Source organism: Pelecanus crispus, chromosome Z (assembly GCF_030463565.1).
Source record: "Pelecanus crispus isolate bPelCri1 chromosome Z, bPelCri1.pri, whole genome shotgun sequence".
Classification (NCBI taxonomy): Eukaryota; Metazoa; Chordata; class Aves; order Pelecaniformes; family Pelecanidae; genus Pelecanus; species Pelecanus crispus.
In genome coordinates, this window is record NC_134676.1 from 41,987,522 (window position 1) to 42,275,879 (window position 288,358).

Below are 288,358 nucleotides of genomic sequence, written 5' to 3' on the forward strand. Positions count from 1 at the left end.
CTAAACTGTTGTAATCACATAATAGAGAACAAACTAATTTTTGCAACTGGCCTGAAATTCTATTTCTTCAGTAATGAAGATTTGAGATCCACTGATTGTTGATCAGGTATGAGCCAGACTCCTGAAAAGCAGTATGTAGGCAACTTCCCGTTATTGCTGTCATCACAGAGGTGAACAAAAAGATCAAAGAAACAGTCTGCTCTTGCAGTACTACTGCAATCAGCCAAAATGCTTAAGAAATTCACCCCACTGTCTACAAATTCTGAAAGTTTTCTATTAGTGAGATATAGAGTATTATTTCTTTTCCCCCATGCTTCCAAGTTTCCATTGTACACACGCCAAAAAAACCCTTTAATAATACTGTCAAAATACTGTCTCTGCTGTAACAAACCTTAAATGTTTTGAGCCTTCTGGCTGTAATAAAAGATATTCTGGAAATTTTAATATTTAGACAATGAGGACAGAGCACATATAATGAAAAAGTAATAATGGAATAATACATCTATCCAACATTTATCATAAGAAGCATTTTGGGAGAATGATAAGCCCAAATAATATTTCAGAAAAGCTCAAATTCACGGAATGAAGATACTGTAGTACGAAGTTATGGCCAAAAATATTGTATTTTTAACCAGCAAGATTTTTGAGGGGCAGTAACTGTACAATATTAGTTTTTTTTTTTAAAAAAACCCCTATTTCTGTCCCTCAAACAACACACAATACATGCATTTAAATGACACTTTAAGAACAGCAAATATGATCTTTATTTTTAAATACTGCAAGTTTAAAAATGTATCTGACACCCCTCCCACCCTCGCATTCCCCCCCCCCCCCCATCATCAAATATGGATTTCCTGCAGCATGATAAATGAGGAATCCAGCAACAGACCTCAGCTTAGACTGTACTTTGAGAGAAAAAACCCCAAATCAACAGATTTACAGTAAGATCAATCTGGCTTTGTATTTTTCACACTATCTTCAAAATCCCCCTCTATTCCTTTTTTTCCTGCAGCATGGCTACTGTGAAAAAGCTTTAGTGAAACTTACAGTAAAATCCCTTTAACTAGCTAGTGACCCTCAATGTACTGTTGACCATGTAGAAATGTTTCTGGTCTGACTGGTAAAACTCAAAATGTTATGGGTAACCAAAAGCCAAAAAAGAGGAAATACCAGTACTTCTCAAACTAAATGTGTGATTTTGCACGATCTCTACTAAACTAACAAACTGGACAGGGACAGATGGCTTTAGTTGTTTAATGCATACTAAATTTTAGAATTCATGGTTTGTGTCAAAAGAGGGACCATGTTTACAGAAGTGTGAATTTCTAAAATACCATAATTAATTACCTACATCAGGACATTTTAATTTCCTAACTTAGGATGGTCTCTCCAAAACATATTTACTTTACTTTACTGGTCTCTTAGATAGAGGTAGGTCATTTGTAGGCCTTGTTGATATGCTGTGCATATTAACATTAGTTCACTAATCTAATAGTCTGCAGGATAACTATGCACAGAGCTCCAAGAACAGCAGCACATATAATAAATTAATTGGGTAAATTTTATTTTTTCATGTGGGTTAACATGTCTTTGCTTTCTCCTAATATTTCATTCTTTTGTAAAGAATGTGTAACAAGGAAAGGGTCATGAGGTTGAGTAATCTGAAAGTCTTCTGCACCTGACAACCAAAGGCTGGGAGTCTAGCAATGTCTTCACATGCAGCCCTTTTACCCCCATTTAGAGTTTTTGCAAATCATGCAGTCAATTCTGACTGGTATCCAGCATAAAGTCTCTTCTCCACTTTCAAACTTAAAAAAGTGATTCACAATAATGTGGCAGTATGATTAAAAATTACAGTCCATACACCTTGACAATCAAAAGAGTCTGAATTATAAAAAGTAAACTGCCCTTATAGCTGCATCATCCTATATATGTAAGGACAGCGCCAGTTAATTTGTGAAAAAGGCAAGTTTAAGGTTTCTGTAAAACTCATGTTACAGCTTTCTTGTGCTAGTGAACATCTAGAATACACAGGTTCCCAAGACGTTTTCCTTCCCTCCTCCCCCATTTATGACATTCAAAGAAATCACATAATTTTGGCAAAGTTAAAAGGGTTTCTGTCTTGATGTTTTTGCCTTTAGCTTTTACACAAACTTCTGGACTCAAGCACTATAAGGCATAGTAGAAACCACCAATTAAAACAACAGCACCACCACCACCACCACAATGGAATATACTGCAAGTGGGAACAGCTGTGTCATTTAAAAAGGAAATGTTTTTGTAAACTGTCACACTGCAATGCTGTGTTAGGTGATTCATGTAAAGCTTGCCTTGGCATACCGAATTTTTTTTTTTTCCCCAAGAACATGCTCAAATGATCTAAACATTGCCACAGGTTCAACTTACCTAAAATATACCAGAAGTAGCCCAGTGGCACATACTCTTGAAAACTTTTGCAATCACAATATAACTATAAAGCATGAGTAAACTTCTGTTTTGTTTTTATACAAAACTTAGAATCACATTTCCTTCTCCCCCACCCAATACCCCATAACAAAACAAGACAAATTAAAAAACAAACAAACAAACTCAAACCTTTGTTAGACACCACTGTCTTTTTTTTTTTTTTTTTTTTCTTTTTTGGCTACAGTTCCATTCATAGCACTGAATCCAGCGTGGGCAATGTATTCCCAGGTTAAAAGAAAGGATATTATCAACAGTGGAACTGTGAAAACAGAAACTCTGTTGTGTGTATAGCAAGAATCAGGACCAATTTTGTAATGCTGTATGTAAGAGTCACTGCTCTGATCCCCTATTCAGAATGTCAGTGTCACTTTTTATAACCTAGATCTACCTGCTTTAGCTTTATTAAATAAAATGCTTTAACTCCTTAAAATCGTTAACAATAGTGACTTTTTGGTTGTTGTTGTTATATCTAAAGTTTCTGCAGTTTCTGAAAGACTGTTTGACTGATCTGATGTTCTGTATTTTTTCATGGTATTTTTAGGTCAACAGCATATACCCATTTGTACTTATGTACAATGGTTTGAAATATGTCTAAATTTAGTTTTCTAATAAAGCCTATTATAAAAGTAACCTAATGTGAATCTGCCAAATATAAATTAAATTTGTATTTAAAAGCTTATGTTCCAATCCTAGATGTAATGGCTTAAATTCTTCTAGTAAGACTGGTTTCTACACCTGTATAAAGCCCTGACAAGATTTAAGCATTGTTTTGAATGGCCTCTGTCTGGGTGTCTCCAATTTACTTCTACTCAGGAATGTGCAAATGATTTTATACAGCACGATGCTAGTACCGCTCTGTACTATAGTAATTTTTTTTTGTTTTGTAAATAAAAAACAACAACAAATCCCTAGTCAGAAATAAACTGACAAAATTTACATTCTTCTCTCTTAAAAAAGTAAATAAAATAACATTATTTAAAATGTGAATTAGCTATAAGACATACAATACAATTACATAGATACATATCAATACAGCACATTCAATTTGCCAAAAATTAATGATTACAAAGCCAATATGGATGCTGCCATATATATATATAGATGTATGTACAATGATTATAGCATTCATAATTGCACTATACCTACAACCAGTTTTAAATTACAAGGTGTTTTAAGAGGGAGCAAAAAATAGCAACTGTTCTTCTTATTGTTGTTTTGGAGTTGGGAGGGTTAAGGATGAAAAACGTCTCATTAGTATTTATTGTTAACTTTGGTAATCAACTAACAAGCCATTATTTTTTTCCACCTCCCATCTGCTGCTATGAGGCAGCAATTTCTGTGTTAAGTGCACTCTAGTGCTACTTGGCATTGCAGATAATCAATCCAATTACATGTCTGAACTCTGAGTTTTCTGTAGTTTGCTAGCAATCATGCACCTGGTCAAAAAACACCTTTCAACCTAAGCTGCAGAATAAAGGCTCATCAATGTGTGCTGCATTTTTGTTGTTAAAAAATTGCACATTTAAATTTCAAGAATGATTTTCTCACTGTTTCATTTACATTAATAAATCTTTTCTAAAGAACATTGAGAGAGGCTATTTTGCATGAAAGCCTATCAAATGTCTGTGAATCAGTTAGTTAACAAGCAACCTTATCAAGAAAGGTTCCGGAACGTGATCTGTCATCAATAGTTTCTTTTTATACAACTACAGGTGCCTTGATATTATTACAGAAAACAATCTCATGCCGTATCTGACATAAGGAGAGATTTAAACTGTCTTTAAATTAGTAGACCACATGCATGTGCATGGTGCACCTCGTAGCATATTCATTCACACTGTTGGTTTTGGCATTAGAAAATGGAACACTTTCTAAAAAAGGGAACGTATGAGCTGAAACTGTTTGTTCATCATTTGGCAGTTGACTCAATCAGGTCAGTTCCCAACCCATCAGTTTGGCATTTCAATCAGTATTTTATGTTTCAAGAGCATTGGTTTTATAAAAAGCCAGATTTGGCAACATTAATTTTATACAATAAAAATAATTTTTCTACTGTGGAAAAAGAACACTTAAAAAAGCTCTAACTTAAGAAAAAAAACCCCACACAACTGAAAAAAACCCACTGTTTCAGGCTGTAGCCACTGGGGAAAATGTAGTGTCTATGACATTTCTATTTGGCATTTGTGAATAAAAGAAGAGAGAAAAAAATGGCACATGGCAATTAAAAAGAGATTCTAACATATTCCACGTACATCCCAGGTTGTGTCTTAATTATTTCATTACTGTCTTCTGTGCACCTTTCTGAACTGTGAAAATATGGTTAAATTTAATATCCTTAGACAATTGTAATTCTATTTTGCAATCCCAATATTCTAGTCCCAAAAGTGAAGACAGAATGAAGACACCCATGTCGAGAATTTAAAAATCACAGTATCAATACTTTTGATCCTTCAGAGAAAGTACATACTGTAAAATTAGAATGACTGATGACTTAAGTTCTGATGATAGTATTTTCCTGACCAAATCACTCAACAGAAAATGTTTCACCCAGGAATGCAACTGGGAAAAAAAAGGCCATTGTACCTTGTAAAAGATAAGTGGGAAGGGGAAGGAAGGAGAGAGTAAGGGTCAGGGAAAGAGGAAAACAGCTTGATTTTGCTTCAATAGCAAAAAACTGCTATCTTTTGTAAATGTACAACTGAGAATTTAAAACACATTGAGTCACAAGGTTTTGCCTAAAAAATGAGGAAATGTGCTGTGAATGTACTTCAGCATCTTTTGGTTTTCCTCCGTATAGTTTAAATAAAATCATAATATTAACTACAAACTCTGTGGACATTCACAGAGTCCAGGCCGGCAATAAATTAGTATTACGCAAATTGTTTTCACAGATTATACAGTCCCTCTTGTATATCTTTAATCACACAAAATTTGTTTTGGAGGGCCTCCTAGGCACAGTTAGACCAGGTTGTACTCCTTCAGGTTTAACTGTAGGATCGTGTCCTTGACAGCAGCAAAGACGAAGCGGATATTCTCTGTGTCTGTAGCGCATGTGAAGTGGGAGTAGATAATTTTGTCACTGTCTGGATTCAGGTCTACGAACATCTTCAGGATGAACTCTCGTGCTGCTTGTGCATCCCGTTGTGGTCCTGATGATTAAGAAGAGAAAGTCAGTGTTCTTAAAGCTGATTCAATATCTGAACTTCTTTAACAGAAAACAAGAAAAGGTCAGTCTGTGGTCCTCATGTAAAAGACAGGGAACTTTTTACTAATCAATAGTATCATACAGTGGCTACCTTTTTCCTTGTAGGAACTATGAAAAATAAAGATAGAAGGAAATTTCAAAAGTTCATCAAGTTAGAGCTATTATGTCAAAGCTGCTCTTTTTCTGCTGACTATCCTCATTCTTTGGTAAGATGATGTTTAAAACATATGATTTATAACTGCATGGAATAAAAAATGAAAAATTAGCTAGACTAATAAATATTTTAAAATGTTAATAGAATTGGTGAATGTTTAGTCTACACCTACTATATTTAAATTATACTTAAGTTCTTTTAGCACTGCAACATTTACTAGTTTATGAGGATTTTAATGGGTAGCATAATGAAACTATATCCTGAACTGGTCTGACACTATTACCAATAGAACTTCATTTACTTTAGTGATAATAAAATACACACGCTCTCCAGCTGAAGCTGTTTGATTGCAAAAGGCTCATGTTCTAACAAATCACTTGTTATCTAAATTATATATGATAATGATCCCGTCAGATCTAAATTAGGGTTGTAATTCTCAGAAGGATGCAGAGTCTATGTAACCAAACCACACGTTCAGCTTTACAGAAGACAGAAGGTAAAGTAATGACTTCCAGCCTGGAACAGTGAGGATTCATTCACATTCACAGCCAAAAGAGCAGTGCAGAAGCAAGAACATTAGCCACAAGCTGTTGAATTCTGTGCCATTATTCCAGTGCCATTTCTGAAGGCCATTATTCCCTTGCTCTCCTGTTTCTGAAACGTGGGTTTCTACAGAACGTGCATGTTTTCTGTGCTGCCTCCTCCTCCTATTCTCTTCACTAGTCCTGGTCGTGTTACATGGCATTATAAATACCAGTGCACAGCTGTTATTTGTAGCTCTGTCCTTCAGTAGTTATGAAATCTGTACTTTGGGGGTTAGTCCAAGCCCACATATTTTTCAACAATTGGAAAATAAACCTTATTTTTAATACTTCAAGCTTACAATTGCTAATACTTCCAATTTGGGTAACTCCATAAAATTTAGGTAGGGAATGCATGGAAGAGAAATCACATACTTTCTGGTGTGTTGCAAATCTATGTAGAGAGGGAGTAAGATTCTGCAATATATGGGTATATGCACATGAACATGTATGTACATACATACACACATACAGATTACACATTTCCTGAGATTTAGGGATGTAACCAGATCACAAGCTCTCTGAAGCAGGACAGAGGGCTGTTCAACACTTCCACAGCTTCTAAAACACAACAGGGTCTACTTTGGCTTGGTCACTCAGACTGTTACAGAAACAGCAGCAACAGTAGGTCTCACACTACCACAAATAAATTTGCAGTATTTGTGAAGAAAACTCTTAGACTTTCAAAGACAATGATTTCTTCAAAATAGAAGACTTACTGTTTTAAAGAACTTCCTAGAATCTTGTTAAACAGTTTCATAGCAGCTAGACACAGCATGCTCTCAAAGGCTACTGCACTGCAATTTTCAAAGCCTGTATCCCAATTTGCTTACCTAATCACACCTCTACTGACTAACATGTAATTTAAATTTTCATCTGACTGAAATTCAAGTATGGAAAATTGGGGTTAGGAAAAACATTAATGACCGGCAGGAATTCAGAAAAAAACTGAGTGAATCCATGTTAAATTTAGACTGCAAAGTGGTTGTGATCTAAATAATATGGAGGCTTGGAAAAGAACTGCCATATAAATCAGTCAGTTTCTTGTCCACTGCTCCCTAATCAGTTTTCAAAAAGTGTCTCTACATGATACATTTAAGATCTATGTAAGAAGTACTACATCAGTATTTTTCTCTTCTTTTCCTCCCAACTAGGGCCCCTTTTTGTCTTTGTCCTCTCTCCCTCTCCCAGCTCTTCATTCCAGTCTGAGTCAGACTTATAGTACTAGCCACACAAGGATGTCTTTATGCAATACACTAACCCCTGAGCATGCCTCAGTCCCCCTTCCAATGCTGTTACGATACACCGTGCAGCAGAACTGCTTAGCTTAATTTAATCAGTGCAATTTGCCATCCTGGCTAGCAGGGCTCATCCCTACACTACTTTCTCCCTCGTGCAGGCAAACAGATGGGAGAAGTGATTCAGCTGTAAAATAGCTAATTCTGATCCCTTCCTCAAATCCTCCTGCTCCCACATCCCCAGTGTGCTGGGACTGAAGAGGGGACCACACGGTGACATCTGCAAGCCACAGACCGCACGCTGTCACCAGAAGAAATCAAATCAAACCATAACCTTGTCTGTAGAGTTAAATCCAGAAGACCTACAGAACTAACAGACAAAAGACTCTTGAAGACTTCCAGGTCTTGACTCCAACAGCCCTACCAGTCCATAATCTTTTTTTCCCTCGCCAATGGCAAGTGACAGGAGAAATAGGGTTTTTCTGAGCTGAGTGGTTGAATTTTTTCTGGTGTTTCTGGACAAGCATTTAACACGGGCTTTATCACCACTTGAGTGGTGATAACAGAGCAGACTGCAGAGTCTTCTCACCTTCAGGATGTCATCTAGGGGAATTGTCATATGAAGTAAACTCGAAAGAATAAGCATATTTCTATTCAACTGCCAGTTCTTTTCTGTATAGCACTACGAAACTAAACTTACACTGACTCATAAATAATACAGTCTGATACTGCAGGCTGTTCGCTGTTTCCTTCCTCTTAAACAGGAAACAAAATGTAAATTTTTCCTATTATTACTCTCCATATTTGAACATGAGAGATTTAACATTTAATTCAGCTTTCAATCTGGTATTCTCTCCCTGGCAGGACAAAACACGTTTTCTTTTTTTTCAAAAATAGGAGCATTTAGTTCTTTAGACCTCTTATTATATGAGTTTGATTCTTCTCTGTTACCAAGGCCTCCACTCAGTTTACCTCAGGAGAACTTTCTGAAAGTACAGTTTTAGTAGAAACAGCTGTACAATCCACATAATTTTTTTATGGACAAGCACACTAAGCTTCACATAAACAATGTAAAATTAAAACAAAAGAAAAACAGAAGTACAACAAAAGGGTGGAAGGAATGGTACTGGTTTCTCTGAGTGCCACAGAGAGGTTATGACACTTCCCCTCAATGTTCAACCTTGCACAAAACCAAACCTCAAAAAAAAGCATATGGGAGACAATGTGTAAAAGCAAGGAGTGCATTTTTATTTCTTTTTAGCTTCTATACTTCTGTTTAAACCCTCACCCTAACTCATGAAAAAGGACAGAATGTGGTTCACTGCTAATATGACAACACTCATCTAAAAGTAACAATTTCCAATGAAAGGTTCTGCCATCCTACCCACAATTAATTACAGTATAAAATGAAATCCTAGCAGTCTAAAAAATCCCACAAGAGTTCAACAATATTTTAAAAATTTAGATGATTAAAAATGGCAAAGCACCTTTCTTTATTTGTTTAAAGAGCAAAATATATCAAAGGATCTATCTGTCTAGCATTTGGATAAGCCTATTACAATTTGTCATTACTGCAGTGTAAATAGAGTGTGAGCTCTGATGTCATTATACTTACCATCATATTCTGGAAAATAATCAACTAGATGGGAGTACATAATTTTCTCCTCTAAGAGATCTTTTTTATTTAAGAACAGAATGACTGAAGAGTTCTGGAACCATGGATATGTGATAATTGTCCTAAAGAGTGCTTTGCTTTCTTCCATTCGATTCTGGAATGAAAAAGACAGTGGAATTCTGGTGGTCATGAAAATAAATCTTTAAATTTTTTTGAAATAAATTAATGCAACTTCACTTTATTTGGTAAATGGATCCATTTCATGTTTTGCACCTTCCTACCAATATGTAAGGTTCAAGTAATTAAATTACAATTAAAAAGTAAACAGTTAATTAAATATGCAGCCATTTTTCTTTTGCAAATTCAAGCGGTTTAAACTAAATTAAAACACAGGTCATGAACATGAAAGCTGTAACAGGTACATTTGTAAAGTCCAAGTATGCACAGTTATTATGACCAGCCAACAAACTGGTGGGTATTGAAATGCATATCATTCATGGTAGGGACAAGTATACCACACCAAGACATAAGAACCAGTTCAAGGTTTAAGAACATTATTTAGCTTATAGGCCTTTCCTAAACTTTAAATGCAGATTTAGATAATTCTTAGAAAGAGGTCAGCTTTAAAGTAGTTGCAAGTAAATTTCAAACCTGAGAACACTTCATCAACACCAAAGGCTTATGACATAAAATCTTAAAAATCTGTAAATTGCTAAATTTGTTTCTAACACCATTGGGTTAGCCTTTACTTTAATTGCTTAATTACTCCTGAAAACTACTTTGCATTACAGCTGAAATGGAAGTGAAGCCTACAGTTCTATTTGTAACACTTTTCTGTCACTGTAAAATTATGTTATAATTTGATACAGCTCTGAAGAACTGTTAGGCCGACATGATGTGGTTAATACAGAGTGAGAACAAACTGAGTTCAAAGCAAAGGAATTAACTTCTCTTTTTATTATTATTATTTAAAGGTGCAGCCCCCTAAAAAAACCTGTTTCACCACCAAATGGGGCTCCAGAGAACAACAGCAAAGAAGTGAACCCTGCAGAGGCTGCTGTTGCTGAGCCATATAACAATCTGTCAGATAACTCAACAGTTTTGCAATAAACGTATCTTTACTTGCATTACTTTGCATTTTAAAGAGACCGACGTAAGCATGAATAGTATGAACTTTAAAAAAACCACCACCATCAACAACAAAAAACCCAAAAACAAACCCTAAGAAAATACCATTTTGTAGAAGTTGATGGTTTGGTCTCTTATGTCACCACAGAATCTTCAAGCAATTTATCAAACTTCACTGCATGCTGGAATGGTGGGTGAAAATAAATAGCTGAATTTATAGATTAAGAAACTAATGCAGAGGAGTAAAACCTTTGCTTTCTTGCAGTCAGTTCTTACGACTCACATTGATTTCAGTGGTGCCAGGATTTCATTCAGAAAGGAGAAAAAGTGAAATGTAACAGAGCTCAGCATAAAACCTAAGTCCTTAGACTAATTGTTAATCAGACCATGTTTTCTTCTCAACATTCTGTACAGACTTCTTCTCTAAACAAGGCCTTACAGAAAGGCAATGGGAACTACTACACTTTTACAGCTGATGGAAAAAGAGAAGGGAATGTAAACTTACAAACTACTGTTTAAATTGTATTTACCTAAACTCATTAACACATGGTATCTTCTAATGTGACAGTCAGAAGGTGAAACAGTGTCATGACTCAATTAGCAGTGTTCTTTCACAGTAAATTTATAAGCTACTGAAAACTTCCCAGTAAGAAAAGTGCACAGAAAACACAATGAAATTACTTCTCTAGAGTAAGTGTTCCTGCTTTTCACAGAAACCCTTCAAGAGGGCTGCAATATTTTAATCTATAATGCTGATTTTTTTCTGTATACATAACACAGAATTGCAAAGACAAAATAAATAAATTGGTTTGGATAAATTTATGACCCTTCCTCCAGGAAAGCTCAAGAAAACTGTTTTGCATTGTTACTAGACCCAGAGCACATTTTCATTTTCTGTTTGAAAGGGATGCCAAACAAGATGAAGCAGAAAAGGCACGTAGACTAAAGCTACATTGATACCATGCCTAAAACAATTTCTGGCATCCTATGGGCTAAAACATTAACTCTTTAAGTGCTGCATATCATTAAAAAAACCAGGAGACATATACAACAAAGAAAAAAATATTGTATTTCCAATGTAAGAAGAGTATGTCTTGTATTATACGAACTGCATTCCACAGAATCACTTTTTTCATATTATGAATTTATAAATGTCTCTCAAATCCTTTCAGACTTGATTTGAGGCATGTGATTTAAACCCTTCCCTGATGAGGTATGTACTAAGGATTCCACTCAACAGACAGGTCAGAGATGAAGCAGGTTTCCATGATTTCAGAGATAGTTCAATTAATTCAAAGCCAATCTGGGATGCCAAAAAAGGATACTACTAAGCAGGCAGTGTAGAAGAACTGTAAAAGAGCTGCTTCAGGAAAAATAATGCAGTATCAAAGGAAATAATTACAGCCTTAAGAAGTTTACAGAAGCGGCCAATATGTGCAGTCTAACAGAACTGAAAGAAATGCTCACCTGCTTTAGGAAAAAATACATAGTTCAGGATGTCAGTATGAAGTCAATAAAACACTACCAGATTATCCCAGCCTCATTCACTTCACTGTATTCTTTAGTATAGTCAAAGCTTCATTTCATACATAAGCCACTTGCCTCTAAAAGTCATCCAGTTAACCATATTTCCAGGAAGAGCCAGGATAAATCAGAATCTATTCCTGAATCTAGGAGAACAGGCTTTAAAGAGGCAACAGCAGTAGACTGCTGCCCTTGCTAATTTTGTATTAAATTACCCGGTCCTAAACAAAATTAACTGCAAGTCAGAGAATTGTGGGAAATGATAAAAAACACACATTATATTGCCAGAACCCACTGAAGTAGAATTATTTCTTACAGTACGAGGATCTTGCCCTGTACAGTCATACCAGCTGATGATATTGGGCAAGTAAGACAGTAAAGTCTTGCGCAACAAATGGTAGCGCTTGAGGAACAGAAACTATCTCAGTATAGGGATTATTTCAGAGTATACATCACTACAGAATGGCCCTTACCACACCTCCATCTGCAGGATGAAGCGAACAGCAGGGATTAAGCCATCAGGAAGGCTGCAGATACATTTTCTATGGACTTGGCAAAGGATGACAAGCTGTCCAAATGAGTTAAGAAAAAGGGCACTCTCCTTAAGATCCATAACTGACAGGTCTATGAATTTCCACGATCCTTCTCAAGGAAAAGACCACACAACGCTATCTATGTTCTGCCCTTACAACAGAAGTGTGGAAAGAAGACTTCGGGTATCACCGGTTATCTTCTCTGAATGTATGCCACATTGTAATGCTCCACAGACAAATACATCTTCACAAAAGACATATGTAGTAAGATGGTACTGCTAGCACTTTAAAAGGACAGATCAGTCAATTGCAGGGATTCAGTGCAGATTTCCTATCATTCATGTATTTAACAAGTGTCTTGCAAAGCCTTGTAAAGATATTAAGACAATTCCTTTTCACTTCACTGCATGACGTACATAACATATTACTAAATGACTGCTATAGTCAATGCTATTTCACTGGAAGAAAACCTTAATCTTAGATGCAATGATGTCATGAAGGAATTGTCCATGAGCTTGTCTGTTTTCTCTGGTTCTATCAGCTGGTCTAATAAAATTATTGCCTCTTCCTACAGATCTTGCTTATTTTAGCATTTGTATTATCCCCACGAATCCTCTGAATGAAAAATGTCAGTTGTATCTGACATCATAAATTACAGGGCTGTTACTGCAGTCATATGTCATGTTAACATCATAGTTTTGACATCTAAAGATCAAACCATGGAAATCCAAAATCTGTAACTGAATGTTAAGTCTGGGGTTTGGGGTTTTTTTCCAGTTCTTTTATAACTTTATTATGCATAGACCTAGTAATAATACCATAGTTGAAAACTCAAGGGGGCCCAGAGGAGGGGAAAAAACCTAGTAAACGGACATCATCACACTAAGGTTGGGTTTTTTTACTATTTCTGCCTCTTCTTAGTGCCATGAACTGCACTTATAGTATGGACAATACTAGCAAAGTGTAAGAAAATAAAGTAGTTAACATGCCCTAAAGAGAAGACAGATACTCACTGTACACTGATCATAGCTCTATCTTCTCTTGGTGTGTAGTCGTAATAAAACCTGAAGGGTCTATCTCTTCTGCTCCCTCCCTATAACTCCAACCTTCAGGTGAGTGGTCTTTCTGTAACTGAGCCCTTCCTTAGCAAGTAAATAAAAATGCTTACCAGTTGCCTGAATTATGGGAAATCTTACTGGTTTTTTTCCCTTTTCCTATTTGTAACAGGAAGGTAGACAGGATCTCATTAAATACATACTAAACTCCCAGCACTTTTTTAAAAACTGTCCCGTAAGCCAGCAGTGTAAACTTGAAATTAATATGTAATTATGAAACAATTAGCCTCTGGCTTCTCCTTTTGAAACTACCCCACATATTGAATAAAACCATTTGCTTTTCACAGTTTCTGTTTTAACAGAGAAGAGTCAGGAAGTCTAACAGAAGGCAAAGGAACAACAGAGGAAGCACAGAGATGAAATGTAGCTTCACTACTAATGGAAAGTGACGGACTTCCTAAAAAAACATTGCAATCTGTATTTTTAATTTAAGGACTTTTTTTGTTAAACTTGACACTAAAGAACTCAGCATAGTTATAATGAAAAGCAAGCACAGTCAACTTAATGTGGGGATAGCTGACAAATACCCAACACAAGCTCTGAATGTGAACATTAGGAGAATAATTAATTTCTTATCTTATTAACATGTAAAGAAGCTGGATTCAGCAATTATAACTATAAATAGCATGTACTTCTGCAAAGCTACTCCTTTGCTTATCATTAGGCTTAAGTCAAGATCTTGCTGTCCGATGCTCTGTCAGGAAAGAAGTAGGAAAGTATCATCATATGCTCTTCCATTTCTAAGTAGCTCTTCCCATTTGCTGCACTAAGACACTGGAACACTTACATCTGGAGAAGAATTTTGCCTTTATTTCACCAGAAACTACTCATTATAAAATTAGAAACAGTAATTTACAGTTTAGTCCAAAATCAGACTCTTGATATAACAGTAGTACTGCTCCTACCCAATACACATTCAGGGTCTGACTGCCTGGATGGCTTCTGAGTAAGTGCTAGGTCTACCAGTGGTAAAAACACTACAATTGGATGACAGCAGTTACTATTATAACCTAAGAGAACATAGAGAGCATGATTATGTACATAAACATCAGCAGGGATGCTGCTGCAGTGCTGGTACCATTAAGCACCATACAACACAAATGAGTAACAACCCCATATTTAATTTGTTTAAATGTAAGCAGCTGTAAGTGCTCACAGTGACTATCACACATCTTCCACTGAAACACCACTGAAACGGCAGCAGAGTATTGACTCTGAAGTGTTGGCTGGAAGGCATCTCTAGAGTTCATCTAGTTTAGTCTTTCATTCAAGTAGGACTTCTGATAACACAGGAGCAGGTCAGTCATGGCTTTGTCTTAGCAAGTCTTGAAAGCTTCTACAGATGGAGATTTCAATACCTCTCTGGTTTCCCTGTCCCACTGTTAAACTAACACCCAAGGGAAAAATGTTTCCTAATATACAACCTGAACATCCCAAGCCACAATTTGTTGTATTGTCTACCTAGAAAAATTTGGCTCCATGGCACACTTGTAGCTCTTCAAATATTGGTTGGGAAATATTAGTGTTCTCTTCACTAGAGTAAACAAGCTCTGGTCCCTCACCCTGTCTTCATAGGATATGGGCTCTGGGCTCTTCATGCCTTTCCCATTGATCATGAAATTGCATTTATAAACCCTTTGCAATTATTTCAGAGGGAAATTGACAGGAATTGTATTAAGGATGGTGAACAGACATTTTGATATTTTATTACTCAGATGTGTACTCTGTAGATGTTTTGTGGGGATTGAAAAATGTTCTCGAGATTTTTAAGAAGATTTGATCTGCTTGAGCAGATAAAGCAATATAGGTCCTGAGTTTACCATAACAGATTAAACATTCTAACATGGCTTCACTATTTCATTTTAGAATGATTCAAGGATTAATCAAAAAATATGAAGCCATTTATTTTTTGACTAATCAGTGTCTGCTTAACCTTCTGCAGTCTTTCACCTCTGTTTATCCAATGACTTTGAAAGCAAATCAGCTTTTATGGATGTCATGGCAGATAAAACTATTTTTGTTCCAGAAGTAATTTCTCCAACAATACTGCTTATTTTTCTCTAAAATGCCTCTTAAACATTTTTTTGTTGTTGCTAACAATAGCTTGTACCATTGCATGCTCACCATTTTCCTTTATTAAACAGATATGCAACTTTACTGCCGTAATATTTTTAATCAGTTTAATTAAAGAATGTTTGACAAGGTGAAATTGTTGAATTACTGTTCTGAAAAATGCTTGTCATTAACAGGGTGCACTTTTTCTTATGTAAGAAACAGTTCAACATTACAGTATTTTTATGGAAATAGGGATAGGATTACAAGGAATATTAAAAAAGGCCAGCACTGGGGATCTGACCTTCTGTCAGATGCAATATGAAGGAAGCCTTGCCAAACCAAGCAAGACAGCGTTGGCTCTTCGAAAAGAGGACAGGAACAGTGGGGAGCAGGCAGTATTTAGTAGTTTGTTCAAGCACTAGATCTGATTTTATGAGCCAGCTCTACCTCACCAAATTGCTTCCAGAAAAATCTTTTTTTTAGCTTCAACGGAAAAGGCTGCAGAAAGAAACTTGTGAATAACTAATGTACCAAAATGTGCAGCTGGAGCTGGTTCAAGGCTTTCTCAGTAGCTGACAGCCATTCTCAGCAGTGATGCCAACCTTCACAGCAACCCCCCTCTGACAGCAGCAACAGCTCATTGTGACCTCCCTGGCTTTGCAGGCAGCTGGCACATGGAAAATGAGCAGCGGGATCACTGTTTTCACCATCCCCCAAGATCTGCTGGCCTGGGCACCTTCCCTGCTCTGCTTATGTCTGCAGTCAGTTCCGAATTGCATAAAGACATACTGATACTGCCAGCCATTACTCCATTTTTCTCATTATGATATACAGATGCCAGCATAAAATTCTCCCATCCTCCACACAGACTGACACAGGCACCAGTCCAATGTAAAAATACCATCATGAAACACAGAATAAAAAACACAGCAAACAAACTTCACAAGTGAATAGAAATTTGTTAACTATAAACAGATAGAATCTTGGACAAGATTATTCCAATTTCTTATTAAACACCAAGAAAACACACTGTACTTCTTCACAAATCATGGGACATATCATGTCTAATTTTATGACTAGAAACATGTTTTTATGAAACATAAATAAAATCAAAATGAAATTTCTTTCTCGCATGTATCTCTTACTATAGAAAAGACTTTACACTGATAAGTTTTTGTATGATGGTTAAGCATTAACACAAATATTACTAGACATGCAAGCCATGTTTTCTCGCATTTTTATCCAAATGCAAACTCTTACTCCTCCTCATTTTTTAATAGATTAAAAAAAGAGTATACTTCCTTCCACTTTTCTTTTTTAACCCTATACTTTCAGTTTTCATGTTAAAATGATGGATTTCTAGTTTGGATTTACATATTGAAATTCTCTTTGCTATCTGTTGCTCTGGAAAAATATGCAATTACTCCTGCAATTACAGAAATAACAGAATTGGCAGAATTTATAAGCACTTGACTCTAAGAAGGCAAATCCTGAAAAATGCTTAGAGAGCTAAAACAGCATTTAAAAGCTGTATGAGCTGGTAACCAGTGAAAGGAAAGCAGCATAGTGCTTTGACAGAAAAAAGCAAGTACAATATTAATCTGAAACAATACAGAAGCAGTAGTGGAGCTTCACCTATTACTGTCTTTATGATTGTCTAGAGTGGCATCTAGTGGGCATACTGTTAACTTACATATTGTACAAAAAAATGTAGTAATTTAAAGTGTCTGCTAACAAAATCAGGATTTCACAAATTTTGAGGGACTGAACTTTGTTGAAATGATGAGAAACAAGGTGGTGAGGAGGTAAACAAGATGCATTTTTCAGTCACCAATTTGCACTGTGTATGTAACTACGTTTCTGTTGGTAACAAACGTTCATTTGAGCAAGAGGGCATTCCGAGATGATAATTGTGGACGAGGTGGTACTGACACAAGAGAGCTTCAGAAAAAAAAGCAGGGGTTAATATTTCAGAAATTTTTTAGTATCACAGTAATGTACTCTATTTTTACCTGACAAAATCTTGTGCATGTGAATGGTTTGTGTGTGAAACTCTGTATTAATTAGGACTGTCTCCTTTCTCCAAACAAGACTTCCAGCAATTATTTAACTAGAAGCACTGGCTGGCTGCACAGAAAGACCTACAGTGTATTCCTTGGCTAGAAATTTAATAGAGCTGCTACATGAAAGTTGGGAAATAGCAGAGAAAACCAGGAAGTGGAGGGTAAGTGCAGAGTCCTCCACCATGTAAAGAAGTAAACACAGTATCAAAACTGGAAGCTCTTCCGATTTTTGCCACCAGTATGAAGTATAATCTTGCAGCTATATTGCTGTAACTAGCCATCTGAGAAAAAACTGCAATGGTTGTACAAATATTTTGATGAATAACTCAAATGCAGTAAGAGACAACTTCAAACACAGAGCTCGGGAATAATTCCTTTATTTTCTTCATTGGTCTTGAATCTTTCTACAAACTAGCTTGACAAAAAGAGCTGCTGGTAAAGGACTGGGAAGACATTTTTTTAGATGAGAACTGTATTTTTAAATCACCTGCGAGAAGAACTCTCACCTCTCCAACAACTGAAATTTGCAACACTGCACTTGCAAATACATGGCAATTTTATGTACCCGGCAGAGGGACAGATAAACCAAATGACAGCTGAAATCCATCAAATCAACATATTCAACAGCCATCAAAGCACAAAAATACTGTCCAAAAAGAGTGGTCCAAAAAGTGGTCAAAAAACATGGTCCAAACATTGCTGTCAAATATTTTTAAAATAAAGAAAATAGCTGTTAAATTAATTTTGAGGAAATAACATTAATGCCAGAATAATCAGTTTCTCATGACTACCTACGTATTTTTGAGAAAAATGGGTGAAAATATTTTAAAATTAAATTGTCGTTGAACAAGGCCCTTTTCTGGACAGTTTTGACACTGGTTATTGAAAAAAATAAGTGGCAGTTGTCTTTGCCAGCAATTGCTGCCAACAGCAACATTTACCAGCAGCATTCCTGGCAGCCTCTGCAAGTGGGTTCACAACCATTCAACCTCCCATTTCCATTATGAACCACCCACTTTAACAAAAGAGAGAAAGGCTCTGGCTCTTCCTTATGAAAATGCTTCCCAGTACTGATACTTTATATTCAAAAGGTTCTTTATCCACAAACCAAAACCCAAATACATATGCATATGTGTGAACAGGTATGAACAGATACAATACATACAGCAACAAGTTTTGGCACAGGTGGTTAACGTGTTATTTTCTCTAGTTTCCAAATAAACAATGAATTCTGGAGATTTTATTTCCCATGGAAATAACATTGTTAAATAATTATGAAGACCACTGGAGGATTTTAATTCTATCTGGGAGTTCATATTATCCCTCTGCCCTATGCTCAATTGTTCTGGATTGCTGAATGTTGATTAAAAAAACAGACAACTAAAGTATTATGTTTATTCACGATGCAGAAAAAGAGAAGTGCTCTGATCTCAACATTGTTTTCTTTCAGCCTTCATGCTAAGCCATGTAGGACTAGCCTGTGAATAAGGAACACAACGTGCTGGAAGAGAAGTGGAAGCATGCCCAGATGTGAACAGCAAGATAGCTCTGATGAAAAAATGAAATACATGCTTCAGATAATTGCCTCCATAAAGAGTGAAAATATTGTGAACTCAGTGGCCTCATGCCATTTTGTATTTTTGTCCCACATCAAAAAGGCGACTGGAACATTGTACCAATTTGTCACCCATTAACAGATTGCACTGACGAATGCTACAGAAGTTCCATCTAGGTTTTGGATACTCATCTATTTTGCAGATGTATTTTGTCCAGATTCAAAATGTGAGCATGTATGCCTGCATCTACATATCTGTATAAACACACAAATGAGTTTACACTAAAAATACCTATCCTGCATTTCATGTAATTATTTTAATGTAATTTTAATACATTAGACTTTAACTGGAATATTTTTTAACAAACCAAGCAATGCCTATCCTTCCTACTTGGGATAACCTAAGAATAATAAAATTTTTCATCAATCAGAAGAACTGACATCCTTGCACAGTGCCTTTATTCAGTACTTGAAGCACAGAAACATTGCAGAAAACCACCCTACAAAGTTCTTTCAGTTTCAATTTGCAGTTGTGGCTGAGGTACTAAAGCCCTAGTTTTCTAAATATCCTGTTTTACCTTCATAGAAATGTTACTTCTGATAAAACCGCAAGACAGTTCTTCAGTGTAAATTAAGTACTGTGATGGTACTACATTAATTTGGATATCCACCATCAAATAAAGTAGGGTTCTTCAGGGATTTAAAGAAGCTATGACAAAACCTTACGGCATGACCACAAAGATGCTCCCCAAAGAAACAAACAAAAAATCTCCTTCCACTTCTCCAACTATGATTCTTCTACTCAGAATCACAGAAGAATTTATGTTGGAAAGGACCTGTGGAAGTCATCTGGTCCAGCTCCTTGCTCCCAGCAGGACTAACTTTCTCATTAGACAGGTTGCTCATGGCCATGTCCAGTCAAGCTCTGAACATCTCTCTCCAGGACCAAGATCCTACCCCTCTAAGCAACCAGTTCTACTTCACTCACTCATATGTAGCTATCATCTTTCAGCCCTCATGATCTATCAACACCAAGCTGAACAACAGTTTTACTGAAGGCCACTGTATTTACAGACTATTAAGTCACTAGACAGCTTTAATGATCCCCTGGTGGTAACGTTCTGGACAAAGCATTTTTAAGAACAACTATCTTCTCAGATTATTTAGCTCCACACTGATTCTAAAAGGGACTCCACCAGACGTGTGTCCCTCCTCCCCACCATCTTCTACTGTACCACTTGTCTGAGTACCCCTTTGAATTCCTGCAAGGTTTGTGCAATGGCTTTTGTAAATGTTGCTTGAGTCACTTCCAGATCTACTGGTTCTGTTCACATCTCAAAATAAAAACGTTATGGTTTCCTACTGCTAGTGCCATGCAAACGTCTGCTACTGGTAAATGAACCTGCTATTCTGCATTTCAGAAACCTAGAACACTTGATGGGGGATCACAGCTGCACTTTGCTCCTAAGCAACAGCCACTGCTTTAAAAGTTTATAAACTCAGGGTAAATCTTTAAGACAATGGGACACTGAACACAGAATGAGAGAGCATCAAGTTATAGCAGCAATATTCTCAACAGTGCAAGCAGCAGTCTTCACACAACTCTGGCTGCTACACACTGTACATTACACAGCAGCAAACAATCAGGTTTGGGGAAGTTTCTGGGGAACTCTTTCTGTTCAGAATGAGGAGAATGGCAACACATGCAAAAGTATTTGGTGGAATATTTTAAAAATGACTGATCAAGACTGGCACAAAAAAGATTCAATCTGGTTATCCTATCAGGTTAGGTGATGCAGGTCCTTAAAGCAGACAAACCATTTGGGTCCTTGTGGTAAGGAAGTGAAAGCCAGTGGACAGACGAGCACAAGGCAAAAGCAAAAATTGGGAATATTATCTTTAGGGCATCATTTTTGTGGATATCCGTTGAGCAATATGGCATTTGTCAAGATCAAAGAAAAGATAGATTCTAGATAATAGTTTAACATGTGTGAAAGGAGGACACACAGGAAGTAATGGCAATATTAGACATAGCTTGAAGGCATATGTCTAGGATTTCTTAAGCCAAGGAATCAATTTTGCTATTATTTTAATAAATTAGAATTCTTAAGACATTCCAGCCTGCTTCATACATTACAAACATTTTCAGCAAGAGCTGCAATCTTGGATCAAACCTGTAAATACATGAATTATAAGGAGGTGGTACTTTCTGTAAAACTTTAATGTAAATCGGATGACAGCTCTGGTGATTAAAGGAAAGGGAAGGAAATACCGGTTTAAGAGAAATTCAGTTACACATTACTATGTTAAAACTAACAATTTTGGCTGCAGCTAAATCAAATAATTAAGATACAGTACAAGTTTTTTTAAAAAAGCATTAAAGGAAACAAAAGCTTAAAAAAAAAAGCTTTAAACCAAAAGCTTTTTTAAAAAAGAGCAGTAGTCTGCTTGACAAGAATCTCCTCCTTTTCTGATTAGAAAGAACCAATGATGGTTCTTAATAAAGCTCTTAAAAAAAGGGTTGCAAATTACCTGTCTGGATAGGATATATAAACTAATTAGACCTTAACAGTAAAATGGGTTCTATTTGCTTTGTTATTCAAGGTCAGTGAAAACGAGCAAATAAACGACCTATGAAATACAAATTTTTCTTACTATTTTAACAAAGGAAGAGACACTTCAATGACTCTTTTATACATGGTTTCATTCATCAATGAAAAGAAATTGCTTAACAAGTAAAACAATGAAAAAAACATTGTTTTTCTAAGGCATAGAGATGCACATGTAAGATATTGTACGTGTATAGAATACATAGTATGCATTTATAATGCTGGGCATTAGTGAAATTCCTTACTCAAAGGTCAATGTCAAAGGAGTATTAGTTGTAAATATTATCAACATTTATCTCCAATCCTGTTAAACCATCACATTTTACAATTGTTTTTCTATTCTTTTTTTTAAACCAAAAGATATCAGCTTTGACCAAAACAATCTAAACTGGCATTTTTCAGGCAATATATTTTGTGCAATGGATGTTCAGAATACTCATACTGATTTAGTTATAAAAATTATCTTTCATCAATGAATACGTTATGCTGACCAATGCTCTGTAGCTTTGCAGCCTCTGACGATACCTCACAGAAGACAATATTTGCTTTTTGATAGGTTAGAAAATTTCAAAATTTCACGTAGGCTATTAATCCATTAATTTAGCTGAACTGAGGAAATTGTATGCTGTCTTTTCTGTTTTTTCCTCTGGGAACACAGATCTCTACCTGTAAAAAGCCCACATTTTCATAACTGCCACAGATCTATACAAGTTATATGAAATCATATGTGCCTTAAGACCTTTAGTGTGCTAATGCAGAAGAAAAAATATGTAGAAGCATCAATAAATACTGTGCTTTATTTTGCCATTTCCAAGTGCTTAACAAGCTCTACAAAGATAATGAAAATCTGTTTTTTATGAAACCAGATTTTATAGGTATACACTGTGATGTCTCTAGTCCTTCCATAACTGCAAGTGGTTACTGGTTCTCTTACAAAGCTGGAACTTGGTTTTGCATTTATTGCACTGAGACCATGAGATTTTATATGTTTAGAAAAGCTACCTGTGATGCATAATTAAATGCAGCATGTCCTGGAATATGGATTAATATACTTTATCTAGAAAAAAAATTCTTTTTTAAAGAAAACAAGTTGATTTTAAAAACAGAAAAGTTTTAAACTGTGTGTTTTGATAAAACTGCAAATTTCTCCACATCTGCTGATATAATTCAGAGCAAAAGCCTGACCTGGATGACATAATACATCATAAATTAATCTACCAGAGAGACACTTCCTTCATTTTTTATCTCACCTCTAATTCTATCAGACTTCTCTGAGAAACTGAAAAGGTCAAACATCTGATAATTTAACTTATAACATGTTCTCCTTCGTCACATCATATCACACTGAGGGACAATTTACTTAATTTACAGTACTATTAATGTAATTAGTGTATTATGTCCTCTGGATCAATTTTGTCCTCATTTTCACCAATGAACCTAGACAGACTTACTGTTTTATTAAGGGCAGAATTTGGAACAGTTAGCTATCTCTCCTTTTACATGTATTGAAGAAGAGAAAGGCATTTCAAAACTGTACATCATCTGAAATTTTTGAAAGACATGTTTAAATATACTGTCTTTACCAATAGTGTCATTTTGTATTTATGCACCAAAATCAGATACTTAGTTATGTACAATCTAGACATGTAAGAGAGGAGAGATGACGTTGTTTCTGAGTACTGCCTGCTAGAGGAATCACAGTTAAAATACAGTTGGGTGGCCATGCATGCTTTTCTTCAGGGATTGAAGCCCCCAACTCTTTAGCTGCAGATCTTTGTCATGGGAGTGCAATTTCATGGACATATCATTTAAGAGTCATCCTACACGGGACTCTGAATAACAGGCAGTCTGAACACTCGTCTTATTTTTTTTATGTATGGTGTCCCCTTACAAAGTAGTTATATGCCTCAGAACTTTTAATACTTAACTCCTCCAAGGGCATGAAGACAGAAACAGTTCCCAGCTCAATCCCACATATACCCAATGAGTAAAAGCCCTTGAGAGACACTAGCAAAGCCTCTCAACTCAGTAGAGCCTCATCTGATTTATAACCCAAATGTATTTCTCTTGAATAAGTTAAACAAGGGAATAAGTGGATTTACAACTGAGGTATCAGGCACTACATTTTGAAATACAAATCAAGAGTCTTAAGGGCTCTAAAACCAGTTTTATAATGATGAAGGGTCATATAAACAGACACGCACCGAATGGCAAATAATAATTCTTACAGATTTATGTTTATTCATGCGAATGAGATTAATGAAAAAATGTATTAACTAAAAAGAATGCCACAGATGATTAAAAAGTATGGTTTTCTTTGTAAAAACATACTACGAGGAAAAAGACTTCAGGCAGTAACATGCAGTGGACTAATTAGAAGAAGAAAGTAGGCCATCTTACAAAAATCATACCGTTTAATCAGGCCATGAAAGCAATGCAAAGGGAGTAGCAGAATGCTGCAAGTTGTCGAGTCAGATATTTTAATTTCAGTAAAAGGCACGCAGATCAAAGAAGGATTAGATTCTATCATAGTATCACACTGTTGGCATACATACGAAGAAAGTAGGGCATTTACACACACTCTCTCACTTTGGTGCTAAAATTTTAATACTGTTTCACAATTTAAAGGTAAGTGCGAAAAAGTATCTCTTGGCTGATTATCAAAGTCTCCAAATTAAATTATGGTCTTCCCGATTGAGCTTGTCACACCCCAGTGAAGAACAAAAATATTTTTGGGAGGTAAATGTCTTAATTCAAGGCATCAACACATTCAAAACCTTTTCCCATGTTTCTGCCACACCCACATTCAGACAAACTACACTTTGCTTTATGCAGAATAAATAAACGCATTCTTTTCCCATGCATTCTGGGACTGCAATGTTTGGAGATACAGGGGAGAGAAAAGGAAGGAAAGAAAGAAGTGCTCTGGTATACCAACAAAATCTAGACAGACAGGCTACAGCTTGCCGACAGCCAGAACTAAGCTGCCTAGATAGGTGCTTAGCTCTAAGGCAGTCTGGATCCATCCCAGAGCTAGAGCAACACAGGCCTAAGGCTACTGGAAAACAAAACCTGGTTTGAAGTAAAGTTATGAACGTATTTTAAATGGAAAGACAAAAAGGTTCAGAAGTTTTCTGCTGTTGTTAAGAAACATAAATAGTTTAGCAGCAAGGTGGAAGAACCATCTGCAAGACAATGAGGAGTTTTATAGTTTTTGCCACGACAAAGCGTTTCGAAAGTGAAAACTTGAAAAATCAGAACAGCTTTTGAGTGAAGTGATCTTTTTCATAATAGTTGTTATAGAAAAGCTATCATGACTTTAGGCATCACTTCAGTCACTGGAGAGCCCAAAACGTAAAGGAAATCTTCAGTCAGATGTTCTATTCAGTTCACAACACGTGAACCCTTTTAGCTTATGAGAACACAGAGCAAGATTGTATACTCCACATGGTTCAGCCTAGGAAGATACTGCTCCATCTTCCACTCTAAGTCACGATCTGCCCACTGACCTTATCTAACAAACCAGAGCAAGGGTCTGAAAAAGCCACCTAACTAGAACAGGATACACTTAATAGGGAACCAGAGTCTGGTAAACCTCCCTCTGTGAGACAGTTCCTATGAGAACTTCTCCCTATGAGAAAGACAGTATGAAAACACAGTGATAAATAGCTAACTCTGGAAGTTTGGAAGTTTTTCTTGGATAATCAGAATAGCATTTGAAAATTATCATAACTAATTTTTCTCTATGTGATTTCCAATATATTTTGGTTTGACTTGTATAATTAAAATGCTTAATACTTCTGTGTTGACTTTGTGGCTACAAAAGAATAACGCAAACAGAAAAAAATAGAACCAGACATTTCTGGCTTGGCTTGAAATAAGCCAAGATAACTGAGTTCTCTTTTTATCTACACGTGTCTAGCTTCCAAAATTACAAGAGATGAAGTTGGTCCTGATTACATCATCATTTTTGTAAATTCAGCTTTGAATTATGTAGTTGATTATGTAACTAATGTAACGATATTTTTCTTTTATGGAAAGCGTAGAAGTGTAAAAGCTTTCAGAGCTCCCAGGCTTTATTAAAACATGAATCCTGAAAAGGTTCAGCATACAAACATGCATGTCCAGGGACACTTGTTTTACCTTGTTATGTCAACCATACTCTTAAACAGTGAAATCAACATGTATGCAGCCATGAAGAACATTCAAATATTTTCTTTTTTTCACCTATCTTTTGTAAGTATGTGTTAAAAGAATTGCATAGGACAGTGCCGGTGAGTAACTCAGTTTGATCAACAACTTCAAATAGTCCTCAGAAAAGACAAAAAAACCCCTAAACATTAAATAATCTCCCTACTCTATAAAACTGCATTCAAAGTACTGGATACTAGTGTGCTTTGCCCCCTCAGCTCATCCATTTCCTTATTCTGTTATTTTTTGAAATAAAAATACAATATGCATCCTATGTTTTAAGTCAAAGGAATTAAGTTTACTACTTTAGGGTCTCTTCTAGCAAAGAATCTATACATTTTGTCTTAATTTCCACTGCCTATTTTTGTGGCTCTGCTACATAATACTAACTCCACAATAGGTACACTAAGAACATTTCTCAAAATTCAACTATATTCCCCTTCAACACAAAATAGATACGTTTCTTTGAATCATCCATGGAGCAGATCAGCTTTGCAGTATTTGAAGACTGATCCCCTCCTCCCCTCTCGATCCCTGTGGTGCTTCTCACTCCACTGGGTGTGTATGGCTGCTGGTAGATGCATTTGGAAAACACCTGGGACTGGACAAGTGAAGTTATTTTTTCTTTAAAACTGGTGCTTTTTACTGATGCTTCCTTACCTCATTGTCTGATTCCACAAGCACTTGATCATATTCACTAAGAGCTACTAGGAACATGATAGATGTGACGTTTTCAAAGCAATGTATCCATTTCCTTCTTTCTGATCGTTGGCCTCCTACATCCACCATTCTGCAAAATTAACATCCACATCAACTCCATGAATACCGTAACAGATAAACACAGAAGCACACACAATGACAAAATTCAAGAATTTAGTTGAATTTGGTTTTCTTAATGTTTTTTTCCATTGGTAATTAATGGAATCTGTTGCAAGTAGACAGTTAATCATATTGGCTTTTAAGTCTGATGTCTCTATTTAAATTATTGTAGGTCTCAAACCCCTCAGATTTCTGAAATACAAAGATCTTATGAGCCATGATTCAGCAGTGTATGCCCTGTGTATTCAGCAGAAACAGATGTGAACAGAATAGACTTGGTGGTCTGCCTTTTTCCCTGCAAATTGCCAGAGTCAAAATTCCCAACTTGTTAAAGCTCCCCATTTTAAGAGGACAAACAGAACACGGTATGTATCTACTACAACTTTTAAGAGCCAAAATTAAAGCTCAAATTTGCTCACAGCACACACTTCATCCTGTGTCTCAGTGTAACTAAACACAGGTGTCTAACTTGCAATTGCAATTGCATAGTTATTTTTTAAACAACAGTACTTGCACTCAAGTAGGGCGTTTTCTCTCTAAAGGAGAGTAATTTCTCTCTAAACATCAACTACACAAGTGGTAATTTTGTATTCCATAACTTACATGAATTATGAGGACACATGATTGTATTTTCAGATAATTATTCATAGTGAAATTTTGAAATATATATTATGGAAAAGGTGAATTGCAGATTTTCTATCAGTAATAATGACGTTCAGACAAAAAGACAAACCTGACTGTCTTTCATCCTTTTGACATCTTTAACATCAGCTCCTTATTGTATGCGGACAATTACATGAAAATATAATGACCAAGCTCAAATTTTAAAAACACAGAGTAATTGTTTTTTATGTACTTTTAACTAATAACCTATACATGGTATTACTAATATAAAAGGAAACAAAAGAAACAAAACAAGTGGGTGTTAAAACTTTTCTTCTACCTGAAAATGACGCTTTGTAAGTCGAACGGATATTCAATGATCCCTGTTGTTGGGACCCGAACTCTGAGCACATCTTGCTGAGTTGGCAGATAGGTGGAATCTGCTATGCGGTCCAAGTCGTTAAGATAGCTATAGACAGGGAGAAACAACAGGAATGCAAGACAGTGACAACATCATCCCACTAAGGAAAAGAGAAAGGAAGACTTGGGAATGGAAATGGGCTGTGGGGTAGGAAGAAGTACAACAGAAAGAAGAGCATTATCGGCATAAAAGAGGGACAAAGTATAAAAATGTGCTCCATCCTCCCTTCCTGTACACTTTGTCATCGCTTCAAGTAAATTCTACAGAAGGATAGCATAATTATTCTTGTTTTTTCATAAAAGTTTGCTTGGTTTTCACATGTAAATTCACGAAAGATTCAAAGTTTTCAATTATATAATTCTAGGCAATTTAGAGACAAATAATAATATAAAATGTGTGAGAAATATAAAATTGCACATTTTATTTGAATACGTAGTATTTCTTGATATTTATTCTGCAGTGTCTACACAGATACATAAATAGAGAAATATGACTCTCCCAAGGAACAGTGAACTGCTATAGAATAGATCATTTTCGGTTATGAAATGACAGGAGGATAAATGGTAGTGTTTGGGGAGTAAATAAAAAAAGAAATTAAAAAAAGGAAAACCCGACCCACTGACGAATTAGAAAACTCTACAGATCTTGTTATCAGAAGGCAGCACTGATTATTTAGTGGGATCTCTGGCAACTGAAAGTCCTGCCTTCACACTGAAACTTCTGATTAAGTTAATAAGCCTGCAGTACATGAAATACACCCCAGTCAGTTACCAAATAACCTGAAATTGCTATAAAATTGCTTGTAAAGGTTCATTAACTACAACAGAAAACTCTTCTGCTATTGGTTAATGGTGGGTTTCAACCATGAAGCACCATTGTATTGGAGGTTTTAATTAATTCTCATGAAAGAGGTGCTTCAAAAAAGAAGTGTGTGATACTATGTTTGCATCCAGGAGCTGGACATCTCATGAAATCTGTACACCAGGCAGCTTGGGCTCTCCCCATGGTAGATGTCTAGGAGAAAGGCTGATGCAGGAAATGAAGTTCTTGGGCATTTGGTTACTTCCCAGCACAAGAACAACCTTAGCCACTAAGAAGATAAATTAACCTATGGATGCCCTCATTCATTCTAGGGGAGGAGAGCAATGGTCTTGTAATTTATCAAATGATGATGAAGTATCACTAAGCTCTGAACATATTCTTTTCCTTGTAGTTATTAGTGAAGGTGCTCTTTTTAAATAAATCCACACAAGAAATAATCAGACGACTTCTAGATATGCTGAATGGTTTCTTAATAAAATACTGTGAGCAAGGTATTCTGAACAATGACAGAAGCAAAGCAGTTTGATTTCTACCTCACAGCAAAAATATAGAAGAATTAATTTGTTAGGTCTGGGAGGGAGCCAAAATGTTATCAAATCTCCCTCACTATGATTTTGTTCATGAAAGATTAATCCGACAGTAAATAACTGTGTAACTTTCTCACATTCAATAGAAAGATGTATTGAACCGTATCTCTCAGATAATTCAGAAGCTACTACTATGAAAGTATTTTCTGAGAACACTGATTAGTTTCTGCCAATAAGAAAAAGTCTTGAGAGTCTGAGCACTTCACCTGCCCTCACATTTTACACAAAAAGCAGAATGGACAAGCACATCATCCATTTGTTGGGGGGAAGTACACGTGAATGAAATTCATAACCACCACAGTAAGAAACTGACAGAGACCCTGAACTAGCTTCTTTTTCCCACCCACCCCCCCAAAAAATTGGTTTTGGTTTGTGACTGTATTTTGGAAGGGTACAAAGAAGCATTGTAGGTCATTACATGCTACAGTGGTATTCATGAGAGCAGGAGAATTTTAACTGAATAAATTGGTAGGTGGCCCATTTACACAATTGTCTTGTTGCATTCCTTTGGCAAGCTTCAGCTGTGGTCTCCAACATGGGCCTAGTTACCGCATCTCTGCACCATCAGCACAGTGGGCATGTTACTAAGATACACTGTGATGCACATCTGGCTGATTTTAGGAAGGCAATAATGCAAAGGGATATTATTAAATAGTTAAATCTCATTTGTGTTACTGGAAACCATTAAACAGGCAGATGAGTATTTTTTTTGTCCTAACACAACTCACTGATGTCATTAAGTTCCACAAGCATTAATTTATCCTTAAGAAATACTTAGCTTTTCCTCATCCTCATTAAGTTCTGCTCAAGTTCTGCTCATTCAATTACTAAACAGCAACCTTCTCACTCATTTCACCTATAGCACCTTACAGAGCCTGCACAGTCCATTGAGAGTCATTATGCATCCTTACAGAGTCCTGTTTCTTTCCCCTACACTTCTTCACTTAACGGATCAAAGGATGTTGGGCTCTCTAAGAAATGTCCTAAATTATACATTCAAACCCAGAATCAAGGAAGCAGTATCAAAAACAGTAAGAGTACCTCACAGAAAAATCTTCGTGATACTGACAAATCATAAGCAGAATCTACAGTCCAACAAAAGCAATTTAGAATACATCCTGCATTTGTTTTCAAATAATGACATTTAGTCCCTACCACTTTTCTTTCTAACTTAAAGCTTAATAAAAAAAGCATATTATTGTATCCATTTATGTCAATGAAAATGTTGCAGTTCTTTGTTGCACAACCTTACTTTTCAATCGTTTATTATTGCTATTTTCATTCTGTGAGCATACAGCAAATAGTCAATGAAGTTGTTTTTAAATAGAAAAAAGTCTTTCTAAGTTTTGATTTTTTTTTTAACAGACATTTTTGCTGAAGAATTACTTGTGCTGGAATTTTAATGAAGTTTGTGCATTGTTGTTCTGAAGCAAAGGAGTAGATATTTTCTGCTACTGATTTTAACAGTTCTGCAGATCAGTTACACTTCCTGTTACCATATGAGGGCATGTAACTTCACATTCTGCTATCAACTTCAGGGGGATTAAACATGTTTCTGAAAAACAGACTGAAAGCTTTGCCTGCAGCAGCAACACAAAGCTCCCTTCAAGAGTAACACAAAGTAACACAATTAATTAAAAAAATCTATTATCTTTGGGTAAGAACTTGTATCATTGTCATTGACATCAGGGTCTTTCTTTTCCATTGTACCCACTGCTTGATATCATGTCTGAAGATTTTTGATACATTGCAGAAATGAATTGTCTCTTGTCAGTCAGGTGCAAACTTCCTAAAATGCAAGTGGGAACAAATCAACACACTTACACTCAATACATTATCATGACTTTTGTATTAACTGCGTAAGACTATACTTCTATGTCCATACTACTACATAGACAAAACCCAAGGTATTTCTCTCCTTGAACCACAAGAATAGATTTTTGAATCGCATTACGAGGAGTGGGGTGACAGTCTGATTTTTCTGAATAACTGATTTGTTGAGTTGACTCACTATTTCAAAATGCTAAGAGGGAATACGTAAACGAATACAGGTGACTATTTACATGAAAAGAAAAGACAACTGGAATACCAGTAATATTTAAAGACATACTACCGGCACACACAGTTTTCACATATTACTATTATAGCTGTTTCTGTAGCACTGAAAATTTAGAATTTCATTTATTTGGTTTATCATAGTTTAATTCACTGCCACAACAAAGACTTGTATTTTCAAATCTTCCTCATACCAAGGTTGGAAATTTAACTTTTTTTTCCTCCCACATGAAAGCTGGGGTTTAAAGAAGTTCTCTGATCACCAGGGGAATGCAGCACTGCATGCATAGGCTTTAAGCACCCTACACAGCTTCTTAAACTAACAATTTATTTTTAAATTAATTTAGCAAGTAGCAACTTCAAGTAAAAACATCAAAACATGCTAGCTAACGCCAATTCTTTTCCACCTTCAACTGTGCTGGCTCAAGCCCCACTCTAGCTGCACCTCTGCCCAGCCCCCCACATGCCAGCTCTTTCACTTGTGCAATGGCTTGATAACACATTTCTGTCAAAATGATTTGGACTAGTGAAGAAACACTATTGAAATTGTTCAAATTAAGCTAGTTTATTTCATGGATACAGCCTGGGGTGTGGGAAGTCCATAAGCTCCAGCAGGAAAGCAGGGTGGAGTTACTTCCTCCACTGGCTTATCTGCAACCAGAAGAGGACTTCTAAAGCCAGAGCTATGTGAAATGTCTCAAGTCTCTGAATTCAGATGGGTGAGGAGTGAAATAAAATGAAAATTTTTATTGACTTTTTTGTATATCTGCTTATTAAAAAAATGATTCACCATGGCTTTAAAGCACGCACTTACCTAATGCAGCCCTAAACAAAGTACTGACAAATACATCGCTCAACTGGGCAAACAAATCCTGTGCACAAACAAAAAAATTAAGCACGTAATAGATATGCACAGGGTATTTTAGGATAAGTGCCTAACTCAAAATGTATGCACAAATACTGCAGTCAGCCTTTGCAATGCAACTAAGTCTTCAGCATATACTAGAAATGGCTACACATGCACTCTTGCAAACAAACCACAAGACTTGTCATAAACATGAACTTCCACAAAAAGTGTTGCCAACAACTGCCCAAACCAGATGTTTCCTCAGTTTATTAGCTTCAAAATTTAAAATCGTAATAACCATATGGATATTGGAAATACCCTGGCAGCTGCCCTGAGGGCTAGTCCAAAAGCGGGTAACCACCAGCGTTACCATGGGGAGTTCAGTTGTACGGGTAGCAGCAACTGTGCAAGCCATTTACGTCTCAACTACATGGCACTCCGAGTTTATTTTTACCACCTGCTAAGAAATGTCTTACTTTGAGACACACAGTAGCTATATGGCCTCTCACCCAAATAGTACCTACTCAGCTAGGCATTATACAAAGGCATGAAAAAGGGAAAATTGCATAAAATTACTTAAAAATAAAAAAAAAAAGCCAAACCACATAGGTCTGAGTAAATTTATAGTACAGACCAAGTTTAAAAAGTTAATTATACCCATAATTAGTTTTGTAAAAATGAATTTTAGTGGCTGCTGAGGTAATTTTCCAGGGGGTTGCTATAGCAACAGTCAGAAGGTGCATTACCGAGGTGATGCGTGTGTAATGAGCTGCTGGCAGTGGCCCTCCCTTGACATCAGGAGAAACTGCCACCATCTCGCAGCACGCTTGTGATTTGCATGCTGACCAGAAGCGGAGGAAGCCTTTTGTTTCCCAGCTAGCACTCAGAGAGAAGTACTTATTTTTAATGCACGTTACATCACCTATGACGAGGTCCAAGCCCGCAACCAGCTTCAGGGAAGCTGCCAGGCTATGGAGGTGCTAATGATGCCCTTGAAAGAGAGCACGTTTCAAAGGTACTGTTTGTCCACGTTTCAAAATAAACAGCAGGAGTGGGGTCATGGGAGTAGACTGACTGGCTCTGTACTTTCCTACATGCCTTTCCCATACAGAAATCAGGCAAAGAAGTGAGACTCCTAACAATAAATAGATCAGAGTTGTTTTAACCAATAACCTTCTTCAGGAAGTTAAATATAACTCCTGTCGCCATGAGCAGGTAGCTCAACACTCAGCCTTAATTCATTCCCAGAGCTACCTCACCTGATGAAGACAGACCATCAAAACTTATTTGAACTTACTTTCAGTGAATGAGGTCTTGAAGCACCTTCAACATAAAGAAACATGGGGCAGGCACTTCAAAGAAACACCCTCCTCCAGTCATGAGCTAATCTTTTCCAGTATGTTTAAGGTCAGATTTTTGTTGCAAGTAATCAGGATTAATTCCATAAGATGAATTTCTGTAACTTTAAGTTTAGTGTATAGCCTAATTAATCAAGAGAAGACATTAAGGCATGAGCAGACAAACGTAGGAAAGCTACAGCCTTCATCCATCTGTAACACTCATTTGTCTTTCCAAGGTTAAAAATGAGATTGCTCTACTCATCAGTACTGCCTAATAACTCTTCTCAAACTCAGCAGGTGAAACTGATGTAGCAAGACGCTGAATTAATATTCACCAGCACACTAATAAACCCTGTGCTTAGAAGGAGTCTGCCTTCAAGACCTTGTGAGCACAGAAGTCCCTGTGGAGCAGAATGCCTCTGAAACACACTGCTGAGAAGGGATCTACCTGGCACCACACCAGAAACACTCCAAGAGAAATCTCTAAAACAAAACCAAACATGTTGAGATAGAGGTAATTATTGGCACTGATAAAAGGGTCAGTCTAAAACCAGTACAGATGACTTGTTATCACCCAGCCAGCAAACAACATGACCGTTTCTTAATCTATATGCGGAGAATGAGAATATAGGGGAAGAGGGAAGGGACAAATCCCCAGAAACTCTACAAAGTTTGTTTAATAGAAAGTTTGTTGGGCAATTTCAGTGTAACCACAGCTATAAAACAAGGCTTACCAGCAACATTTCATATGCAAATGTTTTCACAGTGTTCAACCACATGTAAGACAGATACCACATGGCTGACTTTTTCCAGGTATGACAGTAACCACAAACATTTACACCTTTTCAACCCTAAAGCTCTCAGATTCAATGCAAAAAAAAAAAAAAGAAACAAAAAAGTATTCTCCTTGAAGTTATGATATTTCATAGGTATGACCCTCCACAAAATGCTCCCTCTCATACACATACAGTGGCGGTACAAGTGAAAATAAAACCCTAACCAAAGTCTATGACTAAGGCTGATTAGGCAAATGATTTAATAATATTTGATATATCTCTGTCCTTTGGAGCCTGACTACTCTGGAATTGGGTGGGGCTACCCTCCATACTGTTGTTGGGGTTTGGTATGCTTTTTGGGGGTTGGGAGTTTGTTTGTTTGCTTTGCAAAACTCTGAACTGGCTGATCAGACTACCTCAAACTAGCACTAATTTTGACCACGTGCTTACAAACAAGCTTTGAAAGGGAAAAGCCTTTTCTGCATTTCTGAAAACACAACTTGCTTGTCTTTCAACTCCACATATGCAAAATGTTAAAGTTGCTGTAGAAGGCTTTTTCCTACCTCACAGAGCTGCCAGAAGAACCAACACAAGTGTCCTCTTTGCTATCATGCAGCAGCATAGTAAACTGAATAAATTTTCAGTGTACAAATATGAGCTGTGAACAAAGCTAACTGTAAACAAATATTGGCCGCGTTTGCAGAATTTCTGTAGAGGTTTGCATTTCTGAGCCTCTACACCACTGGTGAAAATCTGAGGCATGTTTCCCAGTTTCCAGAATTATCTAATCTTAATCTAAAGTAAACACAGTAAACCTAAGATCTTTGCAGTGAGGTAGGAAGAAGTCTGCACTGTGTTCTTTTTATCCTTATCCCACCCAAATCCTACTTAGCTGTCTCCCTCAATTTCCTACATGGCTAAAAGCCAACCTTAGCAAAGGCTTAAAAAAGCATGTCATCAAATAAAAAAAAAAATGCTTGTGCAAACTTTTCTTAATAGGAAATACAGTTTAAAAATTATACAGGTATTAAAAACATGTTCAGTAGTGCATGAAAAAAAAGGATCCTGAAAGAAATACATGCTGTATACTGCTTTACATAACCCCACTTCCCTTTCTGAATTTCCCTAGTCCTGCTGCATAATCTTCAGTTTTTCTACAAGATGCAGTACTTTCGTATGCAGCAGATTTCATGTCCCATCTTTCTTCAGACCTTCCTTTTATATTTGGGGACCATATCTAAGGCATATGATAGCATTAGCATGGTTCTGTTGCTAGTACTTGAGCTTAATCTTTCGACTTTCATTTTTGTTTGCTGTTTTTATCTTACCACAAACTTACACAAGTAAGGCTGTGTAAACTGTGAATACTTAAAAGCAGAATCTACCATTCTGCAACACAAATTGCCCCCAAATATAGCTTTAGAACCTTCAAGTACATTTTTACAAATGAAGGCAAGAAAGAATCAATGAACACAATTAAAATATTTGTTAAATGTGTGCTTATGTATCTTATAAATTATGAGTATATGGTTTTCTCACCTCCAACAAATGACTATTACACAGATATCACACAGACAGTTGTTCATAATTTGCTATACCAGTGTCAGCTGCATAGCAGGTCTCAATTTAGGACAATATTAGTCCTTCTGAAAGGCTCACACAGACCCCTGATGCCCTAAGAATTCCCTACAGATTTATTAAATAATGAATGTTCTGATCACTAGAGGCAATACCAGCAAATGGAGTAAACTGCTGTAGTAAAAACTTAGATTCATACACTGATCCTTCCCCTTGTGGGTCCCTAAGCACATCCTATTTAGCACACTAATTCCTCTGAAATGCACCTATTTCAGAAGTCAAACATGGAAGCAAAAGGTTATTTTTAACACCCAGGTATGAAGGAATTAATTGGTCAGCTGAAGTTACAAAAACTTCAAACTCAGATGGAATACTGTCATACAAAAATTACTAGATGACCAAAGTACTACAATTCATGCAATGGTTTCACAAAAGGTGAAACATGAACTTTAACAAGCAGACATCATTAGGATTCATCTTTTTCTTCCCTGTTAACGATCGGTGATACTCTGAAGATGTCTCTTATTACATACAAAATACTGGAATCTGCATTTCTGTACTAACTGTCCAACTAACTCAACTCACATAATCACAGCTGTATGTACAGCTGTACAACTGTAGGAACTAAGTTGTTAAAGGTGATAGCAAATGCAGAACCAAAAGCCTGAAGGACTCTCATGTAGGTATGAGAATGCCATGGCATGTATGACTAATAAAGCGGTGCATTAAATAATAACAAAGTCGGGTATTAAATATCCACTGGCATAGCTAACACAGTGGGGTAGGAATTTGAGGGAAAATTCTGTTTAATTATCTGAAGTGTTAGAAAACACAGCCATGAAAGGGAAACTAAACAGATATCCTCAGTGCTTGTGTAGCAGCTAGAAAGTCCTTGGCTGGAGGTACACAATGACATAATACTTCCATTTCAGGGGGCCAGAGAAGGATGAAGTTTTTCAGCAAAGCTCTTGAGACACTTTCCAGTTCTAAACACTTCCTACTTCTTCTTCTTGAAGGGAAAGCTCTTAGTGTCATATTGGGGAAAAATGGCGATGAATCTCCACAAATTCTAGTTGCAACCCAAATTCTGCAGGTTGTCACATAAATGTGAAATGTTACTTATGTCAGCTCTCTCTCTCTGTTACTGATAACAGTTAAGACTGTTGCCTCTCCTTTCTTCAGGCTTTGAACAGCCATAATATAATCAGACTGTTGACTTGTAACCTGTTTACATTTGGGTTAATGTCTTGACACCCTGTACAGTACAATATTGAATGATCTAATCTCACACAGCTATTACTTAAGGCAATCCACAGTGCGGTATTGGTTTACATCTGTCTCACACTGTGAACAGTATCTTAAAGGGAAGTGGTTTGGTGGTAAGTAAGTGGCTAAGTCACCCCGTAATGTATATGAAAGTGAATAATCTCTATTTACCTGATGTGCTCTTGACTTTACCAGAGGAGTCTAGAAATTATTTTCAAAAAACAACAAAAACACCCAATCTTTGGAGCATCCAATGGCAAGGAAAGGGAATGGAATGTATTTGCTGAGCCTCCCGGAGGTTTAAATCAACTCCCACAATGCAGGAAATTTTTTTCCTTAGACCCTACCCTCACCTCTTCTGGTAAACACACATCTGATGTATTCTTCCAGGGTATTAGCAGTGGGTATAAAAACATCGAAAGTGTAGCTAACAACAACAAAGCAGGTCAAAAGATCACAGAAGTATAGAAACATACTGGATATATTAGAAACCAGAAACAGAATTCAGAAACAATAAAGGAAACAGAAAATACAGAAGAAAGATTTAGGAAGACAGTGTGTAATAACATTGAAGGGTGAAAAAAAGCAATACAGGGAACAGACTGAAAATACTACTACTGCAAAAACACGGGAAAATTACTGAGGAGAGGCTCATGCAAGGGATGAATGAAAAATATGTGTGACGTACTGACACATGATTAAAAATATTAACACATATGCTTAGAAGAGATCTGGTGGACAACCAACCATTTTGGTTTATACATCAAGTCAGAAGAAATCACTAAGACTCACCAAGTCAATGGGTACTGGGTGCTTACTTCTGTCTTACTGCCTTGTGAATCGCAATAGTAAGTTTTAAGCATTTTGTTTTCTTGCTTTGTGACAGGGACTTAAAGCTGGAAAGTCTCTTTGGGTGTTTTATTGCTAAACATACACACTGTATTTTTTAAATAATGTTTCTTTGGTTTCTGCTAATTGCTTTTACTGGACTTACATACCTGAAAAAACTCTACTTGCAAGCATAAAGATGAGAGGCTCTTCTAAAGACTCATATACAGTGATTCACAATTCTGATTTAAAACAGATTTCACAGAAATCCATAGTATGAACTATAATAGTCACCAAATCTGCAAAAACTCATGTTAAATTGCTAAACATATTGAGTATGAAAAATAACCAATCAACTAGTACATTTACCTTTTGCAAGTTATTTTCCAGTACTTACTGAATTATTCCCTACTATTTTTAATACTACTCAAAAGATCCACTGTGGTGACAATTTCATTAGAACTAGGTCAAAACTATGGTATTCAGCACAATCTGATCTGATGTAGCATCAAGATAATTACTTCCTACTTTGGAGAGTAAGTGATTCTATTTTTATCCTCTAAGGCAAGCACACAAAATACATACATTTATTTCAGCTTTAAAAACAGTATCACATCTGTTGGGGAAACAAAAGTTAGGACCTAGAAATACAAGAATATAAGACAAGCTCTGCTTCACCTTCTACTTATGCTTGCTGCTCATTTCGGTATGATAACAATATGAAAGTATATTGTCAGTAACCTGTCTCTAAAATTTTCTTTTCATCATTTATGCGCCCTGAAGTTTTTCACTTTATGTAATATTCTATTTGTTTTCTTACCACTAAAAACCAAAACACAGTATGGTTGGGGACAGTGAGAATCCAAACAAAACAAGAGAGATGCCACTGTGCTTTGCACCACTCTGCACCACAATATGCATACACAAATGATAAAAGTAATAGGTCGGGAAGGTAACCAGCTCCACAGGACAGCAAACTGCATAGGACAACAGGAACCCTATGCATAGGGCAAATACAGCAGAACAACATGGTGTGCATCAGAGCAAACCTGAGGAGACCTACGTCATGCCTCTGTAGCTCCTCAGCTGCCTTGCATCAGCAAGATGCTAGTAAGTTTAGCTTGACTAAATCCCATATAAATTGTTGTGCTAGATGAGAATCCTCACGCTACTGTGTAGATAAATGTCATGCCAGACATCTCATGTCTATAGCCCTGTTCCAGTGAGCTTAATGGGAGCTTCATGGTGCCTTTCTGTTCTTCCATGCTTTCCTCAATAAGAGGCTTCCATTCATGTACACCAGACAAACGGAGACTGGAATGGTATCATCAGAATAATTTTCATACCTAATACAAAAATTCATGTGGAGACTATGGAGGTTTTTCCCACAGCTTCAATAACTATGCTGTATTTTTTAACATTGGTCAACATCAAAAGGTCATCATCCCTTACCATCGTCCATTTCTTTGACAATAGATGAGAAATTTTATCTCAGCTATATGCTACATTACTCAAGAATAATTTCATGGAGTCAGTCTTCAGGCAGTCCTCAGATTCCAATGTTAAATTTCACAGTGCTATTTTATCAGATTCCAGCCCCAAAAAACTAAAGACATGACACTTCAGACATAGTTTAGTCACATATGCATTTTCATTATTGTTCATCTATAACAAAAAGGGTTTAACTACAAGTGCTTTTTTCCTGTTGTCTTCCTGGCAGTCATGTTCTTTAAAGTTTAGGCTTTGTTTCTATAAAACAAAGGGAGTTCAGCAGAACACAAGAACCCTTGCTTAGTACTCTTTACCTCACCACTGGGACTGCAAAAGCGAGCTGTGAAGGAAAAGGGGGAAACCTAGGAAAATAGGAGTTCTGGGGCATTATAATTTTTATTAACTGTATGGAGGTCTACCTTGATTGCACTTGCCAGTATTCAGCACTGTCATACTACATGAAAGTATTTTTGTCCAGCTTGCATTTGTGAGTGTATGCCAGAGGAGAGTAAGGGCCTGAACACGTATAACAAAAGAAAACAGAAACATCAGTGATTAACTATCCCTAGTTAGAATCTTACTTTAAGACTTCAAATGACCACAGACTGTCATTCTGTGCAACAAACACAGATATAATCCTAAACTAGCTGTACTCCACTCCTTAAAGTATCCTCTGAATTCAGTTTAGTAAGTGTATATTCAGGTATGTTTGTGCTGGTTATGCATACAAACATGTACACAAACATATAGTATAAGAAGCTAAAAAGTAAAAATTACTTTGTTAGAAACAGAAGATGGTATCTAGTTGGTTGTAGCCACCATGTACTTACTATTTAGTTGAATCTGATAATTGATACTCCCGTCGTCTATCATAACACTCCTGAATTCCAGGGTCATTCCATAAGCTTCTTATTGCATCTACATACGGGTTCTCAAAAGTTGACACCTTCTCTACATCGACTTCTCGAACTAACTGTGCGTGAGCCTAATTCAAAACAAACAAAACAGTAAAATTGTTTGCAAATAGCTCATATACAGTGAACATGAACAACAGGAATAACTGGCCGTATCACCAACATGTAGATGCAATTCAAAAAATCAAGTACCATGAAGAAGTTTGTGAAGATGGAAAAAGGAGACAACCGCTATACGGAGTTTCAGAAATGAGGAAGAACAGAAAAAAGTATATAAAACAGAGTATATAAAAAACATGCTTTTAAAATGATGACTAGTTAACCAACTTGACAGATTTAGACTCTGATGGTAGCTGAGAGAATGGAAAGGAGGGAAGGAATTTGCCTTTTAGAGAGATTGATAAAAAAAGAGTTCTTAATGTTACCACAAATGTAACAGAAGTTACTACTAAAAAAGAAAAGCAAGACTCTTAGATATTGTCTCTAGTTTCAATCTATACTATAAATTCTGGAGATTCTTAAAAAGTAATGTCTAAAATTGGGAGTTGCTAATAGGAAATAATCCCTAATAAATCCGCCACCCTCCTAAATACTTAAAATTTGGTTAAAGCCTATGGAGTCAGAACTACCAAAGAAATACAGCAGAATGATTTCTAGTTTGTCCTGGAAGTATTATGTACACATTTCAGTAACAAATACATGAACATATGTATCCGTGTAGAGATAGATACACATGCAAACTACACACACACACACACACACAGAGGGAAGACAACAGATGAAAACTTGGGTAAGCAAAAAAATGAGGGATTCAACTGCCATATCTAGCCTGCATTTGAGCTGAGGACAAAAGCCTCTTTCCATTTTAAATTAGGTGAAGGTATACTGAAACAAGTGTTCTTGTTATTAATAAACTTATCCTCTGTTTACACACATATAATCCCCACCCCCCTTTTTAGACAGTCCAGGAGAACGATGCTACTGCTCATTACTTAACAAAATATTCTACCTGCAACTGTTGTTTACTCAAGAGGAAATAAAAACCTCCAAGTTCAATGTGAAAAATGTGTGTCTTAACTCTTAAGGAGAACATACGTTCTCTGTTATCCGAACCCAAATCTCCAAGTTCCAACAAAGGGTATTTTCTTCCAGATCATGTCCATGCATCCCGAAAATGTCTGGTCCCTACCTTCTCATAGCAGATTACAAGAAATGGTACTCTGCTAAACACAAACCAACATTCTTGTGAAACAGGGTAGTTGGTTGTTTGGGTTTTTTTTAAATTATCTTATATCTTATCAAGCTCAGTTCTGTATCCTATTGCCCTTGTGTACTTCCAAAAGAATGATGCCCTGACTACTTTCCCACAGCTTGTGACAAACTGATAGAACATATTCAGATTTTTTTTTTTTTTTTGGTACTTGGGCTCTGAAATTACAGCCAACTGATATCAAAATGCTAACAGAGCTAAAAGACTCACTTGCTATTCAAAAGCTTTCATGTGAAATTCATCATAACTGAAGTATTTCTCCCGCAGTTCCCTAAAGATTCCCTAACAGGTGCTCAAGTATTCTACATTGGTAGAAGAAAAAAATCTTAGAAGATAATTACTTTATTCAGTTACCTATCTAGACTTACTACTACAAAGTTGTCCAAGATCTTGCATTGTTTTATTTATCAGTTCTGTATATTCTACCATAAAATTAATATGACTTTGCATTATGTGACAAAACTTACAAAATAAACTATGATATGTACCAAGAAGTTGCATCCATTGAAAAATTGATTCAACTTTTTAAAAAGAAACAGCACTTCCTCAGTGAACACGGCTTCTGCTTCCCTGGGGTTTGCTTGGGCAGACTCATGACAGCTTGTACCCTACTGGATACACAGCTCTTCACATCGGTGCTGCTTCTCTTAAAAAAGTAATGCCCCTTAACATAGATTTCAAATCTTTATTAATCCTCAGCTATGCCTTCCTTTTCTCAGAGGTACTATACTCTCCTGTAGAAAACAATTTTTCTTTGAGAGTCTTTGTCAGGCAACATATTTTGCTGGCTTCTCATTTCTTGTGGCGGAGACAGAGATGGAAATACAGGATCTCATTGATTGGCTTAATTTTTCTTTCATTTGCCCTGGTACAAGTCAAAAGTAATTCTAGTGAAACCTTGTGAGATGGAGAAGCATAAATTTAATACAGAAGAAGAATCAATCACGCATGATGTGTGGTGTCACTACTACTAATGACTGGCTTTGTTTCCTACCACTAATACTTGGAACATATCTTTTCATGTTAGCACTCAAACATGCAAAAAAATCTAAGGACTCATCATTAATCCAGTTTATGCAACTATAAACGTTCTCAAGTACTTCTTAGTCTTTACTAATCCTTTCACTTTACCCGAAAATCGACATCATTTGGGGGGACAAAAAGAAAAAAGCCAAGCTTGTTGCCCCTGAGAAAATTGTACCGTTTCAGCGTACTCTCTTTTGGGACACCAATAACTGTTATCAAAGCATTAGAACAAAACAAAAAAAGGCAACCAACCAAACAAAACAAACCCCAAAAAATCCAAAACAAACAAACCAAAAAATCCCAAAACAACAGACAAAACTTAAGGATTCTGTAAGTACCACCAAATTCAAACTGGTCATTAAGATGTAACTACTAGTTCAGACGTAACGTTCCACAAACAAAATCTAGATGGTGTAGGTGAGTTTTCAGTCCAGTACACTTTGGACATCAGCAGTCAACATTTTCCATGGCCTTCTGGGAATATTAGAATACTTGTAACAATTTCCACATTATTTGCCAGAAATCTTATAAACATTCATTCAAGTCTTTTTAGCAAATCACATCTCTCCTAAATTTAAGAGCTTCTCCACTGATTTCTACAAGTATTTAAAAAGTAATCCCAGAATAAGAAAACTGGAATTTTTGGGAATAGTATTGCATTCTGAAATCAGGAAACCTGAGCCTGAGGAAATACCAAAATAGCTATTATTTCTCATTCTTCATTCCCTTCAGAAAACTACTGACTGTTAAAAAGTCACTCTGACCTTGAATAGTGTTAAAGTTTTATGCTGGTCTTTCTGGCATTACTCTTTTGGCCACAATCCATTAGTAATAAGTATATTTTTTAAATCTCTAGGCTACATCATGTCAGTTTTCTATTTATTATCTTCATAATTTTTTGAACGCTCTGATGCTTCCTAGGGATTAACTGCACCAGTCAATGGATCTGGTCTAATATTCTCTCTGCATGAGCACCAACCATTTGGAGCCTTACAGCAATGTCTACAATCAATGTAGCAAGCATGGAAAAAGGTTCATATTTTTATATTGTTTTTGATATAGTCTCTGTAATTTTCCCGAATTAGCACTCCAACCTATGAGAATGATTTATATGAGGAAGATCAGGCAGAAACACACAGTCTATTTCAAAAGAAATTCCTCCAGGATCTTAAATCCACAGGAGAAAGCAATATGCTTGAGACACAGCAGTCAAGGTTGCTTCGTATGAATGATCTCTGTGGACTAGCTGATTTTAAGGTGCCCATTTAAAGAACTTTCTTACATGGGAGGAACATCATCTGTTTCGTAAAAGGATTTCCCAAACCAATCAGAAAAAGCCTGTGGCTGTAGTGCCTGGCTGTCAGTACCTAAAGGATCAAAGACAGTAATATTAGTGAGGTCTGAATAGTATAATTTACATCAATTGCAAAATTGAGAGCAATGGCATGTGATCAGATCCAAGCAGTCAGGAGCTGGAATGGAAACAGTTACAGAGACATCATCATGCCCACGGATTTGTCTCTTTTGTTGGGCGAAAAAAAGGGGTGGGGAGTGGGGTGGGAATCTTGATAATGCAGCTTAAAAGCAGAACTGATTATTTATGCCAGCTCAACAACATGAGTCATTTACAGATTCAGACCCCGGTGACTTGTAATCTACCAGTGTGGTTCATACAAATACCTTGCCTTATAGGGCTGTATAGCAAGATATGCTGTTTTGGAGACTCCTGCAAACCTGCAGATATTTGAAGCAGGTATAACATTCAAGGAAAGTAATACCAGTCTATCTCACTGACTTGAAAACTAGACAGTTGGGGGATGTATTCCTTAACATGTCAGAAAGCAGCAACTTCTGACTGATGATCAGTCCAAGGTAGGAAACTGTTTTAACATAGCAGCCCACAAAAAATAATTTATAAGAGGACCGTAAAGAGGATATTGCCTCCCTTGAGCAACTTTGGAGCACAGAATGGAGTAGGATAAACAGGGAGGAAGTTTCATGATGTGCTATACCAAAGAACTGTATTTCAACTAATGAAATATGCTATGAATTGCTGAAACAAGGCTTGGTGCAATGCTAACCATCCTTCAGTTTCTGACAAAGTTTAATAGGGTATCAAACTACCTAAATCAGAATTTGTCACACTTTCCTGTTTCACATTCTAACCTTTGGAAAGAAGAAAATAGCATAAGCCCTTTGAAAAAGAATTCCATAGACACATAACACAATCTAAAAACCTGAGTTTGCATGAAGAAGGTTTTTTTTGTTACTGGTCATTGTCTGTAAAAAGCCTAGGATAACGGACCCTAACCATGGCTTATGGGCAGTACAATGAAATAATAAGGATTTAAACAAGTTATCTTGTGACTTAAGTTGGAAATTTAAACCATTTAAAATGCATATTTAAATGCTAGTTGTAATACTTTCATATATCTAAACACTGGAATAACGAATGTCTATACATATAAGGTTTGGGTTTTTGGGTTTTCTTTTTTTTAGTAGGGCTCAGAGAAAGTAGCTGAATACATAAGAACTTTATTTGCACACTGCAATCAGAGCCCTGAATTTTCTTGCTGTCTTATTTACTTTTAAGCTGCACCAGACATGGTGGAAGACAAACATTAAGTCACCACTACAGGGCTGCAACCAGAACATTCAAGGAAGCTTTTATTGAGGGTTATATCAAAGTTTCTATATAGATAATAGAAAAGGCTTCTCAAACTTACATTTTTAAAGGTCATATTATCACTACAGTCCTTCTTGAAAAAAAGCTGTTTCAATAACACAGCAAGAGAAACACAAACAACTTCTTGTCACCCTAGCAGATTCTCTCACAAGCGTTAGACATGTAAGTCATGCCAAACGAGAAGACAGGGGAGGTTGCGTGTACGATTTAAATACAGAATCCAGATCTTCATAAATGTACTTTGTTACAGTTATCCTACTATTCTATCCTGAAGTTTCTGATCCTCTTTTTGTAAAGAAAAGGTTTTGATAGCAACAAATTAAGATTTTTCTGATTTCAGGCAGAAGAGTAAAAATTTATCTTCCTCTCTGATAACTAATTCACCCAGTGTGAATAACTAGAAAGTTATTAGAAAGCTAGCTGAGTTTGAAAACTAAGTATATAAAAATACAGTTTCCTTTCATGAAACATGAGATGCCCTCCTATGAGATGGAACACATGCATTGTTTATTTAGAGAAAGGAAAGCTATGGGACGATGCAAATACAGCAGTACATTGTAGATCCTGTTCAGAAGTAAATAGATCTAAAGAGCCCAAAGCTAACACAGACTCCTTCTGCTATGGCAAATCATTGTACGGGGCAACAAAAGGCTGTGATCACTTCTCTACTTACTGTCCAGCTTTCCTGTTTTCCATATATAAACTTTAGGTTGCCTGGCTATCACTGTTAAGCTGTTGCCTAACAAATAAAAGCAACATAAATATATCAACATTAACATTACTGTTAGTTTGATATAATATCTAATTCCAGCTAATGGACTGAATTACCACTGTTATCACTATTCACCCCTTCCCTCTCAAAACCCCATACCTATTGTAATACTTCCATCAACTGAAGCAACTTCTTCAGCAAACACTTCTGGCAATCAACCTCTACAGAACAAACCAGGTTTTCAAAACAAAGGAGAAAACAGAAAAACATGGAGAAAAAGAGCAATGAAGCATCCATAAGCCACTCCTTCTCTACCAAACGGACAAAGAGGCAGATGAAGTAAAATGAATCAGTCTTGCCGTGATCTTAGGTAACTTCAACTGTCAAAGTTCACCATTTTTTCTTTTACGAAGAAGGCTAGGTTTTGGACATTCATCCTAATTTTGTTCATAGTAATGCTAAGCAGAGTAATTTACAAAAAAACTCTGGTAAAAGAATTGGTAAGTCCACATTTAATACGATAGAAATCTTCCTGAATTCATCTCTCTAAAAAACAAATACTGATGTCTAGATTTTTGTATTATCTAACGTTGTATTTTAACCTAAAGATCTCAAAACACTTCACAAAGGTCCTAAGTACCACTAAGTGCAGTTACATAAAATCGTCACAACGCACAGGTCAATCGTTACCAATGGTGAAAGTGTAATCATATTAGTGTTCTATTAACAGCAATTATCGCTAGGTTATTATTACGTTTGAGACTAAGATTCAGTCCTGTAGGAGAAAGTAATTGTTACCTTCAAATGGTAACAACTCTTCTATAAGTATTTCTCAGGACGTTACTGACAGAGTACCAAACCTGATGTGTCTACATCACGAGTCACAGGAGTGTTAAATGGCATACCATACGATGTTACCCAGATGCTCATACACAAACACACACTCACATGTCTTTAAACATCCCTGAGTAAAAAAAAAAAACCAAAAAAAAAACCCAAAAAACACACTTCGTCTAAACTATCACTTCAATTTAATGAAATGCCTCTGTGATTATTTGAAGAATATTTTCCTCCAAGTAAGAGGTTTCACAGATTTAGCATAGCTTTCTACAGCCAAATAATTCAGGCCCAGTTTCCTAGTGTACAAATTGTACAGTTTTGGTTCTTCTCTGCTCCAAGGAAGTTTTAAATTTTGCTATAATCTGCTATTTAAGTGTACTATTTAATTTTAAGAGAATTAAGAAGAACAGTATGTCTCCAGAATGGGAAAGAGGGTAATTCTGAGGCACAATTATATAATCTTATCACCTCCCTTTAACCAAAACACAGTAGAATTAAACATCTTGCAGCAGACAAAGTGAAGATACAGGTGAAGATATGACATTCATTCCACCTAAACACACCATATATGAAAAATGTGGATTGCCATGTGTTTTTAAAACCCACACTGGCCACACAAGAATACCAATAAAGCCACACACCTTTCACATCCTGATATTGCCAGGGTGAGGAAAGAACGGATTTAAGACTTAAGGAAAAAGTATTTCTTCAATTTATTTTTGCAGTAATAGGAAAATGATGTGATTCCTAAAGGTACTTCGAGACACCTGATCCTACACAATCTACTTCAAGAGGGAAACATAATTGCTGAAAAAGTTCTTGTAATTCAGCATTATTAAGAAAAACGTTCATACTTTCAAGACTCTGCTCTCTGGCGCTGTAGTACTACATTAATGGTGGTTAGGATTTGCACAATACTTCCTTTCTGTCAATGAGTTGATGTTACACTACTACAAAGTATTTGCTTTCTTTAGCTATTTTTGTACGTTTAAATTAAGCTGGGTTTTACTAATTTACTCAAAGTAATATTTTACTGAATTACCACAGTGGTTAACTATAGGAACAATAGCAGCCAAATAAACTAAGGAAAAAAACCACATGGTGCCCAGTATCCATTTCGTCTTTCCAGTTGTACGAGGAACTAAATCAGTCATCTTTTTGCTGTAATGCAGCATCAGTCTTCAGAATGAAACATTAGCCAGATCTCTGAGGAAAAGCTTCATCAACCAAGAAGGCGTAAAATAGTAATGCTGCTTTCTCTCTTCTGTAGCCTTTGTATGGAGCAAGAATGCCCACAGAACATCTCAAAATCTTGGAAGTCAGAAGAGTGGCCTGCCATCTTCTCTTGGACAATTCATGATCCCATGGAAAATGGAAGGATAAAAGAGCCAAAAAGCACAGCATGTTTTTCAATTGCCTGATTCATGATAAACATGAAGGGTCAGGGAAGCTACTCCAAACTGTGGATAGATAAGGATGTTACAGGAAAAGACACAGATCTTCTTTTCTGTTTGTTTTGTTAGCTTATTTATTTATGTGTCCCTCCTCTGTGAAGAGCAGGTACCACCTAGGATTGGAGTAGAGGGGATAAAAACCCCAGAAGTCTGATGTTGCCACAGGCTACTGTTGTCCTGTTACTGAATTACGAGTCAGAAACTGCTATCAAGTCTGAAATTTCTCTCAGAAAAACTCTGCAACAGGATTTCAGACCTAGCTGACAGTCAGATAACCAAAAACCAGATTAAACAGCAGAAACTGTAAGAAATAAGTTATCTGCTTGCTGCCAAATACCTGCCAACAGTGGCTCTTTTGTGAAGCCCCCAAAAGACTGAACTCATTTTAATGGACTAATGGACAATGAAGGCACAGTGAAGGATTACCTTATTGTTTTGTTATACTGTTATTATGCTTTGTTTGAGATCAAGTCACAAGACAAAGTGGGAAAAAGAGAACCTTATCAACACACTTACAATGGAAAAGATACTAAAATAACTTGAATAACATCACTTTCCTTAAGCGTCTGGATCATACCATGTAATATAAAAAGTATGAATGAAGGCTAAATTTTCCATCTCATGCATGAAGTAAGTTCAATTTTCTATGGTAGTTATTTTTAAAAAGCTGGGACCTACCTGGACAGCATATTTATTAAGTTAATTTCCAAGAATTATATGTGGTGCAAACATCCAGAATTTTAACATCCAAAAAGTTACAGAAAAATCTCAGAACAGAGATTTGAAATGGCTCCTGCTCCAAAATATTTATAATTTAACTGATAGCTAAACAGCTCCCTGCCCATTGTACCGTGCAATTTTCTTGTATTTGTATTATTATATTAAAATGCAGGTGCAACTGTAAATATTCATAAACAGAAGCCTTATATGTTCCTGCCTAAAAATCATGCCACATTTTATATTAAACACCTCTAATTTCGAATGTTTTCCATTTTGTTAAAACATACTAAGATGTATTTATATCACCTACGTATTCCAAAGTCTCAACTACAGAAAGACAATGCCACAGCAACTTTCAATAATCCCAATGGTTTCTGGTAGGTAGAACTTAATTGCACAAACTAAAGATGTGTATTGTAACACTTAAAGAGTGAGAATGCTGCAGCTACAAGTCAGTATGTGCTATAGACATTTACACATAAGGCAGCCAGATCCTCACAAAACCCGTTAAGAGCAGCACCTTCTTCACCATGGATCCAGTTGCAACGTGAAGACACACACAACTATGCAGGCACAAAGGGAGAAATAAGGGTGTATAATAGCTTCTCCATTCTTTCACAGTGAAAGGGTAAAACCTCAGTTGGGTGAACTGAAATCGATCAGAATTTCAGAGTAATTTACACAGAGCAATTTCATTGCAAATAAGCATGCACACAGAGTGTTCTGGTCCATAATATGACATGTAGTACCACCAATGTAGCACCAATATACTATAGTGTATACTAGCAGTAAGTTTTACTATACTCCTGACATAATATATTCCAACAATCCTGGCATCTCTCTGCCCAAATGGGATAATTTGTGAAGTGGACTCTATAATCACCTCAGTAATGCTCTCACTGTGCTGATCAAACTTTTGCAACGCAACTCAAACCCTGAAATGAAAACAGTGCATACACATTACACACTATGATTATAAATATTACACAACCCTCACTGACTTCTCATCACTAAACTGTCCTTTAATGATTCGCAACAAATCTGTTAAGAAGTAATACATCACCAAGAAGTAACATAGCAAATAAGCAAAAGGTAGCTCTGCAGGCAAACTTTTCCATGAAGAGGGGAAATTGTATGCAATTTCTGAGGAACTGCTCAAAAATCTTACAGAGCCAAGTTGCCTAGAAGGGGACTTATAATTGTAGTATGCTGGAGCATTTGTTCTCTGTCATGGAAGTCTTAATTACCAAAGTATCTCCAATGCTTTGCCTGAGTCTGGTATACCAGGTGATTTACCAGACATATAGTGCCATTTCAGATATAGTGGCATTTCAGAGACTTCAGACTTGATGAAAATTACAAGTATAAATTTCTTTTTCAAAGGCAAAATGAAATTACAATGTGTTCTAATCTTTGAAATTATTTTACTACAGTTAATTACTAACATCACAGTGATTTCTAAGCATCTTTTATTCTCTGTGCTCCTGGCCTGAGAACAGCTAAAACCAAAAATATCTCTCATTGGAAGGGACAGGGGGAACTTCTCACTCCCTCTCTTGGCTACATAAGATCTAAGCTCCACAGGAGATAACTGTATCTTCTCAATTGCCCTATGTTCTCTCTGATGACAGAGGTCAAAGAAAGAAATTTCAACTTCAGATTTTAGTTATTCATCTTCCCGTTATCTTTTTCACTAGATCTAGTTGCTTCATTTTTAGATATAAAATCAAGTATGCTCTATCTAGTATCACATCTGTCAAACAACGATAGGATCTTTTATCCTCTCTTTTAAAAGTGTCATACCCCTAACTCTTCAGGCAGATCCTCAAGATTTCTAGGGGACTTTTGGCTACTTTCTTTCTTAGGTAAGATTTTTATGAGGTCAGATCATTTTAAGCATTACAACTTTGTTTGTTCATGACTGCATAGACTGTTACACTCTTCAAATATTGCCATGGCTAGGAAAGCTGAGCTGGAAGATGACATCAGTGTCCAAAAACTGAACAGCAGGTTGTAAAGACCTATTCAAAAAATCATCATACTTAATATTTACTCTTGAGTGTGAGGCATGTTACATTTGCAACGGATTATGAATTAGGCACTTTCACATCTCCTGCTGGTAATAAATGTAGCACCCTAGCTGAAATTTTTACACACTGGTCCTGAAATTGTGTAGCTAGTGAATACTTTCCTGACACGTGCTGTAAAAATCTGTCATTTTGCTGTTGAGGATCCTGGAAACAGAAACTGCTTTACTCTCTGGACAACACTTTTATTTTGCAGAGCTGGGCAAATTCCACCACTGACTTTCAGAAACCTCTTCATGGATCAGTAAGTCGCCATGTCCCTTCCAACTGCTTTAGCAATTCACCTCCAAGTAACTGGTTTTGCATTGTTGGGAGGCTAGATATTCTGCCCTGAAATTGATCAAGATAATCTGCCTAAACATCCTACTCAATTACATTCAATTCTGCTAAAACGTGTTTTTGTTTTTGTTTTTTTTTTAAATGTACATACAATTATATTCTAATTGTGAACAACAGCTTCGACTTCTTTAATTACAGAATTTATACACATTTAACTGCTTGGTTAGGACTGTATTACATTAATTCAGCAAGTTCAGTTTGTTTTCCAGACTTTGTGTAATTTTGCTTTGAAAAAAACAGAGCAGCAAGTAAAATACAGGCCATGTCAGCGAAGAGAGATCCAGAGCATTGGATTGGAAAGTTACTTTACTAATTAAAAATTAAATAGTCCCAGAACGTCTTGTTTTGGCTTGTTTTCCAAAGGTTGCTTTTACTGCCAAATTTTCAAAGGTTTTCACTAGATGTCAAAATCCTGGGATTCACACCTTGGTTCAGATAAATCCTTAAGATTCCCAAGGAAGTAGTGGAAGATATCTACTGAAATTTTGAAATAGTTCAAAACGAATTGTGGCATTTGAGTTCTAACATTGCTAATCTGAACATAAAATTAAATCCAAACTTCTTCTCTTGGACATAGTCCTAGCAACAATTTACATCCTCATGAAGTCCTCACAATTAATAACTGACAGGCCCAAGTGGGTAAAATGTTTTTCTAGCGATAAAACCTATTTTCAAATTTAACTCAAATCTGCAGTAACAGAAACTAACAAAAACGTTTCAGTTTTGAACCAGAGTAAGCAAGAATTGGCAACAAGATCTCCCCTCTCAACAGTTTTTGTAGCTAACATGAATTATCCAAATTACTGCTCTATCTATATAAAGATAGTATTCTCAAGAAATGTTTTCAAAAATATATTCAAGCATGTATATACAATCAAGTTTTCAGAAACATATACATGTCCTTGGCTTTCCCTTTCTTTTTTCCTGAGGACCACTTTTAATCTGTGATCTTCAAACAAATATTGTGCAGTAATCCTACAAATAATTAGTGTACATACACATAAGAAAATATACCACTGTTTCTTCAGCTAGCTAAACCAGTTCATATACACAGCAAAAATGCGAACTACTGGACTGCTTCTTAACATTACTCCAGTTGAAACTCCAGGTAAGTGTCACTAAAACTACTGCATCGAGCTTACATGCAGTAAATACAGAGGCGGGGGGGGGTGTACTTGCATTGGGGAAAGAACTCTCTCTATATATTCAGCTGGTATAAACTGGGGCAGACTTAGAGCTGTTTTTAACAGCAGTGAGCAGACAGCAATGCCAACCCAAATCAGGAATGCATTTTCCATTTCACCATGGTTCCTCATCATGCATATGGTTCAATAGCATGTGCCTGACAAGCTCGTCATCAGGCAGGAGCATTCAAAGTATTGGACACATGGTAACAAAACAAAAGTGACCTCTCAAAATCTTTCCTGAAAAGCATCTTCCACCTTCTTTGCCCACAAAAAAAATAATTTTTTAAAAAAGGATCTGGAAACCAGAAGGGGTAAAAAAAAAAAAAAAAAAGGTCAATTCAACTGCCAGTCCCTCTACAGTAACTTCCCAAGAAGCTAGGATAAATCACTGAAATTTTTAATTAGTCCTTCTCCTACTTTATATGCATCACAGGCCTTTAAAGCTTTATAGCACATTTCATGCCCTAGCACCTGTTTTTGAAGAATGGTGCTCAATAACAGTCTTGCAAATAATGGCAAATTTTTCCACAATATTTTTGCATAGTGGTATAGTTGAATTTATGGAAGAGAATGTTATGCAAACATGGACATGCTGAAATTTTAATTCCATTTTAAAGCAAAATAACTGGCTTTACTTCACAATCCTGCAAAAATCCACTATCTGAGTCAACCACTGCCATACAACAAGTATTGTTGCAATATAACAAGTGCATTATAAAAAATAAATAAAAGGACAGTGTTTCAGTATGTGAACTCTCACTTAAGAGGTGTACAGATGCACAGAATTCCTGCTGAGCCTCACTCCTGTACAAAGCCTGAATGAGTCTTGCACTACAGACGTTTTTAAGCATCAGAGGAATAACAGCTTTGCTTGGCTTCATAGATTCAAACAGCTAGAACTGAAAAGACTGCATGCCTCTTCACAGAGTAGATGTTATGGCCAGTTGGTTCAGGCAGTTCCGAAATTCAGCCACCCCATCCACTTGCCTACACAAAAGAACTACAGAAGTTTCACTGCATTTATGATCTAGAGAAGAGCCTATGGTGAACATAGAATGGGCACAGGGAAACAAACAGCAGGTTCTTTTTAAGGAAATCATGTCATCATATCCCTGTTTCAATTCGGAAGAGGAAGTATTACCTGAAAAATAATCCAGTACAAAATTCTATAATATAAAATTTCACAATTATAATTCAAAAGTAAAAAAAAAAAAAAAAAAAAAAAAAAAGCACTGCAAAGAAAAGCATTTTACCTCTGTATTTTTAGGCCATACTTTCTCCTATTTTTAAAGAAGAGTGCCCTCTGCTGACTAACACATAGTAGCAAAGGCAGTTACTTCAAACTGGTATTTCTAGAAATATCAGAGGACTGGGAGGGTCCCTTTCAAAATAATGAATGATTCCAAGAGGAATTTTCCTCTGCAAAAATTGCTGCTAACTTAAATGGTTGCATTTGTGTGTTGTCCAACCAAGAAGACTGTCTTTCTAAACAATTACCTCATTTCTTGGAAGTAAACTCTGAAAATGAGCTTCAGACTTACCCTAGGCATGCAAAGCTGCATGATACCCTATCACCTATTTCTTTTGGGTGCTTTCATTAATCCCTTTATGTCTAGAGTAATGAATTGGCAGGACTGAAGTAAGGGGGCAAAATGTCATCTCAGATGAAAAGCTGTTGTTTAGAACAGGGTCACACAAAAATGAATTAGCCCCAAGATGTTAAAGATAGCAATCCAACATTATTTTCTCTAGAGAAACCACGGACATATTACACCACGGTGATGAGTAACTATTTGAAACATGCCTTAAGGGAGAATTAAAAAAAAGTTTTATGCTATGTGTGACCTAGAAAGTGATGGCTTCTTTATAAATTAGGTACAATCTTCTCATTCCTAGAAATATACTGTATTTCAGTTCAAATCAGATGCCAAGAAGAGCTTATTTAAAGAAGGATAGCAAAGCACTGCTGACTCGTCTTCCAAGGCTTCAGGCAAAATACCAGTCTCCGAAACATGCTGCCAACTTCTATCATTAGGAAGGAGGAAGAAAAAACAATAAAACACAACATCTTTCCTATATAGAAATCACAGAATCCAGTTTTATACAAGTAAGAGCTTGCAAAGCTTCTTCCTTTGCTGCCTGGTGTGTGTAAAATTGATTCATAGACTGGCAACCTAATTAATATGTATTTTTAAATGATTAATTTTGCTTACTAACTATTCAGTATTTACAGTGAGAGGTCACAGTAGGCTTTTTAACAACCATTTGGGAAGGCTTATTTATCTGCCAAAGCACAAATGGATTATCCTCCCAAGACATTAGCCAAAATAAGACATGGTCCTTATAAACGTACCATTAGTCATCAAATGAGAGGAAATAGGTTTTTGGAGGGTTTTGTTTGCTTGCTTGTAGTATGTTTTTAGTAATCTAAATGGTTTATAAAAGCCCATGTTTTAAGTAAGAGTTAAATCTATGTGAAGGAAAGAGAAACTGAGGGCTTTCTGAATTAATTTTGATTAAACTGTATCTGGAAGAAGCTTCTGGGAACTGAGTAAGATGGGTAGAAAAGTGACAACACAGCCTATTGAAAAAAACCTGTGTATCCTCATTTTTAGTACAGCAAGGTTTCCATGCTCAGTTGCCTAATCCTGCTGTGCAATATACTCTGGACATTCTCCAGGACACAGCAAGGAGATGAAGATATAGGGACAAAGTCAACAGCTGCATACTGACATATCACATCAGGGTCTCCTGAAGTCAACAGGTTCTACTTAGCCACAAATTTCCAAATCTACCCCCTTAATATTTTTTTTTCAGAAATGCCCAAGGCAGTTTCCCAGAAAATCTTCAAGACAAATTTATCAAGTTAATTTAGGGAAGCTGTTGGTGTAGGAAAGACAGGCTGTTTGTGTTACGTTCTGCTATCCAGAAAAAGTGCTTATTAATAGGCCTTACGTACCCTGGTCACAAGTACTATCAGAGACAGGCAACTGCTTACAAAAGCAGCATGCAGCTACCACGCACACACACAAACAAACATTCTGAATTGGAATTACAGTATTAATGCAAATGCTGGTATTAAGAGTGAACTAGATGGTTACCAAAAATAGCCTGTAATTAGTCTTTAGAACAGAAGATATCATTAATCCACCTTAAGAAACAAGAAAGGATTCTGTTGAAAAAGCCAGCAAAGCACTATTGCCCTGACCAAGTACCAACTGATGTTATCATCAAGACTTCTGTTTTCTTCAGCGGGCTTTAAACTTGCCCTCTATATGAAAATGACCCTAATTCCTTTTTGGACAGGGTAGGTAAATATTTTAATTCAGAATTCTGGCCTAAAATGAACCACAAATTGGATTAAACATGAATAATATTTAGCTTTACTGGATAATTATAGTACTTTGTTTTCATGTAATCACGCCACCTACAGAACACATCTCAGATCAGGAAGACTTCTGCATGTTCGTAGGTAGGCCAGGACATTATAAATCAAATTAAAGAAAGCACAGCTGGAGGGGAGGAATTAGAAGAAGCTTTATGCTGGTTTTGCAGCCACCCAACACTTTCTTTGGAAGTGCTGATCACTAAATCTTCTGCAAAAGCACCGCAGCCCCACAGTCACTCTAAGATGTGATGATGGTTAGTGACCTGACAGCCCGTGCCACAGCCAGCATCTGGCAGTCTGCGCACTTAGGAATGCGACCACTGCTGTCCTTAAACAACCTCTGCAGTCTAACATACAAAGTAGTAGGAGACTTGTGCGGGATGAGGCACTCTTCCTTAATGGGCATGATCACAAATCCTACTTGGAAATGTTATCAGAAGAGGGTAAAATTTTAAAAGGCTGGAAAGTTGGAGAATACATCGTAAGAACATGGCTCTGCCACCTCCTTTTTATGTTGGTGCACTTTCCTTCGCACACTGATTTTGATGCTATAACTAATACATATTTTCAAATGACTGTTTTAAATGACAGATAGAGTTAAAAAGGTCAACACTGAGCAGACAGAGGGGACCCTTAATGATGCATGCGAACCGTGGAGTTATGGGATGTAGCATGGAATGTCCCTTACAATAAAGTCTGATTTTTATGATCAAAATACAATCATATATTGGTTCAGACATCAACATTAATGACGTTGGAGCACCTCCTATACTACAGAAGTACTATCAGTTGCAATCTCTGTCATGCCATCAAAATTGTTTATAACCAAACTCCACTGGCTTATAATGTGGATTATAATGGATTTACAGTAGCTGAGTAATTCACCGTACTGGTATCACACTGGCGAACTGTTTTTAACTGTATAATAATAAAAAACACTTAATGGAAAGCTAGGAAATTCACAGTACAGTTCAAAGAAAATACTAAACTTTCTCGTATTTGTGGCACAGGACAAAGGAACCCCAGAACCCATAATTTCCAGAAGATTTCCTGTCCATCTTCTTCCTTTCAGTGGTTCCCTTTCATAGCACACTAGCTGCTGTGACTGTTAAACTGTTGTTTATTGAACTGTTATAAATTTTAGGATATGACTTTACCTAAAAAACCACAACAACAACAACGAAACCTTAGAAAATAGGATATCAAATTCTGCTATGAGATTTTTCCCTGTAGTAATCAGTCCTTTTCTTCTTTGAGCACAAATTGCAAATAGTCTTCCTCATTATTTTTCAAGCTTTTCACAATACAGAAAAATCTTCCTTAGGGGCTCTATGACAGAGGAAGCTACCAATACATCCAGAGGCCCCAGTAATTCACCGGGAAAAGTATTTATCTAAAGGCAAATTTGGATTAGCAATCACATTTACCTTTCACAAATCGCTCATCATAGAACAGTAAAACCATTCCATTCTATAAAGGAAAAAAGTAAGATACCAGTTTGAGGTCAGCAAGTCTTTTGCTCTTTGTAGGTCACCCTCTTTTCAATTTAAGCAGCAAAAAGCCAGAAATGTTTGCAGTGTTTCCTCCTGAGAATCAGCACGTGACTCAAGTATAATGGAAGAAAAAAAACCACATAAAGAAAAAAACAGTTTGGATAAGAACAGGCGGCTTTGCCTGTGCACACTTCTGTGGCTGCTGCTCTGCAGAAGCTGTCTCAGCCTCCCACAACTACAGTGTCACAGGTACTGCATAGTGCTGAGACGGTCACAAATACTGCTTCAGCTCTGACCAGCACGCTATGGGGACGCCATTTAGAAAACATGTTAGTGAGGAAAAAAGTTAAGTAAGTTTGTTAAAATGTAGGCCTCTGAGGAAGAAACAGAAGTTTAATTAGAAATCATATTCTGCTCTGATAAAGACTAAAGGTTTGACAAGCAACGTCATCAAATTAAGGCAAGCACACACTTGTGTTTGGTATCTCAATGCTTTCAGAGATGTCACTGTTTGTTCTTCTCCCATATGATTTATTATTTTAATGGGAATCCACAAATTCTGTCTCTAAGTCTTGATAAATCACACATACTGTACCCCACTGCAGCTCTACTGCTGTAATTGTAAGCAAAGCCTTTGATCAAGAAAATAATAATAATAATAATAAAAGTGGTTGATAGTTATCAACCTCAAAATGTATCCAATCTTCTTCACCCCTACAACTGACAGAATCAATAGCAACGTCTTCGGTCTGGCACTAATACTTCCAAGTCAAAAAAGAAATGAGAAGAGGAAAAAAAAGTGAGGGAATAAACAAAAAAGAATTCTCTAACTTTTTAACTCTTTAGCAGCCTCATCTTCTCTCTATTGAAATCTAAAGGAGAATAACTCCTGTAGTCTGTCCTGAATGAACACTGCAGAAGTCACTATCTCTACATGAACCAGATACATTAGGTAAACTCTATCAGGGTCTTACAAAGATCTGCAAGTTGTGGTGTTCTCCTTGCCCTGTCCTGGTCTCAGACCATTCTGGAAATCTAACCACCATATATATTTAATGAATGATGATTAAGTGGTTTGAAAGGCTGTATTGCCTAATTACAGGTTTCGTATGTTAAAAATGCCCTGCAATCCTGCCAGGATTCCTGTGAATTCAGTGGCCTTAGTTTACAACAAATCTACTTTTGTTAATACAAAGTACAGCTACTGAGTGCATTTTCCTGTTGCATGTGCCACCAAAGAAAAAAAAAAAGTGGCAACAAGAAGGAATAGAGGGGAAACGAAATGACATCCTTAAAGATGATATCCTGTGAGCAGTACCATCTCTCACTCTCCTACAATTACAATTATAAAAGGAAGGCTGTGTGTCCTGAAGCCAAGGGAAGTGTTAAAAACATTCCTAGAACAGTATTTTAGAAGCATATTTAAACTGATGCTGCTATCTATATTGGTCTCACGACTTTTATCCAGGATCCAGTAGGTGAGGTAAAGAATTTATTATTTAATAAAAATAACTGAGAAACATGGCTCTAACCATATGGCTATAGTTTTTTTATTATTATTTTTCATGGTAAAGGCACCACCATATTGACTCTTTTCATGTACAACCCTCTCAGCACAGCATTACAGGTTGAGTCCAGTTTCAGTATTACATGGTCAAGTGATGTACCAACAGTACCCACACCAACACAGAAACTTGACTGCTGAACCTTAAAGACTGCTAGGGGTTCATACCCCCTGAAAATGAAGACAGATGGCGTAAGTATCCCTCTTCATCAAGAGGCCTTGCCCAGATTAATGCTGGTCTTTCCTTCCAACATGAGTAAATCAATATGTTGGAACAAGCAACAAGTAGAACAAGCACTCTGGGAGAAACCAAATTACTCATCCAAGTGTCATAGTGGCAGCTTGCCATGAGCTTGTGAACCATACACAAATGGCATCAAAGCAAGCAAGAGACAGCTGCCCCTCATAACCTGCATTAATGGTGGAGGAGATGCTTAACGGTTTCTAAACAACAGAAGAAGCTGGGCATGCCTATACATTCTACGCTTTCATAATTAAATTGCTTTTGCAGAATACTGGGGACTGAATTTGACTGTGGACTATATTTGGTAATCCCTAAAGTATGTTGTCTGAGTCAGGCTGCAAAAGAAAAGCTGAAACTGAAGAACCTAGTGAGGTTAATAACCACAGAAAAGAAACCAGGAAGCAGGCTGAGAGATGAAAAGATAATTTATGAATGAGAAGAAATCTTCCTTTTCCCATTCCTGCTTTCCTTGCCTTTAGATTGCCTTTCTAAGAAGGCTGAAACTAACCCTAAACCAAAAGCAACATCACCATTACAGTTCCCATCTTAACACTAACTTAAAACTTTGACAATACTGCACACATTAAATCTTTACTTTTTATACTAAACAAACAGGTTTACTTAGTTCTAAATAAAAACCACAAAGCTGCTTGCAAAAGAGATGATAAATACTCCATTCAGCTGATCCTGAAGCATCATCAAGTTGGTTACAGTGTCACATGCTAATGTGACACACAGAAATACAACTAAGTGAGAAACAAGTAACTCAGTATGACCTAAAATTAATTTCAGAAACATTTTAAATAACACTAATAGGAATACATTTTACTGAAAGGTAATTCAGATCTACACTAATTCTAATGAGTCATGGTGTTAAGTATATTACAGGTAACAAAACAGTTTTTACCCTCTGTTCAAGCTACAATATTGTGGGCTGTTCTCCAAATTTAAAACAGGCTGATCTTTCTGTGTTTGTACAAATCTTAATTTTTCATTTTCTGAAGTCACACGTCATGGAAATCACTTGCTCTGGACACCATTTATCTCAATGAGGCTTGCTAGGTTTTTTGGTATAATCTGTATCATCAGCAAAGTCAGTACTGCACCAGTGACTCTGGAAGAGAAAACAAGGCTTTGGGGAGTGCTGAACATAGAGGCAGAGAATGACAAAAGGAAAACCAGAAGAGCAAGACTTAACGCTGAGAATAAATGCCAGATACAGTGTATGTGCTTCACTACTTTAAAATGGTGTAGCTGGAAATACTTCAAAAATCGTGTTGCAAATGAAAACATGGAGCTATGTTAGAAAACAGCAAATAGAGGAAAGGGTGTGGAAGAGGACCTAAGACACTTATGAGGTACATCACGTCTCAGTATGTGCACTACAGTATCTCCAAAATGCCAAAAGAAAGAGAGAAGGCAGCTCCAGTGACTCGAAGCAGGACCTTAAAAGTGAACTGTATTTGCTCACCAGAAATTTATATTTATATGCACATTTATAAAGAGGATAATTACAAAAAAAAAAAAAACAACCCAAAAAAAAACCACCACCAAAAAACCCAAACCCCCAAAACCATAATGAAAGGGGAAAAAAGAGCCAAGCAAAAACCTTTGAGACAAAAATTGATTCCTTAATATCACGTAAAATGGGTGAAAAGGCATTCTCAATCTTCTAAGTAGAATCTATGATTTCACTATCTACACAGAAAAAAAATTATGTATTTAATAAAAATCTGAAATTAGTGATCACGTATTCAGATTAGATCACCTTGCCTGTATCACAGTTACCCTGAGGATTGATGTCTGAGCTATCATTAATACTACTCTGCTGGCAAAAAGACTTAGCCATGAAAAATTACCAAGAAAACGTATGTAATTGTGTTAATGCAATGGTAGGCTTCTGGAGAAGGACAGCCTTCTGGCTACTTCAGAGCCAGGCAGAAATCCTCTGAAATCGTAACTATTACACAGACAAACCACCAAAATTGAAAGCCGTGGAGAAAAAAAAACCTATGAACTCATCATTCATGTACCTTTCACCACTGAATCATTATCAGTATTGTTCATATTTTTCACCTACACCATGCTCCTGTTATTTTTTCCTCAGGACAACTTTCCACTAGCCATTACTTCATTCTTTATTTTTATCCTGCATTAAGCACTTAAAACTTATCCAGCTACACACAAATAATTGTATACAGATAGCTCTGATTACCACTCCGTGATTTTTAAACGTTTTGTTTGCTGAAGGCCTTGTGGATAGGTTGATAAATTTGTCCCCCTTTCAGGGGGAAAAAACACCCCAAACTTCACTTGTTACTGCGCTGCAAAATTAACACTCTTTCACTTTGTTGGAACACAGTTTAAGAACCAGACATTTAAGCCTTTATTTCCTTTCAAGACGTTAAACTGTTGTGGGTTCTTTCAGAAAGCTTGGAAGCCCGCTAGCTTTTACAGTCCTGAACATAGGTGTATCATATTAAAAAGAGAAAATAAATGAAAAAAGAGACTTATATGGGAATAGCCACTTTCTTTTCTGGGCATAAGAAATGGAGATTTAAATTGAGCTCATTCTTAGGCACTATGAGAGCTTTTACTGACTCACAAGCATTGCTGGATTCCAAAGCCACACATATTTATCATGCAGTTCTTGAGGAACTGGGTTTGAGATAATTGCTTTGAGTTTTTCTCTGATACATTATACAGGCTGTTTTATATCACAGCTATAGTTCCAGTTAAGTGCTATGCTTCTTGCAGTTATACTCACTGATTAATTTTTCTATGCATTGAGGCTATTGCTTATGGAACATAATTTATTTTTCTATTAATTTTTTTTTTATTTCTGTGCACATTTTTGTGAACCGTGAGAAATACAGTACTGGACCATAATTTTTAATAAATCTATTTTAAGAAGAACCTATGTGGTTCCTACATTTTTCTTCCACTTTAAAAAATCTCCTTCAGGATTACAGCACATTTTAGGTGCCACCCACTACCAAAACCAATGGCTTCTCCATAAGTAAACACATAAACACTCAGGAGAATTAAATGAAGTGTAGACATACTCATTCAATAAACAATCCTTCATTCAGATCAGCCTAATTCACTTTGCAAACTAGGTCTGCTCTTAAAAGTTTAAAAAAAAAAAAAAAAAAAAAAAGGGATTAAAAAAGGACGCCTGTGTTAGAAGGGAGACTTGGCTTGTATCCGGACCTCCTGCCCCCAGGCTCATCTGTGAGCTCTGCCCTAGTTTGAACCCTGACTGTGGGGCATTTGAGGTGCTCACAGATGACATGTGTTAATGGAGATTGTTAGTTATCATTTTCTCAATTACTTGGCCCAGGAATGAGAGACTGGAAAAGCCTTCTGGGTGATTTTTGGCCTCTTGAGAATAAGGTGGACTACTGCAATTTTCAAGGCGCTAGATTTATTTCTCTAGAGAACCCCATTACAACAAATGTTCATGAGTTTGTAGCTAAATTAGGTCATTTAGATTTGCCACGCACAAGACTATCTATACTCCCGAGTTAGATTCTCTGCAAGGAGAACCAACCAGACAGGAGGCCACAGGTAGGCAGTTTGCAAGTAGAGGGGGCCAACAGCACAAAGCACCCCAAACTCTGTTTCACTGAGGAAAATTATGGGAGGAGTGGGTAACCAGAAATATTTGGTGTTCTGTGAGCCCCCTTGCCATCTCCACTGCAGCAATCCTTGCCCACTCAATGACAACAGAGAAAGAAGAATGCGAAAATGACTGTATAGAACATTAATGAGCCAAACACTAGGAAACTTCTGTAGTGTCCATATCCTTCATTTGGTTTTGCTCATGAGATACCTGCTAGAAATGCTGCCTTCATAATACCAATTTGATTCCTTCTAGAAATGTAATTGGGCTGCTTAAGTTGTAAAATATTTTACAGTACTTTAGTACAGACTGAAATTTACTCAAAATGCATAACTCTTAGCCAAATTCCATAGGTGTTCTGATTTCTAACATCTAAACTACAGTAATATCTGAATGAAGATATTTACTGCACATCCTTTTTTATATGCATAATACAAACTCTCTAAATAAAGCTGATCAAGGCTAAAGACCTGCTGCATAAATCAATCTCAGTTATTGAGCTTGCAATTTTTTAAGTGAGAACAGTTGTTATGCCAATATTGTTCCTACTTCACTAAACAAAGAGCAACAGTTATGTATGTATTCCACTTCTAAAATCTGAATATTTATTTTTGAAAAACTGATCTCTAAATAGAGATTCACTGTGTTTGTTGTACTAGAAGATTACAGCATAAGCTAGAGTTCAACAGAATGGTTTTGGTTAGAAGCAAAAGATACTTATTTAAGACAAACTTTTTCCTTTTCTTTAATCAGTATAATTCTTAAGAATTCGGAATCTCTCTTCCAGACATTATTTATTGAAGGAAATGAAGTAGAAGTGTTCACAGAAATTACTGGGATCTCTTAAAAAACTCTGCAACTGAAACAGATCCTGCCCCAACATATGCCATAAACACCTTTTATGGTACATTATACAATAAAGAAAGAGGGAGATTAAGTGATCTGTGGCTTTCTGTAACCATTCAGCAGTATTTAGATTTGACCATATACATGTATCTTACTAAAATACAGTTGGAAAACATCTCCAAAATGTAGACACTGCTGGATGAGTTGAGGATTCTCTCCACCCTAGTCTCTGTTTCCTTCCTTATCAGATAGCCCTATTTTGTGAGTTCTGAATATATTGAAAAATATTTTCAAGACACAGCATAATAGCCTCATAATAGAACTGCAAAATGGATGTAAAATTAACTCTGGAACTACCTTCCTAGAAAGCAAGCCTTTGGTGGCAACAGTGCTTTCTTTCATCACATTACCAATTACATGAGACACTTAAGTCACTGTTGCCTGGTTTGGCTGGAAAAATAGTTCTATACTGATATATGCATTATGACATCTGTTATGTACGCAATATCATTAGTCTGACATATATTCTGACAATGAAAGTAAAATGCTAAATAGAAAAATACATTTTAAAATCAAAAGGTTTCTTTTCATTGAGAAGTTGCAATTATATTTAAATTTCTTTGGGCTATTAAAGAAAAATATTCTCACTTGTGCTCAAGTATATTATTTTAACAAATAAAAAGCCATTCCTTCCAAAACTTGCTAAAGTACTAAGTTACCTTATGAACAGTAGCCTGTAACTGTTGCATGCAGAATCTAACTGATATGAATCAGTGTAGATTCACTGAAACCACTGCAGATTTGTCAGGATTTTCCAACCTTCACCAGCCTCTTCATCATTCTTTGATGAATATTACTCCAGGCCAGTAAACGGCAGACATAAGAATGGTACAAATTCAGAATCTCTTCTGTCAAATGGATTTTAAGTGTTCGGTCATTCTGGAAGTATGAAATATCTACCGAGTATCTGAAGCTAAAAGTTAAGAAAAGGTCATTATATATCAACTAAATCTTTCCATTAAAGGAGATCTACTCTGCTATTGATCTATCTAAATTCTGCTGGATATGAAATACATGCCAATTAAGAGGTTGGTCTTCACCACAGTTAATACTTATGCTTGATTTCATATTAGGTCATCAAAAGGTATATATTGAAATCCACAAATGGATTCTGGATAACTTTATGAAAAAATTAAATCAGGGTAAGATGTAAAGCTATAGTGGAAAACAAATTTTTAGCCTCATCTTGGATGGAATACTGAGAAAAACAAACACTAAGAAAATATTTAAAAGGTGTATTTTTTCAACATGACTTCAGCAAAATATTGCATCATAGAGACAAAACATTTTAAAGATGTAAAAAGGATTTTTTTTTTCCCCCAGGGAAAACATGAAATATGTAGAAAAGAGTAACATATATGAAACTAATTCCTTGTTAAAACAGTTGTATTAACTTCTTAAGGAGTAAGAAAAGTGTTAAGTATAATTTAAATAGTAAACAGATAAAGATATACCTGCTTTGTTATATTTTATTTGTTTTTAGAGCTGGAAGAAAATAAGCATACTGTAGTGTGACTTTTGCTTCTCAGTATATATCTAAAGCAAAAGAAAGTAAAAAATCTTGACAATAGAAATCACCAGTAGTGTTGGATCCATGTATTAAAAGGACAGCAGCCACTGGGCTCAGAAATAGCAAATCAACATAGATCAAACGTTACATGCAAATAAGGAGAAAAGCATATTGTTAGAAAAAAAATCTGGGAAATGAACATGCTGTGTCCATGTATGTTGACTGTAATGTACTTAGTACAGCTATAAGGACCAGATGTAAATTTAGCCTCCATCTTACTGGAACTGTAAATGCTGAACGCTATTTCAAAACAAAGTAAATTCATTCAAATTACACATCAGTTATATTGTGCAGGGCTGCAATACATCAGTAAGAATTTAAGACTACTAAAAAAAAATTATGGCTTCATGGATGGCATAATCTTAAGAGAATATTGACCTCAAAGTTTTTCACATATTTCAAGGTCTCCCATATCAAATTTTTTTACACATTATTTGTCTGCAAGTTTGTGGACAAGAGTTATTTCTACAACCTCACATCTTTGGTCATATGCAATTTAAAATCATTGGCTGAGGACATATACAGTGCTCTGAGATAATTATATCTAAGCTTCAGTTTTCAGTATCATTATCAGTTGAATTTAAATTAAAATAATGAATTAAGTGATCTATTCCTTTTACTACGTATTTTAAGCTGTTTCACTAAGAGAACAATAAGAAACAGCATGCATAGGGAGTTTTCTTCATTCTGGTCTGTTTCAATTACATTTTTTCCCCTCAAAAAAAGGCAGATGTCCAAAGGCTAGTAAGTCCCAGAGCTACACATAATTTTCTGTTTTAAAGGAAACCAAAAATGAAGTAACTTGGATTTATTGTACAGTCACTAGTATAGTAAGGCTTTACAATACTGCTTATCCAATGCATTTGGAGAAATATTAAATATAGGCAGAAAGAAAGAAATGGGAAGGCGCTTCACTACTTCAGAAGACAAAACTGCAAGTGGATAAAGAAAAATTTACAGAAGTTTTCAGACAGCCACAACTTCTTCATACACAGTAAGAAAGGACACATTCTCAGAGGGAAGGTAAAGGAAATAACACCAATTTGCACTTCCTTACATAACTCCTTGCATACTTCTCAGTTTATTCTACCAGTCGTTTTATGCTCCTGCGTAAATCCGCGACTCCCTTTGAAGAACTCTTACACAGGAGTACAATTAAAATGAGAAATGTAAACAAAGAAAAGCAGTTTTGCTACCCTAGACTATACACAACATTATGGAGAAGCTCCATTAAAAAGTGTCATTCAAGGAGCTAAACTCTTCCCTACTTGCCTGCAACCCAGTAAGAAAAGTGCTGCCAATGAACTATTTTCTGGTTCTGAGCTAGATAATCAGGAAGATTAGCAGAAGAGAAAAATAATTTTCGGGGAACAAGTTGTATTTCGTCTTCTGATGGATGTTCTTGTATGCATGTCAAGCCTGGACTTCACAACAGTAACACAAGTTTGACAGAAGGTTTATGTTTTAAGGAAAGAGAAAGCAAGGGGAAAAAAAGGCAGAAAAGAGATGGCTTGAAAAGAGCTGCTTGAGAATTTTCAGCACAAAAAGGTGCCAGTTCAGGCTAGCATTATATATAATTAGGTGTGTTTCCATTTGAATTCCTTTTAGATTAATCTGTGATTGACAAACGTTTCCCCCTCATCCTCCCTCCAAACTTACTTGCAAATAACACAAAACAAATTTCCTAGCCTGGACAAGGGGCAGAAAAAACCTCAAACCACAAAACCCAACCAAAATGACCAGGAAAGGTGCATAACAGCATTAAATAAAGAACCAGACAAAGACAGTAATTTCATTGTAATTAAGGCTGAAACAAACTTTCCACTAGCTTCATCAAAACATATGATAAGTCACACAAAATTTCATTTTAATTTTTTTTTTCAATTGTAATATGACAGATGGTTCTGTGGGAGATTCTGAAGGTTTCAGAAGAAATGATCTAATTGTATCAACATTTCTTTTCTTGTAAACATTCAGCAAACAGTTGATACAACTTAATGAGTTGTCTTTTGGTTTCCTTTTTCAAAAACGTACTCAGCTAGTTTATGCAATCAGAATACAAAACTTCTCGTGAAAAACAGGAAAAGAAATAACTAAAATTTCCTAGGATTCCCATGGGTTGCCTTCCTGCTTCTGCTCACTGAGAAAAACAAATCCATTTCAACTCCTCCAGTCCCTCCTATCTAAAAGAGTTAGGACAATCCATTCAGGAATACACACCCCAAGAACTTTCAGGCATAAAACTCAAATGCATTAGGTAAGATGGGGAAGGGAAGATTTCTTTTCTTGAAATAAAGAGTTTCCATATAAATTATGATTCCCATAGACTTCTTGGTGGGGTAGGGGTCCTACAGCTGACAGTACATTGCCTGAATAGCCCCACAGAGGACCTTCTGAATTCCACCCAGGCCCAGCGGGAAAGCTCTGATGGACAAATTGCAATCACATGTGAACCACAAAAAAGGGAAAGGGAAAACAAAGCAAAATATAACCAGGAAGCATTAGAGACCTTCAGGAAGGCAGGCAACCAGGAAGACATTTGGGGCAGGAGGGTAAATCGGCCTGTTCTGAGAATTACCAGATGACAGTCTCAAATTGGTCTCATGATACATGAAGGCTGTGAAACAAAATTTCTTAATAGATTAGGGGAGAGGGGCATGCAAAGGAATGGAGCTTTTTAAAAATCTGATTTTTTCCAGTATCTGAAAATTATTTAAAGGAAGAAATACCTAGGATATAAGTGATTTTTCCTGAACAACAGAGAACTTATGAATCTAAATTTATGCTATTTGTTAAAAACATGCATTTTAAAAGAAGCATTGAAAATATGCTCCAGAAATAGAGTCATAATGAAATATGATACAACGGTACCACTGCCCCAAGTAAAGGCAGCAAACATGAAGTTATCTTTATCCCATCAAGACTCTGAAATTAGACAAATGATCGGAGCAAAATTAAGTTTGTTAATGGTCTGTAACACAGTAAAATCACATTAAGGTAATCTGATCCTACAACAAATCACTCCAAACAGACCATCCAACCAGGAAAAAGAAGGGTATCTAAATGCTTTCACTAAGCAGTTATCAAAACAACCCATAGACCCATTTCCCCAAACCTATGAAGCTGCAGAAGTATTGTTCATCCACTACAAATCTTTGAAAACAGAAGTTAACTACAATTAATAGTACTCAAGAATGCGTACAGCACAATTATAAAAACATGCTCAGCACAACATTGACATTTTATAAATACTGCTACAGGTGCTGCTACAGCATTAGCTCACAGGAAAAACTGCAAATTTTAAACTGTGCTAGTGATGTTAACTTCTTCAAATGGAAGTGGAAAAAAGGTCCATCATGTAACATCCTGGCCAATAGCTCTGTTTAATGACAAAGTAACAACAAAACAAGCATGCAGTTTCTCTGTTTATGGCTTCTCCTTTAAGTACCTAAAACTTAACTAAAACTCAGCAAAAAGGGGTGTGCATGCATAAAAGTCACATAAATGGAATAGGATTCACTGGCACAAATATTGCTACTTTTGGTTTCCTGCATTTTTGCATTTCTTGGCTGAACATGCTCTGTTGTTGAAACTGGAAGTGCTTGTTGTTGCTTTACTATTGAATTTAGATTCCCCAGAAGAGATAAAAGTTTTTTTTCTTCTCCAAGCAGTGACCATTGAAAGCAATGTTTCATTTCAAATCATCTTCATAATATTTGATGCAAGTACTTCCCTATTTTCAGATTCATGTTGAAAATTGCAGGGTTTTGCACTTGGAAATACATAGCCATTACGATGCAGTAACTGAAATTAAGTTAAATCTAAGTAAGTGAAAAAACAGAGGATGCATAACAGAATATCACTGCTCTAGTCTTTGCTGCATTGTATCACGATTTCAGAAATTAGAAAAAATGCTATGCATCTTAGCGCTTATCACAGTTGCTAACTGTCAATAACAAATGTATTAGTCTTTCTGTATAGTAAGCATTTAGGCAAATCTCCAGACTGGACAAATAAACTGCAAATAAATTTTTTTACAGTTCCAGTTATTTGTTACTTGTTAATCCTCTTGAAGGCAGACTTTAAACCTACACAGCTAAACATAAAAGCACAAAGATAAGCTTATTCAGCATATTACATATGATCTAAACAGAATCTGAATACAACATTAAAAAATTGCATCAGTTTTACGATCCTAAATTAAATTGTCTGAAACACCGTGGGTTTTTCTCCTGAGACTTAATTTTCTGAAACATCAGTGGAAGAATAAAACCAGGTATTATTCCTCATTAGAATGAAATCTCTCATGGAAAGGCAGAAGGGCTAGATTGAATCCATGGTTTTGATGGGGAGAAATGGGGCAGGAGGGGTGGAGAAAAACTTAAAACCTAAAGCAATTCCTACTTGACTTCTGGTAATTCAGTAGGTGAAACAGAATACTTCCTTACTGCAGAAGAATATCTACTGGCAGCATGAGACAAATGTCCTGATTCCTAAACTATGTACAGGCTAGCTGTTCTTGCTTTAAAGTCTCTGGAAACACATGAAGAAGTCTACTGTCAACAAAAAAGAAACAAACAGTAGCAACACCTTGAGAGGTGGAAAGCAGATCATTAAAGGTCTTGCAGAAGAACCAGGAGACCCTGAATGCTGAATCAAAAACAGAAACAGAAAAAATTTGAAGGAAAGCTGAGAACTATATTCCGTATCTGATATTTCCTTTATTTTTTATTATCCTTTTGAGAACACTATTAGGTATAAATGACTACTGAACTCTACAACTGACATAAATGAACTCAACATAAATACTGATGAAGTTAGTGTGATCACCTTTTAGATCTATTTACAAAAAGTAACATTTTTAATACAAAAGTCTTTTTAAATCAGCGAAGAGAAAAACTAAGTAGCATTATATACCTGATCACATGCTGCTGTAACACAAATTGCAACTACTGTATTTTTGCAACCTCTACTTTTCCCCTCTATTATTCCTTGCCATTGTTTCACATATTTTCCATTGCTCCAAGTATTTCCTTTGGCATTCTCACCCTCTGTCCCTGTAGCCTTCCCAAGTTCTTGTAAGGTGCTGCCCAAACTTGTTGAGCAGTTTGTGTTAGTCCCCATACTACCTGTAAACACTCCAGCTTCCAAAGGTGTGTGCAGCTTAGGAGTAGGGAAGACAGAAATCTGCAGAGGAAATGCATGTGACTGATATGAGCCTGCTGTGATATACTATTACAGCACAAAACCTTACTCTGTATTTATCACCAAAATTGAAAGAGAAAATTAGAAAGCATAAGAAACATCTGTGTTGAAGATTGTTTCTAATGTTTTCCAACTGTTCATATATTCGAACCTTAAAAATGAAGGGCTTCCGGCTCTTCCCTGGGAGATTACAATCTCCTCAAATACAACCTAATAAACCAAAAAAATCACACACTTCTAAATTATTTTTCAAAGACATGAAAAAAAAAAAATCATTATAATCTTCACATATATTCTAACCAATCTATAGTCCAATTTTACCTAAAATTTGAGCATACACTTTACCAGAAAAAGCCTACATACTTGGAACTACATATTTTTGTTTCAGGAGGTTTATTAAGGCAATTTATATATTCAGTAAGATCCTGTTTAGGTGGGCTCACTGTAAATGTGAAGTTTTATGGCTATATTAAAAACCTTTCATATAGTTACTAAATCTAAGTTATCTGATGGTAATTCTGAATATATTGGAAATTAATGAAACATATTTCAACACATCTGTGTTTTAAATCTACGAAGTGCTTATTCATGTTTTGTACCGCAGTGAAGTCAAGGTACAGGAACAAGAAACTTCCTTTCCTTTTAGAGCAGCAGGTCATCCACAGACGCTTCAAATCTCAACAGACTAAGAGATGCCAGCAGAGACCCTGCCTCAAGGGGGACATTTCTGAGTGGGACAGAGCACTAGATGTGTTCATTGTTTTTAGTTTTAAAAAAAGATTTTAGCAAAACAGTGCAAGGACAACACCCGCTGCATTTTTCCAGGAGTTCTTCCCCAGACCATTTCCCATGCATACCAACTAGGAAGCATACTCCCATACGATTAAACACCACAAGACCAACAATATAGTCAAATGGAAACATTGTGAGGTTGTCAAGCTGTATGTTTTCTTTGACCTGTATACGTAGTTTGGATCCGTTTGCAATATGTTATTTGTACAAAAACTGAAGGCCATCTGTACAAAACACATTTTTTTTCCCTTGCTTTCTCACCCCCACTCTTTTTATTTTTGGCATTATGGAGAATCACAGATAAACTTCATCTTTGCTTTGTTAAGTATACAGACTGCTATTTGACTGCAAATCAGTGTGAGGATGCTTAGCCCTATTACCCATGTGCATACTGAACAACAATCTAACAATCAGCAAGAAGACACAAATAGATTACTATGTGTATTTCTACTCCACTGCAGGGTGGAGACAACACACACACACGACACAGGGGATGACTTTAGTGATATGACTGTACAAAGTTACAGTATTGTACAGTATAAGCCCACAAACTCCTATGAGACTGCTAATTATACCCTTCACCCTCTTTTTTTTTTTCTCTTTTTAGTTAGCATTTCGAAACATACAATAATACACACTATGCTTATTTTCATGAGGCTCAGAGCAGGAGTGAGTTTAGTATATATGGCTACTGAATTGTGTAGAAGTTAACACATTTGGAAATTTTCTCCTGAATTTTATGCCTTAATTTATATGAAGTAATGATTTTTTCTCTTCCTTCCTGAACATTTACTCATAGATTTCCTAAGCACTACTACAAATCATGCATGCTCTAACATATGAAGATCTTGGTATGGAATTTTCTTGTGTAGCCCAAAACACAGTTTTTCCCATCAACTGGAATTTGGTCCTAACTTTATTTTCATTATTGTCTTTCTCATACAGCATACGGTGCTGCAAACTTCCTCTATGTTTTTAACTGATATCATCCAAGATGTTGATTTCTTTATTATAATAGTGACACTTTTAGAAACAAGATAACATAAAATTATTTTACCACAGGTAATTTAGGATTGGTATGGTTTTGTCCAGTCTGTTTTAAAATCACTTTAACCACAAATATTTAAAGCAGTGTGGAAAAAAAAATATTCCCACAAAAACATTTATCTGAAGATACTCGATCATTGATATTTTCAAAATAGCTTGTAACTTTTTATGAAAGAACTGCAAACACTGCAGTATTACACTCGCTTTTAAAAATGTACATGAATGCCTATACTAATGAAGACAAACATTATAAAACTTCCCAAGACCACTACTAATCAGTGTTAGCAAAACAGGATAATCAAGGAACAGTATAGTCTTCCAGACACACTGAGACAGACCTTACCCTAATAGTTGACCACTATAACCAATCTCAGTCATGAAAACAGCTATGTTACAGCCTAATGGCTGCTTGGTCACTTGTATGGAGAGTTTTGTGACCTTTGCCTGTTTACAATGATTTACTACACTGTTGTTAAGCTAAGAAGTAAAAAATTATGGACCACTGCAGTGAATCCCTTCGGTGCTGTGTCACACCAAATGCTCACACAACTCACTGCCTTCTCGTCCACATTACTGCCTCTCACATCAGCATTGCAAATACCAGAACCCAGATTCAAAACACCTTGCTTTTGATTTCCATAGGACTCCTTGCTTCTCATCGAAATGAGGTGAGCCTGGCGTCTAAAGGCTTATTTCAATCTAAAACACAGAACAAGCAGAGCTTATAGAAAGCAGATGGAGTTTGTGAACTAAGGAAGTAATTGATGAAGCATCTTCTGCCTACTGCATTTACAGGGAGTGAAGAGTGGTCGAGAAGCAGTTCCATTGACACTAGCAATATATTAGGCATATATATAAAACATATATATATAACTGACTTGTTCTCTTGTAAAAGCAATTGAATCAGAGTAACAATGAAAAGGCACTCGGCCCCCTGCCCCCAACCCCTGCATGACTGTATCTCACAATTTACTTAACAGTGCCCATGTGTTACAGTGAAAACTTGCTCGGTTTCTAACAAGGATAAGCTACTTCCTTAACTCCCTTGAGCTGCTTGTTTTGGTCCCGTTTTCAAGGCTATTTCATGAATAACTTGAGTTCTAAGTGAAGTACTATTACTTTGCTCGCCTCCTCCTTTTGTATTTACAGAGATAACAAGCATGACTCACATGCATATTAAAACAGTGCTGTCTTCCTGAGTTAATGGCCAGAAAGCCAAGTTGCTTGTGCTGCTGTTCACAGCTCTGCCAAACACCAACAGAAGGAATTAACAAGTTTACAATCAGCCTTACCATTATTTTTTTTCAGCAGTACTCATACAATTAAAATACTATGCTAATTGTATCCTGCTGCTAATGTTTAAGAGAAGTTATGAAATGCAGAACTCTTGTTCTTCTAGACTTGAGTTCTTAAGGAGGAATAAAACCTAAAACAGACTGAGACAGCCATCAAGAGACACATACCCACAGGGGCTTTCAGAAATAAAGGCTCCTTCTTCTCTTTCTACACTGAGCAGGACTGAAGATGCCATCACCTTATAATCAGACCTTAATATAAAGGGGAGTCCCAGAAATTCCAGTCTGGCACCTTTAGGATATATAAAAAGTATCTAAGAGAATACCATCTTTCCTTCTCCGGCAGTTTTTCACTGGGTGTTGCCAAAACTTTGAGAAGAAAAATACTGCCCATTGTAGATTTGTGTTTGGGGTTTTTTTTTCCCCTCTTATAATTATTATTTTGTTTAATTCTGGCTCATTAGGTTTAGCATCCCTGCAAAGTAGAATAGGTGTGAAGAGTCTCCAAAGACAAGAGTCAGAATGAACTGGTAGGTGAATGACTGTGACATGGAAGTTACATCAACCACCAGAAAGTGCATGACTTTGCCAGGCAACCTGCAAATCCCTCCCACTTACTTCAGCTACTAACTGCACAGATTCACCATTTATTTTGAGCTTCAGCAGCAACAACAGAAACAACAAAAAAAAGAGATCAGTGTGCTGAAATTATGCAATTTACTCATCTTATGAGATTTAATTCAATCAAGGTCTACAGTAAGTTTTCATTTCACAGTTGGGAGATGGAAAAGTAATGAATGAAACAGATTAAAGAAGAACACAATTAACTAGACACTGACTCATCAACAACAAAACTATGCATGAAGTAACATCAGTTATTCCTAGTTCTCTTGTGATCAAGTATCCAAACCTAAACCCAAGGATACGAGTATTGTTCCTGGGGAAGGATCCCCATAAAGAGTTGCTCTATACAGACTTAAAAAAAAATCCTGTTAGTAAACATCTGGTTCCACACCCCACACCCCCCCTTAATTAAAAGGAAACAATATTTCAGCAGTTACATCCTTGGAAAAGGACTAAAGTTAATAATTTCAGGCAACATGACTTGAGATGCTTATCTTTTTTCCCCCCTCACAGGTAGCAGAAACAAGGGAAAAGAGGGAGTAAGGTAGCAAAAGCATAAGGACTATGCCATGGATTTATATGGTTAAGGAAAAAGAAAGTATTAAATATACTAAGTCAAACGAAAGCCACAGAATATTCCACTGTCAAAGACAACACTAACTGAATTTCAGTTACTTACTACTGGCAATCTTTCTCTGGATATTTGTTTCCCACTTATTTTTCATTTCAGTGAGCAAGATATTCAGTAACATTAACATTTCTTGTTTCTCACAGGCTTAACAAAGAAAAGCGTCAGATAATAGGCAAACTGTGTCTTACAAAAACTGTGTTTATGCAGCTCAACAAATGACTTACTGAAGCACAGTCTGAAGCCTATTTTTAATCGGCTCCTATATAACAAACGCAGACTATAGAAATAAACCAATCCATCAGTTTCTTGCACAGAGGTTTTATTACTGACAGCACTCTGCATATCACAGATTGAGACTCAGCCTTAACACCAAGCATAGGAAACATGTATTAGTCCCCTAAGGAGGGCTTTATTGAGTCCCCTACTTTGGGAGAGGAAGACGATCAGCTAGAGACCTGCCTTTTAAACATTCAAATATACTGAGCCCAATTATGCAACCTTCGTTCATGCTCATGAATACTTAGATGAATAATCTGGTATTAGTCTGAGCAAGTGCTCATCAACATGATTAAGAGGACAACCACTGGACTCATCATAATTAATGCTGAGTCACACAGACCCTTGGGGAAGAAATAGAAAAATAATTATGGGCCAGATATAGTTCAATTTATATTACAAAGTTTAAAGATTTCTTCGAATACTTGTTTAATGTAGTTTTTTTGAACAGGTTTTTGCATGAGGACTTCCACTAGACTAGTAAAGCGTGCTTGGAAGGATACTTGATGTCAAGAGGGAGATGCCTGCGGAGTGAATAAATGGAAAGAGCACTTACATTTTTGGTTACAATTTCAACTGCATCTTTCGTCTTTATTGCTTTGTTGAGGAAAATGAGTAGGAGAACCTTTTACCGTCCCTGTCTAATCTGAAATGCAGGTAACTGCAGCTCCTGGATGAGTGGCTAAATACTACTTAGCTGCCAAGAATAACTCCTGCAGCAGATAATCTGTATGAAATCAGAGGCAAAGGGGTTTCCATGAGAGAAGGCGCTCTGGGGTAAACTACCCATTCCTATTAACTGCATGCAAATCAAATGGCAGCTGAACCACAGGCTGCTGGTCTGGGGTGGTAGCACAGTGTTGGTTAAAAAGACCCATAAATGATGAGTAGGTAACTGTAGATTAAAGACGTAAAAAACGGGTGTTTCTTTTCCTACCGGAAGCAGCGTAGTCTGCTTGCCTTGTGCACCCCACGCTCTCAGTACATCCAACTTAGCTGTCCTATGGTCTACAGACTACGTTTGTGCGAGTGTACTATCTGCGTGGAAGTCACATGCCCTATCAACACACTGCATACCAACACTGACAAGACAGAGGGCACAGGGGAAACCACTGGTTAGCTGAGTCAGACCCTTTCTGCAGTTAGGCTGGAGGTGCAATTACAAATAGGTATCTTCTCAGAAGTCTCATTGCGCTTTCACTGTCCATCTACCAGGCACAAATCCACTTCTGTTAACAGCATTCAATTACAAGAGCTGGAAGACGAGGCAAATAAGCTTTGCCTCCCTAATTGTTATGTCTGACTTCTATTCAGTTGCAAAAACCTATCCTTGTGTTTTCATATTATTGAAACAGTGATGGTGGAAGGTTAAAAAGCGAGTAAGTGCATTACAAAGAGAAGAGGTGGTAATGCAGGGAAAAACCAGGATGATGACTGAAAGCACTAATTTATTACAAATTTACTATGCACAATCCTGCAATTTCCAAAATTAGGATTCATTTGTGGCAACATCTCACAGAGGATGGATTTGCTACCCGCCCCCCCCCCGCCCCCCCCCCCAAAAAAAAAGAGTCACTGAAAGCAGAATTAGCAGCTCAGTTGTGTCCTCTTGTTGAATCCAGATTTAGGAATAAAAACATTGACATCAAAAGCCCCTCCCTGTGTATAGAAACTGCTAATACAATTAGCAGCCTATTAAAAGAAAGCTTTAAAATACTGTCAGACATATTTTAGCAAACAGTGGAGATTTTCTTTTTAAATATTTAAAGAACTGATGCCAGAAGAGTCAGCATTAATTTCATCAGATTAAAGTAAATTTACTGCAGCTTGTCTTTTGATTCTTTAGAGAAAAACTGTGTTTGTTGAAGCTAGCATTTCTCTGCCTCCTTTTTATATAGCCAATATTAAAGTAAGAGTATTTTTGAAGCAAAGTTCTTTATCAATTGCCTTATTTACAAGTTGAATTGTAGTTAAATCACTGCTGTTTCATATCCAAAATATGGAATTTCACTTCTTAGAAGCAACTTTGTCACCATAACTCCAGCCCCCCCGCCAATAATGTTTGAAATTCCTGTTCAGAGACTAATAAACAAAAGAAAATTTCTGAAGGTATAAACTGTTGCCTGTCCAATCTCAAAACAAAGATGAAAATGTGCATTTTTTACCAGGGGTAAAAAAAAAAGAAAAAGGATTTTTCTATCCTGGTTTTGGTGATACATGAGTAATATCAACCTCTATAAACTAAAAAGAAAAGAAGTCTTCACCAAACAAATCAGGTCTGAAAGAAATGACACCTGATAGTAAAACTTCAGCTGCTTACTTCAGCTTCAGGTAGATCACTTTCTGATTTAGCTTAGGGAAATAGTTTGTTCCTTGTTTTAACCAGTGGAAGGCGTATTTAATTACCTGCAATATCTGAGAAGCCAGTGAATAAACGTATATTAAAAATTACCCCTAAAAAGGGTTTGGTACTGACTTACTGACATTTTCTAGCGTGTGATGTCCGAGGTCAAACCCAGAAAGCTAGCCAAGCAACATATAAATTTGGAGAACAGCCCACAGTATCGTAGCTTGCATGGGGCGGGGCGGGGTGGGGGTGGGGGGGGGGGGGGGGGGAAGGAGGGGGCATGGGGGGAAGAGGGGGTAGAAAAGCAGAGAAGGAATTAAGCATAAGGTAGTGATATATCATCTTTATACCCTCCTGACTGTTGAAGCTTTTAGCTTCAGGCACTACTCCAAGTTAAAGCTAGAACACCCTCCCGGCTGACCTAACTTTCATCAGCTGCTAATGGATCTGGCGGATACAGCTCTGCTTTCCCTACTTCAAAGCCCACGGTGGTCTCATCGCATCTCTGTACACTCACAACATGAATACTGCATGGAGGTAAGTGTGGAGATCCCGAGGTTGGGCATGGGTAGCATATATCCAAAAACCACACAGCCGATGATCTGAACCAGCTCCTGTGCATGCCGAACATCCATTTCTGTACGCCTGCACAGTGGCACAAGGCACTGAGCCACAAACACATGATTTCAGTATTCATTTCTGCAATCATACAGATTTTGAATCAACCCCAAACTAGTATGATTAACACTTTGGTACAATGATGTTATAAAGGGAGGAAACACTTTTGCCTCATACAGAGGATAAAATGGGGGCGGGGCGGGGGGGGAAGAGACAATTGCCGTACTCAAATTCATTTGCTTAAGTTTCCTATCTTTAAAGTAAATAACATTAATGTTAATTTAAATGCTGTGGGATCCTATCCAAGATCCACATTTAGGTTCTTAGATACGCTACTCCAACTTACTTATTGGCAGCTACACTAGCTATTCAAATTAAGTAAATTAAGCGAGTAAAACAAATTAAGGCATTACTATAGAGTATTTAGATCAAATTACCCAGATTTAGCAAGCATATTCAATACCTGGTAAAACTGACTTTCTTGTCACCGCATGAGCCAGTGAAGTTGAGAGGGATCAGACACAGGATCCCTACAGCCTACCGCAGCTCACCCACACAGGTGAGAGAACCTAGCCCAAAGAGACTGTGTAGCTCATGGTGATCCACGGCGGCACGATTTGGGCATGCTAACCACTGCTCTCCATTCATGCCTCTGCGCTGTAAATCGGATGCAGGATCATCCTGGGACAGCTCATGACGAGAGTGCTGCTGCAAGTGGGGCAAGGGGTGCAGAAGCTGGGGCACTGGACAGAGCCACAGTCCAGCATGCTGTAAAGGAGGGAGAAAAAGCTCTACCTTTGAACAGTCTCCCAGCAACAGTTTTGAGCACTTTTCCAGCACTGTTCTTCATTTTGAGGTCTAGTTATTAATATTTCAGACCTACCCGTTGGTCTCTAACAGCACAGGTCTCTGCATAGCAAGATGCTGTAAGAAGATGAAAGGCAGCACAGACTAATGCTCGGAATGGGAAGATTCCCTTGAAACAGAAGAAACATTTTAAAGGGCGTGAGCCTTTCCCTTATTCTATAATTGGTTGTGTTACAAAAAAAATTTCTGTGAAGTGCAGAGGAAAATGCTTTGCTCAGTTACTGATTTTATTTATAACCTGTAACAGTGTTGGCACCCCTAACATATCATAACAGTGAAGATTTATCCTTGTTACTTTCATTACGTTCATCTGCTGATGCAGTGAGGCATAATTAGGAGATGGAGATGAATACAGATGTCTGAACTTTGGGTGCGGTAGGGTTCTGGTTAAGCACATTTTTATTCAGCCTTTCAAAGTATCTATGAACTCCAGTTTCTAAGACAAAATTACTTCATAGTAAAAGCATGCATTACATTTTTGCTTATCATAAGGAAGAGATAGTTACTGTCCCTTCTTTTCATGTAGCTTATAGAAGGGATATTTTGTATTTTGTGCAATGCCGCCAACTGCACACCCAAAATTATGGCATTGTCTTCTGTTTGGTTCCTCAGCCACTTGGAAATACTTATTTTTAACAAGCACTGTAGTAAAATTCCCTGGAACTCTGCAGCTGGTGTAACCCTGTCTCTGCAAAGTGGGTGCTGGAAAAATGCAACTGAATCAGGAAGTCTGTACTCCACAGCCTTCTTAACCATGTTTTATCCAGCTGTATGAAGCTATGTCAAATAATGATTCCATCTGATTAATTCCATGATCCATAGTGCTGGAGAAAACTAAGACTCTCCCAAGAAACTCACCAAATTTCAAAAAGCCTAGAAGTTCAAAAGGAGTATGGAACCACATCAAAAAAAAAACCAGCAGTGTAACAGTTCTTATTATCCTCCTCTTACACCCTTCATCAGAATACAACTGCACAAGATCTGACAGGGAGAATACCCAAGGTGAAAGACAAAAAAAAAAAAGAAACAGAAACCTTAACATGAAGAAGAGATCTAATTGTCAAATCTAGAATGGCACCAAAAAAAGAAAAAAAAAAAAAAAAAAAAGACATGTTTAGGGAAAAAGCTTATTTGGTACCCTATAACTATGTCATGTTCGAAGAATAATGACTTAATGAGACCATCCAAACACTGGAGAAGCATTACTAAACAAAGCTATCTTCAGGGATTAACCCTTACTTTAAAAGTAGGTTCTTGACAACTCAGCCTACATATCAACTATATCACTCCCTTCACACACGTGTTTCTACCAAACCCCCTCCAAGGCATATTTATTTAAATTTCCTCTCACTGTGGTAGCTTCTTATGAGAAATCTAATTTTCATTCCTTTCCCAAGAGGAAAGAATTCGTAAAATCTAATTCTCATGTAGTTTGGACCAGTAATGCAGGACATAATGAAAAATTGCATTAAAATGTTGAACAGCCAGAATTTGATTGCATTCTATGTTGGCAAGGTTTCTGTAGATGGTGTCTGTTTCAGTACACCCAGACGGTTATAACATCTGCTTGGGATGCGTTCATAAAAGGTTGTTTTCTACTGCATATCCTAGTCAGTAGATAATAAATTGAAAAAGACCTACTGGATCACAGAAATGCATCCCAATGTGAATTAAGGAGTAACTCTAAATAGTACTGACTTCAATGAAGAAAAATTAAAAATACTGTTGTTACAGTTTTCTTATTTGTCAGATGGGCAAAACACCACCCACATTGCTGATTCATATGGTATTATCAGACAGCAGTGCACAGGAACCTCCACAGGAAGACCACAAAAGATGACGAGCGTCCAAAAAGGGACAGATAGGCAGAAGCATACCAGCAACAGCATACACACACCACCGGAATCAGGAAACGATGGAGCTAGCGAGTGAACCTACAGCTTCTCTCAATCATTAATATTAGATCCTCAAAAACCTACTACTTCAAAATGTACTTTTTTTTTTTCTGAAACAGAGATAAGGAAAGTTATGTAATTTTTCACAGGAGGGAGTTGCTGTTTAAAACATTTTGCAATGCAATGAATGAGTACTCTGCTACGGCAAGGGCAGCCAGTGCAAGTCATTGTTTATGACACAAGAAGGACATGAGCTACAAGGCTGTACTGCCATGCCCCTCTCTGATTAGGATGGTTTTATTTATAAATATTGCCCTGCAGAAGAACTTTTTGTTTGAAATGAGGCCTTTCACGAGTTTAATAATGAGGTTGCACAATTGGTTTTCCTGGTCAGTGGCACTAGAAATACCCGCAGGTGAAATTAAAAGAATACCAATTGGGAATTCTTCGGAAAATGGCTTGGGAAAATGCCAACAGGTGTTCAGATTCCTCTCTAAGAGCAGGAAGACTTGGGTTGCAAGCAGTGAATGAACTGTGTACAACACAGCATCATTACATGAATTCTAAAAGTACACACTTCTAAAAACTAAGAGGCCTACACATATAGACATACCCCCTCTGAATCACAAAAGGGACCTTAGAAACTTCCTGACCATACTTTAGAAACCACCTGCACAGTCTATGTTCTCCCTTGCAGAAACACCTCACTTACTCTCAGTGTACAGGCTCCTTTGCAACCTCTGAGAAGATCTGTCCCTTCATGCATTCCTCAATTCCCTCATACATATCCTTAAACACCTTCCCTTATGAGGAAGTTTGAATCAGACAAGTAACTCCAACTTTCTTTAATAAAAAACCATTTTATACTGCATACACCACAGTACATACATTCACTAGACAAACATTCTGCGTTTCTTTTAGTGATGTCTCAGTCCAATACCAATGGCTCCTCCATCATCAAAGAACCACTTAACTTCTACTGAAGATGAGTTTTCAAAAGCTGCTTGCAAAGTGGCAAATGGTTGAAAAAACACCAGCTTTTTCAAAAGAGAATAAGTATTGAAGTTAATTTCTTCCACAAATTGTTACTGCACATCTAAATTAAAAAATCCATAAAATATTTCTGAAAAATGTCACCACATTTCATTCTGTCCCATGCCCTTCTTTTTATTTGCAGACTACTTAGCTGCAAGAGAATTTATAATACTGGGTATGCTTTTGCACTGTTTTGAATGGCTTTATTTTCAATCCTTCATTTTTACTTTCAACTTTTCAAAGGTCAAGGCAGTATTTAAAAGTTCGAGTGACAGAGAAAGTAAAAGAAAGAAAAGGAGGAAAAAATAACTAAAGGAAACCCATAAAGTTCTAGGTTTACGATAAAAAGTAATTAAAGCTTTACTGCAAAAGATTTCAGCTTTCAAGTCCTTCTTCAATCCAGAGTTTGAATGAAAGCATCTTTAAAAAAAATGCATAGGGTCAAAGGAATCATAAAAAAGTACAGGAAAATTTCTCAAAAATATTCTGTCCCCAAAATCAGTTTTATCTGATTACACGGGGGGGGGGGGGGTGTTGCCCGTGTAGTCTAAGAGAATACTTAGTGAATCCTGTGGGTGTAAAAACTACTGAATGCCTGTTTCATACTCAGCAGATTTCTGCTTTAAATGATCCTTGAAGGAGCCTTGAGTAATGGGTGATAACCATGTTTCTCCAATTCCAAGCACAAAGTTGAGCAGAACCATCAGTAAAGAAGAAACTACTGGGCTACATCAAAAATAATTATAATTGACTAAACAGGCACTAATAAAAGGGCATACATAAAAATCTAATTTCCACTTCGTTCTAAAGCTCTTCACAAATGCAGTATGACATAGGGTAGCCCATAAATGGTACAGTTAGAAAAAACAAGTCTGCAGTCAGACTTTCCAAAGTCAAGATGATGCTTTTCTTCTACAACACACAGAGTAAAATCTCTAGATAGATAGATACAGACCAGATAATGATTCACATTAAATACCATCCCTGTGTTTTCCTATTCTTTGGATAAACAGAAACAAACATCAAAATGGCCATGATGTAGTGTAATCAACCCTGAACGCCACGATAGGATTTATGAGGCTTACATAATGACTATGTCAATAGCTCTTCCTCTGTGGCACATCCCCACTGCTCCTCCACCTGGCATACGGCTGTGCTGGAGTCCAGGAGGGAGGCAGGTGTGCCCAAGGCTTCTTTATCCTCCAGTGATAGGCAGTTACCTTTTCATCCAACCTGTACAATTGGCAGGATTTTGTTTACAGCTGAAAAAAATAGCTGGATAAAAACTGGAGACCAGATGCAAAGAACGTCTTCACACATTGAGAGCATTCATCTACCTGCTTGTACAGCCAGCAACACGTACAGAGAGCTTAAGTTCTCAAATGAGTGGTCACAGTTTACCAAACAAAAAATATCTAAAAATAGAGAGCATCTCCAAACACAAATGACTCGGGACAGTTTGCATTTTGGAAATTTTCAAGTAACACTACAAACTAGCAAAACATGTACATGCAACCTATTTACTACACTGTATTGACAAATTGGCTTAGAAGGTTAACAGCTCAACAAGTAAGCCAAATTTTAACTCTGGACAGTAGGTCACATTAAGAAAAATGGAAAGTCATCATCATGAAACAACCTTAATTAACAAGAAAAAGCCTTAATCTTAACAGCTTTTCCACAGTATCATTTGCCCCAGCCAAGTGCCCACAAACCCTTATATATGATAGGGACTAAGGAAATGGAGAGACACGAGAGGTAGAGAAATGTAGGAAGGATTAAAAGCAAGTCTTGGTAGTTACTACCCCTCCAACCCAATATTAAGCTCTCTCTTGTCACGCTTGAGACTGTTCACAGAAGTGACTCGCTCACAATAAATGACTTTCCTACCTACCCAGTATCTTAGGTCCACCATAACATTAAATGATCTACAGTCAAGATCCGTACACTTTTTTGCCAAAGCTGAAGCATGCAACCACAGCCTTGTGTTTGACTGTTATAAAAGCTATTAGAAAAAATTAAAATGTAACATGACTAATGTCATGCTTAGATTTCCCTTTGCTAACCTCCTCTTCCAGAAGCAAAATGTGGGACTCTTGCCTCATGCCTCACCTCTATGCAATCACCCAAAGTGAATACAAAGTCAAGAGTGGAGCTGCATGGGCCCATAGTCTGAATAGGCATGTGATTGGACTGATGAGGTGTGAATATGTAATCAACTCTTCATGTGCAGACTTCATACCTACTTTAACGAGGGAAGAAAAAAGAGCAAAATAATCTTTCAGAAAAAGTAGAGAATCAAAGGAACGACGTGAATACCTCTATCGGGCAATGCATCCCACAACACAAAACAAATTAGACTTAAGAAAAAAGGGGAGGGATGTTGTGTTTTGGTTTGTTTTTTTAAAACAACTCTTTTGACTAACATTAGCTTATTTTCTAAAGCAAAGCTGAATTTTATTATACAACAAAGCCTTCTTGCATCTGAAGACATTGCAACTTTTACCATATAGGGAGTGCAAACTGAACAAGAGACTGACAAAACCTGCAGAAAAATATGGTCCATTTTAGCTGAAGATTTCTAACCCACTGCAGTGAACTTTATTTCAAGCAACTTTTGTGTGTTACTAGAAATGAACAATGAAGACATAGATTCCAATAATTTTTAGTCATTCTACGTAATATAACTGGAACTTAACTAGATCCAAGCTCCCCAGAAAAGTTTCCTGCAGGAAGGAAGTATTTTTCCTAAAGTTTCAGAGGAAAATATAACAAAAATATTTCAGTCTGAAATTACTTCAGAAATAAATGCTGGATAACCTTAGCATGTCTTCTGTAGAAATTAATGAAATAATTAGAAAGCTATTACCGTGAGATATTTTCCTCTAGGAAATACTCATATATGGTTATGTTTATATATATTCTGTATAAAATTATGTTGTATAAATACCTATATTTACATAACAGTTACTATGGAGAAAGTCAGAACCATTCCAAGAGTACAAAATCTCATTACCTTAAAATAAATGCCAAACTCCTATTACATACAAAAGTTGCCGAGTGTATTTCACATTGTCATTGTCAAAGAGCATGCTCACATGAATATTGCCTTTCAGACACAACACACTCTGCAAGCAAAATAACTAAGCGACAAACATATCTGAAGTAAAATAGTCAAGCAAAAAGGAAACAAAAAAAATGCTAGAAGCCTGTTTTCATTTATTTATGGTCATTTATCCAGTGTATGAGTGATCATAAAATCTACAAGAATCTGCCAGCATTATTATCACCCATTCGTTCTCCACACTAGCAGAAACAGTAAAATGGTGGAACTGGAAAGATAAAACACGGACATCACGTCCCACATGAGTGCTTTTGTATATGACTTATCACTTCCCGTTAGCAAAAGGCAGTTAATCATTTAAAATGTCATATTTTTAAAAAAAAGAAAAAAAAAGAGCTTCACTTGAAATATAAAAGGAGGAAGGAAGAAATCTTACTGCACTGCAAAAAGAGTAGCTGAAATTTAGTTTTCAAATTTATGTTGAGCTGCAGGCTAAGACACTTTCCTCATTTCATATCCATGAAATTACCTATTATTTTACTGGGGAAAGGAAGAGTGTTCATTTATCTGTATGTTTATTTTAAATAAAGTATTCTCAGCTTTTCATGAGAACATTCAACCCTGCTTGTCTAGCTTATTTCTGATACACAATCATTTTTCCCTCCCATACTTGGAAAAATATCTGAAACACACACTTCTGTTGGGGTAAAGTATGAAACGGTTAAGTAGAATACAACAGAGGAAACAAGCAACTTACAAATCCACTGGAGCAACACAGACAAATCCAAGAGACCTCTGCTCTAAACAGGGAGCAAGTAAATGAGTGAAGAACTGGTAGAGAGAGGACAGGATGTAAATTACTGCATGTATGGGGCTTCAGAGGTTTTTTTTAAATTTTATTCAAATATAAAGGAGGAGAAAGAAAACAGCAGAGGGTAGGACAAAATGGTAAGGCCATAGGTAAGTAGATAAAGACCTGCTGAGGTCAAGTGTAGGGAAGACTGAAGAGGTGCCAGACAGAAAGGCAGGGCATGAGGAGTAAATGACTGACACCAGGAGACTGATAAAAAGATGAGAAAGACGGGTGGGGAGGGGCTGGGATCCAGCTAGGATTGTCAAAGTGCTCATGAAGGACTCTCTATGAAGTGCTCAGGAGGAAATTGTTCATGGCTTTACTGGAGCCCCTGAAGCTCACTGATCCACGTCCTCACAGAAGGAAACACAGCTATCAGGCACATGGGATTTACCTCACATTATGGCTCCTGAAAGAAACCCACCAAACTATATTCAGTTCCTGTATCTGAATACATGTTGTTAAAGGACCACAATACTTTAGATATAACTATACTGTCTTCCATGTTGGCTGGCTCTGCAGCAATCTATTTCTTGCCAAAACAATGCATCTGGAGCTTCCCTGTATTAGAAGCATTTAACTCTTCTGCAAGGCTCCTGTTTATTGGGTAACTTTTCTTTGGTTTTGAGCGCCTGGAGAAGAACATCTGAGTACTTAAATGCTAACCGAGCTCTATGATACATTAAATACTAACAAACACTATTAATATAAATCCCTTTTTCTTGTAACCTGCTTTTAAGCCCTCTGCTCCAGGTTTGAGATGCTGCAGGACGGCACTGTTTGGGTTTCTCCATCTGCTTGAAGAGACACTTGCTTATCCCTGTTCCAAACCAATAAGCACTTCATTTCACCATCCCAAGAACATCGCTTTTGCTTTAAATAAAAAAAACCAAACCAACCCATCCAAAACAACCAATATCAAAAACATATCCCCCAAAAGGCCAGAAATCCCACACATCCTGCATCACCTGACAGTCAATAACCCTCCCAGTGTTTGCACACTCCTGCTCTGGATTCAGTCCTTCACACTCTTTGCATATGAGATGAGGTGTCTGCAGGAGGCCCTTTCCTGCAACCTGGGTTCAACATCAAATTTCACCAAAGAGATCTAGAACACTTAATACCCCAAACTGTTTGCCTGAGATAAAAATTTATGCAATGTGACTCCTTACGCACTCCTGTTGTCCTACTTCTGTCTGTATTTTTATTTGTCTGCTCCAGTTGATTTGTCTGACTTTGAAGAAAGGAGCTAACAAGGTAAACATGGACTTGAAGATAATGCCAGTAAGATTTTGGACTTTGAAAGCATTTCCCATATCTGCTTATTTTTACTGCAAACATTCCCCAAAGGGAATAGGCATAAATACAGAAACAACTTCAGCAGAAAACACTTAGAAACTTAACAGCAAATGTCTAGGTATACAATAAAACTTGCTTTTATGTTTTCAGCCTCTTTAAAAACTTCGTTGTAGCCTGTTCTGACACGGTTACTGACATTAGTTATCTTGTTATGAATATTTAAGAAGTCTCACAGGAAATTATGGGCATGGGATTCAAGTAAGATTTCCTGCCTGTTAATCACCATGGAGTGACACCTTCCTGATACTGTCTGCTACAGCAGAGAGGCAACTTGTCTTTTAGAAGTTACACTGAAAGGGAATACTAGTAGTAGTGTTTAGTATGGTAATAGATTTATATGTTTAGTATAGTAATAGATTTGGTAGAACCTCTTAATGACAAGACAGGGGGAAAAAAAAGCCAACCATGTATACTCCCCACCTTCAGCAGTATTAGACATGTTTTAAAAAAAAAAAAAAAAAAAAAAGGATAGAAAAGGAGAAATGGACACTACATTATCTGAAGGAAAGACTTCTAAGCCATTATGAGGAACACTGGGAACGTGAAAATTTAGAAGATTAAAATGAATGGTCTGCTTATTTCAGTGTTTGAAAGGAATGACAGAAGCAAGGATACAGAGTTCAGCTTTCTAAAAAGACAAATTGTAAAAAAAAAAAATAAACCTGTATTTCAGTTTTTTAAAAAAGTGCAGTTGAATATCTGTGGTTACACGAATTAGTATTGTACACTCACAAAATTTTGCAAAGACAGGCAATTTTGAGAATTGCTTATGAACATTTTATAAAAAAAAGAAGGCTTTCCCGTATTTCATAAAATACTTCTTCCTCTAAAATTCAAGAGTCATATGAAAACTTCACAACTTCTAGTTAAAAAGCAACGGAAGCACAATAACATTTACCCGAAAGGAAACAGTCCATAAGCCACCATTTCCTACGACAGACAAATTCCTAAGAGAAGAGATCACCCTGACCCATTATCTTAAACCTCAGTAGAGCTCATACTCTGAAGTTTAACACAAAAAAGAAGTGTATTTCATGTTATAATGCTCTACCATCAGTTCTGAGATATTATATTCTAAACACTAATAGCTACATTTCTCAACTGACTTTTATTACTGATAATAAATCTTTCAAAACAACCTACATTATTATAATAGAGACAATACATTTCAGTCTCTGCCTCTTTAGTTATATTACTGACTACAAAGCCAACACGACTCCACAAGAACTTGTTAAACTTAAAACTTGCCTCTTGCTACATTGATTGTATTAAAATAATCCAACCTAGATGTTGTTGTGATGTTGTACACCACACAAAGATCACAACTGCCTACTTAACTAACTGATATGAGAGCACATCAAATTGCAGCAGCATTCAGAGGTTCGGAACACTCCAATTTTAATAATACCCAGTTAAAGGTAAGAAAATTGGTACGGTAAGAGAAAAGCATTTCTACTGTAGCCCCAAAGTCTACTGCAGAACATGACAAATAAATTGTCACTTTTCTTTAGGCCCAACCGCATCAATACCAGCTTGAGCTGCAGTTTTCTAAACTCTTGTGCAAAACCAACTACTGTGCTAAAAATATGTTATTACTCAAACTTTGAGATATTCTCTCCAGAGATAGGACTTCCTGATAGGAGATTCAAATTAATAGGAAGTGCCCTTCCTGTGTTTTCTAGGCTGTTAGGCTAATGAGTTTGTTTTCAACTGCCTTAAAAAAAAAACCAAGCAGATTAACCAATTGACTGGTGTTCACTGCTTTAAAGTGAAGTGACCTTGTATACAAAGTCTAAGTGTAGTAGACTGCAACCTTCTCTACTCTGCGTCGATGCTGTCGCAAGTTTGTTTTCCCCCGTATTTCTGAAGGAATTCGTACAGCAACTGCTTTGAAACCCTGTCAGTTGGTGACTTCTATTTTACTCTGCACATAGTCCCATTAGAAACTGATGGGAATGCCTGTGAAGGAGCTGAGCACCAAGATAGACTTCCACTTTCAGAAAAGTTATTTTTATACAGAGAAAGTGAACAGTTCTGGCCATGTGTATACAGCTATGTCAAACCTAACCGACTCACTCCAACTACATAAAAACACTATATAACTTCAGCACTCTTAACTTAATAACTACAGAAGATATACTCTGTAGTATAACACAAGGAAAAGAAATTCCTGATTTAAGATTAGGAATTCTAGATACTACAGCAAAGTCACAATCAATACTAATTTTGAAGAAAAAATGATTGTGCTTTACAACCAACTCACTTTTCAGGTCAGTATGCTGTACGCTTTGTGCACAGCAAGAACATGGAGCCAAAAGGCTGAAATACACATGCAAATGCAGTTTTCTTTTTAATACTAATGGCACATTTGATTTTGATTCATGAGGGATGAGGGGAAACTAGACAGCTCCAGCATGCAGTCAGACTAGGAAGTTCAGCAGTCTCTTTTAACAATTAGGACAAGTTTTTCATTCTTTTTCCTGTGCACAAAAAACCCCACCCACCATTAAGGAAGGTTAACAACATCGATTTTGGACAGACAGGATCCTCCTGACTTCCCACTGCACAAACTGACTCCTGCAAGGCTCTGGTTATTGCAACATTACATCACCAACAAAGCAATGACCATCTACAATGACTTTGGCATATCCAAATGGAGAAACAAAGCTTCTTTAACCTGGTAATAACCTTTATCTTTCTTACTTCTAAATTAGATGCCTTAAAATATATACAGCAGTTCAGTTCTAATAATTAAACTTCATATATGTAGACACAAAAGATTTTCATCTTAACATAAGTTTATTTCATCCTGTCTTCGCAAGCTAACGGAAGCTTACTTCTTTATCGTCAGTGTCCCTGCTCTTTGATAGATTATGATATTTTTATAAAAATAGAGTAAAAGAACTTTTGAGTAATTCTTCAGAAAAAGCATTATTTTAATCCAGGTTTACTAAATTATCATTAAATACTCGTTCACAGGATTGAAAAATATGAGCCCTCCACTTGTGAGAGACCTTAAACTCTCTGCCTGACAAAGTTGCTGATCATGGCTCAACAGTAAAAATCAGGATGAGTTCTCAGGAACTGTTATTAAACAAAAGTCATACCACTCCTGTGACAAGAAGTGGGCGATATAGCCATGTAATCCTGTGTCTTACCATGTATTCAAGTAAATATTAAGCATTTCACTCTCCTTCATGGAATGCTTAAATTATTTTGCTTATCTTTCTTTTAAAATGCAAATATTAAAAAAAAAAAGAAAAAAATTGGAAAGAAGTCAGGCTAGTCAGAGATGAACCTTCCAAAGATTTCAAATGTATATTGTCCTTTTAAATTCCAATAACAGCATCAATCTCAAAACAGTATGTTTTAAGGTCTTGCGTTGAAAATTTTATTTCACAATATATTCACACACATGAACAGGTATCCTCACCTATTTTTCTAATAATTTGAATTTTTTCCACATGCAGTGTTAATGGTAAACCTTAAGCAATAAGGTTCGCTATGGAACAGAAGAATGGCTTAACTGTGCTCTGGCCAGAGCATGGCCTGGGAGGAAAAGCCAAGGGGTAACTAAAGTCACAGTCAAACAGCAGCCTGCCATTAAACCTCTGCCCTGTGACAAACCCCCGCAGGCATCTTGTTAAGAGCAGATCTCTTGTTAAAAGCATCACCTTTGTATTGTCAAAGCAGCAAAAAGGGCAGAGAACTAAAGGCAGGACTGGAAAATGCCCTTCTCTTCTGAACTTTAAGTACAACTTGTGTGACGTAATTTTTTTGAGACCTTCAGTGTATTTCCTAAAATAAAAAGAGGAAAAGCTTCAGCTACAGAAATAAACAAAAAATCTCACCTTGTTATGTTCATACTTGTATGGGATTTTGAGGGTATCCATGGCTCTGATCATGGCCTGCATTGCTGTAAATATATTCTGGTACACCAGTTTTGTAAATCCCCTTTTATCTTCATCAGAGTAACCTGATCCATGAATGATTCTCATCTGCTTGATAAACGTGCTTTTCCCACTCTCTCCTGTGCCTGCAAGACAAATAAGAAGGATATGCTTTAGCCGCTGGACACAAACATGACTTTTTTTTACACAATGCTGACAGCTTGTTTAGTGCAGGGCTGAACAGTGTCAAGTGGTGCTTGCACGGTAACTACAAGGACCAGTTCAGTGTCAAACAGCAGCATCAGTAGCAACTGAAGTACCACTGAATTAAAAATTGCATTTTGATTTATCAACTAAAATAATGAGTAAAACAGAACACCAAAATATACATATAACATACGACTGCATATTTAAAAATCTTCCATTCTTGAAGATATAATTGTCCAAAACATCTAACCTCAGGTAATTAGTATGAGACATTTTATCACAAAAATTCCCAAAGTAAGAAAAAGAATTTATCTTCCTTGGCCAACTCTGAGGACATTATGGTAGGCAGTATACAACCAATAGATATGTTTGTGTTTTGGTTTGGGGTTTTTTGTTTGTTTGTTTGTTTTAAAAAGCAAGTAGTATAACAATTACAGCCCCTGCAAACTTTAACCTCAGAAACTTGCGATATCAGTATTAATTAAAATTTGGGTTGTATTCATTAATGGGCAGTCATTCCTTCTTTTCTTTGAGTTTCTCTGAGTTTTTGTATTCTGTAAAGTAGTCTGTTAATGAACATTTCTGGCTGTCAATTTAAAGTTAAGATCTGCTTGTTGGAAACTTCACACAACATTCTTCCTTTGCTCAAATCACTGAGCTCATCCTCTGTGACTAGAAAAGCTTATCTGTATTATTCCTGTGCTTGCTTAAAAGGAGGAGTTGAAATTTAGAATGAGCAGTTGCACAGCCACATAAACCCTGCATTCACCCAGCTACTCAGCCCTGCAGGAAACAAAATAACATGCATCAGAGTGCACTGCTCAGTGCTGCCCTTTTCAGCCTTTCAGCCTGGATTTTATTTCAGTAATTCCTGTAAAGCTTTCATGCCTCATACCATAATACTTGTGTCCCAGGACAAAGGCAGCCTTATGCACCTTACATAACATTTTAGGTGTCTTGTCAGAGAAGTGTGTTTCACAGCAGTGCAGTGCAAGGCTAATGGAGCATTTCTTAGCATTTCTGAGATAGCACACACTGCTAAAATCCAAGCTGGAAGCCTCTAAAAACCTTTTGCCTTTACCATGAGCACCCTTTTGAAACCTTCAGTTCCATTTCCCGCACATATCAAACAAACTTCTAACACAGGTCTTCCTTATACCCACATTCCCAGAAATTCAAGCACGACGTTACATACCAACCGATTTTACTTTCTCTGGGGAGAAAGTGGTTATTATGGTAGTGAAGAAGAACGTGCTCTAAAGCTGAGACCAAGCGAGACCAAGCCTGCTTCCACCCTCTGCCTTCACGAGGACCCTCACTCAGCCTGCCCCGTGGTCAGGGGCACAGCACTACTCTGCAGGGCGCTGCCCAGCCACCAGCCAGAACTTGCCCCAAGCAACCCAACAAATTCATGCTAACCAGGCAAGGGTCTTTGCGGAAAGGGTGATGTAGCACGGGCCACCCTGAGTCAATGATGTCTGCCTGTCTTCCAGTTCACCAGAATCGGAGGCGAGATCTTTACGCTTCTGCAATCTACCAGTGGAAACATTACTTTCCTTAAGACTGTACAAAATTAGAAACCTAGACAATACAGAGCTATTAGACAGTAAAAAATACTTTAGGCTACCCTTAAGACCACCACAGTTTTTCTCTTTTTCTGAAACCTATGAAACAGCGTCATGTCCTTATATATAAAGCGAAATAAAGTGCCATACCACATATTTTTTAGTAATTCTCTAATAACGTCCAGCTTTTCTGCAAGATTTGTCACGCATTAGTACAAAAATATGTTCAACATGAACCTATAGAGCACAGAATGGTTATGCCTTTTTGACATGATTAACTCTTTCACTAAAGATTCCACTTCAGCTAATACACAAGAAAATAATTTCCACCAAACACCTCTCCATCGGTGGAATACAAACTGCCTTCCAGGTTTGGTCCTGATGCCTCTTCTACATGGGAATCCAGATTCCTTCAAAATCCCCAAATGCAAGTTTACCATAAAAATAGGAAGAACATATTTGTATTATCTATCTGTTTTAAAACCTGAAGCTGCTGCTTTTTTTAACTCTTTATTGGGAGGATAGGTAGCAATCGATATCACACATGATAATCACACACAAGAAAACACGGTGGTAAAGCAATCTGCATCTTAGGGAACATGGTATTTCAGATTACGCACACCTTGCAAATGAGTCTACAAAAACCACAATATGTAAGAAAACAAAACTAAAATCTGAAGAAGAATCTAAAATGTTAAGTCTGCATCTTATTCACCTTCGTGGTTCTGTAGTTGGGTGTCACTGTACTAAGACTTCTTCAGCCAAAGACCAGTAACAAATCATACTTGGAGATCTAAAGACATATAGATACACACACACACACAGAGTATGTATTTTTATGTATTTTTTCATATACATATGTATATGAAAAAGATATATTCTATATACGTATGAAATATGTATAACTACCCATACATATATGAAAATGGTATCTCTCCCTCTTTTTTAAGGCCATCTCGAAGTTTCCTGAAGCCTATCCCTCCCCAGGTCAATGCTTAAAACTACTTTCTTGTGCCTGCCCGCAGACTAATTTTCTGATTAAGCCAGCAGCAATGATGAGAACATTTCTAGTCCTCCTTAACTGCATGGAGTGTCACATGCACAGGGGCAAAGCATGAAAAGTGAAAAAAGGGAAAGTGAAAAGGGAAAAATGAAATCATGGAAAAATGATGAATGAAATGCATGAAAATAGGATGAAAGAATATCAATGACAGATGACAGTAAAATTCACAGGATTGCCCCAAAATTACAAAATGAAAATGTTCATTTTCAGCACAATACACAGGAACTCACAAATACATTGCTAGTTCCTCTTAGATTGTTATGATCAAGGGCAGAAAGTAAATATTTTTATATTGTTGCTGACAAGAAAAGCATGCAAAGGAAATTTCAAGTATGGCTTCTTTTGAACAGCAGCATCAAATCTTTCTGTAAAAAAAAAAGTGCTTTTTATATGAAAATGGCTTAATAGTCATAGAACACCATTTACAAGCATGTCACTAGAGATTTGCTCAGATACTTCTCCCTGAACTAAAATAACTGGAAAGAAAACAAGCAATGTCATTTATTACCAGAGAAACGGAGAAAAATTTGACATAATGAATTACCAGGTTTAGCTAAGCAAAGCTGCAGTCATTACAGCATTGTTTCTGGTGGGGAGTGGGATTTTAAACTATCACTGTTACAGCACTGAGTCAAACCTAGATTTGATTATATTTTTTTTGGCTTTTAAAATCCCAAGACTGGCATTATAAGAAGACCAAGACGTTGACTGATACAACACTAACGGTGCTTTCTACAGCCTCATCCATTACAGAGCAAGTTAGAAAATACCAACTTGGCAATACATGCCAAAAATCTTACCTATCACCATAACAAACAAAAACAACACTGGGTAACAGGCTGAACAGGACTCTAGTGGGTCTGTTTCACCTGGTGAAAAGACGAAAACTTGAAAGTGGATTAAAAAAAAAAAAAAAAAAAAAATCTACACGTCCTGAGAGGCTCTGAACGCCTTACGGCTTCTGCTAACTGTTGCTTCTACCACCATGATCCCAGGAAAACCTCTAGCATATAAGGAGAGAGCAAAAGTGAAATGGCAAGAGGGCAGATCAGCAGAATGGACCAAGCTCGGATAAAACTATGCTGAGATGAGTTTTCTGCCAGCTGTCATTGCATGTTTAAATTAGTCAAGACTTGGATCTCTGAAGCCAGATGAATAGTATCTTCTTGTCTATCAGAAGACAGTTGAAGACCACACAACATACCCGAATCTCAATAATATTAATAATACCACCACCCTCCCTCCTCATCTTTTAAAAACAGTGACTTTCCAAAAAACCCATGATCCTAATATAACCCTTGGGCGGTACTTTGGAGAGAGGTCAACGGTGTGACTGAAAAAACCAACCAACCAAACAAACAAACAAACCAAAACAACTTCCTGATTCAAGCATACAATGTGATTGGTGATTTGACTTTTTTAAAATTTCTTTCCAGATTAAAAAAAACAACCCGACTGACAAATGAAAAGAATTCTTCTAAAAGCAGTAAAGAAATGTCTCAAGCAGTGATGAATACCCATTCAGGCATGGCAAATAGGATTATCAAAACTTTTAAGTAAGAGCTGAGCATCTTACAACCTGGCAAATCTCTGAAGACCTCCCCAAAATTTTTTCTTCAAATGGTAATAGCAACAGATATTACTGTATCATCAAGAATTTCACAACCAGAGATCTGAAAGTCCCCCCAGCAGTATTATCTCCAAAAGCAGAACCAGGAAGGTTGCTTAAATGCAGCAGTAATCCCTTACGCGCGTGCTTGCACACACATACATATCATGCACAATTTATTGTATTATACTATTACTCCTGACGCACATCCTGCAAAAGTGAAGCTACAAAATGTTGAAACACAACATTCTTTGCCCTGTGAAACTAACAGAAAAACTTAAAACATGGTTAATCTTGAATAGGTGACAATGCAGCTACTGGCAGAGTGGCTTCAAAACTCATGTGGTGGCTGACAAGGAAGACGTAGGAGACTAATTTAAAAATAGTTCAACACTAGAAGCCTACACTGACAAACTTTTATTTCACGTGGGTGTGCAACACATACCTGTACTTGTTTGCACACTCCTCTGCACTGTAACTTAAATAAATCTGAAGTATAATATATTGAGTGATCAAATACAAGGCTGTTTTTTAAAACTAAAACAACAAAGATACCATTGTCTAAGCAAAATACACAGTGGCATCTGTTAGGAAAAAAAATGCTGCTAAACTTCACCTGACTCTCTGTGTTTATTCCTAAGTTTGACCTATGAAAAGGCAAGGGAAAAAAGGCTATATTTTATTGTTTGAAATTTCGTCTTTAAATTAGATAGAAAAGGACATTCTGAATTTGTTAAAAAAAAAAACCAAAACACCCCCCCCCCCCCAAAAAAAACCCCACACTGAAATCCACTACTCTGTTAGTCACTATCCACATACATTTACTAAGAATCATTAAATCAACAGTGTGTGCATTTGCAGAAGATTGGCTTTTAGCTTGGGACTCAGTGGCAGAAAGAAGGCCAGAGGTCCCTGGAAAGTGAAGATTCATGGGTCAGAGGGGAGTCAGCTTCCTGCTCAGACTGGGCACAGCCTGACACTTTTATCTGCTGACCGTTTTCCAACTTGCAGTATTAATATGCCTACACTGTTTCATCCAACATTTACCCAGAAAAAGCAGTCTGTTTTGCACTGCCTCACAGATTTAAAGAAAGGTGCAGAAATCAACCTCATCAGGTATTAAGTAGTAGAGTAACTCCTATGAGGAGTAAGAACTAAAACAGTCATAGAGGTGACACATGAGAAGAAAAATATTTTATTTCAACTATAAAGTTATATTTCACTTGGAAGAGAGTTTTATGTCCCCTCTGCTACTACTAATTCAACTACAGAGAAAACAAAAAAAATGGTTTGTTTTGTTGCTGTTCCAGCAGTGGAATGCAGCAGGATCACATTTCTGCTGAAACTGAGTATGGCCCTATATGAAAACACAAAAACTGTGCAGAATTCAGGCCTTGGACTGGCCTGGCTTTATAGGTGCCAAAACATCCCAAACGTATTACGGAATGCATGAGATCATCCCGGAAGCTGAAGCAAAGGAGCCAGTCTGTCCTACCACTTGGAACAGCAGCTTTCAGGGTTGCCGTGGAAGGCCACTGTGGGGAGAGACGTCGGGCTGGTGGAGTCTGCAGCAAAACTCCCTGAGGTGGAGGCAAACCTCCCCAGCTTACCCCGTAACACATCCATGCAAGTTCTGGAGCAGAAGTAGAGCATCTCTTCTCCACCAAAAGAAGGTGGCGAGACTAGTGAAACAAGCAGGCTCCGAAAGAAACAGCTCTGTTCGTCTGATGTGGTTGAGCACCTACGCTGGCAGGTCCCTCATCGTGACACTTCACAAATGGATCCTCACCTCTGCAGCCTTGACCATCACCCCTGTCAACAGCGGCCACAACTACAGAGCTGTCAGTCAGCTTCAAGCTGGTACAGCTATCACCTAGCACTCCTTTCTAACTGAGGACTCCTACTGCTCTATGCAACTTCTCCATTGCTTAAAAAATATTATCTCCATGACATACTGCATCTCTGTACCACACCTCCTGAAAGACACTCAAGTACCAACCTATACTTCCAACCATTTTATACAACTGTATATTAGTTTTTCAAATTGACCATTTTCATCTTGGTCATAAAAACTGAGGCATAACACCAAAGAATTTAAATTATAATTCATCCAGAGACATGAGTGGAATTTCTGTGAGGAAATATTATGAGCCCTGATAATGAATATATTTACCATAAAATGAACAGTAGCACTGTACTGCCTTCCTTCTGTGATTATCAAACTTCTTAATTAACATTAATAGATTACACCTCAGAAGAGTCACTTGATGTTAGGAAACATTTTTGATGGCATTTCATTTAGACTAGTAGAAAAGACTATGGAACAGGAGAACAGCTGAAGTTTCAAGGAAGGCAACGAAACAAGCCAGAAAGGGAGCTAAGGTCTCCTGACATCTGTTCCTACACCAGTAGTACACAATTTTGTATTTACGTTAAAAAACAAAAGTAATAACTACAAAAAGCTAAGTTAGGAGAGAACTCGAGTGATGGCCTTTGAGATTTAACAAACCACAGGTTTAAATTAAGAGCCATTAATAAAAAACCTGGGAGAGGTGTACATACTGTTCTGTTGCCAAGCGTTTGCTCCACCAACAATCTCTTTAATTTAAAATCATGACATAATAATCTTCCCAATTATTTTGTTCACAATCCACATCTGCATATTCCACTTGCTTTCAAAAAAGGAAGCACATAATCATTTTGCCATTCACTAAATTATCTCCTCTGTACCATTTTAGTAATTTATAAACATTTAGTTAAGATGACTATCGATATTCTGTGAAAGAAAACAAAATATCATTTCATGAATGACTCATGTAACAACAAAAAATAGCCTGGCAAGATAAGTAAAGATTCCTTCCAAAGAAAGGACAGGTAGATTTTTATGAATATAGCTCAGGAAGTGGAGAATTACACTGAAATATGAAATATCTGCATCAATCTAGAGTGAATTGTTTCAAGAACAGTCTTGAATGTCTTGTTTATGAAAAACCAAGCAAATGTTATCCATTAGAAAATATTACTAGTGCTTTGCATCTTTTCCTTACCTGAACTAGACCATGAAAACTCTATCAACCATCTTTATCTACGAATGATTTTTCCCCCCCTCTCTTTGATTATTATATGCATAAATATCATATTGTACTAATGAACTTCTCCACGGCAGAGTACGGGAGCTGAATTCTTTCACTTCCTTAAAAAAAGGGAAAGAAAACTTCCCATCATGCAGACTGTCTGAATGCTTTCTAAAGCAGAGAAATCCTCTTACAAATTTAATCTGGTTGTGTTTGAGCAGATAATAATCTTCGCTTGTCACTCTAAAGCAGCCACTAAACTCAAAGAAATAAAACTAATACTCATCCTCATTGTACCAGTGACATAATTAAAACAGTCCAAGTGACTACTACAATAAAGCCTAAGACACTGAATTGCTGACAACTGGGAAGATAGAATTAAAATTTAAAATTCAGCTGATGTTCTGCAGCTTCTTAAATGAGTATTAATTCAAGCTTTTTACTGAAACATAACCTCCCAAACCCCTTTACAAGAAATGTAGTTATTCAAATATAGCTTTGTGCCAGATAATGAAAACCACACTGTACTACTATGCAGCCACACACAACCCGTTACAGGAAGTCAGAGTCCAGAGTCCTCCTCTCTCCACCTTCACTTCTGACCTTCCCCTCCCCCCCAACCTCCTCCTCCCCCCCAACAATCCACCCCCCCCCAAAAAAAACGCCACCCAACAAAGCAGAACCACCTCCTTATCTTTTCAAGCTATAATCAGATAATTTGCACAATTCTAGAGCTATCTTCTTATTGTTTGGGTGTAATTCAGAGGCAAGAAAGCAAGAGAAGACATGAATTGGCTGCCTTCACAGAGGAAAAGTAACTCCTCAAGATTTCACAGAGCTTTGTAAATGGGTTCAGAGGAGGACAGAACCCCACCCTCTGTGACGTTCTCCTCCCTCCTCTTGAAAGGATCCCTCTGAAAAACTAGGGACTCACTGAAGAGAAACAACTGTTTACAGTCTGTGCTTAGCTTTCCATTTTATATGGTCTGGAGCAACTTCAGCAAATTCTGCCTAAAGAGCTCATCCGTGCAGAAAAAGTGCCACAAATCAAGTTTCACCCTCAAAAATATTTTCTTTATGCTACTCACAACTCCACCTGACAGCAAACTGTTGAAAATAGGTCCATTGCATGCTGTTCCATGGAAAAGGTATGAGCAAAACCAGAAGCGATCACTAGCATTAGTGAAAGATGGTACAATGCAAATTCTTACCTTTCTTGCACAGAGGAAAGGCCAAACTTGTCTTTAGAAACTTGTACGTATTTAATTTCAAATGGGTTTTTATACCCACATCTGAGAGCAGAATATAGCTTTGGAAAGCAGACTCGCTTAAGTCAACTCCAAGGCACGAATGTGTCAGAGTTGATCACTGTTCCCAAAGGTGCTTGGTTTTCACCCGAGTGACAAGCCTGGTATCTGCCTGGATTTTTATAAACCAGTATCCTCCTCACCCAACCTTTTCTTTTCTCTTGTTATTTTAATATATATCTTCTTTGAGGAGATCAGTATCGTATACAACTACCTATAAGCCAACATATATGGTTTTTGTAACCTGTTTATTCATAGAAATGGTAGTAATATGCTGACCACCACCTGATCTCCTGCGAAAACTAACCACTATTTGGATACAGACTGGGATTCGGGTTAAACCTCTTAACTTTCTTTTATATTCCACCTAAGGTCCTTCACCTGAGCACATAAATTGGACTGAAAATGCTGGGGGCTGTGACGGACCATATAAACCTACACGTCCTGCAGGTCTCCAGGAGCTAAATTTCAGCACGAGACCTTAGTTTACCACATCGCAGGATAAGGCCTGGATTAGCTTTAAACTTTATTAAGGAAGTTTATTAAACTTTATTAAGGAAGACATATAAAATGTAGGCAAAAACGGAAGTACTCTTGCCATTAAGTAAGCCTATCTAAAAAAAGGTTTCAACATAAAATCAGGGAAAAAAAAATGCAACCATGTTTAAAAAGAAAGTTTACAATTTGGTTAATACTCAGTATCTCAAATAAGATTTTCTTAAGGGGGGGGTGGAGAAAAGAAATCACCATGTGATTGACTTAAGGCTTATTACAAAACGGTATCATCAAAAGCATCAAGATGGCTTGATGGTAAACAGTTTAGGTATTATCAGTGTATTATAAAAATATGTAATTATGTATTTTATTAGTGTTGCATTTTCTATTGTTACATACATCTGTAAAATGAAATAATAGCATTATGTCCCCATAGCAACTCTTCAAGTTGATGTTTCAGAAGGCTTTGAGTACTTCATATGAGGAAGTTCATTGTTTAAATTCCTTTCAGGTCTCTTTCATTTTCTGTTACTCAGAGGGATTATGAACAGACAGACATAACTCCTATTCCTAGCAACTCTGAGGGACACCATTTCAGGGACAGTATAAACCACTTTAATTAATCAAAAGCAAGGACAAATACTGTTAGCACTCAAAATCGTAATATTTTCCCTTATTTCTACCATGGGAGGGAATAAGATACCTTAACTACTTTAAAAAAGTACCTACATCTTTAGAAAAAGTGATCTTCATGTCTAAGATACAGCAGTACAGCAAGAGTTTTTTGTTGGTGTGTCATCCCGCCCCCTATAGACTAACATTCTTCTACCTGAAAGAAATTGCCATCATTATAACTGGAAAAGGAGAATCTGGATCTCTCAACATTTTCTATTATCAAACATAACTATCAGGTACAAGACCATATCTACAAAACAACAGCTGTGTTCACCATGCACACAAAGCCTTATACTTTGCATGTTCTGCTTTCATGAGGTGTAGTTAGGATTTTTTTTACGTTTTTTTCTAATTTGTGTTTTAAAGAAGTACTGTAATACCTGGAAAGTATAGCTCACATGAGTTTGTGTCCATCAGAAATGCTGATAAAAAAACCAGTATGTTATGTAATTTGTTAACATATTGTTAAAAATTAACAACAACTAAGTGCAAAAGCATGAAAACACACTTTCCAAAGGTTTTTTTTTTAAATAATATTTAGCTTATTTTATGTTTGTGAGCTCCATATTGAGGGCCTGACAAACTTTTGACCTACCACTCAAACAATAGGGCACCATCCAGGAGCTGAAAGGATACAGCAGAGCATTTTGTTTCTTAGAATGTGAAAATAATTAATCATTTTGCTATACCAAAACCAGTATAAATGTATCTTTACTGAAAGCAAAAGTCATAGGAATAGTAGCACCTCTGTTTCGATGCAATATTTATGTCAAACAGCATTTCTGGTATTACTAAATATCATTATCTTACATTAAAGACTAAGAACAGCAAGTGCTTCTTAGCGTTTTGCTACATTTTTCCCTGAAAAACGGTTGGCCACCGCTTCCAGAAAACACATTCACTCGAATTCTGGGCTTTAGCCTAGATATCATGGAGCACTCCTTCCGGGGGAAAAAAAGACAAACAAATGAACAAAAAACCCCTTTGGTTTTCAACCTTCTTATATGTCCTTCATTCATGCCAAAGGAAGAACATTTTCATATGGATTTAGATGATTAAAAAGTAAAAGAAAAAAGCAGATTGTGCTGGTTCTTCTAACAGATGAAGAGTTAAGAGTATTTTTTCCACTAAGCTATTTGAGGTCTCACTGTGTTAGGTTATGTACTCCTGAGGAAGACACTCAAGCTGTCCCCTCGGCCTCTTCTGCTCATGCTTTTTTCCTGTTCACGCTCCAGAGCACTCTATGTCCTCTGTACTAAGAGGATAACATGACAGCTGTTTCTGAACACATCATTAGACAAAGAGTCGACTTACTACTATCGTTACCAAACTTACATTAGAAACATAACAGAACTATGTATCAAATGTCGGTATGCAGATACCTGTTGGACAGATTCCCTGGTCCATTCTCTCAGCCAGCACCACACCTGAGACAGAAGGATGCTGTCAAGCCTGAAATATACCCCTAGCACTAGAGCAATAAAGTAATTCTTGCTCCAGTCCAACTACAAACAAGCAAGCCCAAACAAAGTACAGGGTCTCGCAGGCAGAGCCCTACACTGACTGCAGTGAGGAATCTGCTGGGGTAATGCACACGATTTTTAAAATAATATACCTTGCAAGGTGTAAGACACACATTGTGTGTCTTCCCTGGTTTCCAAAGAAAACCCATCTTGAGAGCACCATAAAGGTAATACTGTCTTAATGGTGTAAGCTAAACATTAAGTCTTACAGTAAATATTTTGTCTCATATTTAACCCTTTTTCCCCATGCCAGTGTGAGAGGGATGCCTCCACACTCCTCCTCCTTCCCCAGAGAGACCGAAGAGGTGGTGGCAACCCAAACCCACCCCCACCCGGTTTCAGGCCCACTCATACCCACCCCTTGAACAAGCATCCATCTCGCTCCCCCCAGCTCCTCCCATCTGGGGCTGGCCTCCATGTCACGACAGCTGATCGCAGCACCAGACCTGGCGGCGGTGTTTCGGGGGTGGTTTAGGCATTTTGTAAGGAACAAAGAAGAAACACCCTACCAGAAAACAGAGCAAGGCAGGGAGCTTCAGCAGACATAACCGCTGCTGGGGAAGCAAAAAGGAGGTGAGCTGTGGGGTAGAAGGGCAAGGCCAATGCAGACACTGCTTTCAAATCGGCGGTCCTGGGAAGTGTTCCTCCTGCCCAGCCTTCGCCCCACGGCCATGCAGGGCTGCACACAGCCCAGGGCTGTTCCTCCTGACAGCTGCCTTCAACGTGAAAGTTTCCCAGAGGATATTAAGCAATGCAGAGAGCAGCTCTGTCCCCAAAAGACCTGTCCCTTACAACAAGCAGTGTTCCTTCATCCCTTCTCCCTGAGGACACACACGGAGCCCAGCAGAGCTGGCAGCCCATGATAAGGAGCTCTGGCATGGCAGCAATACAATAAAAACACACTACTCCATTTTTATTTTCATCCCTCAAATAATCAGAGAGGTTCAAGCGTTGGATTTGTGTTCCCCTTGTTCCTACGTTTACGGTGTCACTCACAGCTTTATGTGTGCCTCAGCACACACACACGCAGGCATGGGCACGCACACACACACAGAGAGCGAAACGCAGGCTGGCTCCAAGGCTGAGAGCATTATAAATCCACCCCGAGGGAAGCACAGTTCCAGATACTGTGGCACATTTCCTGCAGCTTATGGCAGATCGTCCTTAACTTGAGAGTGCTTTTTAACTGCTGCTTCCCCTGGAGAGAGTCACTATCTATTTATTTTTTGCTGTCCTCTTGCAATTTATGTCTTCTCAGCCATTGCAAGGAGCCATACTCTAATTAAGCAGCTCCTCCAAAGTGAAGCTAGTCCCTCTGCACACCTTTTCCCCCTGCAAGGAGAGGGGACGAGGGCTGGGCAGCTCGTTAGCTGGACAGGAGCGACACAAGTGCTGTATTAACGTATCTCAGGAAAGACAGCCCAGGTCTAATTTCAACCATTTCAAATCCAACAAGATTTGAATAATATTAATAAAAGAAATATTGGAAAAGTTAAATGTTTTAATCGTGATCCTTGCTTATTTTAAAGTAAATACACCTATGTGCATGCTTTCATGTGTGTATGCACACACACACACACACGAGTGATGAAGACTCTATAGACACAAACATACCACTGGCACTCTGAGTTTAAGAAATCAGGTCAAGGGTACTATTACCAAAGAACAACTTTATAATTAAAAAAATTATAATTAGAGTCTCCACCAAAAAAAAAAAAAATCCCTGGTTTTTATTAAGAAAAAAATAGAAAGTAAATTGAATAGCTAAGTTCTGAGAGGACATCCTTGCTAGCCTTATGTACTAACACCATATAGGTATTTTCATGCCAAGTACATGATTACAAAAATGGAGTATTCTTTTCACATGCAGCATTTGCTCATGAAAATAACTGAAAAGTTGAAAAATTTTAAGCTTGGGGGAAGTGAAGGATGAAAGCTACTGCTGGGTCACCAAGAACATGTTATGAGAAGGTATCAGGGACAAGCAGGCAGATTTTACTGGTCAAAGCATCCAGTCGCATCATTTTGCATTTGCATTTCTAACAGCACAGCGTACTAGCATGCCATGCCACTTAAAGCATCACTTTCCTATGGCTGAAGAGAGTAACATTTTAATGTTCTGCTTCTCCCGCAGAGAAGAAGTCAGGAGGCAGCATGGTGGAGCACCACACTGTTCTGCAGACAGCAGGCACCGCTCATGCCCCTTCAGGCAGACCAGCCTGAGCCCAGCTCCAACGCCACCGACCTGCTCAGCTGAGCTACTTCATCAGCAAAAAGCAAAACAGTTTCTAGCCACGTCTCAGACAAGTCAAAACTGACGGCTCCAGGACTCCCGCATTCGCTTCAAGAGAAATTGCCGATAGTCTTTATAATTACTTTGTTATAGGCCAAAGGTACATATTTATTTAGACCAGATTATGTAACCTTATATATACCAGATTATTACCACCTCTGAAAGTTGTTAGAATTTTTTCATATTTTTATTCACTTTACACACACACACACAATATGAACCAAGAATGGCTAGATTAATAAATAACTACTTTCTATTTATAAAGGTAATAAAAAACGTAAGATAATATCAATCAGAACACAATGGAAGAAGCGATGTGCCTTGCTGCCTCTCAGAAAAAGTATCTGTTTGTTGGATACTTTTACAGTATTGGAAGAAATCTTAAGAAATGCATGAACTAGATGTGTTTTGAGTTACAGCGACTGCCTTACTGAAACAACATCAACTCTAGCCAGTAACAGGTACTACCAGCTATGTACCTCAGAAAAAGCCACCTCCTTTCTCTCGTGGAGTCTCGTCATAGCTCTGACCTCTCCTGAAATGACATGTGGCTTCCCGTTAAATGAAAGTGCACATGTTGTTCATTGGCATATAAGTAAATTATTGGCATTATAAATCCTGGGTTACCTCTGCATCTGAGAGAAACTTCTAAATTCACTTAAGTCCTTGGTTAATTAAGTTTTCTATGGTGCTGGGTTTTTGTTTTATGGGCATTCACATAATTCTGCTTTTCACTAGTTATACTTGTGTCTAGTTTCACAGAGATTACACTGAATATATTTCTAGCCATTTTCAGTGCTATGCAGCAAGATACTCAAGAACATACTTACACTGAGAATCTGTTCCTATTCTGATTTTGTACACCAAAATACATACAAATTTAATGGTCAGGGCAAAGAACCATAACCCAATTGCAGCTCACGCAGGGGCGAGGTAGGGGGGACGATGACACGACTTCTAGTTGCTGTTAGCTGGTTTGGTTTTTTTTTTTTTTCCTTACTGGAGGAAACTTTTACTTCCAGGAAGTAAACATTTATTTTACACGTCATTCCTTTGCACAACAGGCAAATGAAAAGTGTTCCACTCCAAATTTTTAGTTTATGTTTTAGGCTATTAAAATGTTATCCACAGAAGTCAACATTCTTTACAAATTTTTTGTATTGTAATTTCAGTTCAGCTAAAAAAACCCCAACAGAACAACCAAGCACACATCCAGCTGTCAGCACAAACCACCGAGTTAACTGTCCAAAGCTAAACAAGGATTTACTTCCAACAACCACAATGGCATGATGCTGAAAGGTGATTATATTTGGCACCTCCATATTTACTGCTACTTTTGCATCGCTCTTTTTATACCCTTGCAGTAAAACCACAGTAACAAAGAAAAAAAAACTAGCTTAGTTACACCAGGCCTGCAACTGTGAGGAGGCCCCTGTGCACGAACATGCAGAGGAAACGTCCGATCTGAAATTCTGTCAATATTCAAGTTAAAAGACTTTTTCTAATAAACTGTGGTCTCTAATTCGCTTCATATAGGGTTGGACTGTCTGAAAATGTATCATGAAAAACTCTGGGAAATGCAACATAAGTTATTAAAAATGTTTTCTTCATTCTCAGGTTTGCTCTAGGAGAAAGGAAGGAAGGAAGGAAGAAGTTACAGATAATAGCTTACAATGGTTAAAAAATAGCCTAGATCTTTTCAATGTATAAAAACCAAGCATAACACCACTACTGCTCTAAAGGCCTTCAAACCTTGTGTAACACAAGTTTGTTTTATGGAGAGTACAAATGTGAAAATGCTAACATTTTTCAATACCAGGAAAAGTAGTAAGATAAACACTGTGTCCTCCACTAACTTCACAATTTCCGACCAGCAGACCCCTCCACACGGCTTTTGACATCATTCTGCAGAATTTGCAAAATCACCACCAAAGACAGAGGTGTCGCCGCCAGCGACTCTACATGCTCTTCAGACAGGACGTCTCATGAACCCACCAGCAGCTGTCCAAGCTCTCCCTGCAGGTCTCTACACCATGCAAGTCATGAGAGGAGAGCTGCGTGTGGAAGAAAGCACCTCCACCTGCGACACCAGAATCCAAGCTGCCAGCCAGCTCCCCCGAGCAGAGGCATGGCTTGGGAGTACAAGGAAGGAGCCCCTCTTCCACGCACAGACCAGAAGCAGGCAAGACAGTTCCCTACGAAGCTCATGGCGCAGAATTTATTTCTGGTGTGTTTTAAGCTCTCTCCCAAGCCTTCAAGCATAAGTAAGATGGAGGTATTTGGCTGCCATCACACTGGTAAGGAAGAGGTGACTGAAAAAGGGTTAAGATGTCACTCTCATCAGCAGTGATGACGAGCCCTATTCCATGCTTTCCAGCATTGTTGTTTTCAAGAGGGATGGGAAGCAAAAGGCAATGCAATAGCCAGGTAGTTCTGAACGATCCTCTTTTTCCCTTTGGAGAGCTGCCAGCTTTTGGGACACCTGGCTGACCCCAGCTGTCTCATCTGTCATAGAAGAAATGGAAGAAAAAGCCCAGCTGCTCCAACACTATTGTCCTACAGACCCGAACGGCACTGGAAGTCTTAGCACATTAGTAAAAAATTAACCACTGCACCCTCCCAGGTAGGTACACAGAAGCTGCTGAATCATGCGTGCACATCCACTATAATCAACACCTCATGCTAATTAGCAGTTACCTCCTCAAAAATGTTTGCCATGAGGAAGCCGCAGTTGATTTTCTCTTTTAACATGATCTACAAAAATGTGTAAGCATTCTGGCATTTATGGCCAGAGGACAGAAACTGGTCCTCTAACGCCTGGCACATGGGAACAGTCCCATAAAAGAGAGCTGAAGTGTTTTGGGGATAGTCTTCAATTTGTAGCTGTTCAGGAAAAATATTATCTAGTAAACAACTAGTTTGTCAACTCTGGTAAAGCAACTTAGTTCACATAACTATGCAGGTAAAGTCTACTTTCTCACTGTGGCAAATAAACAATAAAACTGTAGAAATGTGTTAAGAAGACAACAGATGAGTGAATCCCAGATGTCCTGTGTTATTCCCAGATATAAAATTTAAAATGAATGTTTCTATTCAGATAAATATCCATCCTTTTTGATTGTCATCTGAGATCAGCTTTAAAATCTGATGATCAAGTTTTCTTGTGCCATCTTCTTTCTGTACTTCAGTTTTATCTGTTTTCTAAAGATGAAAAAAAATGTTTTAAAGGCTTCTGCACAAGTTTTCAAAGATTAGCACTTATGTTAGGCATTATATAGCTTCACTTCAACCTGCCAAGTACTTTTTTTTTTCCCCCCAACAAAATAACTTGGAAAGTCAGAAAATAAGAGTGAGTTTCCTACACTTTAATAAAAAACTTTCAAAATGTGAAAATCCTGAAAAGATAAATTTCTGAGTCTTGAGCGCAAAGTTATTTCTGCAATCTGAGTTTGCAAGAAAAAACTCATGCTATATTTGCATAAAAATATGGATTTTTATGCTGTGCAGCTTAACATCAAAATACTAACATTCCACTACCAGAACTACAATAAAATGTAAACCTTGTTGGAGCTAAGCAGACTCAAGGTATGTTCAGGCCATTTTGAGGAACAAAAAAGAAAAAAAAAAACCACAACTTTGTAATTGTTATCTCTTCCTATACTGATTCCACCGGTATCAGTAGTAAAGACAAGACATAGTCACGCTTCAAAAAAATTAAGTTACAGAACAGCTTGGAAAAAGAAATTAAAGAAAGTGATAATGACCTCAGGAAAGGTTAATCATAAAACCCTTTTTTCTGTGATCCCTATTAAGGATTTTATTCTGCTATCCTTACTCTTTAAGTAGTCCCAACAGATTACTGCAAACTATGGCCTTATTAATATGCATGAGGGTAAAAAAAGACAGTAGACAGAGAGTATACTGCAATGTGTGTTTTAATCATTTTAGAGGCATTCTTGAAAAATAAGGAATAAGGAGCATTAGATGCTTTCAAAAATTCTCTGCCCATCACTAAGTAACCTAAGTACCTAAATAGTTTTTAACATGGGAGAGAGGAGTCTAAGAACAGAGTTACCATGGTGTGAGCTATTACCACACATCAGCTGCTCCACACTGTTTTTTGCACGGATAGCTTCAGTTACGTGCAAATGTCAAGCTTTATCAAACTAATTTACTAGTCCTCTTATTTCAGTAAATCAAGCTAGCTTAATGAGAAGATTAAACATGTTAAGCCACTGTCCTAAAAAGTGACTTCATCTACATTATAGCACACTAAGAAATGAAGATAAATTTATTTAAAGACTTCACTCTATAATTCTCTAGTAACCACTATATTTTTAAACTAGACTATCAAATGAAAGCAGCAGAACACTTCATTTTCCGCTAATTCCCTACATGTAGTGCAGCTCTATTGTTACAAGTTTATTAATAACCCGTTCTAATGTTTTTTTAACTTCTATTTGAGGAGCATTTCTTTGCAAGGCATTTCGTTACATCACAAAACTAGGTGTATAGGTCATGATCCTATTCCTTCTCAATGCACAGATGAAACATGCATTTACCAGAACGAGAACACATTTGAGCCCAGTGTGGTTACTCCTGTTGTATGCGATTTACCAGTCCTCAGAACAGTTTCTCACCAATGTGTTTATGTTATTGTTGTTAATTTTCATTACAGAAAACTGTTTACGTATTTCTAAACAATCAAAAAGAACAGGTATCAATGACATTTTCCTGCACTACTTTTAAAGGGTATTGGTACTTAACCATTAAGTACCAATCAGAACCAATTTCAAGGCTGTTTTTCTTGGTTTTTTTTCCTATAAATCTCAGCTGTATGCCAGATTTTACTGATTTAAAAAAAAAAAAAATCCACAGAACATTTTTCTACATGAGCTATCCGTTTCAAATCACAGTTAATAACATGTTACCTACATTGTTTTGCATCTTTACGATTTTTTAAAAACAGAAGTCGGCATCGAGAATAGTCTCTGTGCAGACAAGCTACTCCATTCAAACTAAATCTTCACACAGTGCCATTTGGATTTATTTAAAACTCTGCTTACTGGTGCTCCACAACCATACACACTCTCTTTTGACCTTATACCCTCCACTAGAAGGTGCATGAGTAAATTACTCTTTTCAGTAAAACACAGGTGCTGTGACAAGTCTGGGACAATGCAGTGATTTGTACTCTATATGTCCACACAGATGCAGTGATTTGTACTCTGTACTGTATACCAGCTTCCAATTACACAAACACTTTGTCTCTCGAACAATACATGACTGCCAGTAATCTAGTATTTGATTAACTTTGGAAGGCATGTGAAATTCAAAGAGTTCTACATTTTTATAGCCCTAAATACTGTGGTCTAAAGCCTAAGATTAGTGTCTTAGATTCTTCTCTTCCCTTGCCCAGGTATTTCCTGAATTAGCAAGACTGAAATGCAACCATCCCTATTAATGTAGATGAACAGGAAACAAACTTTATGTTGGAAGGCCATCTACTATATGGTGGTACAGCGTTGCTGGCCATGACATTTCCCTGCTGCAGGGAAGGACCTTTGGCAAATAAGCAGTAAACGTGGAACCTTCCAGAGGCTGTCATTTACCAGGTCTGCATACAGCCCACATGCCTGACACATTTATAAAATCACTGGGCTTTCTTCACAACCACAACGCAACCACACTGCTGGCATGCGTGCGGTAAGCCTGGCACTCCCAGAAAGCACTGGCTTTACTAAGCATGCGCACAGTGACTACAGTATGCATGTACACTACTTTTACACTGAGCATGTGAGTGGGCCCTGTAAGAACATCCATGGACTGCAACCACTTGCACAACAATTAACTGGCCCACCGATAATTCCTGGGCTACCTCTGCAAGAGTCCAGATTAATATGTCCTAACATGCTGAAGTACCTACACTTTGAAAAGGACAAAATTATATTTGGCACACACTGAACTGTTCTAAGCTATGTTCGCTTTGGGCTATTCCAGGCAGAAATATCATGAATTACCGATGAGAAAACATGAGATTTCTTCATGGCACTGGCCTTCACCCAAGGGCCTTTTACAGACATAATCCTGGGGTAAATCATACCACTGCTGAAATACACTCGTATTGTGAATAAGCATAACAGACGAGTATTGAACACTGACCACTGCTGAAGCTGGACAGGTTAAAGCAAGCAGAAGGGACAGTGGCTTCCTAAGTTTTTGCTTGTGGACTACTGAACAGTAATGTGTCTCATGCTGGGAAATGCCATCTAGATCAAGTACTGAGAAGGAAGGAGATGCCCTGGAGCTTTGCTGTAGCAAGGGACTGTGCAACTTGGAACTAGGATGAAGCACCAAGCCTGCAATTCACTAACTACCCATAAATTATTTTCTTTGATTTGTGAACCACAAAGGCTCGCTAGAAAAGGAACTGGACTGGGATCCAGGTAACGTGCTGTACTTCTGGCACATTTTTTGACTTGGTAAGTTTTGGCAAATATAACCTTTATTTCAGTTTCCCACCTTTATTTACTGCACTATGTTATGCAACAAATAACCTTGTGTAAAGCATTTCAAAACCCACCAACCCAGCACTCCGTAGAAGAGCAAATGCTTTAACCATCCCAGCTGGAATCTCATTAGAACTTCAGCATCAATGAACCTAAGCACATAACATACTGATACATTGTAATGTGCTCATTTCTATGTCAAATCAGAGAGATCCTGCCTGAAGCACCTACAGCACTTTGTGTTTTCATACTGCAGCAGCAGTTCATTACTAAAAACTTACTAAACCACCAACACGACCTCTTAGGGCAAAGAGGCAATTCCTTTATGTCAACTACTGGTGTGGGGCAGTTGGTTCACATGCATCCTACCAACAATACTGTACATGTGATTTGACTTGAGACTGTACAATCACAAAACAGACTGTTATTAAACAAAAGTATTGTCTTGGCTTTTGCAAGGAAGGATTGCTAACATAATGCTACATGAACAGATGCACCTTTTTATATATTTTACCAGCAATCTTAGTTAGAAGCTAATGCTTCATACAATTACACTATGATTTGTTTACTTGAACTGATCATCTTTCTAATCAAATTAATTAATTTTCTGTGAGGCCATGAGAGACAGTCTGTGATTCTCTGTCTGTGAAGTTGGACAATAAAGTTAATATCTTATTTCCATGTCCTGTGAATTCAGCTAGCAGACTATCTAGCTCTAAGTCCAATCCCATCTCAAGAGTTTTTACATGTTTTGCTTTCTTGTCTTCATCTTACTCAATAAATAACTATTTTTCTTCTTGTCAAGAACAATACAAGATCCATGGTGGTGAACTACAGCCTAGGTAAGGTCAGGAGCTTTTTGCTTTCAGTATCACATAAGATCACAGGGCAGTATTTGACTCCTGTAACATTACAGTGTAATAGCTTGCTCCCTTACAAACTCAACTGATGGACTAAGATTCATTTTTTCCTCCTAGTTAGCATAGGTTAATTTCTGAGATGTACTTCTCCAACACTCTAAACGTATTTTGTCAACCACCTGATCAAAAGCTTCCCGTCTCTTTATTGAACTGAAATTTTCTTTTCCACTTTTATTGGTGGCCAAAAACTGTCAAGAAATGTGTCAAAGATAATTGTACATCAAGTTAAAGGCATCTGACTCACTTTAAGCATGAAAAAATTCAAGTCAGGGTCATTTTGGTAGACACAAAACTGACACATGGAAAGCCAGCATCAAACCTCTCATTCTAACAACACTGTTGTGCAGCTACGCACACTGCATAGGTCAAAGTTGTTTTAAAGGCTGTGTGAATATACTTGCACATGCAAAGAGAGGTAGAAGAAGAACTCTTTCATTTCTTCCTGACAAAAGGAGAGCCTGAAAGGTTGTTTATTCCAGCTCAATTCCTTATTTTTAAGATCAGAAACATTTACTATGATTATCTCCTGTTTTTCTGATGCTTCTGTTGAAGAACGTTGACGTGAATTGACAGTAGCTGTAACCATTAACTGAAGGAAAAAGTCAAATCAAACAAAGACAACTGGTAATTTAGATGTTAACAAAGACAAATAATAACCAAAGAGTTTTGACAATGCCTACTCAAAGAATAAATACTTCTCTAATCAATTAATTATTTTGCAATATAAACTTTCCGCAGGGTCCAACATGGAAAGCGAAGCAAAGGACAAGTGAAATATCATTAATGGTTCAGACAATTTAAAATAAAAAATACCATAAAGAGGACAGTATATTCAAAGTTTTTTCATGTAGTGGACTAATGACTTTAAACTACTACTGGCACTGATATACAGAAAAAGAGAGTAAGTAGTTGATGTTCTTCACGAAAAATCAGACAATTAAAAATGTTTCTAAGCCTAAATCAACCTATTTCAAAGGATTAATATTTCATTATCTCTCAGCACTAACAGGGAGGGAAAATTCCTGAGGTTCCACAACTTTTGTGCAAAGTAGTAGCCAACCACCAGGGCCAAGTTCTTGTTCCATGTACATAAAATGCTATTTGGAGATGCCTGCAAACGTAAGCCTTTTTCCAGTTTAGCTGTGCTTAGCAGCTCTGAAAATCACAGAATCATAGAACCATTTAGGGTGGAAAAGAGCTTTAAGATCACTGAGTCCAACCATAAAACTAACACTGCCAAGTCCACCACTAAACCATGTCCCTAAGTGCCATCTACATGTCTTTTAAATACCCCCAGGGATGGTGACTCAACCACTTGCCTGGGCAGTCTGCTCCAATGTTCGATAACCCTTTCAGTGAAGAAATTTTTCCTAATAGCCAATCTAAACCTCCCCTGGTGCAACTTGAAGCCATCTCCTCTCATCCTGTCATTTGTTACTTGGGGAAAGAGACCCACCTGCCTCGCTACAACCTCCTTTCAGGTAGTTGTAGAGAGCGATAAGGTCTCCTCTCAGCCTCTTTTTCTCCAGACTAAACTACTAACTTGTAGGCATGGCAAAACTCCCACCTGAAACCACTCCTCAGAGCATCCCTCTGGGTAGACATACACTAGCCTGTAAGCTAGGTTCAGGAGAACACTTTCAAAACGAACTTTCTCATCTCCCTTGCTCACTGTGCTCTCTGTCATGATCATCAAAATGTCCCCAAGTGAGAAGCTGGATTCCTTCAGAATGAAACCAGTTAAAATGGAAGTTAAGGATCACACCTGATGCATTCTATCCACAACCAGGCATTTAGTCCCTGGGATCAGACTAGACCTGATTTTAAAGAAAAAAAAAACAAAACACCAAACCCTGGAACATGGACATCAGGTTCTCAGCACCTATTGTTTTGCCCTACAGAGCCACTCTCCCATTCACACTATTCTAAGTTAGACATAGCCTTTGTCTCCACTCCACTCCCCCCCCCCCCCCCCCCCCCCCCCCCCCCCCCCGCTACGATCATGCGGATAATAATAATTAACTACTTCCTCGTGGAGGTGACAGAGTGACTGATTAGTTACTGGGTGTGTGCAGCACTCTGAAAATGTGCAGTGCTACCAAACTATTCCCTCTTATTACAATCCTCTTGTGCTGGTATCATCCAAAAAACAAAACCAAGAATCAATCTGGAACGTCCTTGATTTTTCTACAGTAAAACTTTGTTCCAGTTGAATAAGCCACTCTGATCACAGCAGGTTTATTTCATAAAAGTTAGTAATAATCTGACATGCCCACTCAAAGTACATGCATTGATTTTAGTTAGGATGCTGTTCTGTTAAGAAGTCACCTGTCCTTTTATATAGTAAAAGCTTTTCTCGGTCTTAAAAGGTTAATTCAATATTTATGAATCAGGATCAAAAAAAGCCCATGAAAAATTAACTGAATCCTCAATGTCATTGCTACACACAATAGAAGCAACAAGTATCTGCCACTGTTTTTGTGCACCTCCTACTTAGTTATTCTTGCTTAACAGAACCAAAGATAATGTAAGGAATTTATGGATATTTACTTTTGAGACAGCCATTTTGTTAATTACTATCTTTCATGTATCTTTTTGACACTATGTTTAAGCTTCCAGAGTTCCTTACCTGTCAGGCTTGGCACTACAGCCATAGTCTATTGTGAATTTGAATTTGTGGACTCCTGAAGCTGAGGCAGAAAATGACAGGGCAATGCATGTGCTATTGCAAAAGCTCATCCGTTAGGTATGCGATGAGAACATACTTCCTACCTGGAAACTAGAGCTCTGAACTATGGCTTTGACTCAGCCTACCTACATGTACTCCACTGCTCCCTCTGGGAATTTTACTGATCATCCTCAGTGGGGCTTTTATGGATGGCTGTGAGACATGTTCCCCTCACATCAACAGGAGAAGAAAGAATGACTTGGAATTTAGGCCCATCTCCACAACTGCAAAGATTTTACATCTGTGGTCTGCTGCTCTGTACTTCTACTGAGCAAAATCTGTACTTCCTCAGTTTTTGACATTTAAGTTCCCCAGCTGTTTAGGATTTTGCCTCTGACTTGCTCAAAAGCACCGTACTATTGGCAAAACCATGGAGTGGTTGCCACGGTTTGCAAGTGCTGATGGAGTCTGTAAACTAAACATCTCCTTACCTCCCAGAGGAGCTCATCTGACAAGTCAGTCTACCAGAGCAAGCCTGGCATAAAGTTTGAGGACATTTTCTCTGCTTCAAAATACAATCAGAGGAGGAAATAACCCCTTCTGCTTAAAACAGTTTACCGTTTAGCAAGGTCATGCAGGACATGGAAGAACTTTTAATTAAGTTCTCTTGTTTGGCCAATTCAGTTCAAACTCACAACTTCAGCCTCTCAAGGAAGATAACTCACTGTCAGCCTGCATTGCCGTGTATCTTCCATCCCTCTGTTGAAAAGCAGGAAGCATCATCAGATAAAGGGAACAAAACCAATCACATTCTCAACCTTGATCAATAGGTAGGCTCAGCTTCTGATCCTGCCAGTTCAGCCTATTTACACACGTACTTACTCACTCACCCTATTCTGCCTAGGCTTCTAAATCAGGTCAATGGGCAAGTAAGTTAGGCAGTGAAGCGCTCGCTGGCAGAGGACCCAGTTCTCTCTGGGAATCCTGCAATCTCTCCGAACAGATTCTTCACCTACACGGTGTGGCATGATGAGGATGAATGTATGCAGTAGGGTGTGCAAGCCTGCTGAGAGCTCCAGTGTGAGAAGCCAGTAACTAAAGAAGCTAGATGTACAATAACTAAAGAAGCTAGATGTACTGCAAAGAAATTATTGAATTTCAGTGCCTTTAAACAGGCATTTAGAGGCAAGAGTGACAGGATCTTTCATGTACACATTCAAAAATATTAGTCAAAATTACTTCCAAATACCAGTATGACTGCATAGTTTAGACCAAATATAACCGCACATTAAAATACATCTCACAATAAGGTTTTTTGTAACAAAGGAACTACTGGCACCACCAGAAATATCAGTACATGACTGTATGCAAGAGAAAAGAATGAAAAGGAACTTCTATAAATAATCACTTTTTATGGAATTATAACAAGAAGATGTTCCCAAGTTATTTAAATGTGAAGCTTAGTTCAGACATTTAGTGGAGTATTGGATAAGACATGAAAATCTTACTACAAGCATTTCCAGTCCAATGTAACTAAAACCTGCCTCTTCAGTAGTTTTGGCACCTCAGTCTCTTTTCCATCTCAGTCTATAAACTGGGTGATGCACCAGATGGGGAACAGCATCATCTATGACAGTAACATCTCCTGCCTCTCTCCTTCCCCTACTCGAAAATTTAATTTCAGTATGACACTCTTCCAAATAGAAAAGCTATTGTGTGAAGGTAAGATAATGATCCACAAAGTCCTCAGCTGAAGGCAGGCTCCTTATCATTTAGAAACAGAATCATGCAGCAGGATCCAAACTGTAATGATTACTTTAAGTGGATCGCAGAAGAAAAGCAAAGTTGGTGGGATGCAGTCATTCCCTGGTAATTTACAGCATCAAAAACACTATAAAGCAAATGGAAAAAAAACCCCAAACCAAAACAAAACCTGACACCTAGATCAGCCTGAACCATTTTGTTTGAGAAATGATGGTGAGTGTGGATTCATAATTGATCCAGGAATAAAGTCTGGTGTCATTTCCAGCATTCTTCTGAAATGTAACTCGTAGAACTACAATTACAACAAGATTACTGGGAAGAGAAGGCAGCTCACAATACTTATTGGTACAGAGATACCATTAGCTTAAGAAAAAGAGGAAATAAGCCAAGGTGACATTTATGTCACAACACAGAATTGCAACAATCTACCTTGCCTGCTGATAGACTTAAGGGGTTGCCTGAAATTCAGAACAAGGTAACTGTGAAAACAATAAACTTTGGAATTTGCATTATCAGTTGGTCAAGGAGTTGACTTCTGCTTCAAAAAGACTTGGGGAGAGAATCATCTTCCCTCTCTATGAACAGGGATTCATTAATAAGGCAATTGAATTAGAAGGGAGAATGACAGGATGGTAAAAACCTTCCTTTACAACTGCAAACCTAAATATAAAACCACATTTCTAGCCTTCCTCATTACAGTCTTCTCAATGAAGGAAACCTGAGATATTCCAAGGTACTTCATCACAGGGCAAGATACACTGGAAAACTAACAAGCTCACTATACTTTGCTGCAGGAAAAGCACACACCAAAAGCTCCAAGGTTTTCTCCACTCTATTCCGTAACACGGAAGGGGGGTTGTTTTCTGGGGTTTGGGTTTTTTTTTGTTTTTAACATACCTTATTCTGCGGGGTGGGGAGGAGGGGTAAGACCAAAAGGCAAATCTTTGTAGGAAACAAAAGCATTAGTACATTTAAAACAGGCTGCTAAGAAAGGACACACAAAAAGATAATCAGCATTCAAATGGCTTTTGCCTTCCTTTCATGTATTGGTTTTCACAAAGAAAGGAAAGAAAATAGTATAGACCCAAACAGCTGACTCAACTAATAGCCATTACTGGAATCATCTAAGGAGAGCCTGGGAAACAACTTGCCATCATTTGCCTTTTCAGATCAAGATGCAAAGAAATTCTATAGGTTGAGGGCCCAGAAGACTACTTAAAAAAAACCCAAAAAACCCCCCCACAAACCAAAAAACCCCACACAGGGTTATGAAAAAAGGAGAAAACACAAGTCCATTTTTAGAAAATAACAGCGAAGAGCCAAGCATGACTACCTAATGGCTCTCACTTGCTGAGGTCCAGCCCTCCTCAAGGATTTCACTGCCTAGCTACCACAGGAGCACTGAGCAGCAGTTTTACATTGAGAGAGACCTACTGATGGGCCAAAGTTCCCTTCCCGTGCAGCCTGAGAAATGTCCCATCCTCTCCAAATTGAACTGCATGAGGTGTTTTACCATAAGACCACACCAATACCTTCATTCTTCCCTGCAGCACAGCAAGCACAGGCAGAGGTAAGGTATGCATCACAGCCTCACACTTCACTCTCCCAGACATCACAGTTATCAGGGGGCACAAAGGCAGCAGATGCTTTAGGGTACCGGAGATGGGACACTGGCGATACGGTGCACCACACCAGTCAGCTACAGGATACAGGCTTACCTTCAAACACTAGCTAGGAGGGGGGTGTTCCTAAAGAAAGAAAGAAAGCAGTGGGAGTAGGACTACCTGTTCCTTTGGAAGTGGGTGCCTGTCTACATCTGAGCCTATGTCCCTCCTCACCATCCCCACAAGTCCCCTAAGAGAAGCCACCAGCCCCTCTAGCAGGCATCCACTTACTCCAGAGTAAAGTCGTGCCAGGTTTGATCTCTCTCAGGAGCCAAGGCAGGAGCCAGCTCCCCTGCCACTCCAGCACTCGGCCTGAGCATGGCAGGGCTACAGACAGGCAGTCTGTGCACTTCTTCCTCACACCCCACCCTTTTCACCTGACCTCAGAGTAACCTCGACTGGACCGACTGGCTGTTTTAAAAAGTTGTTTGTATGTATTTTAGAATACACATATTTGGTGCATAGTACCTTTGTGGAGAGCCATTGGTCTTTTACATCTCTTTCTTGCATGGACATACACAGTGAGGATTAATCCTCATCTTTGCAAATAATATCCTGACTTTGCAGCACACTTCTGATAGTGATGAGAGTTGAGAGGGAAGGAGAAGAGGGTATTTTTTCCCTTCTGTTACTTTTTTTTTAATCTATAAGTAATCTGTCTTGTATAACAGGAATTTGCTGGCACTAGACAGGGCATCTCTGAGCACTGGGCAAAACAACTGAGTTTATGACCACACCCGTCACTTATCAGGATGTTTTGGTACTGGTCTGGGCTTACATGCACAGCCAGCATCGTGCATGTACTTCACACATGGTGTTAGGGCATTGCCAGAGTATGTGTACCCGAGTTGGAAGTTTTAAATCCTGCTGTGTCTACTCAGTTTATAATGATTTGCCAAGCCCCTGAAACCACAACTGCCCTACTTTGCATAATAATGCTGACAATACTGGGGGGTACTGACACTGGATCAGGCCTGGAGGCCCCTTAGCCTACAATCAACTGCTTGACGCTACAGCCCACCTCAGTCCTGTAGATGTTCAGGGATCAGCTGAAAGACAGCCCTATACTACCCAACACAGCCCACAACCCAGGGTAACAAGCTGCCCTGCTGTCTTCCCCACCAGACAGACTAGAGCAGCAAAGGCAGCTACTCCCTGAGAAGCATGCTGGCATACTGCCACTGGAAGACCTCTGAACTGCAGAACTAAGGTTTTCACTGATTTCCCCTCAGGTACCTGGTCACAGTGGCCCAGGATTGTCTACAAAACAATTCTTTGTACACCCATAAGCAACTGATAAGTGAGCAGCAGCATAGTGGATTGCTCCACACTAGTTAAAGGTCTTGGTAAACTTGTGACACAGGTGACCTGTATCTGCAAAATGATGCTGCAGCACAATCACTGTATTTCACAGAATCCCTGACTGGTTGAGGCTGGAAGGGACATCTGGACGTCATTTGGTACAACCCCCTGCTCAAGCAGGGCCACCTACAACAAGCTGCCCAGGACTGTGTCCAGATGGTTTTTTAATATCTCAAGGAGGGAGACTCCACAACCTCCCTGCACAACCTGTGCCAGTGCTCAGTTACCCTGACAGTGAAAAAGTATTTCCTGATGTTCAGAGGGAACCTCCTGTGTGTCAGTTTGTGCCCATTGCCTCTTGCCCTGTCACTGGGTGCCACTGAAAAGAGCCTGGTCCTGTCCTCTTTGCACCCTCCCTTCAGGTATTTATATAAGTTGATAAGAACCCTCCCCAAGCCTTCTCTCAGCCTCTCCTCACAGAAGAGATGTTCAAGTCCTTCATCACCTTGGGCACCTTTTGCTGGACTGTCTCCAGAAGCTCTATGCCTCCCTCTCTTGTACTGGGAAGCCTAACCTCAAACTCACTGCCCATTAAGCAGAATGAGAAGAGGTCTAAGTGCTCTACTAGATGAAGAAACTTTTTTTCCAAGGCATACAGGAGCTCAGGCTGCATCTGTGGCAGTGCAGAGTCAAGTCCTGACCATGCTTCAGCAGTATTAGTGCATATCTGAAAATTATGCAAAAACCTGCTGGTCTCCACCGTTACCTAAAACAATGCAGTCCCACAAGTAAGCAGTAGTCCCATGGGCCTCAAATCCCCACCTTGGTAAGATTAGGTCTGTCCACAGAAGTCTGAAAGCTAGATGATGGCAAGTGGGAGAAGGTATCCTGTAAGCATCCCAGGCTCTGCCAACTGCAGTTAAGTCCTGGAACATCCACTTCCTCCGTGGTAATGAGCACTCAGCTTCTGAGGACAGATCCAGTCCCTCTGCAGAAGATGCAGAACTCCTTACAGCAGGCCTCTAAAGCCAGTGTTTCTCAAGGTGCAACCTGAAGCTGTTTTCACATGTCACAAAAGTGCTAAGCAGCTGCAGCCAGCATTCACCAAGCATTGACCCTCACACAAAAGCACTGGTGTGTAGTCATACAGTGCTCATAAGGTGGATGAGCCGTGACCGCTGTGCATGCAGTACACAGGAGAAGCCTGCAGGTACCCTGAGGCGTAGGCAGACAGCTAGGATAGGTACTCCATTACAGTACACTCTATTCGGATGCAAGCAGGTCCCCTGCAAATAGATCCAAGGGGCTCGCTCAACTGTATTTAACAGAAATAATGACAGCAAAATTGTACATGTGCCTGAAGTACACTCCCTGAGACAAATTACTCCAAATCTTGCAAATTATAAATACCTAAACACCCCACACTTATTATCCTGACACCCAGTTTGAACAACATTTCTGTTCCATACCAGAAGAAAACAGAACAAGCTAGAAGTGAACTCCTGGACAGGTAGAGAATACATGACAGAGAGTTTTGTTCAGGGAGCTAGTCACTGGATTTCTGTGGAAGATGGAGTGGCAGAGTTTAGACAATTTTCATTGCTAGAAAAGGAGGAAAAACATTCAGAAGGGCAGGCTGGCTAGAGAGGTCAGAGTATCATTGCACTATTGAAAGTGAAGAATGGGGTGGGGAAAGGGGGGAAGTGCACTTACTTAGCACAAAAATCAAAGTAAGATTAAAATTAAGTGAATAATCACATTAAATGGAGAAATGAAGCTGTTTGTACAAATATTACAGATGCCTACGTGACACACCCAAAGAATTCCTAATATACAGATGTAGATTTGAAGACAGAGGTATAACTGAAGCAAAGATTTACACATGTTCATTGATTAGCTTTTTTTATACTTCAGAATTTGCTTGCAGCCAGTGATCTTTAATATTTTTTGTTTCAATCTTAATAGAGGAAAAACTGACACAAAAGCTGGTGCTAAGACAGATGACTAAGTCACAGCTAGCGTGACAGACAACTGAGCGGGGCTCCTTAAACACTTTAATGAAAAGGCAAGGAGGTATAATCTCCCAGAGCCATGTAACTGATGCTAAAGGTCTCAAGCAAATTACCTCTGTATTTCTGCAAGTTTACAAATTGTAATTTCTGAACTAGAAAAGCACCACACAGAAGTACTTCTTAAGAAAAAGAACATGTGGCAGAACTACAGTCAAAAGTAACTGTGGGAGCATGTGATTATGACTCGATACCATTTGCTGTGTGTAAATAAAGGAAGTCCAACACCAGTAGTAGAGGTATGTTACAGGTATGTTGAGTTTCATGAGAGCTACTTTAGCAAAAGCTGACAGAATTACAAGTGTAAATAACTGGATTTAGATTTAAAACAAGAACAACTGGGAGTCATTTCAGAACATGAAATAGCCTAGACAGCCTCAATTCTAAAAAACAAGGAAAAATTAAAAATAATAAAAGCAGCCTGGATAAGAGGGGAGGTGAAAGGAGAAAATTGGAATAGGTAAGCCAAAAATTTGGAAGTTTCACAAATTTTTAATGGAAAGAGTCAAATGAAGAACTCCAGGGCTCCGCATGAGACCTTGCTCCCCCCTCCCCCCCCCCGCCATCATCAAACACTTAAAACCACATTGGTCCCTCACTAAACTGCTGTGGTAGAACACTTAACATATCTGGTTTTTGGTTCAAAGGCTAAAATCTTTAGAGATTATCGTAAGTCTAGTTCTTAACCCTAACTAGATCTAATAATTATTAGTAGTATATTACTCTGTTGTACAGCCAAACACAGAACAAAACCACAGTGAATGAGAATTCATTATTATCATGTCTTGCAGATAAGAAGCAAGAATGAATGGAATTAAGTAAATAAACCCAAGAGAACAAAAATTACTCTGGACAAAGAATGCTTCTAGATTCCTATGATCACAGATGGTATTAAAAACCAAGCTTAAATAATCACAAGCCAAGCCATCTTTAGAAGTAAAATACTACTGACGCTAACACCAGAGTTAGATCAAACATGCTATTAGTCAATTTACTCAAATTCAGTAATTCCAATGGATCTCTTAGTCCTGTTTATAGAAAATACTCAATTTTACATTTTGATGAAAGCAAATTTACTCCTAAATTATCCATTAAGCCTTTCTATGAAATCAGCTGCTAAACCAGGAGAAAGAGTCATCTAAGTGAAATCCATCTTTTCATAGATCAGAGTATGTGCTTATTATTTACCATTTCAGTGCTGAGATAAACACAGACCACGAAGAAACTGAACATAATACAAAAAAAAAAAAAATCTCACACTATTTCTTCTCAACATTCTCTTCTCACCAAGAAAAACAAAAGTATGTTTAGGTGCATTTTCACAGGAAAAAGTCAATAAATAAAAATAAAGCATTGTTCCATCCAGCAATCAGGTTGGGAAGAGGTATAACATCTTTAATTCCAGGAAAACTTGTTACCAAACCATTCTAATCTTAGAATCACAGAATACTTTGGGCTGGAAGGGATCTTCAAAGACAACCCAGTCTACCCCCGTGCCATGGGCAGGGATATCTTTCACTAGATCACGTTGCTCAAAGCCCTGTCTAACCTGACCTTCAACGCTTCCACTGATGGGGCATCCACAGCTTCTCTGGGCAACCTGTTCCGGTGCCCCACCACCTCCATTGTAAAAAATTTCTCCCTTATGTCCAGTCTAAACCTGCCCTCTTTCAGTTTAAAACTGTTGCCCCTTGTCCTGTCAGTACAGATCCCGGTAAAAAGTCTCCCTCTGTCTTTCTTATAAGCCCCCTCTGTATACTGAAAGGCCGCAGCAAGGCCTCCCCAGAGCCTTCTCTTCTCCAGGCTGAACAACCCGAACTCTCTCAGCCTTTCTTCATAGCAAAGACTATGATCAGAGAGCCCTCTGATCATTTTTGAGGTCCTCCTCTGGACCCGCTCCAACAGGTCTATGTCTTTTTTATGTTGGGGGCCACAGAGCTGGACACAGTACTCCAGGTGGGGTCTTACCAGAGCAGAGCAGAGGGGCAGAATCACCTCCCTCGACCTGCTGATCACCCTTCTTTTGATGCAGCCCAGGACACAATTGGCTTTCTGGGCTGCAAGTGCACATCACCAGCTCATGTCTAATTTTTCAGCCACCAGTACCCTGAAGTCCTTCTCCACAGGGCTGCTGTCAACCCATTCATGCCCCAGTCTGTAATGATGTTGGGGACTGCCCCAACCCATGTGCAGGACCTTGTACTTGGCCTCGTTGGACTTCATGAGGTTCACATGGGCCCACTCTTCAAGCCTGCCAAGGTCCCTCTGAATGGCACCCCTTCCCTCAAGCATACCAACTCCACCACTCAGTTTGGTGTCATCTGGAAATGTGCTGAGTGTGCAACTCAATTCCACTGTCTATGTCATAATGAAGACATTAAACAGTCCGATCCCTTGAGGAACACTACTCATTAGTCATTTCCACTTGGATATTGGGCCATTGACTAACACTTTGAATGCAGCCATGAAGCCAACTCCTTACCCATCTAACAGTCCATCTATCAAACCTGTATCTCTCCAACTGAGTAGTAAGAATGTTGTGGGGGACCATATCAAAGGCCTTACAGAAGCCTAGATAGATGACATCCGTAGCATTTCCTTTGTCCACTGATGCAGTTACTCTACCGCAGAACACCACTAGATTAGTCAGGCACAATTTGTCCTTGGTAAGGCCATGTCAGCTGTCTCTCATCACCTCCCTGCCTTCCATATGATATGGCATACCTTCCAAGAGGATCTGTTCCATGATCTTAAGGCTAAGGCTAAGTTATAGCCTGAGTTTTGGCTGGAGTTTTCACATTGCCAAAGATGTCGCCCTGTCTTGGAGGATGAAAAAAAGTTTCACACATCAGAAGTGTTTCTCATGGGGGATTTACATTAAATCCTTTTGCCATGACATCCAACACCTATAACTTCTCAGATGAAAATCCCCCACAAAAATTCACTCAAAAGGAGACTTGATGGATTAGGGGAATGGTAATGAGATAAAGAGACTTTCATCTCTAAAGCTCTCTCTCAATAATGGTCCAGGTCAGCAGTGTTCAAAAGTCACACAGCTGCTTGGTGGCCTGCACTCTGAGATAAGTTACTGATCTCATCATTGTTAATGATGACCAGGAGCATACATCATAACCACCTCTAATAAAAAACTGGCAGCCTCAGGAGAGGAGAGATCAAATTGGCATGAAGATTGTCACCCTTTCTGAAAATACTTCGAAGTGTCAGGTTCCATCAACACACAAACATGAAACGAAAAGGAGCAAAAGAGAATTTAACAAAAGCTACTTAAATATATGTGGAAGACCATGTGTTTTATTCTTTGGGCTTTTTTCCCCAGCACACCCATACAGTGTCTCAGTTTCTAGGCTACGACTATTTCCTTTTCACAAACAAACAAAAGTAGAAGTGAGAACTACTGTAAGAATCATTATTTTCTCTCCTAAAAGATCAGCTGAGTTAAAGCAAATTATGCTTGTAACAGAGGAGTATTCTGAGGTTTGGGCTTTGTTGTTTGGGTTTTGTTGTTTGGTTTGGGTTGGTTTTTTTTTGGGGGGGGGGGGGGGGGGTAATTACTACTTTTTACAAACCACCTTTGAAAGGTTTTCACTATCAACATAAATGTTGACTTGCATGCCATCTAGACAACACACTCCAAAAGGGCAAACATTAAATCATCCATGTACCTGGATAGCTATATAAGAACCTGTTGAAGATCCATGAATGATGCCTTTAGTTTTCAGCATTTAATTTCCACGGCTTTTACTGCTCTGATCTATGAGATGAAGTGGCACATATAGTGCTTACTAAATCCAGTATCAGAGTAAAATAAATGTTCCATACCTGATCCTCAGTTTCCCAAGCCTGATCAGTTCCTAAAAGCACAAGGAATGATGGCATCTTTCCCAACTTCTATGAGTTTGAGTTTTTCTGGCCTTATAAGTTAACAGTTGCTGCTACAGAAACCTTCTGTTTGACTTTCCAGCTGATTCCATTCACCCAGAAATGTGGGCTGGAATAGCTTTTGGCTTTCGTTTCCAATATTGTCTAATATGAGCAAGATAATTTACATTTACACTGAAGACTTAAGAGTTAAAAACTCTCCTGTGATGGGTTTACAGAAGAAAACCAACTTTCCTTAACTTACATAGATGTTCTCACTCAGTAAAAGGATTCTTGCCAAAGATTATCTTGTTTCTTTTGCGTTTGCAGCTGGTAGAGCAATGAACTAGCCAAGGACCAAGAAGTGGTATGCTAGCAGCCAGTGAGCACGTAGCTCAGGCACAGTGACAGACATACTAACAAGACTAGACAGTAATGTATATTCTGTGTCATAAGAGTAAATACTGTGAAATCTAAAATATTTTTGCCTAATAGAGCATTTGAAAACATACCTAAGACACATTCATTACATAGTACCGCAGTTTATAAAACTATGATCAAGAAGAGGATTTCTTTCGGTTGATTTCATGGCTATATCATAACTAAACCAGTAATTTCTAAACTCTTGATTCCTGTTTACTGAAAGAATCTTTAACAGGTTGGGTTTCCATCACATCCAATTACACCAGATTCCTACAGAATAGTAAAACTGAGCTCTTACCTTGGATTTAACTTGAAGGTAGCTAACCCCATCCAGCAAAAAACCCTTCTGATCCATGTTTGGTGATACTTACCAAGATTAGAGCTGTATTTTCAGTTAACTTCAAAACAGTTAAGGACCTAACTGCATTGATCTCTTCAGAGGAAAGAAGATTCTAGGAACTAAGGAAAAAAAAAGGGAATATAACATATTGCAAATGCTGACTGCCCTTTCCACAATTTCTCTTGAGGAAAAACAAATCCTCCCTCAGAAGACTTGCTGGGTCCCAAAGCATTTCAACAAGGACCACCATGGCATTCCTAGATACAAAACAAGAGGCACAGATAATCAATGAGGACAGGACCTTGGGCAGACATTTAATCCACCTGTTTGCTCTGAAACAAAACCAGACCCAGGCACAAGACAAAACTGTCTGTCTAGTCCCAGTCCTAACAGATGCTTCTTCCACACACAGAGCAGGTCAACCTAACTTACAAACAACAAAGCTCTGAGATGAAGGTGTCAATATGCAGCTCAGCTGTGCTAAGGCAACAGTGATACAGTCTCTGTCTTTTCAATTTACTGAATCTCTAGGGGTTTCCACTTTCAGAAACTTTCAGATGTTCCACTGCTTTATTCAAGCTATACACATATTGCACACCACCTCCTCCTCAGAGAAAGACGAACTGAACCACCACAGTGGGGCTCGCCTAAACTGCATCGTTCGTATCAATAGTCTGCTGGATGATTCTGCCTGAATGGATCAACAAAGGAGCAATCTTGTTTTGTGGGTTTTATTTTTGTTTCTTGAATAGCCACACCACCTTCTCAAATGCAGAATGAAATCAACAACAGCACTTTTCTGTTGGCATCTGCACAGGGGTTCTGGGATAAAACTCTACAGAACCCTTAAACACTAAGCATAGCGTGCAAATTCAGTAGTTTGATTATTCCATGCCATTTGTCCTTTGAAAACCCACAAAGGACGAAAATCTGTAGACAATCACCCTTCAGTTTAGTCTCTGTATCAACATTACTTATTGGGGGAACAATGTGCTTTCAGAACATTTAAGATTTAATCTTTACTTTAGCTTGAAAAAGTTTGTGCTGTTCCTGGAACTTCCCCAGCAACTTTCAAAACTTTTAACTTCTAAAACTGTAGTATCTCTTAAACTCATGCCCTCCAGTGTTAATGCATCTAACTTCTTTGCAGAGTTAACAATACTTAAAGCCTGCTGTATGCTTCCTTCTTTGATGCTAACACCACATAAATGGCTTCCTGGTATTTCCTACATTCTAATTCTTCCTTGGTTTTGTACTGCTTTCCTGCTCTTCGTTCTTGCCAGTCAGAGGTTTTATAATTACAGTAAATAAAAGGTGAATGCTGAAAAACTTCCATAATTTTATTAATAACAGCTGTTCATACATAGTAGCATTCGAGTGCAAGAACAGATTTTTCCTGAGTCTTATACCACCCAGCAGGACAAGAAAAAATGCTTGGTGCTTGAAGTATTTTATTACTGCAACAAAGCTAATTATCATTAATCACACATCTACCTTATAATGTTATTTTACACCTTCCTGGGATTAATTTTGCCAAGATTGTCATATTATTTCAAAAGAAATGCTTTCCCCTGTGCAATTGCCATTATACACCAACAAAAATAATTTGAAGCAGCTAAAAAAGCAGAATTACTACTTCTTAACTTTGCAGCATACACTCAAATGTCCATTCTCAAGAAATTCTTCTGCTCAGCATATACTTTTCCCTCCTGCACTAATTCCGTGTTGTTTGTCAATGTAAAATACAATTTTGGGGTCAATTGGCTCTTTGACATATGAATAAAATTAAATTAGTCAGAATTCTCTGACTATTCAGGCCCTCAGCTAGTTCCCATTAACTTCAGTGGGTGTAGATCACTTCTAAAGAAGTAAAACCAAAAGAGCAACAAACCCTTTTTAATGGCTGCAAACCAAATCCCTTTGTGATGCACTAAAAATAAATATGTTCTTAAATATGTTCTATATATATGTTCTTCATATGTTATCACAGTGATATCCAGATGATGTTTTGTGTTTTCCTCAAAAAAAAAAAAGTTAATTTTATATATGGACATATATGTCTAAATAAGAACATATAAAGGTGTTCTGCATCCAGAATGAAATTTATTTCCCTAGGAACAGCTTCTGCTAAATAAGAGATATTTACCAATCTAGTTACAACACATACCAAGATGTACGTTAGCTATTTGTTCATTTTATAATCATAAATATGTACTGTGGTAAGTGCCTAAAATATTTTGAAAGTGTTCAGTGTGACTAGGACAAACTCATACAAGTAAAAGTTACAGGAAAAATAAGAAAGCTTGCTTGTTCCTCTAGCTGAAAAAAAAGCTGTATAAAACCAGAGTACTCCATTGTTGGCTTAATGGACCCACTTCCTCTTCAACTTGTCTACAGAAAGTCCAAGTCTTTGCTAATTCACCAAGTTCTGTATGTAGATCTTTAATTCATCTGACACAGGTATAAGAAAATAAATGCACATACATCCTGCATGCTTGCTGGATATTCACCTTATGTTCAGAACTGTCTTTCCACATAAGACTGGTTGCCATTCATGCTAACTCAAATGCCTTGTCTTCCACCTGTTTCCTTTGGTAACGCATAGAGAATAAAAGGACACTCATATCAGGCAACTCTCTTCACTGACACATCTGCTATCTCAAACATGAGACAGACCTACCCCTTAAAAAAAAACCATGTTTTGCACATGACAATACCAATAAATATGCCACAAAATAGCAAACACTTTCACACACCTCCAGTACTTAATTTGGCCAAGGTTTATAGATATGTAGGTATAGCTAGCCATCTAGCATGACACTGCCGGATTATTATCTTAGATACTCAAGGCATTTCCCCACTGAAAAAACAGTGTATAATATATAGAGTGTGCAGGCAGAGGACATCCAGAATTGAAGATTTATGGCTACAATCTATCACACAGGCCCGAATGCTGCTTTCTGAGACCATGCAAGATTGCCATCGGCAGGCAAAGTGATATACAAAAGAAGTAGAGCACATGTCTCTCACTACTTAACAATAAATATGTACATTCATGCTTAAAATACAAGTATGCAGAATACTGTACATTTTGTTTGTCATATACCAATATAAAACACTAAAACACCTCTTTTTTTTCCAATTATAAAAACAATGTAAGTGTTTTTACAGCTAACAGCAAACAATGGATGAATATTAACAACTATAAGCTCTGGAGAACAATCATAGGGTTTTACAAAGTGTTCAGCAGTAATGAAATCCAGAAGAATTTGGAAAATACGTGAGATTAAAACCAAATTCAGTGGAAGACTGAATTTGTTCCAAAGTGCCTTAAACATTACAGCCAAGTTGTGCTAGCTGAACTACCAGTATGTCTTTGTAATATGCTTCAGTGCTTATTTCTGAATTCTGGCTTTTCAGAATTACAATATGAAAAAAAATACTTTGTCCTATTCTAATCTGTTCCAAAAATAAAGCAGTGATGTACAATAAAGTACCTAAAAGTGGTATTTTAGTGTTCAATCACAGAGAGGGTTTGTTTTTGAACTAATACTTAAAAGTAATCTTAGCATGCAGTAAAAGTTTTCCATAAATGACTTAACATTTTAAACTCTTTGATCCCATGAAAACTAAAAAGATATCACCATTAATACACAAAAAGCGTGTACTGAACACAGTGCGTATGTGTCACACAGTAACAGTTAGGAGGAAATTAACTCACTTCGTAAGCACTGTATCTTTCACAAGTTAAGGGGGGACAAACCTGGTCAAAAAGTGTTCATTTTTTCCTTTGCATTTGCTACATACATGCATTTGCACGTACGTATGTCTAATTTTTAGAGACATGAGAAAACAGTCTGGCACAGATACTCTTATTTGTGCCTTAAAATCCTTTGAGTTAATAATACCTTTCACTTTGCACTTGCAACAAGTCTGAGGAACATGTATGGCCAATTAATGCGGCTCAGCTTAAATTGCACTAGTAGTCTCCTTACGAGCCAAAGGATATGCCTCAGTCCCATATTCAAAAGCCTTTAACCCTCTCAGACTTTTAAGTCCCATAATACTTTAAAAAGTGGGACCGAGAAGTTGGCACTTCTGAAAAAAAGAAAAAATAAAACAAAACCAAACAAAGCCCAGTTTGCCTATCTTTACATAAAATAAAATTAAGCAACACCAGTAATTTAAGTTCTGAGGGGGTAAGACATGTAATGGGGACAGTAAAGGTCTGTTCCATTTAAAAAAAAAAAAAAAATTACTTTAAGCAATTTCAGATGGTTTTCATGCTACCAGCCTCACAGTTTTTCATGACTACTTTTCTATTCTAAAATGGTTTTGTCTGTCTCATAACCATGTGAATGATCCACACAAACAACACGAACTTAATAACCAAGCAACTGCCTAAACTGGGGAAGCAGTGAGAGTGAATTTAAAAAAAAAAAAAAGTGCTGTCAGATACCTAAAATAAACCCACTAATAAAAAAGTTTTCCTCAAAATGTGTTTATAAATTGAAACTTGAATCTCTACCCAACCCCACGACTCCAACAGTGGTTCACCACTATACTGCATTTTACAAGATGAGATCATTAAGTGTTAATTCAAACAGCTGCACATGCACACATACTTTCAGTCAAACATGTAACAGAGGTTGACAAAGCAAAAGACCAAAAATGTGTACACAGTAACAATTTCTGTACTGGTTTCGTTACCCAAGTACACAGCACACTGTTAAGTGTGAGCAGCCGAACCTTCACCCCTCTTGGTCTCTAGTACATCAGGCTTACGCCTTAACAAGCGTCTCAGAACTCTTGGTTTGCACTGATGCTGATGAATGCAAAAACCTTTCACGCGGGCAAGTCAAGAGAGTTTTTCTTTCTACAGGTCGGCTTCTCCCCTGTTCCCCCTCAAGCCACCACATCCCGTTTGGTCCAAAGCGATGCCACAGTTGGACCCCGGTCACCACCACCTACACTTCACGTTACCGGTAGTATGACCTTGCAAAGCAGTACAAGCTCTGCATTACTGACTGCAGAAGCGGATCTCTGAATTCCTCCTCTGGGTAATATATATTGGTCTCATTCAGCAAGTTTGGTACATTTTTGAAAACTTGGGAGAAGCCTCTAGCACTACTGCAAGAAAAATCAGAAAAATACAGAAACAATTTGGACCTGAGTAACAAGTCAAACGTGCCAACTGCTGCTCCCAAAGTGAATGCGTATCGTTAAATAATTATACTTAAACATCCATAAAATTAAGCAAAGGCAAGCTATCTATCCCCTATTTTACCTTCTTTGTCAATCTTGAAACAGCCACAACATGCACTTCCACCAACCAAAGCCAGACCAAAACGAGACAGAACGTTACTGCTGGAAGTGCTGCATCTGTCTCCACTGCTTCTTTTCTACACCAGTTAAGGATCCCAACACCCTTCTCCATATCCAGAAGACAATCTCCAAGAAATAGCACATTCATAAGGAAGCACTAAAACGTATTCCGACTTACCCTTTCAACTCTCCTTACCTCACTGAAAAGGCAGTTTACTCCCCCAGTATAAATCTCTACTGTCATATACATGACCCAAGACAAAAATCTTCAGCATAAACATCCCGCGTCCACTTGGAACATCCCCACTCATCCACACGCCAGACAGTGCTGCAGACATATTTCAAGGCCTGCGAGTCGCCGGCAGAAGCCGTATTACCACGGGAGCTACACGACATAGTAGTGCACACTGGATACAGACAGACGTATTTTAATTCAAAAGGCTTATTTTAACACAAGCCAAATTTCTACTAGATAAAGGCCGCCTCTGCGTACTTGTGGCTCCGAAATAACAACCTGTTTTAATTAAAGAGAAATGATACAATAGATTTTATTTCCTGACCAGTGGGTGGATTCCGAAGGTATTAAAGATCCTGTCATCTTCCTGCACGCTTCAGGTTATTCCTCAGCTTCGCGTGTGCATCGGGGGCTCTACGGTTCCCTTTTCTTTCTAAAAACCAGCCTACAATCTGAGCACAAGCCCCTTCTCCCAGTCTACCTCATTAAATAAAAACCACGATAAAAAATGCAGCCAGGGAGCCAACAACCTTCCCGAGGCTCGCAGAACAATGCGGATACCAAAGCCGCCACCATCGCTCCGCACAGCAACTCCCCCTGCGAGTCCCTTCGTCAATCCGCTTTCTTGCCACCGCTCTCCCACACACTCGGACGCCGACATTTGCCCACCCACCCCCCGCACTCCCCCCCCCCTCTCCCCCCCGGCCACCCTTCCCCTCTCCATTTTGGAAGGCCGCTCGCCCTCCACCCCGAGCCCACCCGCAGGACCCGCCCGCCCCGCCGCCGGCGATGCCCGCGGGCGGGCACAGGCGCCCCGCCGCGGACGGGCCACGGCCGCCGGCTCGGCGGGGCGGAGGCGGCGAGCGCCCGGGGGGCAGCCCAGCCGACCCCGCCGCCGCCGCCTCGGCCCCGCCATGGACCGCGGCGGCCGGAGGGAGCCCGGGGCGGCGGCGGCGGCCGGGCGGGCGGGCGGGCGGCAGCCCCGGCGGCACCTGGGGCGTGCGCGCCGGCGGCGGCCCGAGCCGAGCCGAGCCGAGCCGAGCCGCGGCGAGGCGATCCGAGGCGGCCGGCGGCAGCCCGCACTCACCCAGCAGCAGCAGCTTCAGCTCCCGGCGGGCGTCCCGCTTGTCCCGGCGCAGCTGCCGCTCGATCTCGTCGTTGATCCGCCGGGCTTCCTTGGCTTCCTCGCTCAGGCAGCACGCCATGATGGACTCCAGAGTCATTCTTCCTAACTGGTTCAGACACAACCCCCACCCCCCCTAAAATCGCACGCACACAGGCACACGCGCCCCGCGCTCACACACACGCACCCCGCCGCCGCCGCACCGGCCCCGGGGGGCACAGGCGCTCTCTGCCCAGGAGCGCCCGCCGGGCGCCGCAGGGCAAGCGCAGCAGCCGCCTCGATGCCACAGAGGGGCGAGGAGAAAGAGGCAGGGCCGCTGGCGGCGCGGATCCCCGCTCCCTGCCGCTGACACCCGCCGCTGCCAACTCCTCCTCTCCTCTAAATCATGCACCAAACAACATGGAAACATCCACCGCGGCGGCAGCAGCGCTACCCAGCCGAGCCGAGCCGCTCGCCACCGCCGCCCCTCGCCCCCCTGCTCTCCCCTTCCCTCGCCGCCGCCCGCAGCCGACGCGCTCCCCGAGCGTCCCCGGCGGACGACGCCCCCCCCGCCCTCCGACGCGACCACCCCACCCCCTGTGGCAGCGCTAATGCCCGCCGATCCCTCCGCCCCCCCGCACGCACATGTCCCTGCCGCTGCCCGAGCCCTGGAGCGGGAGCCCAGCTCCAGCGGGGTGGGCGAGCCCGGCCGCTGCCCGGCGACCTCGACGCGCGGCCGGCGGGAAGAGCGTCCTCCCGGCCGACCCTCCTTCCCGGCGGGGCGGCCGCTCGCCCCTCCGGCGGGGAGAGCCGCTGCCGGGGAGCTGCCGCGGCTCGCCCCTGCCCTGCCAGTAAGGACGAGAGCGGGGCGGGTGGCGGCGAGCCGCCGGGGAGGCAGAGCAGGCAGGCAGGCAGGCAGGGGCCGGGCTCGCCCGGCTTTTCAATGGCTCGGCTCCGCGGGCGTGGTGAGGCAGGAATATGGCGGACGGTCTCTCCCGCCGCCTTCTCCCGCTCTCCCCCCGCGCCGCCGCACGCCGGGGGCGAGCGGCCGGGGGAGCCGGGCCCCCTCCCCGGGATGCCGCCCCCCGCCGGGCCCGGCGCCCCGAGGCCGCCCCCGCCCGCCCTGCGGCGCTGGCGGGGGGCAGGGGAGGGGAGGTGGGGGGAGAGAGCGGGTGCCTTCTCACACCAAATGGCCGCGAGGAACGCAGCCTGCTCCGCTTCGTCCCGCGGGGCAGAGCCTTCCCCAGCGCCGGGCGCGCCGCTTGCTTTCGCTTCCTTTGTTTTTAGTCGGGGACACGCATTTTTATTCCGTGCCCGTCCTAGAAGAGATGACTCGGGTTGGCAGGGACGGGGGAGGAATGTGACAACTGACAGGAGGGAAGGCAGAGGGAGGGGAGCGGTACCTTCCCCACCTCCCACCGGCATGGAGACGCAGAGCGGGACACGCGTACGCCAGCGGGCACTCCTGAGTTCGTACGCCCGCGGTCCTGACGCCCTGCCCGGGTGCTGCTGTCATGTGCAGGGCAAAGCAAAGACGTTCGCCAGCAGAGCGGCGGGCGCCTTACCGGTGGGCACACGGTGTGCTCGGTGCTGTAAGCGTGCGGTCGCCGGTGCTGCGCGGGTGGGACCCCTGCTCGGCCAGCGCTGGTAGCTGCTGCCCCCGGCCCGCACCCGGCCTCGCTGGCCTGCGGTCCCAGCCCCGGTCCGGCTGTCTTCCCCTCGCCTCCGGTAGCCCCCACCTAGCCTCCGGTAGCCCCCACCTAGCCTCCAGGTAGCCCCCACCTAGCCTCCAGGTAGCCCCCACCTAGCCTCCAGGTAGCCCCCACCTAGCCTCCAGGTAGCCCCCACCTAGCCTCCAGGTAGCCCCCACCTAGCCTCCGGTAGCCCCCACCTAGCCTCCGGTAGCCCCCACCTAGCCTCCGGTAGCCCCCACCCAGCCTCCAAGTAGCCCCCACCCAGCCTCCAAGTAGCCCCCACCCAGCCTCCAAGTAGCCCCCACCTAGCCTCCAAGTAGCCCCCACCTAGCCTCCAGTAGCCCTCCCCTTGCCTCCAGTAGCCCTCCCCTTGCCTCCAGTAGCCCCCACCTAGCCTCCAAGTAGCCCCCACCTAGCCTCCAAGTAGCCCCCACCTAGCCTCCAAGTAGCCCCCCCCTAGCCTCCAAGTAGCCCTCCCCTAGCCTCCAGTAGCCCCCAGCCTCCAAGCAGCCCCCACCTAGCCTCCAGTAGCCCCCACCCAGCCTCCAAGTAGCCCCCAGCCTCTAAGTAGCCCCCACCTAGCCTCCAGTAGCCCCCCCCAGCCTCCAGTAGCCCCCACCTAGCCTCCAGTAGCCCTCCCCTTGCCTCCAGTAGCCCCCACCCAGCCTCCAAGTAGCCCCCACCTAGCCTCCAGTAGCCCCCACCTAGCCTCCAAGTAGCCCCCAGCTAGCCTCCAGTAGCCCCCACCTAGCCTCCAAGTAGCCCCCCCCAGCCTCCAGTAGCCCCCACCTAGCCTCCAAGTAGCCCTCCCCTAGCCTCCAGTAGCCCCCAGCCTCCAAGTAGCCCCCACCTAGCCTCCAGTAGCCCCCCGGGAGATGGCACGCCATCGGATGGGACCTATTGATGCAGCTTCTAGTTTTTGTGGATTCATAAACTCCTTGCAAAATTCCCACACCTGCCCTTTGTTTGCCCACCTCCATATTAAACCATCCGTATCTGGGAATGTTGCCAAATCTGCTGGGAAACTCGCACTCACCTGTGAAGTGGGTAGAGGGGCGCATCGTTCTCAGTATTCTAGCTCCAGGTGTGATGTCCTTTCCAGCACCTCTTGACACCTGTTTTGAAATTCATGTGCTCTTTCTTAAAACTCTTAGTATGTACGGACGATGTGAATTAAGCAGGGTCTGCCATAAGCTATAAAACCTGGAGGGAACTAAAAAATGAGAATAAAATAATCAGGAAAATAATACAGTCAGTCACTTTTTAGAGCGTGAAATTTTTTTCATTACTTTAAAAAGTGCATGGTTTCCACATGCATCTATATAGTATCTTTATGTGTAATGTATAAAAACAGTTAGTAGAACTCGGAATCTTTTTTATAATCACGTTTCTCTACTCCAGTAAATCAATACATGAATTTTAGTCAGAATTGTGTAATCCTAGTTACTAATAAAAAAATCATATTTCATTCAAACCATCTTCTCTATTTTAAAACCTGTATGTATGTAGGTATATCTATGTATTTATCTTTTGGTCCCAGATTAATGCATTAATATTAAATCCAGTAAAAATTTCTAAAGATTGAATTACAGGAGCGGCTTACATAAAAATGCACATACATAATGAAAGGGAGGGAAAAAATTTCTTTGTGAAATGAATTCTCAACATACCAGAGTTTTCTTCTAAAAGCTGTGTCCCAAAAGGGTGAAGGTGGATGCATGGTACAGGTCACAAGAGACACTCAATGGACGTGGAACTGTTTTGTGCCTAGAACACGGATACACCGAGTTCAAGTCCGCAGCAACCATCTTCTGGCATCGTGTCTAAAGGAAGGGTTTGGATGGGTTGATGAATTTATGGCCTTTGGGTGAACTGTATCAAATTCCCCCCACAAATTGTGGGGACAGCGGTTCTACTGAAAACTACGTACCTCGGACAATACCGTAACATTCCCCAGTAGATAAAGTCTGACTCAACTTTCTTAACCAACTCTTTTATATGCTCAGTGTAGAAGGTATGAACACAGTGTGTACCTCAAATGCAGAACTGTCATTTAATTTTGCATTTTTTAACGAGAAAAGACACCCCAGGGACTGTAAATTTAATCTGTATGTACTGCTCCCATTGACATCATTGGATTTTAAATCTCCACTGAATAAATATCTTGAGATTTTTAATGGATGAGCCATCTAGTCCTGAATCTGGCATCAGCAGATAGCCATTACATGCTGTTTTACCCATTTGCTTTGTGACTTAGTGGAAGTCAGAAAAAAACCCATTATGGACAATTACATGATAATAAGCCTACGAGGAAATTTGCTTCCAGCCCTCATCTCCATAATGGTTGGCTTTTGTTTTGAAACATGAAACATCCTTTATAAATATTTTATCCTAATAAGAACTATCAGTAAATGACAGACACCATTATTGCCCATACAGATAATTATTATCCATAGATACTATCCATACTGTTACCTAATCCTGGACAGATATTTCCTGATAAGCCTCCCCTGTAGCATTAATAATCTCATATTCCTCTATCCAAGCAGTCTCCAGCCCATGGCTCATAGCAACCCATTGCCTGTGAGGCGTTTTAATGTTGCTTACTGCCACAGGAAATTAAAAGTTAGAAGTGAGACTGACAGGGGGAGCAAAGTATGATATTCAACACCCTGCATCTTCACTATTCTTCCTCAGAAGCCAGCGAAGATTGGGAAACCACCACTCTGTTTTATCATTTCTGTATCATTCCTTGCATTAATCTGTCCCAGTTTTTAATTTCTTCCTTCCCTATGCCTGAAGATATTGTCACTCTCCTCTGTCTCTTCTGCTTAAGATACGTTTTCTGTGATGTTTTGATGGATTCCAAACAGCATCTGAACTTGGTACTCACATGACAGTAAAACAGCAGATCATGTATAGCAACATCACAGGATTTTCATAGTTAGTCAGCATGCCATCTTAAGCAATGGCAGATCTTGCAAGTGCTTTTTGATTGCCATTGTGCATTAGGAAGATGTTTTCACAGTGCTACGCACAAGTACATCTCAGTCTTGTTTGTGAGTACTTACAGTTAATTTAGAGGCCATCAGTATGTCTGAGTAGAGCAAATTATCCTTCCAGTATGCCGTCCTAATCAGGTTTTTGGGTTTTGGTTTTTGGGTTGATTTTTTTTTTTTTTTTTTAAGAATAACAAAGAAATTGTATCTGCTGGTTCTCTACTGTTAAATGAATAACATCCAGTATTTGCAATTTCCTTCAACTGATACAATCAGTTTGTTCCAGTATGTGTTGACAAATCACCTTCTGAAAGTTTCCCAGTGTTATCTACTTCAAAGTAAAAGCTGTCTGCCAAGGTCCTAAGGTACAGACTAATGACTAGGAAATGGTTAAAGGGTTATTTGTTCATTTGATATATGTGAATCTTTAAGAATTTATTTCCTTTTAACTGTTTGCATATCGAGGTTCTTATTGATGACATTTCTGAAGAAGAATTGTTTGATATTCTTTTGTTCCTCAAATGCTCCCTTGATCCTACCAATTTTTTCTGTCAACATCAGTGGAGGGATGTTCTGTAGAGAAGTAGGGTATGTGTAGCGTCAGAGCCATACACACCATACACATTATAGCACAATATAGCACAATATAGCACGCTATCAAAAGCCTCAGCATTGTTTCGTGTTTTCCTTTGCGGTTTTAAGTACCAGAACCTCCTGTTTCTTTATGAGTCGCCTTTATTAACGCTTAGTTTCAGCTGTTTGACAAAGTTTACGACATTCCAGCGGGAACTCTTAACTACCTAGCCCCCGCTACAGCCTCAGCTGGTGGTGTCGCGGCAATATCCTATCCCATCCCGGCAAGGCCAGGCGGGAAGCAGAGCGAGGAAGGGAAGCTGCCAGGAAGGCGCTGCCGGCCAGGCAGGGCCTCGGACGGGGCGCGCAGAGCTGGACCCCGCGCAGCACGGCTGCCGGCGAGGGGAGCCCGGTGCCTCTACGTACGCGCTGCCTGCCCGCCTGTAAAACCAGTGACGGGAGAGTCCGCTGCCCGAGGGAACCTTCGTCCCCCGCTACCGCGTCCCCTGGCTCGCACGCACGGACGCAGCGACCCTGCGGGCAGAACCAGCCGGGCCGTGCCGCGGACCCGCCTGGCAGGGGCCGTGGGGCCGTGGGACGGTGCCCCGGGCGGACCTCGCAGGGCCGTGGGGCTGCGGGGCCGTGCCCCGGGTGCCACTCGCAGGGCCGTGGGACGGTGCCCCGGGCGGCCCTGGCAGGGGCCGTGGGACGGTGCCCCGGGCGGCCCTCGCAGGGGCTGTGGGGCCGTGCCCCCGGTGCCCCTCGCAGGGCCGTGGGGCCGTGCCTCGGGTGCCCTTGGCAGGGGCCGTGGGGCTGTACCCCGGTGCCCCTCGCAGGGCCGTGGTGCCGTACCGCCGGTGCCCTTGGCAGGGGCCGTGGGGCCGTGCCCCCGGTGCCCCTCGCAGGGCCGCGGCGCTGTGCCCCGGCAGTGGCCGGGCGGCTCCCGCCCGCCCCGCGGCGCAGCGGCGGCGCCCCCTGCCGGCCGGAAGGCGCGCTGCCCGGCTGCCGTCCCGCCCGCGCAGCCGCGGCCCGGGCCCGCGGAGGGGCCGGGGCGGCGGGCGGGGGGCGCTGCCCGTTTCCTGCTCCTCCGTGCCGCGGAGCGGAAATGGCGACTTTTCCCTCCGGCCCTCAGCCGGCGGCCCTGGTGATGTCAGCAGCGCTGCGTTTCGGCGCCCGTCCCCGGCGCGGTGCGGGCCGCAGCTGCCTGGCGCTGTGCGGGGCGCGGCGCCTCTGGGGCTGCGCGGCCCCCGCCGCAGCGCTGGGTCTGCCCCGCCGGAGAGGGCCCGCCGCCTCCCAGGGCCACGCAGCCGCTGCCAGAAGCCGCCCTTGGGGGACGAGGGAAAATTCTCCGTCAATAACGCCTGGTGGCCTGCCATTTCCCCCCCGATGTCTGTGCTGGCGAGTGGTAGGTTGAGCTCGGGGCTGGGCGAAGTCTTGTCCAGAGCTTATTCTTCCTCCGGCTGGAGAGGGCAGGCAGAGGCTGAAGAGGAGGGGAGGTGCCGTGGCAACTGCAGGGACACGAGTGACACGCAGGCCCCCTGCTAGGCGCCGCGGGCGAGATGGCTGCTGTCGGCAGCACGCCTCGTCGGTGAGATGGCCGCTGCGGGCAGCTGGCCCTGCGGGTGAGGTGGGCGCCGTGGGCAGCAGGCCCTGGTGCTCGCAGTGCGGGCCAGTGGGACACAAGAGGCAGAGGGAGACTTGTGCCCTCCGCCACCCTTCAGCTCCCTCCCCTGTGCTGCACCATCTCGCTCCCCGTCCTCTCTTCTCCCAGCCCTGACTCGCACCGGCTGATTTAACTCCTTAATTCTGCGTGGACCTGTTCCTGTTTTTTTGAGTTTTTTTACCCTGAGTTAGTCTGCTCTTAGTTTAAATAATTGCTTTGGCTTCCCAAAGGTTCAGATGACCCTTCGAGCCTGTTCAGGGGAGGTGGACAGCAGATCACCCTTTCCGTGGCAATAAGCTGCTGGATCAGCTGCATCAGCGGCCTGTTCCCATGTGGTCTGCACAGGTCTGGTGGAACAGGATCATAAATTCCAGCCCCGAAAAAAACCCACTTGACACAGCCATATGACACAAGTTACATCTTTAAGATTGGTAGTGTATGAGTTGGTATCACAGTACTACAGCAGCTCAGTAAAAAGAGGTACGTAGGTGTTCAATATCAGCACCTGCTCTCTCTGTGATGACATTTGTCCTATTGTTTATCTACTGTTTTTATCATGAAATGGATGACAATTATGTATCCAGGCTATCGCATTTGTATATTTATTATTAACTGCATAGATTAAAATCTCCTCCCAAAAGTTTCAGCAAAGCCCGTGACAAAGTGTTCTTCCCATGATCTAATCTGTGGGATACTGTTCCTCCACCTCTGTGACCTAAATTATAAATTGTATTTTGGCAGCACAGGAATACTGCCATTTCTGTCAAAATACCTTTTTATGCTTATTTCTTATGTTCTTCACATGCAAGCACATTTTTCTTTCAACTTCCTGAATTAGCATTATTTTTTACAAAGCAGCTTTTATTCTTCATGAGGTTTCTATTTTTGTGGAACTCCAAAGTTACTCTTAGCTATTTCATCATGCATACTTATTAACCTATAGAGAATTTGTTCATCTGTAGTCAGTAGGACATCTCATGCTTTGCTGGGTTGTAAGTGTTAATGATGTTGGATGTTTCGATTATTTATCTGAGATCTCAATCACGCTTTTCCTGTTCTAACTTTTACTCTTCTCCTACTGTCTGCTCTTGAGTATATACCACCTAATTCTCATTTCATTCAAGTTTCATAGTATTGTAACTCCATCATCTTCAATGGAATTACAGTGTTTTTCATCATCATATGCAGTCGTGTCAGACCCTGAGCTCCCTTTAAGATGTTCAACGTACACACTGTAATGGTGTGATTCCTCCAGTTTGTTCAGTGAGTATTTCATCTTGCATCCTCAGCAACAGTCTAACCATTAGAATAATCTGGTAGGCAGATAATTCCCACCTTACTTCTTTTTGTGTCACAGGACAGGTAGACAAGAGTTACACAGTACCCACATAGAGGTAGTTCTTTTAGTATTTCATTGGAAAGTATTATTCATAATTCTTTCCATCATCAGAGTGTATCAGTTGAGGTTATTTTTTGCAGCCCAGAGTATGTCACTGGAGGAACTATAGATAACTTATCTCATTGGCCCTCATCTTATAATGGAAGACAAAACCACAGTCAAAGCATGCCACAATACTTTTCACAACCTTACACCAAAGTTTAGTATGTAAAGTGAAAAATTATCATCTTGCATTGTATCGTTTCCTCACTTAAATTACCTGAGCAATGCCTACTCAAGAGATGGGTATGCAGTAAGATTTGGGTTTTTCAAAAATATTTTTGTATTTCAGTGCAAGCAAAGTGTTCCAGCTGGGATCAAGTACTTACAGCACAGAATGCGCTTTATGTAACTGTAAATATAAAGTGATCACCCCTACAGCAGCACTGGAAGTAAAAAATATATTGTTCTGCCTGAATAATTCCTTAGCAGAGTTAATAATAATTGGATACTCTTGGTGCAGTTCCAGTAGACACCACACACTATCATCACAGGTTCAGGTATCATTCAACACCATAAATCAAAGAGAGTCTGCCATTAGCAAGTGATTTAAAGGGACAATGCATTTTAGTTCTCTCACATTTATATATGTATTCTACCTGGTGGTCTTAAAAGCTAGCAAACATAGAAACAAATGGATATAAATGGAGAAAATTAAGTGTAAAAATTAGTTTGTATGTGAATGCAGACAGTTCACAGCTAGGAAACTGCAAATACCTCTTTCCACAGAACTTCCATATATAGTGTTAGAGTATGTAAAATCATGAGTCAAGTGGTATTTTCCAGTGAATATGAACAGAAAATAAATACTCCCTTTTGTGTAGTAGTACTTCTTAAAATTGCCTTTTCAATATGCAATTCAAACACAAATTCACTGCAAGAATTTGGAAGCTTCAAGTCATGAATCCTGTACTTTGTATATGCTTTATCTCTTGATTAATAGGAGCATCAATGTCTTTTGCACATTACTACTAAATCTCTTAATGAAAAACAAAAGGAAATGTCTGAGTGATAAGTGACACAAGGATAAAAATTATGACCTAGTCAATTGCGTTTTCAGATGGGCAATTAAATGATTTTTATTGCTATATATAATTTTATAAAATGATAATAGAAGTCCATCAGGAGACCGTTTCCAGTCTTTATTGTTTTAAAGTGAGTGCAGAGAAGGTTCTTAAGGCAACGACTAATCAATGTCTTCCTTTAAGTGGAAGTACAATAACAGTGGAGGTATCTTTCTTTCTTCATGTCAGAAGCCATTAGAAAAGCTTATAGTACTAAGAAAAAATGGTCCTCTAAGTCTTATGTAAAGCCATCATAAATACATGAGGAAAGTAGGATTCCTGCAAACATATTTAAAGTAGTGGAGAAAATGAGTTAGAAGGTAGCAAATAATTGGCTTCCATTTGATACTTCTCCAGGAACTGAGGCACTCAGTTACATACTGAAGTAAAAATGCGGGTTGTATTGTAAGCCTCAGTTTATAACTACAGTTATAACTTTAGCTACAACTTTAATATTACCATAAGATAGACAGATAGTATGTCACCTAAGCCAGTCTGGGATGATTTGTGAACCTGAACTTGGTCAGAAATGGAAAAAATTCTCATGCCTGAGACAAACAGCTAATGGTAGTAGTACAGAGATTGCTATATATTAGTCAAATTCCTCTGCACTTAACACTGAATTTAGATAGTGTTCTATTCTCTTAAGGAAGATTGGTGAATCTATAATAATACCTATGGAAATCCATCACTAGGGAAAAGGTAACATGACTGTCTGAAAAGGCAGAGAAAAGAGACTTTTCAACCCTTAGAGAATGCTGCTTTGGACGTATATAGAGGGTTGTTTAGAGTGCTAAGATGGTTTAAATACATATTTGGATAAAACCCATTTATTACCCTGGTATGGGTATAATAATTGAAGCAGGCTGTCACGGTGCTGTGTTTCTATTAGCCTGCTTCCTAATCCAGTTATATTTTTAATTGCATTACTTTATATAGAATCTAAATAAAAATACTCTGAAATTTTGTTTTTGTTTTGGTGGTTATATATTTAAAGAGATTTCAAGAAGTTAATTTGTTACTCCAAAGTACAGAATGTTTAATGAATCTACAACTTTGAAGAGACTGGGAAATTTTCACAAGAACCAGTGGTTAAATTTTAGGTTGGATACTGAGAGCAATTCTAGCCTTCTTTTGAATCTCATTGCATATTCAAACCTCTTGTATTTATGGGGGAAACTTTTTCCATCAATATCTGCTTATGCTAAGAAACTAGTCAAGATTCTGTGAGATTGACCAGGAAAAAAGCATTGAGCTCCCCCTACTGTTCCACTGTGTACAGATAACCGGAAAACCTGGATTTCGTTCTGATGAGTAAAAGATCAGTCAGATAAAATTTTAACAATAAAAAAGTACCATTTTTCAGCTTCTCGTAATATGCTACTAACAGTGGAGAGAACTAGAGTATTTAATTTGTTTTCCAAATATTTAGTATTCTCAAGTTTTTTGGTACTTATAGCATAATGTGCATGAGCATGTATACTTTGACATTGAACAGTTTTCCAAGTTCCTTGCACAAAGTTAAGATTTAATGTTTGTGCATGCATACAGTTAATCTTGTTCCATTTACATGTCCATTAACAGACTCCTAGATGGTAAAGAAAAAAGGTACATCTTATGATTGTTTCTTTTTGCGTTAAAGAATTATTCTAAGAATTAATGACATGTTGGTAATTGTAAATTCTCAAGCTTATGATACTCTCTGGTTTGCAATAATAATCTGACAACATGTAGTGCACATGGATGCCTGAATGATTCTGATTACTTCATAAGCCAGTAATGCCATTCTCTCTACAGATGCTTTGGATAGAAGTCAAATCAATTAGACTGAGCCACTGGGTTCGACTCAGACCAAGGTAGAGTTTATTCCTCCAAAAGGAATGCTTAGCTATGTCAACACAGCTGAACAGTCAACAAGAAATTAGCATGGGTATATTTTTGGTATTGCAAGGTGGAAAATCAGAGAAAGAAAAGAGAAATTTAAATAATAAACGCTGATAGATACTTCCTTTGCCTTCAGGCAAGCCAGTATTTCTCTACACATGCAGCACTGGTATCTTTTCTCACAGATACATAGAAGAGCCAAAAAGACATACAGATAAGAAATTAAAAGGTACTGCTGAATTGTGTGCCTGGGAGTGTACATGTTGCACTGGACATTGCTAACCAGGGACTCTCTTTCTTCTGCCTTCATTCCCCTGTATGTTTTTATCTAGATGCACATTCACATGAAATCAGAGAGACTCAGAAGCCTTGTCACACCAGTATTGTATTACAGGGATACCCTGGGTTCCTCTGAAAACGTCTTAACAATTTGAGTTGCATTTCCCTAGAATTGTTATCTCCATAAATATTTTCAGAAGTATCTTGTGCTTTGGCAGTTACAGGCATTGGCAGAAATATGCCTTTTTTAATGTGAATCCTCATTAGCTGTTAGCCTCAGACAGGGTTCAAGGTAGGACATTTTCCCAGGACTTTTTAATTTTCTGGCATTATTTAAATTATAACTTTATTAGATATATTTCTTAAATTTGGGAAAGGCTTTTTAGTTCTCCCTCCCTCTCTCCGTGCCCCTCCCCCGCACCCCTCTTTTGTTTTGTCAGTTTATTACCAAAGTAAGGGTTAAATACGCAGTCTCAGGGGTCAGAGGAGATTTTATGGGTGGAGGCAGAAGTCTGTTGTGTTTCAGAATAGTTGGAAACACAGTGTAGAAGTCAAATACAATGTTGAAATACATAAAAGTTAGCCAGTGATTTACTGTTGGAGAGTCAAATGCATTTTCTTTGGTTGTAATGGAGTTGCACTTTGTAAAGGGTACACTAGAATGTTGTCACAGACTCATAGAATTGTTTAGGTTGGAAAAGACCTTTAAGATCATGAAGTCCAACCTCATGCCACTGTTCATATGACAGACCCTTCAAATTCAGGACCCGTAGGTATAAATCGCAACAAATACATGCACAGAGATATCAGAAGGAAGCTGATGACTTTATGTCAGTGGTACGGTTGTTTCTACATGTATTGTGGATGAAAAGACAACCAGAATAAGCCTTTAGGTTCAGTTCAGGGTAAGATACAGTTTATTCCTCTAAAAGCTCTAGGAGGAAACTGAGGCAGATGTTGTGTTTGAACCTCTGTTTGCTTAGCAAATGCATGAAATGTTACATGAATGCATCTACATCTTTTCCTACATATAAAGCCTTACTTTATTTTCTTGGCTGTTTGGTGACCGCTGAACTTTGCAAGTATTTACTTAGGGCTCATTTTCAACCTAGAATACAAATAAGGAGCTAAAACTGGTGAAAGAGAAGCCCCGTGGATATACTGAAAACCAGAATTTAGCTCCTCATGCAGTTTCTTGCACAGTGTACCAAGAAGCAGTGATTTTCATGGGAAGAATATCCCTTAGGAGCCTGGAAATCTAAATGCATCAGACCAGTGGCCTTCAATGTTCCCCTTTTAAGGCTTAGTTCAACAGCACATTGCACACTGTTTGTGTTGTAGTTTTGCAGTTTGCTTGCCAAAAGCTTAAGACATACTGTAAGAATTAATTCAGTGCCTGTAAGAAACATCATACTTCATTTCTTTGCACAGAAATGGCAGTGTTGCTATTATCCTGTTTCAGGTAATTATAAATGGCTACCCTTTCCCTTCAAGTCCTGATGTTCTTGAGTTAAATATATATACTATTTTTAATGACCTCAAATGAGCTGGCACATGGAAAAACGGCCTAAGCATGAGACAAAATTATCCTAAATGTGTTCTGGCATGCATACCAATGATACCAATACCAATTCAAGATTTTATGCATCAGGGTGTTGGGGTGGTGATTTTTGTTAGAAGTAATCAAACAATGGATGGAGAAACATGGAAACAGAAACATTACCATCTTACCAAAATAACATGCAAGTTGAATTTAAATTTAGAACGTTTAAAGGGGGAAAAGACCCCTGATAGAGCACTGTATACACTCTACCCAAAAGACACTGACTTTTTCTATTAAATTTTGTTTTACTAATTTCTTGACTGTTTATCCTTTTATTAATTGAGCACTTAGTGTGTAAATTATGGGTAAAGACCGGAAGTAATGCAGGCAGTAGTGAAGTTGCTGTGTCAGCTTTTTTTTTTTGTCTTTAAGCTGTTGTAAAGAAGATCACAGTATGTATTTGCTTTACTGAGCCAACTACAGACAGCTTTATTTGACATATGTTAAGCCCTGTATTACATTGTCTTTAAAAAAGCAGTATAATCTGCAGCACGGTCAAACTTAGAATCTAAGTCCAAAACTTACCTTTTTTCAACCACATGTATCAGATGTTCTAATGAAAGACGTTATCTCTTCCTACGCACTTTGCCTCTCCATGGAGGCAAAGAAAATAACGTGTAAGTCATGTCATTGTTCCTTTTCTTCCAGCAACACCAGATGATGAGAAAACTATCCGTTCTAAGGTACAGTGAAATAACAGGGTTAATTGCAGTTTGTCAAATCCGAAACATCACTGTTGCCAGTAGAAATTATTTATGAAATATAAAAACAGATTAAATAAAAATATTTTATAATATGTTATCAGTGGCATTTAGTTTTATTTTTCATTTGATAAATAAAAAGTGCCATCCCGTGTGTTAAGCGAGCAGTGTACAAAGCTTAGTAGATCAGCAGCATTCAGAAAAATTGTTTGGTGTATATTTCAAAGAGGAAATCCTCAAGCTAAAACTTGTATTCTTTATTTTTCAGTTTTCTACTTAATACCAGGCACTTAGTCAGACTTCACTGAATCATTTTGTAAAATGTCACACTCTGCTTCCCTTGACTAAATAACAACTTTAACTTAATAAAGGATTTAATAGTTAGACCCAAAATGCAATTAAATCAAAACAAAACAAATAAGGATTTAAAGAGATGAATAATGATTGGCACTCTACCTATATGTTGGATGATATTAGAAAAAGCTATAGAGACAAATGGCAGAAGAAGGTTACTTATCTATTTGTCCTGATACACGAATGAGTATAGACATTGTCATTTGGATCAAATTGGCTTAAATAAAGATTTGGTAGTCACTGAATAAGAAGAGCAGCATTTAGTGTTTTAATATAAAATATTCAAAATTGTTAATTGCCATGACCTAAACTCTCAGTTTTGTGTTTTTTTCTGAAAAGACTTAGTTATTTCATCAACACCTTCTAGGAATATGTCATAATCTTAGGCTCAAATTCAGCTAAAAATTCCAGATGACTAGAGATATTTGTCTCCTTAGAAAATTCATTCAGAAGCTGAGCTCTAAACAGATACATTTGTCACAGGTCGGCATCAATGAAATGAAAATCCTTTTTGAGACAGTTCAAATACTACCGGTGGTTCTGAAGAAATAATTAAACTCTCCATTTAGGCATTTAACATAATTATGGTGCAGTATTACAGGAAGTTGCAAAGATAAAAACCAGAAGATTAAAAATTAGTTAGGGACCTCCCTTTATAATATGTGAGTTCATTTTTGTGATGCGCTATAAAGGTGGAGAGATCTCACCACTAGTCAGTTCTTTGCATCTAACCCAATAATGAAGAAGCAATTATATTGTAGAATCAAACAGGGAGTCAGAGGTAGAAAATATTTTATGCAATTAGAGATTTTTTTTAAAGGTTGCAAGATTTTCCTTTTATTTGAGGCAACAAATGGTAGTGTGCTAATTGTGAGTGGTTTTTGTAGCACTTGGTTCAGTCATTTTTCAGATTAAATGAGAATAAATTTCCATCAGTCCTTAGAATCAATTTTCTGAAAATAATCTAAATGTTGGTCTGAAATTTGTGGATCATACAAATCAGTAAATACTGGGCATTCATACAAGTGACGAATTTAATTTACTTTCCCAGATAGCTTTCAAAAAAGCATGATTTGTTATTTTTTCAGACAAGTGATTGGGTAACTCCCACATACTGCAGTTTCTACTGAATTGACTGTTCACAAATCTACTTTTTGAGGTCCTTTACATTATTGTCATGGTAAGTAACAAAGAGCACCCTGAGAATGAGAAGTCTGATCCATATGCTTATTTACATAGTACATTTCACCAAATCTAACTTTTAATCTCATAATGGCCAGATTTGTTTATAACATAATTTCTGAGTTCGAGATCATTAGCAGCACTCATGATCAAAGCATTTTCATCTGTTTATTAGCATGTTCTTTGTCAAGTAAGACTTAAATTTTTCCAGAAAAAAGACATGTTATTCTGTCTTTGCACATAGGCCGAGCTTGGGGTTTGGTGCTTTCATTATTTTAACAGCTGCAAAATACTGATGTGCTGGTTATCTCAAGCATTGTTGTTACACCCATCCTCATAAAGTTTCTGCTAGACTCTTAATAGGTGACCTTAAGGTGGTAGTGTTGTACACACAAAAAAAAATAGGTAAAATTCTCAAGTATATCATATATATTGGTACTTATGCTTAAGTTTCTCTGTGGAGTTCAAAATTCTTCTAATGAAATCACCTTCCTTTTTTACCATTCCGAGTTCCAAGAAATAGTTCAGCAAACGCCGCATAACACCAAATGCCATCTGTTCTGCACGGGGGTAGGGGTGAGCTGAGAACAAGCTGGTGCAGGGATCTTTCTGGATCTCAGTAAGAAAGGCCCAGCAACAAATGCCTTAGTAAGATAACTGCTTCAAGAAGACGAAGAGGAGGAGTGTAGATAGCAACACCTTACATCCCTTCAGATGTTTGGCATCCCATGTTCATGCGTGTGGTGGTTTGGCCCTGGCTGGATGCCAAATGCCCACCAAAGCCGCTCTGTCACTCCCCTTATCAAGTGGACAGGAGAGAGAAAACACAACGAAAAAGCTTGCAGGTTGAGATAAGGACAGGGAGTTTAACTTATTGCAAATCAAAACTGAGTAGGGCAGTGAGAAATAAAACCAAATCTTAAAACACCTTCCGTCCACCCCTCCTTTCTTCCCAGGTTCAACTTCACTCTCAATTTTTCTCTACCGCCTCCCCCTTGGCGGTGCAGGGGGATGGGGAATGGGGGTTGTGGTCAGTTCATCACACATTGCCTCTGCTGCTCCTTCCTCCTCAGGGGAAGACTCCTCACGCTCTTCCCCGGCTCCATTTTGGGGTCCCTCCCACGGGAGACAGTCCTCCACGAACTTCTCCAGCATGGGTCCTTCCCACGGGCTGCAGTTCTTCACGAACTGCTCCAGCGTGGGCTCCTCTCTCTCCATGGGTCCACAGCTCCTGCCAGGAGCCTGCTCCAGCGCAGGCTTCCCACGGGGTCACAGCCTCCTTTGGGCACATCCACCTGCTCCGGTGTGGGGTCCTCCCCGGGCTGCAGGTGGATATCTGCTCCATCATGGACCTCCGTGGGCTGCAGGGGCACAGCTGCCTCACCATGGTCTTCACCAGGGGCTGCAGGGGAAGCTCTGCTCTGACACCTGGAGCACCTCCTCCCCCTCCTTCTTCACTGACCTTGGTGTCTGCAGAGTTCTTTCTCTCACATATTCTCACTCCTCTGTCTGGCTGCAATCGTGCAGGGGTTTTTTTTTCCCCTTGTTAAATATGTTATCCCAGATGTGCTACCACCGTCGCTGATGGGCTCAGCCTTGGCCAGCAGCGGGTCTGTCTTGGAGCTGGCTGGCACTGTCTCTCTTGGACACAGGGGAAGCTTCTAGCAGCTTCTCACAGAAGCCACCCCTGTAGCTCCCCCGCTACCAAAACCTTGCCATGCAAACCCAAGCCAATGCAGCATTTGGCAGAGCCCTGATGGATTTTGCCATGGCATGCTGTGCAGAACAGATCCTGTCCGCACGGAGAAACTCTCCATTTCAGTCATTCGAGGTCACGTATAATTTCCTTACAAGAAAACAACTCCGTTTCTAAAGGACGTTCCCATGAGAACTCCTTGCCTTACTGTGAGATAAGTGCAAGGCCACGCAGGAGGTGTAATCGTGGTGCCGAGCGGGAGCTGCCTGCAGGCTCCTCCGGCAGCGTGCGTGGCTGTGTCCGTCCCGTGGCCGAGGGAGCGTGCATGGCACGGCATGGCACGGCATGGCACGGCACGGCACGGCACGGCGCAGCGCGGCGCGGCACGGCACGGCACAGCCCACCCAGCCTGAAGGCCATGCTGGCCGTGCGGTGCCTGAGCAGGGGAGCTGCCGTGTACAATGGTCTCCCAGTCAGGATCAATGCATTCCACCCCTTGATGCACATATCGTTTACCCTTCCCAAATACGTAGTAACAATTTAGAAATTATACCAATAACATACGGGCTTCTCAAGTCCCAGTAGAGCAGACGCGGCCTGTTCAAGATCGCTGACTCCTCAAGTGCAGTGTCTTCTGCAAGGCTCGCAGTACAGCGTCTTCTCGCACTCCCTTCAAAGTGATCATTTTGCTTGTTTAGTTATTTGTGCTACTTAATGAAAAAATAAACCAGCTAAACCAAAATGGTTGATTTTTGCTCCCACTTTGTAGTCCCATTAGAGAGACAGCTCTCTAGCATTCATGAAGACATTTGTTTTTAACCTCAGGTCATTCACAGTTTTTCTGTCCCCTGTATCATGTAAAGTACAATTTAATTGCAGTTTTAATTCCATTTTCCTGCTGCTAAAGTACCCAGTTAATCTTTTTCTTTCACCTTTATGAATGCTATCCCTCTCTCTCTTCCTTTTATGAATGGAAAAAAAACAGCTCCACAGTATCCACAAAAGGTTTATTAAGTCCTTCCTTGAGGTTTACATCTGATATACTAGTTACATCTCACATACTAACAGCTGACCATGCTGAGAACAGCCAGTTCTAGCAGTGAGCTGAGAGTACTGTTTGTTACTAGAATTCTGTTTTACAAACTGTAGACCCTAGTTACTACAGTTTGCTTAATCTCTGTCACATTCCATTTTTGTCTTCATTGCCCCATTTGGCCGCTTTGTTCATGTTGCATTATTTCATGCATTAGTACCAGATCTGCTTTGTAATGCACGTGGATAGACAGCTCTGAACAGTTCAGGAGTGCATTTCCTTTTTTCTGTAATTCTATTTGGTATCTAGTACATTGGGATTCCAGTACTAATTGATAGTAGTTGTAAGAGAAATACATATGAGAAGCCCTGTGTGCTAATACAGGCATTTTCAACAATACAGGGTCTCTCAACAGGTACATTTTCTTCTCTCTGCCATGGCAAAGCCCTCTCTGTGTTCATGTATACCACCTCAACAGGAGCACCATCTGAATGCAGAGAGAACTTCAGCCATGCTGCAAATAAGAACAGAGTAACTCTTTCAGCAGTTATTAATGCACTGCTATCAGTAAAACATCACCATCAATTAGCAGCTTCTTTATTACTAAGCAAATGTGACTTGTCTGATTTAGGACATTGTTTCCTTGGTCAGCATTTAGGATCTGTTTTGCTTCTGGCTGTCCATTTTCAGATTTCCTTTTAGTACCCACTGCCCTCACAACCTCTAACAACCTCTCTCCTATGAAGGAGCATATTCAGTAGGCACATTCTGTGTGTACTCTCCATGATGACAAGTTTTTAAAAACACTTCTAGAGGCTTAATTTGTTATTCAAGGATTACAGTAAAGAGCATAGAGATGGGTTTACTTTTACACAGACTTCTGTGGCCACATGCCACCAGACAAATGTTTATGAACTTTGACTATTCAGTCTGATACTTAGATGTAAAATTCAGCAAAATTACAAAGGCATTCAAGTGTGCTGAATTACGTTCTGATTAAAGCCTCACAGAGACTCACAGTTGCTTTGTTTCATGAGATAACATTTGAAATCAAGGTTTATCTTTGCAATAAAAACAACATTTTGAAGATTGGGAAAAGAGGTTGCTCAGCCAATAGTGTCTTTCCTGTTATCTATACTAGCGTGAACAGTTTAATATTTTGGAGTTTAAGAAATGTTCAGAACATGTTCTCTACCCAAAAAAATAGAGCCTTTAATTGATAAACTACATTAATGCACACCATAAACTGAATGTGTTTTTCCTCCCGCTAAGAGCAAAGTCTAATCAATGTCTGTTTAGAAATCCTGACTATCTACTCCTTAAGTAGCAATAAATAATGAATAGCAGTACAAACTTGTTTTTAAATATTAATATAGAAATGTGTGTGAGGAGTTCAGTATAAAAAGAAGTATTTTATTGCATATGATACAGCAACAAGCTGCTATTCTTAATCTCACTTATTCCATTTTTTGTGTCTCTTCATAAAAAGTACCAGGTATGATGTGAAAATTGCAAAGCACTTAGCTGTAGATTCCACTTGGCTCAAATAGACCTACATACATGCATAAAAGTGAAATGTTTTTTTGAGTGTTTTGCTAAATAAGTACCGGCTGCAAAGCTAAAAGCTGAAGCAAAAGTGCTTGGCTTGTCTTCCGAACAGTTACTCTCCTGTCTAGATACTGGAGAATTGAAACACCTGACTGTGGGTGTTATAAAGCTAGCTATACTGTGAAAAGTCTACATATAGAAAATGCCAGTTGGATAGTTTAAAAAGCATACACTAAAGCTTCATCTGAAAATACCTTTCTTTCCTTAGGATAATTCTGAATATAAAGAAACACAGATAGCAATATAGATTTGGGTTATTTCCCGGGATCATGACTCATTGGATCACAGTGTAGGCTCCTGTTGCTTTTGGGGATTCAGTGTAACCCCTTTCATAAATACATGAAGCTCCGATTCCTAAGAAATAATTTTCGCTTCCATTGCTGGAAGCAGATTCCAGTATCTGGCTGCTTGAGTGGCTGGGGGGCTTCCTTTGAGGTTCCAGCCTAAATGTGTTCATGGGCTGCTTATTCGCCACGCGGGGGATATGGGGATTCATCACAACTCTCTGTTCTAGGTCCCTGTCCAGAACCTTCTTTTGGATCCATTTCTAAGGTACTTTCTCATAACTTTTAATTTGTATTTGTTTTCTTCTAACATATTTTCTCAATTGAAAGGTAGTTATTTGGATCAATAGAATTAGCTGTTGGACAACTATTGAGTCTGCAGCTTTCAGCCATTCAGGAAAATGTGTGAACACAGCGAATACACTGATTTCAATAGTGCTTGAATTCTTTTTGTGGTGGTAGGGGAAGGCATTCTTTTTTTATAGTAAATCACAGTAGCAGCATCGAAGTGGATAATAACTTTGATCAATTTGAGTCAAAAAAAGGAATATCTCTCATTATCAGATGTCAGGGAAAAAAAAAGGTGAACAGTTACTGTCACCTGTCTGATAAACAAGCATTATCCTGCTTGTGAAAGCTCTTGATTTGCCACAAAACTAAATGCTAGTCTCTCAACTGATTAGTAAAGTATAAGGTTAGAAAGAAAAGAGTAAAGGAGGACTGAAATATGATGGAAGACTATTATTGAGCAACTATGGCTCCAAATAGCATGCCTTTTCTTGAGTTTCTTCAGCATTTTTTGAAACATTCAGATTAGAGCAGTTGATCTTGGGTCAGTGAGCATTATGACAAGTGGTCTTCAAATGGAAGTGCTGCTGTGACAGTGCAAGAGGCCATGTTAGCTACATATTTGGGAGAAGAGCTATCTCACTTGAACCACTTTTTGGGCACTTTGTTTCATTCCTGCATTACTACTCTCCCACTCTTCTCAGGACTGTATGTTGCCTCTACATGCAGTTTCCCAACTTTGCTTTCTCTCTTTTTTTTTTTTTTTTTTTTTAAATGAAACCATCACTTGAAAAACATCTAGCTTCTCTTCAGTACTTGGTGCAGGATATTCTCCTCATCCTGTACTTTCTGGGTATGCAGTCACCGAGTCATTAGCAGTACAATCTTTTAGAACTAACTGTGATGGCAACTGTGTGTTCCTTGTTGTCAAGATAATTTTATATAAACAATCAGGCTGTTACTGCTCTTTACATATTGTTCATTCATCGTATTTCTAAGTTTGCTTTGCTTTTTCTGACCTGGCTAGAAATACAGCGGGCAGTAGCTGCTTTCTCAATTAGCCTCTTCCTTTCAGAGAGAATTACATTATCATTACTGATTGCTGTATACTGACCCTGGGAACACTGTTCCTGCAGGTATCCATTTGCCTCATTCAGATAATAACAACTATATTTAAGAATATATGGCCAGTTAAAAAAAAAATATTAAATTTGTGCTTTGTTTTCAGAATAAAACCTTTCAAGATGGAGAGGCATGTGTGCCTTACGCTATCCCGATAACCATGCATATAAATTTTCCCTTCTGTGCGCCACCTCATTTCTTGAGGCGGGGCTGTGGCCTGGTGTGCGGGGTGCAGCGCCCAGGCGCGGCGGGGTGGCCCCGTGCCGGACACGACCAGTTCCAGCCGGTTCCAGCCGGTTCCAGCCGACCCAGCCCAGGGCAGCGCTGGGCCCCGCAGCCACCGTGGCAGCCCCTCAGGGAAAGCCTGTTTAGGAAAGGGCAAAAAATGCCAGACAGGCAGAAGTGGAAGGAACAAAAGGAGTGAGGAAGAGCAGAGTTAACGCCAGGCTGGGAGGAGGAGGAGGAGGATGGTCTCCACGGTGGAGCTGACACCCACGCTCCAGCCCAGGGGACACCCCGTGCCGGAGCAGAGGGGTGGGCCGAAGGAGCTGCAGCCCATGCGCAGGCTGTGCCCGAGCAGGTTCTCCTGAAGGACTGCAGCCACGGTGGCGGCGCCTCAGGGAAAGCCTGTTTAGGAAAGGGCAAGAAACGCTGCACGGCAGCTGTGAGAGAAGTGAGAAAAATGGGGAGAAGCAGCCCTGCAGACACCAAGGTCAGTAAAGAAGGAGGGGGAGGAGGTGCTCCAGGCGCCAGAGCAGAGCTTCCCCTGCAGCCCGTGGAGAAGACCGTGGAGAGGCAAGCTGTGGCCCTGCAGCCCACGGAGGCCCACGGTGGAGCACATACCCACCTGCAGCCCGGGGAGGATCCCACGCCGGAGCAGGTGGACATGCCCTGAGGGAAGCCGCAGCCCGTGGAGAGCCCGCGCAGAAGCAGGCTCTTGGCAGGAGCTGTGGCCTGTGAGGGACCCAGGCTGGAGTAGTCTGTTCCTGAAAGACTGCACCCCATGGGAGGACCCATGCTGGAGCAGTTTGTGAAGGACTGTATCCTGTAGGAGGGACCCTGTGCCAGAGGAGGAGAACAGCATGAGGAGGAAGGAGCAGAAGAGAGGAGCTGTTATGGACTGACCACAACCCCCATTCCTCATCCCCCTGCGCTGCTCAGTGGGGAGGAGCTAGAAGAGTTAGGAGTGAAGTTGAGCCTGGGAAGAAGATGGGGTTGGTAGGAAAGTGGTTTTAGGTTTTGTCTTTGATTAGCACCATCATAGTCTATTTTTAATTGGCAGCAAATTAATCTTCCCCAAGTTGAGTCTGTTTTGCCCATGATGGTAAGTGATCACCCTGTCTTTATCTCAACCTATGAGATTTCCTTCTTAATTTGTCTTCCCCTGTACTGTTGAGGAGGAGAGAAAGAGCAGCTCGGTGGGCATCTGGCAGCCAGCCAAGGTCAGCCCACCTCATGCAGCATTGTGCATTACGCCACATGCCACAGTAAAACTTAAGTCTTTATTAGACTTTTCAGGTGATCATGTAAAATGAGCACGCTCTATATACAACAACTAAATAATTAAAATAATGGCTAAAAATTCCTGCATCACTATGTTGTTACACCTTCAAACCGCATCAGAAACAGTGTCAGCATGGTTTGTGTCTACAGCGTTCCTTGTGGGTAGGGGGTCTCAATTTGCAGACTACAAGTTGGTGCTTAATAATGTAAAAAAAGTGATCTGTTAAAGTAACATAAAAGACACTGAAGGTATATATTCATATAGTGAATTCGTGTTCAGCAGTTAACACATGTTGGAGAACACACAAACACCACACCATTCCTGTTAGATTCTTTTCTCTGCCAGTACAATAACTTATTTATGACTTCTCCAGAGAAAATGGAAATAGGACATCGGAACTGCAAGCACGAGAAAAGGGCGTGAGATAATGTTCTGAACAGTGGAGAAATCTCTGAGAAAAGAATAATCTACTTCCAGATTGAGACTTTATTGGCAGTGAAATCCAGGGAAATAGATCATTTACTTGTTGATCAAAAATATTTATATAGGCAATTCTTAGGTACCATCAAACAAATACCATCTCAGAACTAGGACAGCATATTCTATACTCCTATACTCCTATTTCTGTACTCCCACTCTTTCATTCCACCCACCTCCAACGTCCACATGTACTGATTGTGATGCTGGATTTTGCCCTTTAACATTTTTCAAACAATGGTTGGCTGCCAGACTACTTTTTATTCTGAGTCAGGGAAACGTTACTGTGTCTTTATATGTCACTATTGTGAAAATGTGTTTGTCCTTGGCTACAATGCTGAAAAATATTGCTGTTTTGGGAAAATGGGATGTTTCTCTTAGTGTTTTCTAAATGCCATCAGCCATATATATACACTGTAGTTAATTGCTAAAGTCCCAGGCCTCCAATTTCCTATACAATTATAATTTTGAGGAAGTTCAAGCAGAATTGCAGACTCTTTAGTGAGTCGTGAGTTTTCTTACTGTAACAGATGAAGCCTCCATATCTATTTTGTGTTCAGTTTTTCAATTTGGATTGTATTGAATATGTGAAGTACTAATACCAGCTTTTGTTTCTGAAAAACTTCACTCCTCTGAGGCTCTTGAACAACAGTATTAAAATTCTTCCTTAATTTTCTACTTCAACCCAATCACTTCATCTAGCCAAGTGAATCCAAAACTGTTTGTTGTTTCAGGCTCTTTTAAATAGTTAAACATATTAGATGGATGTCCTAAGTAGTGCTGTCTGACTTCTGAAGCAGCACCCAGCATAATGTCTGTCGTGGTTTAGCCCCAGCCAGCAACTAAGCACCACGCAGCCACTCACTCCCCTTGCCCTGGTGGGATGGGGGAGAGAACCGGAGGAGTAAGAGTGAGAAACACTCCTGGGTTGAAATAAGAACAGTTTAATAATTGAAATAAAGTAAAATAGTAATGATAAAATAACAATAATAAAATAATAATATACAGAGCAAGTGATGCACAATGCAATTGCTCACCACCCGCCAACCGATATCCAGACAGTTCCCGAACAGCGATCGCTGCTCCCTGGCCAACCCCCCCCCGCCCCCGAGTTTCTATACTGAGCATGACGTCATATGGTATGGAATAGCCCTTTGGTCAGTTTGGATCAACTGTTCTGGCTGTGCCGCCTCCCAGTTTTTTTGTGTACCTGGCAGAGCATGGGAAGCTGAAAAGTCCTTGACTAGCATAAGCAGTACTCAGCAACAACTGAAACATCAGCATGTTATCAACATTATTCTCATACTAAATCCAAAACACAGCACTGTGCCCGCTACTGGGAAGAAAATTCACTCTATCCCAGCCAAAACCAGGACAATGTCAAAGATTCATGGTGAATAAAAAGAAGGTGCATCTCCCTTGGAGTAGAAGTAGTAACAGGAAAATTAATTTTTATATGAAGAAAACTGCTTCTATATTATATTAAAAAGCTTTTCTGCTGTCATTTTGTCTTTTTTCCTTCCACAAAACCAGTACTGCTGAACTGACACAAAGGGCTCTCTCCATGAAGTGTAGGCCAAGGATGCAGACTACCACAGAAGAGGTTTTTCCTGTGCTCTGCTTTAAAATCAGTACTCATGGGCTTTTTTTTATTTTTGACTGAGGAAGCATAGGAAAATCCAGCACTGAAAACATCATTCTACTCAGAATGAGAGATACACTAAGCACACACAATTAAATATTTTTATAACACTTAACTCAAAACTTACCACTTGGGAGGCAGTTCTGGGAGTAATTACTGACACCTCTTTGAAATCATTGGCCCAGTGTGCATTAGCAGCTGAAAATACAACAGGATGTTGGCAATCACCAAAAGGGTGCTGAAAACAGGTCAGAGGCATCTCCTTGTGGTCGAAACCTTGGTGAGCCCGTGGGCTGTGGGTACCATGTCCAGTTCTGTTTTCTGCATCTCAGGAAGGATGTAGTGGCCTTAGAGAAAGCTCAGAGAAGGGCGACAGTCATGCAGTGGAACAGCTTCTTTGCAAGAACAAATTAGAAGGACCAGGACTTCAGTTTGGAGAAGACAAACCTGATTGAGGATATGATTGCAGTTTAAAAAATCACGAAGGTGGTTGCTTAAGTGCATGCAGAACTGTTATGTACTACATCCCACATTTGCAGAACTAAGGGACATTTTATTAAACAACCAGGAGATTTTGTGTAAAAAAATAAAAGTTCTTACATAGCAAGTGTTGAACTTGTGGAACTTGCTGCCCAGAAGCTTGTAGAGGCAGACAACACGAGCAACTTCAAAAAATGGATTACACAAAGTACTGGGTGACAGGTCAGTAATGGACAGCAAAAGGACAAGGTGTGAATGTCCTCCCCAACACGCCTACTAAACCAGCTGTGGATGCTGGGAGACACAGGGGAGTGGACTGCAGAAAAGGGCCAGGCTTTTCTGCCTACACCATATTTCCATCAGCCACTATAGGAGAATGAATATTGGGCTAGAGGGACACCTGGTCTGAACAAGAAGGACATTTGTCGTATTCTCAGTTTGAGGGATGCACATTCTTACTAATTCTTACTAATTTCTTACTGTTTCTTACTAATTTCTGAATAGAAATTTTTTTTCATTTATAAGCAATAAAGTATTTGTTCTTTGACAGCTCTGAAAACTCAGATGATGATTTGAGAAGTTCGGGTAGACTGAAATAGAGTTAGGTTTTGCTTTATATGTGCATCATTATTCGTGAAATTCTATTCTTAAAATGGTATCCTTCCATTTCTTATCCAACCTTACCTAGTTCTGAAAATGGAGCTTGATTTGTTGAAAAATTGAATCTAGCTCTAAATTATATAGCCTTGCTATGATTTGTTGGCAAAAAAAAAAGTTCTTGACAGCAGTAATATTGCTGACTCTTTTAAATTTGTCTCAAGTATATTGAAATTTAGTGGTATCATAGTTCTTATTTTTGTGTGACGTGTTGCAAAAAAGTCCTCATTGCAAAGCCTGAAATCTTTTCATGTGCAACAACTTCTGTGTTGTTCTTTAAGTGCTTTTAAATAGAGAATCAAACTTCACATCACACTATAAAAATGTAGTGCTATGAACTTCTTCCATTATGATTAACTAAAATTAATCATACCGTAAGTGCACTGTGTTTTTAGTAAAGGCAAACAAGAATTAAAATATCAAAGGTTTCAAATTAATTTATACAAATGCCACAGATCATTACACAAAAAACAAGTAACATTTTCTATCTAAATATGTCACTTTCTTTCCTCAAAATACTCTCTTGCACAGTACAATCACTCTTGAGGTCTTCTTTTTTCAAAGACTGGTGCTAAAAACTCATTCTTCCTGTGGTATCCTTCTCTCATGAAGTGAAATTAATTTTGCATTCTGACGATTTGAGCATTCTCTGAGTAATGTATTTGGAAGAAATACTGTGCTTGTCATTACTGTACAGTCTGTGATTTTTTAAGTTTGGGTTAAAAGTATGCAAGTTCATTCTTTTCTTGCTTGTCTGTCTTACATGTCGTAGAAGTTAAAATACTTTTATATTGAGAAATAAAACTGGCTTTGTAAAACAAGTTTCTTTGGTATACTTCCTTTTTTCTTTTGGACATTACAAAATTATCAAACTTTGTTTCCTTGTTATATTTTTATAACTTTTAGGAAGTTAACAATTTCTTATTTGCATTTTAAAAAACTCAGTGCCTGATTCAGTGCCTTGGCTAGAGGTTTATGAAGTTGAGTGGATTTCTGTGGTTTTGGTGCTTACGGCTTGCGTATTTTGTGAGCCATTCATATGTATAATGAACTAGCAATGCATTTTTCTCAGATGACATGTGCAAAAGGTGTTCAAAATAAAAAATATGTTACTTAAGATCTTAATGTGTAATTTAAAACCCCAGCGAAAACAGCACAAATGTTTATCTTTAAAAGGATAAGTTACCTTGAGAATTTACTTTGTTTTGGAAATTGGTAAGCTTCACCTGAAAGAACAGTTTAAAAGAAATTTCTAACTCAGGACAATTTTAATGCTTTTAAGAAAGAGTAGAATTTGATTTAAACAAGAAAAAGATGTTTCTTCCCTTTCGCCGAGTTTCATCTAAAGTTTTCAACAAATGGCCTCCAATTCAGCTGAATTATTTACACAAAGCTATTTGTAAAGAAGATGTAAAAACAACAACAAAAAAAGGAAATTACAGAAATTGCCCACTAAAACAATATAACTTTTAGTGTAATGGGCTTATGTGATGGAATACTATTGCCAAAATAGATCATAACCCAGATTTCACAGTGGGTTGTTTCCCCAAAAGATCCTGATTTAAAGGTTGAAATACACGTTTCTCTGAACTTTAAATTTAGATGCAAATCTAAATGGGTATCTAGAAAACTGCACAAAAACCTACTAAGATGAAATTTTAGTTAATCCTTGGGAAATTATAAATTATCTAGCAAAATACCTAGGTAAAATTACCTCAGTAGAAAATAATAAAGACTCTTCCTAATTTCAGAAGACTAGGCAATATTTTCCAAAGAAGTTCTGAATTTCTATGGTTTTTGTTACGAACTTTTAATAAAGGCCTTCTACATTTTAATAAAATATACATTCAACTTTACGTCAGGTCAAAACCAAGAATACATTTATCCAGTTCCAAATACATTTGTTGATCTTTTAGTTCTCTCTTTTTGAAAGAAATTTGTATCTAGAAATATAAAATGGCCTATGGATTACCCTGATAGAAAATCTCTCAAATCCAAAGACACAAGGAGAACTATGCAAGTATGCAAAAATTCTGAGTCTGAGCAAGCATCATTCAATGTCACATGGGGACCTGCCATTAACAGAAAATAAGAAGTCATTATATATTGAGTAAAACGTCAGAAGTGATTGAACTAGTAACACTGGAAAGCTGAACAGAAGAAATACATTTATTATTATAATTATGCACTAAATATTTGATGAATTAATTCCATTGCATTGACTTAATCCAATGATAATTTAGCTCTTACCCTGTATAGCTAAGTGGTACGGGTCTGGTAATGAAAGCTGTGTAAGAACCATATCCAGCTTCATCCTGTGCAGCTAGCTGCCGCCGCCTCCTCTTCTTCAGGCCAAGGCGTGCAGGCATTCAGAGGGAGTGTCTGGCTGCTCAGCAGCAGTGCCAAGGGCAGTAGCTACCTGGGTGTCTTGGTTCCTGTCTGTGCCTCTTGGGAGATGTTTTATCTGGAAAATTCTGTGTTCTTCAGGCATTAGGATCCCCTTGCAATACCATCTTTCTTATGCATTAACATTACAAAGCTGGAATGAGGATAGACAATATTCCTCCTTTCAACCATTTAATTCTATGTGATTAAGTCTGTTGTAATCTGTACATTTCCTCAGCAGATAGAAAGTGTATCTGAAAGCTACCCTCATGAAAAACCATGTTTTCCATCTTTCTTCAGCATTGATATTCAAAATTACTATAGATCTCAAAATTAGTATATAGCAATTACTACTGGTACTGTAACTTACTCTCGCAGCTCAGGCTGTGCAGGTCTGTGTAGTGAATCAAAACTGCGTGACAAACTGTGTGACTAACTCTGTGCAATGAAGTCTAGGAAATGGTTCCAAAGCTAGGAGAGATATTAAGGTCAAGAACAGTTAGCTAGAAGTGCGTTATTTTCTTATACGTATTATTATATCATAAATTTTATGTACTTATCTGTTTCAACAGAAAACCAGATGTTATTTCACATATATTCTTTTACATATTTAATTTATATTCTTCTATATAGAATTGTATATAATTATAAATATACATGTTGTACATTTTATCCTATACACAATACGATATACAGTATATATCTTATTTGATACATCATATATATCAACACACAGCAAACGATTTTCTTATTTTTGTTCATACTTTCTATATGCTCCACACTCATTATTTAGTAATTTCTTAAATTTGGGGCATTTAATTTTCTGGGTGATTTTTTAATTGTGCCTTCTTGTTAAAGTTGTAACAATATACGACTTTCAGAATTGATCTGAGATAGTTTTCAGTACAACTTTTGGAGGAATAATGATTTATTTTCTAAGACTTTTGTACCTAGGTGGTTGATTTCATTAAACAGCAATTCTGAAAAATAGAAAATAAAAAAAAATATTAAAAATGCAGACAATGAATGAGAAGGAGAGACAAAAAGAGAGAAAAGGTTTTCTGTATATACCTGACAGTGAGACAGAAAAAAACCAACAAAATTATACTGCAGGCTAGAAACCTAGCTTTCGAGAACAGAAAGCAAGCCAGTGGTAGACAAAAGTCTCAACAACTTCTGCTTTGCATTCAGGCTTCATCACATGGACTTGGAGCTCCCAGTCTACTAAAATGAGTGCTAGTCCATGGAATGGATGGCAGGGCTCACTGTTGCAGAGAGAAAAGAACTGAATCTATCTGGCCTATATCCAACTCAAGATTTGTAAAACAAAGAATATTTACTCTTGCACTCAGCATTTTTTTTTCCTCTTTAGTCCGGAAGTATTTTGTTCTTCCATCTTGGCCAACTCCTCTTTTTCCTTTCCTTTCAGGCTGTCCAAAGCATTATCTCTTTACCACTGCTTCAGTCTCCTGAGCCCACTCCCATGTTTAAGAGTTTTTGTGCAATGCCTTATTACCAGAAGAACGTCTTTCTTTATACTAAGTTTCATACCTCTTTAGATCTCTCAGTGTGCCTTACTGTGAAAATTCACAAACAATGACTCATTGTTTTTAACTTGAGGTGCCTTGACTACCCTGAGTTAGACATTGAGATTTTGTGGTTATTTTTACATGTTTTGTGTGTGTTAAAGTGCCATGTCCTGTTACAGTATAATGCAAATAATAAATAACACTGTGCAGTTGTCATTATGCAGTCATGAGCTTCCCAGAAGAATATGGTAAAGCTGTCTAATGATGACACAATGAAATAATTATTTCCTCCTTGGTTTAAGCAAAAGGTTTACGGGCTGAACCGGTACATTTTTGCTTGAGGAACCTAGCTTGCTGTCACCTAGCAACAAAGTCTGCTCTCAGGCTTCTGGACAAAAGCTATAAAGAACTGCCCTAGCAGCAGCTCTTAAAACTTTTTCAAATAGTTTTGGAGATTTTGTTTTTGTCCTTTTGCCGCTTAGCATTCAATGCCAGCTGGCATTCTACAGAACAGAGGAAAATTGCTAGCTATTTAGTCTTGGAAGCAGGCTTTAAAAGGCTAGATACAGAAGTTAAAAAAAAGACAAAATGTTAAGTTCTTCTGTTAACACACACTATATGCAGTAAGGGATAATGTGGAAGAACACCAGCAAAGTAGGGTACCTGCCAGACATCCTCATAAAGCCAAGAGAAAATATCTCCTGCCCACCCACTGCCAGGGTAGAGTGCACAGCCCTTTTTTTCCCCCCAATACCTCTAAGAAAGCTAGCAACGGCTGTGGTGTGAGAGTGACAAATGCCTGTAGTGTTAAATCAGATTAAAAATCAGAATTAGTATATATTAAACACCCCCCCCAAAAAAAAAAAAAAATTCCAAAGAGCATATGGCCTAGAAAGATACAGGAAGAAAACAGTGAGAACAAGAATTAGTTCAACAGATTCAGCAAAATGATGACTGGTGAAGAAGACATCATTTGCCAAAGTGACAGAATTAGGTCTGTTTTGGGACTGTTCTTTGGAGCAGAGACATCTGGTATCTCACCAAATCATTTCATATTTTTGAAGATCTAAAACAGTAATGGGAACTGTCTCTGACTGGAAAAGCAAGTAATGGTTATACTCACAATTACAAAATACAGGACATTTTACATAAAAATGAAAAATGTAGCCAAAGAGAAAACAGAAAACTACAGTAAAAATTCCAGGTCTCATTTTTTAGTGCTTTAATGAGACAAGTAAATAGCTTTCATAATGTTGTCAGAATATTGTCAGAAGTGCTATGCAGGCAATGACTGAACATGAATAAAATAAATACAGCTAAGTGGCTTACTCCAAGACCTAAGTACACCACAATATATGTTTTTATAAGCATGTCATATATATTATATGCTTAAAAATATTTAAATACAACTTTAACTGTATGGATAATTGCTAAGAAACAAAAAAAAAGGTCTCATTGCTGAGTGAATTGGGCTTCTATATACAGCAATGAATAAATGCAAGAAATGAAGAAAAGCTATTAAAAAAATACATTGTATTAGTACCTTGTCAGTCACTAATAGTGTACATCAGCCTCTTTTCTAGTGTCCTGAATAAGTATTGTTAAGTCTCAACTGTGGCAAACTTTGATGCTCTAATACATTTATTTTCTGTCTTCTGTTCTTTCTACATAGAATATATAAGACTAGTGTAACTACATGGAAGTCTGTGACCGCATAAGACTATGGAATACTTTGAGTGACAGGAAGATAATATGGCTTTTTTATCACTTGCAAAATAAGAGTGTAAGTACATACCCCCCATTCACACAATATGGCGGTTCAGGCTGAAGTGGTCATAGCTTGCTTGTATGTTTTTTTTCCTGGAAATCTAGAACAACCCTTGAGTGGCAATATCAATAATTACAATTATTATTACATATAATATCTAGTATATAGTATATAATATATAATTAAATATTTATATATATTATATAATAAAAATTTAAAATTTTTAGCAACTGATCAATGATCCAAACCTTTATGTTATTTTCAAAGCAACAGTCACCATAAACGAGGATTACTTCAGTTTGTAGGCTGTGAAAACCCTACAAACCAAAAACTGGAATGCAGAATGAGACATCAACTGTACATAATTACACATTTTACAGCTGCCTACTGCATAAAGCCTGAATTTAGAGCCTACACCATGATTCATATACACAGAACACTTTTGACACTTCCTCAGTACCCAGCCCTTTCGGCAGATCTGTGTCATGTGTACTAAAATTTGAATTAAAAAAAAAGATGTGAAATAAAAATCTTAAACTTTAGAGGACTAAATAGAATGCAAAGCAAACCCAATGAATCAAATGCTGAGAAAAGGGATGCTCAGCATTATTTTTTAAAGAAAACAAAGTTTCGTAGGGAGCAACTTGCAGCAGGTTCTCTTTAGTACTATGAATTTCAGCTTTGGAGATTTTTATGTACTCACAAGACAGATTCCCTTTTAATTATAACTTAATTAGGATCTACGCAGCCTGCAGTTTTGGAGATCTAGTGTGATTGTTTCAAGGCTATATCCAATAAAGAACATGGACATTTGTTTTGACATGCCAGAAAATAACAAGAGCTGTATTAACAGTCTGATCACTTCATCTTGCTTTTATTTCAGGCTTATTCTTGGTGCACAACACATGACTAATCAATTGCATACAGATAAGCTTCTTGCTTCATTTACATGGCAGTGACAGTGCTTCTGTGATTCAAAATTCATGTTGAAATCCTGGTCTCTAGAGTCAACAGCATAATTGACATTGAAATTGACAACAAAATGCAAGGCTGGCAAGTCTCCAATATATAATGTCTGCAAACACCAGAAATCCTGTCCCTCCTGGAATCTTCACAGGTGCTTACTATTTTTCATGGCAATGCACAGAATTCCAAATTACTGCTTCTGAAATATCATATCAAGCACATTAGATTAATTTTCCAAAAAGAATAGGGACGTGCCTAAAAATTCCACCCCAAGTGATTTTAGAAGATGTGGTTATCACCTTACACCTTTGATTTGTAGATAAAAGATGGTTTGCAGATGTCATGCTATAGAAGAGCAAAATCCTGACTGAGTGAAAAGACTGTCCAGAGAAATGAGTAAAAGAATTTCTAAAAACTACAAAAGTGATTATGGACATATTAATCAGAGAAAATTTAAAATGCATGTGGACTAGCAGTGAAGTAGTCCCTATTTGTTAACTAAGCAGCACAAAGAGCAAATCTTTAAAAGTAAAGATTCTTGAGAATATTTAAATTTTATTTTGCTTGAGTTTAGTCTGTGGCACCCAGAGGTATGACAAGCACCGGAAATGTTTTTTCATACCATCAAGAAATGAAAAACTGCTGTTGCCATTTGGCTGATTATGGCCCTGTGTAGATTTTATGGTTTATGTTAGATTCACAAAATGTCATGGTGAAACAACTTGTACAGATTATGACCTCAGACTTACTGAAGTAATTCTTGTTCTGGCACACTTGATTATAGCACTCAGGCTACCTCAGTTGCTTCTGATGTTAGTTAAAGACAGTGTATACAGTGTTCTAGGGGCCTTAACCTGTTTAATTTCTCTGGACTTTGCTCAGCTTTAGAGTTTAAATCCTGCTGCCTACAAGCAGACTAGAAGCATAACTTTTTAAATAAGCAAATCGCTCTTGGTCCTCAATTTACAGTAATCATTTTCTTAAGTAGCTGGTGTCTCTACCCATGAATGAACTGCATATTCTAGGATCAGCGCATGGACTACATCTGAATCATTTTGCCGGAGATGGCACACCTTGTAACGCTTCCCACTGAATGTTAGTGCGAACTCTCTGATCCTGAATTGAAGCCGTATCTATGTAAACTAACCTAGCAAACTAAGGAGAAATGTAGCTCAAGAGAGAGATTTGTTTACTTCCCCTGACACTAGCTGACTGCAGCTATTGCTGTAATTCAAACTGTTTCAGTATCTGTACAGCTCCTTACATGTATGCTTTGCTGACAGCAAAGCTACGCAGTGTGCCTAACAGCATACTGAAGAACAGTATGTTTCCTTTCCTCTAGCACTGCATTTACAGGTTTGGTTGGGGTTTTTTTTTGAAACAGGAGGTTCCATTTAGCTGCAAAATTCCTGCCTAAAACCTCTGCCGCTTTTAGATCCCTCCTGTCTAGCTCTGGCCTAAAGACACGCTGTGCTTGTGCGGGGATGAAGGAGAAGGGAGCGAATTAAACCTTCCCTGCCTCAGCAGGACCATTTACGCGGCAGCAGTGACCAGAACAGCTAACTGTACCTTGCCGATTCCCCGGCCGCCTCGTCGGCCTCAGGCGAGCGCCAGGCAGGCCACCCCCCAGCAAGGTGCATGGCTGGGGCAGCGGCGGGCGGGGGCCAGGCCGCGCCGCGGCGGGGCTGCGCTCGGATCCCAGCGCCCGCCTAGGAGGGGACGGGAGGAGGTGAGGGAACGGTGCGGCCCGGCCCGGCCCTTCCGCCGGGGCTCAGCAGGAGCGCGGCGGTAGGGCCCCGAAGACGGACGGACAGGCCTCGCCTCCCCGCTGCCCGCCGCAACCGCACCGGAGCCGAGGCGGCTGGCTGGCTGACTGACTGACTGACTGACTGACTGCGGGCGGCCTCCCGCCATGTCCAACGACTGCGCACAGTGCAAACGGCCCCTGCGGCCAGGAGCGCCCGCACCGCCGGGGCGCGGCCATTTTGAATGTATGAAGGCGGGAGGCTGCAGGGGCGGCAGCCAATCGGGGTGGCGACCTGACGCGCCACGTGGCGGAGGGCGGGCCAGCGGCCGTTGGGATCCCGGGGAACCGGCGGCGGCCGTGTGGAGGTGGGCGGCTCCAGTAACGGCTCCCGTAACGGCCGGCGGGCTCGGGAGGAGGTGCGCCGTGACCGCCGGCGCGCTTCAGCGGCGGATCGCAGGCGCCGGGGCCGGGGCCGGGGCCGGGGCCGGGGCATGGGGGAGAAGATGGGCACCTCCTGCGCGGTCGTGTCCGTGCGACGGTGGAGGAGCGGAGAAGGGGCTGGCGGGGCAGCTGGGAGTCCGCAGGAGCTGGCTGAGGCCCTTTGCGGGAAGGTGGGACCGTCCGAGCCGGGGGCGGGGGGGGGTTGTGTGGTCTGGGGCAGCAGGGAGCGCTGTTCCCGCCCCCCCCCCCCCCCCCCCGGCGCTTCTCTCGTAGCCGCCTGGCTGATGGCGAACAGAGCGGTCCCCAGTGCCTGCTGGTTTAATGGTGTACTTTGTTGGGGAAGCAGAGCGCCGAAGTAGCCCCCTGAGTTGATGGCAATATTGAGTGGGTGAAACATAAACTATTTTAGCCTAATTAAAACCAGAGTTCCCTATTGCGTACGTTAGGTGGATGCTGTGTTACAAACTTAAATGCAGTGGTCCAGCAGGTCAAATAAAACGTGTTTAGCCCCAGCAGACCACCAGGCCATGCTTAATAAAGTGTATAAGCGGAGAGTAAGCCTGTAGTTAAGCTTCCTCTGTGTGTTTGGCAGTTCCGGATGTAAGAGCGTGGTCATTGTTTCTCTGGTCAGTGGTCTTGTATGGAATTTTTTCACCCCCTTATAAATTTGGCTAGCTGTAAATCGCTATAAACTTACAGCTTCCTAAAAACTCTTAGCGTGGAACTGGATTTCTCAGTTTTAGTCTGTGCTTTGTTTCTTTTTTTTAACTTTAATTTGTCACCAGCTAGTATCATCTGATGTCTTCTTGCTTCTGTATTGATCTTTCAGTAGTAAATAATTGTCCCCTGTGTACATTCTCAGAGCCAGTCAAGGTATTCTAGGGTTGTTTCATATGCACTAACTTGCATGCAGAAGAGTTCTACTTGACATAGTTGTTCTGGATTGGAAGTTATTGTGGGTCTGATTAGTTTGGCCCTTTTCCTTTCTATCTGCAAGTGGGTTAAAATTCAGTGCTGGGGCCGAGGAGCTCCTTTCTTTCCTTCAGTTACATAGAGGTGTGGTGTTCAGGTGTTGCAATGAAAGCTGATGTGAAAGAATATTGCTTAAGCTCTGGAGATAAAAGACTAATATTTTGCGCATTGATACATCACCTGAAGTCAGTGGTGCTTTACAGTTGATAGTCACTTTCTGAAGCTGAAGTGTTTGATTATAATTTAGTCGTTTCTGGTCATTATCTAATGTTAGTAAATCAGAGCTAAAATCAAAGAGATGAAAGAGCATAGGGGAACTATTATTAGAGTTTCTGTTCCTATTATTATTACAGTTTCAGTCATCCAAATACTAATAATGTGATTATTTTTTTTCTAAATTGTATTCTTGCAAATGGCTGTCCTCACATGCTTGTACGTACCCAGTACATGTCCCCTGTTGATATAGAGAGTGTTTCAGAAGATTGGCTGAAGCTTTCTAGTCTTTAACAATATGAAAAAATGTTTGCAGTGTGAACAATGTTTGATATCATGTGTGGCATAATTAACGCCCTCTTGAGTAATAAATAAATAAATAAATGGGTCCTTTAAATATACTGACAAATATCCCTGTTGAGGCTATGGAATGAACTACTCCTAATAGCTGTGCTGTAGCAGTACTAAGAGATTCTACCTGGGTGTTAGTACTGTTTTGCTACATGGGTCCTAATGTGTAACAAAAACTTACACCTGAAAAGTGCTTTCCTAAATTTACTGGGTTAAGTATATAAGGTATGCAATAGCAAAAATATTTAGGAAAACACACATCTTATTCTGTATTATGAGAATTTAGACTTTTGATTGAAGTAGCAGAGAAGCTCACAACTAGTTCTCTATGGAATAGTTATTTGTATCCCTTGATGTTGGGTCAGGGAGTGTCCCAAGGCTTTCAGGAGTCTGCATACCCTGACACTACAAAATTAAATTTTAAGAGGAGAACAAGAACTTTACAGCAGTTAGTGCTTGAACATTAGGCCTTTTGTGTTTTGGAGATACCTTATTGTGTGGGAGAATAAAAATGCAGGTTTGTTCATTGTTTTTTTTTCATCCCTTTATTCATTTAGCTGTACTTACACAGGTAGCGAGCATCACAAGACATCAGTGTTTTAGCTGCCACATCAAAGACATGTAAATGCTATAAAATATGCATGAACATACTCATGTTTTGCATATGCATTTTGAATTGCGACTGTTGGGAAATCAGTTATACATTGGAAAAAGTTTATATCTTTTTTTTTTCCCCCCCCTTCCTCCCTTATTTTAGAGTGACAGTTATCACATAAAAGAAATGATTGAGTCAGTCAAAATAAGAAGACAGTGCATGCTGGATTTCTACTCACATTATGAACATCTCTGTGCTCTTCAAGGCTCCGTCCCACTGAAAGCTGTGAAGGCTAACCTGACTCAGGGTGCTCTTGATCTAATTGTAGATCGCATCAAAGCTTCTGATTGGGCACCACTTCTGAATGCTATCAGGCATAATAAGACTCTGACTTCTATTGGAATAAGAAGTTTTCATCAACAAGGTCTTGGAGAATCAGGTTTGTAGTGATGACTATAAAAGATAAATATGTTGATGTATGCATGTTAGAATTTGTTGCATAAAACTTTTGTGTGAATGAATACATGGGGGGAGCAATTGTAATTCCTAAGGAATTACTTCTATTTAAGAAAAGAAGCAAAAAAGCAAGGTGTGATTATGATGCTTTTAAGTCAATAGGGACTGGATTTTACTGATGTGTAATTTTTGTTGTTTACTAGGTGTTGAAAGGTACAAAACTTACTTCAGAAGGAGAATTCCAGCAATTCGGTCAAAAGACCTGACCGGCCAGCTATGCAAAGCTGTCAAAGGCTGCCTCAGTATATCAGATGTACTAAAAATTTTAGAACTGCAGGGTTTGGTTCTGAGGGAGAGAGATCTAATACTTTTAACAAAGGTGAGAATATATTAATATATGGAAAATATGCTTAGAACGTAGAGAAATAGCAACTACATTTTATAAATATTTGTCACAGACGAGGATGTTCCTCTTCTAAGATATCTTTGTGTCATCCATCACATGAATGATTCTGCTGAAACATTTAGTATAACCTAGTCTTGCTGAACCTGTCAAAATCACATAAGCTTCCCTTGCCCTGATTCATCAGGGCTTATTAGAAGGGTCTTGGCAACATCTGTGCCATGTGTTTGGGGTGTATTACTTAGGCTTGTGACTGAACATACTGTGCATGTTCATGACAGAAGGAAAGTTGTGGGACACCAAGGAGATAAAAACAGGTCTTCAAGATGTGTTATTGGAACACTCTCCAGTTCACTCGTGAGTGGCTTCTAGGAAAGGAGATTGTTGTTTGTTGCCCATAGGCTATGGCTTCTCCTGTGCCAAAGAAATGAACCCGCTTAAACTGAGCTTTAAGATTCACTTGTTTCGACCTTGCTCTGAACCCCCTGGAATTTCTTGTAGGGAGCATGAAGAGTTCTGAGCAGTTTGGGTGACTTGGTTGTTTCTCTGTATTTTTCCTTTTCAAGCCAGTTAACAAACATTGTTTTTATTCTGAAGGGCCTGGCCACAGCTTCATCTCTGGAGAGTGTCTCTTTAGCCCACTGTCCAATTGGAGATGGAGGATTAGAAAGTAAGTTCAGAATCGGAACCGTGTAAATATACTTCTGTCTTTTTTTAGTCCTTTATATAAATATGTGTTTACATTTATACAAATAACTAAGTTTTTTCAGTATTTCCATTCCTGTTTTAAATTTGTCTATAGTGATTAAAATGACAATCTTCACTTTATTCTACATGACTTAACAACATTTAAAGACTTGAATTTCTTCACTTGATGCTAGTAAATAGCCATACTACTTTATGATGAAGTTAATACTTTTATTTAAAACAACAGTCCTAGTATTTGAGGTTAACTCTTCCTTGATTTATGTTTACATAAGTAAACTGAAATAAAATATGTTCTAGATTGTTCAGATAGTCTTTGCTAAACACTTGTGCTAGAAATATATAATCTTAGAACACTTTAAATGTGTTTAAAATATACATTGTATTTCAAGGCTAGTTCTTTTTCAAAGCTTTTGCCTGTTAAAGCTGATTCAGCTTCTTAATGGCAATGAAAAAGTGTGTTGTGATAATCTGGCTGTGGGGTGTATAGATAACATGCATGCTTTTGTTTTCTTCAGCAATCTGTCAGAGCATAAAGAATTCAGCTACTATCAGATACGTGAACTTCACAGGATGTAGCCTCACATGGCGAGGAGCAGAACATATAGCAAATGTATTAAAGGTAATTTAATCACCTTACTTAGAACCAGATGTTCACAAGAACTTAAATACGTGTGATTTTTTTTTTTTCTTTTACCTTCAAGCTCTAAATCCGTCAAACCCCTTTGTGAGCAGTGTATGTGAATACTGAAGTTAAGCATGTGAATACTCCTGAAACTTGTGACTTTGTATGCCAAAAGCAGCTTAGTTTACTGGTGTGGGATTTAAATACGGAATTTCTTGCTAAGCATCAGTTAAACAATTAACAGTTCAGACCGATGTATTTTCTTTAAATGAGGATTAGGGCTGTAAATGTCTGGCACCTGTTTTGGGGAGCTCTTCTTTCATTGTCACAAATTTTGAAAAATGTCTTTGTCTTGAGTATCCTTAAGCATTGGGTAAGAATAATTGAGTTTACAGTTTAGAAGCTATGAATTAACTGATTAGTAAGCTTGTGACTAGTACAATATCCTAATTAATATTAATATTGGTTTGTATGAAAGCACATAATTTCCTAGTGTGTATTTCCTATTTAAGATGTGTTGAAAGTGTCTGTCTGCCAAAAGAAGGTAATAACATGTTTCATAGCCATATTTAATAATGTGCATTGCAGGTTGGATGATCAGAACAAACATGACTTACCTGTAATGTTTAAAAATTACTTGAATTTCCTGAACTCAGAAATGGTATAACTGTGTTTCTTATATCAGCACTGAAGCCATTAAACATCAGTTGCAAACAAAGATAACTTGTGATCTTCTCATCATCAGTAACGGCTTTGCCTTTGCACTTGGTAACAGCTTTTTTGTTTGCAAAGCACCAGGCAATGAAAAGACACGGTGAAGCTTGGGCTGAAAGCCTACGTTACAGGAAACCCGACCTTGACTATATGACTGGCTTGAGGCGGATTACTTTCAACTGCAACATGCTTGTTGGAGATAGAGGAGCAAGTGCCCTTGCAGACTGTCTAGGAGAGGACCTTTGGCTAAAAGGTATTGTGAAATATTCACTCTTAAGATAGAGTACTGGCAGGCAGAAAACATAATTGTCAGTTACAGCAGATGTAGCCGGAGAATAACTCACTATTTAGCTACGAAAGAGTAATCTTTCAACAGAAATCTCTGTTCCTCTATTCAGTTGTCAAAGTGTCTGAATATTATTGTGTCATCTAGTATTGTCCTCTAGTATTTTGGAGAAGCAATTTGTTCTACAATATATCTGTGCAAAATGACTAATGGTGGTGGTGTAAGTCATAGTATTCTGTACATGGAATCAAATACTTACCTGTTGAAAGTGTTTTGTAGTTTGAGCCAAGTGTACAGATAACATGCATACTGGTGGAAGAGGATCAGATTAGAGAATACTTAAGCAAACTGGACATACAGAAGTCCATAGGCCCTGATGGGATGCATCCACAAGTGCTGAGGGAGCTGGCTGATGTCATTTTGAGGCCACTCCTAATAATCTTTGAAGGATCATGGTGATTGGGAGGGGTGCCTGACGACTGGAGGATAGCAAATGTCACTTCTGTCTTCAAGAAGGCTGGGAAGAAGGACCCAGGGAGCTACAGGTCAGTCAGCCTTACTTGGGTCCCTGGGGAGGTGGGGATGTCCTGCCATCCAGAGGTACCTCAACAGGCTGGAGAATTGAACTGATGGGAACCTCATGAAGTTTTACAAAAGGAAGTGTAAAGTCCTGCACCTGGGCAGGAATAATTGCATTCACCAGAACATTCTGGGGGCTGCGTGGCTACAAAGCAGCTTTGCAGAAAGGGTCCTGGAGGTCCTGGTGGACAACAAGCTGACCATGAGCCAGCAAAGTGCTCTTGTGGCAAAGAAGGCTAATGGTATCCTGGGCTGCATTAGGTAGAGACTTGCGAGCAGGTTGAGGGAAGTGATTCTTGGCCTCTACTCAGCACTGGTGAGGCCAGATGGGGGCTCCCCGGTACAGGAGAGAGCTGGAGCTACTGGAGAGAGTCCAGCAAAGGGCCACTAAGATGATGAAGGGACTAGAGCAACTCTCATTTTGGAAAAGGCTGAGGGAGCTGGAACTGTTTAGCCTGGAGAAGAGAAGGCTCAGGGCAGGTCTCGTCAAGGCATACAAATACCTGAAGGGAGACTGTAGAGAGGATGGAGCCAGGCTCTTTCCAGTGGTACTTGGTGACAGGGCAAGAGGAAGTGGGCACAGACTGAAACACTGGAGGTCCCTCCTGAACGTCAGGAAACACTTTCTTACTGTGAGGGTGACCGAACACTGGCACAGGATGCCCGCAGTGGTTTTAGAGTCTTCACCCCTGGAGGTCTTTAAGAGCTGTCTGGACATGGTATGGGGCAAGTGGCTTTAAGTGAGCCTGGTTGAGCCGGGGGGTTTGGCAGGATGCCCTCCAGAGGTCCCTTCCAACCTCAGCTGTTCTGTGATACTGTGCATGCACAACATGAAATAAATGCCAAAGCCATGCTAGTATTATTTCATTGCGACCATGTAACTTACTGATGTGTGCAAGCAATGAACTTGTGGAAGAATTGACTCAGACTTTTTAGGCATAAGTTGTGTGTTTGTACATACGATGTTACCTTGGGCAGTTGAATTAATTGGTGCCTGGGAATATTATAACTACTAGGAATTGTCAAGAACAGTGATTTTTATATTTCTTCCTTTGCAGTCGTTTAGCAGTTATTTCTTAATGTTGATCTATAATGCTGATCTAAATTTCTAGTTTCTTCTCTGAAAGTCATCTTCTTGTTTTTACACATGGCTGTTACTGTCATGTCCTTGTTTTTCATGCTTCATGTTCTGTGAAATGGAGGTTTTCAGCAGGTGTGGATTAATTGTATTAGATATTGAGTAGAGGTTATACCACTGACTTTTTTTTTTTTTTTTTTTTCCTCCTTAAATGTTTTAGCACTTGATTTGCAGCAGTGTGGAATATCCAATGAAGGAGCAAGGTCATTATTAGATGCTCTTCAAAGTAATAGAACATTAGTGGTACTTGATGTAAGAAAAAATCCATTAATTGGTATGTATCTGTAGCTACCTTTGTCCTTTTTGTGGGTGGTTTGGTTTTTTTTTTTCAGTAACTCTGGGTGGGGGGGAAATAAACTGCTTTTAAGGAAAAAATCTGCAACAGTATTTTGCTAAACATTTTTAAAATGAGGGAAGGGAGCAGGGTAGATAATGTGTACTGCTTATTCAGTGATCTGTTTGTTTGCATAAATACTTGTCTCATACAGGAAATTCTTAATAAGATACCTTCATTCATTCTAGATCACATTACGATGAAAAACATTATTGAAAGAGTTCTTATGAATGGAAATAGTGCTAATTCAGAGGTATGTGTTAGCCATTTTGGAGTGAGTTTGGGGTTTTCTTTGTAGCTGCCATTGCATTTTTTTTTTTTTTTTCAAAGGATAACTTTGCGCAGAATTAATCTAAACCAGCTATTCTAGTTGTAAACAGAAGTCTGACTCTTACGCATTTTAAATAGAACCAAAAAAACACTATGAAGCGAAAAACTAAAAACACTAGCAGCAACATGATATTATATTAGCCATTTTGTATGATTTTTTATGTAATTAAAGAGGTAACATGTAATAAAACTGTGATATCCATTTAATGAAAAGAAAAATGGAAATGTGTGTGCATGCTTCGTCATTACCGTAGAACGTTAAGTAAATATTGCTGCTGGACTGCTGGAAGGCTTTCTACTACATGTGTCTTTCTTGTTACCATGAATAATAACTTTTCATTAAAAAGTAAAGGAAATCACAATTTAAAATTTAAAACTTAATTTATTTTGAAACTTATTTTTTGTCAATAATTTACATAGTTAAGATTTTTTTTTTTAAGTTACTCAAGACTATCCTTTCTGATAGTAACCATCTAAGAAACCAGAGCTTAGTTAAAGTACAGTACCCCTTGCATTCTTTATCTAAAAGTCCGTAGAGAGTTTACAGTAACATGCATAAACTGAGTATCTGGACCATTTATGATTAGATATACTGTTTAAATACTGAGTCTTCTGTTTATAACAGACACCAGATTCAGTTCCCAAAGGAGACGGCAAACAAATGAGCATACTCTTGTTCTTGTTTTCACAGAGCTGCAACAATCCCAGTTCTTGTTCTGGAACTTACTGCTCTTTTGGTTTTGAAAAGGCTTAAAAGCCAGAGCTGTGGATCTGTAGGGACTACCTAGTAAACTGAGAAGTTTGTGTGTAGCATTCCTTGAGGATTAATACAGTTGTCCAGTTCAATCTCTTAAAGACTTTTTTGGAGAAATTGAGGTTGGTTATGGTTATGAAGGAGTAGGTTCTTTCTCCTTGGCAGATGCAATCAACACTTGCAAAATGTTGCAGGGATCACATGAAAATAGCATCTGCTTAGAGATCCTCAAGATTACTGGAAAGTTGAACTGTGAAAAGAGGCAACTCTCTGAGGAATCTCCCATATACTAAGAGATCACTTAAGAAATTTGTTTTATATTCATCCAGATAGCGCAGTATCTTAAGTCTTATTGGTGATGCTAGTAATTCTGCATACCTTGTTAACGATATGAATGAAAAAGGACTGACGACTAGCTTTATAAGTAACTTTGCTTCTTCTGCAAATAAAACCAGCGTAGATCCTTTATTTTGTAGTAGGCTATTGTAAGTAACATCTGCTGTTTATCATGGGAACAGTGCAGATGCTCAAAAAGGGATAATCCACCTGTTTAGCAAGACAAATGCAAACATTGGATGTTGATATTCTTTTGAAACTGAAACATTTACTACCATAGTCTAGGATTTACAGTTGGCTTTGAACTCAGTTACAGAAACCTGGATATTATGAAGAGAAAAACAGTTGAGTTTCATTGAGCTAGTGTCTTAATGTGCTCTATACTGAAAGTCAGCCATGTGGGGCTTTGTTTTGTTGTGCTGGGTTGTGTGTGGGTATTGGTGGTGTGTTGTTTTGTGTTTTTTTTTTTTTTTTTTAAAGGAGTCAAAACTCCGGGAATAAATTAGTAAATTGTCAGAGGTATTAACGAAGACAAACAGTTATTAAGCTCCATTGCAGAAAGAACTGCAAGGACTGTTTCTTCATTCTGTCAGTAGTCAAAATTCAGCCATATGATATAAAAAAACCCAACTTACAAGTAAAAACAATTTAACAGTGTACTTGTGAGAGTCCTAATGACATATTCTAAATTCTGGATGTAACTAACACTGTGGTTCTTTCTATTCTTAAAAAGTTTTAGCATAATACAAAAATTTCAGTTATTTTTCAGATTTTCCATTAGTTTTTTTTATGGAGGATCCTTTACAGACTAAGTTTACAAATTTAAAGAAGCAATGTTTGTTTCTTGTAGCTTAAGCTTGTTAAACAGAATACAGTCAGTTAGCATCTACATTGCTTCCATTCATCATCTGTGTACTGCATCCAAACCTGTGAGGTTTTAAAAGGATGTGCTGGAGAAAACATGGGTATCTATCTTGGAAATTATTTAATTTAGTAGGGATTTTTTTTCTTTTACCTATTGTAGTTGCTAGAGATCTGGATTTTGTGTTGATAGAAAATGAAGAATCAGTTGGACTATGTTCAGCCTGTGGGTAGAGACTTCTTGAATGCAAGGTGTAAGACGTAATTTTCTCTGTGAAACTAATCTGTCGCTTACTCTTGCAGCAAGTGGCCCAACTCATACCATATCTCACCCACAGATAACAAAAGAGTTAAATGGATGATCATCCCTAGTACTGCCTCTAGTTTCAGCTTTTTATCCTGCCAAAACCTAACTGTTAAATTCTCATGAGTAAAACTCAATGAAGTGTTGAATTTGTTTATATCTGAGAAGTGGCAGAGCTGCATTCTCTACATCTCATCGTGGCACCTGTTGTGTCAACTCCATGGTTTTGCTTATGCAGAAAATATACTAAGGTGCTGCTGTGTTGCTTTACAAAGAGAAGTTTGGTGGGCTTTTGAATGGCCTCATAATAATAAGCCATCATAACTACAAAAGATCGTGTCTTGGCTGCCACAAATAGCCTGTAATGTAGTGTCACCACTGACTGGACACCAGTCACAGCAGCCCTTCCATCCTGTTCTGCATAAAAACTGGTTGTTTCTCCTTGCTTTTCAATAATGTGTAGGTGCTTGCCTTTTGGGTCGGGTTTTCAAGTTTGCAAGAAGAGCTGCCTGCTGCTAATTGATGCCTTTAAATGTGATGGTCAGCTAAAACAAAGGAAAGTTGTATTATCCTAGCAGCACTGCATAGCTGGTAGAGTGGATTGTAATCATAGATATGATTGGGTGTAATAGGTGGTGAAAGTTTGTGTAGATTCTGAGAGAGACTGATTAAACTTAAAGGAAAAATCTGCTGGAGGTGTCTATAAAACAAGTTACTTGCACAGTCTCAGCTCAAGGACTTAGTCATTTTTCAACACTGTCTTAATACGTTTGCTGTCTTTATACTTCCATGTTGTACAAACAGCAGCAGGCACCTAGACCAGGGACATGCTGCTCTAGATGAACTTTAGGTTTAACCTAGTACAGCTGCTCTTTTATGTGTGTAATAAAACAAAATTAAGATACTCTTGGTCTCAGAAGTTTACAATTTAATTTTACTCTTTTTGTCTATTTTTTAGTTTAAAATGAAAATTCACTTGTCTCAGGAGCTACATCCAGCTGTAGACACAGCAAAACTTGTACAAGGATTATTTGTGTCCAAAGTTTAAAAAAAAAAAAAAGTTTTTCTTGCCAATGATAAACTTGGACTAAACTAGGTTAGTTAAAGTACAGTAATGGCATTTTAATCTTCCCTGTGTATTAGGTGGGAATAACATTGGCATACTGTTCCTAGTATTCTGATGCTGAGAGCTGTCTGAGATAAGCTTTGTGTTAATATCAGCTTCATTTCCTTCGACTGCTGCTTCAGCACTAAACTTTCTACTAACTGTAGCTTGATGCATACTGAAAAATAAGTGACAGTGTAACTTAAGAATATCTACCTGGAATAATAAAACCTTTACTGGGGAAAGGGGAACCTTTAAGAATACAGCTGTTGCTATAAGGAAATGAAGTTTGAAGTACAGCAATTGCCTTTGATTATCACTATGTCTTAATTTTAGTTTGGAAGCTTTTACTGCATGAGGATGAATTTTCATTACAGGCAGTGAAAATTAAACTTCTTATTTTTTAAAATACTAACTTTATTGATATACAAAAACATGTTAGGGAAGCTTTGATTACTCTGGAGAACTTTGGCCTGAGCCAGTCATTCCTAGCAAGCCAGCTTTCTGAGAATGAAAGCAAAAGTCAGAGTTTCCTTTTTATAGGGTTGATGCCATTTTTTTTTACTATAAAAGGAGAAGTGTTTTGGAGAGGAGAAAGGAAAATATTGGATGGAGTATTATAGTGGTGTTCTGGGAACACTTTATGATAATGTAGCACTCAGACTTGCATTGAATCTGTGTTTTTGAATTGGGGCTTTGTGGGGTTTTTGTTTTTCCTTAATTTTACAGTTTATTATTAAGTTTTCTGTAACTAGCAGTGTTCTCCATATATCCAACAAAAACCCTTCTAATCTTAAATGAGCACCACTTTAAGTATCAGTTACTAAAACAATTTGTCTTTCTTTAAAAAAAATTTTCCAGTATAAGTGGCTGATGTCTCCGTCTTCCAAGGATGCTTTGAAAACTAGACCAAAGAAAAGAACTATTGTCCTAGGAAGTGGTCGAAAAGGAAAAGCTACTATTCGTATTGGTAATATTGTCTTTATTTTCTCTGGCTGTAGTAAATGTTGTCTGCAAAATAATCTTTCAGTGTTTAAGGGCTTTAATTATAAAATATACAATGTGTCTAAACACATTCTGTGTTTTGCGGAATACTTGTCTTCAAAAAAAATTGCCACTTACTCTTAATTCAATAATGTCTCTTCTACCGTCAGGGGTTTCCGTAGGAAACTTGCTCTTCTTTTTAGTGCTGCTAGATGCGTGGCTGGAAAAGTGGTAGGATATGCTAACTTAAATATGTGGAAGCATTGCACATATTTATTTTGAGTGCATCCTCTTGCCAAGCTTTCACTTCTAGGAAGCTTGGCAGTAGTAAGTTGCCTACTTCTTCTGATGTTGTAACCTTTCTGTAGCAGACTGTCCTCTGCCAGAACAAGCAAGCATGTATTTTTTACTATGTACAAAATGTTCTAAGATTTTTTTTTTTAAACCTCATGTAAACCTGTTATAAACAGTATCTTTAAAATAGCATAGGTATCTTGAATATTTATAATTAAGTACTGATAGCTGCAATACACTAAATATTTTTCAGTAAGTTACTAAAAATTTTACTGTAATACATTTGGCTGTCTTTCATCTTTGCTCTAGTTATCTGGAAGCAGAGAGGTAAGCATAAATCAAATTGAAATCTGTGTACAAATAAACTGGTGATCAGGGTGATGGAAGACGAAAATGCCTGGTTGTGGTGGTTTGGGTTTTTTGTTTTGTTTTGTTTTGGGTTTGTTTTTTTCTTAAGAGAGGGAGGGAATCAGGAGGTGAAAACTTCTGTCCTGTTCACTTGTTGAGAATGAACTGAAATTTGGAGTCCCATTACTACAGTTACACATTTCCATACTGTTACAAAATTAGTTGTTTTGTTGATCTCAGAGAAACAATAACCTGAATTCTCACTAGTTTAACTGTATCAAATACTAGGTGAACAGTTTTCTGGGCTTGTTAGTTTCTGACTTACACAGAACCTGGGGTAGAGTGGTCATCCACACTAGGTATTTATTCTGAATCTGTTTTGAGTGATAGTGTATGATTTGAACAACAACAAAAGACTGGACTACTGAACATGACTTTTCATTATTTATTCCTCTGAAGTGAAGATATTGCTGGTGTTCTGTAGAAGCAATCAACGTGAGTTCCAGTTTTAGCTTCAAGCATTTTGTCAGTTACAAAACCCACGTTCTTCACAGTAAAGCCGCTAGAGGGCAATTTGAAGCATATAGATAGCCTTATTGTCTACATGGACTGTCTAAGCTCCCACCTGAGACAACGGAGTTAGGTATCTGAAATTAGTAATGTGAATAAACCTCTTTAGCTTCAAAACTTTTGCTTCCTTTTTTGAATAACAGCATGTCTTACTTAGGTCAACCTAACATAACAGTTAAGTATACCAGCTTATCATTGCAAACAGATAAGCTGTCCACCCGTCTTTTTGAGAAGTAGAATAAAAGTTTTTGAACACTTAGCACCTTTAGACTGAAAGGTAGATTTCCTACAGTCCCTTTTTTACACAGGAAATTTTACTTATGAAGAGTAAGCTGCAAATTTATATGTAAATAACTAGATATAATGAGTTATCTTCTCTCCTATTCTTGCTGTTCAATACAGGATTAACGTCTAAAAAGTCTCTAAGTCCTGGGAAAAAAAATATGTCTGTGAAAGATAGTTACTCACCAAAACCATTACCACCAGGTACAAAAGGCTTCCTTCCTTGGCGGACTGCAGAACGTGCAAAGAGATGCAGGTGAGGTTTTCAAAGTACAAAGAAAAATATTAAAGCATAAAACCTACATGATAAATGTAGTAGAGAGCAGTGTTAGGTTTTTAAAATATGTATTTGAAAGTTACACACAGAATTTCATATTGCATCCATAATTGTTTCTGTTTATATAAATTTTGAGGGTGTTACATAAATTCTATTCCAGTAAGTTTTTTAAAATGCACAAAAAGATATAATTTGATGATCATAGGAATATCCAGGTGTAGCAAAAAACCCCCCAACAACCAAACCTACCTGGCTTGTTTGTTCTCTTGTTACTAATGATTTATCAGACTTGTTATAGCTGAAGATGCAATTTAGTTTTCTAAGCTTGTAGTATAGGTGATTTGGCATCAGTTCCAGCTGCCTAGGTATTTTCCCCATCTCTTCTTTCTGCTTCATCTTCCCTAATGCCAACATAATTATAGTGATCATCTAAGCCCTGTGAAGTAAAATAAAAAAAAAAAAAAATTGTTACACATGGAAGGTGTAACATTATTATCATGCTTCCTTTTGAAACAGTTTTTTGTTTTGTTTTGTTTTGTTTTTTTAAATGTATTCCCTAGACTTTGGCCTCTCAAAATGGAGGTTATATAAATATTTAAACAAAAAATTACTTAATGCTCTATCATAACTATTTTTATTAAACTTGTTTTTCAAAATGCTGAACACCAGGTTCTCCCATTAACTTTCATTCATAATAATTAACTAAGCAAGATGCCTATTGAAGATATTAACATTAAGATCCAGTAATGTTGCTCTAATTCATGTTTAAGTAGGAGTACTAATAGAACAAAGTGAGAATGTAATGAGTATTAAAGGGATACAGTGCAGTGTCTGATGCTGGTTTTACTCTTACTGCTTCACCTGTCCTAGAATCCTTTGTTTGGAAATGGAAGTAGCAATGGTGACATTATATAAACTTACTTTTCTCAAAAGTGTTTTTTTCTAACTTTAGATGGGGGTCAGTGGATAGTACTGAAGAATTACCAGTGAAAATTCAGGTACTCTCTCTCTCTGATATGATCGTTTATTTAGTAGATGAATGCCTGAAAAAAGATGAAAGTATTCTCAACAGAATCTTATTGTCTAAAAGTTAAGACTGGAACATACTTTTTAGGTTTCTCTCATAGAAGTGAAGAACAATAGTATACGTCAGCATTTGGTTGAAACTTCTTTGATACTTAGTTTAACTTTCACATTTCTGTATCACTATGTCTTGGTTTCCTAGCCTTATGAGCAAGCTGGGTTTGAGTATGCATGCAATCCCTCCAGAGGCAATAAGGAGAATTAACAGCATTTTTCTCTGAAAGGTTCTGCTCCCTGCTTCCTGCCTTTCCTCCCTTTGCTTTGGGACTCCATACTTGTGTTTGAACCGATCTGTGAACTGCTGTAGTAAACATACCAGCAGGGGAGAAAAAAAAAAAAATCCCCTCTTTCATCCTTCTCCTTTGCACCTCATTTCCACCTCCACCACCCCCCCAGAAAAGCTGGAGAAGTGTGTTAGTGTGTACTAAGGAATTAAATGGGCTTACAGAAGGGCCTAATGGTTGCTGAAGCCAGCATGCTTATCCCCTGCTCTGGCATAGGCTTCCCATGGGCTGCAGTCCTTCAGGAGAACCTGCTCGGGCACAGCCTGTGCATGGGCTGCAGCTCCTTCGGCCCACCCCTCTGCTCCGGCACGGGGTGTCCCCTGGGCTGGAGCGTGGGTGTCAGCTCCACCGTGGAGACCATCCTCCTCCTCCTCCTCCCAGCCTGGCGTTAACTCTGCTCTTCCTCACTCCTTTTGTTCCTTCCACTTCTGCCTGTCTGGCATTTTTTGCCCTTTCTTAAACAGGCTTTCCCTGAGGGGCCGCCACGGTGGCTGCGGGGCCCAGCGCTGCCCTGTGCTGGGTCGGTTGGAGCTGGCTGGAACCGGCTGTGTCCGGCACGGGGCAGCCCCGGCCTCTCCGCACCGGCGCCGCCCCACAGCCCCCGCCGCCAGCACCTTGCCACATATACCCAATATATGCAGACATACTTTTTTTTAATATTGTTTTATGCAAATTTATTTCAAAATTGCATAGGTGGACAATGTATATGCGTTGTAAGGGCCTCTGGGAAATGGCTACATTCAAATTAAGCTTTTGGTACTGTTTAATCTTTGATTTTTATTGCGCAGTGTAACACTGAGTGGCTGTGTTTTTCTTTTCTGATGTATTTAGACAGGTATTCCTGTGAAACTCACAGTAGAAAGCACTTCTTCATCTGAAACTGAAGACACAGAAGATTTAGATGATGTTATCCATCATCCTGATTTGCGAAAATCATTAGATAAGATTAACATCACAAAGTATCAACAGTTACAGGTAAGAAGCATGTTCTGTGCCTTAAACTCCGTAAAGGCAAATTATATCAATTAAACCATGGGGTTTTTTGAGAAAATTATGGTTAAACTAATAACCAGTCATGGAATAGGACTTCTGAATAACTTTTAGTTATCCTCCATTATGTCATACAGGCTTCCATTTCAAAAGATGTGTGTCAAATGTGCACTGGATAGCCAATCTGTGAGTAGTTCTAATGAAGATGTGTATGCTATAAGCATATTGTCAAATCAGGGCCGTAATAAGGAAGAACTTATTACCCCATGCAGCACTACAGGCTTGGGGAAGAGTGGCTGGAAAGCTGCCTGGTGGAAAAGGACCTGGGGGTGTTGGTCAACAGCCGGCTGAACATGAGCCAGCAGTGTGCCCAGGCAGCCAAGAAGGCCAAAAGTATCCTGGCTTATATCAGGAATAGTGTGGCCAGCAGGAGCAGGGAGGTGATTGTCCCCCTGTACTCGGCACTGGTGAGGCCACACCTGGAATACTGTGTCCAGTTTTGGGCCCCTCAATACAAGAAAGACATTGAGGTGCTGGAGTGTGTCCAAAGAAGAGCAACGAAGCTGGCGAAGGGTCTAGAGCACAGGTCTTATGAGGAGCAGCTGAGGGAACTGGGGTTGTTTAGTCTGGAGAAGAGGAGGCTAAGGGGAGACCTTATCGCTCTCTACAATGACCTGAAAGGAGGCTGTAGTGAGGTGGGTGTTGATCTCTTCTCCCAATAGTTAGCGATAGGACGAGAGGAAATGGGCTCAAGTGGTGCTGGGGGAGGCTTACATTGGATATTAGGAAAAATTTCTTCATGGAAAGAGTAGTGAAGCATTGGAACAGGCTGCCCAGAGAGGTGGTGGAGTCACCATCCCTGGAAGTGTTCAAAAAGCAGGTAGATGTGGCACTTCAGGACATGGTTTAGTCTAGTCTACCCTTGACTGGTTTAGTGTGGACTTGGTAGTGTAGGTTGATGGTTGGACTGGATGATCTTAAAGGTCTTTTCCAACCTAAACGATTCTATGATTCTATGATTCTAACTTCACTTAATACACACAGCTGCAACATGCGTAATTTCTCTGTTCCAGTCTTGAATCATGGTTCACAAATCTTTTGATCAGTGTTATTGCCTGTAGTATTTCCTTTATAAATGTAATCTAATGTTATTTTTAAGAGCTAAAATATTGTAATGATTGTTGTGTGAAAATAATTTAAAAAATAACTGAAAGTGTGTTAAAGCTCCGTTTTATAATTGAGCTTGGTAACAAACTTTTTTCATTTGTTTTTTATTATTCCCTCTGCTTCTTTGATAGCTCTAAAAAACTAGCAGTAGCAAGGCTGACTATTGCTGCAAATGTCTTGACAAGCAATGTTCTTATAAAAGGAAGGGAAAACAAAGGCTGTGTTTTAGTGGCTCAGTAACTCTGCAGAGGTGATCTAGCACTATTACAAAGTAACACCCTCATGCAGAATAATTGGGTTGTTTCTGAAGTGTTAGGATTTTAATGTTGTTTGGAGAATCTGCAGTGCCTCCAGATCAGTACTACTAAAAATAAGACCTATAGTCAGTCTAGTTTTGGTGGTGGTTGTCATAAAGCACCACACTGGGTGAATGAACTGTTCATGTGTGTAAATACTAAGACTATATAGCTGTCTTTATGTAAGCAAAGTGAAGCTGAAACTTAACTTGTTGCAGATCTATATGTAGTGGGAGAGTTAGGGTGGCTTGGAGTTTCTGTGGAAGGCAAAAGGACTGCACAAATACTGCATAAATAACTACCTGCCTTTTTTTTTAGCTGATGTATACTTTTTCTTTAGGCCTACCCTTTTTCTCTCTAGAACTTTTGTTCAGGAAGATTTTTAAGGTTTTCACACATTGCTGGGACTTAAAGTTGTATACCAGCTTCTTCATTGTTGGTGATTTCATATTACTGTTGATGTGCAATATATTGACATTGTGCTGTGCAGTGGCTTCAACACTCTTATCAGGAGCATTGTGTCTGGAATCATGCAATTCCATGTCATGTGCGTATTGTGCCAGAAAGTTCTATGCAGCAAGTACGGTGCTTTCAGGAAATACTTGATGTATTTACTCTTGGTGTTTGGAGAGGGAGGGATATTACTTTCAGGACACACTGCAGAGGCAGACTGTTTTGTGCTTTGGGGAAGAGTTGTCATATCGACCCACATTGTCAGTGTTACCTGTAGTATTACGTATAGAGCAACTGTAAGGATGGGATAATTTGTGATTAATTTGAGCTTCCTGGGAGGTAAAACTACAAATTTTAGGGGTCTACCCCAAAACTGGTTCTAAATTTCCTGTGCTCATAAAGGTCCAGGTTTTCCTGATTTTCTGAGTTTGAAAACCAAAATACTTTTTTAGGCCATGGTTGCATATCTGACAGCACTGTTTAAGCAGTCTCAAACTGTGTCCGTGCCTTACCCATCCTTTTTGTTGTGTTGATGCAAAGCACAGTTTCACGTTATGGCAGAACCGAACTAACAACTTGTCACTGTTGAATTGTGAGGTCTATTTCCCCTCCATCCCTTAGTGCTTTTCCATTTCTTCTTTCAGTCTTTTTCTCTCGTGTGTCTTTTTTCATGTTTATCTGATAATAAGGCAAGTTGATTCAACTTGCTGATGTAGAGAAAACTGGTTTAGTTCAACAAGGAGAAGTGCAAAGTCCTGCACCTGAGAAAGAACAACGCCATGCACCAATATATGCTGAGGGCAGACCATTGAGAAAGCAGGATGGCAGAATAGGCCTTGGGGGTCATGGTGGAGACCAAGTTGAACACAGGCCAGCAATGTGCTCTTGTGGCAAAGAAGGTGAATGGCATCCTGGACTACATTGGGAGGAACATTACCAGCAGGCTGAGGGAGGTGATCCTTCCCCTGTATTCAGCACTGGTGAGGCCACACTCCAGTACAAGAGAGCCACAGGCATACTGGAGAGAGTCCCAACGAAGAGCCACAAGGATGGTTAAGGGACTGGAGCATGTCGCTTATGAGGCAAGGCTGAGAGATCTGCGACTGTTCAGCCCGGAGAAGGCCCAGGGGGGATCATATTAACGTATATGAATAACTGAAGGGAAGGTGCAAAGAAGGCAGAGCCAGGCTCTTTCCACTCACCCAAAAGCCATTGCCAGAAGGAATGCAGCGACCCAGACAGAGCTCCCGCACAAACATGCAGCCATCCAGGTCTCCGACTGCAGGGAGTGCCTGAGCCTGCAGTGGGCACAAAGTGAAACATGGGAGGTTCCCTCTGAACATCAGGAAACACTTTTACTGTGAGGGTGACTGAGCACTGGCACAGGTTGCCAGGGAGATTGTGGAGGTCTCCCTCTTTAGAGATAAAAAAAGATCTGGACACGGTCCTGGGTAGCTTGTTGTAGGTGGCCCTGCTTGAGCAGGGGGTTGTACCAGATGACCTCCAGACATCCCTTCCAACCTCAACCATTCAGTGATATTTTTCCAGGTTAGTTTTTCAGCTGTCTTAATGACTCACATTGGCTTATGTGATTGGGTGTGTTCCAGAACTGAAGCATGCAAAGTGGCAGAAGTCTATGGCTGATAATGTGAGAGGGGAAGTGGAGGACCTTTTTTATCTGCATTAATTGGGCTTAGGTACTGTTATTAAACAGCTCTTACTGCAGAGCTGCTTGAGTGGGGAGCTGACTTGAGGAACTATCTAGCTAAAAAGTAATCCAGTGTATTTGGCTGTAGCAGGCCTTGGTACAGCCTTTCAGTAAAGTGGGACAACGAGCTGTGCTAGAACAACGCTGGGATTGTGGAGTGGGAATAAACAGTTAGAGATGGGAACTCCTTAAGCTGCCACTGTGCCAGAAAAGCTTTCCAAACATCCTTTGATGTGACTAAATGACCAGACTTTCACTTAAGTATGTAAGTCCGTGAGAGCTTCTCTGCATCTTTCTGCTCAAAAAGGGGGTTTAAGCACACTACTTAGTGAAACAATATTGTTGTGTTTTCATTTTTTAAAAAAATCCCTTGGCTAATGGAAAGCTTAATTTCTGCTTAAATGGAAAATAAGAACTGATAAATAGTCTTTCCTTCCACTAGAGGGAATCTGAAATGTCAGAATTGCCTCTGAAGAATGTAGTTGAGGAAACTCCCAGATTTTGAAATTTTAACTAAGGATATACATGGTGAACTTCACCCTTAATATACTTAGCAGGGTAACTCTACACATTAATACTATGTGAATTATGTAGAAGTAGAGATTGCACTATAACTCTTTTTTAAAAATGACAACAATGTAATCAAGTAGAAAAACATGTCTAATTAGTAACTGAAGTTTTTTGTATTTTTAGTTTTTAAACTTCAGTTTTATACCTCTGTCTAGTGCTGAGTAGTCATATTGCATACAGTAATTCTGAGGGCTACAGATGTATTTGCTATTCATCTTCATCTTAAAGGCCGTCAGTGCTGTCTTTCTGGACTACACCACTAGAAGGGTCAGTTTTGTAGCTTGGATGTACATTTAGCGCTCTCTGATGTATTTTAATAATTTTTCTCTGCACAAAGACTAGAGGATTGTGTAATCTAGTGAATTTCTCAGAAGCAAATCAAAGAATAAAGCATACATATAGAATCATAGAATGCTTTGGGTTGGGAGGGACCTTTAGAGGTCATGTAGCCCAACCCCCCTGCAGTGAGCAGGGACAGCTTTAACTAGATCAGGTTGCTCAGAGCCCCATCCAACCTGACCTTGAATGTTGCCAGGGATGGGGCCTCCACTGCCTCTCTGGGCAACCTGTTCCAGTGCTTCAACACTCTCATTGTAAAAAATTTCTTCCTTATATCTAGTCTAAACCTATCCTCCTTTAGTTTAAAACCATTACTCCTTGTCCTGTCACAAGAGGCCTTACTAAAAAGATTGCCTCCATCCTTCCTATAGGCCCCCTTTAAGTACTGAAAGGCTGCAGTAAGGTCTCCCCACAGCCTTCTCTTCTCCAGGCTGAACAACCCCAACTCCTCAGCCTGTCCTCGTAGGAGAGGTGCTCCAGCCCTCGGATCATTTTTTGTGGCCCTCTTCTGGACCCGCTCCAACAGGTCCATGTCCTTCTTGTGCTGAAGGCTCCAGAGCTGGACGCAGTACTCCAGCTGGGGTCTCACCAGAGCAGAGCGTCATATACTTGTAATTTAATGGTGACAAATATGTCACCATATGTTTGCACAGGTGCAAGCCATCTTCCTTTAAATGTAGGCTTCTGATACTGCTTGTGAGATGTAGCTGCAGTGTTTGTTAATTTTTTTGTGAAGTCAGCCCATAACGAGACTTTTGTACGTCTACAGTGTGAAAAATCGTTTAAATAAAACTACAAAAGCTCCAAATTTCTCTTCAAAAAAATCTTGATAATTTAACTGTTTTCTAAGCCTTTGCCCTTTGAAAATACAAACCAGCAATTTGAAGAAAAAGGTCAGTGCTGTCACCTTTAGAATTGTCTAAAATCTGTCCACAACAAAAATACTATAGAACTAAGGTTTCTAAAGTAGAGTTGCTTGCCAAAAAACCCTACACCCTAGAAAATTTAAAATACATATATACATATGCACACACACACACTATAAATGGAGCTGTAGGAATTCTTCAAGTCTGTGGTACCTCTGACTGATCTTCAAAGCTAGGTTACAGGATTCCAGCTTACATGTCAAGTTGTGAATGTAGAACATTGTGGTTGATACTTTCTGTGCTGTGCTTTTGTATCTATAAAAGGATTTCTAGCTCTTACTATTTCCACATGTTCTGAGGTAGGTTGCAGTAAGATTGTGGTATTTGTTGAGGGTTCTCCTTAGAGATTACTGACCCCCCTGTGCCTGGAGGTGATTTTGTTACATCATGACAGTTGGATACTGCTAAATCTCTTTCCAAATACTGTCTTTGAAATGGGGTTTTCCTGTACCTTCTGACCTCTGAGAGTCTTTCTTGTGTTCAGATGATAAAAGATATGACTAGCTTCCTAGTTCCAGGGTTAGCTGGGTTGGTGCTAGTCTGGGGATCTTAGGAGTGGGCTTCACTGGACAGTAGTGACAGACCCATAAGCTTCACTCTGAGTAGTTGTCACTGGGAGGGCTATATCTAGAATACTTTAGTACCTGCATCTTTGAATCAGGTGAAAAAGTCCCTCACATCTTATAAGACCTGTGAGGACCTCTTTGCATTTGTAGGAGGATTCTTTTTACTGTGCATTCTGTTGCACACCAGTCTTCTCAGTTGTTTGCTTGTATGAAGTGCAGTAGTATGCTCTTGAATAAGTTTTTGATAGTAAACAAAGGATATCAGTACTATTTGGATCTTTGCTTCTCTGTAAAAGTGATTGATAAGGTATGTACAAAAAGCAGTGTCCTATGTTACATATATGTGCCTGTATACAAGATGTACAGAGGAATGGAGAAGCTTTGTATACTGTTAATTCATATAGGTTACCCTCTGAAAAAGAGAGCAGCTTGGTAATTTTAACAGTTTTCACCTTTGGAACTAGAAGACTGTTAAGTCACTTGTGGTTTAACCACAGCCGGCAGCTAAGCACCATGCAGTTGCTCACTCACTCCCCCCAGTGGGATGTGGGAGAGAATTGGAAGGGTAAAAGTGAGAAAACTCGTGGGTTGAGATAAAGACATGTTAATAGGTAAAGCAAAAGCTGCACACGCAAGCAAAGCAAAACAAGGAATTCTTTCACTACTCCCTGTCGGCAGGCAGCTGTTCAGACAGCTCCAAAAAAGCAGGGCTTCATCATGTGTACCAGTTACTTGGGAAGACAGATGCCATAACTGCGAACATCCTTCCCTTCCTTCTTCCCCCAGCTTTATATGCTGAGCGTGACATCATATGGTATGTGAGATCCCTTTGGTCAGTTGGGGTCAGCTGTCCCAGCAGTGTCTCTTCCCAACTTATTGTGCACCCCCAGCCTACTCGCTGGTGGGGTGGTACGAGGAGCAGAAAAGGCCTTGACTCTCTGTAAGCACTGCTCAGCAATAATGAAAGCATCCCTGTGTTATCAACACTGTTTCCAGCACAAATCCAAAACAGAGCCCCATACTGGATACTATGAAGAAAATTAACTCTACCCCAGCCAAAACTAGCACAGCATGCAAGAACAAAAATTCCTGTTTGTTCTTCCATTTCAGATGCTGTAATGATGATAATGCTCTGCTCTGATACAAAAAAATGTGGTGATTGCTTATCAAATCCTGACTACTGTTCACTGAAACTGAGAGATTCACTGCTTAGAACTAAAAGTTAAAATACAAATGTAGGCATCTCAAGAATAAGACTAGAACATATGTGTTAGATGTTTGAGTTTGTTTTTGTTGTTGTTAATTTAACACTAAGCTGCTTAACTCAAACAGCTTGGGACTGTGGAAAACTTGCTTTTTCTGCTGAAGAACTGAGCGAAACCAATTGGAAAGAGTACAGTCCTTACAGTTCAGAATTTTGTATTCTTACTGCTGTAACAAGGAATAAAATCCTGGATGACGAATACATTCTGAAAATCTAGGTCTGGCTACTAAGGATTTTTTTTAGAGCCCAATTTGAGCTTTTGATGGAGTAGACATATTTAGTTAAAAATGAAGTTTGAAAAGGTGAAGGGGAAGAAGAAGAAGTAGAGAAGAACATATATTCCTGATGGTAATGTCATAGGCCCGAGAGACTTGGCCTATAATCTTGTGTTATCTATTGCTATATTGCAGATCTGCTAAGTGAATCACACTTATTTCCACTTTTCCTGTGTCAGTTTTTCACATCCTGGAGTTACGTACTGGTAGACCTCTGTCATGTATTTTTGTAGAAGATACGTTATGGCTTTGAATGCCGTGTGCTTGTTGTTAATTGTGCGTGTTGAGTTTTTGTATAATACTGCATGTTGATCTGACATTTTGACATAAATTTCATGATAGTTTATCTGTGTTATGATAGTTGGAGCTTGAAGAATGCGTGGAAAAATTAAAGGAAGAACAAAGAGCTAGAGTAAAGGCTGAGGAACGGATAAAGGAGGTAATGATACTTAACTGTTAATCATCTTTACTTTTAAAGGAGGCACCAATCAAACTATCTACTTGCTTAATGAGGAGTAATTATCAATGACCTCTAATGTGGTACCTTCCAGAGTTTCAGTTCAAAGTCACATGGATCATTTACTAGCCTAAGGGCAATGATGAAATCTGTGTTTAGTAATGTGTGTTTGTTCTGATCCTATTCCAGAGCCTTGAACTCCGGGTCAAGCTACTCTTTCAATGTGTTTCATTCATTTGGTGTATTACTTACAATCTGGGGCATCGTGATGTTTGTTTTTCTTGAGAAAGTGATTAAATCTGTTTGCAGTTTGCAGCAGATGGATAGTTCTTTGAGGTCTCCCACCTTCTTTATCATGACTTGCGCTTGAAAAGCTGTTTGTTGCAAATGCTGTTTAATTGGCTTATTCTGTCCCTTTGATTTTTAAGTTTTGTTTCTGCAGCCAATAAAAACATCGGATGGTTTTCTGCAGTGTGTTAGCCATAGCCATCAGTTGTTGTAAAGTGCAGTTTTGCATTATGACAGAACCAAACTAACAACTTGTCACAGTTAAATTGTGAGGTCTATTTCCCCTCCATCCATTGTTGCTGACCTAAAACGATCCTTTTGCAGCAATAACCAGAATTTCTTGTAACAGAGTTGAGTATAAGATAGTGTAAACAAATGGGTTTAGTTCTTAGATGTGGTCTGCAGTGAAATGGAAGTGGTGGTACCCTTTGGAACTTGAGCAACAAGTGGTACCCTGCAGTACAGGTAGCAGATATCCACAAAGAACTCTGCACTCTACCAGGTTCATTGTAGTTCTTCAGTGCAGCCACCCCCGTCCTCCTGTAATGTGAGGTGCACCAGTGGGCTCTGCTGGATGTCTGTTGTTTGACCACTTTAATGCTTTTTAGGCTAAATACCCACTGCGACAAATCTTTCTCTGTCATGCTAGACTGCTTGGACCTAGCACCTTTTCTCAGGAGAAGGGATAAACTAAGTAGCACTAATGTCTAAAACTGTTCATTTTGATGCTAGTTTAACAGCTACAGTGTACAACACAGGTATGTAGTTTTTTGTCCTTCTTCCATGAAAGATGTAAGAAGGAAAGCCTGTGGTAGCAGTGATTGCATAGCTGTAATCTTAAAGGAGTGTCTGAGTTAATGTCTTCCTCAAACACAAAACCCTGTATATCCTACGGTTATTTAACTTTCAGTTTGTCATTGATCTGATTAATGTTCCATGTGAAGAAAAATTGGTCATCTTAAACTTTCAGTTTTGGGATGCACAGTGCAGGGGAGAGATACAGTAGTATGCATTCCCTCTGATACAGAGGGGTGAATATAAAGAGAGCATTGGCTTTCATTAAGGTTTTTTAATTAGTAACATAAATTCTTTGGTGTTAATGTGTCATATAATACATGCAAAACAACTTGATATGAAAGCTAATTTTTTTGCTTGCACTTGCTCTGCAACATTCTGTACATACTGAAGACAGTGCTGAGCCAGCAGTTTTGGTGCCTGCAGCAATTTCACTATGGTAGCATAGAATTGCAGCTGTGAATAAACAAACCTGCACAGAGCTCATTGTAACAGTGCCCTCAATATTTCTGGTACAGGAAGCTCTGTATCAGTTATGTCAGTTACTTTGGGTATTTCTCTTTGTGATAACTGCTCTATAGGCTTGCAAAGGTAGGGTTGGGTTTTGGGTTTTTTGTTTTTTAACTGACAATGATAGAAATTACTTTACCTTTTCTCTTTTTTTTTTCTCCCCCCATAGCTGGAAACTGAAAATGCAAGATTAAGAAATCTAAATATCTCCCTATCTGAGGTTCTTCATGCACAGTCAGTAACCAACATGATTTTGGAAGATGAAGGTGTTCTAGGCAGCATTGAGAACTCTTTTCAAAAGTTTCATGCTTTTTTAGACCTCCTTAAAGATGCCGGGTAGGTTGTCACTTCACTTAAGCCTTACTGTTTCTGCTGAGATCTCTTTCCAAAATTATCGTTCCAATGAAGTATGCTGCCTCCTCTCTCCAGATCTCTAGGACTTTACTCCCAAAGAGCAAAGGAAGAAAACCTAACTGCATGTACCTACTGTTTAGTCTTTTCTCAGTGGGAAAAACATGATCCAAGCACTGTCCAGCTGAATCTGTCTTTGGGAAAAGCTTTCAAGAAGCCCATTCCAAAAGAGAAGAAAGCTTCTATTAAAGCATGTTTCCAAGTCTTTATTGGACCACCTGTGGCCCTTAGCATTCCCATAATACAAAAGGCCCAAAATGCAGTTTAACTGGCTTCAGAAAATGTCCTGTTGCCTTTGGCCCCCTTTTACTAATTGAAGTACAGAAATCTAGATGGATGAATCTGGCCTTTGTACTTAAATTCTGGATTGTTTATTATTACTTGAAATACTTTACAGAGTATTGATTAAAGTTTGTCTTAAGGCTCTGCCACTGTACCTGCAGTTTCTCAGAGGATGGTTCATCCTTCCCATTTGTCAAAGAATTTCAGCTTAAGTTCTCAAACCTGTTTTGTAAAGGTTATGTAGCTGGGCATGGCAATCTCATCCAGGAGAATGAAGGAATGATATGAAGATATGCTGTAGTCTACTCTGCATGTTCAGAGAAGACCACAGATTTTATTTTCCGTCCCTGCCTCTTGCTTCCATCCACCTCCAAATTGTAATAATGTAAAGTTCACCCTGAGGCTGTGTTCTACTTCTGTGCCAATCAGTTGGTAGAGTTGCCATTACTTTTAAGAATTAATTTCAAACTTTGGAGGAAGGAAAAAATGCTCTCTCACTACATGAAAAGTAAATTTTTCAGTTGGGTCCTATATCTATTCATGGTAATAGGGAGCTGCTCTGAAAGTTAAAGAATCTCAATCAGAAAGACTGCTCTTCTCAGTAAGCCTCTGTTTAATGCTCTGCTATCAATTGATGGTTGCAACTTCTTACGTCTTACTGAGGCTTGAAACACCCAAGTGGTAGGTTTAGCTAACTTGTAAGCTGGCAGGTGAAATAACATGTCTGTATTTGTGAAGCATGTAATTAGATTTGGCTGTTAGAGATTTTGCTAGTTTGGGAGATGTGCACCAATCTTCTGCTTGAATGATAAGAGTTTTAATGTTTGTTCTGCCTGACAGGGAATCTGCTTGCCAGCATCCTTCTCTGAGATCAGTGCTAACTGGGAGAACTTAATTCTTAGCCTCATAACACTGAATGAAGACAGTTTTGAACCTGCAGGATAATTTGTACAAAGATAGGAAAATAGCTTTAGCTACTTGTTCTCATCTTTATTAAGCTATTTTGGGCTTCTTAGAAAATAGTGGGAAAACTATCTTCAAAGCTTCAAGCAGATTCTGTTTCTTCTTCTGGTTTTGAATGTTTAGATCTTTCACAGGGTAAGAATTTTTTGTCTCATTTTCTATTAAACTTTATTTTACAGGCTTGGACAACTTGCTGTATTAGCTGGGATAGACCAGTCAGATTTTGGTCTTTTGGGGCATCCACAAATGAACTCTACTCTCAGTAAGCCTGCTAACCTACTAAAGGAGAAGTCTTTTGAAGAAGAAAGACAAGAACATACCCAGAATAGCAAAGTAAGTCTATAGAGGGAATGTTAGTGGCAATGTACTTGGTGCTATTTAATGTACTTTTCTGCTCTTATCCCCCTCTGACAAAGTAATGATTACCAAACGATCCATGAAGTTGTTATTGCAATCTTTTGCTGCAGATGTATTTATACAGATTATAATCATTCAATGATTAATGTAAGCTTTTTAAGTGATCACCTTTTAGAACAGAAAGCATAGTATGTTGTAATGTTCTAAAGAAAGTGTTGGTGGTAATGATGTTGTTTCTTATTCTGAAATATGAAGTTCCAGTAGTACTATGCATCCATTAAAAATGGAAAATACCATGAGTAGGTTTTTTAGAAACATTTAATAATGGTGTATAGTGGTTGTAAAAAACTTAAGACTGATAATAGAGTGTAGTACAATATGCCTATTGAAAAGCATGAATTTCTTAAGTTATTGCAGTGTATGTGTCCAGTGCCATTAGATTTCTGTGTGGGCCATGCCATGAATTTCAGGCAACTACAAATTTGCAATATTAACAAGATATGGTTTTAGTTTATACTCTATAGTCAATACATAGAAAACCTGGATATTTTCAAGGGAAGTACTAAAGTTCCCTTAAAAAAAAAAAAAAAAAAAAGACCAGGCTTAAGTTTGTAAGGCAATTAAAAATTAAGATACTGGCAGCCTACAGCCTTGTCCAAATTGGATAAAACCATCACGGTAAGAATCATTCTGCATTCCGGTATGTTTCTTATACCCAATGTCTTCCCTATTAAGTGTTCCAAATTCCTCAAGAACACCATGAGCTTCCAAAACATGATGGTAGAAAGTGTTGGGGTTTTTTTAATGGTGTGCAAAGCAGTTTCCAGTTTTGCAGTTTGAATCTGCTAAAATTATTTGGAGTAATAGAGTAATTCTCATTATAGGTTCTTTGACATTTGTTATAGATTGGCTTGCCACTGGTTTCAGCTGATGGACAATTCTGCACTGTGACATTAACTTGTTCATGCAGTTTGTTTGAATCATTGTTTTTCTAATTCATCTACATTTAGAAGCCTGAGCTTAAAGGTTTTTTTAAGTATACATGGCAAAGGATGATTACAAAAAGCTTCAACTAGCACTTAACACTACTCTCATGCTTATCTCCTAGTATTGGTTAGTTCAGATTCTTCTAGCAGCTAGGTATTGTGGGATAGACTATTGGGATCACACTACTGTGAACTGTGAGCAAACATAATGAATTGCAGGTATTTCAGAATGATAGACATGATTTGGCTTTGGCTGCTTCAGTATAGCTGACACATTTCTGTAGTATAAAGTTCAAGCTAGATGTGAAACTGTAATATGCCTGCTCCATGTCATTATCACCCTAACAATCTTATGAAACTTCCTTGCTTTGAAAGGTAGTAAAGGTTATGTGATAGCTATTCTCTCTGAATCTTTTCTATATTATGTAAAGACTTTATTTTGCTATGCAGATTGTAGTATATGGTAGTTGCAATACTGGAATTTTTTTCTCTGGTTGTGTCAGTATCTTCACTGGAATCTCTTATTTCAGAACAGAGCTGGGGACATCCAAGTTTCTCTTCCTGGCACATTTCAATCCCAGATGGTTGTGAATAATGCCTTTTCTGCTCTTAGAGAAATACAAGAACCTCAGACTGCTGGGCAACAGTACCAGCCAGGCTCATTGAAGGAAAATGAAGCTCAAACAATTAACCAAAATAAAGAGGATAAGCCTCGAAATAGTACTCCAACATTCTCTGAGAGGAGAGTCAAACAAAATGAACATGCAAAAGAACATCATTCAGCAAGGCAGTTGGTTACCAGTCTGCATTCATTTTCTGATTCCAGTGTACATACTAAAAATAATGGTAGCAGAATATCCAGTGGTGCTTCTGGTGAAAAAAGCAAAAATTGTTCCTCAAAGAAATACATCCCTGGAGCAAATGAAATGGCAATTCCAAATGATGGAGCAAGAGGAGACCAAAGTAGACTGCAGACAGTAAGCCGCTCTGGAACTGATACTGTAGCATCTGGCTCTGAAAGACAAGAAAGTATCCAGAGTGTTACCAGCATTTGAAATGGTTCTAAAATGTTTGAACTGTTCTTTACACTCACAAGATTAAAAATAAATTTTGGATGCCTCAGTATAGTTTGTGAATTTTTTGTGAAGTAATGTAGACTTTGTAAACTTTTAAAGCATTGCATGCTGATTAGTATTGCCGTTTCATGTTTGCATCACTTGTCACTGATTTTTATTTTTGGAAATGTGTAATGCACTGGTGGAACGGTACCCTTCAGTTTGTACTACATACAAAGGATGCCTGGCATATGCATTTCCTTGTGTATCACAGCTCTTGTTATAGTGTAAACTGTTTTGAGCTAATAAAATTGAGTATAAATTTTGCTTTTCATTTATTTCCAGTGTATTGCAATGGAAGTGGAAAAAATGGATTTAGGGCAAACATCAAACATCAATTCATGCCTAACAGGGTGTGGGTATGATATTTGCAAAGCTAGTGGAAGTTTCAGATTTGAATAAGAGCCCAGAAACATCTCTATAAGAAAGATTTAAATACAGCCATTCTTCCTTATTGCTGTGACTGAAGATCATAGAATAATACATGTTGGAAGGGACCTATAGGGGATATCTAGTCCAACTCAATTAGGTTGCTCTTAGAACCTAGAGAAATGTGAGAACACGAAACGAAATGAAATCTTTGTTTTAAAACTCCTGGGGTTTGCCCCCCGGCTTCTTGTTCCTGTCCTTTTGCACAGGCAGCTGATGTGCAGCTTCTGAACTGTAGCACAGAGTAACATAGATTTTGATTTGCCTAATATGGCACAGGAAAATCATACTGCTTTGCACCAGCAACAATAAGAAGATGCAATTCAGTAGGGCCCTGAAAAATAAAGCAGTATCTTTCTTTGTATTTGTACACTTGCCTGAGTGCCATGAGAAGGCAATCAATCAAGAACCTAATATAATAATTATATAATTATTAGTTTCCTTTACGAACTACTGTTTTGTATATAAATGGGAGTTCTGTAAAATTAAACTTACTAGCAAGGGTTGTAGAGATGAGGAAGATGTTAAACATTTAAGCAAATTTTAGGAAAAGTGTTTTTAAGCAATGTTAAGATTTGCATTTGGAAGAATGAAACAATGTAAACTGTTTTGTTCAGGGTTTAAGCCTAGGTCATTTGGTTCAACAATGGGAGTGAATTTTGCTTTTGAATCAACCAGTCAATTTTATTTCCTCAAAATAATTTCTTTCTATGACTTTTTTCACATGCACATGCCTGCGTCAGTTCTGATTTAAAAGATATTGCTGAAATTGCACTAGCGAACTCTGTGAGATTGGATAGTAGAATCTGACATGCAATGCTTATCTTTATGGGAAATTCAGATGTTGAAAACTCATCACATTATGCAGTGGTCATGAAAAGCTGCCTCTTTAAAAAAGAATAAATTTATTTTGCCTTTATTTCACTATTTACAGTGTTAGCTGAGATTTTGAATGATCATAACATTTTAACCTGTTTGATACGGACTTTTTTCTTCTTGGCAACATGTATTCCATTTGCAGAGTGAAGGGGACAGAGGGTGATGGAGCAACAGATGATACTTTTCACATATGGGAATTAGGCAAGATGATTCAGGCTGAAGTGGGGGGAAAAAAAAAATAGTGTGTAGCTTTCTTTTTAATCTATCATGAGAGTTCTGGAACACAGAAGATCTGTAGAAATTCCTGGCTCCAGTTGCTTGACAATTATGAAGAAACTCATGAATCCTCAAATGGAAATTTTCTACTGAGCAAATAGCATGAGATTACCTTAGCTATTGCAATATTGCACAAGTAATTGCACAATGAAAGTACATTATTTATACAGACTTTGTCACTTCAGAATAATAGCAGGTAATATACTAATCTATGCAATTTTTTATATATTTTCCCAAACATTTGAGGTCTATTGCTTCAGTCATGATTCTTTGCTTGTGATTTTGATTTGATTGAACAATTACATGCAGTTTCTTAGCATTAAAATGCTGTGTGTTCCCTTTTTTAAAACTAAAACTCCAAAGCTAATCACTATAAAATGGCGGATAAAATTACAAATTCAGAAGTGTTCAGATTTGTGAGGTTAGGAGTTACGAATCTGTTATTCGTCCCTAGAAATACCATAGAGAACTTAAAACACGTTATGTATTGTACACATATAAGCAGGTGGCATAAATAACTTTTACATTGAATACTACTAATACTTGCTTTTGAAGTATGAATTATGTCAAAAATCATCATTTAACACAAAATTGAGCAGGCAGTGTACAACTTAGATGGGCATATTTTTTTCAGTGGGATTAGTACTTAATCACCTTTTTTTAAAATCAGAACCATGAGGATTCTCCATCTCGTCACTGGTGCTGTTGTGTAGCACTCTCCCTGTGAGAATCTGCAGTGCATACTTTATACATGGTTGAATGTTGGATCTGAAGTCAGTAGAGATAATGGATGTAAGTTACCTGGGGGAGAAGTATTTTTTAAGGCTATCATGAATATTTCAGAAGCTTCAAAGTTTTTACTAAAGATTTAAAAATGCATTTCCAAAAAATATTTTGTATATATACATAAAAATTTTGTATATATAAATATATTTAAGAATAATTTAATAAAAAGTAAAATATTTTGGTGTGTATATATACATACATTTTAAATGATTGTGAAACCATTTTACCCTGAGTTCAGATACAAACTGTTTCAACCTCTTGCTATTAGTTAATGTTTTACATATTTGTCTGTGTTCTTGTTTGACATAAAAGCCTGAAATCAATAGGCCAGCTATTTGCTAGAGAACATGCTACTGTTTACTTATAAAACTCAAGTATTTTTTGTCTCTTCATCTGGGCTTCCCGAGAGCTACTTTTCAGACTTTGTAACTGCAATATTTGGAGCGAGATCTCTGAAAAACAAAATAACACCAAACCCTTGTCTGAACTACCTGCAAAATTTTGGTCCCACCAAAATTTGCTAGTCTCAAAATTTGCTAGTCTCACTAGTTTGCTCTACCAGACATCCCATCTGCCTCCTGAAACAGCTGCCAGGTTGCTATGTAGCCAGCATTATTTGTCTTTTAATAATGACGTCAGTTTGTTCATTATTGTACCAGACAGAGAACTCGTGTGCGCTTGCTCTCCTCGAGTGAGCTGATTCTTTCCCAGCAGTAGTTGGTGAAGGTTTTTCTGTCCAGCACAACATGAAGTCACGATGAACCCTATAAAAGTTCACTGAAAACTCTGAAACTTTATTTAAATATTACGTTACCTCCTTTTTGTTATTTTTTTCCAGTTATGCATAATCATAAACATATCTCTCTTTGCTTTTGTGTTAATTATGCAAATTAACATTTGTCTGCAGGGATTTGTGGCCATTAAAGGGTCAGGTTCTCTGTCAAATGCTGGAAGCCAGAAGCATTCCTGGAAGTCATGGTTTTGTAAGCTTGTATTTTATATTGGGTGACTCTGAATATTGATGTAATGAATTTATGGGTTTTGTGTAATAAAAATATTAAACCATAATTGCTGATAGCAAAATATTAAAATAGGAGAAATCTCAATTCAATAGAAACAAAACTCTGACGTGACCTTTACTGTTCTCTTCATTCTCTCCAGTTGTAAAGGCAAAATAATCCCTTGCGTGTAGCAAAAATGGACTATTCTGTGTCCAGGAAACTTTCTGGTTTGTACATCCTCGTAAATTTTATTTATTCCCCAGCAATGCACAATGTGAAAGAGATTTTCAAAAGCTCTGGGTGGCAAGGCTTCCAGCACAGTTGTCCTCTGATCTCATGGGAGCTGCTATATTTGACCCTTCTGGTCAGGATGGGACTTCCCTGAACTGAAAAACTACTATACCTGGTATTTACTCCCCGTGCTCTGAGCTGATACCAGCACCAGTTTGCCTAGTTTCTATTTTTGTGTTCTAGCTGTTTGTTTCAGGCAGAGGTCTGAATTACACTTTTAACTCCAAAGTTTTAATTTACCTTGTGGTTTGTGCCACACTGTTAGGATTCAAGACTGATCCTGCTTGGATGTCGAAGCACTTCCCATAGTGGCAGCCAGGCTTCCTGACCTGAACAGCCAACCTAAACTATTTCTGACTGCTTACACTACCCCTTCCTACCTAGGATACCTTTACCCCAACAAGCTGGAGTTTGAAGCTGCCTCTCCAGGCAGGCGTCAATATTCTGAGTTTAATATTGGGAAAAGCCCATATGAGGAGCCCATACCTCTTAAACCTGTTTCTAAGACTCTAGTAAAAATAATTATGTTGTACTCACATCTATGTTGTTACTGAGCATGTCAGTTCAGGCTTCTATTTAATTAGAATGAATTTTAATAATTAGAAGTAATGTAGTTGTTCTGAGTGTTGTGGTCTGAGACATACTTTAAAAATACCTTGGTGTTTTGAAGAGAATGTATGCAGCTCATAATGTCTGTGAAGTTTGCTAATATCTCTTCGGAACTGAGGAGAGTTCTGGTGTCTGAAAGCAAGTTTGGTGAGTTTTTCTTAAGCTATAGCCATTATTGAAATAAAGATTATCTTTGTTCTAAACCCATTGTCTCTGTTTACAATCTTTTAAACAGAATAACTTGCATAAGATGGAAATCTATTAACTAAATACCAGTTCAGGCTGTGATCTGTAAATGCTTTTTATCGTTCCAAGTATAACCTGCCTTGACAAGAAAAGGAAGAAATTCAAGTAGTTAGTATTTCTTTGGTGAAATAATTTGTAATGAAAAATGACCTTTTCTGTAAATCTCAGTATTCACAAAATAATGGATATCAACACTGTCATTTCTGAAAAAAAAATGCAGATCTGGTATACAGATGATTAATGTTGATGATAAACCTGGTGAACATGCACAGGGCTAAAGTAGGGTCAGCCTTACGGGTAACACTGGGCACGCTAAGGTGTTCAAGAGCTGTGCTTTACACAGCTACGTATGAGAATCGTGAATACCATCCAAGATATTTGAAAATTATGGGACTCTGTAAAGCCCATCTGTTTTCAATCATACTTAATGGCATGTTTTGTCAAAACTGATTTACTGCTACTGCCTTCAAAATCACTTCTGAAAACTGATTGTAAGGCAGTGTGTCTCTCACCTAAACAATTAGAAGAAATTGGATGAGCTGAAGTCTTTCCTTCAGTTGCAACAGTTTACTTGTATTAACTCTTACGTTTTCAATGAACTTAGAACAAGGTATCTGTGGAAAGAACAGTTTAGCATTTAGGGATATTAGCCTAGAATTTGGCAGACCTCAAGGCAAGTCACGGCTCTGCCATCCATTCCGTGGAATTAATTAAGTTTCACAGCTCTCCTGGTTTTATTCCCTGCCCATGAAATCCAAATAGCAATCTGGGGAAAGTGCACAACACACGTGGATACTGCTTGCACTGGAGAAGGCAGGGATCCTGCTCCTCTACGAGGAAAGAATTCCATGCAAAATATGAAGGCGTTTTGGGTACTGTGAAACCACCTCTTCCAAGACGAAATGTCACCCGAAATTCACTGTAACTATGGATTGCTATTTTAAATTTCTTGCGCATTCATGCAGATTACTTTTGGAACAAGCGTCCCAGCTCTGCAGCAGCAACTGCATGGGGAAAAAAGCGCAGTAACGTTACTGTAGGACACGCATTCTTGATTTCTTTCTGCCTCTCTATCCACCTATCTGTCTATCCGCCTACCTACCGACCCACCCACCCCTGGCCCTACGCGCAACGAGGCCCTGCCAAGGTTTGCGGAGGTTTTCCAAAGGCGAGGCGCCTTTAAATCCCTTCCACGGCTGTCCACCACTTTTGGCTGCTTGGGGTGAAAGAAGCCGCCCGGGCCGCACCCGGCCGCGGCCGAGGCCCCGCTCGCAGTTTGGCGGCGGCGGGGGCAGCGGACACAGGCGGCGGCGGCGGCGCCGCGAGCGCGGGCGCGGGCGCGGAGGCGGGGGCGGGGGCGAGGCCGCCCCGCGCGCGGCAACCCGCCCGGCGGCGCCCCGCCCCCGCGCCGCCGCCAGCCCGATCACGCTGCCTCCTCGTGGCCGCGCTGCCAATAGGCGGCCGGGGCGCTGCCGGGGTGGGGACCAATGGGCGGGGCGGGCCGGGCTGAAGCCCCGCCCCCTGGGGGGTGTGTGACAGGAGCCAATCGGCGGGCCGGCGGCGGGGGGTTTATATCGGCGGGGGCGGCCGGCCCGGCGGGCGGGCGGCAGCGGCGGCCATGGAGCGCGGGCGGCAGGTGGCCAACTTCGGGGCCGGGCCGGCGAAGCTGCCGCGCTCCGTGAGTAGGGGCCGGGGGCCATTCCCGGGGCATTGCGGAGGGCGAGGGTGGGTGCCGGTGCCGGTGTCCTCGACCTCCGGGCGCTGCGGGGGGGGGCCGCGCTGAGGGGTCCCGCTGAGGGGTCCCTGCCCGAGGCGGTGGGGCAGCGGCGGCGTCTGCACCCCGGCCCGCCTCCCCGGGGGTTCCGCGGCTGCCGGCGGCACAGCGAGGGCCGGGGAAGCTCGACTCAATAGGCATAAAAAGAATTACCTGCGGAGCGATGAAGCCTTATTTCTTCTCGCTCTCTCCACCCAATTAAATGCCCTGGTAAATTCGTTGTTTGGGGTTTTTTTTTTTTTTTTTGGGAAACGCACACTCGTGTGGTTTTAGGATTGCTCTCCCAGGGTTTTTTCCTGAATCTGATCATATGGCCCTTCATCAAGGGCTGTATCAGTTTTGGTATAGAAGGCAAGTCCTCAGGTGCACAAGGGTAGCTATGTTGAGTATGTTATTTGTCAGTTGAAAAATAACATGGTAATTCCCTGAGAAGTGCTTATTTAAAAAATGATAATGAGCGTAGCGTAGACTCAACCCTCTGGAAAGTTGCATCAGCAGCCATGGATTATCCAGTTACATATGGAGAGGGGGTGGTTTCTGCCAAATTGTATGCATCTGACCTTCAACCTAAGAGTTGCGTATTGTGGAAATTTTTTGTTCTTTTCTTAGTTTCCTTCATAGTTTTCTTCAGTATTTTATGTGCTATTTCTTCAACAATTTTCTTTAGGTAAACAAATCTGCTGTACAGCAGCTTGGGTTTTTTTTTCCTTCTCTCTTCTTATGCAAATGTCCTTTGTAGATTATGTACAGAGAAATTTATTGTTCTGTCTTGAACCTTTGTCTTCGAAAGGGGCTCTTACTAGAACTGCTGCAGTATCCAACTCTCCAACAGAGAATACTGAAAACTGGGTTTAGGGTTGAGGAGAGCAGAGCTGAACTCCATATTGTTAATCTGTTTTCCCTTCTTGAAAATGCAATACTCTTAAATGGACCACTGTATCACCTCGACTGTTTCACTTTGATTGTGAGCTGATGCTGCGTATGAAGTGCTTGGACTCACTGAAGCAAGAAGGTGGACAGAGCTCTTTGTGGCTATTATAAGGCATATCATAAATGTCTGCTGTAAGGCATGTGCAGATTGTCAGGTGAAGAACGTCACTGACAGAATTGGATTTTATCAAGCAGTTTAACAAGCGCTTTCTAATAGTCTGTGTGTTCCTTTTGACTTTTTCCCCCCCCTCCTCTGGCATGAATAAGTTTGCATGTGAAACATGGTGGTTAAAACTTCACAATCTCTAACATCAGAAGCAGCACAGTTGTGCTGCTCTTGATGACCAGCTGTTACAGTTGACAGGCCATGCAGATACCCTCTCAGCAAGGTAGGTTTCTTGTTCCTGCAACTGTCCAGAGCTTGTGGTTTCTTGGCAGATCCTGGGGCACATGCATACAGCATTTGTTTTGGTGGCTTTTCTCCTGGGGGTCCCTCTCCTCCTGCTTCCTTTAGGAGGGACTAAGAATGTTCTGGCTCTCACACAGGAATCTCCCAAAATTGGAAGCTGCAGATCCAATGGTTACAACCTAATTCCACTTTGTTGATATGCAAGAGCTGTGGGAGAAGAAAGAAAAATGGAAGGTTGAAGCAGCAGATTAGCTGACTAGGGCTCCTAGGAGTGATGTGTATTTTTTGGTTGTCTCAAAATTACTTCACTTATTTCTTAACTTTCAATAACATATAGAAGGCTCATCTTCACAAAGCACAGGACTTAATTCTGTGAAACCAGGCCTTGTCCTGTTGGGTCAGCTTGAGGTATCCAATTCCCCAAGATGATTTTTTTTTTCTTCATGTTTTCCTCAATACCTTGGTTGTCCTAGTTGCACAAGTCAAGTGAAAGAACACGGGGTGGAGGGATGGGGGTGGGGATTTAAGATGGTTGATTAGAAAGGGTACACATGCAAACATTAAGCATTCGGTAAAAGGATGGGAGTTCTATCCAACTCCTAGAAATCATTCTGAAATCTGGAAATGTAACTGTTGAAATAATAACTTAAAACATGGTCTCTACAACAAGCATATGACTTAATTATGCTATCTTATGAAAAACCTTCAGCTACTAGATACAATGAAATACATTGGTGACTATGCTTCTGCTAATCTCACTTGACAAGTGTCAGGTTATTGCAATATGGAACAGCTGCCATATGCATGGTGCATCAGTGACTCCAGATAGTGGAAAATTCCCATAATTTATTTGTGGATTTTTTCTTTTGTTAGGTGTTATTAGAAGCACAGAAAGAATTGGTGGACTACAAAGGACTCGGTATAAGTGTTCTTGGTAAGACTTCAAAAATTCTGTATTTTTCAGAATGTAGATGTTTAACCGAATTGGTTAATAAGAGTTTTTGATCTTGGTATTTTGTCTCCTTTTCTTTTCTAATACTTTATTCTGGTAACATGTATGTCCAGAGAATACCTTTTCATACTGCTTTTCTACTATTTGTCAGGAGACCATAAAATGATACATAGCCAGATGTTTAGTGATCCAAAAAAAAGGACCAGAGACAAAGAAGATAACTAAGCATATGTAAAACATTAGTACTTTTTGATATTTGGGCAGGGGTGTGTGTATATATGTGTATATAGGCAATATATATAACACCAGATTTTTATATATGTAACTATACAATACTATGTATGTACACACAACTATCCACAGATAATCACATACTATACATGTGTGTGCATATATATGTATATAAGATACTATATATGGTATCTATATACTATGTGGCAAAATGCTTCAGATGTATTTGATGTATAGCATCCTTCCCATTAGGAAGGCCATGCTGTCCTGTCATAAGGAGGAGGTGTCTTCTGTGCCATATGGGTAGCTGACTGGCTTTTCAGCCCTTGTTGCATAAAAAATTTTATGCAAGAAGATGGTCAGCATTTTACTGGTCCTGTGAAACTGTTTGGTTGCTAAAAGTTGAATGTGTAGCAGTCTCTGCAGGATTTGTTTCATGTTTAAATTGTACACTTTTACAGATGGGAGAAAGAATATGGATTTAATAAAAGGAATTAGTATTGAGTGTCCTTAACATTTAATTAGGATTACTGCATGAAGAAGCCTTGTTAAAAATAAAAGAACAAAACAAGCACCTGTACCTTACTCTATACTTGATACAGCTTTAGTAGCAGAGAACATTCTTAGAGTGAGGAAAACTTACACCTTTCTAGGGAGTATTTTTTCATGCAGATGTGGTTGTTCTGGGAGTGGTAAGGTCATGCGGATGCCAAATGTGAATGGACTGGATTTGCCTGGATCTGGACAAGACTTGAGGTATAAGGCCTGTGTGGGTATTTAGGAAGGCTCAGCAAAAAAAAAATAGGAGTTGGAACTGGGAATGGGAGCCTTCAGGCATTTTGGGTCTGTAGTGTAAAAGGCTTAAAGCTTAACACAATTTTTAAATCATGTTCATGTATTACTGCCTTGTTTCATGTTATTTCTTTCCTTTCTACCAAAGAAATGAGCCATCGGACCTCAGATTTCTCAAAAATTTTAAATACAGCTGAAAGTCTCATGCGTGAATTGCTGTAAGTGAATTATTTCCTGCTTAGTTTTGCTTTATGCTTGTGCTAGTTGCACCAATAATGACTAATGTGGAGACCTTTCCTTGAAAGCACCTGTTTATGTGGTGGGTTTTTTTCTTCTTTGTTTACATACTGTGTCAGATAGGGTAATAGCCATGGAGAAGACATTGGTCTTCTGATTGTCTGATGCTGATTTATCTGAATGTGACAAAGGGCTTTTATTAGGTTAAGATGCTTTTATGTGTCTACTATACACTGACTAGTTGACTTTCTTCTGAAATTTTAATTTTTGTCACCTTCATAGAATTCATGAAAGTCAGCAACTTTCTTCAAGAAATAAGTGGAAACAATAGAAATCAGTGCTCTAGTGGTATAGAGGTGATAAGTACATTACTCATCAGTCTGATTTTACTAACATAAGTTCTATGGATGTGTTTTAGAATCACAGATCAGGAGCTATTTTCCTATTGCAGTGTGACATGTTTTTAGAAGCTTGAAATAAATATATTGTATATTAGAATTAATGTTCTCACAGTAGTTAATGATGCTCATTTCATGTAAAAGCTTGACTCAGTCACAGCCAGAATTATTGACTGAGGTCTTTTAATGAATAATTTAAACAAGTAATTTTTGTGACTGTATGAACAACTCCTTATGGCATTTGTTCTGCAAGTACAATTTACTGTACTGTTGCACTTGCAAATTGAAGGGTCTCAAAGCTGAATTCTACTGTGAGCACTTCGGTGAAGTTCTTAGCCTGACAGAAAAGCCATGAAGCTAGCAATAGACAAAACTACAAGTGAGCATTAATTCTGCTAGAATAGCTTTCAAGTTTGTGTGTACTGTGATAGTAGAGCTACTCAGGAGTGAATTTGTTTAATGCTGTCCAAGGGGGGAAAAAAAAGCTTGTTTTCAGCAAACTTTCATCAGTAAAATGTATAGCATTACTCTTAATACTTAAGTTGTTATTCAAGACTAGTGCTGAGGTAAGTTAATGGGATTCGGTCTAACCTCTTGGCAAAGAGTCTTCTAAAATGACAGTGTTCTTCCTCAGTTGCTGTTAAATGCGTATCAAGTAGTATGCATCCTGTGTCTTCTGGGAATAATATAAATGGTTATTTCTTGCATGCAGAAATATACCAGAAAACTACAAAGTTATTTTCCTCCAAGGAGGTGGATCTGGTCAGTTCAGTGCAGTCCCACTTAATCTGATTGGCTTAAAGGAGGGAAGACATGCGGATTATGTGGTTACTGGAGCTTGGTCAGCAAAAGCAGCTAAAGAAGCAGAGAAGTATGCCAAAGTGAATATCGTTCATCCAAAACTAGGAACCTATACAAGTAAGTTGATGATTACATCCACCCATGTGAATGCTTGGCGTTTTGAATCACTCTAAAAATTGATCCAACTCAGCTGTTGGGTTATTGAATGTTTAACTAGTTAGAGTTGACTGCTCAGCACTCAAAAGATTGCCTGCCACATCTCTCCATGTTCATCACTGGGAGATCTGTTAGATGGCTTAACAGTCTCTGCCGGAAAAGAATTGTGAAACTAGGCTGAGCAGATCCCAGAAAATAAGTGGCAAGAAGCAAATGTGTATCGGTAGGGAAATGGTGTGGGCTGATATTTTTTTTTTCCTGTTTAACTGAGTTCTTAAGTTGTTTGCAGGGATGCTGCAAGGTATTCCAGTTTCAGGTACACTCAATAATGAGATTGCTCTGAAATTTAGAAGCATGTCTGGGATCTTAACCTTGTTGGCCCAGGAGATGGGAGACCTGCACTCTGTTACCTTCTTTCAGGCATTCCCAAATACTTATCTTCCCCACCCATGCGTCATAACAGGCAGTTGGCTCTGGAATAGAAAAGCATTTTCAATTCCTCCTCTTGAAACTTGTTACTGGACATGACATAATCTGAATGACCATGGTGTAGAAGGAAGAAAAAGGTTAACTGTAACTGAGGCACTGGGAATTTTTATGAGAGTCTGTTTCAAGAACACTTTGTGTATAATTTGTCACTAGATATATATAAAAATAATTCTTGGAGCAGCGACATCTGAGTGCTGGCTTCTACTCCTGCTAGTCATGCTTACTTTTCTTCCCTCTGGTTCAGATTATAGCATTTGAACTGGGAAAAGTGGCAACAGGAAAGACAAAAAATATCCCCCTATGAGTTTAATGTATTAACTGGTGATTAGGGCACTAACTTTAAAGATAATTTTATATCCTCTGAGGCACAGCAAGGAATTGAACCTACAACTTCCCAGTCTAGGGGAATGTATTCGCCATTTGGCAGCTGTAGATAAGGGGGGAGGCAGAAAATAGTGGTGGAGGCAATAGCAGAGCTTCTTCCCCCTCATGTTTCAGAAGAGAGCAGAAAGGAAGAGCAACCATTTGTTCTGTGCGAAACCTGTTCTGTGCTGTCAGGGCATGCCTGTATATTGCCTGTTGACAGAGGAAATATTAGTTTTGTAAATCAGTTGCAAAGCTTAAATGGGAGGTAGGTAGGTAACCTTGCATTCAGTGTGGACAAGACTGAAACGCTTCTGGGGAGGCACAGAAACACAGCTTTAGAGAACTTTGCCAGTGAGAATTTGGATGCTTCAGGTGGTTCCAAAGGCATCAGGATTCTTGGACCCAGTGCCTGAATCCCTCCGAAATGCTGTTTTGGACCCCTAAGGCAGTAGTTTGTAGTCTGGGATTGCCAACCTGATGAAAATCCCTTGAGGAGTAAGGGCCGAAAACCAGAAGGGTGTTTGCCAGCTTAATGGTGGTTCACCACTTGATTTTGGGAATGCACTGGTATATTTCCTTTGCAGATAATTATCTTGTTACCAGGAAGATATAATTTAATATTTTATACTGCAAAATTGTTCTGGATTTGCACTGAAGTCCTGTGTTCAAGTAAAATTGCATGCCAGGAAAATTACTTGTCTCCGGTGACCTTTGGGTTTTTTTCTGTCTCAGACATTCCTGACCCAAGCACGTGGAATCTTAATCCAGATGCATCTTATGTCTATTACTGTGCTAATGAGACTGTTCATGGTGTGGAGTTTGACTTTGTACCTGATGTCAAAGGAGCAGTCTTGGTTTGTGATATGTCATCAAACTTCCTGTCCAGACCTGTGGATGTTTCCAAGGTATAGTATTTGACACAGTGGCTGCACAAAGCATTTTCAAACTTGAATGCATATAGTTAGGCACTTTGAAATGTCTGGATGGCCAGAGATGCTGAGCAGTGAAATTAGGATACTGTATTTTGTTAATTGGGTATCCGATGGTAGATAAGAATGTTGAAATTCAAAGTTTGAGATTTCAATGTCTATCTGTTGTCCTTTTTTTCAGTAAAAACATATTGAACTATGTTGGAATTGTTCATGTTAATAGCTGTCCAAGATTATTTGTTTACTGTGTGGTCTTCACTGATGCTGTAGCTGAAAAAGATATCTTCTGAATCAATTTAGTCTGTAGATAGTGTACATGGCTATAGCAGGGTACTGCGTTTGATCCTGCCTCTTACATGGAAAATCTGGAACCCCATTTAGGCTGCTAAAGCTTCCTGAGCCTCAACTACTGTGTCTGATTCATAGATACTACAGAGGCAGAACATAGTACTGGCTTATGTTTGTAAAGTGTGTTATGAGTGGGAAGCGTTACTGACTACTGAAGTAGTGTGTTTGACTTTTCTTACCTGTGTGTAGCAAAAAGAAGGGGCAATTGTTAGTACATTCATCCTGGCCTTTCCTGATCTGCCTCTTTGAACAGGTGGATTATATGATGCCTGTTCTGAAATGCCAGATTGGCTGGAAATACTGTGATCTATGTATGAATTTATTTTTAGTAAATTTGCTTGGAGTAGTGTGAAATGGGGACAGGCTGCCTTGAGAAATATTTGTGGCTACTAAATAAATATTTAGCAAATCGTTGGGAAATTCGTTGTGATGATCTTCCTCAGCTGAATTGAAGATACATGGTTCTGATATGTCTATATGTGGGATAAAAACTGTAGCTGTAAGTACACTTCAAAATCAGACCTTCTCTTAACTCTTCTTTGACCTGCAAGTTGCTTGTTTTCAACATGTTCTCAAAGCTGTTCATCTGAGTTGTATGCCTGTTGCATAATGATATTAGCGTATTACTCTGTTATAAGATCTAGTGAATGCGTGTAGCAAGTCCTTTTCTTCTTTCTGTTTAAAGTTTGGTGTGATTTTTGCTGGTGCTCAGAAGAACATTGGCTGTGCTGGAGTTACTGTTGTAATAGTACGTGAGGACTTGTTGGGATTTGCACTGAAAGAATGCCCCATAGTACTGGATTACAAAACACAAGCAATGAATGGCTCTTTGTATAACACTCCACCATGCTACAGGTAACTTACCCTGCTATTTAATATCTCTTATTCAGAAAGCTACTGCACTGCCATCTGCTGCTCTTATCGGGAGTTTCAGAAGTTGAGCATTTGCCTTCAAGTCACTGATATGTTGAAGTGTTTGCATGATTCCTGTGAAAACATGGGAAGTGTCCAGCCATGTGACTGTAGTAGGCTCTAATGTTGCCTAGTGGGACTCAACCATGAAGGACATAGTATTTTTAGAAGTAAATGTTGTATGTCATAATTCCATCGTAGAAGTTTCAGGATCCAGTTCTGACTTAAATGAACACAACTCTAGTCAATTCAGTGGTGATGCTTCTATCATTGCAAGTAGGTAATTTGGCACTTAGTCTTCCTTCTTGAACACTCAGTACAAATTTGATTTAATTTCGTCCTGAGGTTGTTCTCAGCATTTGAACCTCCAGATCCCGATCCCTGTAAAATATTTTTTTAAGACAACGTTTTAGTCATTGCTTTGCTTTATTCTGTAGTGCAACTTTCTGTGTTTCTTTAAGTACTGCTTCAGTGTTTGACTTGACATCCAAAAATAAAATTGTTCTAGGTTCATAATCATTGCTAGCAATCAAGACCATAAAATTGGCATGTACTACAGCTTGCTCTTTTAAAATTACTATATCCTAGCTTCTAATAGCTAGTGAAATGGTGCTTTCCTACTGGAATATTTAGGTGTTGAGCCAGTAGTATCTACCCATTCTTAATCTGGAGCATTTTTGTACCAATGTCCACTAAAATGAATATTTTAAAAAAGAAAATCTTCAAACCAGGTATCTTTTTTTTCCCCTGAAGTTTTTTAAATTACTTTGAAAATAATGATTTCTGCTTTTAAAGATAAGATTTTCTCTTGATTCAGATAATATGATAATGCAATCTTATATTGTTGATGTTTAATCTCAGCTCTTACAGCTTTTTTGTACATGCCGGAATTTGCAAACTTGAGTTGCCTAATGATGTCCAGCAGATACCAAATGCACTGTATAGGCATAAAGTATAGTGATTCCTGTGTAGAAAGCCTGCCTTAATGCCATCACTTAATTACAACTAATATCAGTTAAAACTCTTACTGAATTTATCTCTGAATCTGCTGATTCTCACTATGGGGTGTACTATTGCAATGACATAGAAGCAGTTAATTTATTGAAAGAACAGTAAATCCTGTGAGCATATGGCATATGTTTATTCCAGACTTTACAATGTGCAACTAGTTTTCCCTAGGAGTATGCATACTGTAGAGTATGTAGTGCTGTAATGATGTGCTCTTGCCGTCAGCCTGTCTGCCCTACTGGGTGAGTACACCCAATATCCTTAGGGCTAGTGTCTAAGACAACATTTAACCATACAATGTTTCCAGATTTTTGTCTTCTTTCTGAATGTAGCTTTCTAATATGGGCAGTATGAGTGTCTCTTCCTCCTCCCCTGCCCCGCAGTAATTGATAAAGCCTGTATTTCATGACTGATTATTTTCCTGACTGCCAAGTCAGACATACTGTTTTGGACACTGTGTGCTTGCACATGCCAGGTTTTAAATCCAGCCATTCCTGTTTTCAAAGTACAAAGTAATTTCCATTTGAAAAACCAAAGTTCTACTTAATCTCAGCATTGATCACAGTGTTGCTCCTCTGGTTTGAAATGCAAAACAAATTAAACTCTGCAGCTTTATTTTAGCTATTGCAAAGAACTTCTGAAAAGTGCTGCTTTAGCTGTAACTCAGTACCTGTCAGTAACATTAACAGGGTAGTGGGAGATTAAGAGAGCAGAAAATAGAGTTGAACTAACAGTCTTTCTCCTTTCTGATCACTATCTTGCCAGATTTCACTTCATGCTACAGACCCACATTGGACTACAGTCCAGAATCCAGAATATAACACAGGCTGAAATGTTGGCAGGGTGCATATCTGTTTGGCTTGGCTCTAAATGCCTGTTCCAGTTTTTGTAAGGAACTGGCAAAGCTTCTTAGTTCTCTTTTTCTCTACTCTTCTTCCTTGCACTCTCTAATGGTTTGCTGGCAAATAGGCAGGAAATATTAACTGAATCTGCAAAAGCTACTTCAGCAGGATGTTAAATTAAATTAAGATGATGCTAATGGCTTTAACCTCTTGGTGCTACAGAGCTTGGCTTTTTGACCTTAATCTGCTTTGCTTGAATTAACAATGAATTTGCTATAAAAATCTCATTTCCAAGCTCCAAGGGTTTATTTTGCATTTACAATTGCTCCAGAAACATTATTTTGACTGACATGAAAGAAGGAGAAAAAATTTCAGCTGGATGGGTTTTGTGGATGACTCTAAGGCTGACTTCTTTAAACCTTACTTATCCAAGAACCTTCACTCAGGGAAGTGAGGGCAAGAGGTGAATGTGGCCCTGTATATTTGGCAAGGGCCTAGGCTATACTTAAATCCTTTACACTGGGGTAGTTGAAAGCATGCTGTCACGAATGTAGCAAGATTGTGCTCTCAAAGCTGTAAGGTGCTTTGTATAAAAGGCAATCTGTAACCTCAGTTATTCTGCAGTCTTTCTGCAGCGTTCAAAGATTTGACACTGGTATCCCTTGAGAAATTAAAAGTAGCAAAGTTTAAAACATCCTCCTGCTAGATTTGTGGTAGGAAAACTTCTAGGGTAATGTTCTCTGAGCACTCCCTTGGAATCTGTAATGAGGGGATTAATAAAAGCAAAACTTGTTGGAAATATGCCATAAAAACTTGTGAACAGTTTATTATGTAAAGTGTTGTAGTCGTGGGAAATGTCTGAACTTGAACAAGCTGTGTTTTGTAGCAGAAGCACAAAGGCAAAAGGCCTGGGGGATTTTTTATGTTGCACTTAGTAACTAGCATTGAAGTACTTGGTCCCAAGCCACGTGATGCCAGTAGGCTTCCAGATCTCTACTTACACTTAATTATTTGTTACCATTCAACTTGTAATACACCATTATTTGTTTCGCCAAACTTCACTGTTCATGTGGGGAAAAAGGTCTTTTTAGAGAGAAATTTGATTATAGTTTTTATTTAACATTTGTGAAAATAGGATTAGATTTCTGCCATTATTAATGTACATACATTTGAGATTCACCCCTGCATCTTTGCTAGAGCAGCTGCACAGGGTAGATGCTACAGACTTTTGCGCTAACTGGCACTTTCTAGGACTGGACAGGCAGTGGTGTGGTCAATGAACTGGCAGTATGTGCAGCATGTCCGGGGGTATCCTTGGGAGCCCTGCAGGGCTGCAGGAAACCTGCAGGACTTCTCCTTCTGTGATACAAAGGATTAAGTTTGGTCCAGCAGATTTGTGTAGCATTTGAATTTCAGGATACTTCTTCCATGTCCAAAAAACACTGCCTGCTTAGAATTGTCATAATCTGTAAAATAGTCCAGATTCTGAGTTGTTAATCTTAAGTACCCTAAAACCAAACATAACATTTTGTTGCTGAAACATTTTGTGAACTATTAAACAGGACTTATTTTTTCTGTTTCTTTTAAATAATCTGACTGAAAAATGTGCTTTTCTCTTGCAGTATTTATATCATGGGATTGGTACTGGAATGGATAAAGAATAATGGCGGAGCTGCAGCTATGGATAAACTTAGCTTAATCAAATCACGAATGATTTATGATATTATAGACAAATCTAATGGATTCTATGTGTAAGTTGCTATCCTTTTCCGCTTTGGTTTCAATATTTGTTGCAGAGCCAAACATAGTTATAACTTTTAAGAGTCTGATTGCAGAATACTTTTAAAGTTACCTTTTCCATATATAGAAATTTTGAGGAATCCTACAGGAATTACTTGTGCAAACTATTCACTTGATAACTATCCAAGGATGATCCTCATTCCAGTAGGAAGTTATTTCAGGTTATCCTGTATAGATTGGTTGTGAAGCGTATTAATAACATATGTGCTAAACTTAATAAAATGGAGGACCCTAGGACAAGAGTATACAAAAAACATATACAGGTTCTGGTTTGTGTGCTTACTGAATCTCTTGGGGAAATACAGGCCAAAACAAAGTGGCTTGTAAGAAGTTGTAGAGGCCACTTTTGCATCATATTCTTCCTACCATCTCTTTCAGTAGTCAAAGATTCTGCTTTTTGTCTGTCAAGCAGAGCATTTTTATTAGCTAATTGTGCAAAGTTCTGAAACACTTTCTGAAATAGAAAGAGGAAGATTAGACCTAGATGTAGTCAAAATGTAATAAATTTTCTGTATGTACAGTTTATTTTCTTCAGTAATTTTTGATGGTTTTCCAAAGCAGATTTAACCTTCTGATTTTTACATATTGTTGCAAGGTATTTTTGAGCTCACAGGACCCAAAATATGTAGAGTTAAAAGCTGATGTGATTTGGAATAATTCTAATACTTGCCAAGCTCAAACTAGTAATTGACTATGAAACTGCAAAATATTTTCCTTTACTTTCAGTATAAAATCAACAGTTTTGGGACCTAATTAACTTTCAAGTCAAAGTTAAGATAGGGCAAATTAAATTTGGATTTTAAATTAAAGCTGTCTGCAACCTTAATTGGCAGGGATGTAGTTTCATCATAATATTTAATACATTCTGCTTATCCATTTAGTTAATGAGAACAGCTTTGCCTTTAGCATTGTCATGATCAGGATTGTGATCTTACTTTACTGAAATCCTGAAGGTTTTTAATAAATTTCAGTAAGCAAATGAAGCCCTGAAAAAACATTTTGTGACAAATAGAAATCTGTTTCTGGCAAGCTGGTCTGTAAGGCTGTGAGTGGGAAATGCAATGTAGATGGGATGGTAAATGCTCAACTGGGAAGGCAAAGCAAGCTTTACTAACTGAGCTGTATGCGTCTTACTAAGCAATACACTTAAGACTGTGGATTTTTTACTATATCTATGACCAAAAGGAAGACTTATCTGAAGCTGCCTTCCTAGCTTAAATGCGCCACCTAATCTGTGGCATGCTTCACTGGGTAAGCAGTGTGACAAGCCATTTAGTGAATGGAGACTTTCTTCACAAAGTGCTGTGTGCCATTTGCAGTTTGCTTTCCAAAGTCTGTGCACTGAGTTACATTGGATTGCCTAATAGCAACTGGATCTTCTAAAAACTATAGTGTAGCTACAGTTATTATTATATATTACATATTTATATAATATATTTATATGATACATTATTATACAGGGGAATGCTTACAAGTATAAGCCTTTTTGAAGACTATTTTCCTGGTCAAATCTGAAGTAGAACACTTGCATAGGCAGATATTATGATTGATCTTTTTCCTCTTCATAATGGAGACATCTGTACGAAGGAGCAGGGGAGGAACTAAAGAATGATACCCATTCTTTGTCAAATAGAATAATAATAGGTATGAAATTTACATGCAGTTTATGAGAAAACCTATTCCTAGTGAATCTCTGCAAGAATCTACATCACAGCCTTAGGAAAGAATAAATCTGGAGGCTTCGTATGTCCTTTGTAACTAGAAGCACTAAAGAAAAATATTTAAATCTTTTTTCCCCTGTTCTTACCTTCACAGAATAATTGAAGAGAAATTTTGCTTTAAATGTATCATGAATTTTCTACTTTAGATTGAAGGTAATCTTAAGAGATTAGAGCTGTGATGCACTTCATACATGTTGTGGCCATGTATGCAATGCAAGATTTGTTCTAGAGAGATCTTTTTCCTTGAGATGTTCATGATTCTGAATAATACCAATGTAGAAGGTGGACTGAAACCACTAATGAAAGTCTCTAAAGTCCATGAAAATTGCCTTAAACTGTGTTCTTATACTTCCTTTAGCTCTGTTTAGCTGAGTCAAACTCAATTCTGGTAGCACTTGTGATTAGCTGAGTGAAAATGAGTATGTCAGTCTTTGAAGATAAAGAGAAGAAACTGCTTGAGCCTTAGTCGAAGTTCACTGTAACTAACCTCACTTACCCTGGGGAATGTAACTGAGACTGTTGTGGGTGGTGTGGTGGGTTTTATTATGTTTTTTTAAATTAGACCTGTTTACAAGCCTCCTGTGCATTCCTCTCAGGCAATTTTGAGTATGTCAGGAAGGGTTAATAAGCCTTCCATTTACTGTTACTGTTGTTATAGTTGATTAAAAAAAGGAACGTTGCTTTCTTTCACAGGAAGTGATGATCTTTTCAGTTATGGAGGAATGACTTTGGTGATAAACAGATGCAATTATTCACTTTCTGAAATTGTATATAGCTGAAAATGTAAACCTAGCGTAAAATGGGTTAATCATTACATTCTGCAACTTTTCTAGATGTCCAGTGGAGAAGAAGAACCGAAGCAGAATGAATGTCCCTTTCCGTATTGGCAGTATCAAGGGTGATGAAGCACTTGAAAAGAAATTTCTGGAGAAAGCTGTGGAACTTAACATGATATCTCTGAAAGGGCATCGGTAAGTATTAGTCAGATGAATCCCTTTCCTATGCAGAATAAACTGTTACTACAGTGACAGAGCAGCAGCAGGCATTGTGCATTCACTTGCCAGCCTTTCTCACTCACAAGCTGTTCCTCATATTGGTTTGGCATCACTTGAGAATAGCAGCCTAGAGAAGCTAATCACAGACTGCTGGTGGCTCAACTACTACTTAGGTGTGGTGGGGCTCAGATAACTTTCTCCTTAATTCTGCTTTCGTCTCCAATTTGAAGAATCTGGCTCTGTGCAAATGCCAAAGAATGTGACTCTTGAGGTCAGATTCTGTCCTTGTATAAAGCGTTTCATTACATAGCTTGTCTGCCTGGTTGCAAGAGTTCCTTCCCCTGTTTGGTGGTGTTTGTGGGATTAAAAAAGATAGCCTTTTTGATGTTACAAGGCTACAGCATTGGAGCTGTAACTAACTAATAAATACTGAGTTTCTCTAGATTGCAGGCTTGCCTTGAGGAATTAAATGTTGCTTCTCATTCATACAAAATGTGAATTTTATCCCTTTGGAGTAGAGGTAGGTTTAAATATCTGTGGATGTTAATGTATTTTTTAGAATTTACAAAACCTTTCTATTTTTCTCCTCTCCTCTTTTCAATTCAGATCTGTGGGAGGAATCCGTGCCTCTCTATATAATGCGGTGACAGTAGAAGATGTTCAGAAGCTTGCAACATTCATGAGAAGCTTCATGCAGACGCATCAGTCATAAATGCCCATGGGCTAGAGCCATGCCACACATTTATGAAATAAAAGCTAAAGCTGACAGTTACTGTGATACTGTACAGCTGTAGCACACAAGTTATATTTTCTTTTAGTTCTTGTAGCTATTTTAGTTAAGTGTATGGGATTGAGGCCCAATCTTGCAATGACTTGGCAGCCTTGGCTTCACTGAAGGTGAGGATCCCCAGACTGATCAAGATTGGTTCCAGAATTTGCAAAACAGTATTCATAATGTCTAGTTAAAACATGAGTAGTATTGTAAGATGCTATGGATCTGAGTCCATTTCTTGCTTCTAGTCACAAATGACTTCTTCAGCAATGCCTTGTTTTCAGTAAACTTCAGAAGCAAAATTTGTCATAGCTTTCTGTAATGCTTTACAAATACTCTGTGACTGCACAGTGAAGCTAGAACTAACATTAAGTGTTCTCTAAGGATACCTAGTTGGTTTATCAGATATATTCCGACTGTATGTAGGAGTTAATATCTGTGTTCCTAACTTAAGGACCTTGCCTTCAGACTTCTGCTCCCATGCTTGAAGTACAATCATAACAGTTCTGTGTAGCAATACCCATTGTGGTTAAAGTCTCTGTAGGACTGGGCCTTTTTTCGTATCATCATTTATTGGTTTAAAGCTAAGATGCATGAGTCTGTAATTGAATAAATTTAGGGGATGTTGTTTATTTCTCTATGCTTTTTGTATATTAAACTTATCTAGGTTATTAATTTTATATTCTTATTTTGGAGTGTGCATATATGTTCCTGCCAAAACCTGGTTTTAATTTGTTAACCTTATGCCAAACTGGATTGCTATATTCTACTCAAGGGATCTGACTTTCTCTGCACTGACTTCCTAGCCTAAAGTGCAGCAGACTTTCTTGTCTAGTGCTTCTTAAATGTCTTCCCTCTCTAATTGGTCCAGTATTCTCTCTGCATTTTCTTTGCTTCAGTTGTGTAGCCTTTTGTATGTGGGGCTTTGCCAAGCTGCAGTAAATACAAGTCTTGACTTCTCTGCCTTTTCCTGATACTGCATCACACTTTTGGTCCAACTTCCATCATTTGATCCTTCTGGCTTATTCCAGACTTTGGTACTCTGGGCTAGGGAAGGAGCTGTGGTTATGCAAAGATCTTCAAAAAATCTTCAATTATAGTACCCTTGAGTTACTTTTCCTTCTCAGCTTGTGAATTTACTGCCAATGACCACATAGTGACACTAACCTCCTGTTTTAACTTACATAGAACAAATGTGCTAGTATCATAGTGTTTAGCATTACTGCAGCTGGTTTCAGACTGTAAACTCTTTGGTGCAGGATTAGGATTTTTTGATTATTTTTTAATGTAACACCAGTACAGTGGTAACAATCATAATGATGGACTGTCCCTTTCTTGGTGGAACCTCACAGCAAGTCAGTGGATTTGTGCTAGGGTTTAGTTACATTCCTTTCTGAAAAGTCATCTTTTTATGACTACTGTTTTGAGATTTTTGTCAACTTAGTGTAATTCAAAGTAATTAAACAAATTGGGTGAAGAAAATAAAACTTAATCACAGCATGCTGTGATGTACCAGTGTGTCTGACACTTTTGTTTTTGTCACTTTCAGAAGGATGAGAAGTCATGCATAGTGTGTGTTAGAATTTTAGATTCCAGTATCATCCTTTTCCCTAAAAAGCAAGCTTCCCTCACTCATGTTTTATTTATTTCTGAAAATAGTCTTTCCTACAATTAGCATGGAAACAGGAGTATTAATGTGACAAGGCTTTGAGAACCCTTTTTTGCCTTGCCAATCATAAAGGTCTAATTCAGGTTCCATGTAAGCTTTTTAACTTTCTAAAATTCCACTTCCTCCAAATTTTGTATACTTGTTTTCAACAGTAGCTGTGGCTTATCCCTTTTCCTAAAAGTGAGTAAAGCTTTCTATTTTATAATAGCCTTGCATTCCCCTTAGCAGGCACACTTTCGCATATGATTACAGAAAAGCTTGCACTGTTATATGCAGCTGATTCGTGAACCCAACAGGGAACCTCTTTGTTGCTTCTGAATTGTGCCAACCATCTTGTCAATTAAAGACTTTTTTTTTTAACCCAGAAAGGCAAGAATCATGTAAAAGCAAAATGCAGAGTGAAGACTACATTAGCAGGCAGTGACTGACTAAATATGTGGGGGGGATGCAGGAATGCTGGGAAGATGAGTATGTGCCAAATGAATTTGTTACTTGAGATTTGTTTCAGACTCATCCATGCAACAGTTCTACCCTTCCAAGTGGCACCCCTGAAAAATGTGGTGGACAGATAAATCCCACTTCCCCTCTTCAGCTTAGTAGGAGGAATTTCAACAAGAATTTACTGAGAGTCTGGGTCTGTTTCCCTTCTGTCAGCACTTCTGCACTGGGTTAATAATTGCAGTGTTTGGAAGTAGGGCTTTTCTTGGTGTCATATGAATACTCCTGAGGCATTCAAAGGTGTTGAAAAATAGAAATAACTCAATTGAGTTTGTGCATGTAGAGAGGGAATTGTCCAATGAGCTCTCTTCAATGAACAGTGCTTTCAATTCCTCTTCTATTGAGTTGTCTCTATTACATCTCCTAGCTTTTGTGTTTGATTTCACAAAGCAGTTGCTAGCATTCTCTTTAGTTTGTAGTATAAAAGTCCCTGTCCACCGTCTTTCCCAGGCCTAGCCTAAAAAGAGGAAGCTGCTGAGGGGGTTGTGCACTCCCTCTGTTCCTGCTGTGCACAGTGAGGAGTGTTCAATCCCAGGTGAGAACTGTAGATCAGGAAGGTACCCTGTCACTTGTCAATGATAGGGTCTTTCCATGGCAGCTGTGGTACCATCTCTAAGCCTGGCACAAAAGAATGGAATAAGAAGTCTGGATAGCCACATCCTTATTTAACTAGTAATTCTAGTGGAGATAAAATGAATCATGTGAACAGTCCTGAGCCTGTGTCAGCTGATGCTCTGTATTTTCTTTTTTTTTTTCCTGTTTCTGTTTAATCCTGTTTTTCTTTTCAACTTGTAACTGGCTTAATATTTCTGGATGTACCCAGGGATATTTGGATGTAAAAAGTTTAAACCTATTCTTGACTGTCAAGTAAATGTTTGGAATGAAACAGGAATCGAAGACATCATACACTGATGGATTAGAAGTTGTCAAAGAATGCTGAAAGCATTATTAGGTCTGGCGCTATATTGGTGTATTATTAATGTTTGCTGTATTTCATTCTCTGGATAGAAAATAAAATGAGGGTGAACCTCTTTGTATTTGATAAGGATGTACCTAATTAAAAAGTGAAATGTTACAAGGTTTTACATGAAATCAGTCACTTTAATTGGAAAGAGGTATCCCCATTCCTGTTGGTAATTGGACTCTTGATAATTTAAAACCAGGATTCATGACAATTTGTGATAAATTGGTCCCTTTTAGGCTAAAGAAGCTAAGAATGTATAATTACTGATGGATTACTGAATGGTTGGAGGAACATGATCAAAGAGATGCAAGGAGATATACAGAAGAGCTGGTAGCTTGTGGTGATGGTTTTTTTTTTTTAAGTAGCTAAGGAATAAATGTGTATTTGATGTGACAAAAACAAAAACTGTACAGGTTCTGAAATCCCAGAAAACTGTCTTCTACCTTTGCACTATGTGTAAAAAGCAAAAATTGAGTATTTTAGTAAATGGATTAATTACAAAAAAAGATATGAAGAAATCATGCGAGAAAGGTTGAAATGTGCTAAACTATTATAAATTACCATTAAGCTGCTTAGAATTTATAATATAATGAACAAATCTGAGTATGATTCTCTGTTTTAGTTCCATGATGTAAACTGAAGGCATTTGAGAGACATATTGCTCAAACTGGGGATAATAGTAACAAAACGCTTCTTGCTGTATAACTGAATAAATATTTTTTCCATAGTGTGAGCAGTAGTTTTTGGACTTGAAACAAACTGTATGAAACTTTCAAACTCTGGTGCTAGGTTTTGTAGCTGGGCAAACCAGAACTAAAGAATTACAAAAGCTGGAAGACTTTGTTCTGGGCTGGCACTGCCCTGCCAGTGTAGGGTCACACTGGCTTGTGGCTTTTCTTCCCTACTAGGGCAGCCCCAATCATGCTGCTTTTGGACACATTTTTCTTGTGAAAACAGACCTGCTGCCTTAGCTTGTCTCAGTTGTGACTGTGCTTTACCTGATGTCCCAGTACTGAGTTGTATGTCAGGTCTGGTCCCTCTATCAGGACTGAAATTAAAGGGTTTGGCTGTGGAGGTATTTCAGTCAGCCACCTGCACTGTAACTTCTCCTTCCTGGTATAGCATGGAAGCTTGTCTTCAATTCCCTAAATCTGTCTGGTGATGTGAAGTAGTTTGAGATATGTCGTGGTTTAGCCCCAGCCAGCAACTAAGCACCACGCAGCCGCTCGCTCACTCCCCCTACCCCGATGGGATGGGGGAGAGAATCGGAGGAGTAAGAGTGAGAAACACTCCTGGGTTGAGATAAAAACAGTTTAATAGTTGAAATAAAGTAAAATAGTAACAATAATAACAATATAGCAATGATAATAATAACATCCAAAGCAAGTGATGCACAGTGCAATTGCTCACCACCCACCAACTGATACCCAGACAGTTCCCCAGCAGCGATCACTGCTCCCAGGCCAACACCACCCCCCCACCCCCCCCCCCCCAGTTTCTATGCTGAGCATGATGTCATATGGTATGGAATAGCCCTTTGGTCAGTTTGGATCAACTACTCTGGCTGTGCCTCCTCCCAGTTTCTTGTGCACCTGGCAGAGCATGGGAAGCTGAAAAGTCCCTGACTAGCATAAGCAGTACTTAGCAACAATTAAAACATCAGTGTGTTATCAACATTCTTCTCCTACTAAATCCAAAACACAGCACTATGCCTGCTACTAGGAAGAAAATTAACTCTATCCCAGTCGAAACCAGGACAAGGTACGACAGGACATTGCTCTGGTGGTGTGAGAGGTCCTGTGGTGTGGCAAGAGAGAGGGTGGTAGATGTTGACAGCAGAGCTATGGGCTCTGTGACTTCTGTAGGAAGCACTGGATCAAGTTAGTGATGAAGTATATGCAAGGTAAATGCTGGGTGAGAGCTGGTGAGTAGGAGGATATGTTGCAAGGCTTTGGAATGAAGTTATGTAAAACTAGAGGAGACAAATAGAAAAATATTAAGAGAATAATACCAGATAAAGTTGTGATTTTGGAGTAGCCATTTTACTTACTGGTGTATGAGTTAGAACCACTTTAAGAGGTAGCCCTCTTCCTTGCTTCCCTGCCCTCCTCATCCAGGAGGAGTACTGCTTATTTTGGGGCTCCATGACTATTAATGTCACCATAAGGGATGTAGCAAAAATGTGGCTAGAGTGGGAAGTGTGGCAGAAGACACCTGTGTCAGTTAAATGTGAGGGTAGAACTACACTCTCACTTTGCATGCACAGCCACACGGTGTACCCGCAATGTATAATTTACTTGGTCCATATTGTAATGATAACTGCAGGCGAAAAAAATTCTCCGTTCAATTACTTCTTTGAATCTCTATTACAAGCGGAGGAGCAGTCCAATTGTGTTCCGAATGCCCTCTAGCACTGGTTTTAATTACAGCATTACTCTGAAAGGAAATTGCTTGTTTGACAGCACTAGCCAGAATCTTTAACTGGCAGTTGAGTGTACATTTCAGTAAGTGAAAAATAATCCACTGTATTACGAGCAAACCTTTAGCCTTTTCATGCAAAACACACAAATTCATGTGTGTACAGTAAGCCAGAATACTATTTCTGTCCCTACCACATTTGGCACAGAGAAGGCAACCACATATCTGGGATTCTGACACTAGCTCTCCACCAAGTTTTTTTGGTTTGGTCTCTCACTACTGTTTGGCAGATGCTCTGAACCACATGTGAATAACACCCCCCACCCCCTTTTTCTACACATGTGAGGGAATGAATCCCCCAAACCAGCCATGGATCCTTCAGGTTTTAAAAGATATCATTTATAGGTGAATGTTGGGTACCCTTGTTTTTGTGAAGTTTTAATTTGTGTTCTGATCATGTTATTAGCACCATGCTCTAACCAGCTGAGCTAACCCGGCTGGTCATTCCTATGATTTTACATATACACTGAAATGTGGCTTATCCAATATGGAAACAATTTTACAATTCTTCCATGGATATTGCTTTCAAGATGTTAAACTGACAAAAAAAATTCTCTGTATTGGTCATGTATGAAATGATGCTCTCATGAGACCCCGGCTGGAGTACTGCATCCAGCTCTGGGCTCCCCAGTGCAGGAAAGACATGGACCTGTTGGAGTGTGTCCAGAGGAGAGCCACAAAAATGATCAGAGGGCTGGAGCACCTCCCCTGTGAAGAAAGGCTGAGAGAGTTGGGGTTGTTCAGCCTGGAGAAGAGAAGGCTCCAGGGAGACCTTACTGCAGCCTTTTGGTATACAAAGGGGGCTTGCAAGAAAGGTGCAGTAAGACTTTTTATCGGGACCTGTAGTGACAGGACAAGGGGCAACTATTTTAACTGAAAAGAGTAGGTTTAGATTGGACATAAAGAAGAAATTTTTTTACGGTAAGGGTGACAAGACATGGGAACAGGTTGCCCAGAGAAGTTGTGGATGCCCCATCCCTGGAAGTCTTCTAGATCAGATTGGGTGGGGCTTCGAGCAACCTGAAAGATGTCCCTGCCCATGGCAGCGGGGTTGAACTAGATGATCTTTGAAGGTGCCTTCCAACCAAAACCATTCAATGATTCTATGATGAAACAAATGTTTTATTTTGGGGTAAGGCTACTGTAAATCTTAGTTCAAGATCTGTACCACCAGTGAATCTGTTCTACACATTGCAAAATGGTAGAAGTTTAGGATGATTGACAATCCATGCTGAGAAGGGGATAAAAGAATAACATGTGCTGTTCACAGATCAGAATAGCCTTGGCTCAATGCTGAAATTACACCTGCAAATATTGAGCCAAAATGCTGCTGAGCATTGCTGAATCCTTACTGAAGCAAAATGAACAGCATCAGAAGACTGTTGGGCCCAGTATATTTGCTTCCAGTTCTCACTTTCATAAAAATTGTGTTTATTTAGACAATTTATTTAAGATTCTCATTCCTCATTGTAGAAAATGTGGAGCCCATTTTATTAAGAATTCTCATGCAGAATGAAAGGCATTGAGGAATTTACTTAAAGGATCAGATGTCTGGGGATGCGATACGAAGCAGCATACACTTTGTGTGGCTCTCCCCTTCTCTGTGAAAGGGAGGACATTTTGCACAAAGGCATCTTGTTAAGAGGTTTAGTTCTGGAATGAAGCTGAGTCAGAAGTAGACAGGAAGTATATGTCTTTGTAGAATAATAAAACTATATTCACAGAGGAAGATGCTCCTAAGAGAGCATAAACAATCTGGAGCGCTGATACCCGTTATCCTCTGTGTTAACCCCCAGAGAATATGAAAGGCTCCTTGTTATGTCTTTTACACACAAAGAATAACCTTGTATTTCAGTCAGATGTCTTTTATTTCAGATTAAGCCAAACAAACAGGCTAGCCATTTAGAAAATGTGAAAGGCTGGGAGGTTCTCTGCGTCTCGGGAGACATTGATGGCAAAGAACCACAAGGGCAGCCGGGGATCAGCCGTTCACAGTATCGTGCTTCTCCTCACTCTGTACTGAAGTGTCTCCCAGTGCTTGCTAGCACTCTGTGTGCCAGTGTGTGCCAAAGACATTGGGGCAGGGGCCTACTCCGTGTAAAAGCAAACGGTCAGTGCTTAGGTGTGAGTAAATCCAGAAAGTTCAACTCCAGGCAAAGATCATAAAAGGTCGGTCAATGCATTAGCATGTTACAAGGCTTAACAAACTTGCACTTCACAGGGCAAACTGCAGTTCAGGTCAGGAGGAAATCTATTCTGTGTGGACTACAAATAGCTTAGCATGACTCAGCTCCATGTGGAGATGAGATCCAAGAGTGTAAAACAGAAACAGTTTGTAAGTTCCATAAGAGTGAAAAGCCAGATGAGCAGTGTTTTTCTTGAACCAGGGCATCATCAGAGGCTGCCGCAGCTCTGATGTGACTTGGAAAGCCTAAATCTCCTGCCTTAGCTTACCATTCTGGCTCACAAATGGGCAAGTTTCCAGTCCCCACAGGCAACTGGGGACAAGCTGCAGTATATATCTGAGATATCTTGAGTTCCTGATACTGCAGCATGGAACCGTGAAAGAGAAATTGATTTCATTTAAGGATTTAAAGAGCGGTGAATAGGCTGTTACATGTCTGACTGACTGTGTTCAGAGTATCATTAGGCTGTTTTACAGATTATATACATCATGCACCCCACCTGAAAAACCTGTGATCTGAGGGAGCTTATGGGATGAAATGTCCCAGGCTTCTGAGTGTGGGGACTGCTTCAAGTTTATTCTTAAAGTAATGCCTTCCTTATGATTTTTTTTATCTATAAGGGGTATTCTGTAGTCTAAAATAAGTCTCAGCAATTCCAGTCCCTAGCTTAAAATCTTCCAAAAGCTCAGTTCTAGAAAGTAGTGATTATTCTCTGAAAAGAATATAATTGCTGTTAAAAATGTAGGCTAAAAGGGGAGTTTATGACACTCATTCCATTACTGCTGTTCACTTAAGTGATTGGGATTACTTCTGTTTTACGCTGCTATTAAGGAGAACTGATGTCAGATTGATAGTCACAGGAACAAGATGTAAAGTTACAGTAGTTAAGCCAGAGACCTCATTGGCAGTGGCCTCAGTATGTACTATTCTAGACCTATTCTGAGTCATGGCACTTCTTGAATCTCTTTCCCCATTCAAACCTTCAGTCAGCCAGGTTAGCTGGTTGAGGGTGATACACCATCAGTTACAGTTTATTGCAGGATACCCTACAGTTCATCACAGAGATTGCAATGCTCCTGGAAACTCTGCCGCTGCTCTTAATGCTGCTGATGCCACTGTTTTGTCTATCAAGTAGGATACATAGGATTAACGAAGGGAGAACAACTCAGTCAGAACTTGGCTGGTCACCTGATATGTGTCCCATGCTGGTGTAAAGGAGAAAGAAAAGTAATTTCCGTTAGTTGAGGGACAATTAATATGAAACACACTATAAATTCCAGCCGTGCTGCTTATAACAAAATATGGTGCACTGGTTTATTATCCTATTACAAAAACACTATTCAATAAGAGATATTGAAGACAGAGGTAGTTTGGATTCACATTGAGACGATATTCTGGGCAAGGGAAGTTCAGGAAGTCAGAGACGGAGCTGGGAATAGTAGCAGAGACAAGGGGAATGCAGGAATAAAACGTGTCTGTCTTTTCAGTCATTGCCTTCTAGTTGGCTGAGGCTGGGCATGTTACAAAATGCGGATGCTCAGGCCCTGGCGGGGAGAGCACTGCACATCATGTAGCAGATGTACTCTGTTTGCAATGTCGTTTAATGGTCACACAAACTCCCTTTGCTATGAAGAGCACAGGCAAACTGCTGATCCCAGTAGTGGGTGTCTGCTTTTGCAACCCACTTGGAAAGTGATCCTTGTAGAGAAAATGTCCCATGGACAGGATTGTTCTACTTTCCATGTATCTATCAATTGCTAAATAACAAAACCATTCACAGGGAAGCACAATTTTAAAGCTCCTCTGAAGTCGTTCCCACCACCCCACAAAACAGTGGTGACTACAACTGAAATGGTTAGAGCACCAATATCAAACTTGACTGAAATGTACTATTTTAAGAGTCCAAGTTCACTAGCTTGTACTTTTGCTAAAATTTGTAGGCAAACATTTTCCTTCCTAAATAACTGCCTCAAGCTGATCTTCCAGGAAAAAAAATCAGCTGTTTCTGAGTTCCAGAAAGAAGGTAGGTGAGCTGGCAGCGAGGAAGAAGACATGACCAGAGTTACTTAACTGGTGAGTTCCCATATTCTAGAGCAGGAGTTTGAAGAGTCTGTGCAATGAAGTGCTTGAGCTCTCTATTGATCTTGGCCATGCTATAAATCTTTTGGAAATCACACCTCCACATGTTTAGTAGGCAGTTGGTTTTGGTAGGTCCCCAGAGAGTCTGCCTTTTGCAGGGAGGTAGATCAAAACGGTATGGGAGATTGAAGGCTAGGTGGGTGCGGTGTGGGAAGATTGAGACCAACGGAGAAATGCAAAGGAGAAGGGACAAGTTGGGTGGGTGAGAAGTCAGGTCTTGGGCACCAGTATCAATCAGTGCTGCTGCTGCTGCTGAGCGGTGGGCTGGGTGGTCACGAGCTGAATGCTGATGAGCAGGCTGAGATGGTGAGGCTCTGCGTTAAAGGATGAAAATTTAAATATCTTTCTTCGCAGAGCTGCATGAAGATGGCAGGTGTCTCCCATCGGTCAAGAGGTCACTGTGAGAACAAGACAGGCTCTGGCCGGGGTGCTTCCCACCGCCCCTCCAGGGCTCACACAGCAGTGGGCTGAGGGACCTCCTGTGAGAAGGCTGGTCTGCAGAAGGCTGTAGCCCCACAGCCTTAGTGGTGGGACTTTTGGCAAGAGATGTGGAGCAAATGAACTGATTATTCTTTTGCTTTTAAAAGGGACCGAAGAATGCATTTTTCCTTTTGCTTTCCTCTTTCTTTCTTAATCTATGACAACTAGGGATAAGCTTCTTAGGGCCAAAGGGCAGATAGCTCAGCTTGCCAGCTGAGGGTGTTTTATGGCTGAAGCTGCCTTTGATTTGTGGACAGGTGGAGGAGTTTCCGTGTCCTACATCCAAACTGTGAGGCCCATCTTGTGCCCTTCCATCTGGGCACTAATTGAGAATATAGCCTGGAATCACCCAAACTCTTGGGGCTAAGCATATGGGCATTGTTGTAAGGTGATATCCATAATCAGTGAAGCAAGGCTTTGGAAAAGGCAGTGTCTTTTATTGCACTCACTGAAAGTTATTTCAGTCCCTTCATTATAACAGATAGCACCCCTCAGCAGTCTGCACTGTGGTGCCCATTACCCACAGCTGCACTGCATCTATCATTTGCTTTAACAGGAGTGTTTAATTCTCCAGATCTGATTTTCCTGAGGTGGTGTTGAGTACTGCTTGAAGAGTAACTGAGTGAATGGCTGTGGACTTTACTGTCTTATTATTACTACTGGCATACATTTTTCTGCTGCACAGTATTCTCAAATATGCTGCAAGATAACAACATAGTTTTCTAAAATATGGTTTAAAAGCTTACCTCTATCAGCAAATGAGCTATTCCAGGGGATTCTTTAATTGGTCATTAGTGCAGTGTTTAGTGATAGAAAGTAAAGGCTGTCTGCCACACAGTTATACTATGCCTCTGTTAATAGCCCATTAAAGCATACTTTGTAGTAGCTTACTTTTTAAACTGTACACCTCCTTTTGGTTTGGGAACAAGAAGATATAAATTTAATTTATCTGGCTCTTGGAATTAAAAATCAGTTATCCCCTCATCCATCACATGGTACCTATAAGGCTGAGGGATCAGATTAATCTGTTTTGAACTTGTTTCACTTAAAAAGTAAAGGTCCCATTAACAAGTATGTGTAAAGTAACTGTGCAAAGTAGGCCTTTTGGCATATATTCTGCCTTTCTAAAACCTATGAACAGAGCTACAGGCTACTGCATTTACCATAATGCCAGTCTGTCAGATCCCAGACCAGAGCAGGGAGCTCAGGTGCCAAAGCAGGTAGTGAGGCACTGGGCTGCTCCAGGGAATGTGCCCCCTTAAACAGAGGTGAGCCCCCCAACCTCAGGTTATCCTTCTGCTTCACAGGCTTGGGCCATGGGAGAATTATCAGATGCCTGCATTGCAGGTGCATGGAGCGCCAGTATATTTTTTCGGGAGTCAGGGAGGCATAAGACAGGGCTGAATGAGTGAGTGTTATGCTCAGACAGTGGGATCTGAAAAACTGGGGTACAGTTTTGTCCTAAAGGATGCTCTGCAGGTGCCTGCTTTGTACCACGCTCCTTCCGATGTTAGGCTCTGACTTCCAAGTCACCCTATCATCTACCTGTAACCCAAATACAAGACCTTCATCGCTAGTGATATTTAATATACATGTATTGCACAGAAAAGAACTAATAATTAGCAAAAGAGCAGAATGAAGTTAGGAAATTTACTTATTGGCACTGGGCTTAGTGCTGAGAGGACCTGCAAAAGTGAACAGAGGTAGAGCTCAGGTTGATAGGGAGCATCTGGTGCAAGGCCAGAGTCACCTTCAACGCCATGAGGTGTGCGTACAATCGGCACAGGAAACATAAATCTTGCCATTTTAGCCTAGATCCTCTATTCTATGAACAGATCCCTCATTTTACTCCTCAGTTATGTCTCTCTTTCCATGTAAGATTTGTAGGACACAGGGACTCATCTTTTATTTGCTTTTACGACGGCTAGTACTCCTTGGCTTCTGAATAAATGATGTCTGCTCCTAGCAGGGCTGTGGCTTTCACTGCCACTTGGAGAAGGCACTCAGGATCTAGTCAGGTTGAAATAAAGACTGAAGGTCTTAAGATGACATGTTGGAGTAGGAATGCTGAAGCAGCTGCTCTGTCACTGTTATAACGCTCTGGTTTGGGCTCAAAGTTCCTTTTTTCTTTCCCACTGCTGGAATAGTTGAAATAAGCAACTACTGCAGAGAACAACCCAGCCCTCAATTTTACTTTCACATACTACTCAAGGGATGTCTGTTTGATTTTCTTTGAAGAGGCTACTAATCCCTTTCTCTGCTGTCAACGTGAAATGATAGCACTTGATTGCTGAAGACAGAGCCACAAATTTAATGTCTGATGGCTTTTATTAGAAGGAGAGCTCCCTTGAAAGTGGTGCTGTTCAGCAGGGCTAATTTAAAGTGCTTTTTCTCTTACAGATTGATGTAACTGTTGTAGGGTGTTTGGGGTGCAGCTGTTGCTGATGTTGTGGAAGAGCCTCTAATTCCCAGGCAGAAATCAGGGAGTGGGGCAGCTCTTCTGGAGAATCTGTATATGTACTATAGTCCCTAGAGACTGGGGTACCTGACTTGGGAAGTCACCTGTTGTATATCACAGTAATAACATGAAAGAAAAATCCTAAGGGATTTGTCATCAGCTGCAGTCTTTTGCATTATTATTCTGTATCTCACCCTTTAAGAAATGAGTTTCTGACCTGAAGAGAATACTGATACAGTAAGGAAAGAATAAAGCAAGGCTGAAACTGGACTTAAACAAAATCTGTATTTTGAAGCACTCTATGCCTTTTAGAAATATTATATTTATTTTTAACAATTCTACTCCTTGTAATAGCTAAAAATAAGCAACCATTGGAAGACTCATCTTTTATCCCCTGGTTATACAGTCCTCTGTCACTTGCTACTGTCGGTTTCCCATTTACTACTGCAGCATGCTGTAGCCAATGATATTGAAGTGCTCTATAAATATTAATTAAACATTCCAATATCCTGATGGTTTACAATGTTTTTATTGTACCTGTTGCAACACCTCTTATAAAGACATGGATACTTGTGTATATGTACAGTCTGGTGTCAATCCTTAACCATAACCAAACTAGAGGTTATCTCCACACCAAATATTTTTATTTCTTCCTTCAACATCCAAATGCTTTTTAGAAGCTTCTTATGTTCCAGGAGCAATTAAAAGACACAATATATCCCTAGCTATTTATATTTAGATTATAAAAATATCAACATAAAATGTAAAAATTGTAATGCAGCTGTAGTAAATGTTTTCAGAATTGCAGTACTCATGCTTATACAATACTTTTAATTTAAAAGATCATCAGTCTGAATTATTGAGTTCAGCATCAGGGAAGTGGCCTGACAGAACTGGAAGTATTCAGATGCTAGAGAGGCTTGGGGAGTGGGTGGTACATTTAAAAAGAACAACTGTTTTCTCCCACTTCCAATGAATTTGAGATAATTTTCTGCATATCCTGGCTTTCTAAAATGATCCAAAATTTTTGAGACGTGTTGAATACAAAGGCAATAATGGCATTTGGAATTCATGGTGAGACTTGGTCATATTCCAAGCCTGTGACCTTGGTAGAGTTTTGTTACTGCTGATTGTCTATGACAATAGAACATACTGGTTGAGTTTATACAGTGTTTTTATTGATCACCTCATCCTGATAAGAATTTGGGTTTTACATTTCTTGCTGTTGTATTTCACTCTGACTTAGTGTCTGCTTCATGTCTATCTGTTTATAAAATCTGGAACCTAGCTATGAAGTGTAGTAGCAAAGAAGTTCTCAAGTATGTAGTCCCAAAATTTCCCTTCCTGAAATCTCCCCTTCAGAGAAACACAATTTTTAATTTTTGTTTTGTATAACATTTCTCTTGCTTCTAAAGTGTTAAATAATTAGAGAAAATCCATCTTAAAACTTCTTTAAGTCTTCTCATTCCATGGTGTGTTCCAACCATGATACCAGCTACACCTGGCAATTATGTTAGACTGCTTTGTTAGCACTGTAAAGCAGGAATTTTAGTCTTTTTACAGGAAATCTCTATGTGCATTTATGATGCAATTGTAAGAATGATTATTACATATACAGAACTGTATTCATTTTTTTTACCTTAAGAAATTTGCAAGTATGTGCATATACAATTATATTTTCTATATGTATGCTATTATTAAATAGCATTTTGTCATTACAGTGAGAGGAACAACATGAGGGCAGAGAAGGAACTAGTTTATTTTGAGTATGTGAACATAGGTTTTGCTGCACACTGAAGAGTCACCTTTGCTGAGAAGCACTTTGACTAGTGTCATGAAGTTAATAAATACACATATTGCAATGCACTTAAGAGTTTGCAGCAATATATTGTGAATACTATAAAAAAAAAGCACATTAAATTTTTAAATATCAGAGAACTGTCTTTGTGAACCGGAAAATAAGTCAGAAAATCACCAAAATGCCAGGAGGGCAATCTGAACAGAGAAGGATGGTTAGGAACTGGATTGTAATTTGGGCAATAAAACCTGTTTATGACAGTCTCCCAGTCATTAACTGTCTCTGCTGCCAGAGGAAACTGGGACTATTAACTTCCTCTGACTGAACCAGAGGGGAAAAGCAATAATTTCTTTTACAAGCAGAAGGAAAGGTTCTGCTCAATAAAGAGCAATTAAGCATTTCCTATAAAAAAGAATGCTCAGGAGCTCATGCCACTGTCAATAGACAAGTGGCCATCAAAACCTTTCTTTCGGCTCTTTGAAGGATATTCCATACTATTTGTGTATTTATTACATCTCTGCAATCACAAACTTGACAGAAGCCAATTTTTGTTGGGGTGAATGGTTCCACTGGATGATTAGTGGTCTCATGAATTTCCTTCTCATCCCAAACAGGTAGTCTTTGATGTGTTGTCAGAGATGAGGGCTAAAGAAGAACTCTTGTATGCTTTGTATAACTAAGGATGACTTTTTAATTATTCAGATAACTCTCTCTTTCTACCTCTTTAATTAATTCAGATTTTGTTTTTTCTCAGTAAGATATTTGTTGCACTACTATCTTGGAACAGTGACCTCTTCAGGAAATTATACCATACCATTGCACGCTATATAAAGAAATATTTCCTTTCAATCTCCTTAGGTTATAAAAATATTTTGGTGCTATTATGTTTGTCAGAAGACTTAAAACTTGCAATCCTTGTCTGCATCATAGCATTCTGTGTGCCACAAAAAGAAGAGAAAGAGTGGTCTTTTTTGCATGGTGTTTGGAATTGGACAGCAGTGAAAGATGCAAAAATAGCAGACATGGCTGCTAGCTGTAAGAAGAATGGCCTGGGAAGAGAATGACTTCATTTTCATAATATACTGGTAGCATTTAGCCATATGAGTAATCTTCTTTCAAGGAAAAGGGTAATAAATTATTGCCAATTACCCCTTCAATTTATCATTATCAGCATATAATAGTCATATCACTTTAGCAGTTCGTAAAAATGTGGTATTTCACAGGGTTTTATTAGTATCTGGATTGCTGTACAAAACAGCTTACAGAAGAGGGAGGCTGCATCATTCCACTGCTTCCCATCCATCACCAGCTGGCTATCAAAGGATACAGGAGTAAAACAAACAATGAAAATTACTGCCCACATGCTGGTCCTCTTTCCACTATGGTGTCTGCAGTAATTGAAAGCCTGGCTTGTCTAACTGCAGCTGAATTCATGCAGCATCTAATGCCAAACAAAGCACCAATATTACTGCCATTTCAAAACTCATTTTCAGTAATGTTCCTACTGGAGACTATTGTGTTGTGGGCTAAGTACTTCAACACTTAAGCAAAATCATCACTGAAGGTCGAAGAGAATTTGACTTGACTCTACATTTTGGCCCAAGATAATTCTATTAAATTGCACTAGGAGTATGTGACAGAAGTGTGGGAGCTCTTCTTCATCCCACAGACAAATTACCCCATCAGTATCTGTCTTCTTGAGACCTGCCTATCATTCAACCCCTCAGGCTGGGTTACAAATCCTACCTACAACTCATTGTGGTTGCATTCGCTGTCTAAATAAAAGAAGATGTAGAAGGAGAAAAGCAGAGTTAGGGAGATAGAAAACATTCAAATGCAGTTATGGCAAAGAGGATAACTGCTGAAGAAGCTCTGTGAAGCAACTTCATTCTAGCTCTACTATACTGCCTCTGTCTTTAGCTAGGTAAGAAAAGGTCATTATAAGAAATGCTTCAATATTCTCTCCAGCTCCCTGTTGGAGGGATTTTCAAAGCAATAAAACTAACAACACTATTTCATTTCTCCTTTAAATAGGAATAGTGAGAACATGACAGTGTGATGGGTTACAACATCAGAGAGCTGTGTGCCATCCTGCTGAAGTCAATGGAGTTAGAGGTTTATGGAAAATCAGATCACAGACTGCTGAATGAGAGAGAATTCCTGTACCTGAAAGCATGGAAGGGTTTGAGAACTGATAATATGTTCTATTAGAGCAACTGAGAGTTAGAAAAAGAAGAAAAATTTTGACCCCTCCAGTGGGTCAAAAATGTAAGCATCAGGTAGCATTTTGGGGTACAATCCTAAAAAGGTTTATAATGATTTAATGTCTTCCAAGTCACTCACAATAATGGTAAGAGTGTGTAAATTGTTTTAGATAATTATTGGCTATGTAATATCAAATTATTTGCAGACTGATGGCTAAATTAAAAGATTCTTTGCCTAAAGATCTTGTTCAATTCCTACTTATTTTACCAAACCAAAGCAAGAATTAGCTGGAAGATTCTTGTGACCTTCTGGGGACGCAGGAAATGGGAAAAGAAATGATAGCAAATATATCCAAGCTCTACAAAAGGGCTACAAAAGAGATTCTTTTAATTAAAAAAAGGTATTTTTTTATGCTTTAAATACTGCTAGGATTGGACTGTCTACCTCAGTTTATTGAAAGGAACCTACGAGGCCTGACTTTCAGGTGTATGTGGCTACAGCATATATGAGAAAAGGATTTGGCCTAAGGTCTTCGTTCTCCTTTGGGAAAGGTATGGATAGCTAGCAGCAAAGAGAAGTGGAAGATTACAAGCCATTGCTGATGGGATGGGCTTATAGAAAGTAAGAGACATGTAACTCAACAGCTGAAATTTTGTAGGTTTATTCCAGACTTCCATTTGATTAAAATGATGGCCATTGCTTCCTCTCTCCCCCCACCCCCGCCAAATGAATGCATAGCAGCTGTCCATGTGTGTCATATTTTTTGTTGGAAATATTGGGAACATTCTTCTACAAAGTTCTAAGAGTTCATACAAAACTGTTATGTTTTGTATGTGTATATTCTTTGGAAACACTTCTTCTCCTGTCCTGGAGGTTCAAATGTTTATGTGTCAGGTGCTGTGCCTTCCGAGGAATGTGGCTTGATTTAAATAGGAAATTTGTTCCCTTACAGAGAAAGAGAAAGGCGCTGCTCTACGGATTCCCTTAAAAAAGGGAACACATTCAGTGCTAGAAAACTTAAAAATATAGCAACAAACTGCATACTAGGCATTTCACAAAGACAGTTGTCTTGGCCATTGCAAATATGAGAAAAAGGAAAATAAGTGAAAAATGAAAGGCTAGATTTTATATGATGTGTTTGAAGGTCTTTCCCATGTACTAATATCTTTCTTTTAAAAGAGTCTCACACTGCTTAATGAGTTGAGGCATAGATGTGTATGTACATCAAAAATGTATGATATATCCACCTTAGCTCCATACATTCCCTTTGGAAATAAAAATGGGCAACTTTACCAAGATATTGCAGAATTTAATAATTGATTAGTTTAAGATTTAATGGTATGTTTCATCTGTGCATTAATCATTTCTCCCCCTTCTAAGGTTAATGCTTTTGAAAGTAATTTCTTGATGAGATCATGTAAATTCAGCAGTCTGGCAGTTAAAAGAAAGGTTTAGAGATCTTGGATAAGTTTTTGCAAAATACTATATTGCAGGTTACCAAGAAATGTTAGATACAGTATTTTAGCAGGGGAAAAAAAATCAATCAAGAATCACAAAGGGATTGCATTGATTTTATTCAGCCTAGTTTACAATTTTCTCTGACCTGCTTTTATCAGATGTGAACTACCCTTTATCTAGGAAGTATTTACTTTTCTGAGAAATATTCATGTTGCTTTGCATATGGCTTGGAAAAAAAAAAAAGGGTTTAAAAGAGTGCCTGTAAATATTTGATAGAGATATGCATTCATGTTTCTCTCAAATTCATGTTAAATATAGGCTGTGAACACAGGAGGGAGACAAAGACTTGGTTAATATGACAGAGTTAGAAGTAGAGATCAGATGTCTTTTGTCTTCTCCCACTAGAACTGTTTAAAAACTAAGCTTCAGAAAAGCTTAGAATGAATACAGCTGATGATTTACAATTATTACATATGGTTAAAAAAGATATTTTTATCACATACCATATTGCTTTCTAAATTACCACCTAATATTGCTCAGTGAGAAACAGCTCCCACTTTTTCCTTTTCTAATTGCTGCTACTGCAATAATTTCTTAGCCTATTTCTGGAAGTGGTATCATGGACAGTCTTGCCTTACTCCCTGTACCTATAGCTGAAATTGAGGTGTTTTTGCCAGTAGAAAAATTACATGCAATTGTACAAAAGTTATGTTGTCTCTTACTGCAGATGGCTGTCCTGGTTTCAGCTGGGATAGAGTTAATTTTCTTCCTAGCAGCAGGCATAGTGCTGTGTTTTGGATTTAGTAGGAGAAGAATGTTGATAACATGCTGATGTTTTTAGTTGTTGCTGAGTACTGCTTATGCTAGTCAAGGACTTTTTTCAGCTTCCCATGCTCTGCCAGGCGCACAAGAAACTGGGAGGGGGCACAGCCAGAATAGTTGATCCAAACTGACCAAAGGGCTATTCCATACCATATGACGTCATGCTCAGTATATAAACTGGGGGGGGTTGGCCGGGGAGCAGCGATCGCTGCTCGGGAACTGTCTGGGTATCGGTCGGCGGGTGGTGAGCAATTGCATTGTGCATCACTTGCTTCGTGTATCATTATTATTATTATTACCATTATTATACTGTTACTATTAGCATTACTATTTTACTTTATTTCAATTATTAAACTGTTCTTATCTCAACCCAGGAGTGTTTCTCACTCTTACTCCTCCGATTCTCTCCCCCATCCCATTGGGGTAGGGGGAGTGAGCGAGCGGCTGCGTGGTACTGAGTTGCTGGCTGGGGCTAAACCACGACAATGGCACAACTGATGTTTGGAGTAAGATGCACTTATTTTTAATTCTCTTTTTTTTTAAATGTAACACCATTTGGCACATGCTTATAGTGTTTTGAAGTGCTTTCTCTCATTTGAGGGCTCTTAGCAAACAGACATGATAGAGATTGATTTTTAAAACCATTTTCTTCCAGAATTTGTTGGCATAAAAAAAAAATCAGCCATGACTGCACCATCTATACAGTCTTTTGTAGTTTGCAGCGAAAGCAGAGCTTGGAAAACCTGCTGGCTGGTTGATAGCTGAGAGACTGAAGACCTCTTTCTCTATAGCAGAAGTACAACAATGTGCTTGGCATTGCCAATGTGAGTCAACCATAGCCCTGCAGAAGCCTCGCCAGAATCCATTTTCCTTGTACACTTGGGGTCTGTCTGCTAACATTGAAAATCTCATTTTTCTGATTGCTGATATGGTTTCCTGCTTGCTGAGAGCTGAACTGAGACTGCTTACACTGGCCATCAAAGAGCCAGAGGATAGACTTTGCATTGCAACCATACAGTAACGAAAATAAAGCCGTCTAAAAATGCATGCTCTTTGACTTAAAGATGGTGGAAAAGAGCTGGATATCGTAAGGCAACAAATTAATAATGTGGATGAACTTCTGAGCAGTAGGAGTAGTTAGCCATGTGGGTTTTACCAAGGTGGCTACCCTGTTATTGTAACACTGCTTTTGTGGTTTTTACCTGCTTACAACAATTCAAAATGAAAATACCAATGAATCCTTAGCCTTTGGTAGACTAAAAATGTGCAAAAGTAATTCCATGTGATTAGGAATTAATACTTTAAAGTGCAATTAAGTTCAGAGGATGGTGAGTAGAGTAAATTGGTCAGTACTATTCTGTACTCTAGATATCACTCCAGTTCTGGATTGATATCTAGAAGACGTGGATGGTTTCATATCCTTTTCTCAGACCTGGAATCATCCACCCTTCTTTATGTTTTTATGAATTGTAACTAGGTAAACAACATTTCCAAACTGCGTCAAAGAGCTGTCTTACTTGCACATGTAATTCGTAGTAACAAGAAATACATGGAAATAAAATAAAGGAATACTGTATTAGACATTTAAAACCTTATGAAACATGGTTAAATTCCATGCTATTAAAAAGAACATGCAAACCAGATGTTTAATGGAAATATGTGTTTAGACTACACATATGCAGCATTTGAGTGACTTTTAGATTGGCAAAACAACCTAGAAGTAATTTCTTTTGGTACAGAGAAACTAATTGTATTCTAGCAGCATCAGGGATTTTTCCTTAAATAAGAATAATTTTGATTGTAAGTTGATAGGCACAAACCAAGCGGGTCTGTTGAGCTATTTAGTAACTATTGTTGCTGGAACAGTGCATAGTCAGAGCTTTAAAACAGGTACCAAAAGGAGCTCTCAAGCAGTCTGGGAAGAGCCACCTGGGCTGTGTGGCAGAGGCACTGCTCTCCTCTCTACTGCCATTTTCTAAAATGACGTGACTGCCATGCCAGCTCTGCAATATATCTTTGCTGGTAGTAGTGATTGGCACAGCACAAGCCACTGGAGTTTTAGTCAGTTGGGTACTTCTGAGCAGCTCAAAAAACCTAGCCAATAGCAAGCAGGCAGAGCTACAAGAATACCGTTGCACCAGTGGGAAATTTTAAGAAAATGTAATTGTAGACACAGCTAGTGGCTGTTGGTAGGCTTTTCACTGCAACTCTCCTGACTATTATGACGTGGTTTTCCTTCCTAGCTCTGTGTTTCTGTGGCCACTAATCTCATAGCCCTGAAGCAGAAAAGAAGGTTTTAATAAAACAGGCTAAATTTCTTTCAGGAGCATGAACTTGTCAGAGAATGGAAGAGGAATGCACAGAGGTTCATTTTTAGGTTCTGTGTTTTGGGTGTACGATGTGCCTTAGAGGTCTGCAGAGTGGAAGGTGATCCTTCTTTCAGGTGGAAGAAGACAATTCTGCCTGTAAAATCATTTTAATTTATCCTAAAACTCAGTTAAGTACATGCATTTGTAATTTATTTTTTGAACGGGGACGCTGGGAATAGAGTGCAGCAGCTTATTCACTGGCAGTAGCTTTGAAACATAGCTTAAAAACTTGGCATCAAAATGATATTTGCGCTCTCAGGCTGAGACAGTCTTCTTCAGACATGAGGCTACTAGCCTGATTTATTATAACTTCTTGTGCAGGAACTGTGCATATGGCATAGTTCATCATCTTTGGAAGCTGGCAAGGACAGCCTCAGACTCTTTCTGTTTGTTCTTTAAGCAGTTGTCAAGACAGTCGTGGGGATTCCAGCTGCATAAGTCTCTTAAGAATTTCATTCTATTTCCACACCCAAGGAAATGAATAGCATTCAAAGATGGCAGAAGTGAAAGTATTAAATGAAGACCAGTGCTGTTGGAGGAGATGGTGGAACTAGATGGCTCAGAAGACGGATAAGAGGATACAGAATCCTTTACTCTGGGCTATTAGTCCAGTGGCTGTCAATCCTCTCCTGGTTAGCCTTTCCATGCTCTTTCCTGGTTGGGAGGGCTGTTTCACAGGGATCAGGATCAGAACCACTCCCAAAAGACAACAGTACTACTGCCAGAGGATCTGGTCTGAGATAGAAGGAAATTTCTCTCACTAGGTGCGATGGCTCTGAGCTGGACATAGCTGAGACATAGCACCTGAGAAATGTTAAGAAAATTCACTTTGGATAATGCTAGCACTTCACTTTACGCAGCTCTTTCCTTTTACTGATGCTTAAGTCTCTGTTTCTCATCCCTCCCGGTATCCCCTGGTGCCTTGTGGAGGCACGCTCACTCTGTGCTGCTGGGGTATCCTGGCTGCCTGCAGTTTGTCTGGGTGACGGATGATTCAAGTGTGTGCTGGAGGTATCCACCTGGACCAGATTATTGCCTCATAAAAATGGGAATGAAAGGAAAAGTCTGTGAATGAATTTCACACTGAGGATGAGTGTTAATGATTGTCAAGATCCCTGTCCCTGTTCAGAGTGAATTAAGATTTTGTTTTAGGGCAGCACAACTAATCATGTAGAGTGAAGAGGGGATCAAGAATACTGCTTTCTGCATCACAGCAGACATACTTCATAATAATAAGCAGAGAGACATCAAGGCTGTCACATCAATATCAATGATTCCATCATGCAAACCCTGTCAGCAATATTGCATTATTTAAAAAATATAATACTCCACACAGAGACTGCAACACTAAATACGCTTGAGAAAATAATAAAAACAAATGCGCAGAGAGATAAAGAAGAAGAGCAGATCACATGTGTTAGCATTGATTCAGTTTTTAGGTTTCAGCTCCCTGGGAAATGAACAAAAATTTACTGGTGTAAAACTTCAGACAGATAGAGACTTAAAGAGAAAAGGCATGCGAGGACCCTATCTTTCAAGAAGAAAAGAAAATGGGAACTGTTCTGGGGAAACGACAGGAAAAGCTGAGGCTCATTTGTGGTCTCTAGCTGGCAGAACTCTATGGCTATAGGTCTGCTTGTTCATTTGGGCCTGATCTCACTCCCAGTGAGATAAAGGCTGAATTTCTGTGGACTGTAAGGGAGCTGCTCACAGCACTCAATTTTGGAATATTTGGTGGGCAAAACAACAGTAAAGATGGCAGAAAGGTCATGTCTCTCAGAAGGGCAGGAATATCAGAGTAAGATAGTTCTTCTCCCTGTGGTTTAAGTGCTGAGGGAGAAATTTTATTAATTTACCTTATTTCGTTAATACGTTGCTCATGTTTTCTTTGTATCATCTTCTGCATATTATTTCCCTGTTGGATGTCAATAGAAGAGGGAAAGCAAAATTACATGAAGACAAGAAAGCTATGCACCTACTTTTTAAAAAGGAGCTTTGTGTGCTTGCACATAGAGAAAGAAGCAATTTTGCAAGTACTAAATGTTACCTGATTTTCTCAGAAGTACTCCTTTTCCTGTGCATGTGGCAGAGTTGAACCGTGAGCCCATTTTAACAGATTGACGCATCTTTAACACAGCAGAGTGGAAATTTACTTAAAACTTCAAGTTTTTATTACTGATATATTAGAATTATCCATATAACACAGCAACCTATATGTTATTGTGTAAGTGGATGACTTTTATTACACGTCTACAGATATAACTTTTACAATATTTATCATTAAAATATTTTGAAATATTAAGTTTCTGTATGAATTACAATTATTATTTCATAAATTTGCTAACCAATTTTTTTATTTCAACTCTTTATACCATGCATTTCCTTTAGACTAAAAATGACTGAAAGAAAGAGATAGAATACAAGGAAAAGATAGACTCAGGAGGACTGGTCTGAAAAAGACAAAAAGGGAAACAGGAGCTCTGCAATTACGATTGACAAGTTGGTTTAATATCCAGTGAAAGAAGAATGCAATTCTAGAGCAGCTGGATTAATTAAGTAATATGGCAAAACAAACCATGGGTTATTATCATTTTCAGTATGCCTCAGGACTTAGGGAGGCCTGAGGGCTAAGAGTTCAACTTCTCTCCACAAAAGAAGTGCTGATATCTGTAATTATCTTGAGTGTCAAGATATAAAATGTATCTTATATATGTAATATAAGTATATATACAATACTTCTTATCCAAAATATAAATAAAATATATTTCATCTCATATATATTATCTTTCTTATTGCATGAATATCTTATACCTCTGTCTGTATATATATAATACATAGATATATAGATTGCTGTGATTAGAGAATGCAGGCTAAAATAAAAGGGGGAAAATTCCCAACCTCTAATATGATTAGAAATAAAGCAATCTGAGGAAGGAAACCAGTAAGTGGTCTTGAGGAAGTGAGTGAAATAAATTATGTGACCCAGTTTGCTTTTACTGGAAAACTGCTGTTGCTTACGGTGTTATAAAAATCCATCAGACAGGTGAAAACAGAAAGTGAACGACCACTGGATGGTTTAACAAATTTGCAAAAGTTTCAGAGAAAACCTGGAGACCCTGAAAATGATTCTGAATAAGTTCACACAGCAACTGCAAAAAGACGTACGGATCACATCCTAGAAAATGACACTTGTGTAAGTTATCCTTACATACACAAGTAGACCAACAGACTGTTTTAAAAATCCCCTGCAGGCCCTGCAGCCCTGGATGTCAGGGGAAGGCTTCTCACTGCAGCACAGCATGAGGAATGGTACAAAAGACACAAAGTAGTGATGTTCTCTAGAAGATGTGAAGGGGGCATTGGGCTAGATGATCTCTAAAGGTCGCTTCCAACCCAAAGCATTCTATGATAACTCACTTGTTGTCACTGTGGAAATTAGGTACAGTGAAGCTTTGTTGATTACAGGGACAAATTTCTTCCCTGATTACAGGTAGTGGTTGGTCTTGCTTGATTTATTGGGTTTGATCTGAATGGATTGCCCATATGTGGAAGACCAGTGGATTGGCATTAATTTCTGTTGACTGATGACCAGGGAAAGCAGAAGGGTCAGAAACAGCATGACGCAGGTTTGAGAAGGATGAGACTGTTGATGTAACGAGAATTCTGTTGGTGAGCATCCGGGAAGCACTCACACTGCAAAAGTCTTGAGGCAAACCTGTAGGCAATGTTTGCCTGTGTACACAGACCTGGGCACAAGTGACAATTTTGCTCTTCCTGGCCGAACTGGGGACTGTCCAATATTGTTTTGTGTTGGACAATGAACCATGGATCTGCTTGGACTTCGGATGCATTGGGGAGCAGGTGGGACATGAGTACTCAGGTGATGGCTGAGTCCCAAAGGAGAGTGAACAGAGGAAGAAGGCCAGTCCCTACTGCTTTGGAAATACGCTCCTTGACAGAAGGTGTAAAGGTGAAGACAGAGAGGACCTGTGGCAAGGTAAATTCAGGTAAACTGCTAAGTGACAGAGAGAAAACCTTTCATCAAATGTAGACAAAACTGTTCAGGGACTAGGATTTCAACCACTGACTTTTGTAAGACCAAGCGAAAAACAGATCTGAAAAGAAAATACAATATCTGGGCAGCATGAAATAAAGTTTAATAGCAGCCACAGACAGATGATGTGAGCAAAACTGGCAAAACCATGTATTTTCTTTCAGAACAATAAAAACAAATACACCAGTGATTACTAATAGAGATAGGAGCCTGTATGAAATGTTGACATTTATCAAATATTCTGCAATAGAAAATGAGCTTAGCTTGACAAGTATCATGTTCCAGGCCTGAAAGCATATGAAATAAGTAGAGACAGAGACAGTTCCTGTATTTTGAAAAAAAAGTTGTACTGAACAGTGAAGAAGGTAATCAGTCAAAGCAATCAAGGAAAGCATCAGAGAAAGCAGTATCAAGTTATGCTCAGGAGTCTGTGAGTAAAACCAACTAGAATCAGAAATAAGGTTATCATGGAACACTAAAATAGTAATTCTGCTGATACGTATGACATAAATTACAAAGCAAACCTTAATTGTTCCATGCTTGTGACTGCTTCTTACCATACAGTAGTGAAAGAAGTTGTTTACTGCCTTAGTAGGCTAAACAAATGTAATTTTGTTGTAAATTACTATACTGGGTCCAGTCCTGCATCATGAAAATTAGTGGCAAAGCTGTGAGAGAAGGTTATTTAGAGGTAAGTTTGAATTTCTGAAAGGAAGCACTAAATCTCAGAGAACCACCACAATCTGGACTCTGCCACAGCCAATAAATAGGCAAAAATTTGTATCTGAAAGAGAGGCAAATATAAACAACATTCCAGTCATTATACTGTAATAGGGAAACACAAATAGTATATCTCTACTGCATAATAGGAATTGTGTTCTTTATAATGAAGTTACATTCAACATATTCAGTCCTAGCTTGATATACATCACCATTCAGCATATATGAAAAAACACTTGCAAATTCAAGGCAAACAACATACTGCAAATTCTGTTTTCAAATTTACAAACTCAGTAAAGAACTATATGTACTTGCACATTTTAAGCATTTTACATTTTTAATTCTCAAAATATATGTGCCTACATATGCAGTGTAAAACACGTGTAAAGATGTGAAGACAGCAGTACAACTTTCTTTTGGATATTAAATACTAAAAATGCCATATGCTCATGGATATTGGCAGAAGACTTTGTTATACTGGTGTTTATCAATAGAAAACAATTTAAAGTAATCTTTGAGGGCAGGCTTTCATGAACAAGAGTGGGATAGCTGCTCCACAAATCAACAATTTCAGTGTTACTCTCTTCGCTGTCTAGTCTCACTTAAGGAACACATACTCTTCCCTAAGAGAGACTGTAAAGATAAGACTATCACACTCCTTTCTAAAGCAGTCTGAGAGCACTGCATGGTTATAACTCTGTCAGGGATGAATGAACACCAAGGTGATTATTGAATGTCTGTCTTTGGCTACTGCAACCTTAACTCCTTTTTAATATTTTATATTGTTTAACATTTATAATTACCATTATGAACAACAACAATAATAATGTGCATGCACTTTCTTATTTAAAACACAGATGTATGCTGTGACTCTAGCTTCTGTATGGTACCAGTGTGTATGAAGTGTTATTTGGCTCATGAAATATTTTATCTCTTGATCTGTTTAATACTTTTTTAATAGAATCCAATATACATACATCTTTGAGCAGTTTATCTTCTATGTGTAGTTCACCCAGGAAATTATTCCCACATATATTTGTCAAAATATTAAGTAACATGTAACTAGTGACTAGAAAAGGAGAATACCTTATTATAAGTTTGTTGTTTAAATATCATGTTAGACTGTAAGCAGTACCATAGGCCAAGATTACTTTAGACAATTTCTGAATGGTTGTAATTGCTCTCTACATATGCCTCATTTAGGCATTTTTATAGAGGTATTTGATTACAATGCCAAATGTACCTTGTTCTAGCCTAGAACAAGTGCTCAGATTGGTCAGATTCCTCTATTTAGTTTTTCCTGAAAAATACAACTGAAAAACTGATGAAGGGTTATAAAACCCTAGTATACACTGGCATAGAGGAACTTGACAAATAAATGCAGTCACTGTTAATGGATGACTGCTTCAAAGTCAGTGCAATTTCAGAATTGGCACTAGAAAGCAGTCAAATGTCACAAAGCATACAATACGGAACAAAAAGTGGGTTTGATTATCTGCATCTGTCCCATCCTCTCCAGTGCAGGTTTCAGGAGTTTTTGCAATTTATACACACAGAATATATTGCTGATTTGCCTGACTTACAGAAAAGCTAAGATGTTAGTTGGATATCACTTGTTTTTAAAGTAACACTTGCCAGTGAAGATTTGTTGACCCAAATCAGAAGCCACCCAACATTTCAAGAATGAAGGAAGCGGTATATAGCGTGCACGTCATCTTTGGTATTGGGAAGTTTTTTGAAGAGCTTCATATTCCAGAGCTCTAGGAGGACCTTGGAAACAAGAGAAATTATAGCTGTGTCTGTATGATCATTGGGAACAAATATATCACCAAGTCCATGCAGTTGAAGTCATGTCTGAATTATCATGTTTCTCAAAATCTAAAATGAAATGAAAAAGATTTGGAGGTGCTCTGTTACGCTTGGCTTCCTTTTTCCTACCTTGAAGATTGTTGGACCAATAGAAAAAGTTGTCCTCTGCCTGAAAGGTGGGGATGGGGATGAGGTATACCCATTGGGCCAAATTCCCAGTACACCTGAGATAATATGAACAGAGAAAGGCAAAATGAACTGAAAGTCATTAGAGAACCTATGTCATTACTTGAACACTGCTTTACGATCTACCTTCTTAAGATCTTGGATCTCCGGCTGCCTGTCGCAGGCACAGTCACAGAAATAATAGAAGCAGCTTGTATTTGCTATCATTCCTGCTTCCTCTAACTGTGGAAATCTGGCAGCTGTGAGCATGTAAGATGTTTGTCCTTGTACTTCCTTTTTTTTTTCAGTGTGGATGGCTGAGGAAGGCCTAGTATTTTGTGGGTCTGGGGTTTGTTCTCCTGCCCTAGAGATTAGGTCCTAGTTTTGCTCCCCTGTAGGTGATGGTTAAGCTCATCAGGTCTCAGGCTTTCAGTGGTAAAAGAAGTGGTGACTATTTTGTGTGGGGGGGTAGAGATCAATTTTAAAGGTTCAACCAATGTTTTTAGATGTCAGTTTGGATTGTGAAACCTTTGGCAGGAGTTCTGATCATGGCAGCTGGGCAAAAAAAGATCTGTACTACTGACTGTGTGTAGTACATATTGGGCTTATTTGAGTAGCAGTATACAAACTGATGTATGCTCACTAATCTGCTCCACTACTTCATAAATATTTTCATCTTAACATAAGGCCCAGGAGAAAAGTCACTGCCTTCCAAAAATCAAATTTGGTATCAGATGAGATTGATTTTCTTTGCTTTCATTAAACATGTTAACGTATCATCTGAATTAAAAGCCCAGCCTCTCCACAGGAAAATATCTATATCAAAGATTTTGTCTAAAGGATTTAATGAAGTCGTTTTAGTAGGTATTCTTTCAGGGAGAAGGAGGATGTTTACCATGGGTGAAAGAAGAACTTTGTGATAAGAAAATTCTATCAGACACTTTATTAATTAATGAAGGCTTTCAGAAATTTTAGCAGAGGACATGAGATCAGTCCATATAGGAAAAAAGTTCCTCTCCAGCACAGTGCCTCCTGTTTGCATACTTACCCCAACTTAGTATTTCTCCTCCATCTTCCATCCCCACCCAGATTTTGAACAAGGATTTTTAAAGCCACTCTTAAAGTAAGCCACGCTAAATTTTTCAGGCTGTTTTCTAAATCTCTTTTGGAAATTCATAGCACACCCCACAATTTCTGGCCACACCCCCATTAGAGGGGAGAAGCCATTAGAGGGGAGAGATGTGCTAAAAGTGACAGGAGAGAAGAGTCTGCGTACAAACACTTGTCTTCAATAATTAACAAGTAATAGGAAAGTAATCATCACGTATGTACAAATGGCAAACCAACTTGTGCCTCAGCAATATGCTTCACTATGATTGAACATGCAAGTTCATTTTTAGAGCAGTAATTCCAATGGTGTAAAGGGAGATGTGCTTGTTTGCTTTCTTCCCCCCACCGCCTCCAAAGACAGAGCATTAGTTAAAAAAACAACTGAAGGAAAATTCCCCAAAGAACCTTAGCAGGGAACAAGAAAAACATCCATTGTAAACAGCGGGTGAGTCTTCTGACAGGCTTTGTTTGCAAATGATAACAATTACAGGTAATTTTTCATTTCAATTGGAAGAACAGGTATTAAAAAAAAAAAATGGAGAATGAGAGAAACAGAGAGCAAGCGAGATTTCCCAAGTGTCTTATTCCCTCCCAGGTCTACAACCTAACAGGAGTGTAGAGAGCTCAGTAGTTTCTTCTCATTCCATTAAGTGAGATCTAATTGTGTCTCTTCTGTCTGTTGGCAGATGCGGTTTCTACATAACAACAGCCCAGAGACAGAGCTGCCTGATTAATGCCTCCAGCTGTCATATGCCCCATTATCTGTGCATTTGCATAACTTAATGGTTTAGGACAGGGGAAAGAGGATGCTTAATTTAATGTTTAGCAGGCCCTTGATAGCTGAATAATTTAAGAACTGTCAAGGGAGGTCAGTCCTACAGCGATTCAGCAAGACAGCTATGATTTCTGAATATCATTAAAATCCTTACTTAGGATAATTTGAAAAAAAAGAAGGGAGGGGGCACAGAAGAACAACAATGCCTGAAAGGAGGCCCTGCTCTTCTGTTAACCATTCCTTCCCTGAGGACTAGGAGAAGGACTTGGGAAAAAAACATCAATTTATAACATGGCCAAGACAGAAGGGGTTAACTGTATGTTTTCTCTCCCCCATCCCCCCGTCTTCTTCTCATAGCTAAAGGGTGGAAATACAGAATTTACTTAAATTCAACTAACAGCCCAACATGCTTTGAACAGGAAACACTCTCAGTTTCATTAGATGCTAATGAATATTATTAAGCTAATCTGCCATTTGTTTTCTAATTATGTGTCAGAAAGCACCACAGTGGCAGCTGAGGCAACTGCCAGGGTGCATTTATTTATCTTCCAGTCCTGTGTTTACTGACCGACTACAGCACAGAGTGATTAGGATCAAATAAAAAGGGATAAAAAAAAAAAAATATTTTTTTTTGCAGGTTGATTACTGGTGTTCTTTTCCAAGCTCATCAACTTCTGCATGACATTTGACTGTATTTTAAGAACCGATAAAATGGAGTTATTTAGGCCTCCCTATGAGGCATTCTGTCATAATATGAAAATGGGTGACAGAAGTATTTGGTGGCTGGACTGACCCTACCTATTTGGTGGCCAAATCAAGGACTTGCTCAATGAGTCATGGAACTGTGCTCTGCTATTTCTGTTGAGTTCATTGCACTCATCTGGCCCTGTCCTCCGCTTTCACAAAACAGAGCTCTGTGGTTCCTGAGATCTGGCACTTTGAAGACCATATGGTTAAGATTTAAACAGCTTCAAAACACAACTGATTAATGTTTCTGCTAAGAGCAGTAGTTGACAAGTTCAGCGTTACTTGGTGGAATGACAGTATTTACATGGAAGACATATGAAGTTATTTCACTGGATGAGGCAAGTCTGCTTGTTTGCTTGTGGTAAGCAGGCTGACTTTCTAGACAGTGTTTTGACCCTAAGCGCTTCTTCTTGCATATATGCCTGGGCGACCAGTTCTTTTCTGGCTTTATCCTCTTTCTTCAATTGCTGTCTGTTCTGCTTTGCCCAGCTTCAGTTCACCTGGTTCTAAAAAAAGCCCCCACAATTTTCCTTGGGTTCATTTTGTAGGCCTTCCTTGCAGTTGGCTCTTAGGCAAGGACTTCTGTTGCTTTAGTTATCCAATTCCATAAAAGATCTGAACAGCTTATTTAATTTCTTATTTAATTTGCCATGTATGGGCAATTGCAAAATGTGCTGATGATAAAGATGTAATCTGTGAAACTAGCAGTACCTTATATACATTTTGTCAGCATGTGTGTCCACACAGTCTGTATACACCTGTACACAGAAATGTATGTACACACAGCTGGCTGAGTTACCTCAATTTTTTTTTCTCATGTTCTAGATCAACAGCTTAGAACACCATCTGACATTGGAGCACCCAGTTTTCCTCTGAGATTCAGAAAAAAGTGTAGGGAAAATTGAATCGGAGGATTATACTGAGTTGAAGGAGAGCAATTGCTATGGCTGGTTGGCATTTGCCCAAGATTTTATAAGGGATTGAATACCGCCTGTCTTTGTGCTGTTGAAATCTCCTTCTAAGTAATTTTTTTTCTTTATATTTTATAAATATGGAAACTCAACGATTGTCAGCTGAATTAATTATTCAACTGGTTTAGTCTGTAAATAATGACCTGCATCCTCACCTTGCATACACTTGACAAAGACATTTGGTGGGGTGGGGTAGTAGAGCTGTAACATCATGGAAAGGAAAAAGAAATCTGCTCCTCTGTTACTGGGCTGTTTTGTCCTTTTCATGATCTTTCCTTGAAGTATGAAGTACTCACCAAAACAGGATGTAGGACTCAATGGCACATTTTGGAGGTGTTCTGTGGCGATTTTTATACACAGAACTGATCCATGGTAGCAAAGTCATGGATAGCTCCGGTTTGTACTCCTGAGAAAACGAGGTATGATGCTGGCTTTCTTTGTTTAGCTACATTACTGTTTCTTGCTTGCAGAAAGCAAGTTTTTTTACTCACTGATATAACTTTTAATATTTTATTTTCTTTTCAGTTGGTTTGTTTTAAAAGGGGAAATTGAGAAACAAACGTGCATTGTGAAGCTCAGTTTCTGAGATGTAGATTACGATCAGGTTCATTTTTGGCCATTGCCTTTTTGTTGCTTCCTAGCAGGGAATTGATTAGAAGCAGTGTGAAGCCAAAGTAGAAACTGGGATCTTTTATTTGGTGGAAACATGTAGTTCCAGGTTAGAGACCTCACTTTTAAGCACGTATTCCTGCACTGTTGGCCTTAGAATAATTTTGCTCTTTTTTTTTTTTTTTTTTTTCCCCAGAGACAAATTTAATGTTAATGCTGGAAACCCGTAATGACAAGGTTGTCCACTCTTAGGTTTCTACTAACAGAACAAGAATAAGAAACAAAATGGGAAGGGAAAAAAAAATCCTTATGCGTGCTAACATAAATCATCACAGTTGTTCTAATCAGCACATATGGTACGGTAACATTGCCCACTGCTTTGAGACCCTCTAATGGAAGACCATATGGGCTACTGCTGCATCAAAACACAATAGGCCTGTGTTTAGGACTCCGCAGTGACCTGGATTCAGAACTTCCTTGCTTTTATTGGTTTGTGTGTCTGCATCAACATTTTTTCTTCTAACATTGTGGTTTTGTTTTTTTTTTCCCTGATTCCTTTGTTTAGTGACAGATTCCTATGGATAGAGCAAGACAAATGTGTGCCTGTGGTTTTTTTATTTCATGTGATTGCCTTTGCATATTCTGGGACATTTCCAGATTTCAGAAATAGTAAGAAAACATTACAACTGGATCACTTTGTCAGAATAAATTCACAGAGAGAAAAAATATTTTCCTTTCTCTGGTGCATATTTTTTGATTCACAAAAACAATTTCTTTGGAGTCATGGAAATTAGGGTGCCATCCTGAGAATTTCCAATGGTTCACAGTCAGTGCCTTGCAAAAGTCATTCTGTCCTACAGCTACACTGAAAGAGCTGCAATGCAAAATGTTGTTAAAACTGTGGTACTAGGGTGTTACAAATTTTATTTACCTAAAGGCTTATACACCATTATTGAAGTGGGCACAATGAATACCCCTGGATCTAAACACACCAGCACACTGATAATTGGTACTAAGGATATTAGCCATAGGTAGAACATACTTCCTTGCTTTTTCCACACTCATGGATCCCTAAAAATAATCAGTCACAACCTCTTTTTTTTTAGGGAAAACATTCAAATGCTCCATGGATTACACGCTGTTTTCCTTCAAAAGATTCTCTTCGTCTTCAATCATGTGTTTTGGCTGCCTCTTCTTACAGTTTTACTGTACCCATTGGCTGACTTTAGGGCCCCTGAAATCCATTGGACTTACAGCCCTCCAACAAGTTATGGCTCTTCAGCCCAGCCCTCAGCTGGAGGACAGTAGGTGAGATCCTCCATTTCCTGCTCCCTCCTCAAAACAGAACAGCAACAGATAGGTGGTGGCCTCTCCCAGGCTGTACTGTGGTGTGCAGGTGACTAGCACCTGTGGCTTTGTACAATAATATTGCTCCTTCGCCTCCTCCTAAATTATCTGTTATCATGGACCAAGGATAATGTTCTTGATCTACTCAGCTTTTTTGAAGTATAACAAAAGTATAGTCACCAAGGGCTATGTGTTCACCAAGGATCTTCCAAGCTCAGTGTAAGACAGAAGACAGCAGATGGATATGGAGGACAGATGGGCACATGGTTATTAACACAATGATAGAGAGTGGTTGGCTGGAGAACAGTTTTCCATTCTGTTCCCAAAGTGGACAGGTTTTCTCTGGCAGCTGGGGCTAGCTGGTGGGAATAAGTACAGGCAGAGGAGGGCAGATGTCTTCACATTGGTGAGCAGGGAAATAGGGCATAAAGCTCCCTTCAAGTGATGGCTTGTCTGCATCCAGGATTGGTTTAAATTGATTTTTCCCTTGCAGACTGGGGTTTTGAGAAGTACCAGGCTCAAATGGCAGTGGATGTATATGGAAGCATAGCGGGCTTAAATGGATTGTGAAAGGACTCAGACCATGGCAGAGGGATGCATGGGTGCAGTGAGGCAGAAAAGTCAGTTATAACTTACTAACAATATGAGCATATTTCTGTCAGTTTTTTATAACCAGTGTCACTGAGCAAGGGTACAAGTTTAGCAATCTAACTATGCAATAAAACCATCATCATTCCAGCATCAGGTGTTTATTTTGTAACTGCTTCTTCTGTCAGTACTATTGCTTTGATGCTCATGCAGCATGAATTCGAAATGAATTGTATTACCTGACACTGCTTTATGGTACAATAAGTAGCAAGTTAAGTAGCCAACACAGGCTGAGCTCTTGGTTATTTTTAGGTAGATAAAAGGCAGGAATAAGCATTTTTGGTAAATACTTTTAATTGCTCTAGGTCTCTCCCCTATTCAATCCTTTTTTTTTTAACTTTCCTTTTAAGACTTCTTTCTTCAGTGCTCTGCACACCTACCGAGTTTCCCTAGCTGTATCTGGTTTTTAAGCTTTTAAGCAATTCAGATAAGCCCCATAACTATGTGAAATTCTTGATTCTGAAACAAGGGTCTGAAAATTCTATGAAAGCTGGCCAAATGGAAAGTAATTGCTAATATAGACCAATTCAGGACCAGAAAGGAACAGGGAAGCTTCCTGTTTCTTCCCTGTCCTTCTGAAGTAGATGGGATTCTTCCAAATCTCAAAATTAGATTTTATTTTAGGGAAAAGGTCCAGTCAGTACTTGTTCTTCTAAATCAATTTCAAAACATAAGTCCTGCAATAAACACCTGATCTCTTGCATACAGATTCAAAACCCACTTTTCTGATTCCGTCTTTTTCTGTCACATAGAAAACACCGAAAAGTCTCACATTCATATTCTCCCACTCACACATTTAGTGGAAAACAATGCAAATGTTCTTCTGCTGCACTAGATGTCACCTAGATGAAAATTTAAAAATAAAATATCCTCTTCCTTCTGTTTCCAGAGGTGATTAGGATGACAAGTTAATCAAGACTTCATCTGAGCCCTGCTTTTTTCTATTCATCATATCACAGCTCTTCTAATGTAGCTGTCCAGTCCACTCAAAGCAGGCTTTTTAAAAGGACTGGATATATTGCAGATTTACTTTGCTGAAAAATCCCTTAGCCTTTTCTTTAACTAGCCACATATGAAGCAAAACCCAGAAAGACTGCAGGTGTCTCAGAAAGGTGGCTATTAGGAGGATAGCTGGAATGACCTCACTGCCCTGAACTGAAACCTAAGGAGACCCAAAGAGAGTTCTTGGCAGAGTGTCATGCTTCCCTGTGACCTGGGGAAATCACTTACGCTCCCTTCTGCTCAAGGGTCCTCATTTGCAAAAGAAGAAGAATTTCTCTTTGCTTTAAGGGTGTTGCACCACTAATGACAGTGAATGTTCAGCTTCTGAGCTGATGAAAGGCAGTCAGATATACGCTGGTCATCTTTAGCCTGCTTTACGCCTTTTGGGGTCCAGTGACTAAAGAATACAATTTTCTTATACCACCTACCATGCTACATACAATTTAAAGGATCTAAATAAGTATCTGGAAAACGATATCATGTGATGGGGCTGACAGTCACAAAGAACAGAGGTGGTTAAATACAGTCTTTCAAGAGATAGAACAATTGGGTTCAAAGCCCTGGGTATTTGAAATGTGTTCACCATGAGTTCAGAAGAGAGGCCAGGCAATCTTCTGCTGCCTCAGCCATATCCTGGACTACTCTACAGTATGAATGTGGGTATTTTGTATATATTTAACTGTTGTTTTTCTTTTCTTACCATCTTCTGTAGCTGGTGTATAATGAAAAGTCATCTATTTAAAAATGTTATGTTTCCCTTCTGAGGTTTTCATGAGAAATGCACAGATTACAGCAAATTTTCTACTCTCTGTAATATGACATTTTGCTTATAAATGGACTCTAATGTTAATAAAGTCTTTATAAACCATCGCAGTATAACAATAGTGATAGAGCTTGTCTTTTTGCTCAGCCATCAAAATAAAGAAAATGTGTCCAAAATAATTTTTTCTAAGAAGCTCTAGCAGAAATCTCTTACAAATGTTAAATGAAAGGGATGCTGTGAAAACTGGGCTGAAGTAAGTGCTGCTCAGCTCGGTCTGAGGTGGAAGTCGCTCTGGTCAAGTCACTGTTTTTCTGTCTTCTGTTTTGTGGGTTAAAGCCCATCAGGAATACAATTATGTCTTAAGTCTTCTGATCTGTGTCATGAGAAATAGATTTTCAGCTCCCAGGACATGAGAATAATTGAATATATTCAAATTTAACTCAACTTTTGATACCTATTTTTATTATTGACTTCAGAATTTCTTCTGAGTGGCATATGTGGGAATCTAAGAGAATGGAAGTGGAAACCAAGAAAATCCATACGTGGACTAAAGGTACAGCCTGTGAAGTGACCTGATTTATTTGTTCTCATCAACACCTATGAGAAGAGGTCTTAAAAGAAAAAAAATTGGAGTTTTCATCTTTACTCAAATGCATACTGTGATGAAACTCCATGAGCTGCGAAGGGTCTAAATACTTGTTTTTCCTGACCATATACAAAGCTAGCTATATAAGTGCATTCCTGTGCTGGCAGGTTCTGATAACTTTTAATAAAGGTGCAAATTATTTCTTCAGCAGTATCTACATGAACACTGCTTCATTTGATGTCTATGTGAAATGAGCTAGCAGACATAAGGCAGTTCTGCTCCCCACAAAAATAACACTGTCAGAAAGGGGGATAGTTTGTAACATGATCATGGGATCAACAGAATAGGCAAAGTGTGAATAAGCATGGAGACTGCATATTAGTTTGTCCTTAGAGCTGGTCTCACTTTGCCCAAGCTGGTACATGGGGGACAGTATGCAGTTTGGGGAAGGTTGTATTTTTGTTTTGTTTTGTTTCTTGTCTGATCAGTGGTTAAAAAAATGCTATAGACTCTTGACCTATGTGACGCCAACAATTTTCACCAGCACTACTAGATACTAAAGAAAAACTAGTGCTGAATGTCACCTGTAATATTTCAGTTGTCTCCTGAGAAGAGTGTGTTAGGTGCTAATTGTCCTGGAAACCTGGTGGTCTATTTTTCACTGTGAATGTTTGTTTATCATTTGTGCCCTTACTGAATTTTTGAGACACAGTTCAATAAAAAATGAAATTGTTGCCCTGTCACCTGTGTCAATGGAGCACTCTGTCAACTATTGAAGTTCAGCCTAGGATCTGGCTTTGAAGACATTAAAAAGTATTACTGCAGGCAGAGCTCTTTTGTTCAGTCGAACAAAGTATCCCTCCATTTACCTGCCATCAAAATCGGGACTATGAACACACTTCTGATAGGAGGTGGAAAAATTCTTGGCTTATGCTAACAAGTCTGAATGAAAAGCGCTGGGGTTAGGGAATCCAGTGTGGTGCAGAAATGAAGGACTTGCAAGTAATTGCACAGTACCAAATAAAGGCCAAGAGTGAAGCCAAATTCTTTCATTGTGGGGATGTTTCACAGCTTGCCCCTAATATCTACCTTTCCAAAGCACGTGAGATGAAAAAGCATTGCAATTTTGCTTCATCTGCAGACTAAGAGGGTCTTGAGTGATCTACATGTAGGTCTAACTGCAAGAAAAGGGTCAGACTGAAAATGCTCCTCCACAAGGGAGTATACTGCTTTATGCTTTCCTATCTTGTGCTGCTTATTCCCATTTGTATTTGGCTAGCAGATTCAAATACTGTTTCATGTGTAGATATGTAGCGACAAGCAAATATGTGGTAGAGCAGGACATAAGGACATACTTGTCCTTTTCTTACTCCTCCCTAACTGTATGCTTATAGTCACCACTGCAAACAGAACATGAGGCCAGACAGACCCTTGGTTTAAACCAGTATTCTGTTCTCCTCTACAGGCATGTGTATCTATTAAAAAGGTGAAAAACCACTGAGACTAGTGAATATATTCAGTGTTTCATTTAAATTTTTCTGTGGCATTCATGCCAACTACTAATTAACACTGATTAGTGTTAACTCCCCTCAACCTCCTTCTAACAAGGCACTGTGCATGCATCAGCTCTGCTTTTTGTTTGTAAATAGCTTGCCTGAAACAAAGCAATTTAAAATCTCCTCCTTGCTTTTATCAATAGAAAAGATATGTGCTCTTATTCACTTTATCAGCTGGTCAAACATTGCTGTTTCAGAGCCTGATTCAAAGTCCATGGAAAGACTCCTGCTGGGTTAAACGTGTTTTAGATCAAGCTCTTAGCAAAGGCAGCACTTTAATAAATCACAGCCTTGCAACCTCTTTGACAGGCTGCATACCTTTGTGGTTCTCTATAGCCTGCTAGCTTTAGGGTTTTCTTTGTCTTTTTAAGGATTTTATTCCACCCAAGCAACCCTGACTTATATTCTATACAGGCCCACTGAACTCAAATGGAGTTTTACAGACTGTATGTCAGAACTGACTCTGATTCTCTGATGTTGCCTTTTTCTGATCCAAGGTTCACTGTCACACTAGCTTGTCTCTTCTCCCCCCACCCCTCCACCCCCCTTCCTTCAAAATTTCATTTCTCTTATTTCTGTGTTTCCAGAGCTCTGGCCCCATCACTCAGCTGCTAAATCTCTGTCTCTCTCTATTGGGCTGCCTTCCTCTCAACTGCCAGATCTTTTCTTGCTCCCAGCAACCTTCTTTCCCTCCTCAAGTGCCATAATGTATTTACTGCTATTTAATGAGATGCCCAAGATGAGTGAACTGATACTCTCATTCTGTCACCCAGCATCCTTAAATGGATAGCCTGATAAATACAAGCCAATACTCAGCATTTTCTGCTGAAGAATCTGAAACTCCTAATAGACATGCCTTCCCAATTCTCCAAAATAGATAAGACCATGTCCTCTGACAGTAACTTGACAAAACTCCATTGACTTCAGCAAAGTTACTTTGACTTATGGCAACTGAAGATTTACCCCATAGTATAAATGGAGCTCGTGTTTCACATAAATCACAAGAAAGTAGTTAGATGTATGGCAAATTAAATTAAATATCTGATGTCAAATTACTGCAAGTTCCTGAATTAGTGCTGCTTAATATCAAATCTTAAATTTGCGTCTGAGGTCAAATTAAAATTACCATTATCTAATGGAAATAGCTCTGTACTATATCTTCAGTGACAGTCATGAGTTTAATAATCTAACAAACCACTGGATGTCTCTACTGTGCCATACAAGTCCAGTTAAAAAATATATATCTGGCACAAAAGCCTACTTAAAAAAAAAGAAGGCAATTTGAACACTGTAATATTTGAAATGATGGGACAGAGATTTGAGATGGATCTCTCACTGGATATGCTATGAAATGCAGAAGTTAGTTACACACTACAGCAAAATTCAATTCATTCTCTCAAATAAGGAAGTTCCTTGTACTTTTATTATTTAGATGGTACCTGTTTTTCACAGGTGTAGGGAACCACAAATGTTTAGTAGAGTGAATTTTGTTTGCTTTTGTTTCTTTAACTCAGCTGAATGGCACTCAGATTTAATTTTTAGTCTTCCTGCCTCAAACACCCTCCTAATGCCCTGTTCCTTTGCCATCCCTCTCCATGGACCCAGGATGACAGAGATACTCCTCTAGAAACTCTAAATGTTAATTAAGTAACAAAAGGCTACATGAGGAACAAAGCAATTTAGAACAGGAAGGATAAAATCATAAGGACAGGAATACCTAGGGGTGTCCAATGTATTACACAGGCTGTGTGCTTATATATCTTGGGGAAAGGGGATGAGCCCTCCGATAGATACCAGCTGGATTTAGTCACCATGACTACACATGATTTGTTCTGGCTGTCCCTTCAAGCTGTTTTTCCAGTGAGAAGGGCTGCAGGGATGTGAGGTTTCTGTGAGGCTGGCATCACACTGCTCCTGAGACAGGCTGGCAGCAACACATCCAGGCACATGGTGAGGAGGCTACAGGCATTTCCTCATTCAGACACCTCACTGGGAACAGAAAAGGCTGTGCTTGAAAATAAGGCTGGTTTTGTTTGCTTGGCAACCTGCACCACCACCCTCTCTTCTTGGGGGTGTGTGTGTTTGTATTCTGTATCAGGGTACATTAGTTTGTTAAAGGATTCTGAAAGCACTTTGTGACTTGTGTTGTGCAGAGTGTACATTCCCCTGGATTAAATATCTGCTATATGACCCAAGTTGTTCCTTCCATTCCCATTTTGATTTGAAGTTAAAAAATGAAGAATCAAAATTAATAATAAACAACACCACTGCACGATTTTCAATTTATCACAAAACTACCCATCCGTCAGAGTAGTTATAAGTTATTACCAGTATGGATGCTTTTGCTTGATTGCAGTCCCTCACACAGTCACTTCCACTTCTGAAGAGGAATCAGGATGTGAAAAATGGGTGCCTGGTTTGAGAACTGGGAGTTATGACTCAGCCAAATGCTTCTTTGTCATGCCAGTAATGACAATTCACTGGCACCTCTACTATGGCTGCTGGGTATTCAAGCAGAAGAGATGCCATGTGTGATGCTAGAAGGTGGTGATGGCAAATTATTGTGTTAGGCTAGTAAAGTGGGAATTTAAAGAGTGTCATCAAATACTCACAAATTACTCTAATCTGGAAAAAGGTATTAAATGGGGGCTAGATACTCTTACATCAGTCTTAATGACTTTGTAGTTGGTACTTGGTGGTTTTTTTTTTTTTTTTTTAAATCCATAAAAATCTTGAAATGGAAAAAGCTAATGTCTATAACAATAGTGGATTCAATTTTACTTCATCCCAGAACTTTGGTCTGAGCAGAGCAGCTAAGTTTTAAAAAGATTGCTCTATTCTCTTGTACCTATTATAAATTCCTGCCTAGCAAAGTTTAAATATGTAGCTTCAGGGAACAAAGGAAACACTAAAAGGTTGATAAATCATCAGCTTTTATTCAAAGGAACCTTTTCACCTATTCAGTAGCATGAATCTTGCAAGACAAAAACAATATTTTGAATTTTATAGTGCCTTTCATCCGAAGTACTTTGCAAAAAAACGAATAAATTAGTTTCCCCTCATGGTATGGTGTTTGCAAGTGTTGATATTTCAGTTTCAAGGCGGAGTGTGTCAAGACAAAATGAGCAACAGTGGTTTCTCCAAAGTCCAGCAGAGGTAACCTGTGCTAAGAGTCAGGAATAGTACCTGGATTATTATGAGACAAACATCCTGTTTACTGGATTAGGGAAATGAAATCATGCAGAGGACAAATCTGTGAAGAATCCAGTCTACTGATCACAGCAGAGGATGAAAAATCACCAGCTGACTGCAGGTGTTTCTGTATTGAGAGTAGAATAAAGGTAAACAGATGTTAACTTTATTGGTAAGCATACTCCTCTGCTCATGGCTTGAGCTAGGTTGGATTTGTAACTCTGAGCATGGCAATGCCAGATCTCACTGGGGATTTAGCTCTTAGTCTCTGTGTCAGTTTGAGACCCATAGAATGGGAATAAATGTGTCACCTTCCAGAGCCCCTGCAAGGATGAATATAAGGATGTTAATGGATTTCGGGTGCTTAGTTGAATCTGCAGCAATAAGCCCTGTATGTGTTTTGCCAGAGTATCTTACCTACTTTGTAGAGACTCCCACATACCTTGAATCATATTGTGCATATCAGACACAGAGTTTTACTCCTTTCTCCCACTTGTGTTTGCCTAATGTACATTTCTTAGTCTTACATCTATACAAGTTTTAATTTTCCAGAATAATCACGTTTGCAGTTTCACTTGGGGAGACTATTTGCTACCCCAGTAAATTTTATGACACTCAGTCTGCATGTCTTCTTGATTCTATTTCCACACATGTCATTATACCTTATGCATTGCTCCAAACAACTCCTTTTACTGCCATTATTTTTATACTTTTCAAATATTTGACATAGAATGACAGAATGATAGAATCATAGAATGGTTTGGGTTTACAAGACCTTAAATATCATCTAGTTTCACCCCCCCTGCCATGGGCAGGGACACCTTGCACTAGACCACATTGCTCAAAGCTCCATCCAACCTGGCCTTCAACACTTCCAGGGATGGGGCATCCACAACTTCTCTGGGCAACCTGTTCCAGTGCCTCACCACCCTCATAGTGAAGGATTTCTTCCTTTTATCTAATCTAAATCTACCATTTTTCAGTTCAAAGCCACTACCCCTTGTCCTATCGCTACATGCCCTTGTAAAAAGTCCCTCTCCAGCTTTCTTGTAGGCCCCCTTCAGGTACTGGAAGGCTGCTATAAGGTCTCCCTGGAGCCTTCTCCAGACTGAAAAACCCCAACTCTCTCAGCCTTTCTTCATAGGAGAGGTGCTTCAGCCCTTGGATCATCTTCGTGGGCCTCCTCTGGACTCAGTCCAGTGGATCCATGTCCTTCTTATGTGGGGGACCTTGGAGGTGTTTCCCCACCATGCACTGAGTTGTCACTTAGCCAAGCTATCATGCAGAATTAGCTCCCATAATCTTGCCTTACTATTCACCTCTGGACCCCTAATATTTTTGTGCTCTACTGTAATCTCTCCCCTGTTTGTCACTATATTTTGGGCTGTGGATTGAACGCAACACACTGAATATGCATATACAAGAGTTGTACAAGGGAAGAAGCAGCCCATTCCAGTTTCCTCATGTGACACTCCAAATCAGTGCTTTGATTCTTTTTGCTGCTTTATAACACCACGAACTCTGCATTGCCACCTCCTATCACTTCTTCATCCTCCTCAATGAACTCGGTGCATTTCTGCCTGGAGAGCATATCTCCCACCACTGTAATGAATGCTTATTTATCTTTACTAGCATTCACCAAACCCACTGGATGATAGTTCAGCAAATTACCAAAGAAAACTTCTTTCTCCCCTCCCATTGGCCAGCCTGAACAGTTTTAAACAGATGTTTCAGACCACCCGTCCGACATTTTTTTCATTTACATGTGTTCTGCTCAGATTGTAATGATTCATCCTGCTATTCCTCCTATGGAGGTATCTCCCCTAAATATGCCCATAGCCTCTTAATCTGTCAAGCTTGGCCTATCTGTCTTGGAGAATCCCATGCTCAGTCTACCAGGCTCTCTAGCTGCGGTGGGATGATTTGCTTCTGTTGTCCTCAGACGTCTGCCACTAATCCACAGCATGACTAAAGTGAAAGTACAGGTGAAATGCAGCCTGCATATCTTCCCTCCATGCCAAGAGATGCTTTGTACTGAGGCATGGTGGTCCTCATGCCTCCTGAGTCAGCAGGCTTTTGGTGTGACCCCCATGCACTGTGCGATTCCCCCACACAGACCAGAGGGCAGGATGCCTCTGTTTAGGTTTGTCACAGGCACTAATGATCATGAGAGTCTGCTTGGAGTCAAACTGGACTGATAATATTTCCAGTGCCTTGAAAGAAGGAGAGGGAGCAGGAGTGGAGTTGCCTGCGAGATAGCAGGCTGCAGAAGGACTGTGATTCCTACAACTCTTCTGAAAGGCTTTTAATGGTCTACTTCATGGCCTCATTAAGCGAACAATGTCAGAGCTTTAAAAAGAGCCCTCTGTGATTCTTGCACTGGGCTGGTAATATATGTCACAACAGATATATATAGAAAAGCAAAGGAACACAGAAATGTGCCTTATGGTTGGACCCCAAAGGAAGGAGCTAGAACATTTCTTCTTTCACCCTCTACTCTGAATCCTTGCAATAATTAGCCAAAGTAAAATGAGTATTAGCTTATGCTTAACTGCCTTTCCAGCATGTTACCCTGCATTGACCCAGTAGTGCTAAACCAATTATTTTTTGAACTTTATGGCTTTAAATAATCCTCTGCTCTAAAACTCCCTCTACCCCTCAGCTACTTAACCATAGGCCCGACTGCCCTAAATCCTTTTCTTATACTTTGTAGCTTTTTAAGCAAGCCCCCTCTTTAAGTAGACATAATCCCTTCTCTGTAGAAAACATGAAAGACCTTGAACAAATCAAGATTTCTCCATGGAGAATTCAGCTAATCCTGTGCTTAGCTCCTAACAAGGAAATCCATCTCGCCACCAAGCACCCCATTACTAGAACTAATGCCTGACTTGAATAACAAGCAAATTATTGTGCTTTAATTGTAGCACTGCTCTGTCACATGGAGAAGTTGGAGAGGAACGTGACTCGGCTCCTCCAGGAAAGACAGGTCACGCCTTTTTGTTGTTGTTCAGGTTGCTGTGATTTAAAAGCAGACTAAATTAACTATTAATATGGACTGCACATGCTTCAGATTAGATGAAACAGCTGCACTGTAGCTCTGTAGTACACTTTATTATAAAACAAGTGCTGTTATACTGGATTACTATTCTCCTTTACATTGTCTTTTGACTGTTGTGAAATTTGTATGCTGGGGTTTGAAGGGGTATAATTGCGCCCTTGGGGGGAGGGAGGCATCAGCCATTTGGTCACAGAAAATTATGTTAGTGTTAAATCAGAGTAAAAGCAAACTAATCCACAACACGGATGCATGGTCAGCACTTTTTCCCAGAAGGGCTCCCCACGGCATGAGCTGGTTACTGCCATGATGGTAGAAGGGAGAAAAAACATTTTGTGGGAAAATAAGCATATGTATCAAAGAGAAATAGAAGGTGCCTTTCTGGCTCTGTGGTAGTGGTGTTAGCATTGATGTAAGCTGTGCACTGGGTGCCATGACAAAATGGAAGCAGGAAGGGGACACCTTGTACAGATCCCGGGTATGAGGAGGTACACCGACCTCATGGGCCACTGGCATTGGCATAGTCATTACAATCAGTCCTTGGGTCCCTGGTGAATTGGAAATGAGCAGGACTGTGGGAAGCAGGCTGTGTGCACCCCACTGCATGCACTTAATGAGCATGCTGAGCGGGGGCACATGGTTTTTTCCCCAGATTACATGGGTTTGGATGAGAGGTGTCCATTGCGTTCAATCAATGGCTGTAGAGGCAGACACAGAGCCAGGAACCAGTGTGTGAGGAGTGAGTCCTGAATAGGAAATACTCCTTCTGACTGATGTGCTTATGTAAAGCCATGCTGCCTCTGATTTAGTCTCTTAATCAGCTCCCCAGCATGGAAGTACTGTGTGTTCTTTTTGCTGATTCAGAGAGTTTTGTGAAGCTCCTCTGGATGTCCTGATGTAGTGTGGGACTACAGGTGATTCCCCAGCTTTTTCTGGATTAAGAAGAACAAATTCATTTGGAAGATGTCTGGAGGGACTCTTGGATTAAACAAGGAAAGATGTTTGATGCTGGTTGGCAGAGTGGAAAAAATTAACCACAAGAACTGTAACTCATTTCTATGCCTGATAAAAGCATACCTGTATTACTAGAGAAGAGCGATTGTAACAAGACAAGAGGAAATGCTGTCTATTACACTGTGATGAGAAATTAGGATGAAAAATACCTTTTTTATTCAGGCATGGTTTATCATCCTATGTGGAGAACATAGGATGCATGTTTATTCTCTCGGTTTATAATGTGCTTTTCTAAGTAAGATTTTTTCCTCTCTGTATAATACAACTTAGCTGTGACTGCTGCTGTAGTCATGTCTCTAGATACTGAAAAATAACACTGAGGGATGGGTGGGATGGGAGAGACAAGCAGCAGCATTACATGGATTTAATGCGACATTAGGCAAATATTGAGCAAGATTTTAATTACAGCGGTTATGGCAAATTTTCCTGCTCTGGGAGATGTCAAAATCCTCCTATATTTAGTAACCTGAATACAAGAACCTCATTGCCTACTCTCTCCATCTCAGGCTGCATGTAAAGTGCAGACTAGGAGAGTTAATGGGTTGTAGTTTAAGGGGATTTCCACTAGATGATGGTATAAATCTTCATAATGAGCAAGACGAAAGTGGGCAGCTTAAACAGGACTCCAGGAAAAGCAAAATGCCACACAACCAGAGGCAGTGACAGCCTCTAATCTTACCCTTGCTGCATTAAAGTGAGGCTCCTGACAATTGCACTGGCCACACAAACACTGGCAACACCCAGCAGCATTGCTAGTTGGCTGTGGCACCACGCAGGCAAACTGAATGGAGGGGTTGAATTACTTGATTTAAAATCAAGTAACAATTTGCTTAATTTCTTTTGCAAATTAGACTGGGCTAACACCAATTCATTTTTAAATGATACTATAAATGAGATTAATTATGTAATTAGCAGCAAATTAATTACAGGGCAGAAGATCCATTTACATGAATATGAAATAAAAAGCTAAATCTGGGTCTTACATTTCCCCAGCTGACAGATGTCAAGATGTTGTTGGGGCACAAGTCTCAGTCTGTCTGCCCCAGGAGAAGAAAAGAAACAGCTTTTTGTACAGCTAGGTAGCATCTTCTGTAGCTCACTCAGATTGGCACTGGAGGCCTCAAACCAGAGTTTCATGGAGACCTTCTAAGGCAGAAGGAATATTCCCTGATGAGATATTAATCAGGAGAAAGGGCATATAGGGAAGACAATGTAATCAAGAAAATCTGCTGGGGAGAACAGCCTTTGAAATGTGTCAGCAATGGAGAAATGCTTGCCTTAGTCTCTGGGGAGAGTATAAAAGAATATGCCACTGCTGGGTGCCAGTGAGAAGAATAATACCACCAAGGTTCTCCACTTTTGCCTGGGGGCTGGTGCATCTCTCCTAGAACACCACTGCACCATTCAGCCTAAGCAATGTAAACCCCAGGTTGCATTTTCATTTCCATTTCATTGTACTGGCTCTGGCTGGGATGGAGTTTAGTTTCTTTAGAGCGGCCCATAAAGCGCTGTGTTGTGGATTTGTGCCGAAAACAGTCCTGATAGCACACCAATGTTTTGGCTATCGGTGAGCAGTGCTTGCACAGTGCCAAGGCTTTCACTACCATCCCCCCCTCAACCCCCAAGTGAGTAGGCTGAGGGTGGGCAAGAAGATGGGAGGGGACACAGCCGGGACAGCTGACCCCAACCGGGCAAAGAGATATCCCATGCCCTGTGACACCGTGTTCAGCAATAAAAGCTCAAGGATAGGAGGAGGAAGCTGGGGGGGGTGGGGGACATTTGGGGTTATGGTGTTTGTCTTCCCAAGTTGGTATTAGGTGTGCTGAGGCCCTGCTTTCCAGGGAGCAGCTGGACATCTGCCTGCCCATGGGAAGCCGTGAATGAATTCCTTGCTTTGCTTTGCCTACAAGTGCAGCTTTTGCTTCACCTGTTAAAATGTCTATGCCTTCATTCGTGAGCCTTCTCACTTTCCTTGTATTTTGTCCCCACCCTGGAGGAAAGGGGAGTGAGGGAGTGGCTGTGGGGTGCTTGGCTGCTGGCTGGAGTCAACCCACCACATTCATGTAGTGGATTTATTACCCTGTGATAAAATAAGTGCTAATTGTACAAGCACTTGTATTCACAGCATGAATAAAACCAAAAAACCAAAACCACAAAGATGTCAAAGAGTAAGTTAGTGATGAAAAAGGAAACAGAACTCAAGAATACTGATCTACAATGTCCTGGTCTAACCAGTGTGAAGGTGATACTCTGTGTTCCTCTAGTAGCTCTGCTCTGTAGATCAGTATATTTCAAAAAGAAATGGGAAATGCAGAATTTTGAATGCCAGGGTTTAACGTACTTGTTGCCATTTAAATTTTACATACCTATAAACACTTACCTGTTCAAAGGTAGAATTATATGCTCATAAGATGGTTGCTGAAAACATCACAGTACTAATAGATATCACTTTAATGATCTTAAAGCAAAATATTGAAATTCAGAGCTGAATTTATGTAGACAACTTTCACACACGCATTTGTCAGAGGAACTGGGAAAAAAGGACCATAGTTAGGAAAGGTTTGACTCTGTGCCACACACCATCTGCTTAGCCTTTCATTTCAGCTCTAGGCGCTTTTGAAAATGGTGACCTTGATGATTCTTTTTACCCGCACAGCTTTATAAAACTGTCTTGTTACATCCTGCGGGGATGTAACTTCTAAGAGCCAAGAGCCAGCCAGAATCAGCTGTTATTGTACGTGGAGCTGCTTGTTGTACAGGGCTGATTGGTTATAAATTGGACATTGAGTAGCACAGGCCTCTGTAAGGCATCTGAGTAATTACGGAGCAATTTGCATCCTTTCACAGCTCTGCTCAGGAAAGCCGTGAATCTGTAAGCCCAGCTCAATGTGCAGAGGTGTGCGCAGGGACTGTGAAGGGGTGTGAGCAAAATTAAGTGCTAAATTTGGACTCCTTCTCTCTGGCAGCAGTCATTCAAAGCCTGTGAGATGTCATGACCCTCTTTGCTTTGTGCATATGAAAATGGTCAGCTGTAGTAGAGGACTGTGGTTTCCAGAGGGAGCTGGGCTGAATCGGAGTAGTTGCTGTACTAATGCTGTATTGGACCTTGGCTACCTGGTAGGAGTACCTTGGTTGCTTCTGCAGCAAGCCTGTACTTTTGAGAACCATGGTAAGGAGTCACATCTTTGCCCCTTCCCCTCTTCCTCTTTCCCCCCGCGTACCAAATGACAATCCTCCACTGCAGCCAAACTTCAGCTTTGAAATGGTCACTGTGAGCCTGGAGCCCCAGGCAATCGCTCTGGCTGCTCCCCTTGAAAATCAGCTGCCTCACAACTGCTTTGTTCTCGTTAATGTAAGACTGCATTTCTTTTATGCACTGACCTGCTGATTGCTTCTTACCTTGATTTGTTGAACTGAGCAGTTGCTCATTCTGTCTCTGTGCTTTATGTTATTGAGCCCCAAACCAGCAAGGGAAGTGGTAGCTGCCCCGTGTTCAATGTCAGAACTGTGTGCTGCCAGACCTTCGCCAGACCAAGCGGCAGCACAAGTCACATGAGGGCACATGCGAGCACTTCAGTCCAAGTCTGAGTGCATGGGATGAAATGTTTGCTGGCTGTAGGAAGACAGGCAATGGCAGATCTGTCATAAAGCCTGCATGCACAGTATTAACCCATCAGAAAGCTTTGGATAAACATGAAGCAGTGGCGTGAGTTCATACTGGTTGGCTACTTTGCATCATGCGGCTGCAATGTTTCTGATGTGGTGCTAGCCTGCCTTCCTCTGTTGTCAAACCATGACCTGTGCAGAGAGAGGATCGTTAGTTTGACCTCAGTGGCATGAAAACAGAACTAAAAGCTTTTTACACATCTTTTGCCAACTAATGGATCTTTATTTCTCTATCCCCCAACAACAATAATCCTTCTAATATTTCCACAGAGGATGCATTATGGTAATTTCTGTGGTTTTCCCTTCCTCCATTTACTGTAGGATTGCAAAATCAGTGCCAGCAGTTCACTGTGTATGGGGTTTTAATGCTCAGTAGTTCATAGATTTTTACAAGAACAGGCAGCAGTCTGAAATAAAGAGAGAGAAAATCTCATGACTTGACATCTGAAATATTCCCAGACTTCAAAGAATTTTCAGCTGGTCAAGCAGCCTCATTTCAATAACTCAGAAGGAAGGTGTTAGGAAACCTGGGAGTGGATGAGTTTCCACCAGGGACAGAGCAATGGAGAGCATGAAAGAAAATAAATCCCTCCTGGTGGAACTGGGGTTGAAGTGTCAAGGAGCCAGAGTCCTAAAGGGGCAGTGTGAACTTTAGACTGAAGTTTACACAGGATGTATTTGGCCTCAGCCAACTCTGAAACAATAAAGCAACAGTCACGGTTGGGAGATAAGAAAGAATAACCTTTGAAGCTGCTGAGAATGGTTTTTTTTTGTTTGGGTTTTGTTTTTTTTTTTTTTTTTTTCTTTTTTTGAGGGCGGGGATGGAGTCATTTATCAATTGCAAATCACCCAAGAGAAGAAGGTTTCATAGTCTCTCCTTCATGAGAAGACAGCAACTGTCTTCTGGGCAGAAACAAAGTATGTCCAAGCACCTGGTCCTGTAGGGGATCTGACAACTCGGCACTAGCCACATGTGGTCTGGGTTTGGCAGAAATGCTAGTGGCAGTGCCACTTACCCTTGTCCTCCTGGGGATGACTGCTTTCCAGAGCACACACAGGCAGGGCAAAAGGCAATGCAGAAGAGTGGCAAATGACAGCTTTTCTTCCCTGGTGGAGGACAACAGATGTGTCTTTCTGTGTAGCAGAGAGAGGTGTAGCTGAATGCTCTTTCAAACTCTTCTGCTTGTTAATGAAAATATCTAATGCATTACAGCTGCACACTGTGCAGTTGGACAGCGATGCTGCTTACCCTTTCCTGCTAGAGATGCTCTCTCAATTACTCTACGAAGCCCTTAAGTGAACTATTCTCGGTTCATGCTATACAACATGTTAACTGTACACCATTAAACATTTTCCCTGGGGAGGGACTCCATAAAAAACCCTTATCGAGGGACTCTTCCATAAAAAGGAGCAATTGTCTGCAACAAGTGAGTGATTGCAGAAGGCTCCTGGTGGTGGCTCTGGTAGTGGTAGTCATGATAAGGCAGAAAAAGCTGGTTAAACCATCTTCCAGGAGTGTGAAAAACTGAAGGCTGTCAAGGAAATTGGAAGTAAACAGGGACAGCCACAGCTTCACTCTTTTATAGTGCAACAGAAATGCCAGTAACTTGTGAGAGCCTGAGAGCAGTAGATTATCTCGCTGCTGCAATTTACTCTCAGGCTTTGGTTTTCTGTACATGTGCCTTTCCCTGGTGCTAATGCAGTTAACCCCTGTACACCAGCCTGATTAGAGCTACAGCTGCCTTTCCACCTACCCACTCAGTAGCTCGAGGTCATCTAGGAATCAGGGGTTCTGGATTTATAAAGATCTTTGGTAAAGCAGCACATTGGTAAAGCAGCACATTGTTATAGTAGGGGGTTAAGACATCAAACCTCAGGAGGGATCCAGTCCTTTGAAATGACATGTAGCTTCTAGATCTGCTTGAATTTCTCTCCAGTAACAACCAGAGGATTTATCTACAGTATATTTTATAGCATTTTGTACAGCTACAGATTGCTTTTTTTCTTTGCATAAATAACAAAGAACTCCTGTACATTTCTTTTTAGTTCTTTTAAGCTGCAAGAATTGCAGGAGATTTGAAATTTCTGGGGTGGATATACGTGCTGTAAATGTGTATTGTAGATTGGGAATAATAAGGACTAACTTTTTATAGACCTCTCATTAAAAGTCACCTTCAGAAAACACTGCTGCACCTTGCTTATAATCAAATGACACCTCATAACCACCTAACCATTTTTAATATCCCCTAGACTCTATTGTATTATGCCAAGGCTCAGACACTGTCTAGCTAGTCAAGGAAAAGAGTATACCATCATATTTAAAAGCAGTTATTGGGACAGGTTTTACAGGCAGTGGGCTAAGACAATTCAGAAACAATTGCTTATGTGATAGTTTGAGGATTTGTCCCTGTCAAACAGTTAATATTGCTTTAATACATGAAGTAGGCTGTATAAGACAGCAATAATGAAAAATGTCAGGAAAGACAATATCAATTGTTATTCAACATCCACATCAAAGATTACTTTTTTGTCAGTAGCTTTCAGAAAATGTATTTTCCATCAGATCTGATTGCGTTCCTCTTTGAAGTGCTCCATCCTCCCGGTAGATTTAATGTGACATCTAGGCACTTTTTAGTCCCTGGGCCTCTGAGGCGATTCAAAGAGGCACAACAAGCCATCACAGGTTTATCCTCAAAGGCCGACACTGTCTGTCTGATTTATTGTAACTTTAAGAATCATCTCCAGCAAAGCATGAGCCTTTCTACCCATCCGCAGCCTCAGACTTTTATCAATTCATTTGTATGCAGCCTGTACATTCTGGAACTGAGAGCCCTATAGCCACTCATGGAAAATGCATTACCTGCTACTAATCCTTTTTATCTTTAAAGTCTGTATTTTTTATGTATAAGTCATTTTGGGTTATCATAAAATATACATAATTCTCAGCCCAAAAAAGACAAAATGAAAAGAGAATATATAATAAGTTATGAGCTTGCCGTGTCCTTATCACCAAGGATTCTAAATAAACAGCTCTCTCTATGTAAATACTGAGGGATATAAAACTGTGATTACTTTCAATAGGGAATAGGAATGCTTCCATTTTTGTTCCTCGTTTCAAAGCGAAACAGTGAAATGAATCATTTTAAACATGTTTGGGAGCACTTTTATTTTCTACTTCGTTGCTTTGGAGGTCTGACAGTTGTAGGGGTTGCCTGTCAAACTTCTTCTGTCATATACTACTGACATCCAGAAGCACCTTATGGTTTCAACATTTTGCTTCAAATTCATGGCCAACCTTAAGTTAATGACATCTATTTTCTTTTTTGTTGGTTAATGCAGGAGGTATTCGAAACACCTACAATATCTCATGGCATACTGTGAAAAATGGTGATACAGCTGGGAGGATGATACAGTTCTGGGAGCAGGGCTTTCCCTGCAAGTTTGGAGTCAGCTCACTGCAAGTTCTCTGCATTATTTTCTTAAAATGTGCTGCTCTGTGAATAGTCCTGCCAATAGCTTCACTAGGTAGATGAACCATTCAATCTTTTATCATTTTGGATACAATATTAACCATGGATGAAACTTTTTTAAAATTAAACCTTACTTTCATCCATTCATGTCAGTCCTGTGTCTCACATGCATACTGCATATCGTAGGCCAAGATTATGAAAAGTGATAGTATATGGTAGGCACATCAACCCATATTTAGACACTTCTGTGTATGTATATATCTGTACACACAGGCACACACACATATATATATATCCACACACAAAAGTCTTTGCATGTATGCAAGTATGTGTGTGTACAAATATTTGTTTAAATACATATTAAAAGCAGTTATTTGGACACGTTTTACAGGCAGTGGGCTAAGATACCTTAATTGACAGTACTGAAAATTCACATGTCCTTGCAGACGATGTGGCCCCAAACCATAAAAATGGTTAAATGTCCAATTTTAACTGAAACCATTGGGATTTAGGGACCTAGCAGGAACTAGAAATCTGTACATTTTTGCAGGTATGGCCCTATATGTCCCTAGGGGCTACTGTTTCAGTGAGTCTGGTCTCTTGTCCAAACTCATTCTGTACCTCTGAGGAAAAATTAATGTTTAACATTATACACATACTAACGGATATTACATTAACTAATTAAATTAGCTAAGTTACACCAAGATAAAATATAATGGAGAATAGAGCTAGGTCTATTTGTTAGATGATATGCAAGAAACAAACACACAGGGAGTGTAAATTCAGATCTATTTTTCATACTTGGTTATAATCCTTGTAGAAAATTTTAATGAGTATTTTCCCAATCCAATGGACAACATACTAAATTATTAAAGAGGTGAATAAGGATAGTTGTACAATACTGATAAAACACTGCTGCAAGCAAAATGACTGGGTATATAACCAGAAATGGCTTTTGGTGATGAACTACCTGTTTTTCTTACAAAGTTACGTGGCTAATGCCTATAAAACTTAAGGCATGCGATGAACAGTAAAAAATACTGTGTAAGGCACTAGTGTGAGAGACTTGATGATGTGTATCTTTGCATACTTTTATTGGTCCCATTGACTTCATGAGACTATTCACAGTCTAGAGAAGGAAGTTTGTCCCTTTGCATGTTTAGGATTCATTTTTCCTTGAAACCTGTTGGACCTGTGGGATTGAATTCAGCAAAAGAAAGCCAGCCTTTCAGGAACTCACTGATTTACTGGCAAGCGTGTAATAGGAAATGTTTGGTCAAGTCCTGCTTTTCATTCCTGAGAAATCTCTGCAGAACAGCATTCCCTGTTAAACAGTTATTCTTTGCCAGCTGTTCCCTCCATCAGGACTTGATTTCTAAACTTTTAACACAATATGGTATCTGGTGAGGAATGATTATGTTTGAGGGCTCCTTTTTTGTCTTTAAAGCATGCTGCAGAATAGAAATATATGACTAGGAAAGGGATATTACTGCTTTTTTCCAGAAGACGTGCTTCTTTTTAAACGTGATAAATACTACATACTCTCACAACCCATTTATTTCGCTAAGTCTGGTTTGTCCTCTGAGTTTGATTTTGCTCTTTAGTAAATGAATCATCATTTTTTTCCTGTCCAAACTGAGAAGTGCAACTTTTGTGCAAATTAACCATTCCCTCTTATTACCAAAATGATGAATTATAAATAGTTAATCAACTAAAATAAGCATATTTATCACTGAAATCTGAGCTCCAGAGTGTATCATACCTCTCTTAATGGCATAATTTACTGGCCTATTTTTTCTTATCTGTAGTACAGTTTTAGTAATGTCCTTACTTCTGGGTTGTGTCCAGACCCTTAAGGTGCACAGTGGTACCAAGCAAAGAAACCTACATTGCTATGCAGAATTTTAACATGGGGGAACACAAATGGTGGTGATTTACTATAGCGGGAGTTCTAGGACACACAGAACTGGGAGGTATACCTGTTACTCACTAGCCCCAGGTGTTTTCCTTGCCATAGAAAGATAAACAAAATTCTGGTCCACCTACAACTGAGATAAACGGAAAGACTGTTATCTTCACTGGAAACTGGATTGAGCCGTAAAAGGGCAAACATGTGTCATCTAGAGAGTGCATACCTAACAGAAAGCTACTTATCTTTTTTAAACACCTCCCAGATGCAGAAGCACCAACATGTTTATGCTTGTGACACTAAAGGACCTTCTAGAAGGACACTAGGTGGGAGCAGCAGATTGATAACTGCAAATTAGCACAGCCAAAGCTAAACACTGTTCCCCATGCAAGTTAATTGTGGTCAAAGTAACTTGTCATAGCAAGTTCCCTCCACTGCCTTATTAATGAACCTTGGCATTCCCTTAGAGGGATCTTCTACAAGGGTTAGAGAATAGTTCAGGTTTTATATCTTGGTTTGGCTCAGATTTGATGTCATCTGTGCTTTGGCTTTTCTCCATTCACATTACTGTGAACAGATCTAAATTATTGTTAGTAATAAGAAGAAATTAATTTCATAAAGGTATAATTTGTTTAGAAAGTTCTATCACCAATCTTGTAACAAGACGTACCTGATTTGTCTCATACCAGGCACTGGCTCCAGGTTTGTCTGAGAGAAGATATATACGGACACCTCTATTTTTTAATGGGCAAAGTAATAATCCTAGGATTGGGAATTAGGATAGGATGGTGGAAACCCTGAATTCTTGGGCTCTGGTTAGGCGAGCATTTCCTGGGCATATGCCCACTGACATATAATCTAGGAAGTGTGGGCAGGCTGGGGTGGCCATGCAACTTAATGGCTGCTTAATTACTCTAAGGTTGATTTGGCTTTTGGGGCAGGGAGAGCAGGGCACAAATATGCCACAGAAACATTAAAATGCCCTGGCACCTTTGGTGTGAAATTTCTGTGCTAGATACTGAAAACCGAGATGCAGGAAGTCAGCCATCAGACCTAGCAAGGAGAAAGTGGTTTTGTTCCCAAAAGTCCATTCTCTTTTGGTTCCTCTGCTAAGACCGTCTTTAAGGATGTCAGCACCTACTGTGGTTTTTGTGTAGTGTGGACATTATATATCCCTTCTCCCCACCCTTCTAACTGGAATGTGTTCAGAAAATATCACTCCTTGTAACAAAAAAAGAATCACTTACTACCTGTCCTGGAACACAGCAAGAGATTAAGTACTTTTTTACTTTTTTGTATTTTATTCTTGATGTTTTGTCCTAAAATTAGAAAATGTCAAGATAAAATTAAAAACAACTAAAAAGAAAATACCACAATGTGTTTGCAGATTTTTGTGCATGTTCTGCTAGCCACCTATATTATTTAGCTTACGTGATAAATATTTCTGTAACCTCTATCAAAGAAGTGAATCAAAAGAAAAATATACCAGCAGGTCTCAGGGTTATTTATTTAAGAGAGTGCGATGTTTTAATGTGATTTTCTGACATTTTCAGAATCTAACACATACCCTTTGTGTGACCAGAACTGATCTTCAGTGATCTACATTCACGTCTTATCAATGCTGTCTAGTTGCTAAATTGCCACTAAGCAGAGACTGTAACATTTTGCAAAATTTAAAGTCTTATCTGGGAGACAGATTGCAGCAGGATCCATGGTACTATCAAGAACCAACATTCATCCACAAGTAGCCTCTTCTGCTTGCAGTAGTGAGCCTGTATCACTTGCAAATTCTTTTTGCCTGCAAGTTCTGGGAGCCAGCAAAGCCTGTTCCAGCTTGGGAAAGCAGATGCCCTCTCTGAAGAAGGCCACATTTTGTCAGGTCTAGGGAAAGAAGCATACTAAAAAGATGGAAAATCTCTGTATAGCAAGAAAGACAAAATAATTTCACAGCCCTTTATATCCCGATCAACCTTAAGATGTTGATTTAAAGGAAACTACTTAGGAAGAACTGGGCTCATATCTATCCAAAGGTTTTTACCAGTCCAAACTCACATATTTCCAAGTTGCCCAAGTCTAGAGTGACACAGGCAGTGACACACTAGTGTTGGCTGGACTATTTATGAAAAATTTAGTTTAGTTCTTAGACTCCAAAGAGATCAGAATGTAAGAATACAAAACAAGGAAACTTTTGAAAACCTAGTACAAAAAGTGACGATCTCAGTGATTACTTATATTACTATATAGCTTATGTAATAAAAGGGGAGGTTTGTTTTTGGAACTTTTAAAAATCTTCTCCAAATATGTTGGAATAATTTACAGCAATTTATACACTTGGATCTACACTGTATTTCTGGACAGAGCTCTGAGTGATGGACAATGAAAAAAACTGCTCAAGAGAGTTAAGAAGGCTAGGAAGCACTGTGGTTTTCATGGCCCTTTGTGGGCAGCTGTGAGATTTGTCCTTTCTGAGGCGTAGGAGCTGCCCTTTGACATTTGGCCAGGGTTGGTCAAGTGCATGGGACTTCCAGGCCAAACCCTGTTTTCAGACATTGACACATTATATCTATATTGTTCTATATACCACATGGGTTTTGTATACCCTTAGCGAGAAGAAACCCTCAGGGATCTGCTAAAGGTGTGCTTCTAGTGATTTTGCGTTGCTGGAAAGGCACAACTCTGAATCTGACTCTAACATATGCTACACAGCAGTGGCAGTACTGAGATTGCTAAATTCAGCTGTTGATTTTCATTTAATGTGTGCAGCAGGCAGCTAATAACATATTCCTACACAAACAAAAGCCTGTACAAAACTATTTGGTATTTGGTATTTGGATGGAGAAGCTCTGTTGAATATTAGTTTAGGCAAGAAAATGCAAGCATGAGAGGAGAGGACTAGAATGTCAGAGCCCAAGGATGCTTCAGAGGAGCGAACAAGGATGGGGCTGCTGGCTTGAGAGAAATTTTGGGAGTTAAATATTTGGCTAGAAGAACCTTAGGAATGTGAGGAAAGAAGCTGTGTTGTTTAATGTCTCCTGCACCAGAAAAGGATGACTTCTTACTTGTAAATGAGCTGCATTCTGTTAAATTACCAATCACTCCTCTTAAGATAAAATCAAGCCTACAAGGCTCTGATTTTGGCTTACTCCTTCAGCAAAGGGGTTGAAAACAATAGCTAAACAGTGACAGAGTATGTCTCTCTGATTCTAGTGCACAATAGAAACATTCAGGTAAGAAAAAAAGAAGTATTGCATGGAGGCAGCACCAGAAACACACCCCAGACAAATTTGGCAGTCCTGGGCTGGGTTTATATGTACTGTGAATGGAAAACTCTTGTACATGAGAAGAAATGCTGTAGTCAGCCTGTGTATTTAATACTCAATGGCCTTTGCAGAATTGCTGTGAAATGCCTGACCTGAGACGGAAGTTGATGATTTCCTGTATGTTCTCCCTAGCCTGTTTTTCCTATTTACACTTTTGTCTAATGGCTTTTTTCAGGAGAAAGCAATTTTGAGCTAGAGAAAAGAATTCCCCCCTTGGAGATACTCAGAAGGTGACAGTTTAGGTAAACATGGGATCTTTTATTCTTCCAAATGAAAACTGTTCATGGATTTCTTTTCCCCAAGTTGAATTGTGGATTTCTTCCTTGAGCATCTTGGTTTTATGAGCTAGGGTTGAATATTTTTAATTTGTTCTTACATTTTTAGCACAAGCTGGTTGTTTTTTACCAAACATGTTGATAATTTTTAAGATATTGGCTTCTGCCAAGTGAAGCTTTTTAAAAGTGTTGTTTTTCAAAATGTTCCAAGTCCAATTTATCATAGGATGATGTAATAAAGACAAATATTCAACCAATAATGAAAAGCTAAGTAAATTGGAATGTTTAAGCTCTATTGGATGCAGGGAAGTACATTAAGGCAGATCTAAAAGACACTTTAATGGATTTAACATTAACAATCAGACCTGGACTTAGTATAAATCAAATACCACTGCATTTCAGCCTAATGTACACCCACTCATTCATTAGCACTGTTCAATGCAGATTATAAATATTAGTGAAGAAAACTCCAGCTCTTGGAGAATCTTTCCACAGACCCAGCAATAATTGAACAATAATGATGGCAGTCTTATTTTTGTGAATCACTATAACATATTGATTTGCACTTGGGACTTGAGGGAGCTTTCTCAGCCAGTATACAACAGGAAATGGTTAGAAGCTGTTAAAAAGCAAAGAGGGGAGAGAGAGAGAGAGAGGCAGAAAGAGAAGAAGAAGAGAAGAGAAGCAGTGGGAAGTAACATTTGGTATCAGATAATCGCACACATAATCAATATATAATGAGAGGGTCCCCTAACCTACCAACAAGGCGATGCAAGGTAAATTAATTACCCTGCCTCACACATGTGTTCATGCATACACATGCCCTTGAGAAGAAAAGAAATTATGGTGTATCTTTATTTTGCTTTCCAAAACAAAAAGAGAGGAAACACATGTAAATATTTAATGAATTCATACTCATAAGAGTATAAACACAGGAGGAAGGTGGACTTTGCTGCTGTATGTGATATACAGCTTCAAAATAACATAAGCTGTGTAAGGTTCTGGAAATATGTGATCTGTTACAATGAAAAAGAGAGGAACTCTCCTATCTTTTTGTAAAAGACGTACCAGTGTTTGTTAGGGAGCTTTTTCCTATCTTGTATCTCAAAGTGGTAGAAAATTGAATACCCTGTACAGGTATGAAGATCATACTGGCATATATCTCTGTTTTGAAGTAGGAGCATATGTATGTGTGTGTGTTATTGTTAGCTTTACTTCTTTCTTGGTTTTGGAAGACAGAAAAGATCTGATTTCACAAACATAAAAGACAAACTGGATTTTTTTAACCATTTATTTTGCTATACTAAGACTGTACCGGTACTTATTGAGCCTCAAATAGCTAGGAACCCACCAAATAATAAGTTCACTTGGACACTGGTCTTTTTCTATAACTGTTTATTTAAAAAGTAAATTTACATAATTCATGCCAGGAATTCTTTATGCTACCATTTAATAGGGTAATGATTACTTGCTTTCACAAGACTCTTCCTCCCTTTAATGATCTAAAATTTGCATAGCTTATCTCAGCCTAATTTTCTAAATGAGTTTCATCAAGGCCAGATTCTGAATGAGATTCAGCTGTGTGAGTTTTGACATTCATAAGTTCACCATAAAGCTCCAGGCTGATAGAAATCTAGAGAATTTCGTTAATAAGCATAATTAAATTACAGCAATTTTTTGGATTCATGTGTCCTGCTGGGAACCCTGAAATATTTAAGCTTGTAGCATAATCCAATGAAACATAGATCTTTAAGAGTTGTTAGCTATGAGTAAAAATGTCAAAAGTATTATTTTTATATGTTTTCTAATTGTTTAATAGGAAGTGAGCATAAAACCACATGTTGCCAAGTACAATTAGAAAATGGACTTGAATATGAATTACAGCCATATTGAATAGGTTAAAGCAGATTGCAACACAGTTGTTATAAATTACCATACAAAATGTTCATACTGTAAACATGCTGAAAAAGAATGATGGTCAAGGTACTGCAGCTGTGGGCACTCCGTCAGCCGTTTTCAGGTTAAGGCTCTGTGACATAACAGAGAGAGTTAACCCTAGGTGAGATTGCCCTCCCCCAAATGAAATGAAACACCTGGTGAAACCAGAGCATGAAGTTCTTTTAATAGGGCACCTGGGAAACATCCTCTCAGGTCAGAAGATCTGAAGGACTAAAAAGTTACTAGGGTAAGGTAACCCAGAGGTTTGCTACATGGGAAGATGCCAACAGCCAAGCAGGTACAGCAACTACTAATCTTATTTACCCTCTTTTAGCAGTTTTAGGACTTTTGCTGGCTAAATCCTTAGGCAACTGCCCATAATAGCAGAAAAAGGAACCTTATTCTGCATCAATTGTTATTCTACCCTCAATGAAACTGTCACGGAGAGATCTCCATGCTGAGCAGATGAGACACAGCAGCCCACCTTTGCTGTGCAATAACTGCTCATGTGGAGATGCCCCCACTTGCACAGGTTGGGAGTAACACCTCAAATCCCATTTAACACATCTGCATTCTATTGTTTACAGTCCTAACAGTTTAATTGTCGTTAAATACTATTACCTGGATGAGGTGAATCTGAGAGTAACAAAGAAAGCAATTTTAGGTCAAATCTATTTGCAAAATGAACATGGTTCGATGTGGAATCAGTATTACAAAATATATTCACAGGAACAATGCAAAGGCTGTGGACTATGTGGACATAGAAGCAGAACAGCAGCACTTTTGGTAAGTTCCTCTTATAGGATGTGTGGGATGCCTTCCCTCTTGCTAGAAATTGGTATAAATATATATGATACTAAATATTTAACCATGGTACTTTCTCTGTATTTCACGTGACCTGTTCCAGGACATGGATAGAAAGATGAAATGTGGGAAAATTTGCCTAGCCTTTCCTTGTTCTGTGTCCAGTGCCAAGAACTTAATTTGCCTTATAAATGGCTTCTCTCAGCAACAAATCCACCATACTAAGATACTTGAATAAAAAAAAAAAAAGTATTAAGAAAAAAAGGTCCAATTAAGTAGTCTGAAAGAATTATTTTTGACTGTGAACAAAAGATATGTATTCACAGTTCCACTACATAAAAAAGGGTGTTAAAAGAGACATAAAATAAAATACTGGAACCATAATGATTATCTTTGATTTGTTCTAGGTGGTTTCTACAGTTACTAGGAATCTCCACTGAAGACAAACAGTGCATGAATGTGGTGGGTTGACTCCAGCCAGCAGCCAAGCACCCCACAGCCACTCCCTCACTCCCCTTTCCTCCAGGGTGGGGACAAAATACAAGGAAAGTGAGAAGGCTCACGAATGAAGGCATAGACATTTTAACAGGTGAAGCAAAAGCTGCACTTGTAGGCAAAGCAAAGCAAGGAATTCATTCACGGCTTCCCATGGGCAGGCAGATGTCCAGCTGCTCCCTGGAAAGCAGGGCCTCAGCACACCTAATACCAACTTGGGAAGACAAACACCATAACCCCAAATGTCCCCCACCCCCCCCAGCTTCCTCCTCCTATCCTTGAGCTTTTATTGCTGAACACGGTGTCACAGGGCATGGGATATCTCTTTGCCCGGTTGGGGTCAGCTGTCCCGGCTGTGTCCCCTCCCATCTTCTTGCCCACCCTCAGCCTACTCACTTGGGGGTTGAGGGGGGGATGGTAGTGAAAGCCTTGGCACTGTGCAAGCACTGCTCACCGATAGCCAAAACATTGGTGTGCTATCAGGACTGTTTTCGGCACAAATCCACAACACAGCGCTTTATGGGCCGCTCTAAAGAAACTAAACTCCATCCCAGCCAGAGCCAGTACAATGAAATGGAAATGAAAATGCAGCCTGGAGTTTACATTGCTTAGGCTGAATGGTGCAGTGGTGTTCTAGGAGAGATGCACCAGCCCCCAGGCAAAAGTGGAGAACCTTGGTGGTATTATTCTTCTCACTGGCACCCAGCAGTGGCATATTCTTTTTTAAGAATTTTTTTTTTTTTAAGTGGCTGGCTCTTTTTGCAATATATTTGTGTTCCAGCTTCTTTGGAGTTAGGAATAAGAAGCTGATCTTTTCAAATGCACTGAACTGTCATTATCAGCTGCTCCCAATAGTCTGTTAGGAGGCTAACATATAATACTTCAGTTCACAGACAATGTGTTGCACTGTACTATCACTACTGCAGTTTTCAATTGCTTCAGTCAACAGTAGTGTCTAAAGTTGCAAACACAAAAACGCGAGAGGTGTAATTCTGTCTGCAAACCATGGTAGGCAGGAGACAGTTACTGATCAAGGAGCTCTATCATACTATCTGCAATATGCATTAAGGCTGTGCAATAATTAAATCTTTTATTGATGGCAGGCAGTTAAAAATCATGAAAACCAGAAGATTGATCACTGGTCAATGACAGGGAGACCATTCCCTTGGAGGGTAAAAATCAGAAGTTATTTCTGAATCTGAAGTGTAGTAGAGAGCAACTCTCAACTGCTGGCTAGTAGAGATGAAAAAGATATATGGCTCAGAGAGCAAGCCAGCCTGTACAAAATGTGATATGTTAAAGCTCTCCTAGAGACCAGGCACACTGTACCACCTCAGTGCTAACCACGGATCAGGAGTATCCTGATTATTTCAAACTGACACACTGAAAGAAAAAGTTGCTGTGTTGGTTTTGGTCACATTCTGTTCTCAGCTGGATATACATACATTCCAGGCTTTAAAGGGTTTTCATTACATGATCCTAAGGACTAGACATAACCTTGATTATTTTTTCCCTCCAGATAAAAAGGAATATTATACTCTAGAAGAAGGCTGAAAATTATCAAAATCAAGGGGGTCAATTTCTATTAGATAGGTATGATGAATGAGAGATGACTCAAAAATGTGAATGACAATTCATTAAGTGTATGGAACAAAATACCTAGTAAAAGTAAAAAAAAAAAAAAAAAGCTAACAGGATTCTCCACTTCTGGAGCTCCTGACTCACTGTGCATCAGACTTTCCTCTGAAAATCAAGGGCTTCCTGTGAATGAATAGGATGAATAGACATAAGACGGTAGTTTAATTCTCATTTTCTTTTCTTTCATTGTATGTTAGGGTTAGCCATTAGCCTGAGGTCACAGCTTGCTATGCAATGGGGAATTGCTCTCTTGAGCTCTTTTCTGGAAGACCACACATGTATAGAGCTCCAACAGGAAAGAATCTGCAAGTCTTTGGGATGTTTGGCTGTTTTGGCCGTTGCTGTTAAAAGTGCCTATACCCCTACCTTTAGAATTTTCCTGAAAATATTTTACTCCAGGTGATTTTGTGGAAAAAGACACTAATGTTAGTTTGCTTGCTTGTGTTTTAAGCTTTTAAAAAAGCACCAGCTGGCAAAGAAGACTTCCACTCATTTAGCTAAAACACAAGATTTCAGTTCCCAAATATGGTTTTTAAAATAAGCGTAAAGAGGCTTATTATTTGTTCAATGACATTTTGGTATTTCATGGAAGATAAAGGGTTGAAAGCTCTCTATTTCTGAGGCTTGTAGAAAAGTGTATGGCACAGGCAAAGGCAAAATAAACCTGTGCCATGCCACTGGCATTGCTTCTAGTGTGGGAGTCGTGGTCAGGAGCCTGTTGAGACTTTGAATTCTTTCCCCGAAATGCTAGAATGCATGCCAATTAGAGCTAATTTTCCTATGCTGTTTGTTTTTTTTTTTTTTATTAAGAACGCTAATTGTTTCCATACAGCAGCTATAAAGAAAAAGGATAACATTTGGTCACTGCTGGCCTGGGACTAAGGATACAGAAATCCTATCTTATAATCCTCTATGAGTGATACACTTTTCCTGATACTTATAGATTAATTGCATTAAAGGCTGCTTTTCTAATACATGTTCGTTAGTGTCCATTTAAACTCATTTTTATTACTGATGGGATAAAGATATAAAATAATATTTAATTTACTCTGGGTGGTGCTAAAACCCTTTCCATGGGTAAGTTTTGTTTGCAGAGCTCATAAAAATGTTTATTTGTAAAATAACATGCTACCTGTCTTAAGCCTATCCTCTCTTTTCCCTACATCAGCAAAGTCAGTGGGCCAAAGCAGCATATTCCAGCTGTTTTGTACTATGCTGGTAACGTATAGCAGCTGTAACTTCCATTTACATAGGTGTTTAACCTGTGGGAAAGCTTCTTTGTGTCATGGCAGAAATGTGAAGCAGCCAGACCATATCTGGACTAAATATGCCTTCCAAAGTGTACATTATTTCCAGTAAGTGCTTTCAATATATTCTGATCAAACATGCTTGGTAAGCTGAATGTTTTCAGTTGAATCGGAAAAAAAGCTGTATTTCTTTGTCATGTAGTACTTTAGTGGCAAATAATACAGGGAGTAAACTCATTTCCTTGGTGTTTTAGGGCAGAGTGTAAGTAGAGTGGAAACTTTCTATAATTCAAATCAAAAGGAGACAACAAATGGTATTTGTTTTTAGCTATACCACTCTCCCCCCTTTGGAGAACAGCTAAGATTCAGGGCAGGGAGTACTCTGTAGGAGCTCTCTTTCAAAGTACTGTCAGAATGCAATTGCCTGTGGGCTTCATGTTTAGGATGTAGGCTCATGAATGAAGGTGAAGAAAGAAAAAATTAATATTAAGCAGCTGTTCTGCTAGGTTTGACTGGTTGTGCCAGGCATGCCATGAGCAGAGGTATCTGCTGCAGCAGGTGCTGACTGCTAAATTCAATAAGGCATTTTCTTTTGGAAACTCGCTTGCCCTGCTCACTAGATTAATTTATGGGCACATCCAGAACATAACCTCAAAGTGGGAGGACATGCTTTCTTCCCCGTCCCTTTCTTTCTTCCTTTGGTTTTTCTTTTTTTCTTCTGATGCAGGCTTGCAGGGAGAATTGGAAGTTTATTTTCTTGTCCCTTTTATCATTAGACTGCTGACAGTGAGCTGAGCCCCTGCCAGCTTTCCTGCCTTTGCTCCTGCCTCCGAGCCTGTCTGCCTTTGCATTTCTCCGTGTGTGTGCATGCATGTGTGTGTACGAGCATGCGTGCGCACAATCCTGCCTGCATCCAGCTCTCCTGTCAGAGGATACTGTCCTTGAACTGAACAAAACTCTCACAAGCTGTGCCATGAGTTGAGTCGCTTACCTCTGCCTCTGGAGGAGTTTATCTCCCTTGACAAGGTTTTGTCTGGTTTTAGTGGCACGGTTGGTGACAGGCCATGCATGCAGCAGCATGTGACCCCAGCTTCTTGCATCCGTGCGGGCAGACGTCAGAGCTGTCACACAGTCAGAACAAGTTAATTCAACGCATGGAGAGAGAGGTGCGGGCTGTAATAATATCAGGCCTCTGGAGAGGGTGCTGTCAGACAGCGTGTACCAGCGGCTGCCCCAGCTGCTACCTCCTGCCTGCGAGGATGCACAGTGACAGGCGGCAGCTTTTTTTGCGTGGAGTCATTTGGGGAGCACACATGTTAATTTTCTGCCTGTGCAACAGAGCTGGTAATATTGCTTGCTGTAGTGCTTGAGAAGCCACCTCACGCCTCTCACCTTGGAAGATTGTTTGAGGCAGCAGGATGTGTTTGCTGGGGTGTTCAGGAGATGGCAGCAGGTCTGGGCGTCCTTCTGCTGTGGCTCTTGGGCTGGTCCTCCTCCAAGTTTTCTTACCATGCTCTTCTTCACTCACACAGATTACTCTGCACCTGTATTTTTCTCTCCCCTTTTGACAGGAGGTTGGTGCTTTTGGTGGCTAGCTGCTTTTAAAAGTTTTTAGGGCTATTGTCTCAGTTCACTTGTGTTTATGTGTATGTGTGTGTACTGCATATATATACGATACATAAATAGGTACACAAACAGTCTCTTGAAGGATTTTCAGCTCTGGATGAGGCAGAGTAAGGCAGAATTTCTGCCTGTAAAGGTATGTAATGCATCATCATCATCATAATAATCATCATCTATGTCAAGCAAGTGAAATTTCCCTTCACTGACAGACATGAGATGCTCCAGAACTGGCTGGTCAAGGACTCCCTGGCTATAAACGTCCAGGCATGATTTAACAAAACAGCAAGACTCAGTAATGCTTGGTTTAGAGACCAGAATTAGCATGCAAAAATGATGGGATAAAACACAAAAGAGGAAGAAAAATCCCCATGTTTTTATTTCATCCTACTGTCTTGCCCAAAATACACTCAATCAAGGAATACAGCAAGAAAACTAGGACTGATGCCAAAAAAGTAGTAAAACTGCTACCAGCCTAACAGGATTCTGCCTGGTGGGAGCGGGAAGTCCGCTGGAGATATTATACATGTAGATGCAGGCAGAGCTCTGGCTGTTAGTTGGGATGTGAATTAGGGAAAACTCTGATCCTTGCCTGCAGCTGCACTGGCTTCTCCTGTTCTGCAATGCCTTGCATAAACTGAACCAGAAAAGTCCTCTAATGAGATAAACAATGTCTTGCCTACACAGCCAAATAATACCTCCTCTGTCTTAAGCTCTTCTGCAGTTGATTGAGTTGACTCAGGAAAAAAGTCACTTTAATTTCACTCTTAATTTTTGGCCTGGGTGAGGCTGTAGGAAGGAAAAAGTGGGAACAAAGTCCATGGGAAAAATGACAGTCTTAAGCCCATTGGCCTTTCTTGTAGCAATGCCTGAGTGGTAAAAACAGAGAGGGGACAAAGAAATTCCTTTTAATCTCTTGACTATGGTGACTGAATTTGGATGAATTAGATTTGAGATCCACACATCTGAGGCTGATTCTATAATTATATATTTAGAAATGGAGACAAAACCCAGTGTTTTAGGAAATGCAGATTGAGCTGACTCATTACAACTGAATTCTACTGTGGGCTAAGAACAAAGGGAAGGAAATGCCTTTTCATACTGTGTAAATTAAAACTGCAAACCCTTTGCTATAAAGATAATGTTGAAACCAAAGTTAGTTTGAGTCACAAGAAGGGTGATATCTAGCAAGAATATCCAGAATTGCAACAGCTAATGATAATGCATACTTCAGAAGAACTATTAACCTGAGAACTTCCCAGTTCTGATCTCAGAAAACTCCTATTCCTAAAGAATAGGACATACATTACTTTTAGTACTGCTAAGAGTCAGGAACAGGATAACACATTATTTGGACTGCATGTTCTGACCCAGCTGGTCAACACAGGCCCCAGATGGATCAGGGCTCTGCCTTCTTATGGGAGCATTGTGATTGGGCCATAAGGTCTTGTTTGCTTCCTGATGGCAAAGTGTTAAATTCTTGTCATTCAGTTGCATGCCAGGAGCTTGCCGCAGACCTGGTTTCTGGGACTTTTGATTTTCACTCTTGAATTTACTTTTTAAGGAAACTCTCTGGAATGAGTCCAAGGCCTTTCCTTTGCAGAGTGAACTTGGAGTTTATCACTCTGTATGTATGTATATGTATATAGGAAGGGTTTTTCCTTATATGTCTCCATCTTACACTTATCAACACTGAATTTCAGTTGTCACCTAATTAGCTGAGCATGAGACCCTTGATATCTATGCATTTCTTGAACAGGACCACCAGCTGTCCAATACAGACAAACACCACTGAGGGTTAAAGCACTAACCTCATTTTTGCTAGTAGCTAAAGCCAAAACATGATCACAGGGTTTTAGAGATAGAGAGCATGGGACAAGAAAGCTGGTTCTTGCTGCCAGGAGGGAGACAGAAGGGACTTTCAGACAGACACTTGCCTCAGAAATGGCTAGTGTAAGAGCAACTTTAAATAGTATCATTCTAAATATGACTCTATGCTACTAAAAATATTTGTTGGCTGTTAGGTAAAATTAGAATTTTATGATTTCTTACCATTTTCATGATAAAAAGCATGTGCATTAACCCATGAAATGTCAGTCTCCTAGCATGACAGCTGGAATGGATCCCAGCTGTGATTATTTATTAGATGTTTACAATGAGGAATAGTTTTATGAGATTAAAGGAGTTCAACATCTCTTTGTGTGAGACCTTTTCAAATTTCAGTATAATCTTGTGGTAGGTCATACAGTGCAGTGTGTTCTTAATCACTTTATCTATCTTTAGGAAACAGAATATTGAAATAGATAATGTATTTATAATATTTAAAACTTATACTTTGGCCAAGTCCTTTTATTAAGGGATTTGAAATCCCTTGAAATATCCCAGCTTGCGTGCAGTGGCTTATGCAATGAGACATAACCTAACATCATACTATCTGTGGCACACATAAGATATACTGGACTAGAGGGGCATCTTATGTTGATGCTTAAATGATGCACATTGTAGGATCCTTTGATAAGTGGTTGGTCTATGAATTTGACTCTGTCTTGAGTGAAGTCTATAAAGTAAAAATGAGCTGTTCTTGTGCTGCTTTTCTCCTCAGTAAGGTGTGCTGAGAAGAATAGGAATATAATGAAGTACTGATTTGCTCTGCTAGTGCTTTCTTCTTTGGAGTAAATTAATACAATTG

The 288,358-nt window shown here is 39.2% G+C and overlaps 3 protein-coding genes across 3 annotated transcripts; 2 read left to right on the plus strand and 1 right to left on the minus strand.

Annotated features, from left to right (window-relative positions):
• Positions 1-4,591: 4,591 nt before the first annotated feature.
• GNAQ (G protein subunit alpha q) lies at positions 4,592-133,420 on the minus strand. The gene is made up of 7 exons (XM_075727003.1): positions 133,285-133,420; positions 91,250-91,434; positions 40,296-40,450; positions 27,795-27,923; positions 26,693-26,822; positions 9,260-9,413; positions 4,592-5,615 (listed from the first exon to the last, which is right to left on the minus strand). Exons 1-7 carry the CDS (start codon positions 133,418-133,420, stop codon positions 5,425-5,427), a joined length of 1,080 nt encoding a protein of 359 aa, XP_075583118.1. The 3' UTR covers positions 4,592-5,424.
• A 34,789-nt stretch (positions 133,421-168,209) lies between these two features.
• On the plus strand, positions 168,210-198,201 carry CEP78 (centrosomal protein 78). The gene is made up of 16 exons (XM_075726603.1): positions 168,210-168,278; positions 170,654-170,930; positions 171,151-171,326; positions 171,948-172,020; positions 172,574-172,677; positions 173,473-173,647; positions 175,558-175,671; positions 175,920-175,984; positions 180,283-180,391; positions 182,020-182,155; positions 183,129-183,174; positions 184,375-184,518; positions 192,459-192,536; positions 194,317-194,483; positions 195,983-196,136; positions 197,677-198,201. Exons 2-16 carry the CDS (start codon positions 170,678-170,680, stop codon positions 198,199-198,201), a joined length of 2,319 nt encoding a protein of 772 aa, XP_075582718.1. The 5' UTR covers positions 168,210-168,278; positions 170,654-170,677.
• Positions 198,202-204,396: 6,195 nt separating this feature from the next.
• On the plus strand, positions 204,397-219,580 carry PSAT1 (phosphoserine aminotransferase 1). The gene is made up of 9 exons (XM_075726795.1): positions 204,397-204,456; positions 206,765-206,825; positions 208,015-208,084; positions 209,214-209,419; positions 211,046-211,218; positions 212,276-212,445; positions 215,975-216,103; positions 218,707-218,844; positions 219,475-219,580. Exons 1-9 carry the CDS (start codon positions 204,397-204,399, stop codon positions 219,578-219,580), a joined length of 1,113 nt encoding a protein of 370 aa, XP_075582910.1.
• The last annotated feature ends 68,778 nt before the right edge of the window (positions 219,581-288,358 follow it).

What these genes read in the sequence shown, in the direction of transcription:
- GNAQ (XM_075727003.1), bottom strand. Translation starts at nt 133,420, where the DNA reads ATGACTCTGGAGTCCATCATGGCGTGCTGCCTGAGCGAGGAAGCCAAG. An exon ending in GCTGAAGCTGCTGCTGCTGG is followed by an intron (nt 91,435 to 133,284) that starts GTGAGTGCGGGC and finishes TTTGTCTTGCAG; the next exon opens with GCACAGGAGAGAGTGGGAAA. An exon ending in TTGTGGAATCAGACAATGAG is followed by an intron (nt 9,414 to 26,692) that starts GTAAGGAAGCAT and finishes TTTTCATTCCAG; the next exon opens with AATCGAATGGAAGAAAGCAA.
- CEP78 (XM_075726603.1), top strand. Translation starts at nt 170,678, where the DNA reads ATGATTGAGTCAGTCAAAATAAGAAGACAGTGCATGCTGGATTTCTAC. An exon ending in AGAGGACCTTTGGCTAAAAG is followed by an intron (nt 173,648 to 175,557) that starts GTATTGTGAAAT and finishes TAAATGTTTTAG; the next exon opens with CACTTGATTTGCAGCAGTGT. An exon ending in CAAAGTATCAACAGTTACAG is followed by an intron (nt 184,519 to 192,458) that starts GTAAGAAGCATG and finishes GTGTTATGATAG; the next exon opens with TTGGAGCTTGAAGAATGCGT.
- PSAT1 (XM_075726795.1), top strand. Translation starts at nt 204,397, where the DNA reads ATGGAGCGCGGGCGGCAGGTGGCCAACTTCGGGGCCGGGCCGGCGAAG. An exon ending in ACTCGGTATAAGTGTTCTTG is followed by an intron (nt 206,826 to 208,014) that starts GTAAGACTTCAA and finishes TTTCTACCAAAG; the next exon opens with AAATGAGCCATCGGACCTCA. An exon ending in ATATCTCTGAAAGGGCATCG is followed by an intron (nt 218,845 to 219,474) that starts GTAAGTATTAGT and finishes TTTTCAATTCAG; the next exon opens with ATCTGTGGGAGGAATCCGTG.